Source organism: Scedosporium apiospermum (genome assembly GCF_000732125.1).
Source record: "Scedosporium apiospermum strain IHEM 14462 chromosome Unknown SEQ_SAPIO_0108, whole genome shotgun sequence".
Taxonomy (NCBI): Eukaryota; Fungi; Ascomycota; class Sordariomycetes; order Microascales; family Microascaceae; genus Scedosporium; species Scedosporium apiospermum.
Genome location: NW_015971809.1, coordinates 1 through 249,637, shown reverse-complemented (window position 1 = coordinate 249,637; position 249,637 = coordinate 1). Strand labels below are relative to the sequence as shown.

At 48.4% G+C, this 249,637-nt stretch overlaps 46 protein-coding genes and 24 pseudogenes across 46 annotated transcripts; 34 read left to right on the top strand and 36 right to left on the bottom strand.

The window, feature by feature from the left end:
* Positions 1-3,634: 3,634 nt before the first annotated feature.
* Positions 3,635-4,900, top strand: SAPIO_CDS6895 (annotated as a pseudogene; the record flags this gene model as incomplete).
* A 315-nt stretch (positions 4,901-5,215) lies between these two features.
* Positions 5,216-6,605, bottom strand: SAPIO_CDS6894 (uncharacterized protein; the record flags this gene model as incomplete). The annotated part of the gene is made up of 5 exons (XM_016788874.1): positions 5,216-5,299; positions 5,372-5,493; positions 5,564-6,333; positions 6,399-6,495; positions 6,566-6,605. 5 exons carry the CDS (start codon positions 6,603-6,605, stop codon positions 5,216-5,218), a joined length of 1,113 nt encoding a protein of 370 aa, XP_016641511.1.
* A 585-nt stretch (positions 6,606-7,190) lies between these two features.
* Positions 7,191-8,317, top strand: SAPIO_CDS6893 (putative succinyl-CoA ligase [ADP-forming] subunit alpha, mitochondrial; the record flags this gene model as incomplete). Its single annotated transcript, XM_016788873.1, has 3 exons — positions 7,191-7,346; positions 7,412-7,507; positions 7,598-8,317. 3 exons carry the CDS (start codon positions 7,191-7,193, stop codon positions 8,315-8,317), a joined length of 972 nt encoding a protein of 323 aa, XP_016641510.1.
* A 288-nt stretch (positions 8,318-8,605) lies between these two features.
* SAPIO_CDS6892 (uncharacterized protein) lies at positions 8,606-10,499 on the bottom strand (the record flags this gene model as incomplete). Its single annotated transcript, XM_016788872.1, has 4 exons — positions 8,606-9,604; positions 9,659-10,322; positions 10,385-10,424; positions 10,490-10,499. The coding sequence occupies 4 exons, from the start codon at positions 10,497-10,499 to the stop codon at positions 8,606-8,608; spliced, it is 1,713 nt and encodes a 570-aa protein (XP_016641509.1).
* Positions 10,500-12,113: 1,614 nt separating this feature from the next.
* Positions 12,114-15,330, bottom strand: SAPIO_CDS6891 (uncharacterized protein; the record flags this gene model as incomplete). The annotated part of the gene is made up of 5 exons (XM_016788871.1): positions 12,114-12,255; positions 12,320-14,066; positions 14,151-14,306; positions 14,677-14,698; positions 14,752-15,330. 5 exons carry the CDS (start codon positions 15,328-15,330, stop codon positions 12,114-12,116), a joined length of 2,646 nt encoding a protein of 881 aa, XP_016641508.1.
* A 1,761-nt stretch (positions 15,331-17,091) lies between these two features.
* Positions 17,092-18,177, bottom strand: SAPIO_CDS6890 (annotated as a pseudogene; the record flags this gene model as incomplete).
* A 2,461-nt stretch (positions 18,178-20,638) lies between these two features.
* SAPIO_CDS6889 (uncharacterized protein) lies at positions 20,639-21,788 on the bottom strand (the record flags this gene model as incomplete). The annotated part of the gene is made up of 2 exons (XM_016788870.1): positions 20,639-20,722; positions 20,778-21,788. The coding sequence occupies 2 exons, from the start codon at positions 21,786-21,788 to the stop codon at positions 20,639-20,641; spliced, it is 1,095 nt and encodes a 364-aa protein (XP_016641507.1).
* A 1,742-nt stretch (positions 21,789-23,530) lies between these two features.
* Positions 23,531-24,487, top strand: SAPIO_CDS6888 (annotated as a pseudogene; the record flags this gene model as incomplete).
* Positions 24,488-24,904: 417 nt separating this feature from the next.
* Positions 24,905-26,273, top strand: SAPIO_CDS6887 (uncharacterized protein; the record flags this gene model as incomplete). The annotated part of the gene is made up of 4 exons (XM_016788869.1): positions 24,905-24,985; positions 25,231-25,237; positions 25,341-25,856; positions 25,957-26,273. The coding sequence occupies 4 exons, from the start codon at positions 24,905-24,907 to the stop codon at positions 26,271-26,273; spliced, it is 921 nt and encodes a 306-aa protein (XP_016641506.1).
* Positions 26,274-35,147: 8,874 nt separating this feature from the next.
* On the bottom strand, positions 35,148-37,352 carry SAPIO_CDS6886 (annotated as a pseudogene; the record flags this gene model as incomplete).
* An 829-nt stretch (positions 37,353-38,181) lies between these two features.
* SAPIO_CDS6885 (uncharacterized protein) lies at positions 38,182-40,329 on the bottom strand (the record flags this gene model as incomplete). The annotated part of the gene is made up of 3 exons (XM_016788868.1): positions 38,182-38,759; positions 38,836-40,215; positions 40,278-40,329. The coding sequence occupies 3 exons, from the start codon at positions 40,327-40,329 to the stop codon at positions 38,182-38,184; spliced, it is 2,010 nt and encodes a 669-aa protein (XP_016641505.1).
* A 1,053-nt stretch (positions 40,330-41,382) lies between these two features.
* On the bottom strand, positions 41,383-45,851 carry SAPIO_CDS6884 (uncharacterized protein; the record flags this gene model as incomplete). Its single annotated transcript, XM_016788867.1, has 8 exons — positions 41,383-42,291; positions 42,373-43,068; positions 43,671-43,677; positions 44,114-45,033; positions 45,101-45,203; positions 45,271-45,287; positions 45,359-45,566; positions 45,649-45,851. 8 exons carry the CDS (start codon positions 45,849-45,851, stop codon positions 41,383-41,385), a joined length of 3,063 nt encoding a protein of 1,020 aa, XP_016641504.1.
* Positions 45,852-46,782: 931 nt separating this feature from the next.
* On the top strand, positions 46,783-48,471 carry SAPIO_CDS6883 (annotated as a pseudogene; the record flags this gene model as incomplete).
* Positions 48,472-49,272: 801 nt separating this feature from the next.
* Positions 49,273-49,745, bottom strand: SAPIO_CDS6882 (uncharacterized protein; the record flags this gene model as incomplete). Its single annotated transcript, XM_016788866.1, has 2 exons — positions 49,273-49,617; positions 49,674-49,745. 2 exons carry the CDS (start codon positions 49,743-49,745, stop codon positions 49,273-49,275), a joined length of 417 nt encoding a protein of 138 aa, XP_016641503.1.
* Positions 49,746-53,048: 3,303 nt separating this feature from the next.
* On the top strand, positions 53,049-54,210 carry SAPIO_CDS6881 (uncharacterized protein; the record flags this gene model as incomplete). The annotated part of the gene is made up of 4 exons (XM_016788865.1): positions 53,049-53,239; positions 53,493-53,719; positions 53,797-53,981; positions 54,055-54,210. The coding sequence occupies 4 exons, from the start codon at positions 53,049-53,051 to the stop codon at positions 54,208-54,210; spliced, it is 759 nt and encodes a 252-aa protein (XP_016641502.1).
* A 2,774-nt stretch (positions 54,211-56,984) lies between these two features.
* Positions 56,985-58,615, top strand: SAPIO_CDS6880 (uncharacterized protein; the record flags this gene model as incomplete). The annotated part of the gene is made up of 6 exons (XM_016788864.1): positions 56,985-57,065; positions 57,187-57,227; positions 57,283-57,605; positions 57,674-57,985; positions 58,058-58,152; positions 58,205-58,615. 6 exons carry the CDS (start codon positions 56,985-56,987, stop codon positions 58,613-58,615), a joined length of 1,263 nt encoding a protein of 420 aa, XP_016641501.1.
* Positions 58,616-81,313: 22,698 nt separating this feature from the next.
* SAPIO_CDS6879 lies at positions 81,314-81,610 on the top strand (annotated as a pseudogene; the record flags this gene model as incomplete).
* Positions 81,611-84,931: 3,321 nt separating this feature from the next.
* Positions 84,932-86,497, top strand: SAPIO_CDS6878 (annotated as a pseudogene; the record flags this gene model as incomplete).
* A 1,226-nt stretch (positions 86,498-87,723) lies between these two features.
* On the top strand, positions 87,724-89,023 carry SAPIO_CDS6877 (uncharacterized protein; the record flags this gene model as incomplete). The annotated part of the gene is made up of 5 exons (XM_016788863.1): positions 87,724-87,807; positions 87,867-87,923; positions 88,165-88,456; positions 88,532-88,896; positions 88,958-89,023. 5 exons carry the CDS (start codon positions 87,724-87,726, stop codon positions 89,021-89,023), a joined length of 864 nt encoding a protein of 287 aa, XP_016641500.1.
* Positions 89,024-92,437: 3,414 nt separating this feature from the next.
* On the bottom strand, positions 92,438-93,907 carry SAPIO_CDS6876 (annotated as a pseudogene; the record flags this gene model as incomplete).
* Positions 93,908-96,390: 2,483 nt separating this feature from the next.
* On the bottom strand, positions 96,391-96,932 carry SAPIO_CDS6875 (uncharacterized protein; the record flags this gene model as incomplete). Its single annotated transcript, XM_016788862.1, has 2 exons — positions 96,391-96,782; positions 96,860-96,932. The coding sequence occupies 2 exons, from the start codon at positions 96,930-96,932 to the stop codon at positions 96,391-96,393; spliced, it is 465 nt and encodes a 154-aa protein (XP_016641499.1).
* A 1,175-nt stretch (positions 96,933-98,107) lies between these two features.
* SAPIO_CDS6874 lies at positions 98,108-99,576 on the top strand (annotated as a pseudogene; the record flags this gene model as incomplete).
* A 1,799-nt stretch (positions 99,577-101,375) lies between these two features.
* SAPIO_CDS6873 (uncharacterized protein) lies at positions 101,376-102,568 on the bottom strand (the record flags this gene model as incomplete). Its single annotated transcript, XM_016788861.1, has 3 exons — positions 101,376-101,887; positions 101,957-102,195; positions 102,306-102,568. The coding sequence occupies 3 exons, from the start codon at positions 102,566-102,568 to the stop codon at positions 101,376-101,378; spliced, it is 1,014 nt and encodes a 337-aa protein (XP_016641498.1).
* Positions 102,569-103,865: 1,297 nt separating this feature from the next.
* On the bottom strand, positions 103,866-104,852 carry SAPIO_CDS6872 (annotated as a pseudogene; the record flags this gene model as incomplete).
* Positions 104,853-107,111: 2,259 nt separating this feature from the next.
* On the bottom strand, positions 107,112-107,765 carry SAPIO_CDS6871 (annotated as a pseudogene; the record flags this gene model as incomplete).
* A 1,416-nt stretch (positions 107,766-109,181) lies between these two features.
* Positions 109,182-111,799, bottom strand: SAPIO_CDS6870 (Uncharacterized protein; the record flags this gene model as incomplete). The annotated part of the gene is made up of 3 exons (XM_016788860.1): positions 109,182-111,459; positions 111,601-111,676; positions 111,742-111,799. 3 exons carry the CDS (start codon positions 111,797-111,799, stop codon positions 109,182-109,184), a joined length of 2,412 nt encoding a protein of 803 aa, XP_016641497.1.
* Positions 111,800-116,270: 4,471 nt separating this feature from the next.
* SAPIO_CDS6869 (uncharacterized protein) lies at positions 116,271-117,746 on the top strand (the record flags this gene model as incomplete). The annotated part of the gene is made up of 3 exons (XM_016788859.1): positions 116,271-116,369; positions 116,576-117,598; positions 117,708-117,746. 3 exons carry the CDS (start codon positions 116,271-116,273, stop codon positions 117,744-117,746), a joined length of 1,161 nt encoding a protein of 386 aa, XP_016641496.1.
* A 999-nt stretch (positions 117,747-118,745) lies between these two features.
* On the bottom strand, positions 118,746-120,120 carry SAPIO_CDS6868 (Homogentisate 1,2-dioxygenase; the record flags this gene model as incomplete). Its single annotated transcript, XM_016788858.1, has 2 exons — positions 118,746-119,171; positions 119,221-120,120. The coding sequence occupies 2 exons, from the start codon at positions 120,118-120,120 to the stop codon at positions 118,746-118,748; spliced, it is 1,326 nt and encodes a 441-aa protein (XP_016641495.1).
* Positions 120,121-121,672: 1,552 nt separating this feature from the next.
* On the bottom strand, positions 121,673-123,193 carry SAPIO_CDS6867 (Uncharacterized protein; the record flags this gene model as incomplete). The annotated part of the gene is made up of 4 exons (XM_016788857.1): positions 121,673-122,077; positions 122,137-122,171; positions 122,231-122,331; positions 122,403-123,193. The coding sequence occupies 4 exons, from the start codon at positions 123,191-123,193 to the stop codon at positions 121,673-121,675; spliced, it is 1,332 nt and encodes a 443-aa protein (XP_016641494.1).
* Positions 123,194-124,838: 1,645 nt separating this feature from the next.
* On the top strand, positions 124,839-126,925 carry SAPIO_CDS6866 (Fatty-acyl-CoA synthase; the record flags this gene model as incomplete). Its single annotated transcript, XM_016788856.1, has 4 exons — positions 124,839-125,097; positions 125,170-125,325; positions 125,382-125,738; positions 125,832-126,925. 4 exons carry the CDS (start codon positions 124,839-124,841, stop codon positions 126,923-126,925), a joined length of 1,866 nt encoding a protein of 621 aa, XP_016641493.1.
* Positions 126,926-127,929: 1,004 nt separating this feature from the next.
* Positions 127,930-129,495, bottom strand: SAPIO_CDS6865 (annotated as a pseudogene; the record flags this gene model as incomplete).
* A 987-nt stretch (positions 129,496-130,482) lies between these two features.
* SAPIO_CDS6864 lies at positions 130,483-131,889 on the top strand (annotated as a pseudogene; the record flags this gene model as incomplete).
* A 1,177-nt stretch (positions 131,890-133,066) lies between these two features.
* Positions 133,067-134,851, bottom strand: SAPIO_CDS6863 (MFS transporter, SP family, general alpha glucoside:H+ symporter; the record flags this gene model as incomplete). The annotated part of the gene is made up of 4 exons (XM_016788855.1): positions 133,067-133,284; positions 133,344-133,445; positions 133,520-133,886; positions 133,961-134,851. The coding sequence occupies 4 exons, from the start codon at positions 134,849-134,851 to the stop codon at positions 133,067-133,069; spliced, it is 1,578 nt and encodes a 525-aa protein (XP_016641492.1).
* Positions 134,852-135,857: 1,006 nt separating this feature from the next.
* SAPIO_CDS6862 lies at positions 135,858-136,286 on the top strand (annotated as a pseudogene; the record flags this gene model as incomplete).
* A 1,156-nt stretch (positions 136,287-137,442) lies between these two features.
* On the bottom strand, positions 137,443-139,408 carry SAPIO_CDS6861 (uncharacterized protein; the record flags this gene model as incomplete). Its single annotated transcript, XM_016788854.1, has 5 exons — positions 137,443-137,664; positions 137,786-137,895; positions 137,962-138,322; positions 138,406-139,040; positions 139,123-139,408. The coding sequence occupies 5 exons, from the start codon at positions 139,406-139,408 to the stop codon at positions 137,443-137,445; spliced, it is 1,614 nt and encodes a 537-aa protein (XP_016641491.1).
* A 3,937-nt stretch (positions 139,409-143,345) lies between these two features.
* SAPIO_CDS6860 (Sterol esterase) lies at positions 143,346-145,451 on the top strand (the record flags this gene model as incomplete). The annotated part of the gene is made up of 5 exons (XM_016788853.1): positions 143,346-143,524; positions 144,102-144,295; positions 144,374-144,395; positions 144,598-144,781; positions 144,861-145,451. The coding sequence occupies 5 exons, from the start codon at positions 143,346-143,348 to the stop codon at positions 145,449-145,451; spliced, it is 1,170 nt and encodes a 389-aa protein (XP_016641490.1).
* A 295-nt stretch (positions 145,452-145,746) lies between these two features.
* On the bottom strand, positions 145,747-148,872 carry SAPIO_CDS6859 (annotated as a pseudogene; the record flags this gene model as incomplete).
* A 302-nt stretch (positions 148,873-149,174) lies between these two features.
* SAPIO_CDS6858 (uncharacterized protein) lies at positions 149,175-151,799 on the top strand (the record flags this gene model as incomplete). Its single annotated transcript, XM_016788852.1, has 4 exons — positions 149,175-149,576; positions 149,750-149,901; positions 150,118-150,703; positions 151,605-151,799. 4 exons carry the CDS (start codon positions 149,175-149,177, stop codon positions 151,797-151,799), a joined length of 1,335 nt encoding a protein of 444 aa, XP_016641489.1.
* A 769-nt stretch (positions 151,800-152,568) lies between these two features.
* SAPIO_CDS6857 (uncharacterized protein) lies at positions 152,569-154,484 on the top strand (the record flags this gene model as incomplete). Its single annotated transcript, XM_016788851.1, has 6 exons — positions 152,569-152,947; positions 153,004-153,252; positions 153,412-153,736; positions 153,791-153,920; positions 153,981-154,205; positions 154,263-154,484. The coding sequence occupies 6 exons, from the start codon at positions 152,569-152,571 to the stop codon at positions 154,482-154,484; spliced, it is 1,530 nt and encodes a 509-aa protein (XP_016641488.1).
* A 418-nt stretch (positions 154,485-154,902) lies between these two features.
* SAPIO_CDS6856 (uncharacterized protein) lies at positions 154,903-157,009 on the bottom strand (the record flags this gene model as incomplete). The annotated part of the gene is made up of 7 exons (XM_016788850.1): positions 154,903-155,227; positions 155,283-155,423; positions 155,478-155,564; positions 155,622-155,705; positions 155,774-155,994; positions 156,441-156,630; positions 156,699-157,009. 7 exons carry the CDS (start codon positions 157,007-157,009, stop codon positions 154,903-154,905), a joined length of 1,359 nt encoding a protein of 452 aa, XP_016641487.1.
* Positions 157,010-157,612: 603 nt separating this feature from the next.
* On the top strand, positions 157,613-159,199 carry SAPIO_CDS6855 (Acyl-CoA dehydrogenase domain-containing protein; the record flags this gene model as incomplete). Its single annotated transcript, XM_016788849.1, has 5 exons — positions 157,613-157,901; positions 157,973-158,176; positions 158,232-158,311; positions 158,384-158,627; positions 158,724-159,199. 5 exons carry the CDS (start codon positions 157,613-157,615, stop codon positions 159,197-159,199), a joined length of 1,293 nt encoding a protein of 430 aa, XP_016641486.1.
* A 313-nt stretch (positions 159,200-159,512) lies between these two features.
* On the bottom strand, positions 159,513-160,427 carry SAPIO_CDS6854 (uncharacterized protein; the record flags this gene model as incomplete). The annotated part of the gene is made up of 2 exons (XM_016788848.1): positions 159,513-159,951; positions 160,024-160,427. 2 exons carry the CDS (start codon positions 160,425-160,427, stop codon positions 159,513-159,515), a joined length of 843 nt encoding a protein of 280 aa, XP_016641485.1.
* Positions 160,428-161,249: 822 nt separating this feature from the next.
* Positions 161,250-163,801, bottom strand: SAPIO_CDS6853 (uncharacterized protein; the record flags this gene model as incomplete). Its single annotated transcript, XM_016788847.1, has 3 exons — positions 161,250-163,387; positions 163,456-163,700; positions 163,767-163,801. The coding sequence occupies 3 exons, from the start codon at positions 163,799-163,801 to the stop codon at positions 161,250-161,252; spliced, it is 2,418 nt and encodes an 805-aa protein (XP_016641484.1).
* A 780-nt stretch (positions 163,802-164,581) lies between these two features.
* Positions 164,582-165,574, bottom strand: SAPIO_CDS6852 (annotated as a pseudogene; the record flags this gene model as incomplete).
* Positions 165,575-167,436: 1,862 nt separating this feature from the next.
* On the top strand, positions 167,437-170,036 carry SAPIO_CDS6851 (uncharacterized protein; the record flags this gene model as incomplete). The annotated part of the gene is made up of 10 exons (XM_016788846.1): positions 167,437-167,495; positions 167,572-167,652; positions 167,712-167,745; positions 167,802-167,873; positions 167,953-168,046; positions 168,120-168,513; positions 168,568-168,602; positions 168,666-168,787; positions 168,847-168,931; positions 169,141-170,036. 10 exons carry the CDS (start codon positions 167,437-167,439, stop codon positions 170,034-170,036), a joined length of 1,872 nt encoding a protein of 623 aa, XP_016641483.1.
* A 1,375-nt stretch (positions 170,037-171,411) lies between these two features.
* Positions 171,412-172,257, top strand: SAPIO_CDS6850 (annotated as a pseudogene; the record flags this gene model as incomplete).
* Positions 172,258-172,733: 476 nt separating this feature from the next.
* Positions 172,734-174,926, bottom strand: SAPIO_CDS6849 (annotated as a pseudogene; the record flags this gene model as incomplete).
* A 1,272-nt stretch (positions 174,927-176,198) lies between these two features.
* SAPIO_CDS6848 (Uncharacterized protein) lies at positions 176,199-177,208 on the top strand (the record flags this gene model as incomplete). Its single annotated transcript, XM_016788845.1, has 2 exons — positions 176,199-177,095; positions 177,191-177,208. The coding sequence occupies 2 exons, from the start codon at positions 176,199-176,201 to the stop codon at positions 177,206-177,208; spliced, it is 915 nt and encodes a 304-aa protein (XP_016641482.1).
* A 480-nt stretch (positions 177,209-177,688) lies between these two features.
* On the bottom strand, positions 177,689-178,666 carry SAPIO_CDS6847 (annotated as a pseudogene; the record flags this gene model as incomplete).
* Positions 178,667-179,536: 870 nt separating this feature from the next.
* SAPIO_CDS6846 (uncharacterized protein) lies at positions 179,537-182,519 on the bottom strand (the record flags this gene model as incomplete). Its single annotated transcript, XM_016788844.1, has 9 exons — positions 179,537-180,150; positions 180,571-180,757; positions 180,815-180,910; positions 180,990-181,201; positions 181,258-181,291; positions 181,364-181,896; positions 181,971-182,057; positions 182,289-182,370; positions 182,430-182,519. 9 exons carry the CDS (start codon positions 182,517-182,519, stop codon positions 179,537-179,539), a joined length of 1,935 nt encoding a protein of 644 aa, XP_016641481.1.
* Positions 182,520-183,409: 890 nt separating this feature from the next.
* Positions 183,410-185,372, top strand: SAPIO_CDS6845 (uncharacterized protein; the record flags this gene model as incomplete). The annotated part of the gene is made up of 7 exons (XM_016788843.1): positions 183,410-183,505; positions 183,602-183,748; positions 183,815-184,083; positions 184,154-184,847; positions 184,905-185,012; positions 185,069-185,143; positions 185,199-185,372. 7 exons carry the CDS (start codon positions 183,410-183,412, stop codon positions 185,370-185,372), a joined length of 1,563 nt encoding a protein of 520 aa, XP_016641480.1.
* Positions 185,373-185,520: 148 nt separating this feature from the next.
* On the bottom strand, positions 185,521-186,762 carry SAPIO_CDS6844 (annotated as a pseudogene; the record flags this gene model as incomplete).
* A 5,609-nt stretch (positions 186,763-192,371) lies between these two features.
* SAPIO_CDS6843 lies at positions 192,372-193,112 on the top strand (annotated as a pseudogene; the record flags this gene model as incomplete).
* A 1,169-nt stretch (positions 193,113-194,281) lies between these two features.
* Positions 194,282-195,424, top strand: SAPIO_CDS6842 (uncharacterized protein; the record flags this gene model as incomplete). The annotated part of the gene is made up of 3 exons (XM_016788842.1): positions 194,282-194,479; positions 194,539-194,606; positions 195,301-195,424. 3 exons carry the CDS (start codon positions 194,282-194,284, stop codon positions 195,422-195,424), a joined length of 390 nt encoding a protein of 129 aa, XP_016641479.1.
* Positions 195,425-195,892: 468 nt separating this feature from the next.
* Positions 195,893-196,242, bottom strand: SAPIO_CDS6841 (uncharacterized protein; the record flags this gene model as incomplete). Its single annotated transcript, XM_016788841.1, has 2 exons — positions 195,893-195,979; positions 196,063-196,242. 2 exons carry the CDS (start codon positions 196,240-196,242, stop codon positions 195,893-195,895), a joined length of 267 nt encoding a protein of 88 aa, XP_016641478.1.
* A 2,716-nt stretch (positions 196,243-198,958) lies between these two features.
* SAPIO_CDS6840 (Uncharacterized protein) lies at positions 198,959-203,474 on the top strand (the record flags this gene model as incomplete). The annotated part of the gene is made up of 4 exons (XM_016788840.1): positions 198,959-199,356; positions 199,423-201,019; positions 201,077-202,864; positions 203,412-203,474. 4 exons carry the CDS (start codon positions 198,959-198,961, stop codon positions 203,472-203,474), a joined length of 3,846 nt encoding a protein of 1,281 aa, XP_016641477.1.
* Positions 203,475-205,996: 2,522 nt separating this feature from the next.
* On the top strand, positions 205,997-206,686 carry SAPIO_CDS6839 (annotated as a pseudogene; the record flags this gene model as incomplete).
* Positions 206,687-209,737: 3,051 nt separating this feature from the next.
* On the top strand, positions 209,738-210,478 carry SAPIO_CDS6838 (uncharacterized protein; the record flags this gene model as incomplete). The annotated part of the gene is made up of 2 exons (XM_016788839.1): positions 209,738-209,779; positions 209,843-210,478. 2 exons carry the CDS (start codon positions 209,738-209,740, stop codon positions 210,476-210,478), a joined length of 678 nt encoding a protein of 225 aa, XP_016641476.1.
* A 190-nt stretch (positions 210,479-210,668) lies between these two features.
* SAPIO_CDS6837 (uncharacterized protein) lies at positions 210,669-211,183 on the bottom strand (the record flags this gene model as incomplete). Its single annotated transcript, XM_016788838.1, has 3 exons — positions 210,669-210,851; positions 210,945-211,010; positions 211,079-211,183. The coding sequence occupies 3 exons, from the start codon at positions 211,181-211,183 to the stop codon at positions 210,669-210,671; spliced, it is 354 nt and encodes a 117-aa protein (XP_016641475.1).
* Positions 211,184-212,045: 862 nt separating this feature from the next.
* On the bottom strand, positions 212,046-213,879 carry SAPIO_CDS6836 (uncharacterized protein; the record flags this gene model as incomplete). Its single annotated transcript, XM_016788837.1, has 3 exons — positions 212,046-212,180; positions 212,261-213,708; positions 213,771-213,879. The coding sequence occupies 3 exons, from the start codon at positions 213,877-213,879 to the stop codon at positions 212,046-212,048; spliced, it is 1,692 nt and encodes a 563-aa protein (XP_016641474.1).
* Positions 213,880-214,615: 736 nt separating this feature from the next.
* On the top strand, positions 214,616-217,791 carry SAPIO_CDS6835 (N-methylhydantoinase A/acetone carboxylase, beta subunit; the record flags this gene model as incomplete). Its single annotated transcript, XM_016788836.1, has 3 exons — positions 214,616-214,658; positions 214,781-215,347; positions 215,408-217,791. The coding sequence occupies 3 exons, from the start codon at positions 214,616-214,618 to the stop codon at positions 217,789-217,791; spliced, it is 2,994 nt and encodes a 997-aa protein (XP_016641473.1).
* Positions 217,792-219,446: 1,655 nt separating this feature from the next.
* Positions 219,447-220,798, bottom strand: SAPIO_CDS6834 (uncharacterized protein; the record flags this gene model as incomplete). The annotated part of the gene is made up of 2 exons (XM_016788835.1): positions 219,447-219,535; positions 220,075-220,798. The coding sequence occupies 2 exons, from the start codon at positions 220,796-220,798 to the stop codon at positions 219,447-219,449; spliced, it is 813 nt and encodes a 270-aa protein (XP_016641472.1).
* A 1,741-nt stretch (positions 220,799-222,539) lies between these two features.
* SAPIO_CDS6833 (Uncharacterized protein) lies at positions 222,540-227,846 on the bottom strand (the record flags this gene model as incomplete). The annotated part of the gene is made up of 9 exons (XM_016788834.1): positions 222,540-222,869; positions 222,917-223,994; positions 224,064-224,585; positions 224,820-225,216; positions 225,288-225,399; positions 225,462-225,896; positions 225,970-226,131; positions 226,426-227,773; positions 227,842-227,846. The coding sequence occupies 9 exons, from the start codon at positions 227,844-227,846 to the stop codon at positions 222,540-222,542; spliced, it is 4,389 nt and encodes a 1,462-aa protein (XP_016641471.1).
* A 946-nt stretch (positions 227,847-228,792) lies between these two features.
* SAPIO_CDS6832 lies at positions 228,793-229,122 on the top strand (annotated as a pseudogene; the record flags this gene model as incomplete).
* Positions 229,123-231,462: 2,340 nt separating this feature from the next.
* On the top strand, positions 231,463-232,172 carry SAPIO_CDS6831 (uncharacterized protein; the record flags this gene model as incomplete). The annotated part of the gene is made up of 4 exons (XM_016788833.1): positions 231,463-231,591; positions 231,649-231,994; positions 232,050-232,117; positions 232,167-232,172. The coding sequence occupies 4 exons, from the start codon at positions 231,463-231,465 to the stop codon at positions 232,170-232,172; spliced, it is 549 nt and encodes a 182-aa protein (XP_016641470.1).
* A 76-nt stretch (positions 232,173-232,248) lies between these two features.
* Positions 232,249-234,692, bottom strand: SAPIO_CDS6830 (uncharacterized protein; the record flags this gene model as incomplete). The annotated part of the gene is made up of 4 exons (XM_016788832.1): positions 232,249-233,002; positions 233,345-233,512; positions 233,599-234,140; positions 234,249-234,692. The coding sequence occupies 4 exons, from the start codon at positions 234,690-234,692 to the stop codon at positions 232,249-232,251; spliced, it is 1,908 nt and encodes a 635-aa protein (XP_016641469.1).
* Positions 234,693-236,152: 1,460 nt separating this feature from the next.
* SAPIO_CDS6829 (Major facilitator superfamily transporter) lies at positions 236,153-237,860 on the top strand (the record flags this gene model as incomplete). Its single annotated transcript, XM_016788831.1, has 4 exons — positions 236,153-236,407; positions 236,468-236,586; positions 236,696-236,717; positions 236,793-237,860. The coding sequence occupies 4 exons, from the start codon at positions 236,153-236,155 to the stop codon at positions 237,858-237,860; spliced, it is 1,464 nt and encodes a 487-aa protein (XP_016641468.1).
* Positions 237,861-242,204: 4,344 nt separating this feature from the next.
* SAPIO_CDS6828 (Mhyt domain signaling) lies at positions 242,205-245,188 on the top strand (the record flags this gene model as incomplete). Its single annotated transcript, XM_016788830.1, has 5 exons — positions 242,205-242,368; positions 242,438-242,492; positions 242,603-243,121; positions 243,195-243,380; positions 243,455-245,188. The coding sequence occupies 5 exons, from the start codon at positions 242,205-242,207 to the stop codon at positions 245,186-245,188; spliced, it is 2,658 nt and encodes an 885-aa protein (XP_016641467.1).
* Positions 245,189-245,484: 296 nt separating this feature from the next.
* On the bottom strand, positions 245,485-246,198 carry SAPIO_CDS6827 (annotated as a pseudogene; the record flags this gene model as incomplete).
* Positions 246,199-247,878: 1,680 nt separating this feature from the next.
* Positions 247,879-248,784, top strand: SAPIO_CDS6826 (uncharacterized protein; the record flags this gene model as incomplete). The annotated part of the gene is made up of 3 exons (XM_016788829.1): positions 247,879-248,058; positions 248,206-248,616; positions 248,671-248,784. The coding sequence occupies 3 exons, from the start codon at positions 247,879-247,881 to the stop codon at positions 248,782-248,784; spliced, it is 705 nt and encodes a 234-aa protein (XP_016641466.1).
* Between the last annotated feature and the right edge of the window lie 853 nt (positions 248,785-249,637).

The window sequence follows — 249,637 nt, the reverse complement described above, 5'->3', positions numbered from 1 at the left end:
AGAGCCTGATATATCTTAGTCCTTTTTTTTTGCTATTCCTTGAATCGACGCAAAACCGCGTACATGTACGCGGGAATATCGATGAGAATAGCATGCACCCTAATGCTCCACAAACCGGTACCGCCAAAACCGCCGGCCGTCGCAGAACACCGGAAGCGAATATGGTGGACGACTTTCCTAATGGATGCCATGACCTCCTCGGAAATGGGGCTAAGAGCAACCTTTGCACTCATACAAGCCGAGCAGCCACTTCCGTTAGACGAGCAACTCGCTCCAGCAGATCGCGACGATTTTTGGGGCTCGAAGACTATGACGGCACACTTGAATCTGTGCAATATTAGAACTCTGATACTTGAGACACTGGCACAATTACAGGAGTCTGATTTTGCCAGCTACGAAAAGGCCACGGAAGTTCCACTACGCGAGCTAGAGTTATGGAAACTTCAACTCCCCGCGGATAGCTCTTTCGAATTCTCGCAAGGAATCCCTCAAACGATGCTTGACCAACCTTGGATGAGATCTCTGGCGTCGGTATATTTAAGATACCACCAGAGTTACATCCTGCTCATCCGACCAGTTTTTTTCAAGCTTCTTGGAATTGTACTTAGAAAAGATACTGTTACATCATCCTTGGACGGCTTGATAAGCCTTTGCAGCCAATGCCTCGAAGCCGCCAAATGCAATATGCGGATCCTAACCACTCTTTCAAGCAGAGATCGAATAGGCAAGTCCTCCACTCACTATAATTACATTCAAAAAAGTATTAACCGGTCATCAGCGAAATACGGCTTTTACGACTCGCTGCATTTATTCTCCGGCATCATGATCTTTTCGCTGTCTAGGCTAGTTAATACCGTCAGACCTCTAAGTCTGATGCAGGATCCGCAAGATCTCTCACTGTACTCAGTAGCAAAGGACTTGTTGATGACTATGGCTTCTTGCGGAAACCTCGCTTCCAAGGGCCACGTGCAAATGCTCGAGGACATTGAACAACTGTTGGACGTCGTGTCACAGAACCAGGAGACCCAGACGCCAACTTTCGGGTCGGAAATCTTTCCGTGGATCGACTCGATAGATAATTCTGGATACTTTCTAGATACCACCGAATATTCCTAGCTGCAGATGAACGTGTACCCCATAGCTTGCCAGAGACACTTTTGAATTTGGTTTATTAGGCCACTAATGGTCCCTGCGTTTATCGTCACTGTCTCGATGAGGACCTGAAAAGCTATTAGACCACGAGAAGGAACAGCAAGAATGATACCACCAGACCACAGGACAGAATTCAATAGATTTTGAGAATTCTCCTACCACACACACTACGGTTTTAGGGCACTCGCGAGCTCTGGCGTCAGCTGCTCGTCCCTCTATGACCTTGCGCGAAGTCTCATATCCAATTTATTCAGGAAGCGAATGTTACCTCAAGTAACGGGTAGCTTTTTATGCAAAATAGCCGACCGACGGATAAACAAATAAATAAGTCGAATGTTACGATCCGTACACGAGCGCAGAGGTATATCAGGTAGGTACAGTTAGTGTAGGGGTCGAAGGTGCCTGTTTAAGGATAAGCGAGGCGGTTAAGCAGTACTAGTAGTGATGTGGGTGAGAAGTGTGTATTCAAGTGTAGAGTGTAGTTGTTGCTTGTATTGACCATTGAGGAGTCTAGGAGAACATGCTAGATACTAGGGAAACACCGTAGCTTATATAGACACTTCCCCTATCTATCCTTAGTAAGATCGATTCTTTCTTAGCTCGACCCTCCAGTCGGTTCTAGGGAGTGTGCCATGATGAGCCCATATACTTATGCACCAATTCGTCTCGTCGTAGCTGGCTAGCTGGCTCGCAGTCATGAACGCTGCGCGAGTGCTGGTTGGTAACACTCCCCGAAACCAGCTCCGCATACCCTCTTCTCGAGCCATGCGTACCATACCATCAAAGGCATGCTTATAGTTGCGTCGCTTCATCACTGGAAGGGTCGCATCGCGCTGCATGCGTACATTAAGTATATCGCCGATGTTTCCGACGACTCCCCCTGCGAAACTGGAGAGAGCAGCTATAGTAATAGGGTGCAGGAAAGAGGGATCGCCTGCAGAGCGATCAAGCCGCATCTTGAGGTCTTCATAAATGCTGAATCGTACTGTGGAGTAAGTAACCTGACGGAGAAGAGAGGCGGACAAGCCGGTGTATAAGCCATGTACGCTATCGGTTTTGATAATATCGATGAATATGCCGCTCAGTGTCTTGGGTGCGTTGCCGTTATGCATCTGAAGGCGTATCTGAAAACTTATTGAGTAAGGCAACTGCCAGTATCATCGAAGGGAACAAACCTTAGCTACGTAGCTTCCATATTAACAAAAAAAGCCATACTTAACTTAGGCAGAACATACCTAGATCCAATGGATGCGTTAAGCAGGCAGCCATACTACTAGCGCTTCCCCCAAACCAGAAAGGATACTGTATAATGTCTCCCTTCTTGTGCTCCGCATCCACCTATGTGGATGGCGGATATTTGGGGGCGTAGTTTCGTCCATTTTCATAGATGTTGATAGTGATGCAGCAAGTGTTAGACAATGTTCTATACGATCCGTCTCGCTTTTCAGCCAGGGAAACGAGAGCCCAGGAGATCGTTAAATTCTAGCAGAGAGACCCTGGTTCGACTCTCAAACTGCCAATGTCTTAACGAAGTTCCAAGAGCTCTATATGCCCCGGAGATGCCCATCCATCCCCTTTTGTCAGTCCCTGCCATCGAATTGGCCAGCCATGAGCGGACTCGTAGCCCAGCAGCTCGGCGATTCCCGGCGATTCTCTAAATTGGCCAGACCCTCCATTCCCGACAATGGATAAGTGGAACCGACGTCCGTCCATGCAGCAGATCCATGCACTCCGTACACGTGTACGTTACTTGGCTCGCACCCTGCCTAACCGGCTCCGCATATTGTCCTAAACCATGTCGCCGAGATGAGGCGCCCTGATCCCTCCATGTGCATTCACAAAAAGTTATGCAGGCAGGATGGACCGTGGCATTCATTTCTGAAACTGCCTCTATTTATTCCACACCTTTTGTTAGCCGCTACGTCTACATATTAACAAATACAAAATCACGGGTAGTTCAAATCTTGAAAATGAAAGAAAACGACTCGATGTCAGGAAGTCTCGTGTTCCGTATTCCTTTTCTCTCGTCTTCGTTCCATCTAGCTAGTTCGTCTTTAGGTCCAGGTGGCTCGGTACAACGGCTCTTAGCAAGCTACCCGGAGCCCGAGAATGTGAGAGGTGGGAGTATAACAACAAAACCCGAGCCGATAATCTCGGAACTTCCCAGCTGTCCTTACCAATAAAGCTTCTAAAACATAGTCACACTCTAGTCACCTCTATTCTCAGCCTTCGTTGGCAATTGATTTTTTTTTTTTTTTTTTGGGGGGGGGGGGGGGGGTTTGTGGGGCATTACGCTCGGCGATTTTCGGCGTTTCCTCAGGTTCTCTCTGGGCTCAACCCCTTAACCACACCCCCCGCCTACTTCTTATCGTATTCTTCTCCGGTACGGGGCATCAATTGTTACCACTTCACCGTAACTTCTGAATCTTCTCCCTCTTGCGCTCTACACCATCGCCTCCAATTTTCTCTACCGCCGTCAAATATGGGGTTTCGTTTGCTCGCCCGACCTGTCCTGCGCCGTCACGGGCATCGTCGAGGAGGATGCAGGCGATGGCTATTGACTCGACCACAGTTTCAGTGGGACGATCCCCTTGATTTTCAGAGTCTCCTGACAGACGAAGAGAGCGCCGTACAAAGAACCGCCCGCTTATACTGCCAGGAAAAGCTCCTCCCCCGAGTCATCGATGCTTACCGGAACGAACACTATGACAGGAATATCCTGAAGGAAATGGGCGATCTGGGTCTACTAGGTGCCACCATCGAAGGCTACGGATGCCCTGGAGTCAGTAGCGTTGCCTCTGGACTCGTAACGCGCGAGGTTGAGAGGATTGATTCAGGTTACCGCTCTGCAATGTCCGTCCAGAGCTCACTCGTCATGGGCCCTATCGCTGAGCATGGCTCCGAAGAGCAGAAGGAGAGATGGCTTCCCAGACTCGCACGAGGGGAGCTCGTTGGCTGCTTCGGTCTGACCGAACCTAACCATGGCTCCGACCCGGGGTCGATGGAGACTACCGCAAGAGAACATCCAAGCAAGGCCGGCTGCTATCTACTTTCGGGAAGCAAGACATGGATCACCAATTCTCCAATCGCCGACTTGCTCGTGGTCTGGGCTAAACTCAACGGCAAGATCCGCGGCTTCGTGGTCGAGAGAGATCAATGCCAGCCGGGGACGCTCGAAACACCCGCTATCAAGAATAAGAACGGCCTTCGGGCTTCGATCACCGGTATGATTCATCTGGATAACTGCGTGGTGCCTGCCGAAAACATGCTCCCCAACATTGAGGGCTTGAAGGGTCCCTTCAGCTGCCTGAACTCTGCGCGTTACGGGATTGCATGGGGCGTGATTGGGGCTTTGGAGGATGCCCTTGAAAGGAGTCGGGCGTATGCGCTCGAGCGCAAGCAGTTTAAGTATCCGCTAGCCAAATATCAGCTCATACAAAAGAAGCTTGCCGACGCCTCAACCGATGCTGCATTTGGACTCTTGGCAGCCTATCAGGTCGGACGTTTGAAGGATGAGGGACGAGCCGCGCCGGAGATGATATCCATGATCAAGCGCCAGAATTGCGACCGTGCCTTGGCCAACTCGCGTGTGTTGCAGGAAGTTTTTGGCGGAAATGCCGTCAGCGACGAATATCATATTGGCCGTCACGTTGCAAATCTATTTGTCACGCAGACCTACGAGGGCCAAAGCGATATCCATACCTTAATCCTCGGCCGAGCTATTACAGGGATTCAGGGCTTTTTCTAGCGAGACTGTTTCCTTATCCGAGAAAATACAAGTAGGGGGAGAGTTGGTTGTTTCGCTTAAAATATTAAACAAGTAGAATAGAAATAAACAAATCGCGAGTTATATACGCAATCAGGATTTCACGGCATTTAGATCGAAGTTCAAGACAACCAAGTGATTTTCAGTCCTGACAGCTATTAATGTGCTAATACAACTTTCCACTTCAAGCAGACAGCATCTCATACTGGATCGTGCTGTTAGGCGACGCATTCATACATCGATCGACGTGAAATCACCGAGGTGGTTGGACACTGTTTGCAAAGCGTTGCAATGCCATTACTGCGAAGCTAAACGAATGGCGAGCTGGACTGCTTCAGTGAAGTCGGCGACCGAATGAATATCCAGACCGCATTGCGCAAGCTTTATAACAACGGCAACTAGATCAGTCTCTTGGATCGAGGCGAGATAATGATAAAAGGCCCGGGGGCTTACCATGGCCTGACCCTTGTCAGCACTAGTTCCTTGCAGTCGCACGACGAGTGGCACACGGAGGGGGCCGAGCTCTCTTGCCGCACTAATTATCGAGGTAGCGACCATATCTCCGTGGATGATACCTATGTTTGACCTTGTTAGCATATCCTTCTCGTCAATGTTAAGTTTTTATTGGAGCAATCAGCATGATACCTCCGTAGATGTTAATGAACACGACCTTGACGCGTTCATCCTCCAAAACAATTCGAAAAGCGTCTGTCATTGTCTCTTTTGTAGCTTTGCCGCCCGCGTCAAGAAAGTTAGAGCATTTGCCTCCGTGATAGTCTATGGCATCCATGGTCGCCATTGCCAGGCCCGCACCGTTTACGATATTGCCGATATTCCCGTCCAACCTGACGTAAGAAAAGCCTAGTCTCGCTGCCTCTATTTCCCTTGCGTCCCGGTCCGCCTGCTCCTCCAGAGCGAACAGCTCTGGCTGCCGAAACCGGGCCGCATTGTCGAAGTTGAACTTGGCATCCAGGCAAATAAGGTCTCCTGATGCGGTGGCAACTAGCGGATTGATCTCGAGCAGCGTCGCATCGTGAGACTTAAAGAGCTCGTACAAGGTCGTTAGTAGCTCATGAATTTTGTCCTTTTGGACACCGCTAGCTAGGCCAAACAGCCGCGCGACCTCCGAGGACGCTGCCTCGTTAATTCCCTCAGTGTAGTTGAGCGGTACTCGAACAACGCTAGTTGGGTCAGTTTTGACCGCTGTTTCGATGTCCATGCCGCCGCTCCGCGAAGCAACAATGGCGGGACAACGCCGGTCACGGTCGACGCAGATGGAAAGATAGAACTCCTTGTTGTATGGGATCTTCTCTGTCACGTATAACTTATGGACAGGCAAACCACTGTCTTTGGTCTGCTTTGTCCGCAGATAGTGCCCAAGCATCTGAGTTGAAATAGCAGAAGCTTCGTCGAGGCTGACGCGCTGCATCAGAATGATTTTAAATTCATAACCCACCGGGTTGCGACGCTGAACACTTACGATTCGACGATCTGGACTCCACCCTTCAGTCCCGTGTCAAAGACACCTTTGCCCCGGCCACCTGCCAGTACCTGCGCCTTTATCACGGACGGTAAACCTTTTTGAGGGAGGAAAGTCAACGAGTGGATAGTCGCAACGACGGACAAGCAAACAGCAGCATCACTCACCTATTTTCTCACAAACACCTGGAACTTCCTTAGGGTCCATTATGACTTCTCCGCGAGGCACTGCTATACCTGCCTGATATCTCAGTGGTTAGCCATAGTCAAAGCCCTGTTCGAACTTTTTCTTTCACATACTCCCCTAAGTAGACGTTGCGCTTGGTACTCATGAATGCTTAAGTACCTCTTCTGATTGGGACATGATTTATATGTCGCCCGTACTCCAACAAGAAAACCAGTTTTTCTCATCGATGGAGAGGCTGCTAGCTTCACAATGCAAGCCATCCTGGATGGGTGTTGTAATGACGCAGCCCTATTTTGGACGACAGGAATCAACTGGCCTTAGGAGGAAAGTACAAAAGGACGAAAGAATGGATAAGGTGAAAAGTTCTCAAGTCTCATTCATAAAGGAGAGCAAGATGTCTTTTCTTTCACCTTGTGCGCCTCGTGCGCCTCATCATGGTGATTCGGCGATTTTCGGCGATTTTCGGCGTTTCGATGGGCATGCAGAAGACATCTCGGCGTCATCTACTTCTAGTCCTGCATTCATATTCTGCGTTGAATCCGGCGTTGATAGAAATCGAAAACGGCCTCGAGGTGAATCAAGCAGCAGGTGAAGGGAACATTTATCATGGCTTTCCAAGCTGCGAGACGAGCTTCGGCTGCCGCCCTGCGTTGCACCCATTCTCAACACCATCGATTCTTTCACCTTACGTCCGCCAAGTTCCAGGGACTTCTAATTGATGAAACCACCAGAGTGCTGTACCAAGGCTTCACCGGTCGAGCCGTTAGTTTCCCCCAGTGCCACTTTGACATTGCCACTCACCCAGAGAGCTCACTGCCGTTCACCAGGCTACCAACAATGCAAAAGATGCTATAGCACACGGAACCCAGGTTGTCGGTGGTGTAACCCCCGGCAAAGGAGGCCGCAGTCACCTTGGACTACCGGTATTTAACAAAGTATCTGAGGTATACCGTGTTCTGCCTTTAGCCAGTCCGCTTTCCGCCCTCACGAGATAGTAACTGGAGACACCCTAGGCAGTTAAGGCACTGAAGCCCGACGCCTCATTTGTCCACGTACCTGCATCCGCTGCAGCTCGTGCGATTGAGGAGGCCATCGAGGCTGAGATCCCTCTAATTGTGTCCATCGCGGAGCACATCCCCGTTCACGACATGCTCAGGGTCCAGCAGGTTTTGCGCACACAGAGTACGTCTCGGCTGGTCGGCCCAAACTCACCGGGTATGATTGCACCTGGAAAGTGCCGGATTGGCATCATACCGAACGAACAATGTATGCCGGGAAGCGTCGGTATCATCTCAAGGAGTGGTACCATGATCTACGAAGCAGTTGGCGCAACGGGCAGGGCAGGTCTTGGCCAGAGCATGGTGATCGGTCTAGGCGGAGATACGATGCCAGGGACAACGATGAAGGAGGCGCTGGAGACTCTCATACAGCATAACGAAAGCCGAGGCATCGTTCTGATTGGAGAGGTTGGCGGATTATTTGAGATCGAAGCTGCAGATGCCATCAAGCGCTACAGACAGTCCTCGAGCAACCCCAAGCCCATCATCGCAATCGTTTCGGGACGGACTGTGCCCCCTGGAAAAGTTATGGGCCACGCTGGAGCATTACTATCGCCGGGGGAGCAAGGCGCAGAAGCCAAGGCACGAGCGCTTCAGGAGGCCGGAGTACTCGTAGTACCGCACCTGGGGATGCTAGAGAGTACACTCCATACTTGTTTCCCATTAGATCGTTGAGCTTCAAAACGCAGGCAAAATAATCGCATATCGCCCACGTCTGAGCTGTGGATGATGAGGTCTTTCAAACGGGATGTGCGTATGTCTAGTGTGCAATGGCATCGTGTGAGTAAATTATTATACCATATGTCCCCTGTGAAGTGAACAGTACATCGCAGCAATAGGGTGGCTATTTGTTTTGCGAGGTAGTTGCCCGCTGTTGACTAGTAGTCCTTATCCAAGACACGTAGCTTTCGTTGCGAAAATATGAACTTCAATTAATTTGGATACATGGTCAAGTCCGATCAATCATATGAAGGCTCCTGAGAATGTCCACGAGTCCATTAATTCGTTCCAATACTGGTTAAGGTCTAGTTGCCATTGGTGCAGGGCAGAATAGCCCTCTATTTCGTCTGTCAGTTCATCGAGGAAGTCATTCCGCGGAGCATGGGGCGTCTCGGGTGCTGACGGGGCCATCTCGTTGGTCATGTTGCCGGCCGCGCGTTGCTCATCGGGGAAGTTTGCGGATGTGTCAGCTGAGGCCGGACAGCACATGTCCCAGACACGGCACAAGCCAGAGGAACCCAATTCGTGGAAGAGAGGCCTCATGGTGACGGTCATGGGCGCCGGAGCTGAGTGCAGCCTTGGCTGGGCTTCTGCAGAGCGCTTGGCGGCCAGAAGAGGGTTCAGTAAACCTTTAGCTGACCCCCATTTCTTAGAGAGCCGCCACAGCACTTCGTAGATGCTGGTGAAGTCTTGCATTGCAGACTCGGCGAGTGAAGCGTATTTGAGGGCCGGGAGGAGCGACAGAGCGGCCGTAAGCAAATAAAATGCGAAAATCGGACCCAATCGTCGAATGTCAGCGTGCTCCGTAAACTCAGAATGTATCCCAGCGATGAACGATGCTGCCACCATAGACGCGGTTGCAGGCGCTTTGGAGCCATCAGAGCTGGAAAGGATAATGAGGACAACAAAGTAAACCACATGAAGCTGCCGCGAACCAACATCGTACACATTCCGCACCTTGGTATCCTTTTCGAGGACCAGGCGCAAGTCTGACGAGAGTTCGCGAGTCCATCTGTAGAGAAGAGCCTCGTAAATTTCCTTCTTCGCCAGCGACAGCCATCCACGTCGACGGTCCTGAACTACGTCTCCGAGTATTTGGCAGATCTCGACATATGCCACAAAGAGCCGGGCTTGGGCATCTGGCCTTGGGAAATCGGCAATTGAGGGAGGAAGGACGTCACTGTCTTCGAGATTGATCGTCCGAGGACGTCCGACACCGACGGATATAAGGATATCCCTGCACTGCAGAAAGCCTCAGCAATTGCAAAAACATGGAGCGAGAGGGAGCAACCGCACCACGAGGGACCACCAGATTCTCCGTCTCAACGCGCTTGACGGCCCCTTCTTAGGTTCTTTGTGGAGGCCGATCTGGTAGGCGAGACCCACGGCAATGTGCACCCAGAAACCGCTGTTACTGTGTGACACCTGCTCTGGGCCTGTTGGTGACCACCACTGCAGAACAATGGCCGCCACTACAGACATGAGCGGCCTAGGCTCGTGCTGATGAAAGAAGAGAACCTTGGCCTTTCGGAAGAAGTCTCCAGATGCGGCCGTGGCCTCCTCGGTCGCGACTCGACTTCCGGCCAGGAACACAGCTTGCAAGAGTAGGGGGGACGTCGGGCGGCCGGCCGTGTCGCCCAGCCAGGCCGCATCCACGACTGGAGTCCACGGCCAGCAAGATTCCATGAAATGATCAACCAACTCTCTTCTTGTTGTTGGCTCGGGCAGGTCCAAGGCCTTGTGCATGGTAAGCACCTGGGAGTCAAGGAGGGGGAAGCTAGAAGGAGTGTCGTGCTGTTCATGGTTCCCCCTCACGAGAGACTCATCAAAAGTCACATTGCCGAGCACTTCGGTACGACCGACGTAGGCCTGTTCTGGTTCATTAATCTCTGGAGGACTGACTTGCTGACTCTCCTGGTCTTGCGATGGATAACTTGGCTGTGGGGAGTCGTCCAGATTGCTCAACGCCAGCCCGGTTTCATGGCGATTCAGATTTGCAGGTGATACAAATCGGCTGCTCACATCATGTGGGAAATAGTGCCTCCTTCTTCTTCGATGCGGTCTGTTTAAGGTCAGTCTCGTTGAGAGTCCACTTGGACACGCCAGTATCCGGAGGAGGTCCTTTACCTGCAGGCATATCCGGCAATTCGGCAATTAGTACACGGGAAACCTGTTGATTGGAGGTCGCATTTGACCTAGAGACAAGTCAGAAATTCTCGAAGTTGAAAGGGGCCACCTGTCTCTAAACCTTTCTCTCGTGGCAAGCCGAGCACGCCATAAAGAATCATATACGGACCCGCAGATATAGAGGCTGTGAAACCGAGTAGGAAGCACTCCGCGAAGGGGGCGTTGTTCCGATCCGGGCCAGATAAGGGGGCGGGAGGTCCGATGACAATCAGCACTTCGGATGTGCAACTTGGTAAGTGAGAAGAGCACCAGGCAGGTCCTATTATTATTATGCCTATGAGGGGAGATTACAATATCACGTGATTAAAAAATCACTGTCTCTCCGCCGGGCTAGTGGCACACTTGACGGGTAGTCCTCGAGGCTACCTTTTCAGAACTTCTTCTCGCGTGCCCACCAGACGTTTTTTTTTACACTTTATAGACATAGCAACTATAGGAGGTGCAGCCTAAAAGATTACTTCCCACTCGACCCAGGTCTCATCTAGGAGTCACTACTCCTTCAATTAGCGACACTGAACTGAAAGCTCCTAAAACCTACTTTTAGTGTGACGGAGCCGGGCAACACAACCCAACGCCCGCCGTATGCTGCCTACTCTATAACAAAAGGGGGAAACATATGAAAATGGTCCAATTGTCGTAAAGTGGAGTAAATACTCTTTTAGTCGATAGAGAAAGGACTGATCAGTAGGACTCTGCAATATCAGATTTCATAACGAGAAGAAATGTGGAGGTGAAAAAAAGAGTCTTATATTGTAGCTAATATCGAATGAGACTTTCTTGAACGAAAAAAAATAACTGGCGTAGCTACTGTCATCGGATATAAGGAATCAAAGTTAGAAACATAGAAGTATAAGTCGCAGGACCTCTGATCTTAAGGGCACGAACCCAATGCAAGGATCCCTATAGTCTATATCTCTAATATGTCCCTATTTCTATCATGAACACTTTTACGTGAACGCCAGTCCTCATCTCGCCATCACACTTCAGCAACGCCAGAAGTTACAGTGGTAAAATTGCCCATCGCCACAATCAAAGTAATACCCAAAGGATGATAGCTCCTACCCGAATAAATAGATAGAAAATATAACCCTTCCTCACTATCGAGATAGATAAATGCAGCCCTGACCGCAACATCACACGTACAAAAAGAAAGGAGAAGTTGGTAGCCAATGCCTAACTACTAGAACCCCCCGAAAGCTCCTACAAAGACCAGCAAGAACTCACAGACTCTGGATTGGTTGATCAGAGGGAAACAATGGTGAAAACATACACAAAGGCGACTGAGGAATAGACACGCAAAACGGGATTCGGCAGGGGCTTGGGTGACACCAAGCGAACAGGAGAAGGAAAAAAAAATGTAACAATAACAAAAAGTGAAATAAAAAGGCAGACCGGAGACTAGATCCCCGTTTCCTGGGGTTAGAACTAACGGCGACAGAAGCGGATCAGAATAGACCGCGAAGACTGACACAAGGAACACATCTTGACAGCATGCTAAAGTAATTTTGCGAATGCACGAGCGACTAGTACGAAAGAAACTGGTAGGGCGGAGGACGGTTCGGAGTCACTGTTGCAGAGCACTTGTTTGTTGCTGTTCGGCGATGACCCACGGCGGTGTGTGGGGTGCGCTGTCCGCGTTTGGGCTTGCTGCGCCGAGGAGAATGAGGTCCACCGAACTAAGAAAATGTTTGTGGTCGACGATATCCCTATTAGTAGCGTTAGCATGGACATTTTCTGGATCTTGGGGGAACATATTGTGCAAAGGCTCACCATGATTCGAACTCTTCGGAGCTTCGAAGGAAGTTGTCCAAGTGCTCCAACCGACGAATCCCTTCAGAATGGTGACCAAATCGGATAAATTGTATGGAAAGGTCGAATCTCAACTTTTTCCAATCTTTTAAACGCTTGATCGCATCAATGATTGGCTTTTCCGACCCGCAACGAGCGGACTGTCCTTCGTGCCAATCGTCGTTCCAATCTCCGTCCGTCATCACCAACAGCGTTGTGGGCTTGAACCTCCACTTGGACGGCATAATACGGTCCAGGACGACAGAGAGAGCCTTTTCCATAATGCATCTATCTGGGCCACCGCCACTGCTTAATTTGTCACGTACGACCTCGTCCAGTTTTTTAAGTCCCATCCCGAGTGGTCTAAACGGCTTAATTCGCCTGTGAGGGTCCGATGTCAAATAGGCCTCGAGACCGTTCGGGTCCGTTTCCTTGGTAAGCAGCAACAAACTTCCCAACGTAATCACCATGTCCTTGTGATGTTGCTCCATATGTGACGAGTCATCAATCAACAAGACGACCTCGCGTTTTCCGAGGTGCTTCCGGATTTCCCTAGAGACATCCCAATCCGAGATATCTCTGCCTTGCTGCTTTGCCTCGTGTATGTGCTGAACGGTAGACTTGTCCAGCGGCTGCATGGGAATGGGAGGTTGGGCCGTGTGCGAACTAGGCAGAGTTGAACCGGATCGGGTTGAACGGGAGCTGTTGTGAGGATGCCAGGTTTTTGTGGAAGTTGAGTGGCTTGTCTCCTCTCGAGTCCGTTCGGGTGGGTTAGGCTGGGTAGCGTGGTAACCGTATTTCCTCCTCATATCCCGGCTCGTCTGGTGGCTTTCTTGGAGTTCCTCTTCCTGCCACGCAGTCTCAGCCTGTATGGGGTGTGTTCGCGATACTTCCCGAGGTGCCAGGTCTCGCGGTCGATTGGCTGAAGTCATGGACTGCTGGCGTGAATTCAGCAGCTCGGGGCTTCGGGCCAGAGCACCGTCATAGCGTCGCGGAGATACGGAAGAAGAGTGAACCTGGTAAGTATTGGGTTTCTCAGCGAAACGGACGGGCGACGCGCTAGATAGCGCTACCGGGCGTCCTCGTCCTGGAGAAGTTTCCATCATCACCATTCCCGGGTCACCTGAAGCTCTTTGACTGATATAGAACGGGTTTTCAGTATTTCCCGTAGTATCCAGGTGTTGGTGAGTCGACCTCTCAAAATTGGGCTGTTGTTGATGTGAGTAACTAGAGCCCCAGGTTGCTCTCTGGTTTGAGGTTCTGGAAACGGGTGAGGGGAAAGGTAGAGACTGAGAACGAGATGGCGGTGTTCGCGGCGTGGGTCCCTCGAGGTGTTTCTGGAACAGTTCGTTCACCTTTCGAGGGAGATTTTGGCGGTCCTCGGACTTTACTAGAACGCACTCCTCCAGCACTAACTTGGCACACTCGGCCGCATGAGCGTAGCGCGGCAGTGCTTGAATCGCATCGTCGTGCCACTTCCTCACGCATTCGAGGACTTCGAAGCCGTCGTGAAAAGCATATTCATAGCCTGCAGGGTCGGCCTTACGTTGGCGCGATTGAAGTTCACTTTTGCGGTCTTCGCGGTACTCTTGGCGGCCCTTGTTACCAAATGCTGCCCAGATGAGACAATCGCTAATCACTGCTCCAAGCTCGAATATTTGCCATATGGTAGATTGTAGGTGGCGGGATACGCCATCCACTGCATTGAAACCGGATCTTTCCGGAGCGCCTTATCGAGGGTGTTAGTCCAGTGCATATATTCGCATCAGCGCTATAAAGGTTTACATTGTCCATAGCGTGGAGGGCGGCTCACTGTATATTCGGCTTCCATCTTCGTAATGGTAACTCCCGTCTTCACCATCACCATCGTCGACCACAGCTGCGCACTCGAAATCTGTGAGCTTTAGGGTAATGGTCCCATCCGAATGGCCGAAAACTAGGATATTGGAAGGCTGGATATCTCTGTGGACTCTATCATACTGTTAGAATGAGCAACGCAATATGCCAGGAACATGGACAGGATTCGGGGTCGAAGACCAGGAGAACCCACATCTGGTGATTACCATCCTGCAACCTCTGGAGGGCGGAAAAAAGCTCGAAGAGCTGCAGAAAAAAATTGCTGAGTGTATTCTGGTTCCAATGGGGGGGATCCTCCAAATGAGGGACTTTCTGGAAGTAGTCGAGCAAGCTGCCTTTGTCGGCGCATTCAAGTGCAATGTGGTACTGCCCACCATGAATAAAGCTGCCGTAGTAACGAACTATATTCGGATGAGGATTTCTTGAACTCTGGAGCGAGTAGTGTATGCCGGCCTCCTTCCTGGCTCGGTCTTCCAACTGACCATCAAAAACCTTGAACGCAAGCTGGATTTGTAGGATTAGTTGGCTGCAAACGCACTGCGAAGGAGCTAACTAACCTTTGTAGACTTGTGGCCAGCGCCATCTTCATCCAAATTTTCGTCCCAATCAGCGAGGTAGACTCTCTTCAGTGGTGTACAAGTATTTTGTAGTGGACCCGGCCACTTCCGGATGGGCAGGATTTGACGGTCCATTAACGGGCGCCGGTGTGGTGTACCAGGGAAGTAGGTGCCATTATTCCCCCGCAAACTGAGCGGGCAGAAGAGCCACTGGTTTTTGCTAAACTGCTTGAAAACGGGTTTAGTCATGCCCGTGATTGAGGCATCTTCCTTCAGGGGGAGGTGACGGCTAAATATCTCTTCCGGGAGGAACAATTCGAGAGCGTGTATCTCCTGGATGTAAACCAGTGTTGAGAAGATGAGAAGCAGCTCAGACTGAACCTTCTTCGGGGGGATATTAATCGTAGGACGCGCCCGATCGAGTACGTCTTGAATTTTCCGGACAGTCCAAAAGCGTTTCTGATCGGAGAGTCGAACGTAGCGTGCTGCCTTCCCATTGCCATCAACACCCTCTTGACTATTTTCAAGGACGAACCGCTCGAATTCTGGGCAGTAGCCCGACTCGAGCCTACCAGACATTGAGGCTTGATACGTTGGATGTCCGTCAGACACGGGCCGAGATCGACTTTGTGTGTAAAGCCAGACTGAAGAAGGTACGGGAGCACAAAATGACAGAGGAAGGATTGGGGCGCAGTTTCAGTATTTCACTCAGTAATGGCAAGTAGTGGCGACTAAACGACTCATATGTAGGCAGGCAACTTTTCCGTGGTTCCTGATTAAGCGGTCCACCTGTAGGCTTCAGTTTCACGTACAGGGCAAGCGATTTGCTTTTATAGATGCGTCAGACGATTCCCAGGGCGACAAACGAAGGGCGAAGGCGGCAAAGAGGCAGCAGCAGCCTAGTTGACGGATCGCTTCGACTTTACAGAGACCAAAGGCCAAGCGGGGTATTTGATGAGAGACATCGCCAGGCTGGTTCGCGAACCACTCCCGTGTGTGATTGTGTGATATCTGGACGAATGAGATGGAATTCCAGGACACCCTCAACCTAGCACCACTAGGAATACATTTATGGCGCTGTGTACTTGAGAAATGGAACCATGGCTGCTCCATTTGCATCATGCCTTGAGAGCCCATGAGCCAAATTCCATCCACGCCGCTGTTTCCTCTATACCCCTTGACTATGCAGTACGGTCTTTGGATGAAGTCGTACCTCAGCCACACAAGCAACACCATAAATACGAACCAAAACTTGCAAAGATACATCGAAAGAAGTGCTACTTCTTCGGAATCAAGACACGACTGAAGCCCAATCACAAGAAAGAGGGACCCCTCACTCGTGACGGTTCAATTTTCAGCCCTAGCAATACTGTATGTTATTATGTACCTCACCAACGCGGATACTGCGTGCTCCGCCTCGTTTGACCACACTTGAGGTACAAGAAAGCGCCACACCTGCTGTTGGGAGGAAAAATATTGGGTCGCGGTCCTTCAAAACAAAAAAGTGAGGCGGTCCATTTTCTTGCTAACCGTCAGTGGTTTGGCGAAGCACAGGACAGGCGTCTTCAGGCGTCAATTCCGCCTACTCCCGTCGATGTGCCTTGGAAGCCAAGAGCAGGTACCTTTTAATGTTAGCCCGTGGATACTAATGGTCACTTCGAGTTTTACGAAAGAAACCCAAGAAACCCAATTCCATCTTCCCCGTCCGCGTGATCGAAACCAGAAAGAAAGAAAGAAAAAGACGTGAGGGATTCCTGTATTAGGTTGTTATTATTATCTCCGATCACAATGTCTTCCCCCTCCCCATGCGTGCTGCATTATCATCAAATCCATTCCTACACCACGAATTCACCATTCGGCTGCTTCCTTTTGCCCCTCCGGCGCATGTACCAAAGGCCTAGCAATATTAGCACCCCTATAACGATAACACAAACCCCTGAAAACACAGCCGCTGTCTTTCGAATTGGAAATCCACCCTCGATGAATTTTGCTTCGACCTTCTCCCAGTCGAAAATGCCGCTTTGGGTGAGGCTCTGGCTCTTGTCAGTACAGCCGGCAAAGGCGGTAAGCAATGTCAGCAGGATGCCTACAACTATGAATGTGCCTGGAAGGAATATCAAGGTAATGACAGTAAACTGCTGCATCGACCATGTGTCCTTGGCAGTTCGGGCTGCCAGCTCCTTCATTTGCTCCGTCGTCCCGTTTGTTTGCATTGCCATCTCCTTCATCTGTTTCGCAGTTTCGCTGGCGTGATTTGAGTATATTCTGGTCATTTCGAAGACTTGATATTGCTGGACCGCCATGTACTATATAACCATGAGGAAGGTGAGTGAGTGTTTATTACTTGCAACTGTGGATATAATCCGTTACACCTACCATTTCTTTTCCGCTTCGTGCTAGACCTTCCAGCTGTTCTAGTTGCTGTTCTCGCCTCTCCATATTCGCCTCGATGCTGCTGAGATAATTGACAAAAGAGGTGATACTCTCGCGGGCTCGATCCCGGACGGCGTCAGGGAATGATGGGATTTCCACTATCCTCAAGTAGTGCTTCTTTAAAGAACGGACAACAGCAGCGTTGTCCCTTGTCGCGACGATGGCTTCCTGGAGCCTTGACTGTAGGTGGTGGATTCGTTGCTGATCATTTATAGTGCAGTTGTCAAGAGCGGTGAGTTTCTCCTCTGTGGATCTGTTGATTCTAGTAGCTTGAACTTCGTCCTGTATTACCTCCGCAACGGGAGGGATCGCCACGTGGGTTTCTATACTTGATGGCATGCGGCTGCTGTTGCCAGTGGTTCTGCCGAAGCTCCAGGATTTTCTGAACGTGCCGATCCTGGTAGGACCCGTTCGCGCGGACACGGCTGTTGTCTGCCGACTCAGTGCCGCGGTAGGGGTTGGTGGGAGAGATGTGCCTGCACCTTTTTTGATGCCGTCCTTAATATCGTCTGGGAGCGTTGAGAAAGAAGGCCGAGCATCCAGATTGATCTCAGAGGCGTTTTCGATGATTTGCCTAAGACGAGCTTCGATATCACACGTGTACCAATGCCAGTCTGCATCGCACCACTCAATCGCGATCCGGTGAACCTGCAACGAGGCTGGGAGGGCCTCTTCTGCGTTGCATAGAGATTCGGGGTCGAGATAGTTTCGACGTTTTGGACTTATTCTCTGGGGGTTTAGAATGTCGTCCATCGCTGCTTTAAACTGGCCGTTACCTTTAGCTGAAACCCATAAGGCCCGGCCAGTTTCTACGTCGAGAACGTGATGAAGTCCCAGTTGCCTCACACCCCATGCCCAGTCGGGAGTGGACGTCGAGCGCTCTACTCCACGCAGGATGTACGACAACCGGATCTCACGTCCACTTCTGCCGAGAGAAGGAATACTGAAGATGTCCTGGGGTGGAACGGAGATTGTCTCGTCAAAGCTAAACATGGCAATTGACCAACCCAGGGGTCTAGCTGATAAATCTGATCGGAATGCAAAAAGGGTATCCAAAAATATGGGCTGGAGCTGGTGGTGTGATGCAAGAGCGGTCGCCATCTCCCTTGTACAGCCCAAGGGACTGCGCGATGACTTCGCCTGGATGGACCTGGAGATGGCCGTTAGCATACGCGAGTGAATGACAGTTGGTGAAGAGTGCCCGTTGAAGATATTAATGGTTGTACACTAGTCCCTTAATCGTATTTATTTTACCCCAACTTACACGTAGCGGAATTTCGGGTCTTTGGGCCTCGAGTCTAGGTGCTCTCGTAACTGCACTAGATTTTGGGTTGAAATGCAATCACAACTCCCTGTTCAGAGTTAGATACAGGCAGAAAGGCATACAAGAAAGTAATAGAGGGATGGGTACCTTGAAGGGGGCTGAAAACATCGAAAAATTCAACATTATTTTTTGGCCCAATCTTTTCGAAAAGCCTAGACCGGGCCTTCTGGTTCGTATTATCAACACCACTAAGAATGTCCAGCGTGCGAAGATAGCCAGACAGTCTGTGTCGGGAATATGGTGAGCTAATCAAATTCTCGGGATACGCCGCATTATTGAGGCTGCTCTCCCGGAGCTCATCAAGGGCATCTATTTTCATCGTGTGCTGGCAGGTACATCTACTCAGGAGAGGGGCGTCTTGTGGCTCTGCCGAGCATGCAGAATGCTTGCAGCGATGGCAAGTAGAGGAAAGATCAAGAGTGTCGCACCCTGTTATATAGAAAACATGAAGCGCATTGTTATTGTGTTTCCCCCAAATATACGTCCCACTTCAAGGCGGACTGCACGCCTCAAATCTACATAGTACTACAGAAGATGCTAATGGTGGGAGGGCAGTGTGCGACATTGTGTAAAACTCTCCTCAACGATAGAATATGCCTTGACGACGAATGGGTCCGACAATGCCCAGATTCCATTCACTTCTCTTCTGTTTCCGATTATGGGCTTCTGAGCTCTTCGATTTCGTCCAGCTCGCCCTAGTACTCCCCTGAGAAGTTAGCGATCAAATGCCAACCTCCTCCGGGAGCGGTCACAACCCCCGATTAGGGAAAAGGGCCTACCGGGGTCAGGTCTCGGGGCAAGTGGGCGGTGTAGTTTGTATCGGATTGCTAAGCCCCCGTTAACTTGCGGAGCAGCGCCTTTGGGCTAAAAAGCACTCCACTTACGCTCACTTGGATATCGAAATCATCAAAGAGCCCCCAGAGGAAGTTTTGGAGATCGTCTTTACGAAGTCGATAATTGCTGATAATCGCAAGCACCATGATTCCAAATTTACTGGTCAGATTTTTCGGTAGTGTAATTGTAAAAAAAAAATATAAAAGGGTAGAAGCGAGGCATTGTTAAGGCTTCACCGCTTTCCCCCGTGACAGGAGGACAGCAAGGCTTTTAAAGATACCTAACCTACAATTCTGTTATGCGACTTGTCATACCAAAAAGGCAATACGGGACGAATGCCAGAGGCGATTTTGCTACGAATCCGGTCCAGCTGAAGGGAAAGACAGGACCGGGAATGAATTTTAGCTCGTCTTATTGGACCCTGTTGCTCTTGGGAAATGCTGGGAGGAGGGGATTACAGTTTGAAGGCGCAGTTTCTTAACATTTAACCGTCCCTCAACTGCGCAGTCGTAAAACACTCAGCGACCCTTCTTGTGAGGGATTGTTAGGGATATATGGGATGGGAGCCTCATTCACTAAGAAGACGAAAGCAGCAACAGATCCGCTCGAGGCATCTTCCAGCTGCCGTACGATGCCGTCATAAGGAAGGCGGCAGGTTAGATTGACGACTCTTTCTAGTGCACACTGCCCAGCGGGCCGAAGGTTAGTGGGAACCAACTTTCGGTCCTATAAGACAATGCGCAGCCCCGCCACGACTCTCCGAGCTCGCGGGGTCTATTCATCCATTTCAGCCCATTGCGGGGTTTTAATCGACTTGTTCGCCTGTTACTGTCTACTTCAGAAGTACCTCGGGACACCGCAATAATTAACGCGCGAGCTATGGTAACTAGTAGGTATCATGGATCTCGCCGTCTGCCTGCTCGATTCTCTTAGGATTCATGGACTGCTACGACTCTTTTGCATCACCCATGCGAGACGGCATCTGCATTGATTCCCGTATACTTTAGGAATACATCTATACAGATGATCTTTACAGTACAGTGCTACGTATATCATATGTATACATGATTTATGACAGGCTCTCTGGAAAAGGCTTCTAATCCTGGTATTAGGGAAATACTGATAATACTGGAAAGGCTAAAGAGAAAGGTTGTTTTATCGTCTGGATCATTATTTAATGTTACCACAACTCACTTCGAAGACAACAAGTGTGACGAGAGACAGTGACCGCAATTTAAGATTGAAACAGTTTACTGAGGTCATGGACTCATGGTCCATCCAACGACACTTGGAATGTCAAGCTACAGCGCTATCCCCCGAACCTTCAAAACCATCGATACGGGAGGAAGTCACGTCCACGATAAGGAGACATAAAACATCCTGCGGGTCTAAGTTAGCGAGCATAATCCTGATTTGGAACCAATCTCTTTCTTACCCTTTGCAGTAAATTAATAAATCTTCCAGCAGGCGCACTTCCCGACGAGGAAGATTTGGCTTCCAGGCTTGCTGACCCCGGCTTCAGATCCTTTCCATTGCGATCACGGCCAGGTGGCCTGTTCTCTACAATCTTTTCCCGACCAAACTGCCATTTTCCTCCAGTCAAAAAAGCTACGGGATCGCCACTCGCAGCCGGATGACTTGGATCAGCATACCGCGATCGAAACTCTGGTTTTGGCGCGAAGGAGGCTGTTGGGTGCCCGTGGTTCTTCTCTAGCCATTTAGCCTGCGCGTACCTATCCATGTATTCGTCAAGCCAACTTTCCGCGCGGTCTAGGGCGTTTTTCTTCTTCTTGTTTCCCTCGACAGCTCGGCGCTGGGCAGAGCCTGCCTCCCCTGGAGATGGGAAGATGAGCGCCGCCGGCTCAGGCCATTCATAGGCACCGCTGGAGGACTTCATCCTATCCTGAATTTGCCCCCGGGACTTTTGCAATTCCTTGTCGCTAGATGAAGCCTTTGTTATTATATCCCTTATCTTTTGATTAAAGCTCGTGGTGGCCTTGGTTTGAGACTCGACTGCCCGCCCTTCGAAGTCGACTGTCGTTATAAGTTCTCCGACAGCGGCTTCGGGTTTCCGTGTCACGACTAGACATAGCAGACCCCGCGGGAGGAAGAAATCCGCGTTGATGGAGACCAAGAATTTATTGGACTTGAAACGGCTTTGCGTCTCGATGGCCGCGTCTGTAGCGATGCCGACTCCGATCCCTAGTAGCATCATCAAGGGCTCGGGCACCGCCAGCCCTGCAAGGTCCGCTAGATTAAAGGAATATAGCCACGGATTGGGCTCCAGGGCTTCGTTGAAGGTGTCGATGAAGTCGAAGAATGTCTCCTGATCGATTCCCACGTCATCTAGGACCGGAGCATACGCTCGGATGAAACCACGAGCTCGTGTCTTGGGTCGGCGTTGCCTCAAAATAACTGGCGCAGAAAGTTTCATGCTTGGGTTCATACTGGGCTTGGTGGGGTGTCTCTTGAGACGCCTTTGCGAGATCGTCGCTGTGGTCCTTGGGCGCTTGCGAATCCGGATCCGTCTCGAGCGGTTTAGGCTCTTGGATCACACCATCTATTAGAGTGGGGTCTTCTGGCTGTGGAAGTAGCCGATGAATTTCCACTTCGTTTTCACCTTCCCTCTTCTTTTTCTTCTCTTGTCGGTACTGATGAGCTTCCGAGACAAAACCGATGCCTGCTGCTGCAATTCCAACGAGCCACTCAATGGGATCGTCCTTTTTGTTGATCGGACCGGTAGTTCTACGAACAACCTGGTCCCGCTCTTGAATAAGATCGTCGACTACTTTCGCGCCCACCGCCGATGCTATCTTCCTACCCTCTTTCGCTAGTTTCGGAGACATCTCTTTTGGCGACCAACCTAATTGGAAATAAACACGCAGCGCAACTGTACAAGTGAGATTCAGAGATCTTGACAGGCTCTTTCCGATAAATAATTGGCCCAAGGTATAGCACGGCCTGAGCTAACATGCGGTATGCTCCGTCCAGGACCGGAAGAAATACCTTCTAAGGGAAGCAGCGGTAATATTGAGGCAGATGGTATTTCTTGTTAAATTTCTACGTAAAGGAAAAAGGGATGCGTATTCCATTGACAATACGGAGCGGCATGGTTCGTAAGACCGTGACGAATCACCTATAATACACCAAATCATCGATTTTTCTTGGCACAGTTGAGTTCTAATTTGTGATAGGTGCTCCATGATGGAAACCCGCAATCCGCAGAAACCGGTGCCTGCCACGGACAGCGAGCCGTCCCAAGGTCGACGTCAATGTCAGTTTTGTCGAACGGTGCCTTGGACATTACGCGTATGTTTTTATAAATATTCTTATATAGCTGTTATTCACAGTGTATTATTCTATATATTATACGTTTACCCGTCTTATTTGTATTGGTAGCAGAATCTATGCTAGAATATGGAAAGAGCTGCAAGAACTGCAAGAACTGGAACTGGGGAAGACTGAGGAATATCACGTGGGACCAGGGCCGCCAAGCTCGTCAGATCGGGGGATATATATCACGTGATGGATGTCTTGTACATGTCACTTGAGCTCTTCAGCTCTCCGATTCTCAGTCTCAACTGCCCCTAAACTATCCCTCTGCTCACCATGTCCCAAATACTATTCGACAATGAGTTGCCCCCAATTCATTCATGCCACCACTGCGATAAGTTCGTCCTTAACCCGAGTGCTGCAGTAATCAGCGAAGATGGTGGCAGCCTGAAATGGGCTGTCTTTCAACCGAACCTGACGAATCATGACCTAGCAGAGCTTAGGAAATATGGCTGTCTACTTGGAGAGGTTGAACTGGTGGGCGGAGTTGAAGGGCGTATTCTTTATGCTTTTGAACCTTTTGACGATGGGCGCACTGGCTTTAGGAACATTGTGTTCGGAGTCGTAGAAGATGATGATGGTGAAGCGGAGCCAATATTCTTGGCATCTCCCGCGGTGTGGTGGGAGCGTGAGTTGCTCAGAACTGAAGGTACGGATTGTGTGCAAATGACCAATATAAAACACGGGTGATCATAAACGCGTATTTACACACAGTCAGGAAGTATTTCCTCCGAGATCATCCCTCGATCTCTTTTGCATGTAGATCCCACATCAGACACCGCTTTCGAGTTGACAAGGGGTTGGCTTCGCACCTGCTTACAATCTCATGATTGTGGAAGCGGGAGTTCGGAATTCATGCCGTCTAGGGTTTTAAGTTTGGTATATGGCCAGAACGGCTATAAGCTGCGGCTAGTTGAGACGCAAGGATTGCCCACTGAGAGGTATTGTGCTCTGAGCTACTGCTGGGGAGGAGATCAGAAGGTCAAGACAACAAGCGCGAACCTGGCAAGCTTCAAGGTCGACATTGACTTCAATGCCCTTCCGGCAACAATTCAAGACGCGGCTAAGACTGCGTATAATTTGGGTTTTCGTTACCTCTTTGTCGATGCTCTTTGTATTATCCAGGACGACAAACTCGATATCGCGACACAGATAGCGGCCATGCCCGACATCTACGGCGAAGCAGCCCTCACAATGATTGCAGCCTCTTCGGTCAATGCAGCCTCGGGCTTTCTCCAGAGGCGAACGTACTTGGAGGCAGATGTCTCCTTGAGGGACACCTGGAAAAGGAGGCAACTTATTCGTATGGGCTTTCGAGGACGCGACGGCAAATTGGGGTCCGTTATACTCGCAAGAAAAGAACTCGTCAAAGACCACGCGCACATCGATACGCGGGCGTGGACCCTCCAAGAGAAACTACTATCTCGCCGGATCCTGGCTTACGGCAAAGATCAAACGACCTGGACTTGTTGCACCGTCAAACAATATACTGACGGCTGGCTGGACAACCATGCTGCCTCCATCGACTCTTTACGATCGATATTTCATCCCCACATGCAGCAGCCGAATCAAAGCACTAACAGTGGGCAGAAACCACTGAACAGGTACCCGCTTGAGCGCATCTTGACATTCTGGGACCGTGTCGTGAGCCAATTTCTCACGCGAAGCCTCTCCAACCCCAACGACAAGCTCCTCGCAATAGGTGCCGTGGCCCAGAGATTCCACGCCGCTCTCAACGACGATTATCTAGCAGGTCTGTGGCGATGTGGCTTGGCTAGAGGCCTCCTCTGGACGGTCACGCCACTATTATAACTAACGTCAACCAATGTTAACTCCGGGGCATGTTATCTAGGTATCTGGTGTAAAAGAAGACCTGGCATGAAGTCGGAACGAGGGGAAGTTGAATTCGAGTCCGCATTCGATACTCAAAATATGCCTGATTGATTGCGGGGAAGTGAGGAGAATGTCCTTGGCGCTTGAGGTCCCTAGCATCCTCTTCAGTCACAGGTAATTTACACAGTCATGAAGTCGCGTCGGCTGCCACGTGATGATACCTTGATCTCCGTTGATCTTCCCTATCGACCCCGCTTCCGACATGAACTTCCCTAATCCCTCACAGCCGCATCACACATAAACAGGTTGCGCTTCAGCACTTGCAAGACTGAATCAAAGCCCCTGGACGCTAGTAACTGCAGATCCTTGGGAGTACTACCGCCCACTCCCCGAGCCATGGGAAACAGCAGGAATGCTCCTGATGAGAGGGTGGTTTACCTGGCTCTGGAAAATGTCTTCAAGGGACCTAATGCCGAAGTACGCCAGCCGAAGCTCATCCGCAAACTCATCAATAACAGCTAGGACCAAGGAGATATTGCCAACCTCCTTGAATCGTATAATATAGACATGATATGTAACACAGCTTACGTCCTCCTCACCGAACAGATATTTGAGTCAACACTCAAGGCAAAGATCCGCTTTCCAGAGGAATTTGGTGATGTCCTACCACAAAACGTCATGCTTTGCGCTGTGTGATCTCTTCCTTTAGTCATCAAAATCAGCCCATCGGTAAGCGAATAATTTCATGACAAGACCAAGAGGCGAACCCACCGCACCTTCAACGCTTTCAATTCCACATACGCGCAACAAACTGATTCCGGGTTTTAAACAGCTTTGTCTCCGGGCGTGCTCACGATGGCAAAACATTCCGACTCACGACCACGCGCGGGAAAGAAGCGGATAGCTACGGGTGAGGGCCGGGGAAAAGAGACCGAGCAGTACAGGGTAACCAAACGACAACGGCGGGGCAAAACAACGGCGAGGAACCGAGGGCTCGGAGCTGCACCTGCTGGACTGAATGGCGAACAGAAAGCTAAGATTCATGAAGTGATATCGAAGTACGGTGATCCACCTTTGAAAGGGTTGGTGGACGACCAATGGGCACCTGGCAAGGTAGTTTTAGCACACATCCTCAACGCCTTACTTTCTTCCACGAGGATCTCGCACAATATTGCGATACATACTCTGGAATGTCTTCTGGATGCGGGCTACAACGACATAGATGTCCTGCGCCATACGTCATGGGCAGCGAGGGTGAACCTTTTGGATTCGGGAGGCTATGTCCGGTACGATGAGAAGACGGCCAGATACCTCGGGGAGCTAAGGAAGCTCTTGACACATAAATATGGTAGGTAGTAGATAAGTCGCTTTGCCCTTGTGTGAGTCAGTACTCGTTACTTTTATATCTAACAGAATGCTAATGAACCACCTCCGGTTTTATTGATTAGATGACGATGCCTCAAAGGTCCTACCCACAGGCTTGCAAGGAGAAGAAGCGCGAACCACACTCTCAACCAGACTGCAAGAAGTCAAGGGCATAGGACCAGTAGGCACGACCATCTTTTTCGGCTCCATCCAGCATTTCTTCCCGGGCATTGCGCCGTTTCTGGACCCCAGAAGCCTTAAGACGGCCGCTCAGATTGGTCTGGGAAGTGATGTCGACGCCATTTTCGCGGCTCTTGGTCATAGCACTAGTGAAATGGCTAAGTTGGAAGTTGCGTTAACTAAAATCCGACTGGAGAAGAGGGAGAAGGAATTCGAGTAGTACATGCATTGTACATTGAAGGCGAATCCCCAAACGTTGGGTACGGGGTAGGTCCCCGCCTGCAAGACGAAAGGCACATGAGGAGGGCTTATTTCGTTGCGGAGGATGCATAAAGGAGCTTTAGATCCGTCAACTGAGGATACATTTCGGTACTGGACTCTTGCGGCGGTGAAGAAAAATTAGGAAGAAGAAAAAAATAACTAACATTGCACTGGGTAATCATTATTCTTCAGCGCCTCTCGTACTCTTGCCAAGTACAGTTGCACTTCAGCATACTACCAAGGTATGATATTCGTCAGTATATAGAGGCTATAGCCTTCTAAGCCCGTCTCGCAAGATAGCCGGTTGAACTGCCCAGCTTCCTCACTTGTCCGCCAGCCACCTGCCCATAGGCGTCTCGATGGCCTTCAGCTGAATATCGGTGAAGGCCGCCTCCTCCCTCAATTTCACCCAATTGTCGTCATACATCACTTCGGTTGCCTAGCCATCCTCTTGTCGACCTCTATTAACACGCTTACCTGCTTGTTCCAGACGCTGCCCCGGGGATAGAGCCATCGGCAAGCCTCCTCAAGGCGAAGGTGGGAGTGGTCGGCGGGGAGGTAGGAGGCAAAGTAGCGGACTAGCGAGTTGAGACTGCGTCGCTTACTGCCCATTAGCTGAGCTCAGCTTTCGCTATCTCTTGCTTAGCCTTGATGATACTAGAACTCAGCTTCGAATCCGAAAATAGATTTTAGTGTACCCACTTTTCGTCTTTGATTCTATTGGTATTCATTGATGGGTACACTATCAGCAGACAGCTCAAGTTCTCAACGTAAAGGATGCTCTTCCGAGAGTACCTCTTCAGTGAAGAAGGCTCTCCCGGCCCTCGAATGGCATTGCTGGCTGATACTCTATCTATAATATATGCTTATCATCCAAGGTGTTTCCTCCTGTTTATATGCTGGCGGAAATGGTCATGAAGCCATCACAAGCCACTGTCGGAAACATTGTTGTCGTTGTATTCCGTTCCGACTGGTACGTAACTTGCTTACTTAATGTCTGTCAGAACCAACGGAATCCTGAAATTCCAGGCTAAAACCAAGCAGACAACAAATTTAGAGAAATCTGGTCAAGGAAGAAGTTTTTCTCCCCAACCCCAATTTCAGACCAGACCCGACTCGTAGGCAAAGATCTCCATCATTGTCGAGATGGATTGTTAGCACGGAAGTGGAGATAAAGCGTCGGTGGTTTGCAAAGCTAGAAGAAGCCGTTGCTAACCATTTCTAACTGAATGGCTGCGTCACATCCAAAGCTGTGCTGCCTTAAAAGCCTGATCCCAATACCTGACCTCCGCTCTCAACCATTGACAACAAGATCTGCATGTTCTAGGCATCTCATAGATCATATGTGTTCACTTATCTGACTCACACTGTCTTATCTATAAGTAGTAGGTAGAATATTCGTACTCCAGCAAAGGTCTGGTCTTGGTTGCACAATGTCAAAGTCGATAAACTTACCTCGAATTACTGTTCGCGAGGCACTGGGGCGAAGCAGTGTGGCGAGGCATTAAGGTGTATATCGGGCCACATACACCAAAACCTCCACGACTAGAAATATACGTCCATAGCCCGGCTTCGAGAAAGTGGGCTTGCTACGTTAAACTAGCTGCCTCAATAGTCAATACCGGCCTTCTTGTGCAAATATATATAGCCTCTTCCCCTCTATCCATGATCAACAAGCGTGTCCTCTGCATTTTCCAATAGCAATCGTCCAGGTTTCGCTTCATGTCTCTTGGAATGCACAGTCATTCCGACCGCCGAATCCTAGGTTTCCTATCAACGGAGCGTCCATCTACCCTTCATTTTCTCTGCGACCCTTCTTAAGAACATCGCGGCGTTATTCACTCACGTCAAGTCGACACCATGGCTTCATACAAGTACTCGAAATTTGAGCTTCCCGAAAATCCTATTCGGCTTCTTCGAATTGAGAGAGGACGGTGGTCAGACCGCATTAGTTGTCAGCTCTTCGAATCGTACCCAGACCAGGCAAAAGGACCCACATACAAGGCATTATCATATACTTGGGGCGGCTGCATGAACACGGATCGTGTTCTCATAGATGGCAAGGAGTTTGGGGTGACTGAGAATTTATATGCCGCCCTGCAGCAAATTCGCTGTCGCCATCACGACGTGCTTCTATGGGTTGATGCCATATGCATTAACCAAGACGACAACAATGAGAAGGGTGGTCAAGTAAAGCAGATGGGAGATATTTATGAAGCTGCAGAAGAAGTCCTGATATGGTTAGGCATGGACGATACGAGTGGGTCCATTAGATCTCTAATGGATATGATCAGTTGGATTGATGCCTCAGCGACAGAAGCTCAGGCGATTGGAAGCGGGGAGGACTGGGTAGACCTGTGCCGTGGAACTATGAGTGAGCTGCCTCTGGGGCTTGGTATATGCGCAGAGTCGACACACGGTCGAGCTCTCTCAGAGCTTCTACAAAGGCCATGGTTTGGCAGAGTATGGATTCTCCAGGAGGTCGCCAAGGCGAGAACAGCCAGAATTTTGTGCGGATCAGCCTCTTGCCCAGCACGAACCTTTGCGCTGATGCCCTCATTCCTGGGGTTACAAGTCAATGAACATACCCAAGCCGTCCTGGACATCATGCCACGATTTCGTCAAAACACGTGGTGGACCTCCAAACGCTACCTCCATTTTCTTCTCGGAAAGTTCTCTCATTGTCAGGCGTCGATACAGAGAGACAAGATATATGCTTTGCTGGGTATGTCGGAGGACGCAAACAACCCAGACAGATTTGACCCTAGCTATGAGAAGAGCGACGCCGAGGTTTTTAGAGATACCACATCCTTTCTCTTGTTTGGAGAGATTCTCGATTCAAACCACTCTTTTCCGGAGTTCGACTTTCCGGATCTATGCATTCCCATAACTCTGCTAGCCGAAAGAACACTCACGTGGACTCTCAGCCAACATGAAAGTGAGGAATTACGAGCCTCGGCACGTCGTACAGCAGTTCTTCTTGTCCGACGGGTAAATGAAGGACAACTTAAAACCACAGATATTCTGTTGTGCCTTGGAGAGAAGCATAGTCGGGCTGGCGATCTGCGAAGTGTCTTGTCAAGTGGAAATGTTGCTGTCGATATCAAGTTTGAAGGGGAAGATAACGTTCTGGAGATTTATTCGGAAGGGGCCACAGCGCCAGTCCGTTTGGTTTATGGTCAGGGAATGTCAGCCCATGAAGCAGAGGCCGAAAAACCAGACCCACCCTTCCATGACAACGAGGATATGACAGAAGTGATAACCAAAATGACCGAGGCTGGGTCGTCGAAGGAAGAGCTTCTGCGGGCATACACATGGGCAGGTGACGTGGATTCTGTTACGAGACTTCTATACGCGGGTGTTGATGTAGATCAAGCTGACTTGAATGGCTCCACCGCGCTTCACTTTGCTGCTTGGCGAGGACATCTGACAATTACAAAAGCATTGCTGTTAAATGGCGCTGATGTAAATAAGGAAGACGTTTGGGGGCAAACAGCCATTAAGTATGCTCTGAAGACTCAACAGAAGGAAGGGGTTACGCTGTGAATATGAACTATGAATATGAAGTTCATTAATACGTCAATAATTGAAGTTTATACGTCGTTGGGGACGCGTCTATTTGGTAGGGCTTTGACGAATCCTCTTAACTGGAAAGGGTAGTTGGCGTATCATGCTAACTTGAGATGGTAAAATGCACCCGTTCCCTCTTCGAGCCAAGACACTCCAATGGCCCAGACTATTACTCTCTTGGCTCTACCCCAAACCTCATTCTAGTCAAGATCTCCTTCTATGTAACCGCGTATTACTACCTCTCCCATCTATCTTCCAAGTCCTTCACTGGTTTCCCATTCGATGGCTGTAATCTCCAGTTCCGTACACGTTGACTCAATCGATCCGTCACAAGCAGCAGAATACACACGACGCCGATAATGAGTATTGGTAGCACCCACGTGACGCACTTGCCCAGTAGTACAACCAACTCTGCATCGTACAAGTGCCATGAGGCACTCCCAAGGTGGTTGAAAAGCGGTGTCGAAACCGGGCCGTTCAGGCTATGCTGCCAAAAGTCATTGCTCGGACCAGCCAGGATTTTAGACTCGGATCTATTAGGCTGCAGCGTATGAATTACCCTGAGGGATGATGCGAATGTTATTAGCATTCCGAATCCAAGAGCAGTATCAAGGAGCCATCATGGATCGCTCACGATGCAAAGTGACCACCCGTGCTGAACATAACTGTAGGGTATGGCAAGTAAAACCAACGATGGTTGTACACCTCCAGGTTCTTGATAAGCTGCCCCACGAATTCATTATATCTTTCGGCCATCATAAACGAAATCGAGAAACCTGTCGGGAAGGCCGCTGGAGCCACGAATCGGAACCGGCGCAGGGGACCTAGAGACCTCTTGCAATGGAGATCCATATCGAGGATAACTCCTTGTGGTATTTTGTTAATAGCAGAAACGAAACGAAGAATAGTCACCACAACAAGCCTTAAGGTAAAGAACTCACCACCAAACTCGTAGAGTAACAGGTATCTCAACGCATCAATTCTCTCAATAGGAAATCGATAGCTATCCCAAATCGGCTTGAAGGAGGGGAATTTTTCCGCTATGAATGCTCCTGCATTCTCATCGGTCCAGAGCATGGCCTGCCAACCTGGGTGCACGTCCAGGCAGCTCTGTCGAGCCTCCACCCATGACTCGCGCGTTGCCGCTGCAGGGCCTAGCGAGATGTGGTGCAAAATTCCCGGGATGCGGTCGCTGTAACCGGGGCCAGCAGATGTCGCATTCTTGCTGTAGTTAGCGAAGCTAACGTCAAACATATCAGCTTCTTCGGAAATGTAGAAATTTTCTGAGCCCTGTGGCCAGGACGACGATAAACTCAGGAGCGTCCATAGTAAGTAGATAGTGTGTCTAAAGTGCCAAAGTAACACAATGCCGAGGAGAAAGGATGAGAATAGAATGACAATGAACCGGCGGTATATAGAGGAAATGTTCGAGGTGAACATCGCCATGGCGTAGTAAGGTGGCTTCTACTCAGTCGCAAAGGCTTCCTACCTTCCACCATCCCCTGCGTAATACGGGAACCATGGGGGAATAAATAGCAGATGAGAAGGATACTCACGATGAGTACTGTCGGCTAGTCCCGATAGATTTTCCTCGTCACCACAAAATGCTGGCACGCGTAAGTACTCCATTGATCGCACTTAAGGTAAAGTTAAACTACATGTAAGGATGTCATGATGCGCAATAATTTGGGTATTCAAGGGGTGTTTGAGCCCGACCAAGGACATGCCTATTCTGGCGCCCTAACGCGAACCTTATCTACTGACACGTAAGCTAGGCGCATTCTCGAACTCTTTAATAGTTCAAAGCCGCAAAGGCTAACGCGACTAAGTGACATCCCAGTGCCCTCATAGCCAAGGAAATACCTGGTAGTGTGTGGTTGTAAAGGTCAGGTACACCAGCCGCAGCCCCGGATCCAACCTTTTACCCGAGATCGACATTTGCGTGTCAGTCGGTCAGAACGAGAGCTCAGGAAGGGACCGGTAAAGGGGGAAATATCGCCATGTGTAGAGTTTTCGACTCTTCTCAAGTTCGAGAGCCTTCATTGGGCGCCCATGCCGCGCGGCCTCTGTCAGATGGTGCCGCACAAAGGTTCCTGCCACTGGACATAAGAAGTAATGCCAACGCCCGGTTTCGTCCTCGTGTTCAAAATTGAAAGTGGCTTGAGCGATCTTGGGTTAGTATGTTCAGGGCAGACACAAGATAAGTGGGTAAGGTGATCGTGTGTGTGAGGACCTACTAGAAGAGAGACACGTAGTCCCAGCGTCGGTATGTCACCGCCTTATGCAAGGCGTGAAATTGCCCAGCATAAAACTCAGCCGTCGGGGTGACGAAGCCCCCCTTCGAAACGGGTATATAGCATCTTATTCTGAAAAGCAAAAGTGAAGGCTGACGAGACAAGAAGTTTGCTTTTATGTTCAGCTGCCCCGAATGCACTCGGGAGGGCGGCATGGGAAACGACGGAAGAGGATGCCTAATCACAATGCCTTTAACTTTTGCTCATGAGCATGATAGGTTAAGTGACCTCGGGACTACTCGTGGGTTTTCTGAGGGCTGCTTTCCATCCGCCTTATGCAGTCTCCCAGGTGCGTCACTTTTGTTCAAATCTCAACACTTTCCCTGGCTCCCCCAAACATCACCGTGCAGGAGTCCTCGCACCCCGACAAACACCGTCCCAAATGACTCTTTGCTCAGATCACCAAGTCACGAAAATTCCTAAGGCGCCCTGGGGGAGCAAGCGAATTTGTGGCATAGCAGACTGAGGCCATCAGCGTCGGCACGCCCTTCGCGGGAAAAGAGGAAACGAAAGAGCGGATCTCGACCGAAACCACACTTCGCCCCTGAGCTATGCACCCAGGCTTAAGACTGTTTGTCAGTGATTTCAAACGTATTGGATTACAACAGATTACAGGTCCGCTACATTCATTCATACTCAAGCGCCAGTGTTTCGGACAATATAAGTCTATTGTCCCCCACCTATGTAACGACCACGACCTCGCGGGGACATGTTGTGATGGATCCTACTTCCATTCAAGAAGACCCACTCTGTCCAGCCTTAATCTCGCATGGCCGTGTTGCAGGCCGAACTCGAAGACTGACCCGTGAGGCTGTCATAGGAGATCTGAGCGAAACCACCCCTCCAAGATATCTCGTATGAGCCTTTCTAGGAACGCGCTAGGCCCCCCCATATTCGAGCGACTACCTGTACGTCCTCTGTTCTCGATGTCTTAGGCCGTGCTAGAACCCGTTCACGATTCAGAGGTCCGATCCCTTTCGCTTCTCGCACTTCCTCGGCTTCGACACGGATGATGTAGGCGCAGGTGTACATTTTGGACAGGCCGGGCACGGGTCCACACCAGTGAATACAGAAACACTGCAGCCCTCCGTAACCGTAGCGCTCACACTAGTCGGTTCAACCTCGACATGTTCCGGTCCACATTCGCTAGTCGGAGCCTTGCACTTGTGCTTCCGGCACCTCTCGTACGTTTGCGTTGGGAGAGGATCGGGGCAGGTGATCGATGTGGCGCAAAAGTCGTAACTTTCGGGGTCTCTGTGCGTTATCGTCCTCCATTGGCAATGGGATTGATCCCATGGTTCGAGGGGGTCGAGTATCTCGTTGCAGGGGAGGGGGGTCGGACAAGAGGGGGTGATTGTCTCGGTTGGGCAGAAGATGTTGTCGACTAATGTTGTCGACCAGACCTCCTCGGTGACTGTGCAGGGAACTCGCGGTGATGATGGCCCGGTACAGGGAAGTATGACTGCAGGGCAAGGGATGGGCCCTGCTGTTCTTGTCGCCGTGTAGCACGGTGGGCAGGAGAAGCTGTCGGATTTCTACGTCAGTGTTGAATCTCACTTAATTCAGCACGGTATTTTCCTACCAGTTGACAAGATGCCAAGCAGACGCCGCCGCAAGAAATCTGAACGACCTCATTCTGCCCTCCCAAGAGACACGTAAGGTGCTATAACAAGGACTTGGATCAGAAACTTTGCCAACTCGAATGGGTAAAACAGAGCCAAGTTCAGAATCTCCGCGATATTTTTTTTTCTCATCCAGTGTTTTCCTTCTCGGTTAACGGGCCGAAGGCCAGATAATGCACATTTGCTTTTAATATCAGAGGATCCCGGATAAACAGCTCCAACAAGCGGCTATGTGTGGAAAATAGCATCGACTCCACTTGCCACCCTTCAGACTCATATTCCCCAAGAGGGAGCGGACGTTCAATGTGCATAGAATGGCTTAAATAAAAATAACCTGTCAAGACTCCCAGTATTCCGTGTGTTGTAAAATATAGGTGTGACCCTTCATGCTACGGGGCGCGTGATACGGGGAGACCTCGTGGACGACCACCTCGCTACGTGAAGTCACTTCGCGAAAGAAAATAAGAGCAGGTAGGACCGCCGAATGTCATAAGATCGCCTCGTCCGCGACACAACCAGCGACTTCTTTCAAGGACACACACGGCAGTCGAGCGTGAGATATAGAGATTTGAGTAGTTGTTAAGGGTCTGATAATGGCTATGGGAGAGAACTACGCGTTCGATAGAGTAGGGAATTGAGAACAAAACAGAACGTTAGGATAAACTCGCATTCTCTGGAGATTCGTCATTTCGAAGGCCGTTAGAAGTGATTCTAAGTTTAATATCTCCTGATATGTTCATGATATCGAATTAACACTGGGTCACAATCGAGGGCCTACGTAGAAGCCGAGAGATCGGGACGCGTAGCTCAGGTTGTAGGTCTGCGGGAGGAGCTTGTGCCAGTGAGTCACAATGGGTTTTCTACGCAAGCCGAATGGCAGGACGGAGGACGATTTTTTCCTCTCTATATTCAAACTTCTTTTCCAGAACATAGACACCGCAAGCTGCAGAGAGGAGTGGCTTTCAACTCTCTTGATAAATGATCTTTCTTGTTCTACCTCGTGGTATAAATGGCATGTTCCCCACTCTCTACGCGGTTACACCGCCTGTACGCACTGCTATGCAGATTTCCAAATTCGAAGACAGGGGCCTCGGGAGCGTAGAGTTGGGAAACGAAGTAATCGAGAAATCGAGACCCCACACAACTAAAGCAGCTCTTCTTGTTGCACGAAGAGTTATAGGCACAGCAGAGAACACTCGAGGAGCTGAACATGCCACAGGACAGCTGCAACCTGAATTGCACACGGCCCATGGGGAAAAAAATTGGAAAAGGTAGTAGTGGATTTAGAACAACGGCGACAATGATTGGAGAAGTGTCAGATGCGGACAACTCAACAGCCCATCGCTACTAAGCTAGTGTCACCATCTTGATCTCCCGTGTCCTCGGTTCAGTCATCATTCTATACATTGCTCCGTGGACATATAATTCCCCTTGATACTTGAAGAACCCAAGCCGACCCTCCAAAGGCCGCAGCGCGTATGGCACTGGGCCACTTTCCAGTATCCACACTTCATCTCCGGGCCGCGTGTCCGCCAAGCAAATGCCGATCCACCCTTCCCGGGTACTGAAAACGGTACGATAGAGCATTACTTGTGTGGCCTGCTCGGTGAAGGGCTGCGGCGGGATCATGTATTCCGGGAAGGGTATTTCCCCCCTTGTAGCCGCAACCACGGTTTCGACGTGCGCCTCAAGTTCTTCCATTGTTGGCAGTAAAGGATGGGCACCAATTTTCCTCAAAATTTCAGTAACCTGCTCCCGCCTCTGGACCGACTGTGGTTTCTCCGGGTCGTTTGCGTTTATCCAGATCTGACCTAGGCCGGTTAGGAGCCAGCACTTAAAATCGACAATGAGACGATTAGTCTCACCGCCGGTCCCGCGGCTGAAGTTCATGAGCTCGTGGCAGGTCAATACGTGGATCAAGACCGTGACACGATCCTGTCCTCCGAGCTCATGTGGATACTTTTCGGGCATATCGGCCAGGACTTCTAGCGCTAGGACGCAGAGTGATATGGTCCGCGTTCGTGCATAAGGGTAGACCTTGGATATGCGGTCTAGCTTAAACCCTTGAGTCACGAGCTCATTATTGTCGGTAACTTTGGGATTGACGTTTCTTGGTGAGATTGCTGCCTTAGCGCCAGTTGTTGGTGACATCCCCGCTGAGAACGTGGTGTCCGCGTTTCCCATCGCAACACCAAAAATTCCTGTAGAAAGATCCGGGACCCACGACGGCAAGCCTTGATGCTTTCGCAGGAAGTTCGGCTCGACGAATGACAAGACCTCAAGCTTAGGTCTATTTTCCACGAGAGCCCTGGCGGCCAAGGTATACACCGCCACAGGGTCAGCCTCAAGGTCAACGGCAAATGGGAGGTCGACAGACTTTCCAAGTAAGTTCTGGAGGATGCCAAAAGTCGCCCACACCTTATCCTCAGCGAGAAAGCAACCTCGACGACGGACGGCCATGATCGCCGCCCACCACATGTACGCCCACCCGTTTTCGGCGGCACCCTTGGTAAGGTTTTGTTTCAGGTAGTTGACATCGGTTATCCCGTAACCTCTCACTATTTTGTCCGTAAATTCCGCCGGTAGATTGGCCTTTGCCGCACGTTCGATAATCTCAATCCACTGAAGACGGCTCAACAGAGTGGCAAAATCCACCATTGTCGGCCAGCTCAACTTGACGTTTGAGCACTGCGCTTCTAGTTTAACACTGAGGACAACCTCTTGAACGATCCACACCCGAAAGAACCACCTTCGAGATTGATAGAAGGCCCAGAAGCTCTCCCAGCTCTTGAGCCACGTTTCCAGTAGAGGCTTCAGACCCAGCGTGTTCTCCCAAAATCTAGGCTCCATGCAATTTGCCGAACGCAAGTGTTGAAGCCGTGACGGCGTGTCTTCTCTGAGAAACGCTTCAAGTCTCTGGAAAACGTCGTCGTGGAACCAACGGAAGGTCGATAGGTCTGTCATATCTGAGCCGAGCCAACCTAATACACGCGCGGCTGACGAGTATATTTCGCCCATCAACGGAATTTGTACTGCTTTTTCCGACAAATTATTCTGGTCGATACATAAAGCATCTATCCAAAAGTTCCGGGCCGACGAGAGATTTGTGTCCTCGGAGGATATACCGGAGAGGTATGTGATGAACCAGTCTGATAGATTTGCGGTAACGGTCAAAGTCGTGACATTTGTCGTGCAGAGGTCAACCATTTTGTGAGCCCCTAGATTGTTATCATCACTTCTCTTGAAAGTTTCGAATGCTTCAGGAGGAACCACAATGATCTCGGCCTTGTGGGGACTTATAAGGTCTGGTGCTGCCCTTAGGCTGTGGAACTCCTCAGTCGCCGAACCCCAGGTATAGGATAGAGCGGTGAAGTGATTTCTAGCTACCCCCAGGTCCATCTGGCATATATCAATATATACGCGATATGTCTGAGGATCAAAGTGCAGCAGTCTGACGAGTCGTATGTGGCATGCCGTCTGGAGAGGCTCGTAAACATAGTTTGGGTAGCTCTTACGAAAGCCGAGGCAGGATGCTGATCGCTTCAGGATCATGGTGAGGGTTTAACCGTACTATGAAAAGTGGAGGCGACTAACTTGATCGTCGTGATCGATTAGGGGACATGGGCCACTCCCGAGAAGGTGTTGAAACTGGGAGAGGGGAATCTTGATGAGGGGTTAACGTTCGAAGCTGAAAGCTGAAAGTCGAAGGTAGGGCGCAGCCTGGGCCGAGATGGAACTTCATCGAAGTATCAAGTGGTGTCAACAGCCAGGCTTGAGACAGACCATTACGCACTTCGGCGATGGAATAACTGGCCCAAACATCACACTTGCGCGCTTGTGATGGCCTGTTCGAAAATTCCCGGCCGTAGGCTTTTTTTTCCTTCCCCCCTTTCTTTGTCACAAAATGAGGACAAAGAGGTGAAAAAAATGGAGTGGGAAATGGGAATGAAAATCGATTATTTTTGTGGCTGGAGCACACGCGTTCTATCTCTTGCCCAATTGCTGCTTCTGAAAAGGATCAAAACCATGTCGCTCTTTTTTCCACTAAAAAAAAAAAAAAAATAATCTTGAAGCCGAAGCCTAGTGTGGAGGGACTTATTCCCTAGAAGATCGGGTCGGAATCCTCCGGCTGGATGGCCAGATCGCTTGAAGATGTCCAGCAGTCCAAGGTGAGCACCCGACGATATTTTCTTTCTTGCGTGTCTACTTGATTACTGTAACGTGGCAATCATCCGATCTTCCTTTCCTCAATGTAAAACTAAAGTATGCTCCTGTGAACGCCCACTCTCAAAACGCCATCGGCCACGCGAACGCCGAGAACCTACACCGACGAAGCCACGTACATATTACCCTGAAAGCAAATGCCTCGCGTATATCCGCCTTACAAAAACATATTCCTCTGCTCAACATCCTTTCTCGACCGTCCAGGAGCCGTATAGTCAACGCCAATCACGCTGTCCAAGTCCTTCTCAAACGTTGCCTGAATCTTAGTAACCTGCTGCATCTGAGCGAGATCGATCCGAACATTGTCAAAGGCAGAGAGACTCTCGGCCGCCTTAATAACGTTCTTGATCTGGCGTCCGTTCAGGTCATGCTCAGCCAGCGTGGCGATACCGGCCTCGTCGATGTCCACACCGCCTGGCACCCGCTTGCAGAAGTTCCGCCAGATCTCGGCGCGCGAATCAACGCTGAGGTCCGTGTAGCGGATGGGGATGTGGATACGCGACTTGAAGGCATCGTCGAAGGTCGTCACACGGTTCGTGGTCAGGAACAGGATGCCGCTGTAGTACTCCAACACGCGGAGGAAGACGCTGACCATGGCGTTGCGGTGTAGGTCGTGAAGGGAGCGGCGCTCGAGGAAGACGTCTGCCTCGTCGATCAGTAGCACGGCGCGCCAGGTGGCCGCCATGTCCATGATGTCTGTTAATTGCCTATCGAGGTCGATGCTAGAGGTTCCCACTATAGCGAGCTGGTTAATCGTTGTGATACTAAAAACAGGAGAAGAATCGAGGATATAGCTCAGGGGAAAACTTACAATCTCCAGAAGATACCATGTATAGAGGTCGCTTCACATACTCGGCCACACATTCAGCGGTCAACGTCTTTCCAACACCAGGAGGTCCATGGAGAACGCAGACGAGGCCTTGACCCTTGCCCTTGACGATGTCATCAAAAGACTCACGCTCCCGGCTGTGGACGGAAACAAGAGCCTGCATGGTCTTCTTAACGGACGGGTCGAGCACCAAGCTATCGAAGCAGTCAGAGTTCCACCGGATAGGCTCGAGCAGCTCGACGGAAAACTCGAGGAACTTCTTCACCGAGAACGAGTAGCCCCGCACCCTCGGATTCGCGAGGAGCGCCTCCTCATCCGAGAGCTTCCTGTCTTCCTCGTCCGTACGGTCTTCGAACTTGAGGACGTTAAACGATCCGTTGGCCTCGAGGCGGTGGTGAGTCTTGCAATCGATCATGACACGGCCGTTGACGCTGAACCGGACGTACCCGCCGTTGAAGCCCAACTTAAAGGCGATGCCGTCGTACTGAAGGAAGTGCTGTCCGACGTAGCGCTCGAACTTCCTTCCCCGCTCCAGCAGTTTCTTTCGAGCCTCTGGGGCGTCGTCGGTGAGGTCCAGAGGCATGACGCTGAGCTCGCTGAGCTGCTGGCTGCCGTGGTACTTCCGGATGAATCCGCTGATCCTCCGAGTGCCCAAGGTCTCGCCGTCATAGTCGACATACTCCATCGACAAGTTCATTCCCTGTTCGCTGTTGTCGTCGTCATCATCATCATACCAAGTCTGCCGAACGCGGAATGCGCGGTCCTCGCCGTGGAGCTTCATGTAGGCAATTGTGCCGGGAGGGAAGAGAGTCCACAATTTATCATACGACATGGACTTGAGGTCGCCGGACAGGCACCTCTCCGAAGCGTTGATCTCCTGCTCGAAGCGCTTCTTGATCCAGTCAACGAGCATGTCAAGCTGTGCGCGGGACTCCGCATCGTCCTTGAAACGCTTGGCGCCTTCGGACTCGATCTGCTTCCTGTAGTGGAAGAGCGAGTGGTACGGCGCCTCGATCCTCACATCGGTTTCGTCAATGGGGTCACCAGGGTAGTCCCCAATGACATCGCGTAGCAGATCCCGAAGGGGCTGGGGATTGACGTAGAGCTGGGTAGAATCGAGGTCACCGTCCGAGTCGTAGTGCTTCACCAAGCAAAAAGCAAACAGCCGCCACCAGTCCTTCTTCTCGCCGCTTTTCTTCACCTCGACGACCTTACGCTCGCAGAAGTACTGGTTGTCCTCTTCATCGTAGCGGCTGTCGAGATGCTTGATCTCGCATTTTACGGGCTTGTTCTCGTTCGAGTCATCCTCGCTTTTATCAATTTTCTTCTCGGGCTTCTTCTCTATCTTCTTAGCCTCGAAGCCTGGGCGATGATTTTCGTTAGCCTCGGTGCCAGGATTGAGTATCTGTGATGACCACACTTACGCAAGAGCGTCCCAAGAGGGAGCATGAACTTCGAGAGGAGCGTGTGGGCCATGGTGGCGCACGGGTGTGATGGTCCCGCGATGGCAGGACACTTTTTCTTGGATACGAAAGTTGGGTGTTGATGAAGAGAAGGAGGGGCTGGTCAAGTATGGAAAGGTATCCGGGTGACCAGAGATGAGAAAGCCGTGGGGTTGAAATTTTCTCAGTGCCTTCTCAAACGAGACAATCAATTGGAATGGGATGTCAATAAATATTCCAGATTCTGGTGTCAAGTGCAGGGCCTCTGAGGCGAATCCGACTCATTTTCAGCCGCATGGAGGCATCCGGCGCAGGCAGCAATGCGGAGCGGGGCAACGCCGCCGTCGCTCCTTCCCCCGCATAATCTCTGCCTAGAAGTCTGCAGTGAGATGGGGTATTTCATGTGAGTCAGGGGCCTCAGGGTCCCTCGTAAGAAGACCAGGCTGGGCCAAGGCAAGTGCTATTGGTGAGATCGGTACACCGCCCGCTGCCTAAATCGGACCAGGATCGGGGGCTTGCAGTTCGGCATGATTCACCGGTGGTGGACGTCAAACTCTAAGTGGACAAGACAATTCCAGGCAGAAATGTCATGATATGGCCCGTTCCTGCCACTAGTGCGCCGGTACTGCGCCTCACTCGGGTCGGCGCTCAGCCACTGAGCACTGAAGGGGGCCAAGTATTATACACTTCGGCTCGTAACTGTTTCCTCCCAAAACTCAATGCTCGCTGAAATAAAATAAACAAAACTTAAAAGAGAAAACAATCTCAAGATATACCAATTTGCCCTACCAGCTTCATCAAGTCTTCTCTTATTATTATAATACTTATCTTTGCGTTTTTATAGATATACTTCATCAGAAAATGTGGGGTACGGGCGGGACCGCAGCGCGCACTGTGACACGGGACTTGCCGTCAGGATGACTCAGCTGTGGAGCCCAGCCGGAACACAGTCAGAAATGGGCCTCGCGCAGCACAGCACACAAGTCAGTCCTAGGGCAAGTTGAACTCTTGGGCAGTAATTGAGTTTGGTTGAGCACATACTTTTTTCGTGACACTGGTCTTTCCTCGAGCTATACACAGTATATCCTTACACGGTATAAATCCTGCCGTCGACGGGCACCTTCTCGTGCCGGAATGCTAGACTGTTATGGAGGCCAGCACTTACTTTTACGCGCTCCCGTGCTGCCCAAGTCTGTTCCAAGTCATTCCTGAAACGCGCGACCTGCGAGAACTTGACCAGATCCCAGCGCCGCTGCAGCTCGGACCGGATCAAGTCAATATGCTCCGCAGAACTCATAAAGAAGCCCAACGTGTACGTAGGCCAGTTCCCCATGTAGCAACTGGCCCATCCGTCGTCGTTGCGGCGTGCCTCCAGGATCTGCACCGCCTTGGCCACCTGCCAGCAATCGCTCGGCATGGCCATGGGCAGACCGTCGGCAACATCAACCTCCAGTGAAAGCTGCTCGAACATGACCGACGCAATGACGGCGAAAAGGTAAAGCGCGTCGCGGTAGTAGCTCTGCTGGCGGTTCTTGACGGCATCACCTGGGAATAGCTCGACGTCCAGCTCGCGATTGCAGAGGAGCGCTGCCTCCCACATCTCAACCTCGCCGCGCAACTGGTCAATGGTGTCCTGGTCACGTCGGAAGGGACATTGAAGTTGCTGCTTAAGGGAAAGGGTGAGCCGGAATAGCGACACGGGTACGCCGAGCACGGGGCTGTTGACACTGCGCGGCTGGTCCGGGAAGAACGTAGAGCGCTCGAGCAGGTCCTCGGCGCGGAACCAGAACTCGGCATTGAACTCATAGTCAAGGCCTACGGGGTCCAACCACAGCCCGGTTGTCGCCAAGAAGATTTGGTAGAGGAGGCTCTCGATGGCCAGCCTGTCGAAGAGGCGCTTGATCTGGATCTGGCCCTCGAGGAGGCGCATGGTCAGGATGCGCGTGGCGGCGTTGACGTGTCGCGGGATATCACTGTAGGTGCCTCTGCCCATACACTATCGACACGCGCGCATTAGCATGACAAAATGTCTTCGATCAGCCGGAAGATTCCGGGAAGGACTGTAGACAAGACATACGCCGTGGAGGTACAGTAGCATCACTGACATCAATATGCCATTGTGGTTTTGCAGCTCGTGCCCCGCCGTCTCTAGCAGGCGTGACAGGTCCTTGAGCGAGTTGGAGTAGTACGTTAGAGCAAGCTCCTGCATGGTGGATGACGTGTCGATGAAGTGGATGTGCGATGCTGCGTTGGCCAACAGCGAGTAATACAGGCTCTTGTGGCGCGTCATCAGTTCCTGGATCTCGATGATCCACCCGTTGTAGAAACCCGGGTGCCCGTTGGGTAACAGCAACAGCCCGTAGTAGCGCTCGATGAAGTGCCGCGAGATGACCATCTCCAAGTCGCGCGAGATGACGCCGTGCGCCGCGCCGGCTTCGGTAAGCAGGCGCAGCTCAAGCGGTACCGAAAGTGGGTGGCCGCCCCCGGCGACGCTACGGGTCGCGAGGTGCTTCGAGGAGGCCTTCTTGATCTGGTGTCGCGAACGCTCGTGCGAGGCGAAGCGCCGGTCCAGTAGGTCCGCCGACGACGGCCACATGCATTCACGGCCGGCGCGGGCGCAATATCCGCATTCGGGCACCTTCTCGTCACATTTCTTGTGGCGCCGCCGACCTGAGAATGCAAGGTTAGAGACGGCGGGCGGAGGATGAGTAAGGGGATGTTCTACGGACATGGGAGGCACCCTGTCTTGGTGCGAAGCCTCGCTTTTGATGTACTGTTCGTGGACATAATGGTATCAAGTATTATAGCCGAAGAGTTCAGTAGAAGAGTTCTCCACACTTTGCATCTCTCTTTTTGGGGGGTTGTGGGTTGTTGGAGGGGGTAAAATGGTAAGGCTTAGACAGGGCCCGGGGGGCAGTGGTTTGACCGGGAAAGGGTTGGAGGGTTGGTCGATGGGCCAGGTCGAGCTATTTACGTTTGCAATCCAGCTGGATGGCGCTTCTCCACTCCTCCTTGGCGCAACGATGCTAGCCTACTTCGTAGTTAATCACACCAGACAACTGGAGAAGGCCATCCCATCCAGGATTTGGGGTTTCGCCGAGCCTTTTTCTAGGCCTACCCCGCGTCGGACTTGACCTTCGCTTACAATTCCCCATTCCGGGGATGGTTGTCAAGTGCGGGGGACTTCTAACCAAATCGGGTGTCTGCTTCCCATCTGAATTATATAGAAAGGTGTAGAAAAGTGACTCTAATTCCACAGACCTTATTAATCTCCCATTATCATTAGTTACGAAGTACACGACGGTACTATATTAATCCCCCGGGCTGATGTCTCACTGAGATTGCACAGGCAGAGCAAGACATTCAGAAACTTACAGGCCGCCTGGTGTCATGAGAAATTGATGCGCATCACTACAACAAGCAGTTGCTAGGCGAACCTAAGCCGTTGGAAAATACGTAATTTAACACTCTAAGAAGCGAACCCAGTCTGGCCAAATTGAACTGGAAAGAGAGGCTCAACTACGTAATACCCATCGCCTTCCTGGTCGATTCGGCTTCACCTCGCCAAGTTTAGGGGCTCTCCCACGTGGCCCTGTCCTCGTTGACCACCTTATGATACTTGCTGGCACTACGAACTCGAAGGGACTTTCCATACTTAATCATGGCGAAGAAGACACAGGAGGCAGCCATGCCAACAAAAGCAGCCGAGATAAAACAGTTTTGTGTACCAAGGTTTGTCAACCACGGTGTGATACTAGCGGGTCTTGTCAGTCTCTGAAACTATTTATCCCACTGCACTGCACGAAGGAGAAACCTACCCGTAGCCCATAGCAAAAGACATAGTATTGCGCACAAGAATGACGGTGACGAGCGCATCGGCTCGGATGTCGTGGTAGCTGTCAATCAGGTAGTTGATACTCAGCGTGACGCCGACGGCAAAGGCGAACGCGACACAACCCATGGCGAACGTGAGGCCGAACCAGTGCACGCCCCGGGACGCCCCAACGCCCCACAAGATCAGCGCACCCGGCACCACGAAGACGCAGACGACAAATGGCCACAGGCGATGCTCGGCCTCCATGATACCGCTATTGCGGCGCGCCAGCTTAATGGTGAGCCAGTCGCTGAACCGGCCGGAGAAGAGCGAGCCGACGACAGTGCCCACACAGCAGGCGACGTAGCTGAGGCCGACCATGGAGGGTGAGAAGTTGTAAGGCTCTCTAGACAGCACGATGGAGGCTGTGGCGTTGAGCACGTTAAACCAGATGATGTAGGAGCCGTAAGAGAAGCCCGCGTAAAAAATGACCGGCCAGCTAAGGAATTGCAAGCTGCGTAGGGCTCGCCGGAATACATTCTGGCCTGGCGACGGCTGCCAAAGTGACATCTTTTGGAAGAATGTCCGCGCTGGTGGGTATTCCTCGCTGGTCTCGGCCAAACGCGGTGCGGTCTCCGAATGCTCGGCGTTGGTGGCTTTTTCGTCAGCAGATGATCCACCAGGAGCCATTTTGGTCTCAGTGTCGGATGCTGCTGACGGTGCCTTCCTGTTGTAATTGGTTTCCTCCATAAAGAATAGCAGGATGAGCAAGGTGCCGCCGAGAAAGATGGCTGGCCAGTAGAAGACCCACTGCCATCCCTGGTACTGGGCGATGAAGCCGCAGATGATGGGTGCAAAGTAGTTGCTACCCAAGAGGGATAGAGTGTACAAGCCCATGTAAGTGCCACGCTCGTGGGTGAAATACTAGAGGGAAGGATAAGCTTTGGGGGGCGCCTGAAAGCTGATGGACGTGGAACCAAGGGGCACTTACTATGTCGGTGATGGAGATCTCTGGAAGGGCTTCGATGGGCGCCAGAAGGAACCCCTGTATGATACATTTTGCAATCCATTCTCCGTTGCTCTTGACGTACGCGCTGCAATACTTTGGTGAGCTTTTCTCTCAGGAGACCATGGATCGGGGTTTGGTTCAATAACACTTACCTCCACACGCTCACTCCCTAGAGACGCAGATGTGACATATCTGGTCAGCTTGGTTTGGAATTATGCGGCTTGCCTAGATATAACTCACAATTCCTCCCACAGTAGAGATGATGTATGCCAAACGCTTGCCGTATCGCTGCGAGAAGGGCTGCCAGAAGAGAAGTCCCCATCCCAGGAAGAGGAACATGAAACCGGTGCCCTCATTGAGCGTGCCGATCGAGACTCCGGACGCCTTGGACAGCGGAACAATGACGGAGTATACCGTGGAAACTGAGATGCCCACAAACCAAGTGTATCTATCATACTTATCGTTAGCTGCTGCTCCTTGACTCGCAAAAACTGGATTGATGAGGCTGTATAGCAGTGTATCACACTTACAAGTTCTGGCAGATCAGGTTGAGAAGCTTGCGGCGGGGAGACCAGTTGAGGGGATCATTGGGGTCATTGGAAGGGGCCGGGTCGAGAACAATATCCGCGTGGCCGCCAGCATGGCGTGCTCGCATGGAATGATCCAAGTCTACAAGGTGGACGGTGCCGGGTATGGCCTCGGGCCCAGGCATGTTCTCCAAAGCAGCAGCCATATGGATATAGAGTATAGACAAGAAGCAGGGTGTGCACAAGAAAGTCGGGAATATGATAAAGGAAGAATATCGTGGGAAAGCGACATGGGAGATTTGGGGAAATCCGGGGTCACCCAGGCCTTTTTAAAACTTTCATCTGAAGATGCAGGGGCTGCGTGCAGAACTTTTTAAGAAGTATCAAATCTCGCTGCCCGTCAAATCATAATATGAGAGTCGTAAATCTTGGGGATCTTACGAATCGACTCGAATCCGTGCTGCCGTCATGATAGCTGGCGAAGGGTTCAATCGAGAACTATCGATATTTGTGCCTGCTACGCATTGTCCGGGGTAAGACCCCGGTCTCTAGCCAATGCCCTTTATTACCGACTGGTTGGAAACTCCGGGGGTGGTGCGCATGGGCCTGATGGCGTGTGGAGGCTTGGCGAGCCATGCGATGGGAGGTGGCATCGGTGATTGACATCTGGAGTCGTAAATGGACATCATTGGTCGTCCACTCGTCTCCGCACTTTTCGACTCCAGAATCCAGATATCAATCACCGATGCCACCACCCATCATTCGGATCTTGGCAGAGCTCCGGCATACCGCTGGGAAGTTGTCGGAAGCGGCCAATTAAGTGTTTTTACGACTATCGGGAGAGATTCCCTAACTTCCCTTACTCCGTGATGCCATCTCCAGTGCCCCACGCCGAGAACGGCATTTTCGGAAGTCGGCGAGTTCGGGATTTCTGCATCGCCTACCTCATGGTCCTGCTTTTGGCATGTCATAAAAAGAGAGGTTTCCCCATCCCCTTTACTCGAATTTGCCTGCAGACCAGACTTCATTCGATTCAATCCATTAAATCCTATTTCCTAGTCTTCTCCTGCACCTCTTTATTTTAGACCCCGTCTCTTTCTACCCTCATAAGGCATAAAGCCGTCCTACCGTGTCGCAATGGTCACCGCTGCTCTTCCCGTCATCCAGCCTAAGGGCGTACCCCCCGGAACCAAGGAGTACGAGGCCAGGCGTGCTGAGATTCTCGGAGCCTTCGCGGAAAGGGTCCCCCAGGAGCTCCGCCTCCCACAGGATCTCATCAACAACCCTCCCACTGACGTTTCCGGCATCCCCGCGTCTTGTGGTCTTCTGTCCACCCAGGAGCTCGAGATCACCGAGAAGTATGATGCCTTGGGTCTGGCTGAGGCTGTCGCCAACCGCAAGTACACGGCGGTCGCTGTGGCTACCGCCTTCGCCAAACGCGCAATAATTGCCCACCAGCTTACCTGCTGCCTGACCGAATGGTTTCTTGATGAGGCTATCACTCAGGCAAAACAGCTCGATTCCTACCTGGCCAAGCATGGCAAGACTGTTGGGCCCCTGCATGGTGTGCCTATCAGTATTAAGGTTCACATACCTATTGCCGGAACATGGTCAGTGCAGAGCTGCCTAGCGACATTGGTCAAGGATAAGGAGGACTGCCATATGACTTCCATCCTGCGATCCCTTGGTGCTGTCTTCTACTGCAAGACAAACCAGCCGCAGACTATCATGCACCTCGAGAGCGACTCTCTTTGGGGCCGCGTTCTCAATCCCTTCAATATCAACTTGTCTGCTGGTGGCTCTACCGGCGGTGAGGCTGCCCTAATTGCCCTTAAGGGTTCTGTTCTCGGGGTTGGAACCGATATTGGCGGAAGCATCCGTGGGCCATCCGCATTTAGTGGTATCTACGGCTTTAAGCCTACCTCCTATACCCTACCTATGCGTGGTTTCCTTGCTGCTCCTTTCTCTGCTGAGCTCAACGTTCTATGCTCTACTGGGCCCATGTGCCGCAGCCTACGCGATATGGACCTATTCATGCGCTGCATCCTCTCCGCCAAGCCACACCTACTTGACCCGCGGCTAGTACCTATCCCCTGGACCGGCCTTGCTACGCCTACACCTCCTGGTCGCACCCTCAAGGTCGGCATCATCGAGCATGACGGCTTCATCGACCCACAGCCGCCTGTCAAGCGTGCTGTAGCTTGGGCGCGCCAGCTGCTCTCGGACCCGCGACATGCATCCGCTATTGAAGTTAAAGACTTCCGGCCGTATGATGCAGCGGCTGCGTGGGCGATGATTCGTCGCATGTACTGGCCGGACGGTGGTAGCACAGTCAAGGCTGCTATTCAGTCAACTGGCGAGCCCGTGTTCCCCCTCAGTGATTGGATATGGAAGGATGAGGAGCCGGCTGGGATGCAGACTGCCGAGGCTGTGAATCAGATGCGGCGGGAGCGAGACGAGTTTCGATGCGACTTTGCAGCGAGCTGGCAGGCGCAGGATGTGGATGTGGTAATCGGCCCAGCCTTTGTGGGCCCGGCCAGCGCGCATGACACGGCTTTCTATTGGACGTATACCTCGCTATACAACTTTGTCGACTATCCGGGTGTCGTCGTGCCGACGCCGATTAAGGCTGAAGGTGGCGAAAAGTATGCGTCCGATTACACGCCTCTTAGCGACGCATGCAAACACGTGAAGCAGCTGTGGGAGGAGGGCGACTTCACAGGTGCGCCTGTAAACCTGCAAATCGTGGCCCGAAAGTATCACGATAACGAGCTGTTTGGCGCTCTAGCTCTTCTCAAAGATATTCTGAACCTGCAGTCGCTTTAGATAGATCTATTAAAATAACTGTTCCTGGTTTGTATGGGTATCAATAAGACAAAAGTCAATGCCCCCAAGGACACATTCGAAAGAAAGAACTCGCTACATCCCCAGGTCCTTGTTCTAGTGACCGGGCCCAGGGCCACCTGGGTGATAAGCACGTCGTGGAGGACATGGCTGTTGAGTAAACTCCCCATAATTCACAGCGCCCCACACTACTAGATCCCGAGTAAAGCAACAAGGGCCTGGTGCCCACTTTGGCATACTTCCTGAATCCTGATACGCATACCGAGGTAGCTCAACCATTTTATTACTTGGCCTCTCCTTTACCCAGGGGCACCGACTCGCTCCCCGGCATCGAGATCAGAAGACTCCACTCAAGTCAGGCAGTCTAGAGACATCGGCACCGGAGCTGTGGGGCAATTACCTTCCGGGAAGGTTCGAGTACCTCTTATGACATCCCTGATTTCGAAGCGTAGCGGACTAGAGGACTATAACCAGACGATTTTTTTCTCTTTTCTCTTTTTTTTTCTCTTTTTTAAAAAATAAAATAAAATGGGAATATGATTTAAATAGTTCGTCTTCGCTTTATTAGTAGCGAAGAAATAGGAGACTTTCGTCGACCTTTTTCAACCTACGGACACGGCATCCAACGGATACGATCTTTAATTTCCACGACTTGGCCGACCCATCGCAACGGCGGTTGCTAATAACACTCTCTTCAGCGGGAATGCCAGCCCGACAGACTATCCCAGCATCCCAGCAACCAGAGCAACCAGAGCTACTAGAGAATTACAATGGAATCTTATCTCACTTGAACTGCACCATCTGTTCCACCCCCTCAATAGGCTCAATCCACTCTAGCTTGCGGCTCGTCCACAACTCCGTATCGGGCTTCTTCTTTATATTATTTCCATCGATTGTCCCAACCTGAACAAGGTAGAAAGGCTTGAGCATGTCTGCCTCGCCCTCCTTGACCAAAACGGTCCCACAGTCTGGGCAGAAGCGATAATCTACCTTCATCCCGCTCTCTTGTATGAAGCTGTTGGACTTAGGCGAGCCGGACGTCCATTCGAAGTTTTCGCGTGGCACGAAGAAGTTGTAGGTGAATGCGCTCCCGGTAAGCTTTTGGCATTCACGGCAGTGGCAGATGGCCTGTACAATAGTCAGCTATGCTCAGCTCCATAGACGTGATGTCTGGGAAAACTGACCGTCGTCGTCGGTTCACCAGTATAGGTGTAGGTGACCTTCTTACAGACACAGCTACCGGAGGTTGACGCCATGTTTTCAGAAAGGAGTTGACGGTTTTTAATTTCGAATTACCCGTGCGAAGGGATGAATGTAATCTAATTACCCATGGTTGGAAGAGGCAAGGCACTGAGATATATATAGTTGTCACAGTCCAGGATGAGATGACTATCCGTAGTCTAGGCATTTGAGATCGGAATCACATGTGGGAGCACACCACTTCGCATCTGTATCTATCCTCATGTCGCCCGTGTGATGCATGTACTCGGCGTCACTTATAATCCAACTTCAGTTCGGTTTGCCTCGTGAAGTGACTAGGCTCGAAGTAGTAGGTTGACCATCGAGCTTGTCATTGATCAAGTACCTTGCAGGAGGCCTACCCAACGCAGCAAGAAAGTTTTCGTTTCAACAAATATTGACGTAATTATGTTAATATATTATCATGAATTTTGGGACAAATGTGAAGACACCACCCCGGCCATCCCCACGCTATAACATGAAGCTTAAACCCATTAGTACGAAACCTTGATTATGCTTGGATCGCTCCGTCGAACTAAGCCTACTTTAACTGACGTTCTACTGTGAAAATAGCACCAACTCCTATTTGTCGGAGACGCTTAGAGCTGACCCTTGACACTATCCCTTCTTGAAGCTTATTCTTAGGGGGCTTTGATTGCCTACACACTTAGACTGGCGGTCAAACAGCCGACGACCTACTTGGTAAGGTCGCAGTCCTATGTCCATGCTGCAGTGACCGATACCAACTTAGCTCTTCCGAGTCAGCTTTCTATCACAAGGTACCATGGACGTTCACGCGCCATTTCACTGTATCAATGGTCCTCCAGTCGTAACATCCGAACTGATTAAACTTTGGAACAGCTTAGAGTCGCCCATTTGCCAACACCTGCTGTGCAGCTCACAACTCCCCGGCCGTAATATGGATTGGAACTATTACGATTTACTGTTATGCCCTGCAGATCTGTTCATCGAGGGTGGCATTCGGAACGTACGCATAATCTGTCAGAACCACCACTCTAGAATCATTGATGGCAAGGTCTTGGGGTCGCATCCGCATTATTTCACAGACTATTCGCTTGTCATCCGTGGGCCAGAGGGGATAGATAGTTGGGATGTACAACTCTAGATCTACCGCCGCCTAGGTACTTGCCACACTCCATATGACCGCATTTGGCGCACCTACTTGCCTAAGGGATGAAATGAAGACGACGTCAATCGGGAACCTGGTGATGGTGCGGCTCGTCGCGTGCGGCATGAGGGCGATCAAGAAGCATGGCCATTTGCAGGCAAGGATCTCTCACCGGTTTACAATAGCCAGGATATGCAGCGACTCGGTGAATAAGAATTATTTTTGCAGTAAATTACTCCATCTGTACTCTCCTACTACTGTATGTACCCTACGGCTTACTTCTTACGCCATCCTTGCATCTACACAGCCTCCTCGTAATAGCATCAAAATATGGAAGGCGGTCCGTCCATTTCATCATGGACGCCCCCAAGGAGAGACTGAGCTGTATGGGAGGGACGAGTACAACGAATCCTGGCCTCCGGTCGAGCCGGAGCGGGGCTGGAAAGATTAGCGTTGGAATGGCTTCGTTGGATGAATCCGTCTCCCTCCATCTAGCCAACGGTGGAAAAATGAGCCGGCTCCTATGGTGACACTCTCAGTGTCTTCTTTCATCAACATCGCCGATACACTCTCTTTTGCCATCGGCATGTGGAGTGTGCGGCAAGCCTGTGGCGGGCCAATTTGGTCCTCCGTGGGAAGTGAATTGAATGTATTAATTATCTTGAAGTTTGAATTCTTGTTGTCTCCGTGGGGTCTCAGCCATAGTAATGCCCTATTTGCGAGATACCGCGCTGAGACCGGACGGCGGATGTGGTTGCCAAAGTTTCCAAAAGAGGGGAATGTCGAAAGACCTCTACAATCCTGAAAGGGCATTCTAGATTCTCATGGCCCCATTTGGGACCTCTCTCCGCGAGTGCCTCTATGACTTGATAGGTTAGGTCAACTGCTACCCCGCAGAGAGCATACGCCAGCGCCAGCCACGTGTTGGTTGGGGGATCGGGGGACGCTAACGCCTTACGAAGGACAGGATAATGCATACAGTACACTACGGAGTAATTAAAATCCGGTGCCTCCACCCAGTGCCCATTCGACCGGTGCGCGTCCATCGACAGTTGCGGATCCGCACGCGCGCACATGCAGTGAGCGGGTAGAAACTTGGCGATCAAGTGGGGACTAAGATGCTGATTGGGCGGTCCTATGGGAAAGCGGAAAGGAGAAAGTGGATCGTCTTTTATCCCAATACGGAGCGAATGGGCTTTGCGGTGACATCTTGTCGCAATAGAGATGATACTGATGCAGATCAGAAAAACAGTGGGATTGTTTACCCTCCTCATCTACGCTGGGATAATGGAGAGCATCGATCGGGTTTGCGTCTCTATTATCGCCGTAGGTCGCTTAGCGAGAGAAACGCTCGTGGTTGAGTGGTATGCGCTAGGATCTCCTACGGAGAAGATTTACACGGGACATTCTAATATTCTGATGTAACATATGCCCCCAGGTGTTGGCCTGTTCAATACAACCCGATTGGCGTGAGCGGTTGTGAAAGTATAAGACCTTATTTTACTTGTGTACAAGCGCTGCACGCATGGCCCAAGATATAAGCTAGTGGGAGGGCAGTAGGAGAAATGGCATAGTTATGTATCGTAGCACTCGGCGTATTTATTCTAGGGTGATGGATCTACAGATATTCATATGCAAATCGCTGCCAGACGCAGGCTATCGAGTAAGCGTTGCGTTCTGTTTCCCGGGCGTGCGGCGGAGAAGAAGCAAAGACTGCGCATCCGCTCACGGTCCAAGGGAAGTTTCTGTTTGTATACTGTGACATAATGCCACATCCCAGCTTGGGTATGATCGAAAACTACGGGGGCACGAAAGCCCCCTCTTCTGACCAGACCCCTTTTTTTGTAAAATGAGATATGATTTGTCTAAACGACTGGGGAAGCTTGTAGCTCGCGGCACTGGGCTTCCGGCCCACCTTTTCTGCGTCTCTCTCCGGTCCTATCTAGCGACGATTACGCTAAAAGGGCTAGATCCGGCGCGCTAGCGCAATCTGGAGAAGACATGCCGTATCTGGGGAAAGGCGGATTACAGGTTTGAGCATACTGTACAAGGGTAACATCAGCTGAGTGGTATAAGAATGAATGTGTAGCCCAGGTTTCCCTTTAGCCACCGCAAGTTTCTCCAGCACCATCCGACTCTCTACTCTCACCACACAGTCCGCTTCCACTTGCACATACATACCTAGTTCAACATGAAAGACGAGATGAATACAGCTACCCACGAGGAGATCACCAACGGGACTACAAGGAACCTCTTAAGTGAGGGCAATTCCCTAAAGGGGGTTACCATGCCACCTGATGTTTTCGAGAAGCTGTACCTGTCGCCCCCTCCAAGGGCCATCAAAGGGGTCTCGCGACCGAAGCTTGGCAACCCTACACCGATGTAAGTGTTACAGAGGGTGGCACGATGTATTGTCCCTTGTAATGTGGCCTTTGGAATATTTGATAACAGGAGACATAGAGGTATCTGCGGTTTCATCATCTCTCTCGGTCCTCTGTCATGTAGCTTGATGGGTTGGCGCGGCGCCTCGGCCCCTGGCTTTTCGGGAATGTTTGTTCGACTTCCATTCCCCACATGACAAACAGTCAATTATCTTGTACACACTTCGCTGACCATGCTGTTATAAATAACCTAGCCCTGCGTATTGTTTCTACGGCGGGGTTCTCATGCTCGTCAGCTCCATCCTCGAATTCATCCTCGGAAACACATTTCCTGCGGTAGTATTCGCATCGTTTAGCGCTTTCTGGCTTACTTTTGGCGGTACACTGCTCCCTCAGTTCTATGCCTATGCGTCCTACGCGCCAGTTGGTGCAGCCAGTCCGGCTGAGGGATTGGAGGTACCTTCTTTCAGTTCTGGGTTCGGTACGTTGTCCCTGCTGAAGTCAATTCTTCCTGAACCTACGCAAGAGTGGACAACTGATATTACATAAAAAACCAAGGTTTTTTCACCCTCTCCATCGGAATGCTCTGTTTCGTATACCTCATCTGCTCGATCCGAACAAACATCGTTTTCGTCATTATCTTCCTAACCCTGGTCCTCGGGTTCGGATTCATCACCGGCGCGTATTGGGCGCTGGCTGCGGACTACACAGCAAACGCAGCGTTTGCCGGGAAGTTGCTTACGGTAAGCCGTATACATTCTATATAATTCATTCAAGCTGTCTTAGCGGGTTACTGATGCCAAATGTTTTTGCTAGGCCTCCGGCGCCTCCTTCTTTGTTACCACTGCGTGCGGTTGGTGGATCTTCATGGCGTCGATGCTCGAGTCGGTCGACTTCCCGTTTTCTCTCCCGGTTGGAGACTTAAGCACAAGGGTTCCGGGGTCGCGCGTGGTAGCAGACATGGAAGCTTAAAAAAGCTGTTGCAATAGCAGAGCCGAAGGAAGTTCGGCCAGGAGAGACAACTTCACGGCGGGCAGCTTTAATAGTCGGTAGTAGTCCCATAGCCCTCAAAGATTGTTGCTAGTTATATTGAAAATTGATAAATCTGAGGCACATCCCGCAACGCAACCGTAGACAGGAAACGGGCCCACCCCACCACACTAAGTAGGCTAATGCACAAGGTATAATGTTAACCTTTGTTCGCCCTGCGTCGCTTCGACTGAGGCCCGCGATGCGGTGTGCTACTAGTCTGTGGGAAGGACGCTAGGTCAACCACCTAGAGCAAGCTAGAGTTAGCCGCATCCATAAAATGACACCACTTCCACTCAAGCGTGGAACCGACTGGCAATTCGGCTTCCTATCCGGTGCTGGTCTCGTGGCTAATCTCGCGTAAACGGCACGAGCACCCAGGCTCTTCCTTTTGTCGTACACTGGCGTAGTGCGATTTGCAAGGTATGGGGTCTTGCCAAGTCTTGAGGGCCATTCTGTTCCATGCTAGTCTTCTCCTGTGCCGTTGGGATGGGAGTGCCTCACCCTTATTCAAGGCTCCGGTGTCCCCAAAAGTGCCCCCAATCAGCTTTCGCTCAGCTTTCGCTCAGCCCTGACAATATCAGAACTCAGCTTTGAATCCGAAAATGAATTTTGGTCTGCGTGCTTTTCGTCCGCGTTTCTTTTGATATCTCGTGGCAGGTCGTCAAAACCCTTTCCGAACCCTATTTAATGCCAGTCTGGTGTAGGATTCGAACATCATGGACCAGCGCTTAGACTAAAGCAATAATACTGAGGTACACAGGCACATTGCCATCCAACCCCCCCGCAGCATCATTTTTGAGCTGGAAATTATTGGCATTTCGTCCGAGTCCCCCGTTCCCAGAGTGCAACGGTGCTATTACCCCCTCAAGAGCCAATAACCACAACTATCGGTTCTCGACACCGCGACATAACCACACGCTTTGGTCTCACTAAAGTCCTTGAGAACCGCAAATGGTCCACGTACCCATGCAGCATGATATTGGGATGTGGATATGCTGGTTAGCGACCTGGGCAAGTTCACGACCAACAGCGGGGCAGGCGATGATCTAGATTCGTACCGCAACGCTGCGCTCTGAAGGAATTGATAGGATTGACCCAGTTGAATATGCCGCCGCGAGGCTCAAACAACGGCCCAGGAACTTCTAATGCATGGACGAGGCGGCCTCTCGGTCTTTGAGACGCATCTCTGGCGACGACCTGGACCTTGTATTTCTTTTCAACTGCTCTTTAATCTCACCGTTGTTGCGCAACGGAGTGTGTCCTAATTTTCCATTGGGGGATCATTGAAGGCCTTGCCTTTAGCTGGCCTCCCATGTAAAGCTGTCAACCAGAGTTTAGTAAATGTCATCACCCTCTTTGACAGGATCGGACTTCACACTCACGACACCAAATCAACTTTAGCAGACGTCAGTTTCCTCAGATTCTTTCATAGTCGGGGTAAATAGAGGGTTGTAGGGCATCGTACTATAAATCTTCTACCGTCTCCTCAATAACCTTATGCGGAGCGCACCGAGTGCCGCAGAATATAGACCGGCGTAAAGATTTAAATGGCATAATTGATGACACCGTTTAGGGCTACACATGGGGAGAATGACTGAAAACGACTAAAGGTTCGAGATATGTTTCATGGGATTCGAGGCACTCGTATCAAGTGAGCTGAACTGAGAAATCGACGTGGTTGGAAAGGGCCCCAGAGAGTGGCGTCTTCTTATCAGCACCGCCGCGAGTGACGATCAATTCCGCGGAAAAACAAATCCTTCAGTTATCTCCCAAACTCGGGACCCAATCAGGTGGGGCACATATCCTTGTCTAGCTAGATACTTTGCATCCTGCTGTACTTCGTACCTCCCATTTGATACGCCTCGGAGTATTCTTGCATCGGTTAGCAATGCCTGTCACCCTCAGCTCGATAACAGGGTGTCTATGAAGCGTTTCGAGTCCAATTTCAGTAACAAACCCACGTCTTTTTGAGATGCATAGACATCACCAAAATGTCGCTCGTATTGATAACCTTTTCGGGGGTCCAGGTGGCCCATGACCTTCCTATTGATTTGGCTCTTTTCAGCTTCTTTCGGTCGGATGTGAGTTTTCCATCAAGATGAAGTCGCTTCGAGGCTGAGAGGTGCCGATGACGAGTGAGAACCAACGTATATCATTTAACAATTTAAGAATATACGTAATAAGACGACCTCAAGTGCCATGCGTGACGGCGGCGGGTCGTATTTGCTACTTACCATATCTCTGTGAGTAGGCGCGTTCCCATGTTTTATAGCCCCTGGATGGAACACTACTATCAGAGAGGCGTTGAAGCCCCCACGTGCAAGCACAATCCCCATTAAACCCGACAGCCATATCTTTCGTGGCCTATTGGAGGAGCCCCTGGCCTTGACGGAACACCTGATAAGGATCCAAGGTCCCCACGGAACTCCTCAGCTTGGAACGCTGGGAGATTGGCTCTGCTACTTGAGATGGAGAGCTGACAGCCCTCGACTTATTCTTGCATAGAAATAGATATCTGATTCTGGCCCCCGAGTGTTATCAGAAACATTGATCCCCCTCCGAAATCAACATCTCCTCGGAAAGACAGCAGGAAGAGTCTGTTGTCGGTAAGTATATCATGCGGTCGCCAATGATCATCTGCGATATATCTCCATGTCGTCCAGTAGAAGGGATGAGTGTGATAGACTTGAACCGAAAAGTAGACTTTGGCAAAGATGAGGCTCTCTTCTCCTATTTCGCCTCGCGAGGCATTAGCCGCGCCTACAACAAATAGGGAGAATTTCATCCAGAGCATAGTCATTCTAAGTGTGTCTATTTTCTCTATTTTAGGGGCAGGATGGATCATACTAAGCTTTGCTGTAAGGAAATACGCCCCAGCGCCGTCTGACTTACTACTAACGACTAACACAAATCTAGTGTTTCAAGTCGATGCGGTCCTTTAGGCACCAGCTAATCCTGTACGACGCTCTCTCCTTTCTCAATAACCCTCGTAATGACTAATAGACCGAGCAGAGGCCTCGCAATCAGCGACTGTGCTATGGCGGTCAATTTCCTCGCCTCATCAGCAATGAATATCAGTGGCCGCCGTATCGGAGATCCAGAGAATGCACGATTCTGCAGCTTCAACGGCTTTGCAACTCAGGTTTTCGTCGTCCAGACGGACTACTGGGTGCTGACAATTGCTCTCTCCACACACTTCATCCTTGCTGGCTATAAGAAGATATCCGACTGGCTCCAGGATAAACGCTGGTTGTTGGCCGCCCTCCCTTGGGTTTTGTCGGTAATATGGGCATCCATTGGGCTAGGTGTTGCTGGTTACGGGGACATTGGAGCATGTGAGCCAAACTCATTCTTATCTGTGCCGGGCTACCCATAAGATGCTGATGGTGCCTGTTTCTGCTAGGGTGCTGGTTCACTTCTGATGAAGTCCGCCTCCTTGTCAACTTCGTGCCCCGTTGGATCATTATTGCAGCTATGCTAATCATGTACACCCATCTGGCTTTCGTTTTATACCGAGCCCATAAGCAATTTCGGGATTTCCAGGACTACTCTTCAGATGATCCGAGCTCCTTCTGTTCGAGGGGTGTAGACGGCCTGCCGCATTCTGGCTCGAGGACCACGGCCGCCGACGACGACCACCCAGCTGAACCCCGAAGACAACAGCAACAGCAGAGGAACGGCCGAAAGTTTAAAAAGGCAAGTTGGGATCTGCTATGTATGTATAGTCAGGCTACTTGCTGACTTGACGCTGTACAGCTCGCGCGCCTCATGCTTCTGTACCCAATAGCTTATATGCTACTCTGGACGCTGCCGACAGCAGTTCGAATATACCAGGCTACTCGAGATGTCCCTGCACCTTTTGCGTTACAGACAGTTGACAAGGTTAGGAATTTCTCCGGCGACATGAGAACGCAAACGTCTAACTATACCTAAGGCATGCATCGTAATCCAAGGTTTCGTCGACGCCGTGATCTACGGCCTGAATGAGTCTTCATTGTCCAACTGGCGCAACCTAATTTTCCCCCGGGCCTTCCCCGTCACCGACGGCTTAAACCTCTCCTACGTTACTAAACAGACGCCGCCCCGATTCCCATCTTCTCGAGTGAGTGACGGCGACAGCGCTCCAGGGGATTCGGCAAGTTTAGACACTCCCACCCACGCAACGAGAAGCAGGAAGTTGAAAGCCGTCCGCTTCTCAGATTCCGGGGTTCCCTGGAAGGTACCTCCTATAATTGCAGTGCCGGAATCGGTGGATCAGCAGTTTCGTGAAAGTGAGCACAATAGAATGGAGCTTAGGATTCTGAAAGAGGTCGAATTCAGTGTTACTCCGTCGACGCTCGCTTAGAGGCTGACACGGACAGCCAGCCAGTATTTTTCAGGGCTAATGGCGTGGCTACCTTGTCCCACTGAGCGACGAAGAAGTACACTCATAATACACATTCTCCTGTGCCTGGCTTATTTGGTCAGTCTTCCATCCTGACGACGAAAAAAAAAAGAGAAGTCTGAATGCGGTGTTATTCTGCGTGCATCTCGTAGTCTCTATGGCTTACAATTTCTGCTTTCCAGAGATTGACTCAGTCTCCGAGATGAGAGGAGCTTAATCTAGTCAGCGTCATCCCTAGAATATATGTCGTTCACTGTCTCAAGGATTTCCTTTGCCGGCCGATGCTCACCCGTGTTTCTGGGAAGGACAAACAAATCCCCTTCTCCCTGACCTCTGTTGTTCGCAGGGCTGGCAGGGGCAAGCACGCGATCAAGAATGTGCACGGCTAAATATTCGTCCGCATCTTATGATTGCAGGAGGCAAACCCCTGCCTCCATGAAACCCTACAGTGAGACTAAAAAAGTTTCGATCACTCGACCCCGCTTTATGTTTCCCTTCAACAACTTTAAAGTCACTCTCCAACTTTAAATAACTATATCTTAACTATTTTTATATATAAAAATATTATAAAATATTATAGAGGTATATAGGAAATGTCAAAATGTAATTTCAAAAAGATCTACTAAATCAGTACTTTATATACTACCCTTTTACTTTAATTACAGCTTCCAGCTGTTTTTTCATCCCACCTACTAGCTTCTATAACATTGTGACGGTGAAAAGGGGGATATTGGTGAAAAGGGGGACGTTCTCAAGATTCCGCGAGAATGGGGGCGGAAGAATTTTATTCCTTGCCGTGGCCCAGGGCCATAGTTATTTCTTTTCTTTCCCTTCCTCCCGGGAGGAGGAAGAACAAGTTTTTCAAGTTCTTCAGTTATTCCAGTCGTTAGTTCTTCTTTGAATTGACTTGGTTATTATCAGTTCTTATGGATCATCTTGTATGGTGACTCCAGACAGTTCTTCTATTGTTTTGTGTGCTTGAGTGTCCCCTATTTGACACTCTCATGATCTTTGGCTTCCCCCCCTATTCGGAAGCCTCCTTTGGTTGTGATGCGGCCCTATTTCCGTTGATCAACCATTTCCGACGTCCATTTCCATTCCTGCCAGAAGAACTGCAGCACTTCTTGCGGGAACCATTCTAGACCCATTTTGACCTACTGTTTCTTCTTGTTTCTTGTGGTGTTGCGGGCAGGCTGCACTGCTCCGTCTCAACATCTTAACTTCGATGTCTTTCTATACCTCCACCACAATTATTCTTAGTACCTAGAGACTTTTATAGTTCTTTAGTATATCTACTAAGTCCAGCTAAAGCTTATAAACACGTTCTTTAAACACCTTCTATAAGTTTTCGATAGGGTTAAGATCAGGTAAATATAGTAACTAATCAATCAGTTCCACTCTATTCTCTTCAGCCTACAGAACTAACTAATCTTGGACTATTTGGGCTATATATATAGAAATATTATCTTAAATAAAAATACTACTAGGCTTATATATTATTAGAAGTATCTCTTTAAGGAAATTATAGATAACTTACCTAGTAACCCCTCTATATAGAGAATTAGGGTCTCCCTAATATTCTATTAGTATAGTACAATTGTAAAATAAAAATATAGCCTAGAATATCAATAAATACCTTATTAGCTTACTCTTTAGCTAGACTACTAATTTCTCTAGTTATTTTTTTTATTTTAAATTAGTTAGTATTAGTTTTTAAGTTAGAATATAATTAATATATTTATAGAAAACCTATTTTTAATATTACTTTTAATTATATATAATTATAATCTTATTACTAAAGATAACCCTCTTCTACTATAATATTCCTTTACCTATATACTTCTTTATAAAGGCTAGCCTCTTCTAGATATATTCTTTTATTAATTTTAATTATTAGAATACTACTTTATATATAATACTATATTATTAAAGATATAATATTAGAATAGTATTTATATAAATAAGATTAGCTTATTTTTTAGATTCTAAATAGAAATAAAAGAATCTCTCTTAATAATTAAGAAAATATATTTAATTTTATTAATATTAATATAGTATAGCTACCTAGATTGTAGTTCTAATTTTACTAAAGTTTAATATCTATATCTGATTGTAATACTATTAACTAAGCCCAGTAGAATATAATATTTAACTGCAATATGTCATGGGCCGACCTTTATGCAGGCCCAGAAGCAGTAAGACACAGCAGAAAACAATAGTAGGACAGCTATATGCAGCTGTCCAATAGCTGATAAGAAAAGCGATTAGAGATATAGAAAGTAATCAGCGGCGATCACCCCTATAATCATAGCAATTACTAAATAATTAGTTCTAATCAGTTAAGGAAAAGTTCTAATTACTTTAGAAAGCTTAGAAGGGAAATGTTTATATAAACTACAAGCTCTACTATATATCTAGTTTATCTTTTAAGACTCTCTAGTAGTTAATTTAAATATAACTATACCCCTATATTTAAATATATACTTCTTACTTATATTTTATAAATACTACTTAATTACTTTACTTTACTACTAATAGATAACTATTTTAATTTTATTATTAGTTATATTTGCTTAATATTATTATAAGCTAGTATTAAGATTATAATATATTAATTACTTTTATTTAGTAAGTAACTTTATTAAATAATATTAATATCTAAAAATTATAATATTTATAAAAAAGGAAACTTTTATTAAGTTAGATAATAAGATTAAGATAGGAGGAGTTAAGGTTCTTATTACTAAAGCTAAAGATAACTTTAGTAATAAAAAAGAAAGTAGTTATATTATATTTATTAAAAAACTTTAAAATAATATATATAAATAATAAATTAAATTAAAAGATATTAAAGACTTTACTACTTAATAATAAAATATTAATATTTAAATTAAATAGTAGATTATTTAGCTAAAATAAATAATCTAATAATTAAATACTAATATTATAGCTAGGGGAAGTAATACTTCCCCTATACTTATTATATTTATAATACCTAAATTTAAGATTACTATACTAGAAAAGTATAAAGGGAACTAATAAAAACTATAAAGGTTTCTAATTTAGATAAAAACTTTTTTATAATACTATAGAAACTAGTTTTATATTAAAGTTAATAAAGTTACTATTATAGCTTAGTATTTTATAGGTAATATATTTACTTAATTTAAACTAATTTTCTAAGATTATTTAGAAAATAATAAGATTAATTAATAAGCTAAGATTATTAAAATCTTTAAAAACTATAAGATCTTTAAAGATAATTTTAAAAGAGCTTTTAGAAAATCTAATAAATAGTAAGCTATAATTTAATAACTTAAAAAGTTATTTTAAAAAGAATTTATAGCTAAATATACTACTAAGTTTAAATAGATTACTATATACCTTAACTAAGAAGATAATCCCTTAATAAACTACTTCTATAATAAGCTTAAAAAGAAAGTTAAAAATAAGCTCTATAAGTTTAAAAAACTAATATAACTAATTAAATATATAAAAATTATTATTAAGATTAATAATTAACTTTATAAAAAGTAATAATAGAAATATAAATAAAATATTATAATAAAAGTCTATAAATCTTAAACCTTTACTAATATAAAATAGAAAAAAAATAATAATAATATTTTATAAAAAATTTATTTAAAATTTATAAAATTAGAAGTTAATAATAAGAAAATTATTTTTAAATTACTTAAGAATAAGATTAGTAAATATTATAAATATAGATATTATAAGTATATTATATAAAAATATTAAATATAATATAAACCTAAACCTAAATATAAAAAGCCTAATAAAAAGAAACCTAGATTTAAACTAGTACTAGAAAAAAAGATAAGGTAATTTAAAACTAACTTAGTAGACTATAAGTTTCTATTATAGACTATATACTATAATAATAACTATATAACTTATAAAAGTAAAAAAGATAGAATAAGATAGTACTTTAAAAAACCCTAAATTTTTAATATAATATAATAAGAAAAAATTATTAAAATCCTAGAGATTAAAGTATATATTAAAGAAACCTAAAAGGAAATATTAGGTATATTTAAAATTTTAAAGATAGAAGACTTATCTTATAAGTAATACTATAAGAAAGCCTACTAATACTATTATTAGATACTAGTATTACTTTATTAGAGTATATATAAGTTAAAAATGGAGAAAATAGTAAAGAAATAAAGGGAAGATATTTTATATAATATACTAATTTAATAAATTAATATAAGTAAACCTAAGTTAGAAAACCTTAAAAATACTTTAGAGCTACTAGTAGACTACTAGCTCTACTATAAAGGCTAGGAAGACTACCTATAATAAGTATAATAATAAAGAGAGTAGTAATAGGTGAAAGTTAAGGAATAAGGTAAGTAAGTATAGAAGAGAATTTAAAGAAATAGAAGTTAGAGGAGCTCTATATAAATAGAATAAAATATAAATATAGAAAGTAACTTAATTAACTTATAAAAGTAAGTTAACTAATTATATAGATTCCTATAAACTACTGACTTCTAAGTTAAGTAATTTAAAAAAACCCTCTATAGTAAAAACCTATAAGTAGAGTTTTAATAGTAAATTAATAATTTAGAAAAATAGATTGGTTTTAATAAAAAATTTTTTATAAAGTTTAATAAAAAAATTAATAGTATTTAAGATACTAGGACTATTACTAGGGGAAAGGTTATAGAATTTAAAGATATTATTAAAATAGAACTATTTAAGCTCTATTAACTTATCTAAGAGAAAGAATAAAGGTTCTAGTAATAGATTAATAACTTAAAAGAATAGGTTAAACTTAATAGAAAGAAATAAGTGAACTTAAAATAAGAAAAATAGTTTACTATTTTATTAATTAGCTACTATATAGCCCTCGAGGAGGAAGAAGAAAGGAAGACCTTTAGGAAGATTATTAAAAACCTAGAAAAAGAAGTATTTTAATAAATTTTAGAGTAAATAAAAGAAGAACTAGACCTAAAATAACTAGAGTAAAAAGTAATATAATATTTACTAGACTTATAGAGCACTATTAAATAATAGGCTTATTACTTATAAACTTTAGAAGACTTTAAGTTAAGACCTAGAGTATAATTACCTAAAAATATAGCTAGCTAGCTTAACTAGCTTAAAAAAGAACTTAATAAAGAAATTAACTATTAATTAGAGTTTATATAAGACCTAATTAATAGTAGAAAGGAAGTACTAGAGCTAAGAAAAGCTTAGTAAATATAATATAAGAAAGTTAAAAAACTATAGTAATAGCTAGATAACTTATAGAAATAATAATATAGTAATATACCTTTAATTACTAAAAAAAATTACCTAGATAATAAAACTAAGATCTTAAGGGGATATATATAAAATAAATATTATAGAAAGATAATAGATCTATTATTTAAAAGTACTAGTTACCTTAGTAAACTAAAGTTTTATAGCCCTAATAGATAGTAGAATATAAGAAAACTTTATTTTACCTATAATTATTAATAAGTTAAAATTCCTATAGATTATAAAGAACTAGCTATATATTCTAAATATATATAATAAGATACTAGTTAACTATAAAGGTAGAGTAGTAAGTATTAAGACTATATACTTCTATGTTATTATTACTAGAAAGAATAATAATATCTCTTTTAATATTACTAGGATAGTAAACTATTCTATTATACTAGGAATACTATAGCTATAAATAAGGAACCTATAGATTAATTAGGTAACTAATTAGCTTATTTAGGATAAAATTAAGTAAGGCTTAGGAAATAACTTAGCTTTTAAAAAGTATTAACTAAAAGAGTTATCTTTAAATAAGCTAAGAGCTTTTAAAATAATAATCTATTTTAAAGTACTTATTATAAAAAATTTAAATTACCTATTAAAAGGAAGAAAATATAAATAAGTATATATAATAAGAGCTATTATAAACTTTAAAATAAAACTAATAGCTAATAAAATACTATAATATATACTAAAAGAATATTAGAAATATAGTAAAGTCTTTACTAAAGAACTTAATATTAAACTATTAGAATATAGCTAATAAGATTATAAGATATTTTTAAAAAAAAGTATATAACCTAAATTTATATTTATTTATAATCTTAATAAAAAATAACTTTAAACTTTAAAAAAATATATTAAAGAAATATTAAAGAAAGGATATATTTAACTATTAATATTACTAGTTAGATACCTTATCCTTTTTATATTAAAGAAAAATAATAAATTATAGATATATATAAACTATTAGTAATTAAATAATATTATTATTAAAAACTAATATCTATTACCTTTAATTTCTAAATTATAAGATAAGCTTTAAGGAGCTTAATAGTTTATAATATTAGATTTAAAGAAAGTATATAATTTAATCTATATTAAAGAAAGTAATAAGCAAAAAACTACTTTTAAGATATATCTAAAATACTATAAGTATTTAATTATACTTTTTAAACTTACTAATATCCCTATAAGCTTCTAGATAATAATTAACTATATTTTATAAAAATATCTAGATAACTTTATAATAGTTTACTTTAATAATATCTTTATCTACTTTAATATATTAGAAAAATATAAAAAATATATATATAAAGTCCTCTAGAAATTATAAAAAATAAAGCTACTAGTAAAATTATTTAAATATAAGTTTTATAAATAATAAGTAGATTTCTTTAGATATATAATTTAATTAAAAAAAATCTAAATATAAAAATCTAAAGTTAAAATTATTTTAAAATAACTAATATTAATTAATATTACTAAAATTAAAAGATTTCTTAAATTCCTTAACTTTTATAAGAAATTTTTAAGAGGCTATAGTACTAATATATAAGCTTTTATAAAACTTATTAAAAAAGATAATTTATTTAAATAGGGATTTAAAGAATAGAAGGTATTTTAGAAAGCTAAGTAAGCTATATATAAATAATCTATATTTTATTAAGTAGACCTCTTAAAACTATTTAAGGTAGAAATAGATATATTAGATTATAGTTTAGGAATATAACTAGGATAATAAGATAAAAATAGAAAACTTTACTTAATAGTATTTATATTAAAAAAGCTTAGTAGACTAGAATTATACTATACTATATTTAATAAAGAATTAATAGCTATTATTAAAGTATTTAAAGAATAGAGGTATTATTTAATAAGTACTAAGTACTTTATTATAGTCTACTTTAATTATAAAAACCTTATAGGGTTTATAATAACTAAGAAACTTAACTAATAATAAGTATATTAAATTAAAAAATTATTAAAATATGATTTTAAAATAGTATATATTAAAGGAAAGGAAAATAGCTAAGTTAATATATTTAGCTAAAGGTCTAATTATTTTTAAAAGATATTAAAAAAAGTATAGACTATATTATATTATAATAAAGAAGGAAGTTTATAATAGGTAGTAGCTACTTATAAAGTTAAAGTAGAACTAGAACTACTATAAAAGATTAAAGATTATTATTAAAGTCTAGACTTAAAATACTAAAAATTGCTTATTAACTACCTAGATACTAAAAAAAATATAGAATATAGAAATATAATAAAAAGATTATTATATTTAGATAACTAGCTAAAGATATCTTTAAAAGGATTTATAAATCCCTATTATATAAATACCCTAATCTAAAATAAATATAATAAATTTTTAAATAATTCTATTTTTATAATCTAAACTCTATAGAAATAGAAAATATCCTTAAATAGTATATATACTATACTAAAAATAAAGTAATAAAGTATAAACTATATAAAAAGCTAAAGCTAATACTAGTACTTAAAGTATTATAGTAAAAGATTATTATAAACTTTATTATTAAACTACTATTATTAGAAGACCTTATTATAAAAGTTATATATAATAGTATTATAATAGTAATAGATTAATTTATAAAGTATATTTACTTTATACCCTATAATAAAGTAATAAAAGCCCTATAGTTTATTAAACTATTTTTATAAATAATAATAGTAAACTATAATTTACTAAAAGAAATTAACTTTAATAGAGAACTAGTATTTATTTTAAAATTTTAGTAGAGTTTAATAGATAAAATAAGGATTAACTATAAACTCTTAATAATATATTACCTAAAAATATAAAGATAAATTAAATAAATAAATTAAATATTAAAGATATATTTAAAATACTATATTAATTAAAAATAAAATAACTAGGTATTATTATTACTCTTAGCCTAAAGAGCTTATAATATTAATATATTAGAAAGTATAAAAATATTATTATTTTATACTAACTATAAGATTAAACTTTAGGTAGGATTTAAACTAGTAGGGATTAAGACCTAGGCTAAATAAGCTATCTTTATAGTAAATAAAATAAAGGAACTCTATAAATAGCTAGTAGAAGAACTATAGTTTATTTAATAATAAATAAAATACTATATAGACTAGAAATAAATTAAAAAACTAACCTTTAAAAAGGAAAGTAAGGTCTAGTTACTATAGAAGAAATTAAGTATTAAAGACCTATAAATTAAAATTATATAATTAAGTAATAAGCTAGACTATAAGAAATTAAGATTATTTTTAGTTAAATAAAAAGTTTTAGAAGTTAATTATAAACTAGAACTATTAAAAAGAATAAAAAGATATCTAATTTTTTATATAGTATTATTTAAATTAGTATATAATAATATACTTATAGAAGAATTTATTATAGTTAAGTTTAAAAAAGATATTTAGGATATTAAGAAAATCTTTAATTTAATAAATAATAATAATAGGAAAGTTAAATATTTAATTAAATAGAAAAACTTTAAATATAGTAAAAATATTTAGGAACTTATTAAATATTTAATAAGGAGCTAATAACTTCTTATTATATTCTACTAGAAAAACCTAGAAAAGCTTTAAGATCTATTAATAATAGATCTAGTACTATTAAATTTTAATTAATTATATTTATAATACTAATAACCTAGGTAGTAATAACTACCTTAGATTCCTAATACTCTACCTTCTCTAATTTATTTAAAAACTATAGCCCCCTTTTTACTATTTCTATTCCCTTCTAAAATAATATTTTCTTTTACTTTTAAATATATAATAAATAAGTAAGGGCCTTACTAGCTCTCTATTAATATTTAACTAAGGACTATTTAGCTTCCTCTTCTTCCTATTCTAGGTAATACTTCTCCAAAATAAAATATAATACTATAAAAAGTTAGAAGTAAGAAGATAGAGAATATAAAAACTATAAAGAAACTAATTTATACCTATAGGAGCACCTATAGTATTATATAAGTAACCTAAATAAATATATTTACTATAATAAAAAGTACTTTCTACTATTTTATAAGTAAAGAACTACTAAATATAGAAGAAATAAGGTATTATATTAAAACTAATTTTATTAATAATATTAGTAAAATATAAAGTATAGAGATAAAAAGTAAATAAGTTTTTATTATTTAATATAATTAAAATAATAATATTATAAAAAAGAAAGAATAGAAATCTATAAAAGATAAAACTAATAAGTAGATAGTCTATTTATAAGTTTTTAAAGATAAAAACTAAAGGAGGAAAGGTATTATATTATAGGTTAATTTTTATATAAGCTTAGAAGTAGTAAGATATAATAGAAAATAATAGTAGGATAGTTATATATAATTATCTAATAGCTAATAAGAAAAGTAATTAGAAATATAAAAAGTAATTAATAATAATTACCTCTATAATTATAATAATTACTAAATAATTAGTTTTAATTAATTAAGGAAAAGTTCTAATTATTTTAGAAAGTTTAGAAGGGAAATATCTATATAAACTACAGGCTCTACTATATATCTAGTTTATCTTTTAAGACTCTCTAATAGTTAATTTAAATATAACTACACTCCTATACTTAAATATATACTTCTTATCTATATCTTATAAATACTATTTAACTACCTTACTTTACTATTAATAGATAACTACCTTAATCCTATTACTAGTTATATCTATCTAATACTATCACAAGCTAGTATTAGGATTATAATATAATAACTAAGTAAAAAATACCTATTTTATAATTATATATAATAAAAGTCTTTTTATAAAATATATTATAATCTTAATACTAGCCTATTAATAATATTAAATAGATATAACTAATAATAGGATTAAAGTAGTTATCTATTAGTAGTAAAATAAAGTAGTTAAGTAGTATTTATAAGATATAGGTAAGAAGTATATATTTAAGTATAAAGGTATAGTTATACTTAAATTAACTACTAAAAAGTCTTAAAAGACAAACTAAATATATAGTAAAGCCTACAGTTTATATAGACATTTCCTTCTAAGTTTTCCTAGGATTACTTTAGCTTACTATAATCCTAGTTAATCTAGATTACTAGTAGATTACTATAAGTATAAATAATCTATATTCTTATAATCTTTATAATCTTTTATAGTTTACCTTTTTCTACTAGATCTAACTACTTAGCTTTACTATCTAACTATATATAGTTATAATATAATACCTCCCCTCCTTTAATCTTTATCTCTAAAGATCTATAAATAGATTTTTTACTTATTAGTTCCTTATTTTATAAGTTTCTTCCCTTATTCTTTTAAAAAAATATTTATATTATAATTATTACTATACCTAACTATACCTATAAACCTTCCTCTAAGTCCTCCTATAACTATTTAAACTTAGCTAACACAATTAAGTTATTAAGCACTAAGACTAAAATACTATATATATATTTTTTTAAAAACAACAAGGTATATATAATAAGTAAAAAGTCCTCTCAATATATAGAATATATATATTAAAGCAGATTATATAATAAAGTTTTTATAATTTCCATTTATAGGTTCCTACTTTCTTCTAAGTTCCCCTAGTTACTAATTACTTTCCTAGTTACCTATTTTCTATAAGAATAGAAGAAGCTAAAAAAGAAGAAGGTTAAAGTAGAGGAGGTATTATTTATCCTTTAAATATAATTATTAATAGTAATAAGCTACTTAGTATATATTTATTAAATAAAGAAAAATATTAAAATAAGGAATTCTAAAATATTTAAAAGAGGGATTTAGGGTTTAGATAAGGAGGATAGTATTTATTTCTCTATCTAGGAGTCTTATATAGTAGAGGATCTTTAGTCCTTTAAAGTTTCTAATTCTATTAATTAGTTTTCCTTAAATTTAAAAACTAATTTTATAAACTTAAATCCTTTAGTAAATCCAAATTCTTCTAGTAAAATATAGCAAGAAGTTACTAGCTCCCTATTAAATATTTAATAGGTTCCTAAATATTTTTAGTATATTTAAAATTTTTCTACTTAACTAAATATTTAACCTTCCTATTATTATTATATATTAAATTAAGAATTTTCTTAATATCCTAGATATCTTCTTTAAATTTAACTATAATAGACTCTTCTATAAATATATTATTATATACTAGTTTAAATAGTACTATATAGAATACTAAATATCTTTTTATTTTTTCTAGTAATTCTAATTTATAGTTAACTTCTAAAACTTTTTATTTAACTTAAAATAGTCCTAATTTCTTATAATCTAACTTATTATTTAGTTATATAATTTTAATTTAGGAATTTCTAGTTCCTAGTTTTTTTTATAGTAACTAGATTTTACTTCCCCTCTTAAAAGTTAGTTTTTTAACTTATTTCTAATCTATATAGTATTTTATTTATTATTAGATAAATTATAATTCCTCTACTAATTATTTATAAAATTCCTTTATTTTATCTACTATAAAAATAGTTTATTTAACTTAAATTTTAACTTTTACTAATTTAAATCCTACTTAGGGTTTAATATTATAGTTAATATAAAATAATAATATCTTTATATTTTCTAATATATTAATATTATAAGCTCTCTAAACTAAAAGTAATAATAATATTTAATTATCTTATTTTTAGTTAATATAATACCTTAGATATATTTCTAATATCTAGTTTATTTATTTAACTTATCTTTATATCTCTAGGTAGTATACTATAGATAATTTATAATTAATTTTTATTTTATCTAATAAACTTTACTAAAACTTTAAAATAAATACTAATCCTCTATTAAAATTTATTTTTTTAAGTAAATTATAATTTACTACTACTATTTATAAAAACAATTTAGTAAATTATAATACCTTTATTACTTTATTATAAAATATAAAGTAAATATACTTTATAAGTTAATCTACTACTACTATAATACTATTATATTTAACCTTTATAATAAAATCTTTTAATAATAGTAATTTAATAATAAAATCAATTACAATCTTCTATTATAATACTTTAAATACTAATATTAATTATAATAGTCTATAAAGCTTATATTATAATATTTTATTTTATATATATTACTTACATATATTAATAAAATACTAAAAGTACTTAATACTTTAGTCTATCTAGTAGTTTTTTCTAAAAATCTAAAGAATTCTTTTAAAGTTTAAGTAGTTATATAATATAAACTTATATATCCCTTTAAAAATATAATTAATAAGACTACTAATAACAATTATTCTCCTATCCCTACACTATAAGCTATTCTTTTTCTTTATATTAAGATAATTTAAAAAGTCCTTATAGTAATATATTCTATAATCTCTCTATTTCTCTCTAATTACTTTAAAAAGTTCTAAGTCTTACTCTATTTAATAACTAGTTACAATTTATTATAAATTACTTTTATTATCCTAGTATAAAATAGTATTTACTTCCTAAAATATCTTCTAGAAGTAGTCTAGTTATTAACTAAAAACATTAGCTTATCTATTTTCTTTTCCTTTAATATATATTATTTTAAAATTATATTTAAATAGCTTTTCTACTTACTATACTTATTATTAATTAAATTTCTTAGTTATAATAAACCTTATAAAGTTCTTATAATTAAAATAGATAATTATAAAGTACTTAGCCCCTATTAAATAATACTTCCATTCTTTAAATACTTCTATAATTATTATTAATTCTTTATTAAATATAATATAATATAGCTCTAGTCCACTAAGTTTTTTAAATATAAACACTATTAAGTAAAGTTTTCTATTTTTATCTTACTATCCTAGCTATACTCCTAAGCTATAATCTAATATATCTATTTCTATCTTAAATAATTTTAAAAGGTCTATTTAGTAAAGTATAAGTTATTTATATATAGCTTATTTAGCTTTCTAGAATACTTTTTATTCTTTAGATCCCTATTTAAATAAATTATCCTTCTTAATAAATTCTATAAGAGCTTATATATTAGTACTATAGCCTCCTAAAAATCTTCTATAGAAATTAAAAAATCTAAGAAATCCTCTAACCTTAATAATATTAATTAGTACTAACTACTTTAAAATAACTTTAATTTTAGATTTTTATATTTAGATCTTTTCTAGTTAGATTATATATCTAAAGAAATCTACTTATTATTTATAGAACTTATATTTAAATAATTTTATTAGTAATTTTATATCTTATAATTTCTAAAGAACTTTATATATATATTTTTTATATTCTTCTAGTATATTTAAGTAAATAAAGATATTATTAAAATAAACTACTATAAAGTTATCTAAATATTCTTATAAGATATAATTAATTATAATTTAAAAACTTATAAAAGTATTAGTAAATCTAAAAAGTATAATTAAATATTTATAATATTCTAAATATATTTTAAAAGTAGTTTTTTACTTATTACTTTCTTTAATATAGATTAAATTATATATTTTTTTTAAATTTAAAATAGTAAATTACTATATTTTTTAAAGCTTATTTTATAATTTAGAAATTAGAAATAGTAAATATTAATTTTTAATAGTAATATTATTTAATTATTAATAATTTATATATATTTATAATTTTTTTTTTTAAATATAAAAAAAATAGAATATCTAATTAGTAATATTAATAATTAGATATATTTTTTCTTTAATATTTTTTTAATATATTTTCTTAAAGTTTAGAGTTATATTTTATTAAAGTTATAGATAACTATAAACTTAAGTTATATATTTTCTTTTAAAGGTATTTTATAATCTTACTAGTTATATTTAAGTAGTCTAGTATCTAATTTTTTAATAAATACTTTACTATATTTCTAATATTCCTTTAATATATATTATAATATTATAATAGTAAAAAGAGGGACATTAATAAAAAGGGGGATATTCTTATATGATTAGAAGGATGGGCTAGAAGAATATTATTTTTTACTATAGGCTATAGCCTATAGTTATTTCTTTTCTTTCCCTTCCTCCTTTAGGAGGGAGAATAAGTTCTTTAATAAGTTTCTTAAGTTTTTTAAATATAATAGTTATTAGTTTTTCTTTTAATTAATTTTATTATTATTATTTCTTATAGATTATCTTATATAGTAACTTTAAATAATTTTTCTATTATTTTATATATAAAAGTGTTTTTTATTTAATACTTTTATAATCTCTAGCTTCCCCCTATTAAGAAGCTTCCTTAGTAGTTATAATATAATACTATTTCTATTAATTAACTATTTCTAATATCTAATTCCATTCCTATAAGTAGAATTATAGTAGCTTTTTATAGGAACTATTCTAGACCTATTTAACTAATTATTTCTTTTCTTATTTCTTATAGTGTTTTAAGTAAGCTATACTACTCTATCTTATCTAGAGGTCTAACTAGGATCTGCTTAGGGGGCTCTATAAGCTTTATCTATAGGTTATCACTGTTACTATAGTAAATAAGTTGCCTAGGCTAGAACTAGAAATCAAAATCGAAATTAAAATTAAATTGATAACTAACTAAATATATATTATAAAATAGTAGCCTATAATAAAGGTATATATATTAAATAATTATATTTCTATTAATTAATTACTTTCTAAAGTATAAAAATAAATAAATAAGCTATTAGTAACTAATTACTAAATACCTAAGCTAGATATTAAAAGGCTAGAAGATTAGAACTTAGTATACTTATACTTAAAAAATAAAGTAAATATATTAACTAAAAGGAAACCTATTAATTAGCTATTTCTAAAGGTAGTAAGGTCCTAGGAGCTATTACTAAACCTAATTATTAAGGAATCTAGATATAGTAGAAGTTAACTTAGCTAAAGTTTTTTTTTAGCTTAATAAAAGAAATTAGAAGCTAACTTTACTTAATTTAGAAAGCTTATTTCTAAATTAATTAATTATTAGGAATTATCTAATAATAAGTAATATATAGTAATTAAGGTCCTTAGCTAGCTAGTCTTATTTAAAGTAGCTTTATTAGTTAAATAGATATTAGTAATAAAGGCCTCTAAATATATTCTAATAGCTATTTTTTCTATATTAGTAACTAAGATAAAAATAAAGAAGCTTTTTATAAAGTTAAAAGGAGGGAGGAAGTAGGCTCTAGTAGATAACTTTACTTAAAATTCTTCTATAACTTCTACTACTATATACCCTATAGATAAGCTACCCTTAATTTTTTTAATTTCTTTTTTTTTTTTTTTATCTATTTTTATCTAATTAAGGGGAGGTATCTAGTCCCTTACTAATATTAAAAAAATTAATTCTTCTTCTATAGAAAAAATAAAAGTAGAAGTAGTAGAAGTAAGTTAAAGTAAATAAATATTATCTAATTATATTAAATAATAGGTAGTAGACTATATAGATAGCTATTAGATATATTAATAGTAGAATTAGAAGATAGCTACTAAAAACTAGTTTATAACCCCCTATAATATTATATAGTAGGATACTTTTATTAAAGTTATTAAAGGGCTATTAAGCTTTAAAAATAGTCTACTAAAAGTATTTATTTTAAAGGCCTCTTTTTAGGAAATAGAAGAAGAAAGATAAGTCTCTTCTAATCCCTTTATAAAATTAGGAGGAGGGAGGAAGTAAGCTCTAGTAGATAACTTTACTTAGGTCTCTTTTATAATTTCTACTACTATACTTCCTATAGACTAGCTACCCTTAATTTTTTTAGCTTCTTTATCTATTCTAGTTAAGTTAAGAGGAGAGGTCTAGTTTTTTGCTAATAATATAGAAGTAGACTTTTTTTTTAAGGAAGAAGTAGATCTTCTATCTACTAAGGAATTAAAAGAAATAGAAAAAGTAGATTTTTCTTCTATAGAAAAAGTAAAAGTAAAAGAAATAAAAAAAGTAAATTTCTCCTCTATAAAAGAAAAAGATAATATCTAAATAGATTCTTCTATAACTTTTACTATTATATTCCCTAGATCTTAGCCTTCTTTACCTCTTCTAATATCTTCTCTTCTAATATCTTTATCTAGTTTTTACTAGTTAAGAAAAAATACTTAACTTTTTATTAATAATATAAAAGTAGATTCTTTTTCTAAAGAAGAAATAGATCTTCTATCTACTAAGGAATTAAAAGAATTAGAAAAAGTAGAAGAAGTAGATTTTTTTTCTATAGAAGAAGTAAACATAGAAAAAGTAGAGGAAGTAGACTTTTCCTCTAAAAAAGAAAAAGATAATATCTAAAAAGATTCTTCTTTAACTTCATTTCCTATACTTACTTTACTTCCTACACTTACTACACTTCCTACACTTCCCTTACTTACTACATTTCCCACTACTACATTTCCTACACTTCCTATAGCCTAGCCTTCTTCATTTCTTCCTAATATCTTCCTTTATTCTAGCATTTTCATTCTTTTCAGCTAAGTTAAGGGGAGGCGCCAGCACCTAGCCTGTCACTATATAGGAAAAGTAGCTTCCTATTCCTATATAGAGGAACTAGAAAAGATTCTTCTTATATAGAGAAATTAGAAGAAAAGGAAAAAGTAGTAAAGGTTTCTTCCTAATTAAGAAAAAGAAAAAGAGAAGAGCCACTTACCAATTCCACTACTTCTTCTAATCCCTAGAAGTTATTAAAGTCTACAAACCATTAATCAATAAGTTTCTACTTACTAAATATCTTCCTTTCCTCTACTTTCCTCTTTTCTATTTCTTATTCTATTTCTTATTCTATTTCTTTTCCATAACTTCAAAAAGTCATTTCTTCTATAATTCCAGTAAGCAATAATATCATAAAGAAGTCAGCTAATCATTCCTTCATTTCATAATTCTTAAAAATAATAAAGTTATTTCTTTTTTACCTTCTTCTAGCTATTTCTAATAGTAATACTACTAAAGTAGAAATAGCTTCTTTAATCATTCTAGTATAATTCCAGCAACCATTTCAGCTATTTCCAACATTTATTTCTTCAGCTTACAATTTCCAGCAATATTCTACAATTCCTAGCTACTACTAGCAGCTATTCCTTTAATATTTTATACTATTATAGCTACCCAGTCTTCTAATATTTCTTCTAATATTTCGCCCAGCAATTCTTCAGATATTTTATTCCTTCTAAAATTCCTTCTAGAATTCCTTTAATATTTCTATTAACAATTCCTTTACTATTTACTATAAAATTCCTTCTATATCTATTCCTTCTAGAATTCCTTAGTAGAACTCCTTTACAAAGTTTCCCGCCAGCATAGCCACAATAGCTATTCTAACTATTTAGATATTTCTATTCTACTATAATATTTCCAACTAATATAACTAGTCCAACTATTTTAGATATTACTAACTAAATCTTTCTAGATATTCTAGCTAATATTTCTAACCTACTTAATACTACTACTAACAACCACAATATAGAAATTCTAACTATTCTAATTTTAGCTATTTCTTATTATCAAAATCATTTATTTCCTACTATCAGCTCAATTTATTTCCTACTATTATAGACTTTACCAATCAGTACAGCTAGCCTATTATTCCAAATGCTACTATCTAGCTAATCAAGCCAAGCTAGGAAAGCTAGAAGTTAATTCCTAGCTAGAATAATTTCCTTCTTTTCTTCCAGTTCTCCTCTTCTTATTCTTCCCCCTTCTACTTATTCCATTTCCATTTTTTTAAGTCCTTCTTTCCCCTCTTTTTCTATTTCCTTTCTTCTTCCTTTTTATTTTTCCTTCTTTCCTATTACCTAATTTTTCCTTTTATTTATATTTCGAGTTCTTGCTTGACATGTAGAGCAACAACTCAAGGGGAGGCATATAATAGTAAAAAGAGAGACATTAGTAAAAAGAGGGACATTCTCATATAACTAGAAGAATAGGCTAGAAGAACATTATTCCTTACTATAAGCTATAGCCTATAGTTATTTCTTTTCTTTCCCTTCCTCTCTTAGGAGAGAGAACAAGTTCTTTAATAAGTTTCTCAAATTCTTTAAGTATAATAGTCATTAGTTCTTCTTTCAATTGACTTCATTATTATTATCTCTTATAGATCATCTTGTATAGTGACTCCGGACAATTCTTCTATTATTTTGTATGTAAGAGTATCCTCTATTTGATACTCTTATAATCTCTGGCTTCCCCTTATTAGGAAGCCTCCTTAGTAGTTGTGATATAGCACTGTTTCTGTTGATCAACCATTTCCGACGTCCGATTCCATTCCTGCAGGCGGAATTGCAGCAGCTTCTTGCAGGAACTATTCTAGACCTACTTAACCAATTATTTCTTTTCTTATTTCTTATAGTATTTCGGGCAGGCTGCACTGCTCCGTCTTAGTATTTCATTTACTATTAGTTTAATCTTAAAACTTATAATAGCTTTTATTATATATACTTATTTATATTTTCTTCCTTTTAGTAAGTAATTTAAATCTTTTATAGTAAGTATTTTAAAGTAGATTATTATTTTAAAAGCTTTTAGCTTACTTAAAGATAACTTTTCTAATTAATACTTCTTAAAAACTAAATTATTTTCTAAGCCTTACTTAATCTTATTTTAAATAAACTAATTAGTTATTTAGTTAATCTATAAGTTCCTTATTTATAATTATAATATTTCTAATATAATAAAATAATTTACTATCTTAATAATATTAAAAAAGATATTATTAGTTTTTCTAATAATAGTAATATAGAAGTATATAATCTTAATACTTACTACTCTACCTTTATAGTTAACTAATATTTTATTATATATATTTAGAGTATATAGCTAGTTTTTTATAATCTATAGAAATTTTAACTTATTAATAATTATAAGTAAAATAAAGTTTCCTTATATTCTACTATCTACTAAGGCCCTAAGACTTTAGCTTATTAAAATAATTAGTATTTTTAGATAGTAGATCTATTATCTTTCTATAATATTTATTTTTTATATATTTTCTTAAGATCCTAGTTTTATTATTTAGATAACTTCTTTAGTAACTAATAATATACTACTATATTATTAGCTTTATAAGTTAGTTAGTTATTATTATAACTTTTTAATTTTTTTATATTATATTTACTAGGCTTTCCTTAGCTCTAGTATTTCTTTTTTACTATTAACTAGGTCTTATATAAACTCTAGTCATCTATTAATTTCCTTATCAAGTTCTTTCTTAATTTAGTTAAGTTAACTAGCTATATTATCTAGTAATTTTTCAAAACTTTACAAGATTTACAAATAGTAAATCTACTATTTAATAATACTTTATAAGTCTAGTAAATATTATATAGCTTTTTATTCTAGTTACTTTAAATCTAATTCTACTCTTATTACTCCTAAAGTCTATTAAAGTACTTCTTCTTCTAAGTTTTTAATAATACCTTAGAGGATTTTCCTTTCCTCTTCTTCTTTAAATATAATATAATAACTAATTAATAAGTTAGTAAACTATTTTTCTTATTCTTAGTTTATCTATCTATTAGAGCCCTAGAACTTAATTAGTTCTTCTAGCTTAGTAAGCTTTTCTTTATTAAAATAAATTTATTTTTCTAAATTATTAATCTATTATTAAAATTTTAATTATAAGTTTTTACTATAAAATATTTTCTCTAACTAGTTAATATAATCTAGGATATCAAAAATAACTTTTTATTACTTTTAAACCTAATCTTATAAGTTATAGATACTTTCTTATTAATCCCTAATAACCTCTTTTATATTTTTTTATAAGTTAATAGTTTAGAAGATATAATATAGTTAATCAACTTACCCTTATAAATTAATTAGGTTACTTTTAATATCTATATTTCATTTTATTTATATAAAATTCCTCCTACTTATCCCCCCCTTACTTCCTTTTTATACCTATTCTCTTCTTTCTTTAGCTTTAGACTACCACTATTCTCTTTATTATTAGACTTATTACTTATAATCCTCCTATCTATTATTATAAAGTTAATATCCTACTAAAAATTCTAATATATTCTTCTATACTTTTACTTATAGTTCTTTTAATTAAAGATTACTTTTAATTTTTATATCTTTTAATTTAAATTTATTTATATTAAACTATTTAATAAGTCTAATATATAAAATTATTTCCCCTCTTATTTTTACAAGTTCCTCTAATTCTAATTTATATATAAGCTATTATAGTAAATATAATATCTAATAATAATAATAATATACCTTATTATAATATTACTTATAAAATAGGTCTTTTACTTTTAAAGTTTTAAAAGTCTTTAATATATCTTTTATAATTTCCTTAATCTAATTTTTAATTTTTAAGATTTTTATAATTTCTTCTTACTTTATTATTCTAAAAGTTTTAAGTTTCTTAAAATATTATTTAGCTCTATCTTTTTTATCTTAATAGGTAATATAGCTATTATTATAGTATATAATCTACAATAAAAACTTATAATTAACTATACTAATTTTAAATTATTATATCTTTCCTTCTAATATTAATTTAAATCTAAACTTCTTTCTATTAGACTTCTTATAGCTTAGTTTAAGCTTATACTTTATTTAGTACTCCCTTATATAATACTTAAATTATTTATATTTATAATATTTACTAATTTTATTTTTAAATAATTTTAAAATAATTTCTTTATTATTAGCTTTTAATTCTATAAATCTTAAATAAGTTCTCTATAAAATATTATTATTATTTCTTTTCTACTTTATATTAATAAAGATTTAAAGTTTATAAACTTTTATTATAATATTTTATCTATATTTCTATTATTACTATTCATAAAATTAATTATTAATCTTAATAATAATTTCTATATATTTAATTAATTATATTAATTTCTTAAACTTATAAAACTTATCTTTAACTTTTTCTTTAAATTTATTATAAAAATAATTTATTAAAAGATTATCTTTCTAATTAAGATATATAATAATCTATTTAAACTTAATAATATATTTAATTATAGATCTTTTTTAAAATAACTTCTTAAATTATTAAATTATAACTTACTATTTATTAAGTTTCCTAAAAACTCCTTTAAAGTTATCTTTAAAGATTTTATAGTTTTTAAAAATTTTAATAATTTTAATTTATTATCTAATTTTATTATTTTTTAAATAATCTTAGAAAGTTAACTTAAATTAAATAAGTATATTACCTATAAAATATTAAGCTATAATAGTAACTTTATTAGCTTTAATATAAAACTAATCCCTATAATATTATAAAAAGGTTTTTATCTAAATTAAAAACCCTTATAGCTTTTACTAGTTTCCTTTATACTTTTCTAATATAATAATCTTAAATTTAGATACTATAGATATAATAGATATAGAGAAAATACTACTTCCCCTAACTATAATATTAATATTTAACTACTAGATTATTCACTTTAATTAAATAATTTACTACTTAATCTAAATATTAATATCTTATTATTAGATAGTAAAGTTTTTAATATCTTTTAATTTATTTTACTATTTATATATATTATCCTAAAGTTCTTTAATAAATATAATATAGTTATCTTCTTCCTTATTATTACTAAAGTCCTCTTTAGCTTCTATAGTAAAACCTATAGCTTCTAATATCTTAATTTTATTATCTAATTTAATAAAAGTCTTTTTCTTTATAGATACTATAATTTTTAAATATTAATTCTATTTAATAAAGTTACTTACTAAATAGAAATAGTTAATATATTATAATTTTAATACTAGCTTATTAATAGTATTAGGTAAATATAACTAGTAATAAAATTAAGGTAGTTATCTGTTAGTAGTAGAGTAAAGTAGTTAAGTAGTGTTTACAAGATATGGGTGAGAAGTATATATTTAAGTGTAGGGGTGTAGTTGTACTTGAATTGACTACTGGAGAGTCTTGAAAGATAAACTGGATATATAGCAGAGCCTGCAGTTTATATAGACATTTCCTTCCAAGCTCTCCCAGGATCACTTTGGCTCACCGTGATCCTGGTTGATCCGGATCACTGGTGGATCACCGTGAGTACGGGTGATCTGTATTCCCGTGATCCTTGCGATCTTCCATAGTTTACCCTTTTCTGCCGGGTCTGACCGCCCGGCCCTACTGTCCGACCACATGCGGTTGTGACAAGGTGAATGATGTGTTTTTCTTCTTTCTGGAGCTATTTCTGGCTGTAATGTGATTTTTTGAAGTTGGGGATGGGTAAAGTGGGTGATGCGTTCGCGTTATGTAATTAAAAAAGTGATCGAAACTTTTTTAGTCTTACTGTACCTCAAGGCTGTGAACGAATAGACTTCACAGTTTATTTATGATCGCGTGTTTCCTCATCTCGCGACCGGCAAGCCAGCTCCCCAGCTTCTTTCGCCCCAATCTCTCCCTCAAGCCTTCATCCTCTTCGTGCAGCACGAAAGAGACACTCACGGCCCTACCGTCAGAAGAAATCGCAGCCAATCCACACGATCTCGACAGACCTGCTTCACGATGGCTGAATCTCGCCCCACGTCTGTCTTCGCAAATTTCCTGCGCCTTCTATCCTTTCTCGTCCAACTGGGCATCCTCATCGCCCTCGCGCTCCTGCTTGCCGAAGTCAAACAATTCCGCAAGGATGGCGCCAGCCCCCTCAGGGTGGCCGTTCAGCAACTAGGAAGCTCAATTCTGAAGGTTTCCGTTACGAACTCGGCTGCGTCACCTGTGCCTGTTCAAATCGGGGCGTTGGCTACACCAACGGTGGTTGTAGCCAATAGCCGATCCAACCCGCTGTTCGTCGACGCGGTATAAACACGATTCGAGAGCAGGGAACTCTCCGCTGAACTGGGAAAGAACTTGTGGAGAGCGGTTTGGGAGTTTGGCGATGTTTAGATTTGGCAGGGGTATTAGAGGATTTGACTCTCTTCGAAGAGCCAGTTCTGTTTCTTTACAATATTTTTGTCTTCTTACACCTCTTATTCTTTTTGCCCTCCGCCTTAGTCAGGCGGAGGGGTCCATGATGCCGACACTGAGGACATGAGACAACCATTTACGATACCAATTTAGTTAATATTGTCGATACCCTACACAATGCACCTTGTTCCTTTCCTAGACGTGTTTAATCAGTTTGTATTTACCCTCGTCTTGGTGATGCAAAGTAATGCTATCCTGGCCCTCGGGGCCTGGCCACGATGAATAGGATCGTGACCAAAGATTGCATGTTAAAATGCGCCGCCGTGAGACTGTCTGCGGGTATCATGGCCGTGGCATCTGCGGCAGCCATCGCGACTGATCCGGAGACGTCCTCGGCGGACGCTAAAAAGCTCGACAGGCACCGCTACGCGCTACCTGTGCATGCACGGGGACCTGAAAAGAATCGGCAACGTCGCTGGAGTTGGGAACGATCTGGAAAAATGTGTGCGCCATCATGCACAACTTTGGCCTGACCCTGATCGCCCACTGCCACAGCCACAGCCCTCACTGCCTCAGCTCGGCCCCCGCGTCCAATCGACGATCACATCAACAGCCTCCTGCAGATAAACTGCACGTGATGGGCGCGAATCGCTGCGCCAAACTATCTTCGCTCATGCGGAGTTTGGAATCCACATACAGCACTGGATTCCTACAGGAACCTTCAGACCGAGGGTTTGCATCGCCGTGACAGGATCCGGTTTCCGCCTCTACCCGGTTCGGTGAATCGCTACAAGCTAGTAGTTTAGACTTTAGAGGTAATCCTGCCTGACAAGGAGGCTTCCAACTGAGCGCACGGAAATCTTGATCAGACCCCGGAAGACGGCTTCACATCAACTCAATCGAGGATGTCAGATCCTCCCCTTAGCATTATACAGGAGTGCCCACCACTTCAAGGCAACCCTGACTTCTATGGTCTCGGTATTAGGATGGGTGTTTACCTCCAATGGCTCTCATCTTGGTTGAGTCTTGTGCTCGATCCGGACTTGACCCAGTCCATCCTCGATGTTAACTCGACGTTCGTTTTTGCCATCATCATTGCCACCATACACTCAGCGCAATCGGGGACCATGCAGGCTATAGAGATGTACGTCATGCTTCAACTCACAATTGGGTTCCTCGTCACAAACCTCAGTACGTTCGGAGTGCGCTTGCAATTTCTTACTCCGGCACGCCTGTTACATTTTCTGGAAACGCTCGGGAAGGTTTTCAGGGATATCATTGCATCAATTCAGAAGCCGCAAATAAACAATAACCATGAGCATCAAGGGATTTCGCCATTTCTAGCTTACTTCATGAAATTCTCCTTGGGGGCCACACAGTTCCCGCTTACAATATTCTCACCACTGAAGCCAAAACACCTCTCGTGGTCCGGAGTTGCGTGGAGAACCGCTACAGGAAGTCTTATCACTGTGTTTAATCTCATCTTCTGGTTCAGTGTTGTGCCCAACATCACTATGTCCAGTGGCTGTGATCCGCCATCCATATTCATGTTCTCTAGGCAGCAATTGCGCGAGCCGATGATCAAACTAGGACAAACTACAGCTGTCATCATCACGATCGTCGTTTTCCCACCAGCATATGGATTAGCATTGATTATTATACGTCTCCACGCCTACGCCCTCATGTTTCTCTATAGAGATGCATTGCATTGTGTTTTCCCAGAGGCTGCGCAGAATATGAAGTCGGCATTGGATCGTATCAACGCAGTTCTCGAGAAAGAAAGTATACCGCTGAGGATACTGACCGCTTTTCTTTCATCGGCGCCAGTGCCGTATGGTGCACTCTCGATACTAACGCCACAGTTTGGGACGTTTATGGACTTTCTAGAGTTCTGGACGGTATCGATACGGTTCTCGGACGTGGTAAAGGCTTGTGTGTCACTTGGCACGGGAAAGGTATCCGTTGAAGGGCGAAGGGAAACACGAGGCCGGGTGTTATCTTGGAGAGATGCAAAGTAAATTTTCCTCTCGAGTGCTCCGTGCCACTACTAACCTATCATCGGACATCGCAGTACAGGGCTTCGAGCCTTCTGCGTCCTTTGGAATATCGGGATTGTCCTATCCATTGTTTGGTTCATCCTAAGCGTAGAGCTCACCTTGTCGTGGAATCGATTTGAAGGTATTAATGACATCGGCTCTCCGGGCCAGTTAATTCCTCTTATCATTGGCTGCGTCAGCACATCCATAGTCATAAAGAAGTTGATGCTGCTGGGAGTCTCTGAGGTCAATCCATCCCAGATGCGCAGCCTTTGAAGAGATGCTGACCTGAACTATAGATATACAAGGACTGGGCGGACGTGAAGCTAGTGGCTTACGTAGACGGTGGAATCCTACTCTGCAAAATTGAAAAGCGGTGGCTTAGGAGTTAGTATCAAAGCAACGCCGGGTATCATTAGATCATTGGATCTATTTCGCCTCCGCCACATCCAAGGACCTTCATCAGGACCGTCCATATTGTGTCTGCTATTTTCAAGTCGATGTTTAGGATACAGGATTATTATTGCTGGTGAACAAAAACTAAAAGGATAATTTATGTAAAGCAAACGCCGCAACGACTGGAGTATGCTAATACAATGCAAATATACTTAGGAACTATAGGCTGCCTCCCTTCATCTACGATTGTGGACATCGGGCTAAGTTGGGTTACTTGGAGAGCTTGTGAGCTTGGTTCAAACCATTTGTCGTCTCTACGAAGTACGTACTGAGTACTGAGGAGACACCCCTGGATATCTTTTAACCTACTTTTTCCACTTCAGCTCAAATTGGCGAGGGACTTCTGATTGGATGAATGCGTGCGGGAATTCCTACCTCCAAGCCTCATCGGGCTGTGACAAACATGGCGCATTTGTCGCTCATTCGACAAGATGTCGGGTCGGACTGCAGGCAGCAGGCGTCTAATTTGCCCTCTGATCACTGATTGGCTCCTATTCCCGGATCCTAGGAGGCGAACCCCTACACGGTTCTAGCCCTCTCGTTCGTCGAGTCCTCCAGCAGCCCTCTGCCGGGTAGGTACTTATTGCCACCCACGCCGCTCATTTCTAGTCACCCATTGCTGGCTAGTAGGCAAGTCAGCAGCGTTAGCAGCGAGTTTTTTTTACCAATCCTTTTGGCATATTGTATCACCAAACTTCTCAAAACAACGCAAGAAAAGCGGAGCGAGATGTCGGCCGGCACGAGTGGACCGGTGCCGCCCCGGAAGCCGAGTCTATCGGCCGTCCCGTACCCCAGTCCTCCGACTTCGCCGCGTCCGACCAAATCTACCCCGCTCAATGTCGCAAGCCGTGTCAGCACTGTCCCTCCGGCTGCCCTGAGCCCACCCCCAACGCCGCGTCCTGCCCCGTCAAAGCCCGCTGCCCCTGCCAAGTCGGCCAAAGACACGGAGAGGGAGAAAGTCGCAGCCCTGAAGAGTCGATTGGGTCTCGACAGTGATATATGCGGCGCCGAGAAGCGGAATGGAGATCCTTGTGGGTGGAAGTCCACCCAGTCGGCGAAAATACCCCAGCTTGGGCCCCGGCTCGCGTCTATGGTCGAGCTCACGCAGGCGTCCCCGGAGCTGGACGCGAAATTGGATGAGCTGGCCAGCTTCTGGCACTGCCGCAATCACGACTGCGACCGCTTCAAAAATCCTCGGATCAAGAGCTGGAGAAAAGAGTTCCCCGTCGGAAAAGCCACCAAGGCGGACTCTCCCCCATCGATTGAAGAACAAATCAAGAACCTGCTAAACCTGGAGTCGGATGAGTTTTGGGGGAGCTGGCAAGAAAGAGTTACCTGCACCGCCATAGCTTCGCGCTCGAAGGTGCGATGCAGGCAGAAGATCGGCGGGCAAAAGGTGCAGAATTGCAGGGACACGATTGAGAAGATTGTGAGACCAGAGACCTACCAGAACGACTCCGATCTCGAGTGGTGGCTCAAAGTTCTCGAGGCCAATATGCACTGTTACTGGCACCAGGAGAATTCTTTCGACAGAGTGGAAGGATGGAAGTCAGCAATCAGGGCAATGCGAGGGAAGCCACCGGCTGAGTCCAGAGTGGTGAGAAGTCCTTCTAAACCCCCAAGCACTCCAAGGTCTTCGACAGGCTTGGGCAAAAACAGCACTAGCAGTTCTGCCTCATGGAGCGGGAAATCGACTTCTCCAGACTTCCGATGCCATCCCAGCAGATATTGGAAGGACAAATACGATGAATCGCCTTTCCACGTCATTGCTAGGGACGACGCCCTGGCAGATTCCCGGCTCCATAGGACAAGGCAGAAAGTGAAGGACGAATTGGAATCAGAAGACCTCAAAGATGGTTACGTCTATGCATTTGATGTTCCAGGAAATCCGGGCTTCGTCAAAATTGGGTACACGTCTCGTTCGGTCGAGGAACGACATGAGGAGTGGAGGTTCGAATGCAATAGAGAACCCCACATCCTATATCCCACCGCTTCTGGCGCCGTTGCGATGGTCCAGCATGCTCACCGTGTCGAGGCGCTCTGCCATGAAGACCTGGCACATCGGAGGATCAGAATTTACTGCCGCGCGTGCATGAAGCAACACCTGGAGTGGTTTCAGGTGCCATCTGCAGAGGCTGTCGCTGTGATTCGAAAGTGGTCTAAGTGGATGTCAACTGACCCATACCAGTCGCTATCGTTAAGGTCTGGTAAGAAGTGGACGATACGCGATCAGGAGAGGAAGGGGACGGCAAATATGGAGACATTCATGATGCAGATATCGGAAGCAGCCTAACTAGCAGTGGACGCGGGGCGTCGATCTGGTAGTGTTAAGGATGAGGACAGGGAGGCAATGCACAAGCCAGCATAGCAAGCGATCTTCTGTAGCTAGGGTTCAGATCTGATATTATGTCACCAATGTAGGATACGAGGAGTCGGGAATGCCCATCGGCAAGTAATGAGAAGAGCTGCATGTATCACCAGAGGGAAGAATACCTATTGAGGAGCAAACTGGAGTATATTCAACTTTAGACAGCAACTGGAACTGGCGAATCAGATCCTCGAGATGTATGGTGGTGAAGCCCGTGATCCCAAAAGAATTCCGTGCTACTGTAGAAATAAGTGGCCTCCTCGTCTACCGCTGTGTGGATCGCCTTGGAGATTGGCACCCCACAACTGCAGTTACATGGAATAAGAGAAAGGGCAGGTGCAGTTCTACATGAGTTGTAGGTTCGCGCGCGTCCGATTTCAGACCGAGATTAATGAGGTGACATGAGAAAGAAAATTGCTTCCTACTGTCATTCTGACCATGTATACTTCAAAGAAATCCGCACTATTGTGGCCCTCTTTGGTTTCAATCTGCTCTAGAGGTTCAAAGAGTGTCTGTTAGGAGTTCCTGAGGCGGTCCAGCAAGATCCCCATAGTATGCATTTGGCAGTAGGGCGTGAGTAGTACTTGAATTGTCTCTTGAACAGTGTGACGGCCAGGAAAACTCGCCGAAGATCACCATGACACTGCAAAAAGAGTGCATAAATTCAGGTGATGGTTGGGGGTTGTGACGCTTGGGGCTGAGTAAAATGGGGGGCCGCCCGACCTCGAGCCGACCTACCTATCGTTGGGACAGAAGAGGCCAGTCTAACTGACCAGAAAGCAGACCGGCAGGTACTTGGACATTTTCCTAGCTCTCACTCGTCCTAATACTACAATAGCAGAATTGGCCGCTGTTGGGGAGACCGGGTGGGCCAAGCTGGGCCAACTCCACAGGAGCCAGCAAAGCGTTCGTGGGCCATCGACGGGTCGGGCCTATTTCGCGGCCCCAGGAAATGTTTCAGTGGGTGAATGGCAGTGGGCCAACACCCTTATGCATTGCACTTTTTAAGCCACAGGCCGCCCCCAACCAATCAGTCGCTTATTGCATTTAACTGGCCAGAACCCCTCTTCTTGATGCCTTGAATCCGTTTACATTTTTACCAAACTACGTGATCTTGGAGGAGGGCTGTGGTCCTCGCTTTTGTTGCTAATATGTCGGGAGGCCTTGTGGACCAGTTTTCTGCCCGTGGTAGGCAGTTCAGAGAGAGGGATGAGGAAAGGCTGGAGTGGATGAAGGTTGGTCCAGTCTAATGACAAACATCTCCCGATCCTCAGCTACTGACTGTGCCCTCTAGGCTTTCGAGAGTGAGCTTCAACTTTTGGTTGACAAGCACAGAGAGCTCGAGAGACAAGTTGATGGATATGGGTGCACAGCAAGCCCAGATACTGGCAGAAGAGTGGCAGTCTCGATGTGAGAGTCTCCAGAAAGAAGTTGTATGATACCTGAACTACATGAATTTCTCATTTACTCCCCGGTCACGAATATTAGGATCGGAGCTCTTTTGTTTTGCTGTTGCTGGATGCGGATCCAGATGAATACATCGTTCAGTCCTCTCCATGTTGAACCCTCCATCACACAATATTAACTCTTAGCTCCAGTTCCGCAGTGAGTACTACTCCGGACTTGAAGGTGGTCGCAAGGCCGCCGTGGACTTGAGAGTTGCCGTGCAGTCTCATCTTCGTGAAAAGGACCCTGCTTTGGCGGAATTCCCTGTCGTAATCAAGGCTATCGCGAATGGTGATGGGTTGCCGGGCGCTCTACAGAAGTTGTCGTTGCAGCCCTCTGCTGCTACTGAGTTTGCCAAAGGCTTTTCCAATACCTTTGGAACGAGCGATTTCGTGTTTGTGAGTCGGGGAAAAGACAGAGTTGATGAAAAGATCAGGGGTGAGTTTTTCCATATTGGGGAAGATATTACGTCGACTCTTGCGATCAAAACTATGCTCATCGTTCTCTCCACAGTCGTTTTCAATCAGTTTATTACCAACCCGACTTGTCGTCACATCATCGTTGGAGTTTGCCACGACAATAACTACACGAGACTCTTGGACAACTATCGCGATGATGGTGACATTGTGAAGAAAGTGACGCTTCTTCAGTCGTATAAAGTTGGGAACGAGTTACTCGCCCTCCCGTTTGGCACTACCAGGTTTCCAGGCATCTTCCGAGATGGCCCGCTGAGCCAGAACAACCAAAACTCGCCGCCGCCCCCGTCCACTGGTCCAGCCGCCGCTCCAACTGTAGTAGTTAATGGACAATCACCAGTTACATGGGCCAGCCGTGCTCAACTAATGTCGCAGGCAACGCAACAACTACTCAATGTGCTGGTCAGTGGATCTGTACCACCTGAAAAAGATTCGGGCCATACCCTGATCATCAACTCCCAAGGCCAACGTGTGGACTTCGGACTGCCTCAACCAAGTCAGCAAGCAGTGGCCACCATTAACCAAATGATAAAGAACGGCAAAATACGATTCTGCCGCTTGTACCACCTACGCGGAGAGTGCGTCCGTCGTGGTCCTTGTCCTCTTAACTACACACATGGATCCCTTTCAGATGCCGAAAAACTGGCGTTTCGGCAACTTGTGAGAAGCGAAGTCTGCCATCGCGGGTTAGCGTGCAGGGATTCGAAATGTTTTTATGGGCACAACTGCTTCTGCAGCAAGAAGACGTGCAAGTTGCCAGCGGAGATGCATGGAATTGATACATCTCCCGCTCAGGGTGCTCAATGCTGAACCTTGGGAACAGGGCCGCACTATACAGTTCTCAGGTTCCGAGATGAAAGTTAAGGAGCTCTGGGTGTCGGGCCATCATCTCGAGAGAGTTCCATTCTTTAAATAGTCCTCAGCTCTGCTAGAATGTTAGATATGCGGTAAATGGGTTGCCGTTACCAGAGATTGAAAGAAGCAGATTGTTATTTCCTAGTGCCCGGCGATTTCGAGACGCATTATATTATATGGTAACATTTTGAAACCTCCACCAATGCGCTTGTCCGTTTATTTGATTGGTATCAATCAAGACATTGAGTCTTTCTATTAAAGGAATACGAATATGCCTAGGAATACAGCTCATATCCCTTCATCTACGATCGTGGACGGCTTATTTCGCAGGGCTGATATGGTGAGAGCTGGGTAAAACCGTTTGCGGTCTCGCGCAGTTGTATGTAGTACGTACTGGGGTACCCTTCTCCTTTCCATAGCTCCTTTTTCCACTTCGATTTTGGTAGATTGGCAGGGAGGCCCTGATTGGGTCAATGCAGGCGGGGATTCCTACCTCTAAGCCTCATCGGGCTATGAGGCGAAATCATCAGACCCAAAGAATCATCTCATGTTCAGGATCAACGACGCACCGCCTGGCTAAAGCTTAGGTTCCAGAACAGACCTACGGCCGTCAGAATAACAAGATTTGCCAATAGCATGGATCCTCTCTCTATTGTATCCGCTGTCACTGGCATCGCCGCCGTGAGCATGCGAACAGCGATGGGCCTCGAATCGCTGCATGGCAGATTTCAAAATGCTCACCTTACCATAACCGCGCTCTCGTCGCAGTGTACTGCCATCAAAACGGGTCTTCACCAGCTCCAAGGACTGATTTTACGAAATAAAACGATTCGGGAGCGTGTGGATGTCGTTATGAATCTCGACACGACCTTGACCGGGTGCAATGTTGTGCTCTCATGCCTAGAGAGCACGGTTGACAAGCTGTGCGCCGCTGATGCAGGTCCAACACCGTCCATTATTTCGAGATGGCGGAACAAGGCGTCGATAGTCTGGAACGAGGCGGAGATGAAAGGATATCTCTCATTGCTTCAAGGGCAGCAAGTGGCTGTGGGTTTCTTGATTCAATTACTCTAGATGTAAGTATTCTTCTGCGTTATTGGATAGATCCACTGCGATGAGTTCGTTAGTCTTCGGCAGCGTGCTAAATTGATATGTAAAGGGAGTCTATCGACGAGATACTCGAGCAAATTGGAAAGGAGAAAACGTTTCTTGATCAACAGGCGACCGATGCTGCGTCGTTTGAGGCAGATCAATCCACAGCTATACCTTGCCGACTCGGTTCTATCGCCGCGAAGGGATGTCGACACCATATTTGGAGACACAGGGTCTATAGGTGAAACGGAATTTGATTTCGACAGCATTGTCGTAAACACTAAGGCGTATCGGAGAGCAATGGCAATGGCTAAGGCGGCCGCCAAAGAGAAAAGCTCTCCTAGTCAGATCAATTCAGGAGACCTTCCAGGACGATCTGGCATAAACAGTGGTGCTATTACACCGTCGCCCGCTGCTGAATTGGATCACTTACTGGGAACGGCTACATTCAAAACCTATCCCGAACGTCGGCACCATATCCCTTCGATTGATGCCCCTTCTCTACCCCCACTCCCGGCTGGTGGGCAATTGCCATCACGGGCAGTCGGGAACCTACGGACAAAGAAAGGAAATGTCATTCGGCGTGCCATTAAGGGCTTACGGACACCAGTGCACACTGATCTCCGTAGAGTTGAAGGGATGCTTCTCGCGCTCCAGAAGGAAGTCGAAGGCCCCGATAATGCTGGACCTTTGGGTCATACCTCTTCCGTTCCTGCGTCTAGCATGCCCGACCCCCTGACCGACCAGCCATCGCTAGAAGAATTCAGCAGAGAAATAGAGAGAAAAGTAGAGCTAGAAAGGAAACGGTTTGAGGAAACAAGGAGAGAGCATGAAGAAACAAGAAGAGAATTGCGAGAGCTTCTCGCTCAAACTGTTCTTAATCCGAATAGCCCGGACGTCAGTCAGTTCCTTCCAGTTCGTGGCATCCATGATATCGGCGTTCTTCACGGAGAACTTTACAATAGCATTGATGCATGGGCTTGGCGCTTTTCCCAGACCGTGGATACTAGGACACATCGTTTCCTCCGCGACATCGTCGACGGAGACACTATCATCGATCGCCTCTATGCTGCGACGCTAGATGGAACAAGTCTCGACAAACGCCTTCTAGATGAGACCCTGAGGGAATATTTATTTACATCCGTCGTATCGGCAATGATATGGGAATTCATCTTTGCACGCTACCTGTTCGGTTTGGATCCAGAACAGAGAAAAAGACTACAGTTGGTGGAAAAGAGTCTCTCAAGCGGACCATCAAAGCTGTTGCGTGAGTGGCGTGCAACAATGTTAAGAATTCTGTCAATCGAGCCTGGATACCAAGGGCGGCGGTCTATGGATGCAGAGGCAGTGACAAGCTTCATACTCCGGACCCTGAGTGCCATCGTACCGGCACCAAATGCAGTGTCTGGAGATCAAGAGAGTGGCCTTCGGAAGATTGTAAATTGCGCCGTGGACTTGTCGATCTTGATGAGGGTTCAAAGAGCAGACTATATGGTGTTCCCAATGGTGTTCCCTCCCGCGCAGGTGAGATATGACGAGGACGGCAATATCTCTGACTTCCTCACATTCAACACGGGGTTGATGAACCCCCAGGGCTATAGCGGACCGTTGTCCCCGGAGGAGCTAGAGAAAAGAAAGGCAAGGGTAGCGATTTCCATGTATCCAGTGGTGGTGGCCGAGGGGGATGAGGATGGGGATGGCGATGATGAAAGGGTGGTATTTCCATCTCAGGTTCTTCTGGCAGACCCAGTGTGAAGGCGAGACAGCAGACCAGGATGACTAGATAACTAATGCATTGTGACCTTTTAGATTTATATTTACCTTACCCGTCCATGGACGTAGAATGCAGTTGCGAGAAGCTTCCCCCCTCTTTGCTCTTCTACCGTGCAGGAATCGATGGATGGCTAAAAATAAAATCCATTTTTATAGAGTACATATAGTTAAAAGTCTACGTTGTTTAAATACCGCCCCATATTCTAAACGAACCAGCCCCGATCTATTTCATCTTGCAGTATCCGTTTGTATCTGTTTTATTACAGACGACCTCAAAGTCCTTCTCCGAACCCTTCCCAAGTTCTCTCTGAATCCAAGCTGCTATGCTCGAAGCAGCGTCCCGTGGGCTTTCTAAATGTAGTTGGAAAAATCCCTGTAGCTGAGAAGGCGTGATCGTATCCTGGGGTACCTCGGCGGCGAACTGTGCAGCGAGTTCTCGGATCTCCTCCATGTCCGTAGGTGACGTGCATCCTAGGTCGGGAGAAAACATTCGCATAAACATCTCTGCGGCTGAGTTTTGGCTGATGTTACCGAGGAAGACCTTCATATCGATACGACCAGGTCTTACCAGTGCGCTGTCTAGGCACTCCGGCCGGTTCGTGGTCATTATGACAATGCGACCTTCTTGTGAACCTACGCCATCTAAGACGTTTAGTAGTCCAGATAAGGTGCAATTCGACGTGTTGTTGTTATTATTGCCATCTTGTGCATTCTTCTCTGTAGAGGACCGGTCTACCCAAACAGCGTCAATGTCTTCGAGGAGTACGATGCAACGCGGGGGTATCTCCTGGAACATCTGCTCTAGGTCCGCATCGGTAGCTACGCTAGGGACTTTGACCTCGTAAAGGTCAAGCCCAAACTCGCCCGCGATAGCAAGGGACAACGACGACTTGCCCGTCCCAGGTGGGCCATAGAAGAGGTATCCCCTACGGTAGGGCATGCTGCGGCTCTGATACCGCTTCTGAGTCTGGGGGTCGAGGTAGTTCCGAACATCGGCGAGAAGTTGCTGCTTAAGCGAGTTGTCGAAGTGAACTGTGTCCAGGTGCCTGATTGGTTGGCGGGCCTTGGGTTTCCATGCGAGCCCGTACCGGTCGCGGGAATAGATAATGACGAAGAATTGCGTTTGCCTATCGGAATATTCGCGGCATGCCTCGATAAAGCGCTTAATGGGCTCAGCCGACCAACCGAAGGAGCTTACAGTGAGTTCTTCGCCTCCTATGCCATCATTGGTCGGGTCTAACAGAGACGAACTGAAGTCGTCGATTTTTCGCGACACGACAAACACTCTGCTGTCGTACCAAATCCACCTCGAGCGCCAATGCGGGAAGTACTCGATCGGATGCCGCGTCTTTTTGAGAGCAGCTCCGCGGTCGCCGTTGGAACGTCGGATATCGGTGAGTCCGGTGAACGCTCGGTAATGCCGCGACCGGTTCGCCAAGATCCACTTGACGACGCTTCTGTTTAAAGGATCGCCCCCGGGAACTGTCACGGATGCTAGAAAGAAGCGCCTGACGTAACTTGATACGTGGCGCCAAACGCGTTGTAAGAATCCCCAGGCCGTGGGTGCGGTGCCAGCAATCGCTATGAGGGACCCGATCTGCGTGATGTCCAGCTCCGACCAGCGGGAGCAGACATCTCTCATGATACCAACTCCTTGGGACCAAGGATCGAAAATCTGATGGTACTCAGCCATTTTTTCTCGCTGGGGTTTAGGCTTGGGGTGCAATCTCTCCCAGGGCTACGAGTACAGCTCAAGGCTTGAGGCTTAAAGGGAACCAGGATGACCTTTGTAACGATCATCAGCCAAGAAGTGTGGAGAATACAGAAACTAAAATATAATGAAGCAAGTACATTGGTAAAGAATGACAAGAAGCGAACCGGGCAATGCGCGGAGATTGGCAAGAGAAAGAGACGCTTGTCCGGGGGGGAAGAAAAAAAATCACTGAAGGGTCCGATCCGGGAAAAGTTTCTTGGTGTCCAAGACAGATCAAGAATGTCTATGCGCCGCGCGCACCGCCACAATATGATGTCATGACTTAGAATGATGTTTATGTCACGTGATCAGTGAACTGGACTCGGCAAATTCTGTTCGCGCTCACTTCTGTTACCCTTCACCCTTTCTCAGTGGGGACGACCTCGATTAGAACGTCTCATGAGCCGTATACTCATCTTATCTCCTCGCCGTACTGTTGCCTATGTGGCTCAATCAATCCTGGTGAGTTTTATGTTACTCACGATCACCCCTATTTGACTGTCCCTAGACCTGTTGTTCTCGATGCCTTGCGTCGTCAAGGCGATCAGGTTCATATTTGGGATATAACACATAATAACGAGCGGATCTACATCGCGAAACGAACCTCCAATTTCTGTGCCGTCCCGCAGTGTTTACTCTGTTGGACCGTACCTGAGTGTCCTGGTTCCGGTTGTCCTGTCCAACCGGCAAATTATCCGATTCCCGGATCATCCCCCGGGGGTTTAGATACGGTTGGATGCATATTGATCCGTGGATATTTATGCGACAGACGGATAGTCCTAGGTCATGTCTCTGATACCGAACATTCCCGTCAGGTCCAGGCACTTGAGTCAAGCCATGTGGTCCTCCAGGGCCTAGTCAGGTCCCAGTTCCATAAACTGCCGGTAATAGCGATGAGACATTAGCCCTTTGAGTTTAAGGTGCAGAACCCTATCTGGGCTCTTCCCTCCACCATGCTCCGCGATAAAATAAAGTTGCGGGCGCGCAGATCAAAATCGATTTTAGCCAATCATCTTGTGTGACGTTCATCCTGCAGGATGTGACCAGGATGTGACCCGTGAAGAAAGTAGCTCCATTGCGGAATGTAACGGATGGTTGTACGTATCGCTTAATATGACGGGATGATTACTGTCAGGGCAGATAAAAACCGGGAGGAGAGCTCGTGCCCTCCTGTCTTAGGCAGATATGGAGATGCGAGGAACCTCCCGGCCCGTGAGGGGTTGTCCGATCAAACCTAACCTGAACAGCCCCGAACGGATCGTCAACCGATTTTCATTGATTATTATTTTCCAACCATCGTTTTCCCCTCGCCTTCGTCATTTTGATTCAGTCGCAGTCGCAGTCGGGGCGCATTTCATGACAGCCACCGTGAGCTAAAGCCGACACAAAGTAATTCCCATCATGGTATTTTTTTTTTTCTTCTCCAAAATCCCGATACCCTTCAACCTCCCCCATTTGATATTCCCAAACTGACCCCTCGACCACACAGCTCTCTCCCCGCGAAGTCGGCCACCAAGGCCTCACCAGCCGCCAAATCACCGGTATCGTAGTCGGCGTCGTCGCTGCTCTCTTCATCCTCGCCGCTATTACCATATGCTGCTGTTTCAGTCGACCCGGACGACGCCGTCGCGATGACTACATTCCTAACACTGATTCCGAGATTGGAGGCCAGTACCTTGGTCCACCGCAACTGACGGGAAGACAAGGAGGGCTCTTCGGTTTGAAAAAGATGGGTGGGAGGAGGGATCGCGGCGGGAAGGGGAACGCGAAGGGTGTTGTATATGGCGGGCGGCAAGGGGATTCGACGGTGGGGGACGGAGGAGTCGAGCGGCCGCCTAATGTATACAGGGCGCGAGATTGAGACGGCGGGCGCAGTTCTTGGGGTGGAGTTGTCTCGACGCGTAATAATTGATGAATAAGGACATCGATTGCTTTGGATTTCTCCGGTCGCCTTGAGGATGATTGATTTTACTATGTTTGATGAGGTCAAGATTGTTCGCTCGGAGTTTGGTGACAGGTTCAGATCGGTCGATAAGAAATATCAATTACATTCGAAGCCGAGATTCTGCTCCCAAATGTGGACACTTCTCCGAACGAAACATTGGACTCTAGCGATATCCTGGACTAAACATGGATTTGTCATTACCCCAGACGAGCTATCACACGAGATGTAGACATAAACCCGGAATTGTCTTTCTTGGCACTATTATTCTATTGATTCTGAAACCATCATCTTAACCCACCATTTAATCCCCCTGTTAGGCATGACGTGGCATCCAGAAAGGTTCTTGAACCGGGTACCGGGCGTTGAACTGCCAAATACGAAGTATAGTCATCCCCTATGACAGATTAATACAGGTCTCCAATCTGCTCTTCAACGTCTTTGCGATACTGTATCATCGAACTGCATCTTGCTATATAATCTATGGAGACTTCGTGGGGGCCGCTACTGCGTTCTTCGGTCGCAAAGCGAAAAAGGCAGCAGCAGCGATCGACATGGCGCCGCCGACGCCAACGCCGATGCCCACGCCGAGCTTCCACTTACGCTCCCGCTTCCTACACTGATCGGACTCAGAGGCCTTGGTATTCTGCGCAAGATTCCACGCCCAGTCGGACTGGACCGAGAACTGGCTGGGCGACACGGGCTTCAGACCACTTCCAGGCTGGCTGATGCGAATGTGGTTGCTGACGCCGGAAATGCTGACGATAGCTTCGGCGGGTGAGAGTTGTTGCAGACTGACGGCTGGGGAGTCTTGGAAGGATCGTAGGATGGAGTCGGGTTGGAACGGCAGCGAGGTATCGGATCCAGTAATATCTACAGCGCAGACGGCGTGCCGGCGTCAGGCATCATCATTTTGGAAAGGACGGAATTACAAGGGTTAAAAGACTTACTGACGCTCCATTGAGGTTCCAGATCGCCACTGGGACCATCAATGGCCTCGAAGATGCCAACGGCAAGAGCCATTCGACAAGGACTGGCAGCTCGGGGTCTGCATTCTTCCACGAGATTTCGTACTTGCCGCTACGATAAAGAACAGCGACGGGGACTGAACCTCCGGGTTGGAAGGGGAGAGTTCCTTCAGGAAAATAGCAATCCTGGTCTGGCGAACACCAGACGAACGAAGTCAGGCAGATGCCATCGCCTTCGCACGGAAGATCGGTTTGCGGGTCGAAGGCAGCCGCAGCACCCAGGAGGGCCAGCGTCGCTACGGACGTCGTGCGGGAGCGATGAAAGGTACATTTTGGCGATGAGGTTCCAGATGTTTTCTCCGGGGTTGGTAGAATGGAATCTGCGATTATATACAGAGCCTCTTGTTGGAAATGAGAGGGGAGATGGAGGGTTCAAATCTTTGGGATGGGTTGAGGGAGACGAAACCCCCCATTAGGCTGGACCACCGGTGACTTGGTAGGATTGAGAGCGGCGGCATGCCTCAGCGTGTGTATCGCTGTTGGCCCCGGTGGGGTTTTGCGCATTTTAAAAGGCTGGGCGTTGGTGATATGAGACGATCCTTGAGGCCCGTGACTTTGCTTGCCTAGCATTAAGAGGCGCCAAGGCGGCGATCTCTGAGTTCCAGTGGGGACCCTAGAATGAGGGCCAGAAGCGTACCCGAGTGTAACCATACAGATGAGCGTACTGGAGTGCAGCAATGCACCAGACTCCACATTTTATCGGTCTTTTGTATCACGAAGGACCATGCCGGATATTTGGGCGTGTCGGTCACGGCGATCAGGTATCCGTCCCATACGAAAATCGGAAGACTGTTTCACAAAAAAAAAAGGAGAAAGGAAAAAGGTTGCTAATCAGTAGTTTAACATCGAGTACTCTTTCAACTGAATGTATGTTATTTCTATTGATTTTATCTATATATACTAGCTTCCCATGGACCTTCGTATATTGTTCAACCCACTGAACCAAACAAAGTCGGAAGAAGTACTCTACAGAGTCTACACCTCATAGCGTCTAGTTCCTCACATGCGGCTTTAGAAGCAATATAGGAACCGGATGTACGTGGAATTCAGAGGTTTATTTACGTTCCTACGATAAGCTTCGAGCCTAAGTTAAGGAAGTGTTGAATTCCAGAGGGTCTCGGCCAGATGTGATGCGTCCACGAATGGAGCACACTGCTGTGATCGCGGCAAATGGGATTGGTAAGTTCCCCTTCTGTGTCACACTTCTGAGTGTTGATAATGCGTATCTCTTCATACGGGACAATTTTAGGGCAAAGTAGGCCAGAATTCCATGTGGTGAGTAACTACAGAGACAAGCAGTAATATCAGGAGTAGCTAGGTCGACATCACTGATTATAAACTAGATCGGCGCATCTTGCCATTGCGGACCGCGCCGCAGTTGTGATGTATTTTCGGTCCTATTATTACTTGGCCGCTACTACTACCCCACCCTCCCTGCGGCCAGTGGGAGGTGCTCCGTATTTGATCTACAGGGCCCATGTAAATCTCGTGCAAGCAGAGCGCCAAGCAATACAATCACCATCTTTTTCTCCTATTAGGAGCCCAAAATTACCTCATTCGACGCAGAACTCGAGGAGCAGATAGCCGAAGCTCTTCATTTGAAGGAATCGTGGGAGGTATCAGCTAGCGTATGTCTGCAGCTAACTACGGGTTCTATATTCCCGGCTTTACCACCACCCCAGAGGATGCTCATATTAAAAGCGCCACACTTTAAACTAGATAAAAGTTTATAACACATATTATACTAAAATATTAAATATATTAATTATCGGGTTTCTTTTCCTCGAAAGAAATAGCTATATCTATATATTCGACTTCGACGACGACAATGCGTGGGGAAGCGGGAATCTAGGTTCAGCAAGCGAGCTCTTACAGCCTTCTCGTGCGGGTGCCTCCTCGTTCTACCTGCTATGCGACGCCCACCGCTACACCTCCCCGACTACGGCCTTCCAACCTCATTTCATCGAGAGACTGAATATGGTGTGATGATGTTGACTGTTTTTTGGCCCGAGTGTTAAGCGCGGTGGAGGGGCCTACTGCGCCGTGGCACAGGTGCTTCCGCTTTGGCCCGAAGAGGAGATTGGCTGCGTCGTTCGCCTGTGCTACGGCCTTCAGAGAGGAAGACTTCTCGAAGCGCGCTCATGTCTAGACGCGGGAGGCATCGGAAGTAGGAGTTCCAGTTACCGGACAGGCACGGGCTGGCCAAGTAGACGGTTGGTCACAGAGAGTTGGTAGTTTACCCTCACGTCGAAATCGTGTATATATAGGCTCTCGCATTGCCTCGAGCGACTTGAACTTTTCCCAACAAAGCTGACATCATTTCCAGGCTTTCCACTCTTTTTGACCACACCTGGTTATTCCATCTCAAAGGACCCTCTCGCCTCGTTTGAATCTGCCTCACCACAAAGAGGGATACTGCCTTCGGAATCTTCACTGGCGTGGTGAAACTGATTGGCTTCCTCCAATCGAAGATCCCTTCTAAGCCCAACCAGTACCGGACCAAGGTACGTGTCGTAGGCCTTGACCGCGCGGGCGGCCTTAACAATGCAGGCGGTGGCGTCCCGGATATCCGCGTCTGGAATGAGAATGGTGAGTTCATGGGTGCCAAGTACGACCCAGGCTACGTCGGCAGCGGCTAGTTAAAGGATGTTGTAGTCAAGTTGAGCAAGGCGAACCAGCCGACCTATGTCCTCTTCGCTCCCAATGACGATGCCGCCTGCATTGCTTACATCACCCAGCCCTGGGCCGATGGCCAGAACTATGGCCGGATCGGAAACTGGACCGATGGATGGGCATGCAATAGAGCCTGATGTGTACTCATATACTCCTCTCCTTATCGAGCCCGCAAACTTATGAGCCCGTTACCCTTCTTTCGGTATTGCACCAACGTCTGGCGGGATAACAAGTTGCTCAACTGCGCTTGGGTTGACCGGAACCGCGACCAGCTTACCACGGGTTTCCAGGTACATTTCCCCCAGTTCAAATCCAACTCCGGTGTTGGAAGCAAGAGCTAGTAAGTTCTCCTACGAACTGAACTGTGGCCTATTTCCTGGGGCACAGGAAGGGGAACAAAGTTTGGTTAACACGCGTGAACTAGCTACTGTGCCTAGAACCCTTCCTTGAAGTTCTACTACAGCTGGGGCCCAACCTACTGGACTAGTAGAAAAAGGCCGCCACGATAGCTCCCCCGAGCAGCTGCCCGTAACTGCTGAAGCGCTCATTCCCCCCGAGCTTGGTGGCACCGCACGCATTGCCAGCCGGCCTCTGCCTATAGCGGGACACGCATTGTGCGCCTGTCCAAGGAGCAGCACAACGCCGTGAGGTTCTGTGAGAGCAAGAGTTCCGACGGCCCCGACTTCATTTCTCTGCATGAGGCAAAATTCTGCGACCTGACGTCGAGGGAGGTTCTTCCACTCTGTGGCAGTGGTGATTCTGTCTTGGACTGCTTCGATGACAATGCACTACTTGTGCGCCCAGGCATCCGATCCAAGCGCTTGTAGGGTAAGGGATATTCCGAGGTTCCTGACTGACGATCGTAGCCTATCGAAGTTCGAGGTGTCGAGGAATAGAGAATGATATCTCCGTTCATTCCTTAATGTCACCAGCCAGAATGGCATTTACACTTCTTTCCCACCCATCTTGCCTTCGGAAGCGTCCAATAGGTGTTCTCAGTGCCAATTTAGTGGATCACTTATATTTGCGGATGCCTATAAAGTGGATGTAGGTATCTAGATACGCTATAAAGTCTTTACAACCTTGACAAAAGTCTCCTCGCCCTCTTGATGACATTACTCTCGATTATGAGCCAATGATTATGTACATAATAACAAAAGTGTAGTGCCCCACGGCCGAGAAGCTCTACTTTTTATGGTTAACCGGGCCGTCTTTAGTTGGTTCTGGGAACTGGTCTCCATGCGATACATTTCGAGCCGGACCAGGTTCGGCTATGGGAGCTAGGGAGTCGAGCCGTGGGGTTGACTGACTCAAGGACCATTCAGAAACATTCAGTGCGGAAGTGTAATGGAAATTTATCGGTGTGTATCAACAGGGATAGAAGGAATGGCAGTGCATGGCGGTTGACGAAAATAAAAACCTCAAAAAGGACGTCGAGAGTTTGAATGCCCCAGTTACCCGAGCTGAATATGATCTGGAGGAGTATAGACGTCAGAAAGGTGACCGCCATGCTGAACGAGTTTTAGCAGTACAGAGTAGTACTAAAAGACAAGATGGAGGACGAAATGTATGTTTCTACGAAGGTACAGACCGTGTATTCGTCTCGGTTGAGAGGGGAGACCTGTTCATGCTCGTCTTTTTCCCCGAGCACATACTACTAAAGAGAACCGAATCACCCCAACTTGGCTAACGGTCAATAGTTGAACAAAAAACCTTAATGCTTATTCATCGCAGGCCTCAATATTATCCATCCGTGACAGTTTGTTCAAGGTTGCCATAAGCTGTCTTCATCTATCGGGACTGGATCCAACACCAAAACCCTTGGGTCAATAGCCACATCCAAAGCCGGTGGTGCTCCGCCCACTCCACCCACTCCGGTCATGGTCGAGGTAAAGTCCTCAATCCATCCCAGGTTCAGGGCTGGTCGCTGACCGGAAACTGGTCCGGTGGGAGGATAAACTTCTCTCATAAAATCTCCGTCAGCGTCATATGAGTGGTATGCCGAGTCGAATCGACCGACGCCTGGCGAATATTTCGTGCCATCATCGGGTCGGGGGTTCAGCTCCTCTGCGGCAGTTCTGTATCCAGGAGGAACTAGCCACCCCTCGGCGGAGTCTGGGATCTCGTCCCTGGAATTATCTGGCAGTTCCAGCCGAGGTGCTTCCGCGGCATTGTGCCTCCTCGGGAAGGTGACCTCAAAGACCACACCGCGTCCAATAAGGTGACCAAGGAAAAGACGTAAGTCGCTCCATCCGGGGCCAGGGAAAGCCAAGTGATCTGGTAATTATGTAGGGGTGATCGTCAGAAGATTTGAAATTTTGTGTAGCATTGAGATATTAAACTCACCTTTCTCGGGAAGTGGATCGGGTTTCGAGCTAACAAGGTCCAAGGCTACACAAATGTCCCACCAGGCGTGCCGGTTGTAGTCCTCTGGGCATTTTACCCCGATTCTTTTGGGTGGTGCCTCATCCCACTTACGATAAACATCCTTGTCCAGTAGTCTGAGAAGATCGGATTTGGCGGCACCCCTTTTTTTAGGCGTGTCTTCGAGTTCAGCAGGCTTATGACACCGCTTGATGTGCTCGCTATACCCATTTCATATGTCAGAAAACGCACAGTCCCAGCACTAGGTACTTATTCAAGGGGAGAGAAATATATCGGTTCCGATCCAGGGAGAAGGAACAGAGGCCCTTACTTCAGCGATCCAACGGCCTTGAACCCGTAGCCTTGACAGGAGCTATTCGTGATGGACCTGTAGAGTTCTGGGCGCCATTTGTGTACCGGGCAGGCGAGGTTATCCATTTTCTCTTCGGGATACCCGTACTGTCGTTTAAACTCCGAGTAATACTGCTCAAGAGGTCTAATGGCCTCGTGTCCCCGAAAGGCGTCTTCGAATGGGTTATCTTTGCCGAGATCTCCGTCTGCTTCATTGGTCTGACCGACTCTGGACTGTGCCATTGTTTCCCCGATTTAGCCGTCAGTCGTGCAGATAGCGAGGGAGGTCTTCTTCGAGCACTCTTTTCCACGATCTAGCTTATCCGGCTCCAGACGTTGTCCCACTTTTTTATATATTTTTCAACTTCGGATTTTCGCAGTTCGGTTATCTGGTCGACGTTTTTCTCTCTGCCCAAGACAGCAAATGTTGTCTTGTCGTCCAGGAAAGACGCCAAGAGAGGCCGAGTCTCAGATGCAGTTTGAGGCGTGAGCGGCTCTCTCGAGCAAGCGGACTCTCCCAAGGATGAATGCGAACGCCTGCACAGAGGTAACTTATGTTAGTTTTCGATTTAAACTGGCCCGAAATACTTGCCTTTGCATGAAAGTGTCGATATCGGGTGCTGTGGACCGTGAACGACAAGGAAATGGGGGCGAACGAAACCCTGAAGGATGATAAATATTGCAGTGTAATTCCCAGCAATATCCAAGTAAGTCTTTTCATTCAATCGAACCTGAGCGAGGGGGTCTTACATACCAGTTTCGCGGTTCATCGCAACTGCGATGAACCTCGAACCCCGCCCCACACCTCCTTTCTCCCTTCCTGACCGCGTCTCGCACCAAACAGGATGAAGAACTGCCAATGCCATAATCGCAAAGTCAATATTTCCACTGGATTCATATGGGTATCAATATTAGAAGTCTCCCGAGCTGAAAATGTAAATATATACGAAAATGTGGGGCAATTACCTCCGCTGAGGTTCGTGTATGGCAATAACACGAGCTGGTAAACGCATCTTCTCGCCACCATTACATTCCGCCTAGCTCGAGTATGGAAATAGCACAGGTCCCCTCTAGGGGTCCTTAATGTACACGGGTAGGTTTTAATTAAGTATTCGGCCGCCAGGCGAAGAGAATGATTGTGTTGAATGAGTATGGTAATGAAGATGGGATATCTACTATCACATTTAAATTCACCGTAGCCAGTTGACTTTAAACTTTTAACATCCGGATATGCCCGGTACTCTAAGACCGAATAATCTCAACTCTACAAACCATTCAAACTTTTTACAGTCAGCCCGAGTTACTCATTGTGGTCATGGTAGATTCTCTTACAGGCAACAGTTGATATGACCAATTATAGGTACTAGTTAGTATAAGTGGTTAGGTCGAGCTGGTGTTGGCAGCTCCGCTTTCTTGAACATTGCGCTTAAACTCAGAGTCGGCCTTGGCGGCTTGATTCTCCTCGACCTATTTTGCGCTCACCATTACCACGGCAAGACGTCAGCCGCAACGCGCTTAGAACAGGCGCACAAGTTTCCTATTAAGTTCTGCCCTTTGTTCTATACCACGTGTAGATAAGGTCCCGGTTACCCCACATCATATGGACATTCCAGCAGAATCCCCATTGATCAGACTCGTCCAGAAAATCCCACCTGATATCCTTTGTGGGCATGTGTTTCGCTGCGATGGCCTCACAATACCGGAGGAGCGAACTCTTGGCAAGTTCCACATTCCTTGTCCAGCTCCCAGAGGGCCCAACCCGTGCTCTCTCCCGCTCCGCAATGTCGTCCATTGTTTCGAAGTCAACCGAAAACATCACCAAGCCGCTCTGCATCCGATTCAAGTACTCCGCCGAAAGCTCGAGAAACTTTCCCCAGTCCCCCGGCAAGATTTGAACGGATAAAGCGATGTGACGCAGGCTCACGAACGGTTGGGCCACCTGGGCTATCATGGGTGTATCATATGCATTCGGCAGTAAAATCCAGCACCCAACGTTCAACTTGGTAATAAGCTCTAGGGATCGCCTCGTCAGGGCCCACGAGTTGGTAACGGGGTAGGTACCCGTACACCGAGATATTTTGAAGTGGTTTTCCCCGTACAGCACCCGCGATCCCTCTCCGTTGATCTGATGGCAGCATTCAAGAATAGCAGGATGGATGCCATGGCGTCTATATGGGTATATGCGACGGGACGGCACGCAGAACTCTAATAAGATAAGCCGGCTTGTAGAGAGGCAAATCTCGTATTGTATTCTGCCGTAGTAGAGGAGCTCTTGGTAGATCAAGTGCCTGATCTCGTATGGTAGTCGGAAGAACGAACATAGACTCCTATCATCCGTTGAGAAGAATGGCGTATGCGTCGTCCGCCTAATCCTGTTGGGCACCGGCGTCCTCGGATACGGTTTTGGCGTCGGCACAACGAATCCGAGGCGCGTCGGCGAGAGGAAGAGGGTCGTTTGCCGTCGGGGATCCTTCTCCCGGGGCTTTAAGAAACACAGCTTGTGATGCCTTGGTTTGGGGTCGAACATTTCGCTTTTTGCGGTTGTCGGTGAACATTTACGAGTAAAGAAAGGCCCACTCTCTTCTTGCGTCGAAGCAAGCCCCTTACCCCATCCTCCGTGGCCGTCACGTGTGGAAGGAGGCGCAGATCCTTGTCTTGATGCGGAACGCAGAAGCACAACAAGCCTCTCGGCTCTGAGCATTATTCGTTAATTAAATGGTAAGTCCAGTGGACGGGTTGATATTTAATACGCCGTAAAAATGGGGTCCGAAAATGGAGACATTCTTGAACCGTTGCAGAGCCCGCGACATCATGACAACGGAATAAAAAGAGGCCGTTCTGGCCTATTGACCCAAAGGGACCTATTAGTTCTGACATTCTCACGCAGATATGGTAATACACTGCAAACAATTTATTCTTCCTCGGAATACGACTAGAAAGAAATATTTAGAAAATATCCCGCTTTTAACTACGAACTAGAAAGCAGATTTCGAGAGGAAATCTAAAGCGATCAGAAGACATAAGAAAACTTGGGGTCTGAGAGATGGACAAGGTCAACATGCCCATCCGCCGTTGGGCCCTAAAGATCGCCTCGGGGACGCAGCACCTTGAGTCCCGAGAATATTCGAGTTAAAAGTGTCTTCTAGACTTGAATGAGCCCAGTGAGGAACAGAACTTGGTGTTCAAAATGTAGTATGAAAACGCTATCTGAATCCCAGGGAGTCCTACGTTCAGTAAACGACGCAGGGCAGCATAATTCCGCGATATTTTATACCTCCTGATCCCCGTTATCACATCCATTCGTGATCCGTCAGTCCAGGCCCATCAAGTACTTAGCAAACCGCCCATCCGTCATTCTCGTCGGGATCATAGAAGCAACCGCCAGGACAGCTGGAAACACCACCACATACACCCCCAAAACAGAGGACATAATTGCCCGCCGCATCACAATATTTGCCGCCCCAGCATGTCCCACACTGCAACCCTTAGTGATAGAATACTAAGCGAATAACTGACGGACTTACGATTGCTGAAGCCGAAACCGAGACGCTTGACAGCCCTACCATCAAGATAAGGGGGAGAGATGTAGTCTTCATAGCTGAAACTCTAAATGAAGTCTCTTTGGTACAGTGGTCGTTGGACGGATAGTGATCGGAAGGTTCTGCGAGATGCCTGAGAGTCTGGCCAGGTGAGGAAGCCATTGTCTCCGCAAGAATCTGGCAGCTTTATATGCTTTTCATGCTCTCTTCTGACCGCGTTAGCTTCAAATAATAAGATCATGCGAAATCGAAGTCGGTTAGATCCGACCCGTCTCGTCCTGAGAATAACTTTCAACTGCTTGCACTACCTTGTGCGCAGGCAATGAGGAGAGTGCCCGCGATCCTAAAGGATTTAGCCGTACGTGTATAAGTGGTCCCGGAACTTTTGTGGATCTTCAAGTCGGGTTAATATCCCGGCTGGATGTCAGTGAAGGACTATCGATTCTCAAAACGTGCCGAACGCCCGCTTTAAGGCGGCTTCGATATGCATACATAGGTTCGGGTACTGCTCGGTCCCGAGGAATAAGAATAAATGCTCCCTCGAGTCGTATCCGACCCGTCATGGAAAAGAAAACGAAGTATTTTGTGACCTGTACTCGCGAAAAATTAACTTTCTCGCCGGCTCGGTCATCTGAAGTACGAAGCATGAAGCATCAGGATTGACTCGGTTCTGGCTGAGCTATCTGGTAGCATAAGATGCTCAGTAACGCGTGAACCTACCTACTGCCGAAGGTTTGCTCCACCCAATAGCTTGATATTGGTCATATTGGCCATGCGTGGAGCTCGCTGGCAACAAATGATTGATGTTCGATAGGCTGATACTAGCTGTGGTCCTATATTCCTATGGGCCGCCCTGCTTATGTCCTCTAGAACTGGTAAATATGTATATTAGGGGAAGATGGACTTAATGCGCGGGCATAGGATTAAGTTAAATGCGACCCGAACACCACCACACAAATCCATCCGCCAATATGACGCTACAGCTGCTTAGATCCCTATCTAGGGAAGCCGCATTTAACTACAAGTACATGGACCCAGCAACGACTCCAGACTGTCTTCTGCTAGTCGGGAACTCTTAGACTCTGTTATTTTATGAGACGAACGTTTTAAAGATTCCCGTGGTCCCGATTTAAATGCTGTGAGAAGGTAGAAGTAATAGGTCAGGCCTAGCATTCGTATTGTGATCTGTGATAGTATTGATAATCTGCTGTTCTCTCCCCTTATTAACTTTTACTATTTACGGTCTCTCACTGCAGCTTTGGAATCGCCTCTATCACTTTCTGGTCTACAAATTGACCAAGCAAGAGAGCAGGATGCTTCGGTCCGGCCAATCCCTTAGCAGCCGCCGCCCTCGCCCACGAAATTCCGTTGTTGAAGTTCTCCTCTCTCTCTGGAGCCATCCACGGCTGGTCCAACTGCTCCCTATCAACCGTTCCAAGCATGATGTCGACAAAGTCGGACCAACCGTCGGGCATCACAGCCGGGTCTCCCACACAGTTAACCAGCGCCGCGACAGTGAAATGATAGGAGACCATTGTTCCACACCTCCCACAGAATGCGCGCGAGGATATCTCACTCGAGCAATTGATGGTATGGAAGAAGCGAAGCCATGTATCCCGAGATCCGGGCAGGTTTGGTCGAAGCACGTCCAAGGCCGGCAAGTAAGGCGGCCTCTCAGCATCGCTCTCTTCCGCACTTGAGCCCGGCTGCAGGGGCTTCATAAGTCGACCTGTGATGGCACGGGTCTCGTCCTCATTGGGATCCCTGGGCAGAGCGGACACTGTCACCATATGGGCAGCACACATGATGACCTGCGATGGGACTGTGCCTACAGCCAAGCGGCAATCGTTGCAATGGCAGGTCGAGATGGAGGGAATGCGGGCGGTCTTCGGATCCGACATGTCAGGATTGTGGCCAAGTGTGGGGTGGGGGGGGCGATTTGCTTTTGCGGGGACGTCAACCCGATACCGAATTGCTCCGCAGCTGCAGCCTCCTCTGAGGGTAACGGGGTCATCTGGAAGAGGCATTCTCTCTTGAGCTCAGTACGTTGCGTATTGATTGACCGGTGATCGATAATGGTCCCTGTTCGATCTGTAGGGTGAGCCTCTTCATAATTAAGGGAGAATTTCCACTGTCCTGCCCGGAGGGACGAACGCCTTTTCATCTAGGAAACCTAAATAGTGACCCACTCCTAGTATACAAAGGGAAGTAAATCAGGAAGGAAAATCTAGAAGGTTATTCCAAGTAGTCGTCAATATTATATCAATATTATATCTATTTAATATTTACTACTCTCAAGAAAATTTTTTTTTCGTTAAAACAGACTTCGAAAGTCCATTATCGTAGATACGTAATTAGCACGTTATATTTAGCTGTCCACTATCAATTAACAGAACTAGAGTTTTACTATTAAACTTTCAGCTCTTCCCCGAGCTCCAACACGACCAGGTAGACAACGAACGAAGCCTCGTTTTCTGGATGTTAAGGAAGCACTACCGGGGTTCAAGAGATTGAACGTAGAAACCTTATGCAAACTCGCTATTCATCATGGACCGGTTACTACTCAGCTACTTAAGTAAGGGATACATTTGATCACTAGAAGAACGCGCTGGGGCGAATATCTAGCTTCCAAGAATCACTTACCCGGTTAGAATGTGTAGGACGAATGGACTCCTGCGCAACTGCGGGTAGTAGGCAGCAGGCGTTGCTTTATAGCGAACCCCAGCGCTATCCGATTCCCTTCAGCTTCCACTTCTGTGTAGAGATCAAGCACGTTGTCAACCTTTCCGGCATAGACTGCGTCTTTCACTCAGCCACCGCCACCGGGAGAACTTAATGCCATTAATGCCATATCTGGTGAAAAGAATACGGGCCGTTATGCGAGGTAGAAATACCAAAGATCACTTTGGCACCGCGTTGTGAGTTGATACAATGTTTAGTAGTTTATTAAGTGTATGTGCTACGAAGAAGAGGTCCAATGAACTCTAGATACTATACAGACTTCCATGATCGAGCAATTATATATTCAGCTCCTTCAGCACCGTCCACTGGATCGTAATAGGGCCTAGCAGTCCGTGCTCCTGCGGCTCCTCAGAATCATACAATGGCTGGTGCTTCTGCCCCACTTCGTTCTAGGTTATGACTTGGTCGCTAGTACGAAGTATTACCTAGTATAATAAAAAAGCTACTGGGATCTGTAGTGGTTATTAACCTATCAACTGGTTCCTAGAAAAGGTGCAACGAAAAGCGCCTCGGGCATTTGGTATGGCTCGTCGCGTTCGATTACAACTCTTTCTGTTTCTGCTCTGCGGCCTATATTAATGAGGTGAACTGGGCTTGGAGCTGTCGATGTCGTTACCCTTTGAGCAGGATGCGTCGCCGGTTAAAAATGGATGGCTTTCCGGTCCCAACGGAACGTCCGTCGTGCCGGTGCTGCCAAGCTTGACTACGCGGGACCCATTTCTCTCCCTCCACTCCATACTTGCCATAGTGAGCGAACTTTCCTGAGGGAACAGGTATGTGGTGTAGATCCTGCCAGGCGATAGCTGCTGGATGCGGTAGCGGAGGCGCGCGACGCTGGTTTTCCCGGACCAACTTAAAACAACAGTGATAAATCCCACAACGGCCATGAAGAGCAGGAGTATAAATGCCGGGATTCCGTAGAAGAGGTTGTAGGTGATGCGATGCTCAAAGGGGCTGATGTATACCGGGACAACTTCGTCTTTTTGACCGCTGTTTAGACGGCCTAGCGCGCCCTTTGTCCCGACGACAGCCGAAGCCGCGAGATCTGTCCATAGCAGCCTGATAACTTTGGAGGCTTCCGTAGCATTGGAAGAAAGCGCCTGCCATCGGGCGAAGATGGACATACTAGCCGAGCCTCGAAGATCGTACGGCCAGTCCTTGTCAAGCTTAAATACTTGATTCATGACCCTAGACGCAAAGTCGCTGCCCGGTAGGTTGTTGGCGAAGTTGAGGCTAAGAGGTAAACCTAGAGCGGCTGCACCAACTGAAACACCGGGAATGTAGAAAGAAGGTTGCCGAACGGAGGACACGTTTTCGCGAGCTTCGTACTCCGGCGATATCAGACCCCAGATAGGATTAACACCGTTAAACTCCAAACCCGACTCCTCGAAGCCCCACAGAGGATAATCGTCTTCGCTGGCGTACACTTTTGGCTCAATCGTTGCGACCGTCAAACCCCCAAGGCCCTGCACATTGCTAGATGCATTAAAAGCAAAACTGACTGTTTTAATGGTGGCTCGAACTGTCGCTGCGCAGGCGTGAAGGGAGGAGGACCATTTACTCCCATTGTCAAATAATGATGGCGGGCCCCCATCAACTCGGACCGGAGCACCTTGAAGGAGACCGCACCCGACGTAGACATTCGAGATGTTGGCTAGGGCACTATCACCAGGCCCCGCACAGACAGAGTTGATATCGCCTAGAGCGCCATTCGTGATATTATAGGGGTTTGGATAACGCTCTAGTCCACGGATTGGGTCCAAATAACGGCCAAAACGATACGACAAACTTAACGCGATGTAATCCGCACGGTTGGTAACGTTCAGAGGAAACGTTTTACCAATTTCAGAATCAAGGTATGAGAAAGCAGCTCTACCGGTACGATTATCGCTCGGGTTCGTGATGTTGTAGAGCATCATCGTATAAGCATTGTTGAGAAACGCGGCCTCGTATGCGCGTGCTTGAAGCTTCGCATCGGACTGTGCACCGGCGAGGTCGAAAGCAGTGTATGCGGTGTTGATGCCGGCAAAGCCCCCTCTATCGGTGATAACGAGGTTCTGGATCTGTTCATAATCTGAAAAGTCTGTCGAAATCTCGAAGTCCAAGGTGATATTCGTGTTGACACAGCTAACTTCGGGTTCAACAAAAAGCAAATCTTCTTTCCAGGCTCCCCCACGAGCTAAGCCAGTCGGTAGTGTGTGGTTTCTGAAACCAATACCGCCCACTTTAGCGTCAACAACCAGGCCCTCCAGAACTTTGTACTCGTCCTGAAGTATGAAAGAGTCGAGCTGACGGTACAGCCCAACAGCATGTTCGGTACCATTGTCATAATACTCGGACTTGGCGGTGGACAACTGCCGCCATTCGATATCAAAAAAGTTCGAGACTGTCGTAGCCTGTCCAGCTGTACCGCTTGAGAAAATCTCTCGGAGTATATCAGGAATACCGGAGGTGAGTCCATATGGGAACTCCCAGCGAACCGAACTGGTATTACGTACAGTCTGTTCCACAACGTCACCTGTATAGGGGCAGGCAACGGGGCCGTCAGCAGGCGGACCTCCTCCAGAGCATTGTCGGTTGAAGTCGGCTATGCCACGAGGAGAGGTTCCAGCTGAGTAAGGACTTGCGTCTCTCACGTATTCGAATGTGCCAGTTCGTCCAGCTACGGAGACGAGCTCGTCATCCAAACCAAGAGGAGTGACAATGCCAGTAATGGCGGCCAGGAGTGCCGCTGCGGGGAGACAGGAAGCCAGAACTTGTATCAATCGGCGGACGCGGTGGGAGGGATTCGAAGTATCCGAGCGCAGAAGTGACGGCCATAGTGAAGATTGGATCGCCTGGTTAGCCAAAGACCTGGCATTTCATCGTTAGCGGGTTGTAGTGACTCGCTGGGAGCTCTAATGGGGGGAAGAGTTCGCGGATGGCCACGTATAATCCAAGACTAGCCGATTAGAACGCAGTGGACGGGATATAAAGAAACGTATGATAGCCTACCAGGTGGTTGCCGTCTCAGTGTCGCGTAATAAGCCCGCCAGAAGATATGTTAGAACAATCGGGCATACAAACTGGCCTAAAGGGAGATGATTAGACGTGCCTTGAGGACTGTGTAAGGGAAGGTATGAAGAAGCAACCTACTAAAAACAACGGCCGCGGCAATAATACCGGACACCTGTCCAACTGACAGTTCAACCATTTTATGCTTTGCTCTTGCCACTCTTCGCTCAGCAGCGCTTACCTTTTTTTCTTTTTCCTTTTGCTGTTTTTTACTTCTAAGAACAAGACAATGAGCTATTCCCACGCGTTTTGTTCGCTAGTGGCACCTCTAACTAATTATTCAAAGACGGACAGCTAGGATTTGTCAGCGTACCTCGGTCCTAGACAAACGCAGATCCAAGAGATCGGCACCAGGTTGTCATTTGTCCGGCTTCAATTGGTTAGTATCAGTGCCAAGGAATTAGGTCATTGTAAGCCGGGGAATTATTGTACCATTCGAACGCCCGGTACGGATATGAAGGGGCATGGGTTCAAATCAGAGCAAAGCGCCAGTCCTCGCAGCTGGGACAGCAAACCACACAAATATGCTGATGCATACTCGTGCGGCCCTAGAAATTGCGGACACAGTTGGCACCGAAGACGGGTACCACTCAGTGTCCAGTTCCTCAGCTCCACATATGACGATGAGACCAGGGGGGTCGATGTCGATGGCAACCCATTTCGGCCATTTCCATATAACCATAATTTTCCCCTTTTTGGGTTCCAAAGCACCTTCAGCTGCGCGGCACGCTACACAGGATCCCTTCTCTATCATGGTTTTTCGTCTTTTTGCATGCAGTAATTGAACTGTCTCTCTTGCATCGTTAAGATCCGGGTTAGTTCGCTACGAAACACCTTGTTTTCCCCACAGTGAAAGGAGATATAGAACGAGCGACTTTTGCACGGAATTGCGCGTGTACATCCTTGGGCCTTAACCTAGCCTCCACACTCCAGCCGATGTGCCAAGACCAAGGCGCAGCTGGGGCTGTGCAGCAGACTCGCACTGGAAGCCTTTTTTGGGAATCGTGCAGGGTATATGTCCTTGATCTTTTTATAGAGATATCGATACTTGAATATCTAGATACGGATGCTACAATTAAACGGAGACCCGCCATACTAATAAACACCGAGGTTAACTAGCTTCTGCAAGGGGGAAACTGAGGGGAATGTGAAGATTGGAAGCCAGAAAGGAATAAAAGGGGAAAACGACAAATCTACTAATCAGAGATTCCCTCACCGTCACCACCCCCGATGCTTTGATAGGAATGGTCATATGTACTGTCTTCCACCTGCATTTAAAGCCTTCGATACGCGGCTACTGGCGCATTCAGGAGGGAACAGAGAGCTTGAGGCATCCTGATCTTGGCCGGTATCTCGCTCACACGGAGCGCCTGAAAAGTGCATATAGTATGTAAATTCTCCAACTCTTTGCAGCTAGCTACGAGGGCAACGTAGATATATGTGTATATATATATATATATATATATTCGTGACGCTGGTAGAACAGGAAGTAGACTAGAAATTAACACCACACAGAAACTTAAACAACAGCCCTCGCTCGCATTAAACGCAGCACTTTGCTTTCCCTGGTCGGTGTTTACCTTCCGCAACTCCGAGTTCCATAGATGGTGACCTCATGAATATGACGAATTAACTAATAAAATTAGTGCTCGGTGTACTCTTCCGACCTCGTGACATCGATAAAAGAAAAATTATTAAAGATATCAGTCCTGCTTGCTTCCTCATCAATAATATAGCGGCGATTCTCAATGTTAAATAGTTTCGGAAACTAGGCTATCTTATATATATATATATATTCTAATAAATATGACAGTCCTATGTAAACACTACTTTTAAGCTACGTACAAAGTATGCTATAAGGGACCTAAGCAGTCCTGTCCCCTTCATATTCAGGTATACATCCCTAGTAGCTTTAATAACGTTGCAAGTGTCCATTTTATCTTCTAAGATTAAATCCCAGTCAAAGACTTGCAGTTTGGCAATCCAGGTGTCTGGTTCTACGGTGTACCAGTACCGCTTTCAGTTTACACAAATCGTGGCGTACATAGACTAGAGCAGATCTGAACTCGGCCTCCCCCAAATCGGGTTGTCTTTTGGTCGTGAGATGCAGTAGTGCTTGAGAATCCATATGTACTGGGGTCGGGTTACAGAGGCCCCTAATTTACTCAGTGACAATTGGAAGCACATGGAACCACAAGATATCAGGACGAATTCTCCACGGCGACCCTTGAAGATGTTCGAAATATCCACAACTAGCACTTTACTCCGGATAGACGCCGCCGGTCGGTTGGGACATCCCCAGTGCGCAACCAGTTGACGGAAAATCCTCCGAGTGAGGTGGAAGGAGTGGGCTAAAGTTTGAATCATACATGTATTTGCAGATATTGATGCTACTACCTAGCGTAGTGGTGTGAACCTACAGAGTGGTGACTTCGAGGAGTAGGAGTCTTATAATCGTGATTCTATATCTAATATGAGAGAGGGTTTAGACGGTGGGTGGAGAAGAGTTTATATGCAGAATATACCTGACAAACGAGCATAAGCCTGCAGTTAGGCTCTGGGGCTTAGCCTCGAATTACCTCTTAGTATACCCCCTATTCCCACTCTCTCACTCTCTCTCCGATTCGCCACCACCAGGCTTGGTCTTCAGTATGTTTCCCGAACCCGCACCAATTTGGGGAAATCAAACGGACGACGCGAGATCGAACCGAGGAGGGCGTAAGATGCGACCCCGAAGTAGAAAGTCACGCGTGCGGTGCTCGCGGCCCAAAGAGCGTTGTGGTAACGACACCGCCTGTTCTCGGTGTTCCTTCCTGTCTTTGCCCTGTGCTTAGCGGCTCAGCTCCAGCGCGCAGTCGTTGGCTCTTCCCCACTACTGCTAATTACAGGACTTTCACTGTTGTCCCGTTTGTCTGAATCACCTCGTGTAGCATCCAGCACCAGAGAAGCATGGAAGAGGGTTTTGATGACATTGATGGCATCTCCGAGAAAAACGTAGAGGTTAGCTAGTGGATGTGGCAGGCCGCCAGAACTCTGCGAAGAGTCGGCCCGGAGAATCGCTTCTGGGCAGAGTAGGATCGCCATCATCGTTGGTGGCGAAGCCCTAGCATCGTGTACGTATCCCGGAATGAGACATTTCAACGTTGTTCTAATTAGCCCTGAACTATAGTCTCTGTATGCCACAAGGCTTGACAAAATTTTCGGCAAGGGTCAGTCCTGTTGCGAACAAGTTAAACCAATTTTCGACGTCCAGGAGTGTCCTTGTTACTGGTCAAGCCCTACCCTCAAGAAATCTAGTAACACCATCAAAGTGTCTAGCCTCACAGTAGATGAACTAGACGCCCGGTTTCTAATCGCAGGATTACCGAGTCAGCCGTGATTCTGGCACGTCAACCTTTCTTTCAAGTGCTACTGTCCCGTTATACCCAAGATGGCCCGCGCGACATGTTCGTCAGTCTCCAACTAACCCGGCGAAACCTATCATGCTTTTTGGTGATTTGGCCTCTTCTGGCGGCCCCGCAAAAAAGATGCTCTATGCATGTGTGTTTTTTTAGTGACCGTTGGCTAGTTCCGCCAGCCTCTCACATAGTTCTACAGGTCTTGGTAGAAATGTCGCGCCAGCTGAGAAATGGAACATACGGCGATCGGCTCGCCGTCGCCATCAGAGAAATGTTCACGCATCAGCACGCGATGTACCTATCCTCTAAGCAGAGAAAGCGCGGCACGCCACATCGGTCGAGAGACCACCTGGCATCGGGTATACCGGTATTGAGACCGACAGCCGACTGCATCAGAAAGGTAAAGAGGGTGGTCGGCCAATAGTTAGGAATTGAACTTTGTCGAGAAGTGCCGCACAGCTCCCAATAGGTTCTGAACGTCGGATTCCCGTTGATCAACAGGAAAGAAATAAGATTGACAAGAAACAACACTTCAACGAATGGAAGAAACGATATAAGATAGGCGCTTACAAGAACAGGTCTTGGGCACCAAGGACAATTGCGGTAGAAGAAAACAATGTATTGAGCTGAACAAAGATCAACGACGTACGGAAACTAAGATACTTCCATAATTGCCTTTCCGTTGTCTCCTGGACGCTGATGGCACTGATGGGTCTTCTGTACGGAGTTGGTGACCCTACTTCGTAGAGCAGGACCAAACCGCTTGTATGCTCTACCTGCCGCATCTCGCACTTTGCTATCCAATTGTGTAAGCCAACGTGGTAAGTTATTTCCTCATTTACAAAAAAAAAAAAAAAAAAAAAAGAGAGAGAGAGAGAGAGAGAGAGAGAGAGAAATTGTGGGTTTGCAGGCTGCTGATTGCCGTGGACGCTGGAGAAGGAGCGTGACCAGGTGAGAGCTACCTCGGCAAAGGGTTGGTGAAGGGTTACCTAGCATTTTAATATAATGCCGAAGTAGTTGCTGGAGCCCGGCGGTAGTTCTTTCGGGCAATTTTATTCCGTCCCTAACTTTCTTCCTTTATCTTGAGTAAACGTTCAGGTTCTTTGGCCGAGGTCAAGGTTAAATATACCCAAGTAATCACTAAAACTGTTCACTGATCCAACCACTCTAGTTTTGTACCCGCAGTAAGTAACAGAGGAGAACCGTGCCACAATGTCAACTGCACAGCAAAGACTCGCGTCTATCTCCAGCCAGCTTGCTGCTCCTCCAAACTCAAAGAGGAACCTTTTACGCAAAGATCCGGATGACATTGTACGTCCACAGAACGCCTGTGAGACGCCATATATAGACACCTAGCTAAATTGTTATTAGGTCATTACACTTGCGATTCGAACTCCACTGACAAAGGCCAGGAAAGGCTATTTCAAAGATACCCGGTTGGAAATCTTGCTAATGGCCCTTCTGACCGTATGCACCGATATTCATCACGTACATACATGCCGCTAATCCATCGCTAGGCTGTCCGAGAGAAATCAAATCTCGATCCTGCTACCGTAGAGGAAATCGTCCTCGGAAATGTGCATCACCCATTCCCCAGCTTCCCACTCCGCGCCGCCGCCATCGCCGCTGGTTTTCCACCGACAACAGCTACCTCGACCGTGAGTCGATGGTGTTCATCCGGCCTCCTCGCTGTCCAAAGCGTCGCGGGCCAGATCTTGTCGGGCGCAATCGATATCGGCATCGCCGTCGGAGCCGAGAATATGAGCCGCAATGGAGAAATCAAGGCCGATCTGGATGAGACGCTGACGTCCATCCCACAGATTCACGACCTCACCATGCCGATGGGCTGGACTTCGGAGAACGTAGCGGCTGAGTTTAACGTGACGCGTGAGGAGCAGGACGAGTACGCTGCGGAGACATGGCGCAGAGCGGAAATATCGCAGAAGGCCGGATGGCCAGTGGAGGAGATCGTTCCCATCACCACCCAGTGGAAACACCCCCAAACTTCGGAAGCGAAGACGGTGACAGTGACTAAGGATGAGGGTATCCGATATGGCACGACAAAAGAGACGCTGGCGAAGCTCCGTGGCGCGTTCCCGAAGTGGCCACCATCGACCACAACGGCAGGTAACGCATCACAGCTCACCGACGGCGCTGCAGCCCTGGTCCTCATGAAACGCAAGACCGCCGAGAAGTTAGGGCAGCCGATTCTGGGCAGGTTCGTGACCTCAACGGTTGTCGGGCTGGAGCCTCGGATAATGGGCATCGGACCTGCGTATGCAATTCCAAAAGTCCTATCGAAAGTCGGGCTGTCCAAAGACGAGATCGATATCTTCGAGATCAACGAGGCGTTCGCCTCCATGGCGGCGTATTGTGTCAAAGAGCTGGGACTCCCGAGGGAGAAGGTGAATCCTCGTGGTGGAGCCATTGCCTTTGGCCACCCTCTTGGTTGTACAGGAACGAGGCAGATCGTCACGGCATTGGCAGAGCTGAAAAGACAAGGGAAGCAGATCGCTGTGACCAGCATGTGTGTCGGAACGGTAAGTCGGCATCCCTCTTTACTCTACTCTGTCCCCTTCTAGCCTTGCCTTCTTTGCTTAGCCACATTAGGAGGTGGAGAAAATAACTGCTGACAATGTAACTTCCCAGGGCATGGGGATGGCTTCGGTGATCGTTTCAGAGCAATAGCAAGTACACGCGACCGCCGACTGTCAACTCCACCAGTCAATGCGAATGGGTGGCTTTGGAGGCAGGGTAGTACGTCGTAAATCAAGTATCAATCGTGCAGGTTAATTCAACATTGTTGTATCCATTATTATATCGTTCCGATGTCTAGATGTACTGTTACTGCTCTGAGATGGCACTCTAGCTCCCGTGAGGTGTTAAATGGGACACGGAGCCAAAATTGTCAATGGCAGTGCTAGGAAACCAACAATAAACTCGAGATATGAGGATCTCATACTCGGTGCGTGTCGTCCGATCGGGATGATACTTGAATATTTGTAACCCCGAGCCCGTAACACTTCGCAATACGCTCATGAAATCCCGGCACTCAGGCTTACCTACGAAGAAACATCCATTAATTTTCGCCACCTGATTGCAGTTCTATTGCCTTCCCACAAATCCGACCGGGATAGGAGCTACTTAATCACCGTGCCACGATGGAGGGTCTAGCCGAAAACACGCGACGAAGAGGTTAGGTCGGTGGACCGTATGTGAGCGTCTTGGGTGCGCTCCATGACAGTGTGGTTTACACCTTTTATTATCAGGAAGAGGAGAGGTATAGACATTGCTAATTCGCTACGAGCCCAATTCAAGTAAACGGGCCGATTCCTGCAGAGTTACTTTGTTTCAGAGATGACATCATGGGTTCCATTGGTTCCATCTATTTCTGGATTCTTCTTCAGCAGTTCTTCAAGTCGGTCATCATAGAAGTACGCTTCGTTCCTTTCCTTTTGCAGAGCTTTCTCTACCTTCACGTGCTCTAAGAGACGTTTCACCGTTGGGTTGGTAGAAAACCGATCCTTATGAACGTTAGAGTTTGCCACTCTGCATAGGTAAATAGTTGAGTAGAGACGTGGCTCACCGGCAGGCGCTTCCAGCCTTCAGGGTTGGACGCTTCCTTTTTAGCGGTGTCCAGACCCCACTCGGTGAAGAGCAAAGATCTGGAACTCTCCATCATGAAAGTTAAGGACCCTGTTGCGGAGTCTTGTCAACGTTCTGAACGCATCGGGGCAAAATAAATGTCACATTACCCTCATAAAGAACCCTCGGCTGATTGACCTCCTTTTTCATCTCCGTGAGATACGGTCCACCGCTTGATCCGTGGGCAACGTGTCCCGCTTCATAACTGCCACCGCCGGGCTTAAAGTTATCTGACCGGCCTCCTACGTCTTTCGACCAGATATTGGCGAGGAACTCGGACGCAGCATTCCGGTGGAAATAAGGAGGACGGAATGTGTTCATCGCGACATCCCAGTGTGGACCGAACCACAGGAAGTCGACAAGGGACGTGTTGGGATCTCGTGACTTGGCAGTCAAGATAGTGTAGATGGAAGGATCCGTGTGGTCGACGGAGACGGACGAGATACTGACGAATTTGGTCATATCGTACTATTGTCAGGTCAGCCAGGATCGCTCCGGGGGAGTTTGATATATTCACCTTGTAAGGCACGCAGTTGCCGTGCCAGGCTGCCACGTCAAACGGGCTATGGTCCTGGGTGTTGGCAAAATACTGTCCATTAATCTTGGTCACGATCGTCCAGGTCTGATGGAGATCCTCGTCAATGAAAGCTACAGGTATCAGGAAGTCTCGCGCATTGGCAAGCCCGTGACCTCCGATCGGTCCCAGATTTGGAAGCTCCCAGCGCGAGCCAAAGACTTCAATGATATAGCCCCTCGCTTCGGTTGTACCCTGAGCAGGGTTCAAGACATATTTGATACCCCTGGGGATCACTGCAAGCTCCCCGGGCTGAAGGTAAAGCTTTCCAAGCTCCGTCTGGATATCCAAGTTGCCCAGCTGCGCGACAAAGAGGCAATCGCCGTCAGCGTTGAGGAAGGCTCTGTGGTCCATAGAGTTGTTGATGGCGTAAATGTGGAGAGCTAAACCATCTCTGAGATTCGAATCTCCATTACCACCAATGGTTCGTAATCCGTCTATGAAATCTGTCGGCTTGGAATCGATTTCGAATGGTGCCCATTCGAGTTGGGCCGACGTCATCTTAACACGAGGGTTCGTCGCAAGGAAACATCCTTCAATCTTGGCCCTGCTCTCAATGAGCACTTCTCCATCCTGGGCACAGCTAGGCCTGCACCTATACATCCAGGTGCTGAGATTGGCTTCTCGGGGAGCGGCAAAAGCAGAAGCCGTCAAGCACTCCGTGTACAGATTGAAGCGACAGACTTGCGGGGTATTCTGTGCAATTGGGAGCGTACCGGGAATGATCTCGGACTGGAATTGTCCTCCAAATCCACACATGTATTCATAAGGATCCCCATCGCGTGTAGGCTTATTTGAGCCCAAGTCGGTGAAGTGGAAAGCTTGCCGAAGTTTTGGATTCATGGTGAAGGCTGCTTGTCCGATGATTCGGGTCTCTGTGGCGAGTTTGCTTGGTTCGATGCCTCGGAGCGGACGTGAGGTTGACAAGTGTTGGTTTAGTTTCAGAATAATCGAGCTGACGACGGCCTTCTTCGCTGTAGCTGGAGCACTCCGGACTAAGTTCTCTCACACAGCCTGGAAAAGCTCCGCCGGGGTATTAAATGTCATCTCTGGACTTGTGCCCTACGTGGACCCACTAACAAACACGCGACCTCTCTTGGCTGACTTCGTTCTCGGTCGGCCGGGGAGAGTATGATGACCTCGAATGATAGGGCCGAGACCCGTGAGGCTATGGCCGAATATTTTAGCGGTATCGAAGCACGGCCAAATATTCTCTCAGGTGTGGAGGATTATGGTTGGCGCGAGATCGTTGCGACATGGCTAAGTGTTGCGGAGGCACGGCCAAATATTCTCCGAGATGGGGAAGATTTGTTCAAACCCGTCGTTTTTTTTTTTTTTGGTGTTAGCAAGTGATGGGATCATCCCCGCACTAGGTTGTAAATAGGGTTTCCCCAATTCCTTGATTGAGACGAAATTGAGCGTCAATGCACGCAGGCACTTACCAACGGTAAGTCCATACCGCGTGAGTCCGGCTCAGGTCACATCTGAGTTGCGCCATTAGTTCTAATGTCCATCGAGTAAACCTTCGGACAGAAGTCGTAATCGATTAGCCGACGTTTTCTGGACCGGTCTCGGCTCTTGTTCTGAGCAATCTTAGGTGTCTTACGTGCCAAAACCACGGCCATACCAAGTGCTATGCTGTTGCGTGAGAGAAGACTATGATTGCACAAGAACATGCTGCGTCGCTCCTGAGATTTCACAGCTGTAGTGTGGCGAGGCCACTGACAGATCTGACGAATGCCACCCTCTTGTAAAACAGACTAGGTGGACGTGCAATCATCTCCGCTCCTGTGCGCGACAGTTGACCGACGACATCCGGGCTTACTTTCTCCTGACGAGTCACGGATGAGAGTCTCGATTGACATGGTAGATAGCGTCGCGAGTGTCCACGGTCCCTTTTCGTTTCGGGCTTACGAGCATCTCGCTCACTCAAGCAATAACTCTAAAGATAGGTGCAGGCTAGGGCCCTGCCATGCAACGCGCATCAAGTCCGCCTTATCTGTTCAGGGGTTGTAGCGTGAGGAATAAAATCGATAAATCCGATGAAGCCTACCTCTAAATTGACGTGCTTCTTTATAAGCCATCCTCGTTACGGTATCTCTGTTCCGGTTTCTTTACCGCTGGCCACGTATTCTACCTGGGAAGGCACTGATCCGCATTAGAGTGTCTGCTTACAGACGGAAAAGAAATAAAAAAAACCACAAACAGCACTAATATGGCCCTATTTCTGGGTGTGCAGATAATTTAGATGCGTCTATTTTCCACACCTTGATAGCCCTTCAGCTTCGGTATGCTACACCTTTACATGACAAGGCCCCTAATAATAATGTAGACTATGGCTCGTAAAGCAAGTGACGAGACAGGCTTCAGCTTGACTGCAAGGAGAAGTGTAGCTTCACAGGTTGCTAGTCCCCGAAACAAGCGTCCCTGGCTCGGACTCGCCTGTTCCGGAAGATGCGATCTCTCTTGACAAGAACGTCTTTGCATCTTCCTCCGCATCATAGCCGTAAAGCCCTTGTGTCCACTCCATTGCAGGCCGTCCTTCAGAAGCCGCCCATGTCCAACGGTGGGCGGCCCGGTGAAGACCGGTTGCCTCTTCCATCGCGGCATCACGCTCCACTTGAGCCGGACCATCGGGCATGTGGTTTTTCAGCCTCTGGGCCCGGGCGAACTGCTGCACCTGAGTCGCTCGCTCGAATCGAATCTTAGTATATAGCCTTGTCGCTTTCGGGAGATCGTGAGGTAGGTTCTGAAGACAGATCGCTAGCACAGCGGCATCTTCCATCGCTTGCGCACTCCCCTGTCCCGAAGGTCAGCATCGTAAATCTATACGGACGATCCGGGGCATCAGTTACGAACCTGCGCGAGGTAAGGGAGCATCGGATGGCACGCATCTGAATCTCGCTTTTAGCATGTGAAGCGATAACCACGTGGTTTTAGAAATCTCTCTTACCTCCAAGCAGTACCACGCAGTCCTTGCCCCATGCCACCAAAGGCTCAACGTCCATGAGCTTCCATTGCGTGAGGCTACCCGGTTGGCCCTGGTCCAGGAGTCTTAATACTCTATTCAGCGCGTTAACTTCCAAGACTTCGACCTGCGGATCTCGGCGTCCGCCACAACTTACTCTGGACACCAATCGTGAAATGCCGATTTCATGAGGCGTGCGTCGCCTTCAGCTCGGTGATCTACCATATCGTCCGGAACCACGACGACCACATTGTATAGCTCTCCGCCTCGAAGTTGGTATCCAACGACGTGTTTGTTCGGACCCCACCAGCTCCGGGCGAGAGGCACCCGCGCAAGGTCGGCGAGGACGGGGTCTCGAGCCATTGCTGCTGTCGAGAGAGTGAACCTATACGCACAGTCACCCGTCGGCCTCGGCTGCGGGGACCGCGGAAGGACGTTTTCTCGGACCTTGGATCGAATGCCGTCTGCGCTCACGATGAAATCGCACTCAATTGTTTCGCCACTAGCCAATATCGCACGGGGTTTCACCAACTCCGAACCTACCTCCACGGCCACAACTTCTGCGCCTAGCGTGATCTTGACTTCCAACTCGGTAGCTCTCTCCAAGAGCGCCTTGTGCAGATCTGCCCGGTGCAGGTGCCAGTGAGGTGCGCCGAACTTCTTTTCGAAAAGGGGATTCATGGGGGAGCGTGAAAGGATGGTCCCGTCCTTCCAGCGGTGAATTTGCGCGCCGTGGGGAGCGACGGGCGTGTCGCCTAGATGAGGGCTGACGCCCCAGCGGACGAGGAGCCTAGAAGCATTGGGCGAGATTTGGATGCCTGCGCCGATTTCCTTCAGCTCTGGGGCTGACTCTAGCACGCGTACTGAGTAACGTCCGGTGAGTTGGATGGCGACCGCCGCTGCTAGCCCTCCCAGGCCAGCCCCGACGACGATTACTGTTGGAAACATTGCAAAGCCGCTCTTAGGTCGAAATGCACTACCAGATCTAGACAGGGTCAAAACGCATCCGTAGACAAATCAGGTTCTCCCTAAGCATATATGCTTGATCACTCGCTAACTAGCAATGCCGGTTGCATTGATGAATTGCGCCCGTAACATTTGTCAGCTTTTGTCGTGTCTCAAGATTGTATAAGAGGATCCAGAGGATAATACTGCATGGTTCTGTGAGTGCGGAAGCTATCTCACGTCTTCCCTCTGCTAGTGCAACAGGGCTGCGGTGTAAGATTCCGCCGTAACCCTTTTTGGACGGCAGAATATTAAAATACACCGAGGTTCGAAGAGGAGCTGTGAGGGGCTAAAACTAAGGATCACCTCTCTTCTGTCTGCAACAGAAAGCGAAGCGCCGGCTCAATTTTTGTTAATCGGAATCGTTGCGATCGAAATTGGAGCATAACGTAGCACCATTTTAAGCGTAAATAGTGATCATCTCATCAGAACCAGGGAGTCAGCCATCTGCACCACGAAGACATGGCAAGGCGTATCCCCTCAGTTAAGAACCTCGCCCGCTTAGTAGAAGATCTCTTTTCGAGGAAAGCACTGCACCTCGGTGCATTTCCATACGTTAGCGAGCTGATCTAGTTAAATTATGGATGCGTATGGTTCTGCCAGTTCCCCCCCTCCCAAAACAAAACAAGCAGCAGTTGGTTGTATTATTTGCCGGCTCTACCTCCTAGAACCATGGGCTCGTCGGTCATGGGGGCGAGCTTCTCGTAAGTGGCGCGTATCAGCGCCCACCCGTGAACTTGCGCAAGATGTTGCCTCGGTGTTGTTGTTTTCTTAAGCTTCATCGCCCTTGTCGTCTCCGTTTCCTGCTTCGTCTGTAGCCGCGCCCCGGCAAGTGTTTACCTCTAAGAGTCGGCCCATTCGTACTGCTACTCGCCTGTGTTTGTCCACGTTGCTGCGTGCTGTAGCTGCTTCGGGTGTGCCCCATTCCAGGCCACATGCTCAAAACCTTCCAGTGGCTCATGGAACGGTATATCCTCGGATCGAATCCGTTCGCGTGGAAGGCTATTTTGTCTGTACACAAAGGACCGAATGTCTGGGCTTGGGCAGTTATACTTGGGAGGAGTTGGGGGAGCGAGTAGAGAGGATGGAGAAGATTAGAGAAAGGGCGCGCGCCGTACCTTACAAACTCCAGTTCTTACCAACGACTTGACGAGGAGGGTCCGACAGGGCTGCAGGAATCCAAGTCCAGGACTGAAACAGCTCTCGGTCTTCATATCCCCTAATGACACATCAGGCTCTAGTCAAAGTAGCTCAGACCGGCAGACTCGCTCCAGCAAACCGTACTACCTTGCCCCTAGCCAATACCGAGGTCCAATCAAATTGTTGCTTCCATCGTTGTGTAATTTGAAAATATTGGTCCGGATGCTGACTAGCCACCGTCTCGGATAAAAGCCCGGTAATCTTGCTCGAATTACCCCCAGTTATTGTCGCTTTGTGCTTCGCCCCAGAGCTCTATGTCTCGGTCGGTTGGCCACGCTATTGGTATATTTATCGCCACTATTACCCGAGCCATAGTCAGCGTGCTTTCCGTTCCCGCGCTGTTGTAAGTGCATGGAATTATAAAGGAGCTCTAAGCACTTTGGAGAAGATGCCTAGAACATTGGCGACTGCAGCGGGTTCCGTCGCCGCCACGGCAACGGCAGGATACCTGCTCGACGCGATGCTCGGGTTAAGCACGGATATCCAGTACCTGCGCGAGAAGAAGGATTTTGAGACTCGCTTTCCGCAATTTCTGAGGCGACTGGGCGATCATGTTGATCTATATCACGTGTTAGAACTTGCCGACCCTTACGCGGAGGCCTTGTGGTTTGAGGGTCAATCATGGAACTACCGAGCATTGAAGAAAGGTCCGTGGTATTCCCCCCCCGGCCGGGTGGGGTCCGCTATGTGGATAATGCTTTGGCTGACAGCTTGCGCAGAGGTTGATGCGATTGCCGCGGGAATGCAACAACTCGGAGTAGAGGCGAACGACTTCATCGCCGTATTTATGACGAACTCGCCCGAGATGGTCTTCACGATATACGCCATCGCCAAACTAGCCGCGGCACCAGCTCTAATCAATTCCGCTCTCCGGGGTATGCTTCCCCTGGGAAATGCAATGCGGTCCGGGATGCCGGCTAACCATACTCAGACGATACGTTGCTCCATTGCGTGGGGTTAGCATCGTCGAAGCTGATTATAAGCACTCCGGATCTCGCCCCGTTCGCGGCTCAGGCGGGCGGACGTCTCGCAGAAGGCTCTGCGACGACCGTGTCGTTGAATATTGGTTCTTTTAGCAAGGCAATACCCCTGCCGTCCAATGCCCTCGAATTTCCCTTCGTTGACCCTGCCACTGTCGGCCCGGCCATGCGACCACAGCGCTCAATCTCTGACGTCGGCGCCCTGATCTATACCTCAGGAACTACTGGAAAGCCCAAGGCCTGCACAATCAAAAATTCCCGCATCTGTACGGTTTGCTTGCCATCCTCGGCCGACCAGTCGAACCCCAGTAAGTACCTCCCGGCGCGGACGTACAGCTGTATGCCGTTGTTTCACGGCACGACGTTTTTCACGGCCATGTGTTCCAGCGTTGGTACCTCAGGTTGCTTTTGCCTGGGGAGGAAATTCTCGGCCCGCAACTTCTGGAAGGATGTCACAGAGTCGCGTTCCACGAGGATCTTGTATGTTGGGGAGCTGTGTCGGTTCCTGCTCGCAACGCCACCCGGCGAGTACGACCGGAAACACGGCTGCATCGTCGCCATGGGCAACGGGCTTCCCCAGGATATATGGATGGCGTTTAAGAATCGCTTCGGCGTGCCTGAGGTCCGGGAATTTTACCGGTCCACCGAGGGGCTGGCCAAGTGGGATAACCGACACCTAGGTCGCGGCCCCGGAGTGGGCAAGGTGGGATTCGCCGGGCCGCTGAGGCGGATGCTGGAGGCTGACCAAGTGATTGTCCGGTTTGACTACGACAGTGAGAAGCCCTTTCGTGACCCAGTCACGGGGTTCTGCATACCCGCTCGCGTCAATGAGCCCGGTGAGGTGATAGCGCGCATCAAGTCCTCGGCGACTTACCCGGAATACCTCGGCAATCCAGCTGCCACGAACGAGAAGATCCTCACCGACGTGTTCGTCCGCGGAGACCAATGGCAACGGTCCGGTGACTTGCTGGTTCAAGAGCGGTCGGGCTGGGTACGCTTCGTCGACCGGGTCGGGGACACTTTCCGCTGGAAAGGCGAGAACGTTTCCGCGAGCGAGGTTGCCGCGTACATATCTGCGCTGCCGCACGTCCAGGACGTAATCGTCGCCGGCAAACAGCTGCCGGGATACGACGGCCAGGCCGGCGTGGCGGCCATAGCCCTCGAACCATCAACTCCTCCCGGTGGAGTAGAGAGCCTCATGCGCGACCTTTACGCTAATCTGAGGCGAAGGGGCCTACCTCTATACGCGCTCCCGCGATTTGTGGCCTTGACCAACACGTTACTGGAAGTCAGCGCCACATTCAAGCATACCAAGCAAGCGGTCAAGGCGCTGGATTGGGCCCCGACTGAGCCAGGCCCAACGGAGAAGGCAGATGGTACGAGCACCATGCCAGGAGTGGCCCGGAAGTATTTCCTTGACGTGGATGCGCAGGAGTACAGGCCGCTCGATTCGGCAAACTGGGCTCGGATCAAGTCCGGGACGGCTAAATTGTGATTGGGGATTATTGCCCAGAGTATATTCCAACTGCGCGATTACCAGCAACAATGAACACACGAGCTGCCCCTGTATAATTTGATGTTTCCTGTTACGACTTGCATGCGATTGCCACGCATGGTAGTTGTCACATAACCATGGAACTGATCCTGGCCATATCAGGGAACTTACCACATGTACATAGATCGTGCCTACTACACCTTTCCTAGTAGCTCTTTCACTCTTTAATCTATTTTATACTTACAGAAGACTATTTTACCTAACCCCGGTGTAGCATTGCTTCGCCGCGGTTCGAGGGCGAGGTCCTCTGTGTGCCCTCGCCCCAGCTACCCCTATTTGAAGAGACGCTAGCCCCAGCCAGCGTGGGTTTGTTGCGTAGATGCCTCCAGATCCCTGAAAATGTTGAGAAGGTCCTCGATGAGGTGGTCGCGAGATGTAACAGTTCGTTGCTGTATAGTCCTGCCAATTGTTGCGCAGACTTGCGCCAGTTTGTCGCGAGACGCAGCGGCGACCTTTGTTGTTCATCACGCCTACGGAACAACGCGTTAAGTGTGTGGCTTAGATCCGCACCTAACCAACGTTTCCAGCCGGAGGTCACAATCAAAGTCAAGAAGATCTGGAAAGCCGGTGCTACTAGAGAACCCACGAACCAGCCAGCCGGGTGGTTTTCAGCCCAAAAAGCCCAAACATTAAGTAGTTAGCGGCCTCTTACGTAGTTGGAGCGTGGAGAGTTTCGCTGGAGTAGGGAGTAGCGGCGGAAGGCTTATAGGTATTTATAGGCTACTAGCAGCGTCAGTAACCACCGAATGCCAAGTTATCCGGGAAACTGAACTCGTTCTAAATTAGTAAACTAGCTAACTTGAACTCGGTCGTGTCGCATACGAGCAACATGAAATAGACGACACCGGGGTCCATCCGAGATATACAGAAAACTGATTGACCGCGAGCGATGACCTGACCTTGATGTGGTGGGAAGCTAGAGTCCACTCAGGATGGGGCCTGGATTACTCGATCGGGACGGGCGGTAGGTAGAGCGGGAAATCCTTGCATATGTTGAAAACACTCTGCAGAGGTTGCTCCAGAGTGACAAGGCCATCATTATTACCACCGTGGCCAGTTCCATTCTTTTCCGCTGCAATAGCGAGGTACGTGTTCGACGTGGAGTCGCTCCACCCGGCTTTTGAAAGTCCGTTGAGCGGATCCAAGGCAAATTCCATCATGAAATCCTGTATCTTGTGGCTCACCTGCGTCTCGAATGGGGTCTCCGGTGAACGGAAGTCTCCTGCCGTACCGAAGACAAGCGGAAGGTCCGCCCCGTGCGCTGCTCCGATCCACCAGCGCGGAGAGACGTTCGTGAAGTTGCCACGGTATTCCCTAAACCATGTGGGCTTGCCGACTTGCTGCCGCAGCTGGATCAAGTTAGAAACAGGGCAGAGAAACCTGGAAAGCCGGAACAGCTCGGCGACATCAAGGTCGGGGGTCTGCGTGTCGGGATCCTCTGGATAGTCGACGAAGGTCACACCCTCATTTAGAGTGGTTCCATAGACGACCGGACGGTCCGAAACATGGCCCTCGAGAAGTCGCTCGGTGTAGTTGTTGAAGTACGTCTTCTCGTCCGCAACAGGCGCGAAGACCAATCCGATCACGTCGATAGCCTCGACAGCCTCAAGAAGCTTGTCCATCGGGACTTTCTGCATGCATGCCAACTCGGCGGCGGGGTCCGGCGTGCTGCAGTTGCAAAGTGCAGCGGCCTGGGAGAAACCGGTCCGGTCAAGGTCAGTTGTGTTGATACCGAGAAGGGAGCTGCCGGACAGAGGCATGAATCCCTGGACAACAGGGTCATCTGGGAAAGCGAAGTTCTGGATATCAGTGCTCTGGCCTCCTGCGCTCTGGCCGAATAAAATCATCCGTGATGGATCACCCCCAAATGCAGCGATGTTCGCCTGAACCCATTTGATTGCCATCCGCTGATCGAGGAGGCCGACGTTCTGAGTCTCCAAGCCAGCGGCATTGGGAAAACCAAAGATGTTGAGGCGGTACTGGATGGACACGACGATGTGAGACTGTGTCCGCTCAATCCACTTCGACGGGTTTTGATAAGGCACGGTCGAGCCTCCTGCCTGGTAGCTTCCTCCATGGATGAAAATAAAGACAGGCAAAGGCTTGCACTTCGGATGCAAGGGAGCCCACACGCTCAGTGACAGGCAGTCTTCTCCGATGTCGCCCCAGTAGAGGATTTCTCGGACGTCATTGTAGTCTATAGAATCCATTTTCGGCTCAAACTGGGGGCAGTTGAGGCCCCAGCTGGTGGCATCAATAACCCTGTCGCTGTTGTTGGCGGGTACCGGTGGCATCCATCTCAAGTTGTCTACTGGGGGTTCGGCATAGGGGATTCCGAGGAACGTACGGACAGTGGGCGTAGTTACATTGATAGCGCCTTGGACCATACCACTGCTTGTCTGGACTTTGAGGACGGGAGCTCCTGGAGACCCACCTTGAGGCAAAGCCACGGCCCCGGCAGCAGCCCAAGCTAGGGTGACGAAGCTCCGCGACAAAGTGGGAAGAACCATAGTGAGCCGATGATTCAATCAAACGTGTCAAAAGACTAAAGAGGATAAGGAAACCCCAAGGAACGGCCGAATGATGAGAGAACGGATGAATGGATGGATGGTGAGTTCGACGACCGAAGTGGGCAATGGCTGCGTATTTAACCTGGAGAGACTCGATGACCTTCGTAACTCCTAAGATCGACCTTACAGTTTACCAACCCCGGAGGTTCACTGTCGAACGAATAGAGGGTATATTGATCGGTTCGCGAATTAAGGCGACTTGTCAAATTCCAGTATAGCCATCACGGTTGCCGGTTGCTGTTGCCGGCCACAGTTGTCCGGAAGGTGGAGTACGGAACTGTCTCGCCGGAACGTATTACTTCATCTTGTGAACTAGAAATGCCGGGGATTGTTACCCCGGTTTTCCATGCCAAATAGAACGAATTCCTTGCTTGTGCATTCAGTGCAACTCTTCACCTTCTTTCCAGTCAGTTGCAGGACTAATTCACCACAGCTAATCTCTTTGAATTGGTTAATTTGGCCGACTAGCTAAGTCATGTCGATCAAATGGTGTGGGGTACACCCAGCGGAATACTCTAACTGGGCTTCAAGTCGATGGGGGGCACTGAAAAAGTCGGCCATTCCTGCGGGAAACACCCAGAATATTCCCCCGAAGGGGGTAAATATGGACTCCTCCGTAAACTTATCCCGTACCTTCCATCAACTTTTGGACCGCATCGCAGGGCCCCGTGTTCTGTTCGTTTTCTCCGGATTACTGCCGAAGTTCCTTTTCTACGTCGGCACCTCTCCTTCTCTAAGGTCCCTTGCTGTCGTACTAACCCTCCGGAACCAGCGCAGTTGCCGAGCATGAATCAGCATAAAAGGGTGAGTGGTTGTCGAATAGGCTACCGGCCGAAATGATAATTGAGGCTTCAGCGCAGTCACTGCAACTCTCTGTCCGACATCTCAGAAGTCCGGGAGCCAGCCTGTCTCACGCCTGCCTCTACCATGCATCTCTCACTTCTTTTCCTCCTTCCTCTAGCTGCTGCGCCACTGACTGTGGGCCAGTCCGATTTCTGCGATGCCGCCTGCCAGGGCGCATATGACGCCGACTTCGCCCAGGAGTCGGCGGACTGGGTCTCGGACGTGACCACTGACCCGTTCTACGCGTCGCCAGTCAATATCACTGCCAAGCCGGGCAGTCTCATCCGCTGGCAAGACGTCCCGTCCGCCCAGCTGGCTGGCAACTTCACTATCCCTGCTGGCTTGTCCCTTTCCCGGTTCATCTACGTGAGCGAGGACATAGACGGCACTCGGATAGCGGCAAGTGCGTACGCCCTGTTGCCCTATACCCAAACCGAGACGACGGCCGACAGCTGCGGAACGAAGCAATTCTGCACCGTGGTTTTCGCGCATGGTACCGCCGGTAACAATCCAAACTGCGCACCGTCCAACCAACGTGCTCTTTATTATGATTGGGAGGGTCCCCTCATGATCGCTTCCAGCGGCTTCGCTGTCATCGGACCCGACTATGCCGGCCTCGGCGCTCATCGCCCGAACAGTCTACGGTACATGGCCGGATATCTTCACGCTGGCGACGTTGCGTACGCGCTCATGGCGGCGCGATCGTCACCGATCGGGTCGCTGCTGTCGCAAGAGTGGGTTGTTGCCGGCCACAGCGAGGGCGGCATGACTGCCTGGCGTGTGAACGAGCGGCTGGCTCTCGCGGACCAGTCGTCACTGCGAAACAGGACGGGAGAGTTCCTGGGTGCTGTGGCGGCGGCGCCAGCCATGCGCGCCTATAAACAACCACCGCCGATGGGGCGCGAGCCTCAGCCTCAGGAGAAGAGCGGAGATAAAGATGACGCCATGTTCGGGACCCCGTACCCCGTCATGGTGTTTGAGGCATACTCGGAGGCCTTCCCTAACGACATCAAGCCGGAGGACTATCTGACTGACCTCGCGCTGGCCAGGCTGAAGATGAACAAGGGCTGTTACGGCACAACGGCCTCACTATTCGAGAACCTATCAAAGGAGCAAATATTCAAGAATATGAGCTGGGAGCAGAGTCCGCGCCTGGTCGAGTGGTCGACGGAGTGGGTTAGGGCGGGCATATGGGAGTTGGCGGCACCGATGCTGGTAGTGTCGGGGTTGGAAGACCCCATCACACGTGGGACCCTGGACAGTGCTGTCAATGCCACATGCGCCAGGTTCCCAGAGTCGATAATTCAGTCCATAAAGTTGCCCGGACTGAGCCATGACGAGTGTTTCCAGGCCTCGCAATCTATTTACCTCCGATGGATTCGTGAGAGATTTGACAGGGCCCCCGTGCAGGGCTGTTCGGCGGAGACAATGAAACCGGCGAGCAACAACTTCGGGATGGTGCAAATTTCCTGGACTGGGACGGGCCTCTAACTAACGGCCTTGGATGGCGGCAAGGCCCGTTGTAGCATGGACTGCATAAGATGGTAGTGTTCTGCAGTAAAGACGAAATTTTGGAATAATATTATCGAAGCTTTTAAAAATCATTACTTCCTGGAGATCACCTGGCGCAACCTTTCCATTCCAGGGACTTGCTTTAGAATGCGTCGCAGCGACGCCGGAGTCGTCTAGTGTAGTTAATCCAATGTCAAGTCTATATTTCGTATTAATAACCTAGAAATCATTTGTTATTTCACTTTGTCGCTAAACTCTCGGTCGCTCAATCTCCTTGTAGTCGCTGCCCACCCAATGGATTGTAATACTAATCACCTACTGCCTCAAGAACTGGTAGAAGTTCGTACGAAGATCTCATGCAATTGCGCTACCTCACAACAACACAAATCCAGTCGATACGGCATTATAGTCTTCGAATCTCGGTTTTCTTTTCTCCTTTGGTCAAGGACTTGCCCGGCTCAGCACGTTTCTGGGATGATAGATGAGCCGGTGTACTCTTCCTCTTCTTCTGCCCCTTTTACTGACCTACATCTCGGAGACCTAGCTCGGTCGGTTTTGGAAGCAGTGTTTCCAGTGCCTGGTCTTAATATTCTTCTCACTCCGCGCTTGTTAATCTTGGTACACTAAACTTAAGGGGAGGAAACGAAAGGAAAGAATGAAGCCGGGGAGTCGGTATTTGAATCGTAGCTCGTGATCTCGAATCAGTCCGCTTACGCGATCCTAGGACAATATAACATCTGGATCGCGACGCAGGAATAGCTTCATCGTCACAGTTCGGAAGTAATGTTGTTCCTGGCCGCTCTTAGTCGAGACCCCCCTCCGGGCCCAGCTCGTTAGGTTGTCAAGTCGCTTACATTGGGTGAAAAAAAAAATTGCGGAGTATAAAGAAGCATTTACGATTAGAGCTACGCTTTAATGTTCCCTCAGTAACTCTAAAAACCGTGCTCTAAGGTCTAATCCATACACAAAATCCGTAAAGTATTTCTTGACGGTATTTATATGATCTTGCTGCGTAGAATAGTTCTCGAAGCCTTGAAATGCTCTTTTGTTTTTCACTTATGAGCAGACGACAACTTTCGTGCATTTATGGTTCAGTATCACGATACACGACAGGTCCCCTACCGCTTCGCACTCAAACCAACGGAATACAAGGACCTTAGCTTGACACGCCACTCTTCGGATTTTCCATGGCCTCCTTCTCAATATCTTCAGTGTGGGCAATCTTTGCCTTCTCGACGACGAGGTCGTGGGCTTGCTTCGTGCATTCGCATTCGTATGTAGCGAATTTCCTGATGGGAACTCTCTTCTCGAACATCTCGTCGATCTCTTCAAGGGAGCGGCCTTTCATCTCAGGGAGCAGGAACCAAAAGAAGACTTTGCGTTTCAGGTTAGGAGCGCACGATATACCTCATCTGTTCCTCGGGAAAGCTTACCAAACGTGATGGCATTGGACCCTGCCCAGATCCAACAGTATCGGACACCCCAATTCAGCGCCTTGGGGTTGATGAAGTACGGGGAAGTGAAAGCAGTGAGCCCTGTCAGGTGAATGCTAGAGTCAGTGGCCCCCGTCTTCATATGGGAGTGGGTATGAGAATAATGCATCACTTACAAGCGAAGATATAGTCGATCCCGGTGGCCAACGAGAGGCTATAAAGTCGCAGACGAGAATTGACTACCTCGGCGGAGATGGGCCAGGTGATCATGGATGAGAAGCCGGAATACAAAACCCCAAAGACGACGGACCACGCAATAAAGTTCTTAGCCGAGGCCTGGCTTCCTGGCGCGATGGTGCCCCCCAACGCCGCTGCGAACATGGCTATCGCCGCCCACGCCGTTCCAAAGAGAAGAATTGTACGACGGCCAAAGAATCTGTGGCCGAGAAAGATGCCTAACGCCGACCCAACGATACTTCCGGTAATTTTATATAGCTGCATAGCGAAGGGGTCCTTAATGCCAGCTTGCTGATAGAAGTAGGCCTATTTGAAAGCGAGTGTTAGTGGACGAGTTATCGGGGTGTAAATTATCAAATTAGTTATTGAGAAACACATACCCCATAGGAGAGAAAGACCCAAAAACCGGCAGAAGCTCGCGAAGTAACCGCACCGATACAGATAATTGTACGCCGCAAATTTGTGCCCTTGAAAAGGTCCGTAAATGCAGCCGACCCGGCGAGGGCCTTTTCCTCCTCAATGCCCCGGACCATCTCAACGAATTCCTCCTCTAGCATATCTGGACGGAGGGAATTTCCTCGAAGCCTTGCCAGCGCCTTCTCTGCTTCGATTGTCCGTCCTTTCACCAGGAGCCACCGTGGAGACTCGGGGATGACGAAGCATACAATCGAAATCAGAGTGGGGAAGAAGAACAAGCAAGCTAAACCTATCTGATAGCTGTGCTTATTCTGTAGGTCCCTCGTAAACATGGGTACAACGGCGCCCAGGAGGCTGCCGACCGCAGAGGTCAGACCGAAAGCGCCGGCCAGGATGGTTCGTAGATGCGGCGGTGCGCACTCGGAGATGTACGCATTCGAGAAGGTCATGAAATAGGCATTTGACACGCCTAGAAGTGCGCGTCCCGCACACAGTTGCGCGACGTTCGTAGCAGCGATCTGGATAGCGCACCCGGCGTAGCAGAACAAGGTGCCAATCCAGATACCGTAGCGGCGACCGAAATAGCGGCCGAAAAGTGCGGTGAATAACACGCCGATCATGGTCCCGACGTTGAGGAAGGAGGTCATGAGTTGCTGGCTGACGGTGTCGATGCCCCAGCCGTTCGGTAGCTTAGGGTCCGGGTAGCCGAAGACCCGCAGGAAGCCGGGCATCGCCTGGAAGGAGGCCATGGTCGCTGTGTCGAAGCCATACTGGCAGTTGGAGAGGGCCACGCTGCCGCAAATTAGTATCACCTTCCAGTTATCCCGGAGGGGAGTTTGTCGATTGTTGGCCATGACCATGATGGGGAGCACACAAGGTGAAGGAAAATTAACGGTTGTGCTATTCAACTAATCTGGAGAGAGCGATTAGCCTGGGAATAACGATTCCTTGATTGGGGTCTGAAGTACGGCTTTGGAGGTTAAATAAACAACCCATGACGGAACTACCACCACCACAAAGGGTCGCATTCAGATCTTGACGTTCGTTAAGGTTACTAGGATCATCCTGCTCGCGTAGCCACTGACGACGACTGAATTGTCACGTAGGGGAATTATTGTCCCGACGGCTTAACATTCAAAGCTCTACAATGTAGTGTAACCTTGTGGGGTAATAGGGGCTACCCCGCGTCCCACATCCCCACGTACTCCATATGTGGAACCTGGAGTTAATCTTCAGCCGCCCCGTCCTTGTGCTCACACCTCCTGGTTCTCCGGTAATTGCTCTTACGTTTTCGGCAAACTCGAGTGGAACTTGGAATGAGCAGCAGGAGGAACGGAACGCGGTTAACAACGTCCACGAGAAGCAGAAGCAGGTGGAAGTTGGAGTAGTTGCCACGACTTCTCACACCAACCTTCGTTATTCGAGTAGCATAGCATCTTAACGGCTCCCTTGAAGTAACATTGAGGCCATCTCTTTCCATGCAAGATGCGCGTGTTTACTTCCACACGTCGAAAATTTCGCCCACGACGGTCTAGGCAAGCCACACAGCCCCAGAAGGAAGTTCTTTTCCTCCACACCCTGGATTCTTCCCCCCAAACCGCAGATTTCTCAACCCCTTCCCCAGATTCTCCGCACCAGACTTCAGGTTTTAGCTCTACATATTCACCCAAAACGCCTTCGTTATCTTCAGGCCTTTCCTGCTATGAGATTGCCGACCAGCCCGCGTGCTTCGACCCGCTAGCTCCATTCCGGCATCTCCTTAACAGCATCACACTCACACCGCAAGAAGGGGATTTGATCGAGACGTTATTAACCAGCCCTCGAGAATCTCAAAGGCAAGCAAAACCGTCAGGAAATACTATGCGAATCCTTGAAGACCCATGGTACATCCAAGAAAGGCTAGAGAATCCTTCCAACAACACGCTACAGGCCATGGAGAGCATGTGGCTCCAGTTTCATGAGAAGCAAGCAAAGACGCCCAGCAACGCACTACGAAAGACTCCAAGCAGCACGCTGCCAGAGACACCCAAACACACATTGTCAAATATACTCGGCCAGCCGATCCAAGACCTAGACGACAAATGGTTCCAGTTTGATGATCCGTGGTTCGTATACGACGAGGACGAGAAAGAAGCGGAAGAGAGCATTCCAACCAAGAGGCCGCGCCTAGAATCTAAGCCCGTGGAGATGGAGCAACAGGACGAGCTCAAGCCGCCACTGGGCATTCTCGAAGAATTTGTTAACCTTGAGAAGGCCTGGGAAGGTCTAGAACAGGACGCGGTCCGATAACTTTTCAATTTATTTTCTGTTTGAGTTGCTGGGCATAGATATTAATCGGATCCGTCTTGGGCCAGTTTACGAGGTCACCTAAGGGCTACGAGCTCTCTAATTAGATTTAGGTTTTTAGATCCTGCTAAAGGTACAGTCAAGATACGTTGGTCTGGTAATGCGCTAGCTTTATAAAATAATTCCTTTTTTATTCCTGCGGATCATCTCGACATAGACATTCAGCCATCTTCTATGTCCCCAGAGAGGCGGGTGAGATGACCAACCGTGGTATTAGCGCTAAGAGTGTATTCTCTACGTGAAGTATATTTCTGTCCCGGGTGGGTAAAGCCGCTTTTGAGTTACCTCGACGGTTTCGCAGCCTTCAGATCTGTGCTTGTATTCAGTATAGCAATTTGTTTGGGAGCAGGAGGAAGTGAAGACTGTTCGCTGCAGGGGTGGCAGTGGCAGGTATCCCTTCCACTGGGTCCGAGATAACGCTAAGCCAGTCCCTTGTTCAGCCGCAGAATCGTTTTGAGCATCGGATACCAGGTCATCACGGACTTAGCCATCATTGACGTTTTACAATCTCAAACCGCCCTCGCCGAGTCAAACGCCCGGATATTTAACGTTTAGCACTTGCGTAGGACATTACTAAGTCCATCTGGCACGCCCGGAGCGAGACCAAGATACGCGGGACCACCACATCCTTATCATCGCCTAGGATTCCGGGGACACACTTGTCAGTATTAGTGCTTAAGAGAAGTCCTATCTCTTAAGTATACTCTAGGTCTGCCACTGGGACCCACGGATGTCTCTAGGGACCTTAGACTAGATGAGGAGATACCGGGACTCGCGATCCAGGAATTCGGGCCGTTGTGATTGAGCGTTAAGAGCCAATAACAGCTGGTCATGAGAGCTACGCTAGGGATCATGTTGAACAAACTGGAGGGGCTACAGGCGGGTAGCTTTTCGAGCACTCTCGGAAAGAATGAGGTGAGTTTGGTGAGTATTAGACGTAATCGCAATGCTCCATATCCATACTCCTTTGGTAGTCACATAGGCTATCTCTTAAAGTATTACCTACATAAAGTTGAGGAAATACAGTAGAAAGAAATGAATCGAATAGCCATGTGCATGGAGTAAGTATTGAGTCATAAAGAGCCCCTAAAGTGGCATCCTAAATCGAGATTGGGGCTGGGACCGCCTCTGCTACTGCTCCATTATTACTCTCCGCCCCGTTGACTACACTGTCAACTGGCAATGTCGTGGGGAGATGCTGTACCAACTCGAGGAGCCGGTTGTCGTCAAAGAATGCTTCGTCCTTCAGCCTACGTGACTCTTTCTGCGATCGAACGTGTCGGAGAAGCTTCTGAACGGTATCATTCGTAGAGAAGCGGTCCTACGTAACAGGCACGCGTCAGTCAGTCAACAAACAAAAATTTCCGTCATGGGTCGGCGTGGAGGATACGTAAGGTTCAATGGAGTTCGGAGGGGTTGTGAGGGTGGCTTTTTCAACTTACAGGCATCGCGTTCCACACGGTTGGATCCGTTGCCCCTACCTTGGCGGTACCCATTGCCCAGGGCGTGAACAGCATTGATCGACTGCTTTCCATCATGAAAGTCAAATACGCTTGCGAGACGCACAAGTCGTCAGGAAACATCATGTATCAGACAGGGACAACCTAGATCGACTCACAATCGAAAATGACTCGGGGATCATTCTTCTTCTTTTTCATTTCCGTCAAATACGTCTCATTAAATCCGCCGTGGGGAATCCAGCCTGCCTCGTAGCTTCCACCACCAGCCTGGAACCCGCCCGATCGCCCACCCGTAGTACCCTTGGAGTAGATGTTCGCCAAGAATTCCGAAGCAGCGTTGCGGTGGAAAAACGGTGGCCGGAACGTATTCATGGCTACGTCCCAATGCGGACCAAACCAAAGGAAGTCGATGAGAGGGGTGTTGGGGTCTTGAGACTTGGCCGTCAGAATGGTATAGATGGAAGGGTCGGTATGGTCGACGGATACAGAACTGATGCTAACGAATTTTGTCATATCGTACTAGTGTAATACGTGTAATTAGTATTGCCCTTAAAGGGAGGGGAGGGAAGAGACCCGAAAAGATGGGTGTCATCCTCACGTACCTTGTACGGTACACAGTTCCCGTGCCAGGCGGCAACATCGAATGGGCTGTGGTCCTGTTCGACAGAGTGCAGCTTGCCGGAGAGCTTAATCACAATTTGCCAAGGCTCGCGGAGGTTATCATCGACGTAAGCTACCGGAACAAGAAAGTCTCGCGGGTTGGCGAGTCCCTGGCTCCCGATGGGACCTAGGTTTGGGAGTTCCCATCGAGTACCAAAGAGCTCGATAATATAGCCACGGGCGTCAGCCGAGCCGTTCGCGGGATCTAGCGTGTACTTAACGCCACGAGGGATCACTGCAATTTCGCCTGGTTGCAAGTATATTCGTCCGAACTCTGTCTTGATGTCGATATTCCCGTGCTGCGCAATGAACATACACTCGCCGTCCGCGTTAAGGAACGCACGGTGGTCCATGGGCCGGTTGATGGTGAATATATGCAGCGCAAAGCCATCCCTAAGATTCGGGTCGCCGCTGCCGCCAATAGTGCGTAGGCCGTCGACGAAGTCAACTGCGGTGCCAGGGGTGGGGAGGCGAAATGGTGACCATTCCAATTGCGATGCGGATGACGAGAGGTTTGGATTGGCAGCGAGAAAGCAGCTCTCCACCAGGGCTTGAGATTCAAGTTTTATTTCGCGTGCTACATGATGATTGGCGACGGGACGGTTAGTCTTATCGAGGTCCCGTTGAGAAATCTTACCGCCAACAGGGTTCGTACTCACATATCGCACAGCTGGGCCGACAGCGATACAGGCATGCGCTGCTATTGGTAGCTCTCGGAGCAGCGAAAGCCGACGCTGTAAGGCATTCAGTGTATAGCTCAAACCGACACAATTGCGGATGGTTTTGAGCGATGGGCAGAGTCCCAGGGATCAGCTCGGACTGGAAGTGGTTGCCGAAACCACACATGTACTCATAAGGGTCATCATCTCTCGTCGGCTTGTTCGAGCCTAGGTCGGTGAAATGGAAGGCTTTAGTCGGGTCGGTGAGCTTCGCTTTGGCATGCATTTTTATCGCCCCACGGCGTAGCCGGAAGCTCCTCGAGATGACTGTATACTGCGTGTGTGCTCAGTGCACAATATAGATAAAAGTCAGGGTTGAATAGATCAAATGCTGAATGACGGAGCCGCGATCTATCTGGAGAAAAATTCTAAGAGAAGATCATCTAGGCCTTTCGTTCACGTTATAGATAAGTTGAGAGACATGTTTGACGGAGAATTTCGTCCTGCCTGCTCGCATGCTCGCATCGGTTCATACACACACTTCCACGCCTCAGTTGTTCAGACTACGTTGTTCGGTACATTGATACATTAATTGGCCTAATACTTCCCGACACGAATATTCCTCCGAAGGCGGGCTCGGCACAATCTCCCGCCGGACTAAACTAAATTCGAGGTCCTCGCCCACCTTCTTCGGTGAAAACTTCAGGCTGCAAGTAAAAGTCAACAACAATGCGGTAGGTCCACAAAGTAACCCGTTGTTATTTCGCGGCATTGTGATAATTGGAACATGAGCAGCCAACTCTGAAGGCTCAAGTCATAGAACGTCTTGTGTCTCCAATGGTATACATGTATGGCCCTCTCCAAGGAGAGGCGGGGGGCGGGGGGGTCCCACAGAAAGAAGAGACCAGGTTAGCTCCTTGACTTTGTTTAGACGAGGTAAACCTGCTCGCTTCGTGGAATGCTGTAAAGTTCTCACCGCCTCCGCTGATGTTTATCGAGTAGAGGAACCGGGAAGCAGAACTCTGGGAAGCAAAGGCGTTCCCTTGCCGACACGCCGAAATTGAAATGGGAGCGCTATTCCAATTTGTCAAGTGCCGACAGATAACGCTAAATTTTTTCTTTCTTTTTTCTCCCTTACTGGGGAAGGAGGCGTAGGAAGGTGAGGGGTTCGAACTGAATAAACTATGCTTTTCCTTGGACTTCGCTTTCCCGATCAGACTGCCCGCTGGCTCGCTGCACGCACGATACCAAAACAGGCTGGCTAGATGAACTACCCCGGTTTTGCGGGGCGTCGACGCACGCATCCACTCCTTCGTGTCCAGTGCGGGGAAGAACCGAGACTCGGCTCGAGGCTTGGCGTTTTGCGCGCTCGGACCTGGTTGATTTGCCACTTCGCTGGAATGCGCGTCCCCTAATCGTCAGTCAGGAGTTGTTAACATTGAGATCCCGCTGTAATCTTTCTGCATCTTCTATCGTCTCTCAGGTTCCCATTAGGTAGCCATGCAGAGCCAAAGAGCAAAGGTGCTATCAAGCGCATGCGCCTCCTGCCGCAGACGAAAGGTCAAGTGCGATGCGGCGAAGCCCATCTGTACGCAGTGTCGTACGGCTGGAGCATCCTGCCAATATCTCGAGCACAAAAAGACAGGTCTACCGCGAGGCTACGTTCGGAATCTCGAAGCGCAAGTCGGTAAGTCTGACGTGTATTAGAGAAATATCTCTTTCCATTGGATCATCCGAGACATTTCTCTATTTCGCCGAAAGGTAGGCTGCTAAATTGGCCCCAACAGAAGCGTTGAGGGCGGAAAATGAAAGCCTTCGGTCATCCACGACGACAAATGTTCTGTCCCAATCGCACACACAGTCTCAGAAAGATCAATGCCACCACGATGATGCGCGGCCGGCCTATTGCTCCCCTCCTGACTCCGCGGGCATAAATCTTTCTCCGCCTTCCGCACTGCCCGAATATTATGATGTTATGATGCAGGACCCGTTCGACCTTGCAACGACCATCGTGACAGACTTGCTGAGTTCGGAGGAGAGAAGCCAGCTGTATGACTGACTGCCACGATAATGTGACTCCACGAACGTGAACAACACAACATTGATGGGCTAATTTGATAAGTCGGAAAATAATTGCGTAGACGATCTTTATTCTTCGAGAGATGCCACCCTTTCGTTCCGATCCTGCACGAGCCCTCGTTTACTTTCCGGGATCAAGATTTACATCTCACGCTCGCCATGTTCGCCTTGTCATCGCGCCACAGCGACAGCTTGAAGACGAAATCCGAAACACTCTACATCCTTGCAAAGCAAACGACACAAGCGACTCTCCTGAATCCAGATATGTCAACGTTAATGGCTACGTTGTTCCTAGCGGTTTACGAAATTGGCCTTCCAAATACGTCGCTGCACGCCTCGACAACAATCGGATCGGCCCTGTCTCTCGTGAACGCGTTTTGTTTGCTGACCATCGACGACAGTCAAGGTTATAGACCAAATCGATGGGCCGCAGCACCACTTGACTGGATCGAAGAGGAAAGTCGGCGCAGGACGGCGCTCATGACCATCTCCTTCGCTCGGTGGTTGGCCACCATACAGGGACGGGATATGGGTTTATTGTTATCTGATAGAGTTGGCCTCAAACTACCCGTCAGCGACGAGGTCTGGCTTGCTGCTGTGGGTAAATAGAGCTTTCTAGCTTATTATATTTCTGAGCACCGCGCTAACGAAATCCTATATGTATGGACATCCAGGCACCGAAGCGGCCAGAGACGGGTAGTCCTGATGAGAACGGCCATTGCACTTCGCTGGGCCCTTTTGCCCGCTTCGTGCAGATACTCGACATCTATTCTCAAATTAACGCCCTGAATAGCGCTCATCGACGCCGAGATGCTGAAGTAAAGGCGTCTGACCTGGAAAGGATCGATGGATTGATTGAAACGTATCTACGCTCGTTTCCTTCCGATTGGCAGAACCGTGCTGGAAACGGAGGAGAACATCTCCTGGACGTTACGACGATCGCACTCGCGCATTGGTATACAGCCACGCCTTTCTTTTTTCCTACTTCCCTTGCCGTCAATCAAAAGAAAATATCGTACTGACTGACCCCGTTCGCGATAGCGCAAGTCTCTTGCTACATCATCCGGTTTTAGCGACCAAACACCCCGAGTTCCAGGCCCTAGCCGGCAGGCGCATATCCGTCCACGCCGAAGAGATACTTGACATCATCTACTTTGCACAGGGTCGTCCTACCCATGCGAACTACATGTTACCCCACCCTCTCCTCCTTGCAGCTCGAGTACGATTAGGTGAGCTACTAGAACGGAAAGGCCATTGCCGCGGTCGGGATATGGATCTGTTGATCAAGGGACTCCTTACGCTCGGTAAACACTGGGGTCTGGAAGGTAAGTTGCTGAAATGGCAGTATTGAATAGAACGTGACCCTTGGAAGAACCACCACTCATTCGGAAAACTAGAGAAACTATCGGCGCACGCAGCTCGGATTCAAAAGCACGACCTACTCCTCTCGGAACCCTTGACGAACTTCGAGCCAAAATCACCAAGTGACGCTGCAAGACAACGGGCAGCAACGCTAGTACACTGCCGATTACCAATGTTATTTGGGACTGATGTGGAAATGCTGTCTGCTCTTGGGCCTATTCCGGGACAAACCAGCTTGTTAACAGCCGGGAATATGAATAGCACCAGGCGAGACGGGACAGAGATACTTCCAGCGCAGTCGGATGGGCATATGGCGATGCCGAATCCGCTTGAGTGGCCAGCCCAGCTTTTCGCCGTAGATTTCGAGATGTAGCATGTATAATAAGTCCATACTTCTTATGAGCAAAATTATCTTTTATGAATTAGAAATCTAGAATAGGACTTTTGGCGGCGATCCTCGGCAATCTTTGAAGAATAAATGGATATTTGCCCGACCGGTTACATTGGACACGAACTGCATGTGGGATTTATGCTGCCGTGGTCTAAGTTTAAGCATACACGCTAAAGTCATGCCGCGGAGGAAACTATTATCGAAAATAATGTTCCGAGTATGCAGCATCGGTGCAAAGTTGAACTTCTCCTCACGTAAAATAAGGAGCCGGGTCGCAACATGCACGCATACGCAAAAAGCTTGCAAATACGCCTCCCTCCCATCCAGTTTTGGATCGGCGATGATTTTCTTTCCCATCTAGCGTGAACAGAACGGCGACATCTCAGACAATATGACCCTCGTGTCCAAACAAGTCCCTGGCTTAGGCCGGATCACCACCCATGTGACGTACTATGCGGACACCGTCGTACAATTTCGGGGTATCCCGTACGGGAGTGTAGCGGAGAGATTTCGACAAGCAAAGATGATCGAGGCATGGGAGGAAGGCGAGTTGGATGCGAGTCATTTCGGGTAAGGAACGATCCTTCTATCTCGAGGATCCCTGGAAACACATGAACGAACGCCAGACGGCTCCTCTGCGTGGCTTCCAAACTGACAAAATGCCCAATGTCCAGCCCAATCGCACCATCTCCAAAGGCCCTCAACTTACTGGGAATCTCCTTGGACGAAGATGAGCCGCTACATATGGACGAATTTAAAAGTTTGAACCTTAATATTACAGCGCCATTTAGTGAACGCGACGCAGAGCTCCCAGTACTAGTGTTTATCCATGGGTATCTATCCCTCTATCGACCTTTCTGCCGCCACCGTCCTCCTCCTCCTCCTCCTCCTCTTCTTCTTCTTCTTCTTGGACTTCCTGATGGCTAACGTCTGCATCATACCGCCTAGAGGGGCTAATTGTTTCGGATGTGGTAGTGCTGCAGGCTACAACGGCGCAGCACTCGTCAAGCAGTCAACTGATCTAGGCTTGCCCGTTATTTTTGTAACCATAAAGCACGTTGGCCCGCCCGGGCTTCCCATGACACCCCTGCTTCCGATTCCCTATTATGCTTTCACAGCCGTACCAAGACTAATAGTTTAACGGCAGCTTCCGCCTCGGCGCGTTCGGATTCATGGCATCGCCCGACATACAGGAAGATAATGCTCGAAATGGCGATGCTGGAGTTGGGAACTATGGAATATGGGACCAGGTACTGGCATTGCAGTGGATACAGAAGAACATACGGTCATTCGGTGGCGATCCAGCACGCGTGACTGTCATGGGAGAAAGTTCTGGTGCGAGTAAGTGTCACGATGAACGGGATATTAACTTTTTCATTGTTGTTTCCTTTTGGACTCTGAAAATTCCTTTGCTAATAGTAGACGTTTTGTTTCTAACGCTGTGAGTCCTACGTAGGCGACATTCATATTCAAATGCTCTCTTCGCTTCTTCACCCTAAATCTCTCTATCACCAAGCTATCCTGTCTTCCGGAAACGCCGTCGTAACAACTCGGACTCTGAACCATCAAAACCGAATCTATGAGATGTTCATCGAACACCTATCTATACCATCAAATCTGCCACCTCACGAACGACTCGATAGGCTTCGCTCTGTCAGCGTCGATGAGCTGCTGGACGCATACCAATGCACGGGCTCTCCCATGCCGAACTGGCAAGCAACTGTCGATGGGAACTTGCTTCACGACCTTCCTGCTGCATCGCAGCTACCACATTACACCTACCCCTCTACGATACGACGCATTATGGTTGGAGACTGTGAGAAAGAAGTACGCCCCCCTTTGCCCGCGGGGGCAATATTTGCTCTTCTCTATACAAGGCAAAGTAGCTGACTTGAACAATGCCTAGGGCCTTATATGGGCGAAAAAGTTCATAAATCCGCCACTCGCCACCTCCCCACTCTCCTGTTTGTCTGGCCACTTCCCAGCCGAGGTTGGCCTACAGCTTGCACTGGACTACCACTTAGACGCCAAACCAGCTACCCCTGTAGAAGGAATGGCCAGTCTTAGCGCGTTCTGCGGCGATGCTGAATTCTCACTACCGTTGTACGAGATCATCAACAGCTGGCGGAACGGGGACGCGTTTTACTTCCGTATGCGGTTTGTGAACCCGTTTAGCGGTTCCTTTGCGGGAACAGCTCATCACGGAGTTGACTTGTTGTTCGCATTCCAGACATACAATAAACTTCTACCACAAGCGCTCGCAGCCGCGGCTGAGGAGATGGGGAAGCATCTGATTCGGTTTTGCCATGGCTTGTCTCCGTGGCCGCGCTACAATGAGGAGACAACCGTCATGTGCTACGGGCCAGATACTGTCAAAGCCCTAGCCAAAAAGGATGATAAGGTTGGTCGATACGAGATTTGGGACCGATTGAGGGGCATCCAAGATGCATGGACGAGGGCTAGTCGGGAATTAAGGAATGAGAGGATATACAGCTGACGGACAAGTAGTGGCACGTACGTGAATAACTACTGCATTGTAGTCTCTTCATGAAAAAGGGCAGTTCATCGTCTACAAAATAAAGTTTCAGTGTCGCGTCGATATGTGTGTTCGCCCACTGGTCTGCTAGTTTGAGTCGTGGACTACTAGTTCGTCCTAAAACAGTTGAAATAGCTATCATAATCTCTTCACCCTCATCACTACCGCCTCCATTCCACTATTACCGAATACATATGAGTAATAGCTAGCTTTATATGTTGATTTCCACCTCCTAAGGGATTCAACACGCCCACCTTTAGTCAACATCAGGAATAGGCAGACCATCAACAATTTTCACACCCATACCCAGTTTCTCCAATGCTTCTTTGAGAGGCATGTTGTCCCAGTCGGTCGTGTAGAGCTGGCCGCTATCCTTAGCGGACGATATGACCTCCTTCAACTTGGCCTCCAGTTCCGACTCCTGAATAGTAGGGTCATGGGTTCGGTCGAAGAATGTCCTCTGGACCCACGCACGAACCGAGTCGGGCCAGCCAACCTTCTGCTGCTGCGGCGGCAGAGGATTTGGAGGTGGAGATGGAGGAGAGGGATTCGTAAGACCTGGTAGTTGGGGATACCCGTGGTGGGCTTGACCGAAACTTTTGTAGCCTAGGCAGTGCCTCGCCGTATTAATACATTTCGCACAAACCGGCCGCTGTCCATCGCATTTAACTTTCCGCTTTCTAGAAAAGAGAAGGCTGTTAGCTAGCTCCGCGGGTTATTCTGGACGAGGGGAACCTAGTTTCCAGTGGAAACTAGCTGGTCTGTGAACTAACCTGCAAGTCTCGCAGCCTGCAAATCTTTTCACGGGCTTGGGGGGATTCATTAACGAATCAGTATCTAATGGGACTTCTAGACCTGAAGACGGCGTAGACATCGCGGTTGGCTCATGGGAACCAGAAGATCGTGCGGCCCCTTCCAGGTCCGAAAAACCAAGACTAATACTCTGTGTCACGCCTCCTGCTCTCGATGCTTTCTGAGAGGTGGAATCAGGATCCTTGCTTTCGAGACGTTTCTTGCAATCCTCACAATACCATTTCTCTACGCTTCTGGTTAGTTTACATCTCTCATCATCTTGAAATTCTGGTTTCACCACTTACCATGTAGCTTCGGGGCTACCTTTAGGCCGGCGCATTCCATATGAAACCACTCGCGCTCACAGCCTTCAGCACCGCAAGAAATCATTCCTCGATAGCTCATGTCATTACAATAGCAATACCTCGGCTGGTCCGCATCGGTATCACCATCTTCACCTTGACAGCATCCTCAGTTATATTCCGGGCTGCAACGGTCATGGTAATCGGCAGCTCGTCCTCATTGGGGTTGCTGGACGAGAAGGCTTTGGAGACATTGAGGATGTTAACGGTGCGGCCGGTAGTTGGCTCGACGGTGGACTCCAGTGAAGGGTTATGCCTATGGTAGCCGTCGATAATATAGTAGTACCAGTAGCGTTGGCCAGCCTCGATGGTAGAGCTGGAGAAGCGGAAGATGCCCTTCCACGAGTCCGATTTGGACGAGGTCTTGTTTCTATAGAGGGGAAGCTTGCCAGCATAGCTATCCCAGGAGCCACACAGGTGGATGGACTTGACACCAGGAGTGACGCGGAGAGAGAAAGAGAGCCGAATTAGACGCGATTGCTCGTGGATCCCGGGCGAGCTCGGGCGACTGGAAATGGAGCCCATCACAGCGTCTAGCTGATTGAGCTGCTTCTGTGCCCGAACCCCGCCTTCGCCTTGGATGTTGTTCTCTTTCACAACTGTGGGCTTCAGAATTTTGTCGGTGATGTTGAAGGTTGAGGTAATCTCATCGAGTAAGGCAGGATTTTTCGCGGTCTCCGGGGATGGCTCCCTGTCGTAGTCGACTCTGCCGTAGAGCAGCGGTGTAGCCTCCTTGCTGGCCAAAGCGCCGGTGTCAGAGACATCAGTTCCGATGTTTTGCTTGAGAGAGTCTGGATTGATGTGGGTGATGTCATTCGATGAAACAGAGGCGGAAAATACTGATGATAAAGAGCCGCCATCGTCATCCTCTGTCCTCCGCGGGAGGGCCGAAAGAGAAACTTCCTCCAGGTGCCGGCTCAGATGTGACGTTATTCCCACTTTACCGGCTCCTGTGTCTTCTTGGCAAAGCGGGCATGGGAGTGACGTCCACTTAGGTGACAGCTTGTGCTCAAAGGCAAGATGAGCGATCCAATCATCACGGTCCCTGAAACAAGCGGCTCCCGACGCGCAGTTGACATCAAGGCATAGCCAGGGCTGCAAGTCTTGGTAGAGATGGCGCTTCCATGCCGAGTTGTTGGTGATGACCTGCTGGTGGCCACACGCAAGGCACTCGAAAGGTACGCCCTCTTTCGCTCCTTCTGGCAGTGGGGGGATGCAGACGGATTGGGAATCACTACGCCCGTATGACATGATGGTTTCGGCATAGTATGATATTGTGGGCGGGGGGGGCCCAGCCCCGAGTCATGGAATTTGGAGCCCGCTATTGTTTCTGCGGCGCCTGGTATTGCCGCGGCCGGGGCTGTAGTAGCTTCCTCTGAAGCCGGAGGATCACCCTCCTTACAGTTTCTATCTTCTAGACATCGCAGGAATCGCTCGTAGTTCGCCTTTCCTAGTCTCTCGACGAGAACCTTGTCCGCCTGTGGAAATCGGTTACTGACTTTGTCGCAGTACATGTAGTAAGCAGACCATTTTGTTACGGGATGGCCTCCCGTTTTGTCGATCTTAGGGTCGAAGACGAGGTCCTTCAGAACGGCGTCTAGTTTCATCAGACAGGTGGTGTCAGTCTCAAGGTCCTTGGCAACTTCATCTATGCTATCTGGCTCAAAATCCGAGTCGCTGTCGCTAGATTTGCTATCCCATTCATCCTCTGTGGTAGCATTCATAAGACCGTTCACGCAGGTTACTAGGAGATCTAGTCGTTCCTTGTCCACATTGGCTGAGATATTAACAAATCTCACGAGTCCTGAGGAGGCAGAGTTAGTATCGCGCACGGGAAGCACATTTTGTTCGAACATACGTTCTAAGAGGGTTTTCGCGATGCCGACAACACCATTGCGGGTGGCCCGCCGGATCTTCCCCGACTTGGCAAGAATCTCATCAAGCTTTCCTTCGGATACGCCATAGCCATCGGACCAGAGCTTCAAGCGAGCGCAGCTTCTGCGAACACTCGTGGCGGCATCGCCCGGAACGCCATATCCGGTGGCAATATGTCGAGCCAGGAACCGGAAAAGCGCCGTAGTCTCCAGGAAGAGTCGCGCGACGAGACTTCTTTCGGTCGGCCCCATATCTGTCCCGGAGCCGGCCTCGGAAGCTTGCGACGCCAAATACTGGCTGATTGTGAGTGTCGGGTCGCTGCGCTCTCGGCTTTCAATTGCTATTATCTCCATCGCTATTCTGCTGGAATGTTGTCATTTGTTTGCCGATCCTTTAGTGGAGCCTAGTACCTATTGGTGAGATTGAAATCCGAAGGCGAGGGAAATAATGCGTCAGCTCTCTTCATTGCTAGCGACTGGAAAGAGGGAACGTCATTGGGCGCACAATATGTACGAACGGGGAGCAGCCTTGTTCTCCTTCTTGCTCCCCCACACTGCAGCCCCTCTCGCCTCAATCCAAAGATTGAGACCAGAAGAAATTTCTCTCTCTCTGGAGAGAAGCAACTCGCAGTTTCCAGACCACCTTCGCGCTTTCCATGTGCTATGGATCCAGCCGCTTTGGCCCTGGGAGTACTGCCTTGCTCGGCGGCGCCGTCCAGGCCTACCGGACAACGCAGCGGAAGTTCAAAGTCTTTCGCCACGCTTCGAGAGAAGTGTCGCGACTGCGCAAACACCTTGAGCGACAGCAGCAGTTCTTCGCCAATGAGTGCCATCTTCTCCTGAGGTCGGTCCTCTCTGATGAGGATGGCATCCACAGGATGCTGGATGACCAGCACCTGCCCGAATGGCAAAGCAGCAGCCTCGAATTGAGCCTCTCCGCGCATTTGATGAAGAATCAATCGGTTTGCCAAGATATTCTCACGGAAATATCGGCCGTAATTGAGGAACTGCAAAAGGAGCTTAGTTCTTTCGATGAGCTTGTACTAGATCGACTCGAGGTCAGCATCCACTCTACCGAGACTTGGAGACTTGGTACGCCGGTTACTGACAGGGAGACAAGAGCGAATCCTTTCGAGATGTCGTCCGGCGCAATTGCCAATCAGTAAAGGTGGTATGGAATAAATCAAAGGCAGACGACTGTATAAAGACTCTCGGAGAATCCAATCATCAGCTGCGGCTTCTTCGTCAACAATCCAACGAGCTACAGAAGCCTGAAGGTCCGGACTTGACTGCTTCAAAGAAGCAGCTCATTCGCGAGTGCACCGAAATTCGATCAATCAAGAAAGCATCCAAGGCTCTTCACGATGCCTTTTCCGCTGCTTGGTCCAGCGCTAATGAGACTGGCGAGTTGCGCCATTCGGTGAAACTCTTCCTGGACGCCAAGGTTGAGAAATATCGATTTTCGCCAACCCGACGAGTGGAGTGGCGCTCCTAATATTTAGAACGCCAGCACTTAATGCGGTAGAGATACAGGCGCGTCTCTTGATGGAGGTCCACCGGACTATCCGAGCTGACTGATATTGCGTGGTTGATTTACAGTAGCATTATTTTTATCCGCGGGTTGCAAGGCCACCCTAGGAAAATATGGCTATACGAAAAGAAGTCATGGGCACAACGCCTAAATCTCAGTTCCTCTCCGGCGCCTAGCTGCTACTGGCCATCCGAACTGCTATCCATCGACTTTTCGGACTGCCGCGTTTTGACATATGGGTACGACAGCAAAGTCTGCCGCTTCTCCCGTGGAGCAGCCAACCAGATGGATATCCTCGGACACGCTACTACCTTCCTGTCGCTCCTTGATGACGTTCGTGATGCCGCCCTGTCCCGCCCCATCATTTTCATCGGTCATGGCGTCGGCGGGTTACTAGTTAAGGCTATCCTACGAGAATCTTCGCGAGTGAAGCATCCTTTGTACAAGGCCACGGCGGGGACAATATTTCTTGGGACTCCACATCGCGGCAGCCCCTGGTACCCTAAACTTGGGAGGGTTATTCTATCAGCTGCGAGGACCATGCAGTTCGACACCAGCCAGTCCATCCTGAGAGACTTGGATGTCAACGCCTCCATCCTGCAAGTTCTCAACGAAAGCTTCGGTGATGCCTACTGCGACCTTAACTTTCATTTGGTAAGCTTCAAAGAAGCCCGCGGCCTAGGCATCCCATTCGTTGCTCGGGAAAGAGTCGTGCCGCCTTGGTCGGCCCGTGTGGAATTTGAAGGCGAAATAAAAAGGGTTATCAACGCGGACCATCGACGGATGAGTCGCTTTTCAGGGAAGGGAAAAGCTGGGTATATTCAAGTCCGAGTATCTGTTAAAGAATGCATCAAATCAGCGTCAAGATGAAGGTAAAAATTTTACCCTTCCTCCCCACGAAACGGCCACAACGGGATTGCTCACACCAAATGTCATCAGTTTTACATGTAGGCAAAGCGGTAAAGCACTAGATGCTACCACCAATGTGATATTTCTCAAGGCTAGTGAGCCACTGGGGACCGTGGAGACTAGCCGGAGGGTATACCGGCTCGAAATAAACCCATCATATGCGAGGGAAAGGACAGCCGTGGAATCGATTGTCTTATGGAAGGGATAGGAGAGCGAGCTGGTGGTGTCTTTCTCTGGGTGCGACTCGCGGTCGAGGACTTTTTGAAATGATGCTTCGAAAGAGGGTTGGGTCTGCAGAAGGCTTGCCGCTATCTGGTCGATTTGCCCCCGAGCCTAGACAAATATTATTATCACATTTTGACAATACGAATCGACTCTCGCGACACATTGCAGGCTGTTGCAGCGTTCGAGCGAGTTAATAAATTTGCCAATTCACTGCTTACAGGTTACGAGTTCTTCTTCGATCTGCAGCTAGCATCTAAGGACGAACATCCCGTTCTGGATTCCACTTCAGATGCGAGACTGTCTGTACGCCTCAGATCAATTTCTGGAGGGTTAATTGAAGTCCCTGGCGACGAGAGCAACTCGAGCTTCTTTGTCAATAGCCTAAATCAACTTTCGACAAAAAGTCCAATTCCTTTACCAGACAGTAAAAGCTACGAAGATTCCACCGTCTGGGGTCTATTGCGATGACGGGCCAAATGTCATAGTTTGCATGGTTCCGCATTTCCTACAACACGGTAATTATAATGGCAGTATCGGGCCCGCCATGGCTGAAAACGCCTTCGTCACCTGTGTTCCTTACCTGATGCTTGAGGGCCGTAACGGTGACGAGTCCTAGGGGTTGTAGGAAACTCTCCGAAGCTCTGAGTTTAACACCCCCAATGCGAGTAGAGAGACAAAAGAGCAAAATAGGCCTAGCCTTTTTGGATCCCCTTCATCTCGCCATCCTCTCGGGGTCAAAGCCTCTCCTCCAAGATCAACTTAAGCGGACAAGGGCGGTAACCCAGCAGGGGAAATTTGCGGACTACTGTGCACTTTTATTGAAGTTTCCTCGGGCATTAAACATCCCCGGAATTCAGCATCGTCTACCTCGCAGTAGAATTGCCTTCTACATCTAGGAAATCTATCCGGGTCAATGATTTAGGGCCTGGTAGGGAAACCGCACGATCGATGACATACTGATCCCGATTCTAGATGGGGCTGGTGGGATAAACGGCACCCATTGCATAAGATTGACCATGGCTGGGGCAGAACAAAACTATTTCTAGCTTCCCAAGGCTCATCGGAGAACAGGTACACCTAGGCTCGAAATATAATATATTCAGATTAACCGGGATCGCAAGCGTCGTGCGACGGGGCTGATTCAACAAAGAGCGAGAGTCGTTTTTGTCCACGGCCCACGGCAAAACGAGACTTGATGTTGGCCGAGACTAACAAAATGCCGAGGTCAATTGACCACATCGTCAAGTCAACGTCGAAGATCTCATTGCAGCCGTATAAATTGTAAATTCAATTTATAATAATTTTCCGGAGGTGGCAATCGTTTTACTACAAGGCGTCCCTCCTTTTAGTTATCCCAAAGAATCGTCCTGCCTTTTTGAACAACAATGTCACTATCTCCTCATACTCCGATCATCGTTGGCGTTGGCGAGATTTGCAACCGGTCAACCGCCGTTGAGAATGCCATCGAACCAATGGAGCTGATGCTCCAAGCTATTCAAAATGCCTTTGCGGATTCCAGTGCACCTGATCGCGATGCCCTGGTCGCCGCCGTGGACAGCATTTCCGTCGTTCCGCCTTGGACCTGGCCATATGAAAACCTCCCTGGGCTCTTGGCAGCTAAACTCGGCGCGGAACCATCGCACCTCCATCTCGGACCTCATGGGGGTAATCAACCGGGAGAGCTGTGTGATGAGGCGGCTCGGAGAATCGCTTCCGGACAGAGCAGAATCTCCATCATTGTCGGTGGCGAAGCCTTAGCATCTCGTATGTATTCTAGAATGAAACATTTCGAGGTTGTTCTAATTGACTGTGAAACATAGTCGCTGCATGCCACAAAGCCGGCCGAAAAATTCCAAAAGGGTGGACAAAGCCCGACCCGAACACCCGGCAGATCAAAACGGGCGACCTGAGCATGCTTGGCGACAACGTGGGTACGCTCCATTCAGTTGGCCTACCCACTCATGTCTACCCCATGTATGAAAATGCCTTCCGCTCTTTCCGACGCCAATCGTGCGAAGAAAATCTCAAGGAATCCGCGACTATGTATGCCGAGTTTGACGAGATTGCGTGTAAGCACGAGTCGAGCTGGAGATATGGCAAGAAGCCAAGGACTGCGCAGGAGATTGGAACTCTTTCACCAAAAAACCGCATGATTTGCTCTCCCTGTATGCTGGTTCTCGACCGTCTGTCTTCTCATGTCTTAACAAAGCGCTAACCTATATAGGTAGATCCCTTGCTGGTGAACGCATTCAACACCGTCAATCTGGCGGCGGCATGTGTCTTGACATCCGTAGAACAGGCTGAAAAGCTACGTATCCCGAGGGGAAAATGGGTCTATGTCCTTGGCGGTGCTGGTACGGAAGACAGGCACAACTGTGAGTCTACTCCGGTCAGGTCCATCATGGACAAGTGGCTGAGAATGGTAATTAATTATTTCCAAGTCTGGGAGCGTCCCTGGTACTGGACAAGCCCTGCCCTCGAGAAATCTATCGACACCGCCATCAAAGTGTCCGACCTGACACTAGACGAATTAGATGTCTTTGATTTCTACTCGTAAGTTCAAGTGAACCAGCTGTGGTGCTGGCATACTGACGTTTCTTTCTAAAGTTGCTTTCCTATTGTTCCCAAGATGGCGGCTCGACACGTTGGTTTGTCTCCAACCAGCCCGGCGAAACCTATCACGCTTTTGGGCGGTTTGACCTCCTTTGGCGGTGCCGGAAACAACTACTCTATGCACGTACGTATTTTCAGTGACCACTTTGATTAGTCCCGAACAGCCTCTCACATAGTTCTGCAGGCCTTGGTGGAAATGACGCGCCAGCTGAGAAATGGAACATACCGCAACGGTCTTGTCCTTGCTAATGGAGGAATGTTCACGCATCAACATGCTGTTTGCCTGTCCTCCCGACCACGGAAGGGGAACACGCCATATCCTGCCGAGAGACCGCTCCCACTAGAGACACCAGGTGTCACGATCCCACATTTTGAAGCTCGCCCTGGAGCCGGCGCTGCGATTATTGAGGTATGTAATATACAAGTTTGCCCCCGAGCTTGAGAGGGAACCTAATCGTCTTTATAGACTTACACCGTGGAGTTTAAGCGGGATGGGGCGCCTCGCATTGGGCATATCGTAGGACGGTTGGCGAAGGACAACAGTCGTTTCATCGCCAACCATGGAGATACTGCTACCTTGGCCAAGCTTGCCAATCCCATGGTTGACCATATTGGCGGCTTCGGATACGTAACGACTGGAGACGACGGTAGGAATCTGTTCTGCCTGGATGCGGACTCAAAGATCTAGAGAAAACAAAACTCGGAAAATTTAGAAGGTGGATGGGAGTAGATCATGAGCATGTACCGTATGATAATCCTCGTTGATAACCGTTCATCTGTTCATGGATTTCCGGTAAGGACAATCGGGTGGTCTTGACTCTTGGATAGGAGGTGAATCATAACCATATAAATGTATAATACGGATTGAAGCAACTTGATTCTTGGACTTCGAACTCTCCCAATACAGCCATTAAACATTTGAGTTTCAGTTGCCGGGTTATGTTACGAAAGCAAGACTGAGAAGCGATCACTCTTGAGGCATGCTCCGCTTTAGGGTGGCAAGTGAGAAACAACTCAATCGACATTTCCAACTAAATACAAAAGTACTCTTTCAAAACCATTGATGACTGCGACAATGGCGAGAGAGCTGTTACCGGCTGCTGAGATTACAACCTGGCAGCACGATCTGCCTCGAGCCTGGCAGGCAAGGCCCTCCGCAGCAACTTTCCAGTACTGCTCCTCGGAAAGGTCTGTAGATAGTAGAGGCCACCTCTGAGACGCTTGGTCTTGGACACGCGCCCATTGACAAAATCCATAATTTCTTTGATCACCTTAGCCCGGTCGGCCTCTTTCACACTGGCCTGCAAGTTGATGTAGCCGACGGGGACTTCTGTCTCCTGAACGGAATCCCACTTTGCGCAGACCCCGGCCTCCCTCACTAGGGGATGGGAGAGAAGAACATTTTCAAGTTCTGCCGGGGAAACTTGGTTTCTATATGACGGAGTTAGCGCAAGATGTTCTTGTTTAGCGGTTTTGGGCTGCTTACCCCTTGAACTTGATGAGGTCCTTCTTGCGGTCTGTGAGCCAGACGTATCCATCCTCATCGATGCGACCAACGTCCCCGGTCCTCACCCACCCTCCGGGAAGAAGAGCCTCCGCAGTTTCCTCCTTGTTGTTAATGTAGTACCTGGTTGCAGGTAAGTTTAAACTCAGGGACGGCTTGGCAGAATTTCCAACTCACATAAATGCGGAGGGCGTGCGCATCAAAATCTCCCCGGTTTCGCCGCGCTTCACGTCCTTCAACTCATCATCCACGAATCGCATCTCCCTGGATCATATTGTTAACAAGAGACCGGTTTGAGTTGCCTCTAGTGTGCGTCCTTACGTATTAGCAAGAAGTCTCCCCACGCTTCCGGCTTTGCTAGAGGCAGTAGCCCGAGGAATTGTTGTGCCCCCAGCTTCTGTCATTCTGCTCAAAGAAGTCTGTTAGCCTTGGTACGATCTCTTAAAGACCGCGATGTGGTAAAGTTGATTCACCCATATCCCTGGCTGAGAACGACGCCTTTCATCATCTTTTGCAACTCTGTAATGATCTCTGGTGGAAGTACTGCGCCGGCGCATACTATGGTGTGGACGCTACTCAGATCATGCTTTGACACGGTCGGATCCTTAACCAAGGCAACTGCGGTCTGAGGGACCATTCGAAGCATAGTTGCCTTGATCTTGGCACAGGCCTGGACGTAGTGGTGGAAGTTGTACTGGCGCAGAAGCACAATGTGAGACCCAGTAAGTAAACATCCTAGGATCGTGTTGACTCCGTAAATGTGGCACACTGGTCATTGCAGTGTTAGTCTTTCTTGGCAGAGAGTTGGACTTCGGAAAGCAAGTCGTACATGGCGGGTAGAACACTTCTCTTTGACTCGAATTGTAGCGCTCAGGGTCCGTTGCCCTGGGTGTATTTATGCCCCCGATGAGATTATAGTGGCTTAGGACAGCCCCCTTGGGGAATCCACTTGTTCCAGAACTGAAGCAAATTGCGGCTGGAAAGTTCCTGTTGTCCTGGGTCGAGAGGTCGAGGGGGGGTTCGGTTGCCTTGTTCGGGTCTGTGACGAAGTCTTGGGGAAACTAACAAATGAACTCCATATATAAGTGCGTGTTGTGTATTATAATCGGCGGCACTTGCCTATGTTCGCTCACAACTTACAGCATACTTAGCTTCGACGCGGGCTCCCATCTCGATTACGGGAGGCTGCTTCTCTGTAGGCACCTTAGATAATTCGAAAGAGCGGATTACGTTCTTGTATGTGGCTCCAGAGTCGGCAAAGATGGCAACTGGGTCGATGACTGAGATATAATGCACAAGCTCGTAGGGAGTGGCTATGGGATTCACAAGACTAGATTCCCACCTCTGGTTAGTCTGCCTTGAAATACATATGTCTCTCCTCTAGATAGTGGAACTCACGCGGCCGTGTATCCCGCCCAATAGGCAGCGAATTCGATCAGGACAAACTCCATCGTGTTGGCCCCAATCACGAGAATCTTATCCCCCGCCTTGAGACCTAGGACATCGCGAAGTCCAGCGGCCCCGAGGGCAGCGATGCGGGGGGCGGACCCATAAGTTAGAGACATGTCTTTCCTGCCATATTCTTCCACAAGGACTTTATCAGCAGGGGTATCCTCAAGGTTCTTGCTCAGGATATGCTGCCATATAGATTCGTTGGTGGGGATGAGGACATTTTGAGATTTCGACTTGTAAATCTGGGGTTCGGCCATTGCAGGATAAAGACTTAGACGGAGCCTAAGATGTTCAAATGGAAGAGCGACACCTTCGGATGAATTCTTCGGAAAGCTAGGACAGCTCTGCATGGATGTGAGGGGCGATGAGTAGAGGTTGGTGTACATATATGCGTGCGATATTGCCCTTGACTCCAGCTTTCACTTCGCCATCGGCGCTTTGGCATTTCGGGGGAGTCCTACTCCGTCTGGGGTAACTCTTCGCTTTCGCCGAGCCATTGCAGTCCAGAGGTAGTCGTGTTTGGTCTCGGTTCGGTGTGGTCAATTAGCCTCGGGCTTTTGACATCGATACGGCGATCCGCACCAGCGGCCCGGGGCTGGTCCTCCCTCCTCATCTTAATTAATCACATCCCCTCCAGGATCCAGATGCCCTCGGACAATCCAAATTTTCTGTAGGCCTCGGGTAGAGTGCCTGCATCAGCTTCGCTATCCAGCGCAAGGTACAAATCATTTCTGAAGCGACGGGCCCTGACATTAAAGACAGTGCCATAAACCATAATTAACCCCCCAAAATCGAGTGCAAGTCTTCCCCATCACTACTCAGTCTCTGTCTTCTTCACGAGCCTAATTCTACCAACAACCATGTCGAAAGCCGTCACCAAGCCCTATGGCAATCCTGCCCCCTTCGCTGAGCCGGCATGGTACAACGCCCTCGCCTCTCCTTACTATAACGACAGCCATCGCCGCCTGCGTAATTACGTTCGAAGCTATCTCGAGAAGAATGTCTTCCCTTACGTCGAAGAGTGGGAAGAGGAAGGCAGCGTCCCCAAGGACGCTAGTCGAGATTATGCTCGTGCCGGTCTCGCATTCCAAGAGATGCCTGCCGAATATTCTGGTGGTATCGGATTACCCGGTGGTATTCCCTTCGACGGTAAGGCATTCCTCCGCACCTGCTGGCTGATTTAGGTTCTTATCCGTGTCCTAACCTTGCCACGTGTCCAGAATGGGATATCTTCCATTTCGTCGTTCTGCATTATGAACTAGCCAAGATCTGCTGCGGTGGTGTCGCGGCTGGCCTAGGTGCAGGATCGGCCATTGGTGTGCCCCCCATTGTCCGTTACGGGACCGAAGAACAGAAGCGCCGATGGCTACCTGGTGTCTTCTCCGGCGACACGGTGTTTTGCCTTGGCGCAACTGAACCCACCGGTGAGTCTGATGGTCGATCCATAAACCACCGACTCGGGCTAACTCGGGCGAACAGGGGGATCCGATCTTGCCAATCTGAGGACGACTGCGAAGAAGACGCTTGATGGCAAAGCGTATATTGTCAATGGGCACAAGGTAATAAGAGACGAGATACCTCTCGATTTATTTTCGTTTTGGCTTCCGAGGTTAACGCCGTTTGGCTTGCAGAAATGGATTACCGGAGGTTTGAGCGCAACCCACATGACGACGGCGGTTCGCACGGGCGGTCCCGGAGCCGCCGGTGTCTCCGTCTTGATCATTCCGATGGATTTGCCTGGAATTACGCGTCGAAAGATCAAGAACAGTGCCTTCAATGCAGGTGAGAGCACTTGGGTTACACTGGAGAACGTCCAAGTGCCCGCTGAGAACTTGCTTGGCCAAGAGAACCAGGGATTCCCTTGCCTAATGCTCAGTAAGACTCCCACTCCTCAAGCCTTCTTCAGTAATGACTAGCTTTTTTTTTTTTTTTTTTTTTTTTTTCAAACTTTTTCATCTAATGCATGACAAGACTTTAACCGCGAACGCCTCCTTATTGCCGTCACCATGAACGCGCAGGCCAGAGTCTGCCTTGAGGATGCATGGGCCTATGCCATGGATCGCCACACCTTTGGACAACCTCTGTTCTCCCACCAGATCATCCGCCATAAACTAGCGACTCTAGCCCGATACATTGAATCTCATTGGGCCTGGATTGAGCAAATTACCTACCATATCAAGGTTACGGGCGATGTTGGGGCGGAGCTCGCCTCCCGCATTGCCCTTGCTAAGGTCCACGGCGGCAGATTGCTGGAGCTTGCCAACCGCGAGGCACAGCAGATCTTTGGTGGCGCTGGCTACCAGAGGGGTGGCGTGGGCTCTCGCGTTGAGCAGATCAGCCGAGACCTCAGGGTCAACATCGTAGGAGGCGGCAGCGAGGAGATTATCACGGATCTTGCGGTGCGCCAGGAGATGGCCCAGGCTAAGAAGAGAGGTTCTAAGCTCTAAGCTGAAGGAACTTCCTCATCACATACAATGCGTTAAGGAAACTGTGCAACTCTGCCTCAATGTACTCCATCGCTTTAGACCCTTCTTCGTGTTGCTTCCTTTAATATATAAAGAATCATTGCGTCGCAAGATATCCCTGACATGACTGCTCTTGAGTTTCTGAAATCATCGTTGCTTTGAATCAAGCAGGTTAACGGTTTAAAATAAGATGTGTCTATGAACCCAGAGAAATATAGGGACAGAAACACGAAGCCTGATAATGGGCAAGTAAGGCAATCACTCATTGAAATATATACACACCTTCTATCTCTATTTACAACTTCGATGGAACCCACTTAGGCTTCTGCTTCTTAGCAAATGCCTCCAGGCCTATCCGCATGTTCTCGCCCTCCAACAACTTTTGAGCATATTTCTCTTGCGTTTTCTGGGCAGCCCGCTCAACGCTACCAGTCTCCCACGCCTCTCTCACACCTGCACGGCTTACGATGACGGCGTCAGGCGACAAGCTGGCAATTTCCTCGGCAAGCGCCAGTGCCTCATCCATCAGAGTCTCCTGCGAAGAGGCGACTCTGCAAAATCCGTATTTCTGCAGTTCGGTGGCGGCGTATGTTCGGCCGGTAAGCGCCATTTCGGTGCCGAGTTGGAGGCCGAACGTCCTTACGATGCGTGGGAGGCCACCGGCGCCGGCGTAAAGTCCTCGTTTGGCTTCGGGGAGTGAGAAGCTCGCCGTAGGAGAGGCGATGACCATGTCGCTGAGAGACACGGAGTAGGTTAGTAGGGAACTCCTTATGAATCAAAACTTGTCCGCATCAGTTTTCCCCTACCAATTCAGAGAGATCTCGAAACCTCCCCCAAAAGCGTAACCATTTACAGCAGCAATAATCGGCTTCTTCCCGAGGCGACGACTAACTCCGAGGAAACTACCAGCAGGCATCCTTTGCGAGGCAGGATCCTTCGGCTTGTTTTTGTTCATGTTCTGCTCCATGAGATCCGCGCCGGCGCAAAAGGACTTCTTCCCCTTGCCAGTAAGAACTGCGACACGGAGCTGGGGTTCCCCGTCGTACCAGTTCCAGAGGGCGTCGCCTTCCCAGTGACCGGCCATTGGGATGGAATTCATCTGCTTCTCCCGGTTGATTGTGACAAGCATCACGAAGGGCGCGGGAAAGGTGACTTCTAGGATAGAGCATGGGGGAGGCGGTGATGCGAGTTGGATCGATGCGCTGTCCATTGTTGATTTCCCCTGAAGCTGTCCCTTTTAGCACACACGCTGAAAGCTAAACTGTGAGTCGCTGGTTGGTGTCGTCGAAACGGAGGAGGCAAAATGAGAGTAGTGTACGGTCCAGACAGGAACGCAAGAATCGGCAAAGTACGAGACTCGGGAGGCCTTCGTGACGCCTTGAGTGTAGTAATTGTCCTAGTTGACGAGACCCAAAATAGCAAATTCTACCTCAGGGGTGAGGCTGAGATCTCAACCGTCCTCGGGTTGATGATAGTCTCATACTTATCCGTTCAGTGTCAATTGACCGAGGGGTGGAATGCAAGGCAAAGCCAAGGCACGCATGTACTCCACAAGTCTAGGAACATCTGCCAAGAGACCCACAAATCCGGAGGTTCTTGAAGATCGAATCGACAGGAGGAAATCGATTGGCTCTTGCCTGCATAGCTCGTGCATCTGCTCCTGCGGCCCGGTTGAGTGTGGCATGGGGTGCCGACTCGTCCAACGAGATGAGCCCGACTTCCCCACATTGTCATTTACCCTCGGCAATTTGACACTCCGATTATAGAGTTTGACCCCGGACACCACATCAGATTCCCAGTTCAGAGAGTGCTGGCTCGGCGTCCAGGTCACTACAGCTTTCTCTCGGCTTAAAAAGCTATTAGCCATTATCGACACACAGTCGGGTTAAGGACTTCGAATAATAGAAATGCAGCGAGGCAAAATAGACTGTTCAGTGTTCTTGATCGATTGGATGTACATTAAATAGCCCACGTTCCATTACCGGAATACAACCATGTGATACTCAAGCGTAGTGGAATCGAAGGGCAGTTCTCACGCATTCGGCATTGTCATGTCCTCCTCCCACCCACCGTTGATCCATTCTGTCCATTCATTCGGTACCCCTAGTAGCTGGGTCTCGAGCGGTTGCGTCAGCTCGCCCCCAAAATCCATTTCAAGCGCCAGATCCCCTACTAGCTCATGCTCTGCCACACTTCCATTCATTGGCCATCCCAGCCTACCTAGGCTTGTTCCGAGTGTCAGCGTGTCGCAGGAGCTACTGCTACCGCTAGCAGAGTAGGCCGGGGATGGACCAGCCGAGCTCTCCCCAGGGGTACGAGCCCCCACGGCGCAGTCTATAGTACCTGTTAACGCATTATTGCCTGTGCCTCTCCTGTTCCTGCTTCGGCGGTGAATGCGGATCAGAGTCCGAACGGGACTTTCCCCACCCCATTTACCAAACCAGCCTTGTAGACTCGTTGGAATCTCGCTCAGGTCCAATAGGCGGGCGCGCATGAAAGACATATGGAGAAGAAACACTAGTAGCATATATGATCCGGTCGGGGAAAGAATCGGACTGTCCCCGTCCATCTCTTCATCTCCCTCCTCGTCAAACTTATCAACATGGCTAAGACGCAGAAGTTGCTCCAGCAAGTCGACTAGCTTGTCTACGCTATCGTATCTCTCCCTGTACGTATTCATCGCATCCAAGAAGGCCTTTGTGCGGCGGCTCAGCTTCCCAGCGACTGCTTCCAGTTTTGGCGGCTTAGCTTGGCAGTCTTCGGGAAGCTGTACGTTTAGGATGTCGAGCGCAAGGGGGAGAAAGAGACAAGGAACCACTGCCAAAGGTAGCCACTGTACAAAGTCCAGTTGTACGATGGTACTAACACACTCGGCTACTTCCCCCAGCGCACTCCGTAGCTCCTTGTAGTTCCCGTCAAGCATAGAAAGGGCGCTTCGTGCACTCCAGTTCTCCTCTGGGGCGATGACGGCCTTTGAGAGATGAAGGGTCTCCAGGTTGCACAGGAAGACTCGAGCTGAATGATAGTACATATACATCAGGCTCGTATAAAGAGGTACGGATTCGTGCGGAAGGAAGCGGTCCTTTCTGTTCTGGGATCCGACATGGCCTGCGCCCTGGAATGTGCTCATTGGAAATTCCAGGACCACAGAGTCGTGCCATGATTTGATAGACGCTTTGAGGTCTTGAACTGCCATGAATGCGGCTCGTGCTGTACCGGTACCTCGCCGCAGAGAGTCCGAGTCTTGCGTGTTCGGCGCGCTCGTCGCAATCAAGTGCAGTTTGATGATCGAGGCAAGTATTCCCGCTTGCTTCCTTTTAATACCGGGAGTATACATGCGCGACTGTTTCGATTCATCAAAGACCTCGTCCAGGAAGGTGCTTGCACAGGCCTCGGCGCCGAAATGGTGTTCGGCGTTCTGCAGAGGACATCTGGCCAGGAGGGTCAAAGTCCGGTCGCGAATGATGCACCCGAGTCTGACCTTCTTCAACATTTTTCGACCTCTCTGGGTGGAAGTACTGGCCGATACACTACTATGAGCGCAGATATCGGGCTTTGTTCGTTTGCCTTGGTATTGCTGCTCGGCCGTTGTTGTGTGGTGGATGGCGCGGCTAAGCCATGAACTGTTAGCCGGCGGCGTTGAATGAGAAAGCATCAAAGCCGCCTGCGCTTGGTAAATCGGGCATGACTCGCTATCGAAGATGTAGAGGAGGTTCGCGCAGCGGTAGAATTTTATCCTGGCATCTCGACATGAGGCAAAACCGAGGGCCCTGATAGTAGAGTGTCGTACGAAAGAACAGGAAAGAAACATCATTGCTCTCAAGACCAAGAGCGAAATTTGGTCGGGCTCGATATCCATTCCAGGCGTCTCGTCATAGGCCTTCCAAAACTCTTCCTCGTCCATGATCGGCAGGAGCGGATGGACATGGAGAAAGTAGTGCCGGACGAATTCATCCAGGAGAGAGCGCTTAGGCACATCTAGACAGCCTTGAGAGTCGAGAAAATCGAGGTCTTCGGGCAGAATCTCCATGATCCGGTTGATGGTTAAGAAGGAGTAGTAAGAGTAAAAGACCTCTTGTGATTTATTCTGGCATTCCTGCTCGGCTGGTTGCTGGGCCATTCTGGCGGGCGGCCTGTCGCTTTCCTCTCCCCGCATATCTAACTCGGGGTCTGGCACAACGGATCTAGTTAGCCACTAAAGAACACTACCGTAGAGCCCGCTTGCCCCCTAGACTTACCGATCAGGACGTCGTTGACACTAGTATCGCATGGAGGGCCTTGGGGCATCTCAAAGCTGCCGGGAATCTGCTCGCTTTGCGTAGATAGCACGTCAAGTTCCTGTTCCTGGCCGATATCAATTACCCCAGGCAAGGTCGCATCACCTCTTGATTCGGTCGGCGGTGTCGACTCCGGGGCTCCCTGGAGGGCAATGCCTAGCTCGGGGTCTCGTACCTTACGGCGCGGGCGACGAAGTGACTTGTTTCTGAGAAAAGCAAATTAGCTATGAGCGTTCACTGAAAATGGGCACACCAGCATCCATGGCTCGTACTTGCGCGCCTTGAGTTCGCAACATTTGTCGTCCATGTGGCAGTTCGTGCAAGGCTTTCCTCGCCGCTCGACGTCGCAGCGCACTTTACGAGAGCGGCAAGACAAACACGCTATGTTGGCGCGTTTGCAGGAGCTCGGTTTGTTGTCCCTGCCGTCATGGGGGCTGGTCGCTACGGATGACTCGGCACCGGCAAGTTCCATTGCGGTCAGCTCTCTCGATCGATGGGCGCGCCAGGATTTAAGAAAAGATGGCGCTCTTTGGCGGCAATCTTTGGAAAGGGGAGAGAAAAAGGGTTTTGAGGCTACCGGTCGAAGAAAAAAAAAAAAAAAGGCGTTCTCGTATGAAAGGGGTGATTGCATTGCTGGTGGGAGGTAAGGGCCAAAATGGACGGACGAGTTGAAAGCAGAACGAAAATGGTCAAGGTTTTGAGCTGTTCAAGGGGATGCATGGCCCCATTTTGCGGGGAAAGCTAGGGTGCGACCGACCTTTCCTTTCCTGGCGTAGCGGAAGCTTGGAAGTACCGTTACTGTTGCAGGACCTCACTGGGACGACTCGACGACTCGACGTCTGGGGCATAATTAAGAGCTTGCAAACCAGTTATGAAGTAGTTTGAAAGAGGAATTCTCGGTGATGAGATCAGGGAGGTGTATTCGCTATATTCAGAACCATGTCCCTAGTCTTTGACTCAGGCTAGATCTGGCCTCATCGACGTGAGGTTTATGAAGATGGACCATGAGACAAAAGCTTACGAGTATAATTCTCGCCAGTGGGGATGATCTGCATTACTCTGCTCATCATACTTAACGCGCCCACCTTTAGTCGACATCAGGAATAGGCAGACCATCAACAATTTTCACACCCATGCCCAGTTTCTCCAATGCTTCTTTGCTCCTCTCATCCCTTAATTGAGATGCTTCTGCTTCTGACACCAGCACGAAATCATACCTCAGCAGCTTCATTCCTTCCTGAGTTCCAGGGTACCTCTCAGCGGTCTCCTTGTCCACAGTCCCCAGCTCGACAATCAAGGACTCTTTCACCCCAAACACTGCATCCGAAGTCTCATACGGGTCTCCCTTCAAGTACAGAGCTGTTATGAGCTGATCCCAACCCTCCTTGTCGAACATGAAGTGCATATGACTTGGCCTCATGGGATGTCGCTTGAGCTGTAGTAACAACTTGCCTACCGGGCCATCGTGTGGGATTGGGTACGGAACCGGAACAATCGCCTTGAACCAGAATTCGCCCTGGCTGTCGCTCGTTAGGATGCATCGCCCATCGGGTCCCTCGCGGTCGAGATGTTGGACGTCATAAAACCCGCTCGAATCCGTCTCCCAAATGTCGATTTTCACACCAGGGATAGGGTTGCCCTTCGTATCTTTCACCGTACATAGTGCCAAAAGGGGTTCTCCATTTTCATCGTGTGACATGAGGCTCCCGTGCTCGACATGCTCTGCCTCGTGCGAGTGAAACGGCCCAAGCACCGTTCCCTCCGTGGAGCCAGGCGGCTTCGGATGATCCATATTGTCAACGAGCAGGCTTAGCCCCAGTATATCGCTGAGGAGGATGAACTCCTGGCGGACTTCCGTGCACATTTGGCCCGTGGCTGTGAGGAACTTGATGCCCTGGGCCCATTCCGCGGTTGACAGGCGTGTTTCACGGGCGAAATCGTGGAGGTGCGAAACGATGCGTTCAAGCAAAAACTTGAGACGCGGAGACGGATTGGAAGAGTTCATCAACACGACATTTTCAGTGATGTTCTCAATTGTGAGATCCTTCTGAGGAGGAATATCGACCTTGGAGGGATCCATGGATGGCAGACAAACGTGGTGAAGACTCCAAGCGAGATGAGACCAGCCAGGGTAAGATCAGATAGTAAGAAATAGCCCGTCAAACAGACTAGAATTGCAATATTGTAGTATAGGTATTGTGTTGTACCCAATGGGAAATAAATTTACAGGAATTCTAGAAATTTTATAGCAAATCTGAGTTGTCAGTTCCTGGATACTCTCCGACAGCCTCACCGCAAACCGGCACACCGGATATCCGTATTTCCGGGGAGCCCCATCCCGCGGATGTTCCGCGGATGCCCTTCACCAGTTTCGCTTGGCCCCTCTTCGCTCATTCTATGAACACTTGCTCTGCTTTTTGGATAATCATACGATAAAAAATATTTTCGAACGGTGAGATCGACATCGCCTATTGTCGACTAACATTAGACATTAGTGGTGAGGGTCCTCGTTGCACCTCACGGCAGGGAGACTTGGGAGTAATTCTGTGCTTGTCAAGCTGCTGAATACCGGGCCTAGAAGTGCATGTATGGAGGTCCCAATCAACTGCGCATCGTTCTTCAGCAAGACGAAGAAGAAACTGAGTCGGAAGACGGCGAACGACTCACAAGGAAAACGGACGCCACAGCCAAAGTCGTCGTTGCCTTGCTGATCCTTCCGCAAAGAGAAAATGAGCACAACGCCCATCCGTGGATCTATATCGGCGCTGAAGCTAGAGACTCGGATGCCGATCTTGGTAGGTTGCGACCTGGGATTTTCTAGCAACAAGGACAGAACTGGACGCGGCGCTCATGAAGATGGCGTAGTCGTATACAAAAATGCAGTCTTAGTGGAAGATAGCATCTAGCGAAGCTGTCGGCGTTATTATGACACAAACAGGGCTTGGTTGGAAAAGTGACTGATGGCAGAGAATGAAAGAAAACGTAGAGAGTAGGTTGAAGACTGCGAATTTTCGAAGATACTATAACTAGGAGAGGAGACCCGGCTTATAACATTTACAGGAACACGTATTACCACCAACAGATACAGGAGGGCCAATTATGTTGGCATTACTCTAGTAACGTAAGGAGGGAACAGTGGTCTAGTAATACCATAATGCCAGGGGCAAATGAAGGAAATTCTTGGAGAGACTATTACCAACACGCGCCAGCTACCACTGAGCAATCCCAACATCTCCCAGGCACCTGAGCTGCGCGGTCGTGTCTCTACAGCACAAGTCAGGGCTTCAAAGAACTACGACGCGTTAAAAGAAGTTATAGAGAGAGCCGCAGATATGCGCCACAAAACCATGTCGCAAGCAAGAGAAGTCGGGCAGCGGCTCTGGTAGCTGGTAAAGTAGATGATATCGTTCAACAATCAACGTATTAAATTTGGTGGTGGTCACGAATCAGTACAGCTGGTTCGACTGCCCTCTTACGTGAATTCCAGATGTCTCATCTGCCCGAAATCCCAATGGCCGGTTTTCGAAGGTTCTCTCCCTGGACGATTCGTGTCCAAGAAAAATGTCACTGCCAACTTGTCAAGCTTACAATGATGGATGGCCCAAGATCCGTATATCCGAAGTAGTTGAGCACTGCTTCCCACAATCTTAGACTCCAGGCCGCGGAAATCCCGCGGACCAATCGCAATCCCCGCATCGCACTCTCGGATCGGCACTACGGCCTGTCTCCGGAGACCAAACACCATGCAATGGGAGCTAGAGTCGGTAATCGTGACTGTGACTATTAGACGTAGATCGGGATAATGAATCCTTGGACAGATAAAGTAGCATCTCCCAACCGTGCTCAATCAACCCCAGTATCAACCGGCCTCCCAGAACCTTACAAATTATCTTATCCATATCAGACTTTTTGTTGATTCTACCAAGGCAGCCACCGCTCAAAATGCCGTCCTCCACTGTTTCAAATGTTGATGTCCTTATCATTGGGGCTGGGCCTTCAGGGTTAGTTTCCCCCTGTGGCCTCCTCCCAGTGTTCTACGGGACATGGGCTTTCGGGGCTAGACTGACAATAAACTAGGCTCATGCTGTCAACTTGGATGGCTCGGTTGGGAATAAAGACTCGAATAATCGACAAGCGCTTCTCCGCCCTCAATAGCGGGTATGTCATGTTATTTGGAGGTATTAATTTTCAAACAAGAAGACTAAAATGAAACGCAGCCAAGCCGATGGGTTGCAAAGCAGGACCTTTGAAGTTAGTTATCATTAGGTTCGCTGGTGATGCGCCACTGGCGACTAACTTCCTCTTAGATCTTCGATTCCCTCGGCATTGGCCAGGATATATGGCGCGAAGCCACCCATATGCTCGAAATTCGATTCTGGGTAAGGGGTTTTTACCCTCTTCTTTCACTTGGGCCTCATGTAGAATGTCCGAGGCGTAGTAACGTGCTAACATATCTAGAATCCTGACGGCGAAAACAAATTATGTCGAACGAACACGATTGTAGACACCCAGCCAGGGCTGAGCCGGTTCCAGCAGGCCACCATCCATCAAGGTAGATAAAAGAATACGAGCCTTCGAAGCACACACGATAGATGGATTGGTGATCTCTAACCCTCCGCCTGCAGCACAAGTTGAGACCCGTCTCCAAGAATATGCCAGGAAGCACAGCGGCATCGAGGTCGAACGGGGAATCATGCCCGAATCACTTCAGATCGACACCGAGAAAGTTGAGGAAGATCTCGCATATCCCATCGAAGTGACCCTCCGACATCTCCCTCAGGAAGAACCTGGACAGACTGTCCCGAACGGCTCCAACGGATCCAGCATCCCTAACGGTATGTTCCGAAGCAATCTTCGAGCGGACGGAACGGAAGATCTGCTATCAAGCGCGAGAGAAAGTTCCAAGTCGTTTACGGAGACCGTCCGCGCCAAATATGTGGTCGGCTGTGATGGCGCGCACTCCTGGACCAGACGACAAATTGGGAGTGTAATGGAGGGTGAACAAACTGATTTCATCTGGTGAGTCTTCTCACTAGAACCAATTGACATGAAAATAGGCTAACGGTCAGCTAGGGGTGTCCTTGACATAATCCCCATCACCAACTTCCGTGAGTTCATCGTTCATCCTTACGCGGGCTAATGTGGACATCAACTATTAACAAAGGGGCTAGCTGATATCAGATACCGCTGCGCAATCCATTCTTCATCCGGCAGCATGATGATCATCCCTCGAGAGAACAAATATGTGAGATTGTACATCCAAATCACTCAAACCGATGAGAACGGCACGCCGGTAAGTTTGCCCAAAACGTAACGTCCTCCAAGGACATTATTCGCTAATATTGGATGCAGATCGACAGATCCAACATCGAACCCGACAAGCTCATCACAGCAGCAAAGAAGATCCTCGCTCCCTACGATCTCAGCTACAAACACTGTCAGTGGTGGACGGCCTACCGCATTGGACAAAGGGTAGGCTCAGTGTTTTCGGCTCACGAGCGTGTCTTTTTGGCTGGAGATGCCGTGCATACCCACAGTCCAAAGGCCGGTCAAGGAATGAATATTAGCATGCATGATAGTGAGGCATCCCCTCCTTCTACTGCCGAGATGGTGTCCGAACAGACTAGCTCTAACTCCCTCAAACAGCATATAATCTCGGATGGAAGCTTGCCTATGTTGTTAAAGGTTGGGCGGACCGCTCACTGTTAAAGACCTACAGCACAGAGCGACGTCAGATCGCCAAGAAGCTAATCGATTTTGACCACAAGATTTCACGCCTTTTCTCCGGACGTCCGGCCAAGGGCATTGAGGATAAGGAGGGAATCGATTTGCAGACCTTCAAGAAGGTATTCGAGAAGGGCACCCTTTTCGCCAGTGGTTGTTCGGTTGACTATGCCCCAAGTCTTATTGTGAAGAAATCTTTGACGATCCCTGAGGAAGAAGCCTCGCCAGTCAAATCCCACCGAGACTTGGTCGGAAAACAGAGCCTTGCGACCAAGATACCGATAGGCATGCGCATACCCAGCCATAAAGTCTTGAATCAGGCAGACGCCAGACCTTGGCACCTTCAGGAGCTACTGCCTAGCAGCGGCGCCTGGAGAATTTTAGTCTTCGCCGGGGACCTACAGGATCCCGCTCAACTTTCCCGCTATGAAGCGTTAGGCAAGGCTTTGGCCCTCCCCACTTCCTTTCTTCAGAAGTACAGAATGGAAAAGAAGGACGGCAGCCTCGAGTCGCTCTTTGAGGTCCTCACGATCCACTCATCGCCGCGAGACGCAATCGAACTTCTTTCACTGCCGGAAGTCTTCCATCCCTTCTCCGAAGAGTACGGTTGGGACTACAACAAGGTATTTGTTGATGAGATGTCGTATCATGAAGGACATGGACAAGCCTACGAGAATTACGGCATCGATCCACGGACTGGCTGCCTTGTCGTGGTACGCCCCGACCAGTATGTGAGTTGGGTCGGTGACCTTGAGGACGTTGCGGATATGGATAGGTTCTTTTCGTCTTTCCTGAAGGAGCAGACAAAAATGCCATAGGCCTTTTGCTCGTGAAGGGCCCTCGAAGCCTCGAAGCTCCTGACTCGGTGGTGGTGCTGGATGTTTACCTTGCACTTGTTCCTCGCATCTTCTAACAGTCTAGTGGATTTCATGCTGGCTTGTTCGCATCCGTGAGTTTCGTTTGTCGTTAGTAATATATCTCCGGTTATTGTAATTCCAACAAAATTGTTCCTCTACTTCTCCGAACTTTTTTATCCATGTCGTCTAGAGCCGAGGTTGGAACAAGTGAATCAGCTTCCTGTGTAGGTCCCTTTGACAGCGTTCTAGGCTTTTTCCAAGGTGTAATCCTCGCTGCGACTCTCGTGATCTGCCGCCAAACGCAGTAGCTGTTTGCTCAGCCCTTCTTCAAGTGAGGTGTGTTTCTCTGAGCGGGGCCACTATACGGTCCGGCTGCTCTCCGAGCGAACAGAGTTTGTTTAAAATCTCCCGGAATATTAACGCTGGAATGGCCAATATTTCAACCGTACTTATTATGAGGTACAAATTACAATGGTAACTCTCCAAGTGGAGCCACAAGGACACCAGCGGGCCGAGTGGGGGCTCAGGGCCGAAGCCAGCACGGAACGGCAATTGCCGCAACAACCAGTGCAACCAGAGACTACCAATGTCAACTGGAGTATGGAGTACTAAGAGCTAAAAGAAGGGACTAGTAGTAAGAGCGAGTGCTAAGAGGCTAAAGGGAGACTAATAAGAGGCCACTACAAGAGACCTAAAGGGGTTGGGAAATCTGAGGAAGAGGTATAGTGAGCCAGAGAGTGAGGAAAACGGAGGATCTACAGGAGCGCTTATAGAGGCAAACTAGAGGTTGACGGATGGCTAGTGACAGTCCAATCTTGCCGCTATCCTTGACCTGCACCTGATCTCCTGCCCGGTGGGTGCGGTGGAAGACGTGGTTCATAAAGCAAAGCCCATGCGATGACTGTTAAGCCCTGTTTTTAGATTCACTATCCTCCAATTGTCCTAGGGTATATCTCGGCAAGGAGAAATACCGAGAGGAGAGATGCTATGGTCGGTGAGTGTCCTCTCCAAATTTGGCGCTGGCCGAAACCGGAGGGGTGAGCTTCAAAAAATGGCGGAGGCTTTACGGCCGATCTATTTCCGACGCGGAGGAGAGTGGGCTGATATTCCTGGACAGTAGGGAAATTCGGGCTGAAAGAGGGATTCGGGATAGAGGCGGAGTACGGGGCAATACGAAGTACTAAAACTGGCATTCTCAGTGTCCCATATATGACCCTGTTCATGGCCCCAATTCTATAACGTTTACACATAGCTCTTTCGACAACCATACAGAACTTACAGAAGCGTCCTTTTCACCATTACACATAAGACACCTTATAGGAACCGGAGAAGCAGCATGAAGGACAAGCAGGACAAGCAGACCAAAGAGGTCGTCAACCTCACCGGCGTCCCCGAGACAATGTTGTGGACTCTGCACAACCGCGCCGCCGAAGCGCGCCGTCCAGACGGCTTCCTACGCGACCCCGATTGCGTGCGCATTTACGACGCCATCGACTACGACTACACGCGCAGCTTCGGCAAGCCCGACACGTCTCACCCGCTGCGCTCTCGCATGTTCGACGACGTCGTGAAGCCATGGATAGCGGCACATCCCGGCGGAGCTGTCGTCGAGCTGGCCGCAGGGCTCGAGACGCAGTTTCAACGCGTCGACGATGGCCACGTCCGCTGGTATTGCGTCGACTTGCCCGAGGCTCTTGCCGTGCGCGAGCGATTCATACCGTCATCTGAGCGGTGCAAGTACATACCCAAGAGCGTGCTCGACTTCTCATGGATGGACGATGTCGACGGCAGCCAGGGTGTGTTCGTGACGGCGCAAGGACTGTTCATGTACTTTGAAGAAGAAGACGTACGACGACTGGTGGTTGCTATCGCCGAGCGCTTCCCCGGCGTCGAGCTAATGTTCGACACCATCCCGACATGGTTTGCGAACAAGACGATGAAAGGCTACGACAAAACGGAGCATTACCGCTCGCCGCCGATGCCTTGGGGCGTGTCTCGCGACGACCTGGAGCCGCTCCTTTCGAAGTGGAGCCCACGCATCGAGTCGGTTCAGCCACAGAACTATGGTATCGTCCCGCGTGGGCTGAGCGGAGTCGTGCTCAAGGTATTCTCAATTACACCTGGGCTGCGCAACTTCACCCCCGTCATTGTACACGTGAAGACGAAGGCGGTAACGGCGTGATGAGATTCACTAAGATAGCCGATGATGATAGGTAGGGAAAGGAGAAGGCTCCAAGAGCAGAGGAATAGCAGAGGAGACCTTGTATTAGCTATTATTAATTCTATTCTTTAATCGCTCTGAATGAAGTCTTTTTTTATATATATTTCATCGACTACGTGCTGGTTGGTCGGTTTTGCTGGCAGATGAGCTCCAAGGGCTGACCACCCAAATCCCACAATGGGAGAAGCACCACGCCCTCCGGACTTCCGAAAAATGAACGAGAGTATGAAGCCGGCGATGGCTTCGTCGACAATGAGACGGGAAACAATCGGGCAGTGCCGTGCCTAGGCTTGTGGAACCAAATACGTCCTACAGCGGGCTTCAATTCCTCATGAAATACAGCCGTGATCCTATTCTTTTAGCGGGCAACAAATATCCTTTCAAAATTCGCTTCAAAATTCTGCGCGGAGCGAAGCGATCCCGCTCGTCCGCAAGGCTTACACAATACGAAAGTGGGCGACCTTCTCCCCAAACTCCCCACCGTCGAGAACGCCTCTCTTCATGCGCGCCGGCACAACAGTAGGGCCAATGTGAGCACAAGAAATCGCCGTAGCGGCGCCCTTTCCGGTCGTTCCTATCGTGGTCGCCCGGTCGACGCCGGAATCCCTGATCCGACGTAACGTCATCAACACGGGCGAGCCCCGCACTCGACACACAAGATCCCCGGGCCGCGTTACGCGCGAACCCATCCCCACAAGACCCGACGTTGTCCGGTACACCACCCGACACATGGACGGCCACGTCATGGATTCGATGAACCCTCCGCTGGTAGCTCCCTCCGCCCGCCGCCGCAGCTCGGCTTGCACCTCGGCCGACAGGCTGTCAAAGAGGGAGCGGGCGGGAAGATAGATGCCGCCGCCGTCGTCGTCTTCTACGTTAACGGCCTCGGACGCGCTGCGCCACAGCTCGTGGTACTCGAGGACGTAGGCGGCAAACGACCGGCGATGTTCTTCCAGTGTCTGGCTTGACCCTGCTTTGCTGCTCGCCGGTTGATCCTTTTCCCTCGTGCCGAGCGGCAGGGCGAGGGACAGCGTCTCCAACACCTCGAGCGCGTCGCGATCCGCGGGGCCGTCGGCTGGAAACACCAACTCCCACACGCGGTCGAGCCAGAAGGGATTCTCCTTGGCTCGCTCTCGAGCCACATGGGTCACGGGAAAGTCAGTCGTCTCCATGCGCCGCGATACGGCTGAAATCTCGTCTACCACCCAGCCGCCGACCAAGAGATGAGGTAGAGGCATTCCCTCGGCGCCGTCGGTCTCCCCCTCGATTTGGATATCGGCGTCCTCGTCTGCAGCGGCGGCAATTGGGTAGTCAAGGGGCGTTGTGCGGTTGATGCTGTGCCAGTCGGGCACCCAGCTGGGCATCCTACTTTCGTCCTCCGGATCCCAATCCCTCGCCTCTGCGGATGGGTCATCATCGTGATCGACGAGACTGACGACATAGAGGTTTTTCGTCTTCCGTATGAAGTTGGCGGCCAGTTTTGTGTATACGACCCCACGCGTATGAGTGTAGTCGGGGTGGATCACGAGATCGCCGTCTAGGACGGCCAGCGGATGACCCAGTAACCCGTACACACGATCACGGGGATCCGTCACGCGAAGAATACGCGTCCAGTGCATCCCGGTAAGGAAATCGCAATCGGGCGTGCCATCCTCCTTCACCTTCCAAACCATCAAGATGTGGTGGGCGACCCACGACAGTAGGCCGAGATGCGTCACCAACGAGGCGCCGCTAAAGTCCAAGAACTTGACGAACTCGCCCACCAGCGGCCAGTCGACGGAGTCGAGCTCCAAGTCCCGCCCCTTGCTCTCGGCTGCTTCGTCCTCATAGCCGGCGGCGGGCTTGAGCGCCGTGTACATGATGGCTTTGCGTGCGAGCCCGAGCTCCTGCGTGATCCATGTGCGATGGAAATACTCAATCTCGAAGAAGAACTTGACAGCCTCCCACTTTCGGGTCTGCTCATCAAACCGGCGCCGGTCGTCCTCGGAGAACAGAGCGAGGTGCGCGGCAGGGTCGGCCAAGTCGTCGTGGTGGTGCAGTAGGATGCGCGCATCGCGCAGACCCGCCTCCGGGTCTTCCATGAAGGAATGGATGAAGCGGATGGCGTCTTGCGTGTGTCGACGGCCCTCTTCGCCCTCCTCCCAGCCGAGCCAGGCGAGAACGCTGCGCGCATCTGCATAGATGCACGCCATCTGCTCTACCTGTGAGATTCGCTCCGCCAGGTCCTCCTGGTTGATACAAATGGCGTCGGCCCAAAGCCGTCGTACTTGCTGTTGCGGTAGCCCCGTGCCCGGGTCCGGCGAGGGTCGATGTCGGAAGGCCATCAGCGCCCCGTGCAGATTCTCCGGAATGGAAAGAGTTTCCCCGTCGATAGTGATATCGCGGCGCTTTTGAGGGTCGCCCCACACATACGACACGGCCTCGTATGGTCCCTCGTCTGGGTTCCCGTCAATTGGCTGAGGCACCAGCCGGCCGACTATTGGATCCGAGAACTCGCCTGGCTCAAGCTCGAAGATACGAGTGAATTTCGGGGCAAGAGGGCGGTAAAATCCGGGGTATCTCTGACGTCTAGGATCATCCAGGACGTTCTGGGGTTGGGTGATGGTTGCTAAGACTGCTGGTGTCGCCATCGCTAAAAGCGTGGGCTTGCTATGTCCTGATATAAGGGGCTCGTTGCAAAAGATGGTGTTGGATTGGACTCGCTAGCTCACACAAAGCTGAGCTGGATGCTGTCCAGCGACGACTCTTGCTGGAGAGTCTTAGTCGCCGAGTTATCAGGAGAAGGGCGGGTTCAGGGAACGAGGGAATGATCATTTAATAAATGCCCTCCCTGTCACGATAGGATCCATCCATCCCTACCTTAAAAGTAAGATACTACCCTACATGGACAGGGATGGGGGTGAGTCGTATCTCTAGCCTAGCCGTCACATCCGGTATGTCACTGCCAGTTAAGCGCCGGGACAAAAGATGGAAGATACGAGTGCACTCTCACAACGTTCCCAAATCTGATCCGGAAACCTTGCTAGGCTTTGCTCAAATTTAACACCGTGCCAACCTTAATTTGCCCTGTTCATGCGTGGGCAAGATGTTGTGCCGCAGATTCTGGAAAGAGTTTAATTTGATGGCATGTCACAGCCCAGGAGGCACCCCGGGCGCTTAGGCATGGCCCGCATGGGATTAAACTACTTTTTAGACTTAACGGCGTGCACGTGGTCATTTCTACCTGCTATTCCTGGCAAGGCGTGGGGAATCGATAGTCCAGTGTTTAGCCCCGAAAAGTTGTTTCTGGAAGCATCACAGGTACTCGTCCAATTTTCAAATGAAATACGAGGGAGCCAGGGGTGGTCAAGATACACAAGCCCATATCACAGGGATTATATCCGCGATAGAGTAAAGTGGCTTAGTGTGGCGCTTTTCTTGCATTTTGTTTGGAGGCGGGAGGATAATTTTCGTGCTGTTCCCTCATAATAATAATCAAGATCACAAAACCCATGTCTCAAGGATCCGCACCACATACTGCTTTAAGCCAGGCGCAGGAGCCGGAATCTGCAATTTTGGGTTCCGGCTCAGTCCGATTCCAGAACCGAGGTTCTACCGGGGGCTGAGGCGGGGTGGAGGGGTTCGAGAGATCTCTTGGACTGGGAGGCAGCGAAGTCGGAAGACGAAGAGGGTTTTAGGTACCGCATCACTTCAGACTCCAAACTTCCAGCCAGCCAGCCGCGATAAATACACTTCGTCCAGCCTGCCTACGTTCTAGTCTTCGGGCATAGAAGGCGGCCTCTTTTGCTAGACTCGAGGCTGATTAGCCCAGCAAAATCAGCAAAATCAGCCTGCGCATAGACGCCCTGTTTTAGCTTCGGCTAGGATTCCTCCGAACCTATTATACATTTGTACAAAGCATTATGGCACAGTCGCAAGATCGGGATCCAGGTGTAAGTCATCTCATAGAAGAAATACCGGAAAGGCAAGTTTTCAATTTCCCGTCCTCGGAGCCTCTAAAGGCTTACATTTCAAACAGACTAGACGAGCAACACATCTCCACGACGAAAACCCTCGGTTTCCTCATTCACCCCAACATCCCAGTCACTTCACCCACTCTCAAAGTCGCAGACATAGGTACTGGTACCGGTATCTGGCTTCTCGACGTCGCCAAGAGCCTACCCGCAACATGCCAATTCACCGGCTTTGACATCACATCTTCCGCTCTCCCTCCCCCGGAAACATGGCCGTCAAACGTATCGTTCAAGGTCCAAGACTTTTACCTCCCCTTTCCGGCCTCGGAGATAGGAACCTATGATGTGGTCGCAGTCCGCTTCGTCAGTAGTGCTGTCACGCGGACGGAATGGGCTCGTTCGATTGAGAATCTGATGACCTTGTTGAAGCCGGGCGGCTGGCTGCAATGGATCGATTCATGCAACTTCGCACTTTACAATTCGGTTCCCGGAACTTCTCGTGCGGCGTGCCAGGAGATCTATGACGCTCTGCAGCCATTTCGCTCCCAAAATGACGTCGTGATAGGCCTCATGATGCGGGAGCCGACGAATATGCGGAGGGAAGACGTATTCCGGGAGCTCGGCTTGGTTGATGTGCACGAAGATGTCTTTTCAACGGATAGGTTGCAGGATCCTGAGTTGCAGTTGAGGGACAAGGGGACCAGGAATGTCATTGTTTGTTTCTTGGGGTGTTTGGAGGGGTTAGTAGGGGTGGAGGGAAGTGGATGGAGTAAGGAGAGGATTGAAAAGCTGAAGGGGGAAGCGATGAGGGAGATTGACAACGGGGTCTATCACACGCTTGATCAGGTTTGCATTGTAGGGCAAAAAAAGGGAGATATTTGATTATACTGGTGTTGGTTATTGCATACGAGACTCATCACTGCATCACTTCATGGCCCCAGATGACACCTGGCACCTGACATAGAACTAAAGCATTCTGTTATTCTCTCGCCGTTGCATCTGCCTCCGGTTTGCAAGTTTGTGGGTAATATTTCGCGGCGCACATTGAACCTCTGCCCAATATATGTCACAATTTATCGCCGAGGACTAGCTGTCGAACAAACGTGATCTCCCTATTTACCTACGAAGTGTCTTGTCAAAAATAAGTCGGCGAGTATTGGGGGCTCATTATGAAGCTAAAGAATAACATGGGGTGCTAAAGTAACAAGTTCCAGCCATGGGCATTGCCCCGCATGCTTGAAGAGGACCATGCGGGATGCGGGACTGGCTTATGATGCATTTTGAAGGTCAGTGGGAGAGTGGGACAACATCTTCTACTTTACTTTGGCTGGGCTGTCTGTTCTCTGTGCAGAAGGGGGAAGCAAAAGAAGAAGAAGAAGAAGAAAAAGAATGAAAGAAAGAGAAAAAGACGGGGAAAAGGAAACTTACCTAGTTCATCGCTAGATCCCAAGAATAAGAGTATCAGCAAATTCGGGCTCCGGGTCCTTCAGCGCAGCCGCCTTCGCAGCGCGATCAGCAATGACATTCTGCCCGCGGGGAATGTCCCAAAACTCCACCTCCAGGCCCCCGTCGGCGCACCGCTCCACGTCCCCCAGCAGCAGCTCCCACAAGTCCTTATTCTTGACATGCTTGCTACCGCTCGTCCGCCACCCGTTCTGGAGCCACCTCCTCACCCACTCGGTGGCGCCCTTGACGACATACTCGGAGTCGCTAGCGACAATGACGCGCCTGAACCCCTCGTCCGCCCAGAATCCCTCGCGCAGAGCGGCGGAGGCGGCGCGCAGTTCAGCACGGTTGACTGTCTGCTCGCAGGCGTCGCCAAAGGGACCTCGCTCCTCGAGCCGGCCAGACCGGGTGCGAGCCTCCGGTTCCGGGCCGAAGACGAAGGCCCAGCCGCCGCGGGGGTCGGTCCCGCCGTTGTTGGGGCACGCGCCGTCGGCGTAGAGGAGGAGCGTCCGGGGATCATCGCGCAGGACGAACCGCGTGAAGATGTGATTGTCGGATTCTCGGAAGAGGCGGGATGGGTCTGATGACGATGCGGGCGGCACGAACTTGGCGGGGAGAACGCGGCCCGTTCCCCGTCGCTTCTCTGGCATCATCAGCTCAATCTCTCTCTCCAATTCCTCGTGGCTCATGATATCGTTGTCCGAGACTGGGGGCCTCTGGGGGCCTCTGCGCGGGGGCCCACCACCGCGCCGTGCAGTCTGCCTCCGCCTGGGGTTTCGCCGTGGTGGCCTTGGGGTGGGGATGGGACCGAAGTCTCCCTCCTCTTCCTCCTCATAACCGAGTATCTCGTCCATGAAGCTGAAGTCAACGCAGCAAACGCCGCACACCACGAGACCATGGGCACGGCAGACGAGCCGGCCATCAGGGAGTTCCTCACTACCCCAGTTGGGATCTCCGAAGGGATTAGACATTGTGTTTCTTCTATCCGTTTGCGGTTTGAAGACGTTAGTTCTCGAGCGGGGTCGCTGTCTTTCGAGTTTGACTTGTTTTGGGCTAGGCGACTGGAGAATGAACGTATGATATACACGCTTAGTAAGAGAGCATTGCAGGTGTTTCGCCAGTTTCAGTCAACCAGTGGCAGACGAAATCGCAGAGGCGAGTCGCCTCCTCATGTGTGGCTTGTGAGGAGACTTCGTCGTTGCTTATTCGGTGGCGGTTCGGGGCGCCAGTGATTATTATGGATGGGAGCCAGCAAAAGTCAAGGACGCAAAGAACGAAACTGACAGGAAGGAAAGGCAATTTACATCGAAAGGGGAGCGGAAAATAGCATTACTTCTCTGTTTAAGAATCGAACGCCGAGCTATTTCATCGCTCTGTCTTTCGTTTTCGGACATCTAGTGTCTGGGTGGACGGAGTGAGAACTTGGGGGTATTCTCTGGGCGTAAATGAATTGGCAGAAAGACATCATGAGCTTAAGTTTAGGTCCGATAAGCAAGTGATATAGTACGCATAAATCTGGTCTGCATTTCAGACCTCGGCAGATTGTATCGCTACAAGCCTTAGCTAAATCCATGGACGTCTTTTGGAGGCTCGTGGCTTATCCATGACTTCCTCCCGAGTCTCGACAGTGACGGCGTTGGGCTCCCTTTTTATTACAACGTAATATAACAATGTACATGAATCAATAAACACCCACCTCTCCCTCCACGGTATGTAATCCTCGGACTCCGAGGTGCTGCCGTACCAGTCTCTCCGATTCCTCCTCAGATTTCAGTCTGCAGCCAGGGCATCTATCTCATCCTTAGGCGGGAATCCGTCCGTAGCGCCTTTGAATTCCATCTTCATGGCTGCCAATCCCTTGGCAGGCGTACATTACAAGGATCCAGGTTGCCAGACTGAAGCCAGCTCAAGTCGGTTACCACATCGAAGCACAAGCCCAACGCATGAGCAGTAGGGTCATTGCTACCTAGTAGAGGTGGTGGCGGGGCGTCGAATCCGAAGGCGTCCTGGTCGTTGTCGTAGAAAGCACCGTACAGCTCGGCTTGCAGCCCGCTCAGCGAAACGGGTGGCGAAGCCGTTGTGGCATCGTCCGCGCTGACGACGCTGCCGGGAGGTTCGCAAGGTACCTGCGATTTATTCCGTACACTTGTGCGGCGGGAAAATCCCCCCTCTGATGCGAAGACTGGACTGCCAACTGGCTCTTGTGCATTGGAAGGAAATGGTGTCAAAGGCTGTGCAGCCGGGGTTGCATTCGATTGCGGAAGAATTCCTTCCCGTAGGCTCCCCGATGGGATCGAAGTCGTGTTGTCTGAGGAAGGTTGAGGCTTGGGGCAATCCCACCGTGTCAAAAACTGACGCACGACCTCGGCGCATCTCTTGGAGGCTTTGAGTTCGATCTTTTCGAATATTTCGACTGCAACGTTACAGAGATCCCAGTCTTCTTGCCGTTCCTGATCTGATTTGGTGCATTGCGCTGATTTGCAAGAGCATTGCCCAGGAGCATCTGCTGGACGGGATCGATGACGGCGACGACCGGAGCGGTGATGATGATGGTCGGCAATTTCTGACAGAAGAACAAGGGTTGATTGGAGGCAGTAAAAGCAGTAGTAACTCCATCTCCTCAGACGCGGAGCCAGTTTGAACAGTCTATGAATGTGCCGAATCATGTCTCGGGCGACATCGAGGCAGCATGAGCGATGGAGCAAGGTTAATGGCTCATGGGTGGATCCCGGTTTCGAGCTGGTTAGGGAGTTTCGCAACAGAGTAATCATAGCCAAGTTGAAGTCTGTAATAGGTCAGGTACGAGGCTCGAAACGAGCGAGCAAGCAAAAGAGAGGAGGGCATATGGTAGTAAAGAAAGGGGGCATCGACTTACGGATCCTAAGTGAGCCTTGTTGTCTCTTTGAATCAGACACGGCATCGCAAGGCGGATCGCCCTCGCCTTCAATCTCCTCGAAGCGAAAATAGGGAGGAAGGGACACGCGCCAACACACTAGTTCCTGCCGCAATTCCTCCACTTCCTCGTAGCCAGCCGACTTTTGTTGGTCTGTGGGAGTATTGACCTAATGTTGCTGGTCAGCGAGTGGGCCCTGGGCGCCAAGGCGTCCCTTCAAACATACCAGTTGCAGTACTCTTTGCATGATCTTAGCGATATCTGCGAGGTGCCGTATAAAGTTGGCTGGCGGGTGCCGTGAAGTAGATTCGTTTGAAAGCAGCTAGTAAGCAAAATTAGTGTCATATTTTTTCAATATCATCCTAGAAATGGAGCGTGTGGGTGAACTAGGAGCACAATACCTGATCTGTAGGGTAGTTCACAATTGCTTCTGATGTCGGAAACGTCATGGGACGGCCCGAATCCAAACTCAGTTCCACCTCTTGAATGAAGGCCATCCAATATGTCCGTCGTGATTCTTCGACATCGAACGGGAGGAAACGGTACTCAGATTCAATATTTAGGCCAATAGAGAAGGCCAAGCGGGTTGCGGTCCCCGTCAGAATGTATGCCACTAAAATCCCAATAGTGTTATCGCCTGACGTCCTAAAAGGTGATGACTACACCTACAGCTAGGTTTCATGGCGTGTTGAGCATATGCACCCTAATGTTGAGTTGGGTGAGTTGTTCGTCAGTCAGGAATTGTAGGACGGCATTGTAAGGGATAGCCACGAACCAGGAACAGCGCAGCTTGCACCAACTGGAGGTTGGCCGCCTCCAAAAGCCGGCCGAGCATATCTTGTGCTTCGGCAAAGTACCACGATGCCCACGATGGGCTATCCTCCCTGTCATCCTCGTAAAGTGCCCCCATGGCCAGGACCGCATACAGAAGACACACAAACTGCGGCCTATTGGGGTCATCGTGTGTTGGAGAGAAAAGTCTCCTGTCACCGAAGAGTGTACGGAGGGTGTTGTATTTTGACTCGAATTTGGCTTGGTCGAGGATCGGCATATACAAGTGGATGGTGCGGAAGAAGGCAGCCAGGTGTCGACTGGCAATCCCATCGCGCAGGGAGCGGTCATATCGTAATGTATTTGGAGCAATGACGTAGTCGCAGAATCCGGTGAGCTCGTCCAGGCCGAGACTCCTCGGCCTGTCAGAATACGGCTTTGAGGGTTGATTGATCTGGCCGAGGCGACGTTTCTTGGGTAGAGGTGTAGAGTTTGGCGTTTCTTCCATGAAGCTTATCCTCTTTCCCAAGGACGAAGCTGTGGAAAAGGTTGAAGTTCCGCCTGGCAAATTCTTAATGTCGGTTCAAGACAATGGTAAGATCAGGGCCTACCGTAGTATTCAAAGCATCCGGTCTGCGGGTTCAGTTGTACGAGTCCTTCGCGTCGCATCTCGGTGGGGACAAGTTGATATGCAAAGGCTAATCAAGGTGGTAATAAGAGCAACAAATAATCAGCCCATGCGTCGGGTTTGTCTCATGAGCGGCATCATACCTTGTCTCTGAGTAACTTTAGCCACTGGCCTTGAATATAAAATCTGGTCTATCCGATCAAGGCGAGCCAGGACAAGATCCAATTTGCTTCCAAGAGTTAGATTCTATTCAAATGGCGATAATCCAACACAGACGCGTACTCTGCGAGAGCTTCATTACCCTTCCCTCCCTGGGGAGCAAAGGCAAAAACGCATTCGGCCTCCTTCTTCTGGCATTGGTCGCATGGTTGAAGGCCATTGCACTATCAAAATTTAGTCAGCAATGGACGAGTGGATAGGACCAGAGAAGACAGTGACATACTTTTATCCTCTTATCACGGCACCTTTCGCAGGCCTCTGAGGTCCTCTTGCGAGCAGAGCGTCCCCCAACGGTCAGAGACGGACTGGCCATCGTGTGGGGCAGTCGAACGATTTGGATCAATGCAACTTCGTGGTATATTCGGGGTGTAGGCGATGTCGAGGAAACAGTGAGAGGCACCCGAACCGAGGGGTTTCACGCAATTTTATAACGCGGAGAATCCGCGGACTCCCCTCTTCCGGTGGTCCCGCTAATCCCCGCAAAAATGACCCGAAGATGCACCCCACAACCACTTCTCATTCTGAATCTGGGGGGGATCGAAATCCTATCCAATAAGGTCGGCGAAGTTAACCACTACGCCTCCCGCTAAACCACTTCAAGCGCCGTGATAGTCTCGGTTGGGGTTGATGTAACCTTATAATGCTGGGGAGCCTTGCTAGCGGCTCCACTCTGCATTAAAGGTTAATCCATGAAAAATCCTTGAAATCCTGGGGTAAGAGTTGCTTATCTTGTGTCGAATTCCAGTTGCTTGGTTATTGCCACGTTGGAGTGGCCAAAAAGGGGGGGTTGAGTTGCGGTCTCGACCTCGAAAGCGGGTGCTCCGCTGAGGATGCCTTGGCTCAGGCAAGGGTCTCCATTGGTGGCTTCGGATAGCTTGCTGTGTCGATTGGCTGCCCATACCCGAGCCGAAGCTCCTGACGCGTCGCCGTCGCCAAAGAGCAACGATGGCGGAAGAGGTACCGGGTATGCCGCGAACAAATCAGACAAATCAGGAACAACTTACACAGCATGCCCGGGCTTCACCCCTGGCTTTGTATATAAGGATGAAGATATCCAGGTGAATTTGATGTTGTCTTGACGTGAATAGAGTGTCTCATGGATTGAGGCGTCTCGTGTTCTCTCGCCCTTATCCACCACGCCGAGATTCTTGCGAACAGGGGACCGTCAATTTGTCCGGCAAGATGACGCATCAACACGAAGAAATGATTCCAGGGACTGAGGTCCTGATTGACGACCGTGACACATCCGACTCGGTCGTCCTCATCCCTCATCCGTCCAATGCCCCACACGATCCTCTGGTGCGGCTCTCTCCCTGCCTTTACGCTGTTCTGCTTTAATTCCGTTTCCGGAGTTGAGGCACTCCTTTGAGCATTCGCTGGTCTAACATTTCGTAGAACTGGACAAGACTGTGGAAGATCCTGGTCCTGTTCAGCCAGGGCTCGTTTGTGCTTTTTAGCGTCGTCACAAATCTCTCAATTGCACCGCTTGCCCCCATTTACATGGCAGAATGGGGCAAATCGGAAACTCAAGTCGCACTTCTAGTAAGGCTCCCATGGCCTCCTCGAACCTGCATCGGTGTTGAGGCTAACAACCAATAAACGAACTAGACGGGGGCCACTGTCCTATCTTTGGGATACGCGAATTTCATTATTATTCCGTGCAGCGATGTCTTCGGCCGTCGCGTTGTTCTCATTGTTTGTTCTCTGATCACAATCGGGTCCTGCATCTGGCAGGCAACGGCGACTTCCTATAGCTCCTTCCTTGGCGGCCGTATCTTGACCGGACTGGGCGCAGCGGCAAATGAGAGTATTATGCCCGTCGTTGTCGCCGACGTCAAGTTTCTCCATCAACGTGGGAAATACATCGGTGTATATTTGTAAGGTTCCCTTTGGCCTTTTGTCCTTCTCGGTAGGTTTGACTTGACTAACAATACTGAAATGAATTAGTTACTGCTATTTCATGGGCCTTTTCCTGGGACCTATAATATCGGGGGCTGTGGCACAACGAACCTCATGGCGGTGGTTCTTCTGGGCATGCACCATTGCGCAGGCCATCAACCTAGTTTGCCTTCTCGTCATGTCTCCAGAGACCAGACGAGTGGGAATGGAACCCCACAGTTCTCAAGACGCACCGGCTTTTGAGAGCCCATCGGACTCCGGAGATGCGGAAAAGAACGAGTACAAGGAGCAGATTGAGAGCTACTCGGCTCCAATAAATATTACTCCTGAGTGTCTTGGTCACGGAAAACCGGTCAGAGACCAGTTCGGCATTTTCCACCCTATTGATCGCCAAGCTCTCCGCCAAATCCTGCAATACTTCATCATCCCCGTCGAAATCTTCTTCTTCCCCATTATCTTTTGGGCGGCAATGTCGATGGGAGCAGCGGCAAATGCGCTACTTTGTGTTAACCTTCTCCAGTCCCAAGCCCTTTCCGCGCCGCCGTACAATTTCTCTCCCCAAAACGTTGGATTTGCCAACTTTGCTCTTGTGGCAGGTGGTATCGCGGGGTTGAGCATTGCCGGTCCATGGTCTGACTGGGTTGCCATGAGGGCTACCAAAAAGAATGGTGGTATCAGGGAGCCGGAAATGAGGTTGCCGTCTTTGATTCCCTTTATTGCGGCTACGGTTGTGGGCATGGTGGTAAGTAGTTTACTCGAAGGGGGTCCCGCAATGAACTCGGTTCTAACATCCTGCTAGATTGTAGGTTATGGCTGGCAAAAGGGCTGGCGCTGGGAACCGGTCATCATCGTCGGTTTCTCTCTCGTTGGATTCATCGTCGTGTCTATTCCAACGTTGTGCATTACAGTATGCCTCAAACTATCCGTGTGTTCCTGGGATTTAATACTGATGTTGTGCAACAGTACGCTATTGATTGTTACAAGCCCATCGCAGGCCCCATTATGGTCATCAGTACAGTCTGCAAGAATACATTTGGGGTAAGTTCTAATATTGACAAGCTGCCATTTGTTCTGCAAGACTAACGTTTTCTAGTTCGGCATGTCGTATTATATCAACAGCTGGGCTACGAAGAGCGGCTTCGGGCCCCCAGTCTACTTGCTTATGGCCATGACGGCCGGATTCCCACTGGTGGGATTGATCATCTTTTCATTCTGGGGCAAATCATTCCGAAGGTGGACGCGGAACTCAAGGTTGCATCGCATGTAGACCAAGGAGAATACCGGTAGTGGATGAGCTAGCGGATAAACTATTATAAGAATGATTGAATGGAGCAGGTCTGGCAATTGTATAACGTTCGATTGGAACTTCTATTACACGCACCACGTCTATTTGAACAGGTTGACTCCCCCCATATTCACCAATAGCACTCTTCCGGACTCAAGGGCTTGCATACGGCCTCGCGCCATTTGGGTCCGAATTCGCTCCCCCAGATGCTTGCGATCTCGGCTGCGACCTCCTCGCTCACATCTTTCCACGCCACTTCTTTCTCCACTTCGTCTCGGCTGTGTCTCTCCGTCGTTGTAATGTCGAAACAGTGTCCTGCCCACACTCCCCTGGAAATATGTAATGGCACCTCATCGGTCATATCGAGGTATGACGACGTTGCCCAACAAATGCGCGACATGATGACTTCGCCAAAGCCAATGTAGTCAATATTCGGGCCGTGGATGAATTCCGATTTCAGGGCAATCGCCTCCGCGCGGACAAACTCCCTTGTCGTCAAGTTTCGAAGAATCCACAATTGGTCTTGAGGCAAGTAGCTCGACTCTGTGAGCCAAATATCCGAACGTGCAAACTCGAATGCAGGATCCACACGGCCCGTACACCGTTCGCGACACGCAAAGAATATGGCTAGGGCTTTCGATTCCAGAGTGACTTCCCCTTCCATATCGGAGATGCTAGGAAAGGTAAAGTGAGCGAGTGGGGACGGCGCCGGGGCAAATACCCCTTCCCCTGAATAGTCATGGCCGTACGGGATGGCGATCGTCCTCTGGCGCGACTCGTCTGTCTCATCTGTCGAGAAAAGTCCAGGAGGGAGGTCGCCAGGGCCAACGTCCGCTCCTACGCAGACGAGCTTCTGGCCTGCCCATTGTCCCAAGAACGACGCCAAATAATTGTGGAGGTATTTTCGGCCAATGGTCCAGAAGTATTGACTTGTGAGGCCGAGACACACGACATCCTCGATCGACTCAATGTGATCAAAGATAAATAGATGGAGTTCTGTGGGAAGGTGATCAATGGTGGCGAGATGATCTGTGTCGACGTTGTTTGCCGAGTCGCAGACTTCACCTATTGTCAGCCTGTGACTTCTCTTGTGCTGTGGGCAGCTGGAAGGCGCCTTGTCATCAACTTTGCACTTCACATGCTCGTGTTTCTGGATTCCCTGGAAAGAGTCTGCGGAAGACTTCTGGGTGGCCGTGTGGTCATTGAGGGACTGGTATGATGGGATAGCAGACGAGGTCTCCGGCTTAACGGGGACGGCAAGGTGACGCACAAAGTTTTGAGCCGACCCGTCGAATAGTATCTCTTCGACTCTGCCTGCCCAAAACAATGGCAGCTTCGCTCGCAGGGCCATGAGACGAATTGTTGGTCCCATTTTGGAAGCTGGCTAGAAGCCGCAAGGGTTAAGATAGAGAATCGATTGTGAGAGCGGTCAGGATTAAGTTTTGGATATTGGATGGAGTGTAAGGAAGAGAAAAGGATGGCGGTGTCCTATTACCTATGATGTAGAGACTAACAGCGATCGACAAACAAAATCAGCTCTACTGAGAAGCTATCCCGAGCTGTGACATGGGCTGGCTGACTGGTCGCCACTGATTAAAACACCAAAAGCGTACAACTAATGTAGAAATTGAGAAACTAATTCAGATCTCGTAGTACCTGGGTTGGACCTTTCGTGGTACCGGCATAGACAGTGGCTTCGAAATGGCAAAAATCTCACATGCATCTCTTCTCTGCTTCTCTTTCTCTCCGTCCAAGGAGGACCAAGATCACTGGGAAGGCATATAGGAGCAGGTCCCGCTGTCTTTACATGGCACATGCCTGATGAACGAGCCATCTCTTGGAGGTCAACGCAGGGAAAGGCCAATACCACAGAACAAGCCGCAGGGCATCTAGAGCAAGTTCATCAGCAAGCCTCCAGAAGGTCAATCCTCGCGATGGAGAATGGGCAAATGTACTAGTAAAGAATGAGGTAGGGAAGACAAGAAAGAAGTAAACGGCCTGGTCATCGGAGTAGTCTTGCGGATGGACCCAATTGGACAGGGCCAAAGAGAGAAAAAAAATTAAACATAAAGTCCCGCGCAAGTTTCGAACGAACCACCTCTCCACGCATCACCCCCCACCTCAACCATCCTCAAAACACATCACAACCTCAACAGACTCTAAAAGAAAGACGTGATAATCCCTCTCGCAGTAAGGAAGGATGGAAAAAACAAAGAACATCCAAAAAAATTCTTCAAAAAGAATTCCTACTTCTCCCTCCCCAATTCCCAATTTCCCTTTCCCTATTCCCATTTCCCCAATTTCCTCCACATCTCATGGTTTGACCAGACCGGGTTCCACGTCGGCGCCTTGCGGAAGTAGTTTGTAAGCAGTGCATCACCGCTCGACCACTTAAGCTTCCATGAGACGTTGAGAATTAGAGCCATATTTTCACATGCAACACATGAGCCAACAATCGCGAACACTTGGGTGGAAGGTGCGTTCTAAATCATTCTCTTCTTACACAATTTGGATTTATGACTTTGGATGTTGTTTATTCATTGCCCATGTTGATACTGTAGTAGTATGCCTCCTTCGCCTCGTCGCGGTTTGATGCTCAAGGGGGTTATTCACGGCAATGTACAAGCAGTCCTCGGTATATCAAAATAAGGCTTAGATCCCCTCGTCTTCCCCAGAGGCACACATTCAACCCCCTTCTCAAAATTATACTGAGTCTTCTTCTTCCCATTCACACGCGTCCCCTTCACAGCCCGAATGGTATCCAATCCTATAACATTTACAGATCAAGAGCAGGACGGTCACTTTCCCTGCAACCGAATTACTTATAATTGCTGAAAGCAGGCATAGACACTCCCAGTGCTAGTAGTACCGTTGTAGCTTGAAATGTCCTCGTCAGATACCGCAATGAAGCCGAAATGTAAATGAGTAGAGCTTTCGTATCAGACAACCATCTTTTTCAGGAAAGTTGTAACTACATCACCGAAGTTGCTGCTTGGACGCATCATGATTCGCGACAAGGAAGAATGTCACCGCTTAGTCATTTGAAGCAGAGTTCTGCACAATGTTGCACTATTTTGACCCCTGAAATCAAAATAGTAACGCCCTGTTCACCGCTCAAGTTTGCCCCACTCTCAACCTCAAGTCTTGATCTTGAGCGTCACTTCAGTCTTTATTAACGAATAGGACAAATGTCCTGATACGATATTTGGAGATAGATAAAAACGACGCTAGAACACGGAATATATTACTTCATAGCCACCTTACTCACCCGTCCTCTAAGATATGATGCTGCCCTTGCGACTGCTTCGGACGCGTCTCAGTCTCAGTCGAGTGTCCATATCGCCAGTCTCACATCCACTCTCTCGAAGTTTCCGTACAACCAGTGGCTCGCCTTCCACCTCGAGCGCGAAAAAGGCGACCACATATGCCGCAATTATTAGTGCTGTCGCGGCACCGACGTTTTGGATACTAGCAACCACCAGCGATGAAGTACCGATTCTTGACACTCCGCCATCCGCGGCCTTGATGGGTGAGCCGGGCCCTTCGAAAGAGGACGTGGATCGTATTATATCGGAGGGAGCATATTCCTTTGTTGTGAAAAACGTCCCAGGTGTGAATAGATACGATGGCGCTCAGCTGGCTTCCAACAGCCCATGTGAGGACCGATACACCCATGGCAAATTTCCTTCGCCGCGGAATGACGACAAGCAGTGGATGACCTGGGCTGTCTTCGATGGTCACGCAGGCTGGCAGACCGCAGATTTGCTAAGCAAACAACTCCTACCTTTTGTGAGGTACCACCTGAACCAACAGACGCGGATGATGACAAAAGAGGAATCTCCCGGGAAGGCGGTCCAGCGCGCCATCACCGAAGCGTTCTTAAACCTCGACGATTCCATTATCAAGACGGCATTTGATACTGCCAACAGCAAAGAACCACTACAAGACAAGGTTAAAAAGTTATCTCCTGGCTTTGCTGGTTCATGCGCTTTGCTATCTCTCTATGATCCTGTCTCGAGCTCGTTGCATGTCGCATGTACAGGCGACTCAAGAGCGGTCCTTGGGCAACAAAGGGCGGATGGCGGATGGGACGCAATACCTCTTTCAATAGATCAAACCGGAAAAAATGAAGACGAGATTGCAAGGCTTAGCAAAGAGCATCCCGGCGAAGAGAATATCGTCAAAGATGGACGGGTATTAGGGATTATGGTTTCAAGAGCTTTCGGCGATGGTCGGTGGAAGTGGCCTTTGGAATTCCAGCATGAATTGAGGCGGAGATTCCACGGCCCAAGACCGTTAACGCCAAAGTACGATATCCGGACACCTCCATATCTGACGGCGGAGCCAGCTGTGACAACCACGAAGATCGACCCCAGCAAACCTTCATTCCTGATCGTGGCGACGGACGGCATGTGGGATACGACGTCCAATCAGCAGGCAGTCAACCTAGTGGGGGCGTGGCTGGAAACCCGAGCGAGTGGCCAAGGAAAGAGAATAGCGGAGCCGACATATGAACCATTTGAGTTTGGTCATTTTCGGAAAGGAGTGAGCTGGAAGTTTGACGAGGAGAGAACTACCATCCAGGACGAGAATGCGGCCGTCCATCTCATGCGCAATTCCCTGGGAGGAAACCACCACGAGTTGATCGCCGGTCGGCTTGCCTTTAGTTCTCCATTTTCCAGAAGTCTACGAGATGATATGACGGTACAAGTTGTTTTCTTCAACGTCCCGGATCTCAGTCATTAAATTTTTACTTCATAAATCCTACTTCAGAGAAGATGTGGCTTTGAATATTTCGAGCGGATGCAACAGTGTAGAGACTCTCACAACCGAGGTACATAATATATCCAGGGCGAGCGAGCAGAGACTTCTGAGCGCCTGTATTTTAAACCATCCCGTGCCATTGATCTGCAATATGTTCGATCTTGTCCTCAAACCTCCACTGCGCGTCGTATATGTGAGGATCTATTCACGGTGACCCTTTCCCCGCCCTTTCCCCGCCCCCTCGCCTCATTTTACGTAGTGAGCCGGTATCGTAGGCGAATCAAAAGCGAACGCCATCATACCAGCTGCAAGGTAATCGGGCAGCCACTAGCGAATCAGTTTTTAAGACTAACATCCTCTGCCCTCAAAGGCTCCCTGATGAGTGCCGCTTGGGCACGCCTCAACTTGATCTGACAGGGACTGTACAAAGATATAAGAAGACCTAGCCCTCGCCCATGAACTGCCTTAAGCTCCGTGGACACCGTCCTCTCCTCTCACACCCCCACCTCCTCCCCCAGCTCAAGAAATCCTTGAATTTCAAACCAGTATGTCGGACTCCATAGCCATTGTAAACCGTTTCACTGACATCGGCATAAAGGCACATCCATAGGATATCCTTTGCGAAATACATATGAGTACCCCACCGTACGGACCGGACACCCCACCTCCGCCCCTCCCGGATACGCCACCTGACACGGGCCCGCCAACTCCACCAGAAACACCACCAGCGGACAAATGTCGCTGAGACTGGACAGTCATATTATCGACCCAAAGGGGGGTCAAACAGGTGATGGCTGGCCGTTTTCTTTAAACGAAGAAAGCCATTTCTATATGAAAATGGCTCCACAAAACAACTTGTTTCCTCTCATTGTTCCTTCCTAGTATTACTCTCTTAGCCATATGTGAATCGAACGGCTTGACGATAGATATTAGATGGATTTTGACATACGTGAACTTTGAGAGGTATATATAGTAAACCCACTGATGGTAGTGTAGAGTCTTTATTCTGGGACATGACGTTAATCCTGATCGGCTTCGCCTCCTGTGATGCCTGCTGGTGAAAAGAGATTACCATCCCAAACCTCTGATGGGTATCCCACACCTGGGCATGACACGCTTCCAGTCACTGATCTCTGTTTCGATCTGCGCTTGAAGAGGATGTTCATAGCTCGGAGATTTCCTTTTTTCCTGGAGACGAGCTCGTCGCCGATGAAAACTTTCGCCCTGATATGCGAGAGCCTGCGAGATCTTGGTTCCCGGTCTCCGTAGGGCTGCTGTCTCCGACGAGTTCGAGAACCTCTTGTCAGAACTCCTGGGACCCTGTCTTTTTTGTCTCTCGAGAAGGCTAAAGGGAAGAGGATTGCGCTTCTTAGTTTTGTCAGGGATGCACTCGCTCACGGCGGGGTCCTCTTCTGGTGGGGGACGATCCCAGTTCTCGAAGGAGCTTAGGTTCACCAAGAACCTGGGCAACACCCGCACGAGATTGTCGATGTCCTCCTCTTGCATTCACTCGACTCAATAGTGCCAAGGACTACTTCCACTTGGCAAAAAGTCGTGGGACTCGGCATCTCGAATTCGATTGACGCGGGCAGGCGAGTTCATCCCACCTTGTTCACTCATCGTCATGCCTCCTCATTCCAGGCTGCCTCGGGCAAGGCTACCTACAACACTAACGAGCATATCAGTCAGCTTTTTCTCATTTTATTCTCACCAATTTTAGTATACGCCGCCGCCCCGCTAGACTCCTCGAGCAACGCCGATATCCCTCCTGCAAGGTTGAGAACATGAAGAACAGGCTCACCACACACGAGACGAATACATAAGTCTAGTTCAGGGTCGCCTAACAATACAGGCCCCGCCTCCCCGACCCATTCTACAAAGCCCCGGTTTTAGGTCCTCCATTGGCCATGGCTGCACTCAAGCGGGGTCTCCCTCGCAGCCGGTCGCTCCCGTGTAGATCATATTAGGAATGTGGTACAGACTGTCGGCAGAAGTAGCCAACCAACCAGCAAATTACCCTTCTCAACACAACAGAGCCTTTGTTTTGATGAGGAAGGATGGCGTGCTACCCGCTGTGTCTACAGACCAAAAGCAGTTACAATCCGTTATTTATTTTACCTCCGAGATTCTCTTTCATCCATAGCTTCTCTCAAAACAATACCATCCAAGCTTGTTACTGCAATTTCAAATTCCTCACAATCATTATCCAATTTCGAAATGGCCACCGAAACTGTCCCCGAAGCGCCCCGCTACTCTGTTGGGAAAAAGGACATCGGGGAAGCGAAGAACTTCAGATGGGAATGTCCCATCCCCTCGAACAAATTCTGGGACGACCTCGAATTCACCGAGGCCCGCAACTTCCTCCAGAGCGTCTCACCCGCTGAACTTGAGACCTTCCCCATCGACCCCGAGAGCACGCAAACGCGCAAGGAGAAACAGGAATTGCTGCTCAAGATCCTGCAGGACAAGCTGGCGCGTGAGGATGCGATGGCCGCCCCGCAGACATTTTACGATGTGGATTTCGATGCCTGGGATCAACTTTGGCTCGGAATCTTCACGTTCAAGGACGCTCTGGGTCATCCGGATGCTGAGGCCGACCTGCGCATGATGATCGACCGAAAGAAATACCCCAACAACCGTTCCCATGAACACACGCTATCCGTCCTCCTCTTCAACCGCGGCGAATACGCTAAAGCTGAGGCGCTCGAGCGCGAAGTCTACGAGTGGCTCGTCGGCCGGCTTGGCAAGACGTCACCGCAAGCCCTGGGTTCGAGGAGGATTATTGCGCGGTCGGTGTGGAAGCGGGCGCCGGAGAGGATTCCGGAAGCGAAGGGTATGTTCGAGGAGGTTTTGGAGCTTATTGAGGAGTCGAGGGAGGGGAAGTATGGGGTTTATGCGGACGAGCAGAAGGAGATTACGGAGAAGATGGTGCGAGATTTGGAGGAGGGTCGGCTCTGAGAAGAAATGTGCGGTTTAATTTACGTAGTTTTAATGAATGAAGTTCAGCTTTTACCTGGATGTTCCCCTCTTTGAAGTTTATATCTTAGTTAGAATGCCCTGCCCGGTTTGGCAGCGACGTTGCCTGGACAGAGTGCTACTGCTGGGTGGGAGCTCCCCGACCTTGGAGAAACGTGTCAGCTAAAAATTAGATGTGTATAACCTCCACAAACCATGCCGACCTTTCTTCCGGCATCGGCGGCTCTTCTTTATCATCCGAGACGCGGAGTTCCCCCTCGATTTTCATTTTTCAGACCTTTCGCTTCAAGATTTTTTTTTTTTTGGTCGAAAACCTCTCTAAACCAGATGTCCAATCAGCAAATCTGGCTGCCAAAGCTCCCCCTTCCTTCGGCGACACGGAAGAGACCATACTTCTTGAAGTTGATTTAGTACCACCACATGCCCAAGGCCCGGATGGTGCTTTCCTAATTGAGTTTGAACCTCTGGGTGGGCGGCTGCCATCAAATCCGAATAAAGTCGATGGACTCAGCTCGAAGTAATACAAAGCTGGCAACCCCGGAATAATAAGCTGAGGCTCAGCCCCCGCCCCACCGCGGGGTTCAGCTCTATAATTAGTGATCAATCGATCTTCGCAAATACGCCAAGGCACGAATAAGCAACCGCATTTGACCTTTGCTATTATTAGACCACTCTGTTTTTAGAGTCTTGATCTTGGCCGGGACGTCGTAGGGCAGGGAGCCACACGTCATAAAGCTTAGCGGTATCGTCTAGTAGTTAAAGTCATCGTAAGAGCTTGTTCAGAGCTCCGATGATCATCGACTGAAATAGAAATGTAGCACTGAACTTACCTAAATGGAGAAAATGGAGAAGGCAGTGAAATAATAAGACACACGAACTGGACGGTTAGATTCAACATCCGTATTATTATTCTCCAAATAATACCATGATGCCCTCAGCCCAGTAGACACCAATCCTGAACGATGCTCTTCAGAAAGCAAGTATCAGACTCCAAGGCGAATCCGTCTATATAAAGGATGCCCTCTTCACCCTCGAGGTGACCATTATCCCAATCTCCAAGACATCCTCAACAGCAAGCAACAGAACCCAAGACTCAATTCTAAAAACTATCTTTTCCAGCAACAAGCCAACTTCTTTACTCCATCATCAAAATGAAGCTCTCCAATCTCTCCATCGCCGCCCTCTTCGCCATCCTCGCCTCCACCGGGATGGCTGCTCCCGCCGTCGACTCGCCCGACTCTATTGTTGCCCGCGAGCCGGCTCCCGTGGAAGAAGCCTACGAGGCTCCATCGGGCTTGGAAAAGCGCGGCTTTGGATGCCCTGGCAACGAAAAGAAGTGCCACAATCACGTAAGTGTACCTGCGCTCTTTGAATTCTAGAGGACATCTTAATCTTACAAAATACGTAGTGCAAGAGCGTTAAGGGTTATAAGGGGGGATACTGCGATGGTCCTTATATCCCCTTCGTTGGTCGCCCGTAAGTATTCAACGCTGATGCTTCTGAGAGACTCTTTAATTAATGTTCTTTTAGGCGATGCAAGTGCTACTAGAGGATGAAATCCGAGAAACTCTAGCCCGAAGAATTCACTTCTATACTCGATTTATCTCTTCGTTCAACTAGCACGGCTGATCCAGTTGCTGTTTATCGCATCAGGTGTAACAAAGGGGGATGGTTTGGCGTCTTGGGCACACATCAGTGTTCCTTCGTCTTTCTTTATCAAGCATTTTAGGATTTTACAAGAGGCGTCAGGTTCTGGAGGTTGGGGAAGGAGTTGCGATATACTGTACACTCGTTTGAACACTCGTTTGAGAATTTTATCTTTTCAATTGCAGAGTTATCCTAGTACATCTCAGGTTTATCCATCATCTTACCTTCATTTTCAACCGATCCGTGGGTTTTATTTCCAGGCAAGCACCTATCCCTTGAGGGGCATCACATAATAATGACATTGTTCAGCACTGTTGTTTTACGGAATGATCCTCTTTTCCTACTGTCATCCTGCGGGGAGTTTCATCCCCAGGTCAAGTTCCATACCTAGGTCTGCCACACTTGCAGCTGGAAATGGCGAGTGGGTCCGAAGAAATGGATGAAGCGGAAATGCGTCTTTTAGCCCCAAGTAGGAGGTTTAAGAGCCAATGATCATATTAATGCCATTATCACCCGCGCCCAGCATGGCTCCCGCCTACCTGCTGTATTTGCTTCACCTTAGCCTCTTCCGTCGAAATGTCTTAGCCCCCATTGGTGTCGACCCGAACCGTCTTGGCAAGGATGATCATAGGCATGCTAGCGCGTAGGCCGCAGATGATCAACGAGTTGACATTGGCAAGCCAATGGATCTTGGACGAAACGGGGCCCAAAAAAGGAACAGAGAAAGCCCGAGGAGCGGGTATATTTTATAACTGGCCAAATGCAGTTGATACAAAGTCCGTACACCGGACGCGGGGGGTTAGAACTACGACATGGACAGAAGTTGAACCTTTAGCTCCCTACTCAAGAGGCATATATAGCCGAGTCACGACAAAGCTCATCGGTTATATTTTCTTTATTTGTGTGGCTCCTTCCCCGAGAAATACAGGTCATTTTTATGGTGTGGCTAAGCCTAATGCCATCCAGCTATACGGGAGTGCAAAATGGCAGCGGCGGGAGCATAGGGCTCATAGAAGCGGTGGCACAACGAGAAAAGGTCCTATGATCCAGCAATGTCTGACTCAGGGAACATCGAAAACCCCCTGAACTGTCCTTGATAAACCATTATCCTGGGATCATTCGTCACCTGGGCCGTCGTCATCGCCAGGGTCGTCGCCGCCACCGTTGTCGTCGCAGAAGACGCCACAGTAGCAGTCAGCATCCTAGCCAACGTGAGTTAGAACTCGTTGAAATTTCCCGCCAATGTCGACATGGCATTGAAGAATCAAGACCAAGAACCACTTACGCAGTTACCGGTGGCGGAGCAAGGACACTCATAGCCAAACTGGCAGCAAAAGCTTACGCATGAGTCGTAGCTGCCGCCTAGACAAGGACCCTGGCGGCGTTCGAGTGAATGAGGATGCTGAAACTGCGGATTGACCGCTACGGCAGCCGCACTGGCAATGGAGAGGACTATGGCGCGCATTTCCGAAGCTTATTTTCGATAGAGAAGTCTTGCTGGGAGTATTTTGGTGTGTCTTTTTGTTGAGAAGCTCCGACCACTGGTGACTTGTTTCTCTTTACCTTGGTTGGAGTGACCGGATACTCACCATTTTATATTCGCGAGCCTAGGATGCTAGAACTGGTGATATACTACTAGGGGCCATATGCAAGGGATTGCAAGGGATCATTCACAAGAGAGGGATCGGCCATGAAGCCCCTCATTGAGGAAGCTCGCCAGTTGCGATCCCTGTTCCTTTTCTGCGCCCCAGTATCCGAAATGATATCAATTTAATGCCGCGTCATGGAAACCCACCGATGAAGGAGCACCTTAGGAAAAACTGATTCCACATGCTGGTACGATTACTGACTCAATACACCCATGGAAGTGCGAGGGCAAAGGTACGAGGCGGTCGGTGAACCATTGATTTGAGGCTGTGGCTCGGTTCGGACGGCCCGGGAGAACAAACCCACACCCACTTGAACGACCCAAACCACGGTCCATCTGCAGCCGGTGGCGTGGCAGTCGAACAGCAGAGGGGGGATGGCACGGCACGGCATCTTGAAGGACCGCAGGAGCTTGTTTTCTCTCTGGGCCCACCCCGACAAGAAACAAAAAGCCCAATCTCGGTAACTATTATCTCTTGCGAGATAGGTTCTAAATTGTAATCCGGTGTTTGAGTTTTGATTTCTCATCATGTCCCAATGTTTGCCGCGGACTTGCAGAAGACATTATACTTGCCGCATGTGAGCCCCTGCAGAACGTCCCTTTTCCATGAGTAGAACGAACTCTCAAGATTGTCTTACTCATGACATCTCCCTGCTGCCGAAACATTTCCGTAAGGGGGACAGAGAATTCAGCTTGCCTGAACATGGATAGTCCAGAATGAAGTATTCCAGTTGGAAATCCGGCTCTCTGCAGATGCGGCCCTCTCATGCGAGCCTAGGACCTTACCCAGGCAACCCTTCCAATGACTGTATCTAGATCCCTTCTCCGAGGAGGAAATTGCCACGTACAGATTTGGCTGACCAACATCTCCGCCAGATCTATGGCGGCCGTTCTCGGTAAGACCAATATTACTGACGTCCTACTTCCCATCCTTCAGGATTCCAGTGAACCTTGCTCTCCTAGAGCGTGAAAGAGCGGCACATGCGATAAATGTAGCATCTAGATTGGTGACTGGTGGCCCTCATAACTGAGCGATAGAGAAGTGCGCTCATCAATAATAGGTTCAGGCCCGATTAAGGTGCGGCTACTTCTGCTGTTGCATTGACAATTTGATCCTCTACGGGCGTATAATGCGAGCGGTAACGGAACTCGGTGATTCCAAATTTTCCAGAAGGCCGAATGATATAGGGTCCGTGGTCCGTCCAGAACAGCAGTAGGACCGCGCAGCCTGGCTCACAAACCCCCCTCCCTTCCCTTCTGCGCTCGGGCAGGCAAGAATTAGAGCCATCCAAAACATATACACCCTGATTTTGGCCCGACGAATTTTGGAATTCAAGCCGAGGAAGCAAACGAGCAGTCAGATCATACTTTGGATGAAATTGAGCGGAAGGAGAAGCAGGTTGAACGGGAAAGACAAGCTCATGGGATACACCTCATGCTCAATTTTCAAAGACTGGTCAGATGTCTTGAGGAAGCCAAAGATGATGTATACGACGGGGCCGAGAGAGTAATAGATCTTGTTTAGAGCGGGTAAGATGAAGATCGCTGGGCGAAGCTTGACAAGGAACAACGGCAGGGGAGCCTAGCCCGTTGCCAGCAGCAGGGCCACCACGGCCTCATGGCTGTTCTGGCAGCAGAACTCAGCGGCATCCGGCATCCGACTGGCATAATCCTCGTCTTGATTTGTAGATGACTAAATTATTGAAGAGTCGGGGAATCACCTATGAGCCGCAGATGGTGTTCAGTTTAAGTAGTTCAAGTATTATTGGTAGGAACATGATGTAGAAATGCTAAAAAGAGAAAAGAAAGAAAGAAAGAAGTAATAATTTGAATGAAAAGAAAGGCAGAAGCAAAAAAAGAGGGCGGGGAAAAAAATACATAATAAAAAATAGAAAGTAGTGACAGAAATGGGATTCGAACCCATGCTTCTTTCGAAACTGCAGAGCCAAATTTTCTCTGGAAAGAATTGTTCTTGAATGCAGCGCCTTAGACCGCTCGGCCATTCTGCCAATTCGTAGAAATTCGGTGTCTTAGATTGCTAGATACAACTCCAGCACGACAAGCACCAAAACGATAAGGAGTGGTTCTCGAAAATTCTCAACTATTAGCTCTTATCTAGAGAAAGTGAAAAATAGATATAAGCTCGATATATATATTTAGTATCGTTTTTATAAAACCGTTATAGTCGAAAGGGTGAATTTTTCGAGCGAAGAAACTTATCAGAATCGACGAATTGAGGAAAGCGAGATCCCCGTTCGGAATGCAGGTGAGGAGATATTTTAGTAGTTCTACCTTTGCATTTACCTAGTTATTCTGCTTGCGCTTAAGCGGACTGATGGTCTCCAAGGGGAGCGTCTACTGTCTCCCAAATACGATTGGCCAGGCCAGGTGCTGAGCAGCCACCATCACAAATCGTTGACCAGGCTGTCAGGCTGTAACAGAGCGGGGTTGCTCATCCCGCCGAATCGTGAAATATTCTTCGTAGTTGCTTGTCGACAACTCTCTACTCACGTATTTCTACCTCGCCGGCAATATGGCGGAAGCTCTCGGGCTTGCCGCGAATATTATTGCAGTCGTCGACCTGTTTCTTAAACTTGGCGTGCTCTGCTCCGAGTACTGTATCGGGTTCAAGCATGCGCCACGCGAGATTAAAGATCTTCTCCGGGAGGCCGACCGCTGGGTGCTAACTCTACGGGAAGTCGAAACAGTTCTTGATGGCCCCAACGCCAATACGGTCAAAGCTTCGAAAAGCATCCGGCAGGGGGTTGAGGATTGCCGAATGGAGCTCGGTAAACTAACTGCCAAACTTCAGGAGGGCACCGGACACAGACGGATCGTGTGGCCCTTCAAAAGGACGGAGGTTGCCGAGACAGTTGGTCGGTTAGAGAGGCACCGGACGTCGATAGCTACGGGGTTGTTAGTTCACCAAACGTAAGTCTGAAGACTTTTCTTACCTAGCATAACCTGTATATAGTATCTAATCCCTTCGATTTCAAGTACCATACTTGTCGACATTCACCAGCAAATCATCGATTCAAAGCTGCGCGTCGTTCCGCGAGCAGCCTACGATTGCCATAGCGATGCCGACAGCGCAAGGTGCTACCAAGGCACTCGAGTTGAGATACTGGCAAATATACAAACCTGGGCAAATGATGTTGCCAACGACTCGAAGCGCATCTTCTGGCTTAATGGGATGGCTGGAACCGGGAAGTCTACAATTTCCCGGACGGCTGCCGAGCGTTTTGCGAAAGATGGAAAGCTCGGCGCAAGCTTCTTCTTCAAGAGAGGCGAAGGCGACCGCGGGCACGCCAGGCTCTTCTTCCCTACCATTGCTGCCCAACTTGCCCGCCAGCTCCCACAATTAGCGCCGCATATCCGGCAGGCGATTGAGACCGACCCTTCCATTTGTGAAAAGTCAGTCAAAGAGAGCTTTGACGCTCTTATACAAGGCCCAATCAACCATTTACCGAGTTGCTCGAGCTCAACGATAAAGATCATTGTTGTTGATGCGCTCGATGAGTGTGACAATCTTAACGTTATCCAGCAGATTCTCTCCCTTCTCCGGCACTTAAGACAGCCGCAGTCAATACGCCTGAAGTTTTTCTTGACAAGCAGACCTGAGCTTCCTATTCGGATCGGTTTTCGGAATATTAATAGTCACCATGATCTAGTTCTTCACGAGGTTCCCCGTCGTGTTATCAAACATGACCTTAGTCTTTTCTTTAAGCATGAACTCTCAAACATTTTGAATGATTACAATAAGTCTGTTTTACCTGGGAGGAGCTTACCTCTTGACTGGCCTGGAGAAGAAAACGTCCGCAAATTAGTTAGCAAGGCTGTTCCCCTGTTCATCTTGGCTGCTACCATTAGCCGCTTTATCCAGGATCGAAGACTTGGTGGACCACGAGAACAGATCCTGAAGGTCCTGGACCATGAAGAAACATACTTTTCCGGATTAGCTGCCACCTATAGTCCTGTCCTAGACCAGTTGACTGTAGGGCTAGACAAGTTAGCGAAAGAGCGAGTGGTGGACAAGTTCAAGGATATTGTGGGGTCTATTGTTATTCTTGCCAGTCCGCTCTCAGCCCAATCGCTCTCCAACCTTCTTAATCTTCCCCTCGACACGATCGAAAATCAACTCGACCTCCTCCACTCCGTTTTGAATATCCCTCCAGACCCAACAGCCCCCGTGCGACTCCTTCACTTGTCCTTCCGAGATTTCCTCATCAGCCCCGACCAGGATGGACATACATTTTGGATCGGAGAGCAAAGAGCCCATTATCATGTCGCTGTCCGATGCATATCACAAATGGACAGTGGACTTGAGAAAGACATCTGCCGCCTACAACTCCCGGCAGCGTCTCGGGCTGATCTTGCTCAAGAGACAATCGATACGCGTCTATCTCCTGAAGTTCAGTATGCCTGCAGGAACTGGAGCTATCACTGGAAAGAAAGCAAGCACCGTTTACAGGATGATGATATTGTCCACCGCTTCTTGATCCGACATCTTCTCCACTGGCTTGAGGCTCTAAGTATCCTGGGACACGTTCCAGACGGTGTTGGTATGATACAAGATCTGATCAATTTACTCGATGTATGGTTTCGTGCGTCAGTCGACTATACTCCTAAAACAATGCTAACATTTAAATAGATAGAGTCAAGCACAGAAATCCGGGCATATCTCCACGACATTCGACGTTTTATACTCAGCAACCGCGGAGTCCTTCACGACTATCCGCTTCAAATATACTCGTCGGCCCTCATCTTTGCCCCTGAGCGTAGCATTGTTCGGAATACCTTCCGGAATCAGTTTCCAGAATGGGTTTCTCAATTGCCCAATGTTACGCCTAATTGGGACCTCTGCTTTGAGTCGCTTTCCGTACCAGGCGAGGTGATAATGTGCCACGTCTTCTCCCATGACTCAACCATAATAGCGTCAGGAGCGGGCAATGGCAAAATAAGGTTATGGGATGTGGCCACAGGACTTGGTCAGAATGTCCTTACCGGGCATGCCGATGTGATTTTGGCACTCTCTTTCTCCCATGACTCAAAACTACTTGCCTCGTCGTCGGATGATAAAACCATTGGACTCTGGGATGTCGCCACAGGTGTCTGTAAAACGAAATTTGAGGGGGGAACAGCACAAGTGGCCTTCTCTCACGACTCTCAACTACTTGCATCAGTCTGGGGTCCAACGATCACTATATTCGACGTCAAAACAGAGACCCGCTATAGAACCATGGAATGGAATAATGCTAAGGCAGTCGTCTACTCACACAGCCGTCTCGCCAGGTTGCTGGAATTTTTGGACAATTCGAGAATGCTTGCCGTGTCTTACCGTCATGAGGTCAAGATTTGGGATGTAGCGACGGGAACTTGCATTAACTCCCTGAACATGGGCTTCCATCCGCAATCCATGTTCTTCACGGACGATTCGAAAGTTCTTGTTGCTTCGAGAAACTCTCTTGTTAATATCTGGGACGTCACGAGCGGCACCCGTGTTAAGAAGTTGGAATTGAATCCAGCATGGGTAGTTGCGAAGAACTCTCATTGTGTTCCGAAAGACCCTTCCGCATCGCTCAAAGCGCCCCTTACCTGGTTTGGTTCATCAGACTGTATGGCATTCTCTCCCAATTTAAAGAAGCGTGTCCTAGATGCATCTGGACACCTTGTAGCACCATGGATGGCGGCTTCGAACTATGGAGCGCGGATATCGGGAGGCGTCAGCCATATGAGTTTTTCTCATGATTCCAAGACGCTCGCGGTGCGAACACACGGTTTTGGGCTTGAGATGTGGGGTGTTGCCGAACCAGGACTCGAGGGAGCAGGGGGGCGGGCTGGTGAGAGCCTAAACGATGCTATTCTCAAGATCGGCATCTCGCCGAATTTGAAACTTCTCGCATCGGCCGGAATATCAAAACTCAGAGTTCAAAATATCTTCACCAACACAACTGTGCTCGAGTACCCGCGTCTGTGCCGTCAAGTGGCGTTTTCAAGTGATTCGGGTCTTATGGCAGTCTGCTTCGTTGACGATGAAGGAGCGAATAGAATCGGAATTTGGGACGTCGTAAGCGGCGGCTGTGTTCACATTTTCGACGACCGATTCGAGAGCGAGGTTTCTAGGCTAGAATTTTCACACGACAGGCGTTTCCTAGCCGGCTACTATTGTAACACTGCGGGCGAGTATCCATTTCTCCTTCTGGATCTTACAACATGGGCTTCTATGCGAATATTCGAGGGTGAAGATTGTGGAAGCGCCCTCAGTACATCCTTCATATTCTCCAGAGATTCGGAACTCCTTGCCCTGGCGCATAGCCCTCAATTCGTTGGGATCAGACATATGACCACAGGCACCCATTACACCATCACGGGATCTGAGTATCCCGACATCGAGGATCTTCGCGGATTGGTCGGCTTCCTTAGCAACCCAAATTTCATGGTATGCTTCTCTGTTAGGACTTGGAATTTCGAGACACAACTGGACATTTGGAACCTCGCATCTCGTGCTCGCGTGGCTCGCATTGAACTTGGACAACATCGCACAGGGCCACAGTATCTCGAGGAGAACGGGGCTTACCTTCGAATGCAGAGAGGGACATTCGTTTTCAATCCCCCAATTTTGCAACTCGTTAGTAATTTGGGAGAACTAAACGCCGCCGACCATCTCAGCGGGCTCTCTATTGAGCGTCGTGGCATAGGACTGGCGGACGATGGTTCTTGGATAACATGGAATTCACATCGACTCCTACGGCTCCCTTCGAATCGGCCGCCGTGGCCCTACCAGCATGCAGTCATCACGGATCCATCAATTATATTTCTGACCTTGCATGGCAACCTCGTTTCTATCAGGTTTGATTTGACCTGTGATTTTTTTCATAGGTTTCCGTTGTAGCCCCTGGTAGTGGTGGCGTGCTAATGCCTGGCATGCGACGAGTGCCTTGTTAGCAAAGCCGCGAGATACCCAACGGGGCTGATGAGATTGTCAGTTAAACGCAGTGGAAGAGAACCGTGTCCTCGAGATGCTAAGGATATTGCTGTCTTCGACCTGAAGTCTGATGATGGAGATGTGAGTGTGACAGGCATGTTCATTTAGCCTCTTCAGGATTCAGGTTTATAGCCTCACCGACACCCTGCCATGTACAGCCTTGAGCTTCGAAGTTTGAGCAGGATTATCTAGATCAAGGACCCACTTGCCATGATCGTGAACGGACACAAGGAGCTCCAAGAAATATATCTCGACGTGTCCGGCAAATCCAAGGTGGAGCGAAGTTATAGTCTTCGGCGGGATGGCAAAGAAGGGCGCCAGCAAGCACCACTTTCTCGTACCCATTCCAGGAAGCTCGGTGAAGTGGGGACCAGCTACTGTTCCTTTTATTGGACCATATCGCCTTTTGCGCTATATCTACTCGTGTTTTCTGACAAGAGTGATAATAGTATTATCGTGGTGAGACGGTGCTGCAAGTGCCATCACTGGCCCTAGACATGAAGAGAGCCTTCCCCAGGAATAGGGTTAGGTTCGGAGCGTGTAATGGAACGGGAAAAGGAAATTCCAGGCTTGGAGGAATGGGGCATCTCTCTCTTTCATTTCCTTCTTTTTTTGCTCTTCGAGTCTTTCGTTTATCAGTATGATAGTTATCAGGTTCACTCCTCTGACATGCACTAAGTAACAGCTTTCGCCTCACTTACGACTACAAACTTGACAAGGTCGACTTGCCAAGATCGAAGAGCCCTTCATGTGGCCTTGTCTTCTTTTCATCGGGATATTCTCCAGACACTTTGACCATGATGCGAGTAACAACTATCTTGAGCACCGAGGCGCGGCTACTAAGGCTCCTGCTCGATAACAGCGTGGACACCATACCGGACATCGTCCTTGGTAGCCGCGATCTACTGGGGGACGTGTTATAAAATTCGCGAGAGTGGAATCTGAAGGCTGGAAATATGGAGGCGCCACTCCTTAACAAAGGTGTGGGCGCCAATAACATGTTAGACTTTGCGCTGGCTAAAGAAGAGTATGTATTATGGGGTACAAAATTCGACTTTAGATCGAGAGGGACTTTGAAGTTAGATGAAGGGCCAAGATTAGGTTTGTTAATCGCGAAGAAAAGAAGATGATGTGAACTCAACGACAGGAAAACATCCAATTTGTCAAGCTTTAAAAATTCCCACAGAGGAAAGGGGTAAAAGAGAAAAGAAATTCTAAACCAATTGTGAATAACCCAATACTGCCAGGTCAATTTCCCATTTTAGTCTTCTCATGCCCGAGGGCCCACCAAGCTTAAAAGCTAATCGCTAGTCATCCAGGACTGCCCAGGGTGATGGGGGTCCTCTCCGGGACACAATTCGATCCACACCCTCGAATTTCACCGCGTTCCCGTCGTTGTTGTCTATACCTGACTTGCTTTCGAGTAGTTCGCATTCCAGGACAGTAATATATCCTGACGCGTTTAGTTCTCCTACACTCCGCAGCGAAGCAGTCAAGGCAGCAGTCGGATTGAGCAGCAAAAGCAGACCTCTCGCCAGCAAATCCTAGGGCAATATTGCAATCTTGTACCTTTCCTATAAGGGCGTGCTCTCAACACCCTTGGCGAGAACTGGTCGAATACTGACTTTGAGAAGATCGGCGCGTGGGTCGTCAACGGGAAGGGACCCTGAAATGAAGAGTCTGCAGAGGACGCCGGTAACGTAGTCGCAGGACTGATATTCCGAATGGACTGTTTGCGTTATCCCAATCCATCTTAAACTCTCATCATAAACTATAGACCGGCCTAGTGCCCCAGGAACGATGAGGTTCGGACCGGATAGGTGGCCAGCCGCTTACTCCATAGACTTGAGGATAGCAAGACCATTGGAATTGCCAGAAGCGATTCCTTTTCCAAGTGACATTGCGTGCACAAACGAGTCCTCGGGGATGCGCTCTCGCGCTAGCCATTTGATAAGTTCAACTGCCGACTGCGCTGTTTAGCTTGTGACGAGCTTAACGATGTCTAGCGGCCCGCTTTCAGGGCTGTATTGGTTAGACCTATCGCCCGGACAGCTAGGTCAAGCCTCTAAGTCGGAGGAGTCGACATCTTGTTAAAACACTCCTGCATAGATTGAGACAACACGTCTGCAAAAGGACGCTGGAAGTAAACCCCGTCTTATTAAACTTTCGTCAGGCGTCAAAGCGGGGTTGCACGAGATACCCGCACGCTCTTCGAGTGGTGATCCTGTTGGCTCGTAGTTCTATGCTTCTTGGGATTGGCCCCGAGGTCATTGGTTCCTCTCGCCGGGTGTCTGTCGAGCAGCCGTGCAGTCACGCTATGCCCGACTTGGCTACCATCGCGGGAAACCCCCCCTCTCTTCCGGCCGGTCGCTGTCCTCCTCACTCTCAACGACAACCCTAATAACTGCTCTCGAGGTGTATGTACACAGAGATGGCAGCAGGCAAGAGGCCTTTTATGTTTTATTCTCTAAGGAAATACAACAACAATTCGACTACTAGTCCCCACTCTGCCCACTATTCAATTTGCCGCAAGATAATCAATGCTCAAGTAGTATCACGACGATATCACCGTATCTCTCTCCCGTGATGGCATCGTTTCTCTCTCATGATGCGGCCATATGCCTTCGCCCCCCGACAAAATCGAACCTACCTGCCCCGGTAGGATATCAAAACCCAACTATCCAGTTCCTAACTGGCTGGCACTGGCAACCTGTTTTCACTACCTTCCCCCTCACCAAATACGACCGCACCCCTCCACGAGACCCCTCATTTCAGCTACGCATTGCTCCCGCATCGAAGGCCTACACCGCAACTGAGACCTGGATCGATCCCACTGACAAGCCGGATCCATTGGAAGTCGGGCCGCGACCTCGTACGAGCACCGTTTCCGGTAAGGTTCTCGATGGTAGTGGGACGGAGACGCCTCAGCAGAGGGTTTCGCTGTTCCAGGAAAACGACACGGGCCGTCAGTGGGAGGTAATTTGCTGGGGCAAGCAGGGAGAACTGGAGTCCTGGATGATAGATGGCGACTCCGGATGGATAAGCGACAGCTCCGGCGAGAGACGAGCGGACTGGAGGAATTTCTATGTAGTCGTCTACTATGAGGAGACGGCGGAGGACGAGGCTGGTATTGAGGTGTGGGACTCTATTGGGCGGCGCCGAAGGTTGACGAGCCTGACTTTTAAGAAGATCCGGGACGCGATACGCAATGCCGAGAGCGAAGATATCGCTCGGCTTGCTGAAAAGTTGACGGAGATCATTCCAGCTGAAAGTTAAGGCGTCGACATCTGAGGGAAAGGAACGTATTGTCAATGACCCGGAAAGGCTTAGCCGTCGAATCCTCATACGACCATAGGTAGAATCATCGCACTCAACCCGATTCAAGACTACACAGGTACACTGGGAATGATTACGTCACGTAGCCTGCAGTTACGACTGTGGGTTTGCAAGGGCAATCGAGCGTAAAACAACAACTGATGCTTTCACGTCTGCTCTGGGTCATGCTTGGGATAGGAATACGATGTTTTATTCCTTAATTCCTTGATTCCGCGGATCTCTTTTATGCTGAAAAATTCCTAGTTCTAGCCTCCAATTATTCCCATTTCCGCAAGTATTAATATGCTCTTCCCGCTCCCCACATGATTTCCCAACTTCTGCTTGAGAGGCCAGATTCCCACTAGCTGCTTTCTTCTTTCCTAAGAACTCTGCCTCTGCCGCGCTCCTTCGCCGGAGGCGAGCAACACGGCCCAAAGTTGAAGGTGACTACTCTTTCCCAGGAATAAGGGAGCATAGACAGGAAACAGCACAACTTCGAGAAACGGTCCATTGGTCAAGGAATGGTCGTAATGGTCTTCGTAAGATGTCAGGGACTTAGTGATCAATGGAAATCTTCATCGCACAGCTTCACTGACAGAGGAGACAGAAGAAAAGTAGAAATAAGGAAAGTGATATTAAAGAGAAAGATAAAAGAACAGATCTCGCGAGACAGCTTCCAGAACCGAGGGAAACGACGGACTGGCCACTCTTAGCTGAGTTAGTTCCGCTCACCACACATACTGAACTTCCCGTCTCTCCAAGTCTTCCTTCTTCCCTGGTTGTCGGAGCCCTTCTCCCCTTATATGTTTGTAAGTGAGATCCGGATGTGTGGCTCACCACGCTTCCCTTCTGGCTGTGGCCATTCCCGTGTGGCACCTTGGGATGCCAACTGCACCATGCACCAACGCATTGTGTATCTTGACGGCCTAGTTCGGGCGGTGTCACGGTCGGAGGGGGTCGCCATTCCTTATAAAGTAGCCGCCTCCGCAGCGAGTTAATTTGCGGAATATAGATCTTCGCTACCATCTGTGGAAGCGCTACCAGCGCCAGAGGTACTTTCGTGTTGACTTGAATCGACTTCCATGGTTTCCGGCTCTAGGTCTGGCCCTCGCTCCCAGAATGGCAAGGTATCGTAGACCCGTGATCCCTGCCCCGTGAGAAGTGGCTCGTCACTCTTTGGCTTAGTCCAGTAGAAAGCTCCGTTCTCTGGGCTGACGAGTCTGCGGTGGCCCCACGGGCCGGGATGATAGCTTCCATCTTGTTGCCTCCAGAGAGGTCGGCCGGTATGAAACTCTCGCATGGTTGGAGGAATATTGTTCAGAGCGATGTTAGTCGCTGCCAATCCCTGGCACCTCCGGAATCCTTGGACAAGGAATCGATAAAGGGCGTATCGTAGCGTCATACCATCGGAATGGTTATTGCGTGGAAGCACCCAGCAGTCAATAGGACAGTTAGGACTCTTGATGTCCTCTCTCGAAGCTGCTCTAAACTGCAGCAATAAAAGGAACTCTCCATCGAAGCAGAAGACATGAGGGCATGAGTACTTATGGGCATACCTAAGGGAAACATAATTAGTATGAGATTGAAATCTAGGGGTAGTAGTATGATACCATACCCTCTCAGTTCCTGCCCCAGCTTCAGCTGACTCAGTTTTAAGCCACCATCCTGCCACTGACTCCAAATGATCAAGTTTCGCTTGTATTCGCCAATGGCAACGTGGTAGTTCCTGTTCTCTCGATTTACTGAGTATCCCATATCAATGGTCTCTAACAGAGTCTCTGCTGAAAGTGGCTTCTCATGTGAAGCCTGAAGAAGTGAGGGGTAATTCGCAAACGCCCCAAGTACGATATTGGAAATCTCAGTGTGAAACCAGTTGACAACGTCTTCCTCAGAACTGAGTTTCCATTTCCGGAAAGTTGGCGGGAATGCGGGCTCGCGTAACCTGCGCGCATCGTCTTGATAGGGCGGGAGGAAACTATCAAATCCCCCAGTCACAGTCGGCGGGTTTGACGTGCGATCGACACGAGTATGAACAACAGGGTTCGTAATGGGATGGTACTCTCGAGCCCATTTCTTGTCCGTGCTGGTAGTGAGTCCTGTGAAAATGACAGGATTGCTGGGATGGTCAAGGAGGAGTTCCTCAACTGTGAAGGACATTTTCTCCGTGGGTTGAAAGGAGGAGGGAGATGTGATATTGGGCGGTTGGGAAGCGGGGATTGTTAGCAGCGAGAGAGCTGTTGGAAGTTGAACAGCAGCTGCAGCCTACAGATGGGTAAGTAACCCGAACCGGAAGGCAGAAGCTGCATTGTCGGAAATCATCGGAATACTGGAAACAGGATGGTATTATTTGTCGAAATGGAGAAAAGGACTCAGAGTAAAGAATTTTTAGGAACAAGAAGATCATTATAATAGGAAATCCAAGAAGAGAAACGGTTATTTCCCATTAAGGAATCTCCTTAAAACACTAGATTGATTGTAATGGAAAGAGAAAGCCGCTGAAACACATGCAGATAAACGAAAAAGGCATGTGGGCCTGTTCTGGCAAGAACATCCCCATGAGCCATGACGCACGTGGACTGTGGGAAGGAAGAGAGGAAAGTGCAGGTGTGGAACGAGTATGTGTAACGTGAACCTCCGGACACGTATCAGATCCACTGGCCCTTTCCTCTCTGAAGAGATTTGATGGGTCGTAAAGTCGTAAATTTTAATTGGTACATATTTATACAACACTGCCTCCCTTTTCAATTCGGAAGTGACCTCCTCTGATGCTCCTTCTGGAAACAGGGTCCCGATTTCCGAGGAGTTGAGGACAAAGAAGGCTGAACGTCCCTTTGTTGCCTAATTTGTCCCTTCTACGTTATAATTGGACAGACTTCGACCAGGGTCTGGTTTATGTCAGCAATCATTTGGATTGTGGTCTTGGCGGACCTGCGTAACGTCACGTCCAGCTGAGTTTCGATTTAATTCTCCGTAATTTCTCCTGCCAAAGTAATTTGTCTCCGTGCCGAAACGATGGATTCTGGGGAACAGAAGCAACCATCGTGGCGGATTAAGGTAAGGATAACTCTTCGCCATTCCCTCTCTTGTGGCCACCAGCCGCTAACCTCTTCTCAATAGTTCCAGCTTGGCTGGAGTATGGTCACTGCGGACGCCACTTTCGCTGACAAGTCCGGACTCCACCCCAACGTCCTCCTCCTTACGATTTGCCCTTCCCTTCTCAAGCGTATAGCATCTCCCATCCTCCCATACCTTCCGGAAACAATACAATCGATCGCTAAGGCTATATGGCCGGGCCTATTCCTTCCCTCCCAGGTTATTCTTAAGAAATTAAAGCCTGACTGGGACGAAGAATTCGATCATGAAAAGACCACGTACGAAGCCTTGGACACTCTCCAAGGGGATGTTCTTCCCCAACTCTTTGGAGAAGCTCAGTTTGAAGGAACACGCGCGCTTATCCTATCATACGTAGCTGGCGTATCTTGCGATAAGGTTACACACTTCGAGGTCGAGGACTTCCAGCAGATGCTCGAGCAGGCCTTCCTGCCTTTACAACGGCTTGGTTATGTACACGACGACCCTAGGCTAGATAATTACCTCCTCGTAGAGGACAGGAAGATTGTAGTATTGGATCTCGAGCATCTTTGTGAGGATGACATGGATACTGTTGACTTTACCGCCGGCACTATACTTGAGATGCTAATGCTTTGGTATAAACGGCATAAGGAAGCTGTCGAGACGGGCAATATTCGGTAACTATGCCTGGAAGGTTTATATGGTCGTATTTGACACAAATTCAATCGATACAACGCTCCCCTTTCGAAAGAGTGAATACATTGGACGCTCCTGTATTTTCAGATCTATTGGTGATCACACTTTGCTTGACCTAAGAGTAGTCTCATGCGCAGACCCTTGGCCGCAGAAAATAAGAATGCGTTGAAACGAGTCACGGAGACTTGCTCCTGTCATCCAGAATCTTCTCTAGGTCCCTAATCGGCTGGATAGATGGGGGATTGGGGACCTTTGCCCTCCAGGTCTCCTTGCCATCCTCGTAGATCACTAACGTAGGCCACCACACCACCTCCGCGGCTTTTTGAATGGTTGTTCCAGGTTCCTCGAGTCCGTTGATCTGGCCGGAGATTAGAATAGTGATTCATCCAGAGCGCCTATGTTAGGGGTTTCAAAATGCTGCCCTTGATGCTAAGGCACAAAAGCCGCTGACCTTGTAAAATCTGACTTGGTTGTTTGAAGGCTTGTTGGCAATCTCTTCATAGAAAGGGGCAATGACCTGTAGAGAGCTAGTGTTAGTGAACCGATGGTCTGGCTCGGCAAGGTGATCACGAAGTCGATCCGAACCTTGCATGGGGGGCATTGAGTAGAGTAGAAATCGACAACAACGGTTCCCGGCTGGCCCAGAGTATTCTGGTAATCCTCCAGGCTGGTAAGTTCGGTGACGGGCATTTTAAGATGTGAGATGACGTTCCAACTTCCCAGTCTATTGTTTAATTTTAATTCGCCAATAATCTAGAAAGTCCAGCAACAGCCCCGACGGTAAGACGGATTGATCGGGAGGGAGTGCGAGTGCGAGAAACTACATCTATTCACTTTACTACCCCCCCTCCCCCCCCCCGAATTGACGGCATCGGTGAGTCCCCGAAAGCGGAAGAAACCGAGCCGCCATTGGAGGGGCTAATGTCTCAATCTTGACCCAATAGTTTGGGACGTGATGTGGAGAGCTTCTCGCGTCATTTGCCAAGTTGAAAACTAGTTCATTCTGGGATTCGGTGTGGAGACTAGACGACCGAAATGGTGAACCGAAGTTTCCACTCTGAATGCTACTTAATTGGCCTCCTTGTTGAAGAGGAATGTGGAACGGGCGAGTTTGACATGGTTTTTCCTGTGATGAGACGGATGCGTAACGTAACGCAAACTACCATACACAGGTACGTCAAAGACGTATTCTAGAGTAGAGTGTTTCTTCATAGTGGTTGGTTTGGAAGAGGAATGAAGGACGAAATGGGCGACAGGAAAGTCAAACCTTGGTTCCCGGATAAGATGGAAAAGGGTCGAAGATAAAAGAGTGACCGCTAGCCCAGGACCTGTAAATCGATCGCTAGAGTGTGACACGGCCGATGGATCATAAAACTCGACCGACATGGACAACATAATAACATCAGGTTTAGAAACGACTTTAAATCAGTTGCTGACCCCTGGAGGGAAACAGACGCAAATGAGTCCTTGTAATGCAGCAACGAAAGTTAATTCGAATTTATACGTAAATTATCTATAAGTTGGGATATCTAATAGTGGTTCTCGTCTTTCTTTATTCCAACGAGTCTCTCTGGATCTCATCATTCTTCTCTGCAGCAGCAGCATCTTCTGCCGTAAAGTCTCTGCCATCCTTGATAGAAGCTTCAATTCCAAGCTTGGCTGCTTCATCCGGTGTAAAAGTGCCAAACTAAAGAATGGGTAGGTAGTTAGAATCTGAAGTTTGAACTATAACCTGTAATACATCTCTCCTAGAAGGGATGGACTTACCACATCATGACTGTCAATTTCTCCTAGCCCCTTAGGCGGGAATACAATATTGAGACCCCAGTGCGCCAGGAAGGAAATTAGATATCCGATGATGAATCCCAGATAAAAAGTCCTGACCAGGCCAATAGGAATTGTATTCTTAGCGTCCAAGGACGCCATACCTCCGATAGATGGCGCGAAGCCCAGAATCCAAGCAATGTAGGAGCGGAAGTTAATGCCCTTGAAGAAGTAATAGATCCCCTCCGGTCTAGCATGGTATAGGTCCGACAGCTTCACCTTTTGCTTCCGAACCAGATAGTAGTCAGCCGTGAAGACACCCATCATAGGACCCAGGATGATGCCGAAGCTACTAAGTGCAGCGGTGAATGTGGACGCCTTGGCGATGATCTGCCATGGGTTGAGGAGGATAGAGACGACGGCGATGAGGTATGAGCCTCGGCGGATATTGATGTACTTGGGCCAGAGTCCAGCAAAGTCCATACCGCCAGAAACACCGTTCTCGACGGAGTTGAGGGCAAGGATATTGAGGAGGAGGCCAAGGGAGACGAAGAAGGAGGCGGCGCGCATCTTGGGGCTGTAGTCGGTATCCAACCAGAGTTGGACAATATTCGGAGGGTTCCAGAGTCCTAACTCGACAACGTCTCCGTACATTTTCGAAGCAGCGGAAGTTCCCAGGACACCGAAGACGGGGACGACGATGCCGAAGAAGAGCACGCCAAATGTTTGACCCCAGACCTGATTCCCGGGGCGCTTTGCAAAACGAGAGAAATCCGTCTGGCTGGTCATGCCGACTGCATTTCCACCAATAAGTGCAGTTATGCCATGAACAAAAGCCCAGCCCAGCTCGGGTCCGGCAGAGGCGGTGGCTCCGGCGCTGATGTAGTTTCCAACACCGCGGGCGGCGGCCATGAGACCGATTGAGAGGCCAAAGATAGTAGCACCGCTGGCAACGAGGGCGACTCGTAGAGGAATGCGGAGCTTGTCGGGGGGTAGATAGAGGAGAGGGATGGCAACGACGTTGTAAAGGATGAAGCCGACGAATTGTTTCGTGGTCATGGATGCCGAGGCGGGCAGAGTATTGTGCAGCCTCTGGAAGGTTGGGAAAATGGTTGACAGCAGGCAACTAATCAGAAGGCCACCCGTGAAGCTCTGGATGCCGTACCAAACACATGTAACCGCCACTCGAAGGAGAATAGGGAACAGGGAACCCCATATTCCAAACGTGTATCGCGACTGGACAGTGTAAGAGATGTGCCATACGCCACCAATCCATCCTAGACTTAACACAATGGCAATCTGTATTAGACGCGCAATGATTGTGCAGATAACGGATTGCCAAACGTTAAGCCCAAAAGAGAGCACCGATGCGGTCGCTTGCCAGCCGTAGATGGTCAGGAATACCGTGCTCCATAGACCGATGAAATCCAAGTCTTTCCATTGTCTTCTGCCTAAGAATCAGAGTAAATAATTGAGTCTCTGCGTGAACTTAAGAAGAGATGGAAGCACTTACTTGGAGGAAGCGGTACAAGATCGCGGTTCTGCCATCGATCGGGAGGTAGGTCAGTATCTTCCTGGTGCAATTGGACCAGTTGCTTGAGCTTGGAGAATGCACGAGTCATGGTGACTGGGGGCGCGATGTCAATGACCCGGATTTCTGAGACTCAGCCACCTTTCTACTGCAATGCACAACAGAAGGGTGGATATAGATAATAGTATGGACCCGAGACCCGAGCCATCGGGTCGGTACTGATGACCATTTTGTATTGTGATCATCTTTTACTGTCTTGTCCGAAAATCAGTCCACACTCTCACAGTAGAAATCGCGAAATATCCCCTGACGATGTCGTGCTCGACCAAGTCCAATCTAGCAATAGCTTCAGAAATAGCAGAGAAAGCAGGTTTCTCAACTGCCGGTCCTGTTGCGAATGGACAGGGTATTCGAGTGAGATGAAGTGCAAGCAAGACCCACATGCTTCGTACAGCGGTGGATATCCTCTTCTCGCCAAGGAACGTGGCTCCCTAGCTAAATATATTCTAGTAGTAGTAGACTAGCGCAAACCGAAATATCTTCCGCCATGCGGTGTGGAGCTTGTCGTGCGGAGAAGACAACCTCATTAAGGTTAGCGACCTGAAGTATTACTAACAACATCTTTCGATTTTGGACACATCAAGCCGGGGTCTTCCTCTTTTTGACGGCTAGACGGCAGTCCGATCTCTTGGGCATCCGCAATCGGAGACCAGGCTATCTGGACTTACAACGATATTCTAATCTTCGTTCTTTTTACTCTTGGTTGAAGTGAAACAGGTTTCTGCTGTAGTGTAGAATACACCATTTCTGGGTCTCAGGTTTTGAAGATGACAAGCCCTGGCTATGTGCGTATTGGCGTTGATGTCGGAGGTAAGTGTATCATTTCGAGAGATCAAGTCTAGACTGAACAAGGGTTCAGATCTTCTTCGATTCCGTTTCCCCATCCGCAGCCACATTGAGAGCCTAACCAGCCCATGTCTTTACTACTGCAGGGACCAATACCGACGCCGTGGTCCTGGACCCTTCCCAACACGCCGATGAAAACCGTGGGGTCTTGGCCGCTTACAAGGTTCCAACAACGCATAACCCAACTCATGGCATCGAAAAGGCCCTCCGTATCGTCCTCAAACAGTCTAAAGTTCCCATCGGGAATATCTCCTCGGTAACGATAGGTACTACAGCCTTTCTCAACTCAGTCATCGAGAGAGACACCAGGCATCTTAGCAAAGTCGCGGTTATTCGGCTGTCGAAGAGTTTCTTGAGGGACGTGAGACCATTTTGTGACTGGCCACAGACCCTTGCAGACATAATCCAGGGATACGTCGGATACGTTGATGGCGGCCTGCACATCGACGGCTCCGAAGAAACGTCGATTGTCGAAAAACAGGTTGTGGAGGTGTGCCAGGAAATTCGTAGACTTGGCTTGACGACCATTGTTGTCGCGGGTGTATATTCGCCCATCGATACCAAGTTTCAACAGGAGGAGCGAGTGAAGAACATCGTGGCTCGGGAGATACCCGGGGCTGATATTGTCTGTTCCCGGGATGTTGCTAATATCGGTACGTCCGCGCTGATCTCTGCTCCACTTGTTCACTAACTAACCGTTTATCCTATTCTAGGCTTCCTCGAGCGAGAAAATGCCTCTATCCTCAACGCTGCCATCCTCAGGTTCGCCCGTCGAACCATCCGGAGTTTCCAAAATGCCATGAAGAGACTCGGGCTCTCGTCCTGCTCACTCTACCTCACACAAAATGATGGTACCTTGCTCGATGCCACTTCTGCTGCGAGAATCCCAATCAGGACTTTCTCATCGGGCGTAACGAACTCAATGCGAGGTGCAGCGTACCTCTCCAGTCATACATCAGGAGAAGATGGAAAGAGTAAGTCAGCAATCGTGGTGGATATTGGCGGCACAACAACCGATATTGGCGTCCTATTGCCCTCCGGCCTTCCTAGACAAGCGTCGGCGTACGTCGCCGTTGCCGGGGTCAAAGTCAACTACTCATTGCCTCACCTCCACTCCATTGGCCTCGGAGGCGGGTCTATTATCCGCACTCTATCCGAAGACAAGATCTCCGTTGGTCCGGCATCAGTGGGCAATGATTTGGCCAGGTCCCTGATATTTGGCGGCGAAACTCTAACCGCTACCGACATCGCCGTGGCCGCGGGGAAAGCTAACGTCGGTTCAAAGGACGCCGTTGAGACACTCGACAGCAGCATAATCGAAGCTGCGCAGGTCCGGATCAAGACTCTTTTGCAGAACGGCATTGATGCCGTCAAGACCTCCCCCGAGCCAATGCCCGTCCTTCTCACAGGTGGGGGTTCCATTCTCGCTCCGGAATCCCTGCCCGGTGCATCCGCGCTTATTAAACTTCCGTTTCACGACGTCGCAAATGCTGTTGGGGCGGCGTGCTCCAAAGTTGGAGCAACGATCGACATCATCCAGAGTACAGCGCAGCAGACCCTCGCTGAGGCTACTGAGGCAGCGAAGAAGACGGCCGTGGAGAGAGCGGTGGAATTCGGTGCTTTGAGGAAGAGCGTGTACATTGCCAAACTAGATGTCATGCCCATCCCATATCTCGAGAACCAAATTCGGTCCGTCGTGACAGCTATCGGGGAGCTGGACCACAAGTCACAGAAACAGCAAGAGATTCCGGAGGATGACTCCGATACAGATACGGATGACGCTCCCGTCGCCCAAAAAGAAGTGTCTTCCGATTTTGAGGGAGAAGAAGATCGCTTTGATCACGACAATTACCGACCTAAGGTTGTCGTCAACAAAGAAACCGACGTGGCCGAGTGGCATCTCAGCAGCGTTGACCTCGAGTATATAGCAGATGGCTGCTACCTCCTAGGCTGTGGAGGTGGTGGAAACCCACAGCCCGGCAAGTTACAGCTACGCGACATGCTCGCCGCCGGCCACAAAATCCGCGTCGTCGATGCGACATCAGTCAAAGACGACGCGCGCGTATACTGGGGAGGCCGTATGGGCTCACCTGCCGCCATTTCCGAACGCCTGCAAGCCCACGAAACAGTCCTCGCCATCAAAGCCCTCATGGAATTCCTCCGCCACGACTCCTTCGACGCCGCCATGGGCCTCGAAATCGGCGGGTCGAACGGTATGGAACCATTCCTGTGGGGATCTTCGCGGTTCTTTGACAGGCCCGTCATTGATGGCGATTTCATGGGTCGAGCGAACCCGATGTGCTGGCAGACGACCCTCACGGTACATCGCCCTGGGGAATTTACGCCTTGCGCTATAGATTCGGGTGATGGAAGGACGATGCTGATGACCCGCGCTCCGAACGATGAGAGCGTAGATAAGCCTCTTCGAGGAGCGCTTCAGGAGATGGGATCTCTCGTTGGACTTGCGGCGCGGCCTACGACCGGCGAAGCAGCGAAGAAATACGGTGTTATCAACACAATCTCTCTTTCTTGGAGAATTGGGCGCGCTATTGCCCGCGCCGATGCGAATAATACGATATCCACTGTTGCCGAGGCCATCATTGACGAGGTTGGGGGTGAAAAGAGCGCCAAGGTACTCTTCAGGGGCAAGATTACGGCCATCGAACGAACGCTGCACAACGGTTTCTCGGTTGGCGTCCTTCACATAGCAGAGACGCCAGCCGAGGATGAGGAAGACCAGAATGCGGAGTCGGTATCGGCTGTTGCCCAAGGTGGCACGCTGAGGATCCCCTTCATTAACGAGAATATTCTTGCGGAGCACGTATCTGACGATGGAAAGACTAAGATCCTCGCTACTGTTCCTGATCTGATTGCTCTGATTGACAGCCAAAGTGGGAAGCCAGTTGGGGTGCCTGAGTACAGGTATGGCTGCCACGTGGTCGTCCTGGGCATTGCATGCTCGCCGAGGTGGTCAGAAACACCAAGAGGAATCGAGGTGGGAGGACCTAAGGGATATGGGTACGAGCTGGAGTATAAGCCGTTGGGCCAGTATGTCGAGCCGAGGAGTGTGATAGCAGAGTTCCTCCCATATGAGTGAGGGGAAAGATATCCATTGACAGGGGCACAAAGACTATCCCAAGAAGTAAATAGATATAAGAGAGAGTAAACTCAAAAGTTTATGTCTAAAGACCTCTCCTCCTTCAACCCTACTGACACCTTCCCTCAACCATGACTCCATGTCTCTCCACTAGGACGTAATTCCCACCTTCTCCACGGCACCAAGTTGAAGGAGTGTCACTCTACGCGACAGAGACGGAACTATTCCCAACCCGTCTTTTCCCTGACGAACTCGACTAAATCTCTCAGCATGGGCCCCGAATACCAGTGACCCAGTCCCTCATATTCCAGCCACTTAGCGTCGATCCCCAGACCACGCAAACAACACGAGGCGTCCCGACCAAGCACAACACTGACACGATCATCCTCAGTCCCATGACCTAAGAACACCGGAACCCCTTTAAAGACAAAATCACCATTTCCAGTACCCTGACTAGATGTGTGTACCTCTGTCTCCTCTCTCAGCCAGGCCATAGCTCTTGCATCTGGACCGAGAGAACACTCTTCAGCGTCGTCATCCGCATCGCGAAATGGATCGAATACGTCTGAATCGTTGTCCGCATAAGTATCTCCTGTTTCACCGGCATCAGGTGCCTCAAGGTCCATCTGTTCCAGCAGCCTCGTAGAATATGGCAACCATCCACACATGCCCACGACAGCTGCCAAGGGATGCCGTATAGACAGCCAATAGTAGTAGTCTCGTGAGCCAAGGGAAAGAGTATAAAATTGGATTTATGAAAAAAGAAAACAGGAGTAAAAAAGGAAGAAAGTGGAGAGGGAAAAAAAAGAACATACAACACCGGGGATTCGCTGGTCGTCACCGACCCAACTACTAGTCCGGCGCTTCGCAGCTTGTGTACAGGGGAGCGGACGGGACCCTCAATATTCTGCGAGCTATGGCCGTATGTACAGGGGACGATTCCTAGATTAGCATATAAGGGAAAGCTTGGAGAAGACGGGCCCAATGAGGAATGGGGGTGGTCGCCGCCCCATCCTTGATTAGGGCAAAAGTGGGAGGAGAAAAAAGACTAATGGCCAAATGTCATGGGTTTGAGGCTTTGTAAGTATATTTATTGCCCACCATACGTGTAGCGTCGAGATACTAATAAGTGCGTGTATACCTACCTAGACTTTGCCTTCTTGGACTGCCGTCAGTGTGGCCGAATAGGCCTAATGTATTCCGGATGTTCTCGATAGATTTCTCTGGCATAGTCTCGAGCCACTGTCACAGGGTCCGTTACTCCGTCTCCCATTCGATTTTCCCTCTGGTGCAAGTCAATTCTGTCGAGGATGTATTGACAGTCCTCCCAAATCCTGACTCTGTTTCTTAACCCTCGAAAGCTCGCTAGGTTCCGCGTGAGAAGTATATATAGCCGCCGCCAGTCTATACCTGTCTGAGGCAGGAGATCTGCTGGTTGGGGCTGACGTTCGCGGGCTTCGTTTTGCTGCAAAGACGCAAGTTGTGTTCTAAGTGCCGAAATGGCCATTCCCAAGCCTTCTCCACCGTAATTTTCGCTTTCCTCATTTAGAACAGGTATCCACCAAGTGTTAAGGTTGGAGCATTGCGTGTTCCACAGCTCGGCTCTGGCTGCTTGTTCTGCCTCGGTTGTGGTAGCCCAAAAGGAAAAGGGCAAATCACACCAGCATTCCCAGAGCCAAGGCATGTCGTGTATAAGCTGCTCCCGAAAGAAGGATTGAGGTAACCTCCGAAAGGTTCGGCTTGACTGGGCGAGGTTTGCAATATCAGCCGGCTCGAGGTAACGCAAGATTTCGAGTTGAAGCTCGGTAGGGAGGCAGGTAAACACGTCGTTGAGCGAATTTCTCCGGCTCAAACACCCCGGGTCACTGGTAGTTATCCCTGGAAGCCAAACGGAGTCTAAAAGTGATGTGAGGGCAGGGACGAAGCATGGGTTTGCCGCCAACCATTCGTCACCCCAATTATGTTTCCATGTGCCTCGCATTCCTCTCCGTACAGCTGAGTCCCTCGGAAAGGAATAGAAATCTCTCATGTTGCTCTCAAGGCGAAACCAGCCTGTCAGAGATTCGATGCCTACTTTGCTGCGGCGCTGGAGACTTGCTCGTTTGTATACCTCAAGACAATACGGGTGAAACGGCATAGATGCCTCTCCCACGTGCCCCCAGTGTGGAACGTAATTTTGCGCATAGACCTTGTGCACTCGGTGACGAGCTGGAAATACTGCTGGAGAATGGCGGGATTCCGTGCTTGGAACTTTTTCTGTAAGTCCACTTAGAAAGAAATCACCCTCGAAATCGGCATCATCCGGCTCGGAATTCCAAGGGGCACCATGTAGGCAAAGCTTGGGAACGAGGAATTGGGCGGTTGTGCATGCCCTCATCTCCTCGGCCGAAATATTGTGGCCATTGTATCCTTCCGTGCTCCGACACCCCACGGCGGCTACGTGTTCCACACCATTAAGACTGGAGCGTTTCAAGTCATCTAGACTTGGGTTAGGCTTCTCCAAGATCGGGTCGTCCGGTGAGCCTAGAGACGAGATGAAATGCCAGTAGTCCGACGATGCAGTCGAGCTTCGGTCAAAGTCTGCCTCGCCCAATTCTGGTGAGGTTAGATTCCTTTCTTGCGGCTGGCCAAGGCCTGGCTCTTCCGGCTGACCGCTTTCACCCAACGACTCTGGAGGCGTCACGTTCTCGTATGGCTCCGACGACTCGTCGCTCTCATAAACATATTCGCTGCCACAATCATCCACGGCATCTCCATCAACCGTTCTCATTCGCGCGACTGAAACGCAGCCCTGACAGGACTCAAGGGACGCAGGTGTTGCGAGGATATACGAAGGTGCCAGGAACCGTTCACCAATCCAGTCTCCTTCATCCTTGCCGCACCACGATGCACTGAACGGCTCGTTAGCGTGACGAATACGACTGATATTAAAGCTAACTCCGCAAATCTGGCAGCAAAGTTCCAGATCTTGCTGCGGATCCGAATCGGCTGAGGCTGGCGATTCCATGTCGATGGACAAGATCCTCCTAAGGGAGCCTAGCATACTGTTTGGAAATTTCAGGTGATAATATCATAGTACGGTAAATGAAAACGTTTTCCAGCAGGTTGACTAATCATCTTAACGTCGAAGCATGGGTTGTCCCAACACAACTATGAGTTGTCCACCCCTAGGAACAGTTCTTCAAATTTAAAATCGTCGACCACCCTAAATAATATCTAAAATATAGTAATATAGTATATTATGTTTATATACATATCTAAAAGTAGTTACTTTATTAATTACGCCTAGTTATTAATCCTTAGCACTATACATGAAAGACCTCCATATCTGACGAACTATTTAGAGCCTACCACGTTCTCAGTATAGAAGAGTATGTACATTCTTATGAAACACTGCTGACATTTCATGGCTTGAGGCTATTTTCTACCATGCTGCCATGGCAGCCGGCGCCCCTCTTGGAATTATAATGGTGAACCGACTTTGGGTATAACGGTGGCGCTCCGTCGAAGGAATAGTCAAGTTACATTGAGCTTTACATGCTCCCCGTGGCAGAACTGGGATAATTACATGCTGATCATGATGCCATTCCCACTTTACTATTCTCATGCGTTTCGAGGCCCAGGTCGACAGGCCCACAGCCAAAAAGATCATCGGGTGCCTATCTTTCGACGTAAGAGTGGTACTAGGATATGAGCGGTATAAAAGAGTAAAGGCCGATGTCCCATGGCTACCTCAAGGCGTAAAGACCTGAAGCTGATCAAATGTGGGACTGTATGTCAAGGCCCTTTCAAGCTCTATCAGGGACAGACAGAAAATAGTAAGGGACAATCGAAAAACCCAGGATTCAGCCTAGCAGGGTTAGGGGTGGTCTGCCCAGCTAAACGGGTGAGTAGAGAAGCTGAGCAGGACTGACGAGTGCTGATGCAAGGTTGAGCCGGAGCTGAGCTGGGAGACGAGGGACCCCGAAGGGGCCACTCATGGTAACCAAAATCTCGCGCACTTTTCATCTTCGAATACCGGGATACTTTTCTTGTGTTGAGTAGCGACCCTAGTTCGACGCGATGGGCTCTAACACCTGATCCAAAACCTTCTATTATTGCATCCAAGGATGATCATGCTCGGCAAAGGGCCGGGCGGTCAGAGCTGGTAGAAAAGGATAAACTACGGAACTACAGCAGATCACGGGGATCAATACTCACAGTGATCCATGAGTGATCCGGATCGAGCAGGATCACAGTGATCCATGAGTGATCCGGATCGAGCAGGATCACAGTGAGCCAGAGTGATCCGGGGAGAGCTGGGAAGGGAGTGTCTATATAAACTGCAAGTCCTGCTATGTATCTAGCTTGTCTTTTTAGACTCTCCAGTAGTCAATTCAAGTATAACTATACCCCTACACTTAAATACGCACTTCTCACCACTATCTTATAAATACTACTTGACTGCCTTACTCTACCACGAACAGACAACCACCTCGATCCTGGCACCAGTTGTATCCACCTGATACCGTCAACAGGCTAGTGTTAGGACTGTAACAACTTGTAAGGCGAAAGGATAGAGTACAAAGTGTACATGCCTGGACTAGGATAAGAAAACATAGTAAAAGTTTTTAGAAATACTTTATATATTACTTTCCTTTTAGATATAAAGCTTCTTCTTACTATTACTAAGCTTAGCTGTTTTAACTTTTTTCTACTTTAGCTATCCTCTATATTAGCTATCCTCTACTTTAATATACCCGCTCTATCTAAAATGTCTGCGGATCTATTCTCCAGGTATAGCATCGATTCGCCACCCAACCGCCCTGTTTCCCATTGATCCCTCCGCAGTCACAAGAATCAATGGGCACCTTGAGATACCTCATGCACTGGTTATAGTTGACCGTAAACTCGCACCCATTGCGAATCTCGAGCGACACGTCAATGTTAATAGGCCACTGCCCATTCGCAGGCGGCTCGTAGTTTCGCGAGATGACCTGAGATGACCGGCCGGCGGGGACGCGTAGGACGACGCCCTCGTCGCCGAGCGACCGGCAGAAAGAGTTGCTCGCTGCCGAGAGCTGGCCGTTGGTGGCCTTCTGCCCACTGTTATAGCAGTGCCCGACATTGTCCAGTGGCCGTGCACTTCCCAGGTCTCGGTGGGCGACGGCTCGGGCTCCTGGGTGACTGTTGTCTTGCTTGCTGTAGTGGTGGAAGAGGGCGCGGGACACGTCACCGAGGCGTCTTCCCAGTTCTCATCAAAATCGTCGCCGGGGTCTGGCGCGGGATTGTAATCCCGGAATGGGTCTGGAAAGCATCCGAAGTCGGTCCAGTAACACGGCTGCACGAACGGGTCATCGATCAAGCCATCCCACGGTTCAATCCATCGTTTGGGCCACTGGCCGGCTTCGGGCGGTGGTGCGTCGGGCCCGATGGAGTCGGGCGGCGCCGGAAACGCAACTGCAGCCGCCGTCGTAGCGATGTTCCCCTGTCGATCCGTGAACGTGATAGGGGGCCAGTACGGTGTGGTGGCGGGCTTGGGCCAGAATGGGGTAAAGTCTTGTACAGCGCGTCGCCGATTCCCACCGCCGCGAGCAAGTGTCACGACTTCGAAAAGAAGCTGGGTGATAGTCACCGGGGGCGCTGTGACTGTGGTGGTCCAGTCTCCGTCCGAGACGGTAATCTTGGGATAGTTCACAACCCGCGTGGCCTTGGTCCACGGAGGGATGTTGACGAGACACGGCGGCGAACAGGTGAAGGCTGGCTGCTCCATATCCCAGATCTTGGGGTCGATCCAGATCTTCTCGTCATACTGGGCACCATTGCTTTGGACGTCCAAGACAGATATTTGTGACCAGCGAGGGTGGCTCTCGACATTGAGATAGTCAGTTGCATTGATTCCAACCCCGTCCATAATGGCCATGTACTTTGCGCCAATGGTGATGAGGTTCTGGAACCGTACGCCGGAGAAGTTGTCGTCCAGAAGCATTAGGGCTTTCTGGCATGCGTGTTCATCGATGCACTCCTGCGTGTATGTTGAAAACCACGAGTATAAGCCGGCACCAGCAACGAAGATGTTGGCACACTCGCGCATGATGACGGCCCAGGATTCGTCGCATCCACTGAACTCGTCATCGGCTTGGCAGACGTAGCTGGGGTCCCCGACTACCTTACCCACGGCATCTTCAAACGGCGCAGGAGGCGGCGGTGTGGGTTGGTAGTATCTAGAATTTGGGTTTTGTCTTGTTAGCAAAGGACCAGGGAGAGTAAAAAAAAAAAATAAGCAAACTTACGGGCTCTCGGTCTGGATCATCCCGGCAAAGATGTTCCTTGACCTGTGGAAATTGTATTGATAAAAGACAGCATGCTCAGATGATGTGCCGTACAGCCACGTAGGCTCGACGCTTTCGACTAGCAAGCCGCGAGCGAAATAGACCGATTTCTGCACCATGGTATTATTTGCGTCGACCAAATCCGGGTCGTCAATATCGTGGTCAGCCACCCAGAGCCACATGTTTTCAAAGTAGCCCGATGCAGTCAGGGTAATGTACATCATGAGACTGCCCGCATTGCAGCCCGGCGCGATGCCGCTCCGAAGTGCCGGACACTCGTCGGGCGTCAGCTCGGTGCCTGTGGCACCACCGATGCGCACATGGCAGTCCCAGAGACCAGCCGATCCGGGACTCGCCGCTCGGATATTCCATTCCAGGAGAATAAGACCAGCGGTGGCGCCGCGATTGGTGAAGATGAGGTCCTGCATTTCGACATCGCCGACGTTGCCCGGACTTCCAACTCGGACCATGACCTTGGGATTGCTATTTGAGAGGCGTTAGAGAGATGCAATATTATACTTGCAAAGCAACTATCGATGGAAAAGTAGAACAACTTATCGCCGGTTGCCCAAGAGGTGTCACATTGAAGGGCACGGGGCGGCGGTCCGGGCTTACCTGGCGTCTGAAAAATATAATCCCACGGCCACAATCTAGGACCAAGTCTCACCAACGATTTTGGAGCCAATGGGGATCTCCAAAGTCCGTGTGATGATGTACGATCCCGCGTCGACGAAGAGAATCTTGCCCTGGCTGGCATAAAGCGCCGACTGGAATGCCGCCGTGTCGTCAGTCACGCCATCGCCCTTGGCACCGACATCCCTGATTTGAACAAAGTCGCCGAGGGCTCGATCTTCATACTGGGGTTTCGCCCTCTCGAAATAGTTTCCCTGGTCATCCAGAAGCCCGTTTACGCGACGGAAGGATCCGATCTTGCCGCCACGCGAGAAATCTCGGGTACCGGCTGCACCGTGTACCGGACCTAGAGCCCAATAGTCGATAGTACCTGAGGCCTGGAGCAAAGTTGCTCCACTGGTGTCGGCGACGGCCTTGCCGATGCCTTGGAAATTAACGTGCTCGATGATGACGCTGCTGCTACCGGATCCGGGCTTTTCATCTGGCGGAGCCAGGAGAACAACGGTTGCACGTTCTGGAAACTTGAGTCAAGGATGGAAATGGAGCTGATACTCCCCTCGGAAGCCTTTCCAGGGACTGTTTGTCTCTTGGTATTGGAGCTCTGTTTCTCTGTGAGGAGTTGAAAACCGACACGGACATTAGTCATAGTGATTGATTTCCAGATCTATATATCCCATTAGCAAGGAGTAACAGACAACAAAACCAAAGGACTTTTTTCAAGCTTACCCAACCCCAGTCCCAGATAATCCGAACTCCAGTGTCACAGCCAATAAACTGGAGTCGTTGGGCTGTAAATTGCTGATTCCCACCGTAGATACCAAACTGGCCTCCACGGAAAGTAATGTCTGAAATCACGCCGCCGCTTCCGTTCTCGGCAAAGATTCCCATCTGCGTGCTACCGGGAGCCGCGATGATCTCGACGTTCTGAATACTTGTCGCCTGAGCTACCTGGTAATGCAGGCCCGCAACCTTTTGGACGGCGCGTGTCTGCGTGATGTCGATGACCACATTGCGCAACTGGCGGTAGAAGTTGGCCGTGTTGACGTACCATTGCTGGTCAAGGCCGTCGGGACCTGTGCCTCCGCCTGTGTATTCATTTACGGAGAGTACGCCGAGGCCGATGAAGTTTCGAGTAGCAACAATGGTTGGTCTCGAGTTAGCCTAGAAATGGCCCCGTGTTAACATGATCAAGCCCTCTTCTTCATTTTATCTCGCACAATCACATATCACATACATCACCAATGATCTGGGTCCCAAATGGGACTGGAATAGTCGAGGACACTCTATAGTTACCTGGGGGGAAGTAGACAATGGCGTTCTTAATTGTTGAGCAATCACACTTTTCACTACATTGCTTCTGGTCATTTATGGCCGCTTTGATAGCCTTGGTGTCGTCCTATTTTTTCAGGTTAACATGATGTGTAGATAGTTGATTTCGTTTTATGGTGGGAAGATATAAAATAGAATGGGGAATGCAGAATGGGATGGGTCAGAGGGAAAAAAAAAATAGAAAAGAAAAAAAAAAAAAAAAAAAAAAAAAAAAAAGAGAAAAAAAAAAAAAAACTCACTGTAACTCCGTCTCCTTTTGCGCGCTAAAGTCTAAAACGTTTCGGAAAACCTTGTAGCCGGGATCGTCGCCCTAAGGTACTATTCCTTTGCGCGGAAGATGCTCTATCTAGAATAAGCCCACCGCATAGGGGGCTATCCGGCGTTTTATAATGTTCCCCGACAGTTTAAGTGCATCTGCCTCCGAGACAAGAGCAGCAGCAGCTGCGATCTCATCAGTAATCTTGAGAAGGGGAGGGACGGTCTCAACCTCGTCACGACGGTGTCGTCGCGCGATGGAGCCTCCGATGACAGTCCCGGGATGGAGGGAATACTTGTTTCTTAATGGGTGTTCTAAGCGTGCCGTATTAAGCTCGGCTGACTTGAGGATGGCCTCCTCGACAATGGCGCGAGCGCGAGCAAGGTCGGACGAAGAGGCGGTTTTGGCAAGCGGCGCCACTGACTGATCTGTTGTGACGTCTATGTCACGGGCTTTCTTGGTGGTTTCGTGTCTGGGTCTTGGAGACATCGGGCCAGACAGATCGGCACCGACAAAATTCATCCAGGCACCGCTCGCGTCATACAAGGATTCAACCTCACAGATCGTGACATTGGCAAAGACACGGTCTTCTCGGACGCGACTGGGCCCCATAGCTACAAGTTCTTCCATGGTGACGGTGTCGGCCCATTCCCAGAAGGCCTCACGTTCGGCCGTTTCGTTGCCGGCCGCAGCGGCACGCTTCGCCTGGCTCACCGTGACAGGGTCATGAACCTGGCCACTCTGCGACGCGTCCTTGTACGTGTAGATCTTGGCAGCGTAGCCGTTGGCGACATTGGTCGTACGAAACATGAAGAGCGCAACGCTGTCTTTGGCCTGGTAGAATGGAAACTGCCGGTGACGACGATCCACGACGGCCTTGAGTTCGTGTTGCAGCTTTAAATGGGCAGTGGCCTGCCAGTTTTGTTCGGATTTGACACCTTTACCGCAGCGGAAAGCCGCACAGCGAGTCTCGGCAGCTATTGCACGAGCCTCGACGGAATCGAACCCCGAACCGCCCTCGATCCACGTGGCGGGCGGGAACTCGTCACATGTGTAACGGAGCTGGGAGCTCTCGAGACGGCCGTTGACCATACGGCTGCGGATCTGGTTGACGTTGGTGTTGGGCTCAAGGTCATTGTGCGGCCACTGGCCGTCGTGGCGCATGACTTCGAGCTGGTCGGTTTCGGGACAGACATGGTTCCTCTTCCACGAGCTGGGACAGGAGGCTGAACGACGTTGAGCACTGCGAAACGAATTGCTCTTCCCCGTGTTGAAGTCGTAGCCGAATCGGTATCTGGGGACTCGTGCCATGCCCTTCGGTGTCGCGAACCAGTTCTCGGAGTTCTTGCAGATGTCTCTCATGTAGAAGCAGTTGTATTCGAGGAAAACTACCTCGGGCCAGATATCGATGACTCGATTGGGCGTAGAGGCCGTGTCTTTACGCCAGAAGGGCCTTTATCGTGAGACTTTATGTTAATTGTCCGGTCTCTTCATCAAAGGAGACGTCATGTTTTCACTCACGCCATTTCAAATTGTGTCGGGTCACTGAGTTTTGGAACTTGGTTCCATGTAACGGCCTGAATGAATTGTGCCTCGACAGGTGAATAGGAGGGGAAGGCCACAATTCCTATGAGGACACACAATAAAGGATGGAGGAGAGCCATCATGACCTGGACTCCCCTTCTCGGAGAGTCTATGAAACAAATGAGGAACAATCAACTTGAGTTGAGAGAAAAGGAGTGACTGAATGAGAGTAAATACGATTCGTATGAATTGCAGTGAGTGACTGAAGGAGAGTAAACACGATTCGTATGAATTGCAGTGAGTGACGGAGAAGACTATGAGGGACGACACTGGATAGTGGTTTATAAAACCAGGAGATAGGCAGCTTCTGACCTTCACCTTCACGTAGTCTAGCAAGCTCCTCAACCTCGGATGCACACGCCATCATTACGGTTCCTGAATACGAGAAAAGACTAACCAGTCTTCAACGCAATGAAAACAAAAGGTCCCCTGAACCTGTCATAGCAACATGTGGCTTGGCCATGTTAAGCGAAGTAATTTAAAAGCTTCGTGCTTGGCATCGGGTTGTATGGAGCATTTGGGCGTCCAGTTTAATTTCAAAATGTCTCCCGTCTGTCGATTCGACATTGCAGGATCGTCAATATGTACGTCGAAATGAAAGATTGCCAAGTGGGTGGTATTTCAACTGGAATATTGGTTGTCAAGGCTTCGGGACAGAGTACCACCTTCTCCAGGGAAGACTCTTCCTCCTCATGTTTTGATACGACTTCCTCGGAACATGTAGTACGAGACGGAGGCCACGGGAAAGCTTTCTCGTCTGCTCCTCTGTCATATCAGTTCCCCTCCCCTTCCGACTTACATTTTCTCACCACCAGTCTCTCTCTACATTTCTTTCCTCACTGATCTTATCTCTCTACAGCCATACATCTCCCAACACTGTTTGTGACAATGAAATTCTCCCATTCCACGTTGCTCGGAGCCCTTGGCAGTCTCCTCTGGACCTCACCGAGCGCCGCCGCGGACGCGTGCCAGCCATCTACATGGGAATGGGATCGTGAGGCTCGAGCCGTCAAAACAGGTGGCGTCGCCGCCGCAGAGCCGCCCGCGCTGCCAGGAGAGATTCCTGCTCGATTCGCTCTCACCACCAAACAGAACGATAAGGCTCCTAAACCGGGAGAAATCAACTGCCGTCTCTGGGGCCGAACATACGACGAAGCCGACTACTACTTATACTTTGAGCTCGCAGAAACGTACAGAATCACCATTGAAAAGTTCTAGATGCTCAATCCTCAACTGGCGCCCGACTGCGACGGCATTCAGCCACACACCGAGTACTGTGTGGCTGGATGTAAGTGAAAAAGGAAAACGAAATACAACGAGAGGAAATCATCTAACGAGGTTGCTTTGCATAGTTATCGAGCCTCTCCGCTCGACTGACGGGTTCTGCGGACCGCTCCACCAAAATGCGACCTGCCTAGGCACCGACTTCGGGCAGTGCTGCAATGCCGAGACTTGGAAGTGTGGTGAGACCTAGTGAGTGGTTTTCTTGCTCCTTTCCCTCTCCCGTCTCCATCCTTCGCCACCATCATGTTCAACGCAAAGTCGTTTCCTTTACTAATGTATTTTTTTTTCTCCTGTAGCGAGGATTGCGCTGCAGGTACGTGTTACGAGGGTGCCTGTCCCGGACACGCAGTCTACACCACAGACGGCAAGTGCGGCTATGCCTACGGTTTCACCAGTTGTGCAGGGAAATGGGGTGATTGCTGCAGTCTCGGCGGCGAGTGCGGTACGGGCCCCGAGTTCTGCGGTAAGGACACGTGCCAGTCTGGAAATTGCACGGTAAAAGCCCCCACGAGAACCGAACTCGAGGGTCCTCTCGTAGCGACGGGTGGTGCCTGAAATACGAACCGCTACTCGCTACTCGCTACTCGGTCGTGTGTACTTACTCTACACTAGACTAGATACTAGACTAGATTAGATAGGGGGCCGGCCCGTGCCGAAGAGTCGAGCTAGGAAGGGATTCCTTTTTGGGACTTAGGCCCTGAACTTTTCACAAACAAAACAGATTGTAATACTTGGTCCCCCCCTGTAATTCTGGCCCCTTGTCATGTACCACCCACTTACCGGTCCCTACAGCCTACAACGTGATGTTGAGGAACGACATCGCTAAGACTACAATCACTGCTCAGGGCGCGCTTACGGGGTATTTTGAGTCTTATGATATTCTCCAGGGGCCTTGTTCAGTGGCGACTTTAACCTGACAAGGGGCCATTACTTACCCCGGCTACTGCGTACTTCGTACTTCGTATGACTTGAAAAGATACCTACAGACCCCGGTCGACTTTTGTGCACCCTTCGTAGGTCTATCCAATGTACCTCAGTATCTTTTATCCATATCCACATATCCACATACTTCGTACTCACCCCACCCAATTATACGAAGTAGTGTAGCACTATGAGACTATAGGTACTCTCCCAAGTCTCTTCCTTCTCATAAGGGAGGAATGAAATACAAAGAAACATACGAAGTATGCCTCTGTACTTCGTAGACCGACACGGAATGATGTCCTTCTTCCGTCTCCTTCACATCACTGGCGTCACTCTTTTCCCCGCCTCAATATGTCCCCAGGTGTCCTGAATGGCCACCAGACTTGACCAGCTGCTTCCCCCTATTTGGAAGCCTTCTTTTACTTGATTCTATCTGTTTTTCCATTGATCAACAGGTCCGACAACTATCCCTTCCTGTAAGGGGCTTTACAGCGATTTCTTGCGGGAATTGATCAAGCCATTGGCTACATAAGTTCTTGTTTCTTTTGTTGGGCAGCGGGCAGGTTGCACAGCCCCGTTTCAATATTGTTAAAATAGCCTATATTTGGAACCCTGTGTTACTGGATTACTCTGTACTTCGAGAACTCATCAAATTAGTACACATTGCAAACTTTGAACTTTCTCATTCTTACCTATCGTCTCTTGCTTGGGGGGTCAAGAAGCATCTGCATATCGCGGGTGGTCTGATGAATGGAGTTGCACAGCCGCCAAGCTCCAGACTTTACAAAAGTTCCCCCCTCCCCTCCCCCAAATTCTGTTCCGTTACACTATCATCCCACCCGTCTTTGCCAATACCACATGTGATGATAATGTCTACCGTGTTGTCACGATAATGTGCCCATGGAGACCAATGTAGAATCTGAATATTGGCAAAGGATTGCCGAAGGATGGCCGAAGGATGGCCAAAAGGACCTCTATGACCCAACTTATGATCTTAGGTTTAGCAAGGACCTCATTTACGAATAAAATGAGGTGTAGAAGGTGCATATAACGTTCCAGGTGGCCTGGCCTGGCCTGCCTGTTTACCGAGGTGCTGTTGGCTATTATTACCTTTTGTTGCTAGAGAAGGGGTTTTGTTTAGTAGTTTTTGATTCTCCTTGGCTTCTCTCTTGACTCCCGAGGCTGGCCTGTTGTGCTCGAGGAAAGAAGACAATGTGTATATAAATATCTTGCTGGAGATTGCTTTGTGATGTATGGGATTGATCACTCTCTAGCTATCATCCTATCTTCTTTCCCTACAAAGCATCGCCAATCTCCAACTTGACAAGAGGAATATAATAAATAGATATGATGTGGCCCTTAACGATCTTCACCATCACTTCCCTTCTTCCCCTTGGTCTCGGCGCCGCTGTGAAGCCCGGCGTAACGCCACGCCACCGAGACCTAGACGTGCCTCCCAATCTCCTCGCCAAGCGAGCTGTCTGCGGCGAAGGCCCCTAGCTTGTCTGTTACGGCGTCAACGGGGGTATCTCGCAGAACCTCGACCCCGAGGACATCGAGTACGCCGCCCTGTACCTGCGACACCTCGCCGACACCAACAACAACCCGCTCTGGACCATGCCGAAAGAGCTCGAATGCTCCGAATGGACGCTCCCGCTCTTCGGCGCCGGTACCGTCCTCGCGCTCGCCAAACACATCAACCCGCGCACCATTTCCTCCGTCACATATTACGACATCGCCCGCACCATCGACGGAGGCGAGGACGCGACGGAAGAACAGCGTGCTGCTTCGCTTCTCAGTGCTTGTGGTGCTAATGGCGGCCAGTTGACTGTTACTGTCAACGCCTCGGATCCAACCTACAGCAGCCCCGAGTATATTGCGAGTAAGGCCAAGCCGACATCATCATCAAGCTTGTCAGGGACCCTAACTTTGCGTAGACGGGAATTCGCGGGTTTGGAGGACGTTGATACTACAAGGTCGTTGTGGTATTGGTCTTGGCTGCAAAGTATGCGCATGGGTCTCTCTGTTGCTGAAATGTTATGGCAAGCTTTTAGTATTAATATTTACTCCCCGTTACCCATGTCGCATGGTCCATTGTCCATCTTTTCTCCATGCTTTGTGCTTTTGTGTCTATCCTTAGTCTTCGTCGCGTTTTCGCTTCTTGCCCTTCGGCCCGGCGTTATCAAATGGAGTCTCTTCTCGATTGAGGTCGTCGTAACGGTTCTTCGTCTCACACTTCCAATTTTCCTCGGTGTCAATTACCACATAATGGGGGGCACCAGGACACACTATCAACTTGGTGTCCGGGTTCGGCGGCTCATCGTCCCACACATTGCGTGACTCGAGAATGTCTTGTCGGAGGCTCATGAGCCACAGATGTACTGCCGTAATGTAGTCGTGTATTGTAACGTAAGGCTTGTCCGATGCCTCGACGACCAGTGTATCGTACTCGCGCGGGGGAAGCTCACCACAACCCGGGCAAGGCCCGTTGCTCGAGTTTTCGTCTCCCGAGTTGTCGTCGTCGGTGTCGGCGTCGGCGTGTTCCATGTGTAACAGCGCCCAACTCGACGCCCAGTTGCTTAGATCGGCGGACTCGACAGTGACAGACGCCACTGTGCTTTCAATGAGCACTTCCTGCGATATGCGATGCCAGTTTGAGCCGGTGGAGGACTGCTGGAAGTACGGTTCGCGTGGTGCTTCGGGGTCCAAATTCTCGGGCATGACGGAGATGGCCGACTCTAGAGGGTCCTGGAGGGACCAGACGAGTCGCTTTCCGTGGGAGGAGATGGGGCCCCATTGGGCCGTCGAAGGTGGTGCAGGTTGGTCTGATGCTGACATGATTTGTGGCTGTTGGGTGTTGTCGAGAAAGGGCTGTTGATTAGGTAGACTCCTTAGCTAGAGTTAAAGTAATTCTCAGTCTGTTACTATAGGGTCCCTGCCTAAAATGGTAGCTAGAGTGAGTAAAGGTAAGTAGGGTAGGGTATGATCCTTACTTAAAAGGGTGGCTAGGGTGAGGTAGAGGTGAGCAGGCCCAGAGCAAGCCTGAGCAAAAGGGGCGACGGGTCACGTGGGCTGCGGAAGGTGCAGTTGTCTAGATTCGTCCCATCTAACAATCTTCACTCCTAATTACTTGACAATAATAAGAGTTGAATAGCCACCGAAGTCAATTTAAAATAGAAGAACAACGGCTATGCTAGAGTGGGCGCTCGAAAATTTTAGTAAGACAAACTACCCGTCATGGAGGAGTTCCTCGATCTCGCCCTCACTGATGAGGCCCAGAGCTTGACGTCTTGTAGGTGCTGCCGCATCAAAATACGGCGCCTCAGCCAGCGATGTCACACGCGTTCCATGGCGAGGATAGTTGCCCCCATAATCCCAGCTCGCATTGTGGATAGTGATCCTAATACAAGTGTATGGCAGTTAGCTCATCGTCAGCTCTACCCGGTGTTTGTTTCACAGGGCAGAAGGAAGCCCAAGACTACTCACCGGTTGTCCCACAACACACTCGTGTTCGGCGTCCACCTGAATCGAACTTGAATGTCGACATTCCTTTCATACACATCAAACAGATATCCTAGAATAAGGTCACTTTCCGCGGGGTCTAAGCCAACGATGCGGTCGGTCATGGCGCGATTCACCCACAGCGTCTTCCAACCCGTAGCTGGATGGACGCGTACTATGGGGTGTATACGTTCAATGAATTTCGGTCCCTCCTCTGGCTTTTCGCGATCCAGATATTTGTGTGCAGACCGGTAAACAGCCTTTCGGCCGTCGATGAACCGGCGAAACTCGGGCGACAACTTTTCATAGGCGGCATATCCACTTGCCCACAAGGTGTCACCGCCAACAGGAGGCACCGTGTCGTTGTGTAGATGTGTGATGCCGGCTGGATGTTTTTCATGCACAAGGTCCGTGTGCCACCTCGAGGCCCCTCCTGGTTTGCGGAAGGACGCGGGCCTCTCAGTTGCCGCGAGATCTGGCCAGATGACTGTCACACCCGGCACACCTGGAACCTGGGGAACTTGGGGCTAACGGACACGGCAGCTTCGAGTTAGCGTATATTAATCGTAATTTTTTTTTGTTGACGTCCAACTTTGGCTAAATAAGGTGAGGAGAAGGTTGTTAAGCAGTCTTACATGAACCTCAATCTCTCCATAGTATTCACCAAGTGCTTTCTGCTGCTGCGGGCTCAGGTCCTGGTCCCGGAAGAAGACGACACTCCTTTCAGCGATTAGCAGGGCCAGCTCATCCTTCTGCTGATCAGTCAGGTCCTTCAGTTGAAGGCCTTCAATCTCGGTGCCGATGTAGGTCGTAAGGTCCGTCACTTTAGTCGCAGCCGAGAATAATGCACTCTTAGATTTATCGGCTACTGCACCACGCTCGTTGTGAGGACGCTCCTTATTGCGTATGTTGTAAACATCCTGCAGGTAGAGAGGTCGGGCAGGTCGGTAAGGGTAGCCTGCGCTCAAGTCAATACCGGCCTTCAGCAAGCGTCGACGAGCCGGGTCTGGGAGGCCGAGATTGTCCTTGATCGGCTCGGCAACATCAACAATTGATGGATCAATGGGTGCTGGATCCATTCTGAATGAATACCAGGTAATCTGGAAGACGGAGACAAAGCCTTCGGACGCAGGATTGAGCAGCTAGTACAACTTAGATGTCTACCGGCCAGTCCGCTTAATACTGTATATATTTCATTCCTGATGGTGACGATCGTAGATTCCCAACATAAGAGCCGGCTGTTGTTTCTTGCACACGAGATGACCCCCACCGCGATCTGATAATGGAGGCGGGGTTTACCGATTTGTTCTCGTCAATGGCCGTCCTGGACAATGACGCGAGAGATGCGTACAATTACGATTGAACACTGGGTCGCATCGGAGGGCAGGAAATCTGCACACCTCGTTTGTCAGTTAACCTCCACCACCCGGTAGTTGACGAGGCCCGTACTTGGCCCTGTAAAGTGCGCTAATGCATCGGCAGGGAGGATAGGAAAATTCCCGAGACTCTACTACCCCGGGACTCTGGGGTATGGGCCGGACGGGACGGGTTACTTATCCGTCCTCTGGACTTCTTGACGGAGACTAGTAATCACTGTGTTTTCATTGATTATGAAAACTCTTCGTGATCCGCCAATACTGGAAAAGTATCTAGCATCTTGGTTATTGTCTCCTCATGCGTCTTAACTTGGAGGAGGCCAGCCATGAAGTCTGTAGGATCAAACCCTCTAAGCGTGGGGGTAATACGCCTTCGCTGCGCATCTTTATGGAGAGGCCTCACACAAAGTTAAATTCCGAGTTCACGGATTCCTCCCAAACGCCATCGATATCGAGATGGCGACATAGAGTCATGTAACAATAATTAGTGAGCAAGTGGAGAAAGTGGAATCCTCCAGCAGTGTCTGAGAGGGCAGAATGGCCCCACGAAGATATACCGAGCAAGATGCGGGGAAGAAAAGTTCTCTTCTTTCTTTTCCCACTTCGGTGGTTGGAAATGTTAGAAGGCAGATAAAAGTCGTGGGGGGAGATGGGGGCGGAAGAGTCGCATTTACATGGGCAGAGTAAGAAGACGTTGTAATGCGCCTCTATTTCCTCGCAATGGCCCCACGCCTAAAGGGATAGACGTATTGCTAGAATGTTTAAATGGCAATATGTAGGATGATGAACGAATCAGTGCAACACTAGACGTAATCCTCCACGTAGAAAGCTCGAGGACAGTTGAGGGCTATTCTTCGTTCCCCAGTAGGTACTCGTCACCTAGAACACACGTTCCCAGCCATTAAGTGAGAAGGCCAGGAGTGATCAGGGGTTTAACATTAATTTTCATATTGGTGTTACATTCCAAGGTAGATGGTGTAATAAAATGTGATCGAAGAACCCGCCGTTGGACGACGACCGGATGGCTACGACTTACACAACATGTATATAAATATTAGCCTGAGCTCAGTAGAAAGTAACATAATATGTTCTAGATAGATAAACTTAACTCGGTAGTATTTATATTGTTCCACTTCTCCATCCACAAACAAAGTCTTGAAAGAATGGCTGGCTCTGTTAAAGGTATCGTGGCCCACGAGACTTCGGAGATCAAATCCTCAGATGCGTCAACCGCCCCCACGCCGCATGCCAGTAGTTCGGCGGTTGGACTCGTCCAGGAGGCTCCCGTGCAAAGCTGGAAGTCATACATCTGGGACACATTCGACAAATCTCCAGAGGAGCGGCGGTTTCTCTTCAAACTCGATGCCGTGCTTATGACTCTTGCCTCGTTGGGCTACTTTATCAAGTATCTCGACCAGGTAAGTCTTTTACGTCAACCAGGTTGTTTTCCATGATCCATTTTCCCTAATATTTCGCAGGTCAATATCAATAATGCCTTCGTATCGGGCATGAAAGAGGACCTCGGCCTTTATGGCAACGAGCTTAACTATATGCAAACAGCTTGGACGGTTGGATATGTTTTGGGTGAAATTCCAAGGTAAGAAGAAACATCCAGAATTTCGCCATATCTTATAAGCTATATCCCTCGTGAACGGTCGCCGACTATCAACCCGCAGTAACATGCTCCTTACACGTATTCGTCCAAGATATTGGATTCCAGCTTGCGAGGTGAGTTCCCCTGCACAGGAGGACGACAGCTGTGGGCACTTTCATCCATTTCAAGTACATTAACTTTCCGACTAGGTAACCTGGTCCGTCTTAACCATCATTCTCGCAAAATGCAAAAACGCACCTCAACTTTACGCTTTGCGCTTCTTCATCGGTCTGGCAGAAAGCGCGTTCTATCCCGGAATGCAGTACATCATCGGATCATGGTATCGTAAAGACGAGCTAGCCAAGAGGTCTTGCCTGTTTCACGCCATGGGCAACGTCGGATCGATGGTCTCAGGCTACTTGATGGCTGGAACTCACAACCTCGATGGGGTTCACGGATTCCATGGCTGGCAATGGCTCTTTATTACCAACACCATCGTTTCGCTCCCGATTGCGATCTCGGGATTTTTCTTTCTACCCGACCTCCCGGAGATTACCAACGCGTGGTACTTGACTCCCGCCGAGATAGATTTGGCGAAACGACGCATGGAGCTGGAGGGTCGCGCAACCCGCGCCCCGTACACGAAGTCGAAGTTCCGCAAAATATTTTCGAGCTGGCGCATCTACACTCTTGTCTTACTCTACATATTCTTCAACAACGGGAACGGTGGGTTGTCGCAACCGGCATTCCCGTTGTGGCTAAAGCAGGAGGGCTACTCGATTCGCCAGATCAACATCTACCCAACAATTGCCGAGGTCATAAGCATCATTACAACTCTCATCTATGCCTGGACGTCTGACAGCTTGTTTCGCGGAGCACGCTGGCCAGCCATCGTCTTCTCGGGCGTGGTTAAAATCGTCGCCTATACCGGCCTCACCGTTTGGGATATCCCAAGTGCATTCAAGTGGGCGTGCTTCCTCCTCTGCGGCTTCGGTGGCGGCATTAGTGGCCTTACTTTCGCCTGGGCACACGAGATATGCAGTGACGATAACGAGGAGCGCGCTATTGTCACCGGTTCCATGAATGAGATGGCTTATGTCGTCCAAGCTTGGCTCCCTCTCCTCATTTGGCAACAGGTTGAAGCCCCAAGATATGCCAAGGGTTATCCAAGCATGGTTGGGCTGTCAGTTGCACTGATATGGATCGCATTCGTTATCCGGTACCTTCACAAGAGGGAGAAGAGGAATAAGCTTAGCATTGTCGAGAGTAACGCGTAGAAGTCTCAAGCCGATCCACGAGGAGTTGCTTGCATCGACTGTCCTGCACAGTTTTCTATTCCGTCAAGTATACCCAAAACACCCTTCTCTCCCTATTTCTCCACAAGCCTTCTTGATAATCTGTATTAGAGGAATGTGGCAAAAACAATCAGCGATCGGCGTTAGCCTTTTAACTTTCACCTCGTACAAACCGGACCCTGTGCTATCAGTCGCCTAAATACTCCTCAATCTTTCAGAGTTTGTGTCTCCTCGATAGGTCTAGACCGCGCCCGGCTTGACAACTACAGTCAAATTTGTCTTCGGGAGCCCAGATGGACGGACCTGGTCTTGCTCTGACAGCCCTGCGCGCGATCACTGACGTCGGGTCGAAGCTTGAAAACTTTCGCAATTCCTTGCCCCCTTCTCCCAGTTTCCAACTCGAATCCTCGATAGTTCCGTCTCTTCAACACCTTATGAACTCAATCATATTAACTTGAGCATCATCTATTCACAAAGCTCTATTTCTTCCTTAAAACGTACATGTTTTGCAGGATCGACTGATGGCGTTGATAATAGAAGTTGCAGCGCATGCCACGCAGCCGATGACAATGCCCTCATTCTGCCTTTTCTCCTTGGGATATAATGACCATGGTAATAATATGGTCTCCAACTTTGCCCGTCATGGCGCATCACTACGTCTATATTATCAATTCAAATTACTCTTAAAACGTCTCGGCAAACTCGCCACCTCCTCGCAGCGTTGGAACTCATATACTCTAGGTAAACACCACATCAGTCATAAAAGGTATCTTGGCAAAAAGCAAGCAAAAGGGGGGATAACAGTGTAAATGAGAAGAGAATAAACAAATAAAAAACAAGATGGCAATAGAGAAACAAAAAGAAAAAGACAAAAAAAAAACGATGACAGGAATGGGATTCGAACCCATGCTTCTTTCGAAACTGCAGAGCCAAATTTTCTCTGGAAAGAATTGTTCTTGAATGCAGCGCCTTAGACCGCTCGGCCATCCTGCCAATTGTTAGCGATGTGGGGTTCGTCATTCACTAGAAAGAACCTGGCCTGTTGCTAGCTCGTGATGGAGCAACCCTCATCGCCGAGGTCCTCGGACCACACCGACAGGGAGAGTCTGTGGTGACAGCGGTTGACGCATCGAATGACGAGGAGACAACGTCTTGCACGGTCGGACAGAGGTAATAAGCCCCAGGTATACAGGAAAAGTGCTTGCTAGAAGATAATACGAAAAGGGGAGGCGTCGGATGAATGATCGACACGGAGGAAGCACTTCGCCGTTGTCGAAATTTATTGTTTTATTGTCGAACCAAAAAGGCAAATATTAAAAGTGAGAGGAGAATCTGAGGAGAGTCACAGAGTATTGAAATTATTGGAATTAGTTCAAAGTAATAATCATCAAGTAACTTTTGACCATCTGCGTCTGCATCTCCGGATGCAGTATTCTCGGGTACAAATGTATCACGTCTTGGTAAAAAGCAAATGAGGTTCTCAAACCTGCGGACAGGATCCATCTCGACCAAAATCTCCGACCGGACCGAGAACAGCGACCTCGGTGTACGGCGCCATCGTGGACTCGGTGGACGCTCACAAAGCAAGGTTGGGCAGGGGATCCCCTGTCGCCCCAGGACAATACTCCTGCGGCTGGTTCATAGCATTTGGAATTGGGTCAATGCAGTGCGCTAACAGAGTCCAAGCGTCGAGGGTTAGTGCTCGTTCATGCACCCGAGAGTGGAAACACGCACTGGTCCACTGGCTCCACCGAATATCAACCAGATTTGGCCTGCTCGGTCGGTAGCCGGGAGCTCATCAGGCAGTTAGTGCCTCACCAGACTCTCATGTCCATGCCTGCTCTATATTCATCTCAGTCCGGGCCTGTGGTTCAAGTAAAAACGATATAATTCGCTTCCGGTCCGTTCTAGAAGTAAGGGCCGAGACTGCCAACTGGATCACTTACCTGTTTCACACAACGAGCCGAGCATTACTGTTGCATGCCTTCTTTCGCTGAATCTGCCGAAGACCCAAGAGGGAAAGTCCCAAGAGAGCAGAAAACGCCACCAACCAGGTTCTGCGTGTGATGGCAGGGAAAAGTAAAAGCACTGGTCCTCAGACTCTGGGGCAAGCAAATTTATCCCTGCCACGTGCGCCCGAGACGGACAGTCAACCAGGGACAAAGGCGGAGCCGACGGAGCTTCGGGCTCACTCATGCGAGGATGGTCAACGAGCCGTGAGCCATACGAAGTAAGCAGTGAACACGAGCCGTGATAGAGAAATGACTTGGATCCACCACACCGGCCAAAGTCAGCCAGCCAGCCAGCCAGCCAGAGCCCCGTTTAAGCTAGCGAACAGGCAAACCCTAGCGTGAAGGGTAGCATCGAAACTTTTCCACAACTCAGCTGAACTCTTCAAGTGCGACGTCGTCTCGCCTATCGGAGTCTTCAAACGAGACACTATCGGCAGCGAAAGCCCCACAAGCCCGGACAAGATCCACTCTTGCCCTGCTTGGCAAATGGCAACATCACTTCGGTAATGTCTTCTGAGTTTGTCTTCTTCGAGTCTTGACTCAGAAGACTCGAACAGACTCAGAGATATCAGGAGAATATAATACGTGGAGGGCAGAGAAGATAGTCCACCCCGCCCCGGCAATTGGCATTGTTTCGCGGTTATATCGCCATCGCCGGTGGAAGAGCCCAAGCCCAAACTAGTTCCATTCTTTCACTCTTTCCTTCCTTCTCCCGTCTCCCCTCATCTAGTAGAATTTCCCACGAAGCCTCGAAGTAGACTCACCGTATCCCAGAGAGAGGTCGTTCAGAATAAATTAAAAATAAATGAATAAATAAATTCCCCCCCCCCCCCCCCCCCCCCCCCCAAAAAAAAAAAAAAAAAAAAAAAAAAGAGTTGATGAAATTAAAAAGGTAAAACTTCTATCCGAGATGATAAGCCGAGGAAACGTCCACTCAATCTCTACCTCGTGCCTGCCACACCCCAGCCACGCAAGCAAGGGGATTCACTAGTGCACAAAATGGAGCTTCCGCGCACGACCTGGCGTCCTTCATAAGATGCCCGCTATCCCACGCGAATGCTCCGTAGTCGCCTCCACTTCTTTCGCCGTGATTCGGGGGACCCGACCACCGCTTACTACGTAACTAGTAACACTTTGCACGTTTCGAACCCTGTGCGCTCAGAGGCACCAAAGTCGGAGTTTAAGCCACCTCCTAGGGCCAGCGTCCATTCGGGGGGGTGAGGACAGTATATATCGAGAAACGGACAGACAGGAGCTCGGCGAATTCACCCACTTTACCGTAGCTTGCTCGCCATTCAAGAGCGTAACCGGCGTTCTCTGCCATCAATCTCACGCAATCCATCCCGAGCAGCCAAAACCCCCTCTGGGAATGGCGTGGAGCTAGCGTAGTCCACTTCGTAATAGTGCAGAAGACACACTAGAATCTCTATCAAGTTCAGACATACCCCACGACAGAACCCCAATTCCGACCAGTCGGTCCTGTCCATGCCAGTTCCTCGTTGGCTCGCCAAGCCTGGGATGCTTTTGCCCAGCCCCACTGCTGCGTCTCCCAGGCTGCGTCTTATGAAGCAACCTCAAATCTTGTCCCTTGGAAATCGATATTACCCACCCTTACCTTCAAAGTTTGTGTACGATCTAGCGTTACTTTCTTATCTTAAAACGATCAATAAAGCTCCACATCCCCTAGTTTTATGCTTTCAGCTCCGGCCAAGAGGTGGTACCCCCCTGGTAGCATAGCGTAGCATCTGGAGATCGGAATCCGGTAATACCAAGCGTCTCTTGGGTGTGCTCAACCCCCGTCTCATTCGTTGCCCAAATGCCACACTCGCTGCGCCTTCCCCTTGGGATTGCGGGCGGGAGAGGATCTTTGGGGACATTAGAGGAGGCCCCTGCGCTGCCAATGCAGGAAAAAGAGGAAGGTTATATATGTGTGTAACTCTATCTCCCATTGAGGTGAAGTGCAGCCACTGGAAGGGGCGTGAAGGGTGTGTCCTCGATCGGGGTAATATACCAAAAAAGGGAAGTCTTACACCCTCGGATCTCTCTCTTACTGCACAACGACCAACAAAGTGCCCCTGTTGATGAGAGACCATACACAATCCCCAGGATGCAGTAATATACATACTCCATCAAATCCCCCGGCTTCCGTCTCCCACACCGATCGATCTCCTTCCCGAGATCCATTTCACCGTTACCCGACTTCCCAGCTGTCACATCTCATTTTTTTTTTTCTCTTTCTTTCTTTTTTTACTTCCTCTCTCCGCAAGTCCCATCTTATGACGAACGGTTAGGTCGTAGATCAAGAAGAGAAGCGATGGCCTCGCACGAAGAGCTGAGCCGCCTGTACGAAGGCCAGCTCATACCTCCGTCCTTCAACGCCGGTTTTGTGGCTCTTAGCTATGTGGTTAGCTTCATCGGCGCCATGTCGACGCTTGAGTTGATCAATCGTCGAACGGCGCCGAGGGGTCTGTTCAACCAGTATGTTGTTTTTTCCGCTCGTGCCCAGTCTGCTTAGACCATCACCAACATCTGACTCGAAAATCACAGTGTTCTCCTTGTTGGTTCAGCAGTGGCAATGGGTGGTGTCGCCATCTGGTGCATGGTAAGAAGAACAGAATCCAACCCAACCCGAAGTAGAAAAAGACGAAAAAGAAGAGAAACGAAAACCATCACAACTCATCCCCCAGTCCTCCTCGAACTTCTAACACGCAGGCTCGCTTCCAGCACTTCATCGGTTCCCTCGCCATCGTCCTCGCCGACGGCCAAGAAGAACTCCAAATCTCCTACACATCCGGCATAACCGCTGTCTCCTTCTTCGTCCCCATCATCGTCCTCATCCTCGCATTCGTCGCCATCGGCGCCGACTCGAGCCACTCGTGGCCCCGCGTCATCGGTTCTGGCATCCTCGCCGGCTGCGCCATCTGCGGAATGCACTACCTCGGCAACGCCTCCATCGCCAACTACTCCTGCATCTACAGGCCGGGTTACGTCGTCGGGTCCGGGGTAATCGCCGTCGCCGCTAGCACGATCGCCCTATTCTTGTTCTTCGTGTATAGGGCTGCTTGGGCCAACTCATGGTGGAAGACGTTGGGGTGTGGGATTTTGTTGGCCGGGGGTGTTTCGGGGATGCATTGGTGTGCTGTTGTGGGGACGGCGTATAGGTTGAAGAAGATTTCTGTTGGGGGGAAGAGCATGTCGAGGAATGTTACGGTCATTGTCGTTATTATCCTGGTGCGTTGGTTTCTATCTCGGCCATCCTGTGTCTGTTCTCTCAACTAGCAAGACACTAACATGGTAGCGCTAGTCTGTGGGAACCTGCCTTATCATGGCTGGCACGGCCATCTACACCGCACGGGTCCGTCGGCAATACGCCAACAAGGCCCAGCAGGTCGTCCTGGCTGCGGCCGTCTTCGATCAGCACGGACGCATTCTCATCAACCGTAACGGTCTCTTACCCAGCGAAAAGATTACTGATACTTTCCTCGACAAGGTAAGCCTCTCTCTTCCCTAAGCATCTAGATGCATCTCTAGCAATAACTCACTAAGATCATCCCCACTGTCTAGTCCACCCGAGAAAAGTTCGACACCGGAAGCCCCCTCTTCCAATGGATGTTCCAAGCCTCCCGCAACTGGTCCGGCATCCAACCCCTCCTCGACGGCATGATGAACCACCTCGCTCAACTCCCCCGCCTAGGCCGCGACCGCGACGCCCGCACAAACATCAACCTCGTCAGCGAACACGGCGAAGTCGTCAAGAAGTACGACGTCATCTTCCGCGAGCTCTTTTGTGTTGCTGCCGCCTCCCTTTCGTCTCGTCTGAGGGAGAGTTTCTCTAGTGGCGGAATCCTCTACGAGGAGATCCTGCCGACTGGCTCTGGGCGCTTGTCCTTGGATGAGAGCAGCTCCTTAAACGAGTCACTCGACAGCACCATTGATCCCAAGGACGCCGCCCAAGTTCGTGTCAGGGACATCGAGAAGGAGGCAGAGAGGAAGAAGCAGGGTCGCGCTGCGGGTTCGCTCATGCTTCTCGTCAAGAAGGTCGAGAGCGATCGCGCCATCGAAAAGCTCGGAGCCGCGGGATACCGATTCGCCGACGTGAACCAGGTCGCTTCGTACATCTCCGCCAGCATGCAGATCAAAGACCCCAACTTCGAGCACAAACTGAAGCGTCTTGCCAACTACAGCGACTCCAGGAACACTCTCGAGCCCGGCCCCCACGTCGGCCTCTTCGGCATCCGACCGCGCCACAGCGGCCCCGGCTACGACGTCCTCGTCCGCAAGGAAGCCAAGAACTTACTCCCCAGCGTGCCCCTGCCGGTTGGCAAACTGTCCTCTTCGCATGTCGAATTCCTCAAGCGCCTCGACCGCATGACGGTCGCCGATATCGAAAGGAAACTCCCCATGTGGAAGGACCTTGCACCCAACGAAGCCACCTTCGCCCGCCATCTCCTCGGCGCCATTCAGGATCTGTACGCCTGGGTTGGGGACAAGTGTATCGATGACGCCCGGCTCACGGCTAAGACTTTTCGCGTCCCCAACTTCACCCAACGCGACGAGGGGGGAACTCAACAGGAGCACTACAGCGTGATGATAGCCCTCCGCGCCGTCATCCCCGCCGAGGCGAGGGTCGTCAGCGCCAACTGCGTCTTCACGCCCCTCAGCTTCTTCAAGGTACGCCAGCTTACGGCTCCCGGAAGCACGAGCAACTCCGCCTTTACGCGTGCGGTGCACCGAGAGCTCGGTCCGATCATCAACGCGGCGCCTCGGAGGAATCCAGACCAGGAACATCACCAGAGCACCATGTTCTCTGGCAAGGGCTTGCCTGGTAAGCTGAGGAGGTTCGGCAGGAATAGCCCGTACGGACATCGCGTAGACGGGGATGGTAATCCTATCCCAACTGTCTTTGGGCAAAAGGCCGCCCCGTCGGTATCCAACCAGTCGAGCTCGACGCTCAAGCTCTGGGGCAGGAGGAGCGTGGACCAAGCTCATGGGTCGGACCCAACCTATGATAAGCCACCCGCACAGGCTCTCTCCATGCTTGGCGGAATCATGATATCCCAAGAAGTAACAGTCAACGTGCAGAACGCATCAGCAGGCAACAGCAGTGGCTCGGAGGACGGGAACAATGACCGCGCCAGCCAGTCGTCTTACGAGGGGCAGCGACACGGCGTGGGTGACGCGATAGAGTTGGCGAATCTTCATGGCGGAAAGGGGATGTCGTCGAATATCGAGGCGGAGAGGTTTAACGAGCTGGTGACGTTTGTGGATGAACTTTATGCGCTATGTGTTGATAGGTAGAATGTGTAATGATATTATATATACAGAATAGATTCCCGATCTCCCGATTAATTCAAGATACCACGCTTACATGCTCATCTTTATCACAATTGAACCACACCTAACCGGAATGCAATGCCCTCTCGCTCAATATGAAAGAAGGCGGCGCCAATAATGGTGGAGAGAGGAAGACGATATGTGTTTTGGCCTCTCAATTAGAGTAGTCGTATCATAGAGGCACGTCACAGCCTTCCGTCTCATGGTCTGGGTGGTCTTTTATGAGTCTTGGGTTGGAGTAGTTTGGGAAGAAGATAAGCTCACGCAACGCATGGCTCGAAAGCCAGATTCACCTGTTGCGTCAAAGCAATGGTCGCATCCTCATCATTCAGCGATCCCGAGCCCGTCTCGTTCCTCGACCTCAAGTTGATAGTCGTTTGTATCACCAGATCAATCTCCTCCCCGCATGGAGCATACACACGCCGGTCGTCAGGAAAACTTCCAGTGGCAGTATACTGCTCACCGATCGTCGACCTCTCCTCATTTCCTTCGATGCTCGAGGTCACCAGCGCCGACTGGGGCCCATTTCCAAACCCGTATCGAGACTCGAAGATGCCGGTGACGCCAGGATCAAGCACTGCGAATCCATGAAAGGTAGTCTGAACGACAGAAACGGTGTGACCGCCAGGATACTTGAGTTTTAGCCGGATGGTGCAATTGGAGCTCTCTTCTTCTCGGGTCGCTCGACCGTTCCGACCCCGGCGACGGCCTCGTGGTGTCGGGCCAATGTAAGCTCTGAATGAGTCGTAGCCGAGAGTGACGACGGTACGGTCGGGGCTGATGATGCTGGCGACGGAGCCTGCGGGACAGCCTCTGCCTTGTGTCGTGACGGAAACGATCTGGATTAGATTGGCGTCGGGTCCGTCGGCGGTGATGCCGATTGATGTGGCGTTGCCGAGATCGATGATGGTGGGGGTGATAACTCCCGCCAAGACGACCGGGAGCGTCGCAAGAAGAAGCGTGAAGGGTCTCATGGTTGCGTCGTAGTATACATAAATCGAAAGACGTGAGACGTATGCCCCGAAGACAAGACCACCTCCGAAGGCTCTAGTAGACAAACGTAAGATGGTAGGTAGCAAGAAATTGGTAGCCACAGGAGAAGCGGTCAACATGAGCATCGAGCCAGCTCGAATCGAGTCCTGGGATAGGGAAAACGTCAAATAAATATATAACTTCTTTCACTGCCGTCGCCGCCGCCGCCGACGAGATGCGCCAAGAGGAGCCTGGGCTGAACGCGGACTTCCCTTATTTATATGCTCCATTCGTGGGTCCGCTCATCACCCGGTACCGACAGCCCGTATACGCATACCTGTTATAACAACGGGCATTAGATTCTGCAAATGATATAAATTCAACGTATTAGGAAAAAGGAAGGGTTCTTCATGCTGACAGGGGAGCCTTTCTATACATTGCCATCATATGGGGATCTTTCTTGGCGCCTGATGAAGAGAGCGCCAGAAATGCGAAGCGCTCGACGCCGGCAGCCAACCGAAAGACCGTATCGGGAATATTCTAGGACATTTTTAGAGTAAATTCGCTCGTCGGCATGGTCTACCAATGCGGAAGAGGGTGGATGCCAGATTGCGGTTAATATCCACGGTGAAGGATCAATCAATTTCTGCCGGCAGAGGGGAACTCCCATCTGGATGAAGTGCCTCCTTTGTTCATGGGGGTTCCATCCCGCCTTCTCGGTTCGAATTGGTTCCTGTCAAATATATCCTACCCCCGAGTCCCGGTCGAGTGCATGCCTGATTTCACTCTTCTTTGGCCAAAACCCTCAAAATAGCTGTCTTGGCAAGATCAGTCTTCGAGTGGCTTCCTGCTTTTTGTTCCTCTTGTCGATTGTTCCATTGTCTACCCTAGCAGGCAGTAGGTGACTGAAGGATGTGTCTGAAAGCATTGAGCTCCCCCATGAACATGTCCCTCAATCACAGAGACAAACCTTGAGAAAGCAATCGTGAATTCCATATCGAGAAATGAGGAGACAGATCTAGATAAATTAGAAGTTAGTAACATAAATCAAGCTTATCCAGTTGAAGCCTACTAGCAGGAACCTACTACCTTCCAGTCTTACTCGACATACCTTAGAGATTGCTCCTCAACTCCTCATCCAGCAATCTCATGATTCTTCAAGCTCCCTTATCATCGCCGTCAGTTCCTCACATGCCTGTCTGAATGGGTAACTTCAAATGGACTCTCACCATGAGGAAGGCACAGGATACGCCTCGAAATCAAAGTAGAACTTTCTTGGGCAGTGCAGCCTACCTGGTTCAGTTCACCACCACATCGTATTTCCCAAATGTCCTGCCTCGTGAATGGCATCACGTCCTCCGATGTAAAGGCAACGGGCCAGATGATTCTGGAAACCACCTCCCATGAACAGCAGCCTGTTGCACTCGCCTTATGCTTCTCAATAAAGATCAGAGCATGTGTAATAAAGATGCAGCGTGCTCTTTCTCTCTTGACCTTTGCCTTATCCTTCAAAAACCCAGCCTGTTTCTTCTCCCAGTTCAAAAACCCTCTTCACATCTTTCCCCTTGACACCTCTCCAAACCCCAAACAACTCTTCTTGTCATCCCCTCGACTCTGTTTTCACTCAGCTCACTCGACCCAAACATTGCCAAACATTTTAACGACATCGCAACAATCCAGCAATGGCTGACAACAACGCTTCGCCTTCGGCTGCAAAGCCTGCCGACATCCCCTCGACCCCGGCTGCAAAGCCCGCTGGTAATGCCTCGTCTCAGGCTGTGAAGCCCGCTGCCGGCCCGACTCCTACCCAGAGGGAGTTGGAGCTCATCTACCTGGCTTTCCAGTCGATCAAGGACGCTTCCGTGAGTATCTCTAGAAATCTCTACCCGAAACACGCTCTCCTTCCCCCAAAAAGAACCGTCCGAAGCCTCTGCCTCCTCACCTTTCGCGTCTCCATCACAATCAATCTCAAGATGACTCAACCCCAATGCTGACTCACAAATACGTAGATTGACTACACCAAGTTCGCCGAGCTTGGCGGCTTCACCACCGTCGCCAGCGGCCGCGCTTCGTGGTGCGCCATCAAGCGCAAGTACTTCAAGGACGCCGAAGGTGGCGCCAGCGAGACCACTACTCCCGTCAAGAAGACGCCCACCAAGGGCCGTAAGCGCAAGGCCGCCGCTGACACCGCCGAGGAGAACGCCGGCGAGGCCGAGGGCGAGGCCGCCACTGGCAGCGCCAAGAAGGCTACTCCCCGGGGCCGCAAGCGCAAGACCTCTCCTCTTGAAGGTAAATCGACTGCCGCTTCTGCTCGCAAGAGCGCTGCTACGAAGAAGGCGGCCAATCAGGCTGCCGAGGTTACGGCTACGGCTGAGACTGGAGGCGCCTTCAAGGACGCCAAGGACGATGAGAAGGCCGAGGTTTCTGCTGAGAAGGCCTCGGGGGATGACTAGAAGCCCGAGGATTCTATTGAGAACGCCTCGAAGGATGACGGCAAGTCCGTTCAGGATGATGAGAAGTCCGCTGAGGGTGACGAGAAGCCCGCTGAGGATGAGGCTGATGGCGAGACGGCCCAGCAGGACATCTGATTTGGAGAAGGAGCACACCGATTTTTGATTTTTTTTTTCGTCAGCCACTAGGACTTGACGCATACCTATTCAATCGGACAGGGCTGGGGTTTTTTTTTTTTTTTTTTCATTGATTTCTTCGCGATTAGGCAGGGCTGGTGTTTAATCGGCGACAGAGAGTAAGGAGTCGTTCAGTGGTCCGGATGAATTGAACATCGAATTGAGCCCCCCCTTCCAAGTAAAGAAACTTCTCGCGTCTCGTGCAGTGATTGCCCTTATGTCTACTCTCCTATCATCAGGCCCGATGGCTCTGCCTCCATTGTCTCGATTGATTGACTGATCGACCGATTGCGCCCCCAACTTGAGGTCCCATATCTGCCTCACTCAAGTCCAGAATTACTGTTACTCTTCCACACTAATCGTAGGTGCGATGCTGAGCGCCGGGAAGTTGGGATGCAAGCTGACCCGACCCAAGACAAACCTCGAAGGTGACCGCGTCGCGTAACTGTGCCTGCCCCGTGTGGCACCATCAAAAATTCCTCGGATTCGTACTTGGGCCCTGTGTGGTCTAGATGTTTGCTTCAATCGCCCCCAAGACAGTATCTTTCCTAACCACTGATCACTGATGACGGACAATGAAAATTAAAGTGCAGTCCTCGTCAGCGTTCGTGACAGTAACTACATTTTTAAACCGACTTCGAGTAGAATATTCGGGTAATAATATAATAATAAGGCTAAATAAAATGAAAATAAACTCATGGAAACGAAGTGGTGCGAAAAAAGAAAAGAAGAAATAAAAAAAGATGACAAACTGGATTGTTTGAAAAAAGAAAGGCAAAAAATGAAGCGAGCGACGCAAGACTCGAACTTGCAA